A 288358-nucleotide genomic window follows, 5' to 3' on the forward strand; every position below is an offset into this window, starting at 1 on the left:
AGAAATCAAATCATCACAGGCAACTGACACATCTCTCCAATAATACATAGTTTATGTCTCTCATCATCTTACATTTGCATTAAAAGCTGTGAATGAATACAGAGAAAGCCTTTTGCCGTAAGTGGCATGCAGCTGATTGCAGTATCACCAGTGCGTCAGTAATAATTGTTACTTGTATTAACTTGTAAGAGGTAATGGCAGAATGTGAGACAATGATTTGTCAAGGCAAGGGAAGTACCAGACTTTCTTGCACCGAAGACAAACCCAAAATGCTTGATGGGGTCTTGTATAGAGCCTTCCATTTGACAGGCTGTGGCCTAGGATAGTAGCGTTGATAAAACAGTATGGTTACAAGATAAAAAAAAATAAAGGGGTACTAGAATGTGAAAGGGAAGAGGTGACTGCTCTTCACAAGCTTCTCTTTATTGCTTGTACAATACGGCACGGCCTGCACAGCTCTCCAGTAAAAGCCGTACAGGAGGCTCTGGGTTAGACGTGGGTCTTGGCTTCCATCTTGTGGAGAAAACAAAGCAGTAAAATATTCGGCAGGCATCCTGTCTAAATTATCTTACTTGTATTTCAGACAGCCCCCCTCATTTGCATTAGCCTCTGAGTCCTTACCTTTGTTTTCATCATACCTTCTGCAGTCAACATAGACTCACACACACATAAAATAAGTAACAGCACTGGTATTAACAGGAATAGCGGAAAACAAATGTGGAAACAACACACAAGGGATGTCATAAATGCAACAGCAAACTTCTGAACAGCTCTCAAAGCGTTAAAAGGATGTTGGCAACGTATGCTGTTTGGAAACGCCAGCTTCAACGAGAAGCAACACGAGAGGAAAAGCAGCGTTCCTGTTGTCAAGACTTGAACTTGTTACAACACTACAGTTTCATAGGGAAAAGAAGTATATTCACAAATTGGAAAATGCCGAGACCTGCTGAACTGCAAAAACTAGGCCAGATCAAGTATAAACAGTCTTTTCCATTAAATGGCCATGGGTACAAATGTTATGCTATTAAGGATACCATTAGAGGAACAAAACAAAACAAAAAAAAAAAAAAAAAAAAAAGAAATCAGCAGTCAGCACTAAGGACATACTGGATCTCCCAAGGGCCGAGTGGTACTGCTGGTTAAAATACAATTGCAAACCTAACTCTAGCTCATTTAAGTGTTGAAAAATCCCAGCTGAAAGCTAGTTTCACTATCAAATCAGCAGTGTGGTCCGGCGTTTTGAGCCCTAAGAACAGTCACATTTCTTTGAATTGATGCAATGGGGTCAGCGCTTGGCTTTTCTAACGACCGGTGAGGGAGGCTGATGACTACGATCCCGCTTCTTCGTGCCACGTTTCGGTCTCGAGTTCACCGCGTTTGGCTCGACCCAGCCGCCGGATTTCACCGCCGGTCTCGGAGCTGCTGCCGGCGATGCCCGCTGGGGAGCGGGGTTCGCAGACGGACCCTGGCCGCGGACTTCGCCGGCCCCTTCCCGAGCCCTGCCGCGACCGCCGCCGGGAAGCAGCCTCCGCCACCGACGCCAAGCGCCGGACACGGCCCCGCCATGCGCTGAGGGGACTGCGCGTGACACCCCTCCTCGAGAGCTTCCGCGAGCTGATTGGTCCCGTCAGGAGTGAGCGACAGCTACCTAGGCCAATAGTTGAAGGAAATGAGATGAGCAGCTGGCCTCCACCAACCGGCGGTTGGACTATTCCAACGCAAGAGCGGGGGGACAGCTAACAGGGCAGGCGAGCATAAGTGTCGGACCGCGACGGCATAGAGAGGAGTTCCCGCGGTCTGGCTCTACTCCTCTGTCTGTCCCTCCTCCCTTTGAGTTCTCTGTCCTCTCCGTCTGGTTCCTGAAAGGGGCTGCCTTTCCCTCCGTCTCGCTCCCCATCGATGGTTTCCCCCATCCCTCCCACGCCACCAGCGTTCTCTCCACCAATCAGAGCCCCCCCCCCCCCGGCCAAGTGAGGGCCTGGGATTGGTCCGTCTTCCCCACCTGGCACCGCGACGAGCGCTGACTGGTGCGGTCCGGAGCAACCGTCACCGCCACTTCCTCGTGCGGCGGAAGCCGGCCGGGCCGCGGCGGGGCGGGGGCGGCCGCCGGCAGCGGCGGCGCATGCGCATTCTCGCGGCCGCCTTCGCACGGAGGGGCCGGGCCGTGCGGGCGGGGGCGGCGGCGGGGGCCCGCGGCCTGGCGCGGCCGGTGCGTGCCGTTGCCCAGCCGCTGTGGTGCGGTGCGACCGCCGCCATGCCCGGTAGGAACAAGGCGACGTCCAGCTACAGCTGCCCGGAGCTGACGGTGGGGCAGCAGGCCGGGGAGGGCGGCCGCGACGCCAGAGGCCGCTCGCCTCACGGGGAAGAGGAGGACGGCGGGGACATCGGTCCCGGCGCCAACCTCGGCGATCCCGACATCGTCAAGTCCCCCAGCGACCCCAAGCAGTACCGGTGAGGGCCGGCGGCGTCCAGCCTCCCCCCGGAGGCCGTGGGCCCGGGAAGGCTTAAGGGGAGGGTGGGGGGAGGACGAGCCGCTGGGGCTGGGGCAGCCCCCGGCTGGTCTCTGGGGCAGGCTGGGGCCTCCCCCCGCGCCTGGCCACGGAAATCCAGCCCCGGCCGGAGGGAGGAGCTGGGTGCGGGGCTGGGTGCGGGGCTGGGTGCCGGGCTGCCCCGCGTCCCCAGCGCACCGGCCCCTCCAGCACGGCTGCACCCGCGGGTGCTTGAAGTCGGGCTCATCTTGGTGACTGGGGGAATTAAGGGCCTCTCAGTGAAAAGTGGAGACTGGGGGCTCCCGGGTGTATTTATTCTGAAGATGGGCTGTCTGGTTTGTGTGCAGTAGTAGGCTTGGAGCTTGCATAGAAATTAAAAATCAGTACTTGTTCAAAGACTCTGCTGTGACGCTACGTTTTCGAGGCACAGCGATATCGAATTGTTAGTTTGCAGCTCTCGTCCAGGCAGCTCCGTTCCGAAAGCGTGAAGCTGAAGCGTGAAATTAGGTTGAAGTACTACAGAGCAGATACCAACTTAAAAAAAGGCTGTTACTCTTCCCATTTTAGATGAGCTTCCAAGTTTTAACACAAATATGTCTGTGAGTTGAGACAAAAATTACTTTTATGCTGCCATTTTGCTTGTGTTTTCATTTGTATGTTTCTGAGTAATACCCCTGAAAGTGCCAAAACAGATCACCTTCCCTGAGCACAACCCACAGCGTCTGTGGCCTTCTCGCAGTGGGAGACTCGGCTGAGAATGGCCAGCGGCGGTTGAGCTTTTTGGATGCTGTAAGGCAGTCATTCTTGAAGGGATGCTATTATGACTTCTTTCTGTTAGGCAGAAGATTATTTAGCACTTGTTAGAGATGCTTTTTTTTATCTTTACTCTTCATGATGTCTAATCCGTGCAGCCAGTGGAGAATCTGCCTAAGCCTCGGCCTGGAACTGAATTTTGGATTTGCAGTGACATTGGTTGGCAGTGAAATTCCCTGCTGGCTGCGTGAAGAGGACTGTGCCCATTGGCTTAGGGAGAAACTTGCTCCCTCCCTTCTTGCCCTCCTTCCTTGCTGCTTCCTCTGGGTCTCTGCCTGCCTCTCCTGCTGGCATTCTTACGCATGCTGCTTTGCAGGAGGCTCATCTTCCTGCAGAGTTCACTGCTACAGAGACTGCCAGCTTAGGAAAGTTCTGCCTTTACTACCTGAAGCAGCACAGTGATGAAGCTTGGGAGATCCATTGAAAACTGTCACTGGCTATCTATTTAGAGGCTCAGGAACCTCCTCTGCATGTAGAGAATTGGAGAGTGTCTTTGCTCATAGCATAGAATAAACTGATACCAACATCTTCCGGAAGTCCTGCTCTCCGTGCCTAACAGATTTGTTCAGTTGGAAGCAGAGAGTCCCATCTTTTCAGACTGAGTGCCATTTGTGGGAAGTGAGCCTTGCACGGAACAGACACAAACATTACCCTTAGGAAGGAGAACTTCAGTATGACTGGAAGTAAAGCAGACCTGTGTCCACTAACTATGTACCAAACCTCTTAAGTAAATTTAATGGCAGGTGATTTGGTGATACATGTACACTTTCTCCTCTGTTCATGCATCAGTGGTTATGTATACTGGAGACCAGTAACAGTGGGCTTAATGTGGCTATCTGGTGACATCCGTCTTAACTTAGCACAAAATGTTATATTTTATCTTCTCAAATACAGTGGTCATAAAAATAAGAGTTCTGACAGATTGCAGAATGTATTTTCAAAAGTGAGTTTGTTGGGACAAAAATCACCGTCATAATCAAAGTTGGTTTTGTTCATTAGAGCTATGAGTGGGTAGTTATCTTTACTGAGTTTTCTTTACCAAAATGTATGTTTTATTTAAATTCATCCATATATGGAATTTCCCAAGCTTCTGTTGCTTGTTTTGGGTAATTTGGGAAATTAAAACATTTCTCTAAGTGTTTACCATGCATTGATACGTATTTCAACACTTACTTAACTGCTAAACAATTATCACTGATATAAGAAAAGACTTGGCGTGAGAACAATCCTGTTGAGACTTGTCCAGATGTTTAGAAAGTATCTTTAAGAATTTGAATTCTATTTTATATTTAAGCCGTATTTGTATCAATGCTTGTACATTCTTTCAAAAAAGCAATTGGACTGCACTTCCTTCTGTTGCTACATTAAGTGATTGCATTTTTTTGTCCTGTATTTTGCATACTAATTGATACTTATGTATTGATTACACTTGTCCTTTTTCATTGGACTGAAACATGGAAAAAGTAAAGAACACCTGTGTCAGTTGGTGCCCCTGCTCAGTAAAACCTAAACTGTTCTAGATTCTCCTGAAGTGAAATCTGATAGCCTTCAACAGCGGCTTAGTTCAATTGTTGCCTTGCTACTGGGTGCTTTCTGTCCTGGTATTTAACACCCACAAGCCTGAAGATGAGTAATGTAAAATTAGTATGATCCGCTCCATTAGTTTAATGGAGGTATGTGGAAAGGATCAACAAGAGCTACAGGATACACCTGGCTAAACAGCTTTATGGCAAATTGTTCTTCTGGAAGAATAGCACTATGCTGTTCTCTGCTTTCCATGACTATCTGTTGATCATAAGTATTCCTTACGGGCCATGAAAACCTGAAGACAACAGTTGTGTGGGGAGGTGAAGAAGATGGTGGTTGTGCTGGAAGACCTGCTGTAGCAGCGTTGACCTGTCACTGTCGGGGGCTCTTGCTCCGAGCTCTCCAGGGGCTGAAGTACCCGAGTGTACGTTTTTAGGACCCCTGTTGTGCATTCAGAAGTGCTGCAGCTGCATAATGCAACATGTATATGGTGCAAACACATACAGCTGTTCCAGACTTGCAGAACTGTATGGATGATTAACTTTGTACCCAAACATTAGCATGGCTCTAGTACTATCTGTACCTCCTGCAGTTAATCGTAGAATCTTTGCAAGTTATACACTATGTGCTGTAATTTAAATGAACAAAAATGCCATTGTGCTTTTGATTGGGACAAATTTGTACTGCTCAGCGGTCCTGCAGCAAGCAAAACAAGTGTGTTAATGATTATGAAACCCTGGCCCAGAGTAAGTGCTATCAGTTCCCATTGGATGAGTGGTCGTAATTCATAAATGGCACAACTATTAAACGTATTAAACATTTGTTCTTTAGCTTTTTTTCATAGATGGTAGTCCAAGAAGTGTGTTTTTTCCTTGGTCTCAGAACTGCTTAACTCTTGTCACAATCCCCCTTTACCTCTTTCCTCCAAATACGTGCCCATGAAATTCAAGTGGGAGAGAAGTACTCAGAGTAATTTGTTTCCAAGCTGGTCTGTGGTTTGCAGAGCCGTAGCATGTGGCCTGCAGCTCTAGTAAAAAGTGAAACTTACACTGGCTTCATATTTTGAATTGAAATATTGATAATAGCACATGCTTTTATGGCTGGGAAACATTGAAATGGTGTAATGATAGCCATGAGTGAAACATGTGAGAAATTTCTTGTGAGAAACTTTGGGAACCGTGGAGCTGGAAAACACACAATGTGCCTTTCATTTTCCTTTTGGGTACTTACTATGTAGCTTGAGCTGGAAATCTGCTTTGAAATTTCTGCTACCTAATTATAACAGTGGCCACATTGCAAAGTTCTGGTCTGGTATAAACTTGCTGCGTAACTCAGATTTTTCTGTGAGGGTGGGATGTGATCATGGGTTTGTTTTATAACAGCAGGGGTTTTTTTTTGCTGGATCAGATATCACCTGTCTATATCACACTAGTTCTTAGGTTGAATCAAGTATTTTCTGGGTCCAGCGTTCCTTCCTTTCTGCAGCTCAAGCTCCCAGACGGGGTTGCTCTGGCTAATTTGACAGATTGTGACTGTCTATTCCTGATCTGATGTGAAAGTAATACTGCTGTGAGATCTTGTAGCACAACACATTGGTGTTTGCAGTCCTCAGCCTGAAAAGTTGTAAAATGGGACTAGACAGAGGGCTTGTGGGTTGTTATATATGTTGGTTGACAGCCAGCTGAATATGAGCCATCAGTGTGCCCAGGTGGCCAAGAAGGCCAGTAGCATCCTGGCTTGTATCAGAAATAGTGTGGCCAGCAGGACCAGGGAGGTGATCGTCCCCCTGCACTCGGCACTGGTGAGGCCGCACCTCGAGTACTGTGTTCAGTTTTGGGCCCCTCACTACAAGAAGGACATGGAGGTGCTGGAGCGTGTCCAGAGAAGGGCAACAAAGCTGGTGAAGGGTCTGGAGCACAAGTCTTATGAGGAGCAGCTGAGGGAACAGGGGTTGTTTAGCCTGGAGAAAAGGAGGCTGAGGGGAGACCTTCTTGCTCTCTACAGCTACCTGAAAGGAGGCTGTAGTGAGGTGGGGGTTGGTCTCTTCTCCCAAGTAACGAGCAATAGGATGAGAGGAAACGGCCTCAAGCTGCGCCAGGGGAGGTTTAGGTTGGATATTAGGAAAAAATTCTTCACTGAAAGGGTGGTCAGGCACTGGAACAGGCTGCCCAGGGAAGTGGTTGAGTCTCCATCCCTGGAGGTATTTAAAAGACGGGTAGATGTGGTTTTAGGGACATGGTTTAGTGGTGGACTTGGCAGTGCTAGGTTAATGCTTGGACTTGATGATCTTAAAGGTCTTTTCCAACCTAAACAATGATTTTATATATATATATATATATACACACACACACACACACACATATATAAAAAATTCTGTGTACGTATACACACACACACACATATGTATACACACACACACATAGAGAACTCTGTGTATATTGCTTCTTGATAGCAACCCAACCCACTCACTGTGACTTATTTTATTAAGCCTGCAGAAGAGATCTGTCCTTTCAAACACATCTGCTACGTCTGTGGACCCCATTTAATAGAAAGCATTGATAAAATCAAATAAAATGGAGTCTCTGGGGCCTATTTAGAGGCAAAGACTAAGATCTTAATTCTGTCACATAATACATGTTTCCAAGAGCCTGAGAAGCATAACAGGCTATTGAAGTTTTGGTTTGCCTGTTCTGCCTACTTGAAGTTTTCTCTGAGTGGGCGCTAATAGCTTAAATATTTCACAGAGAGAGAAATAAAAGCCCAAATTGGTGTCCCTGACCTTATGGGGAGACCTGCTACTACCTTGAATTGCTTCTTCCTTATTCTTATAGCTACTGAATAGCAGAAGAGTGTGTTTACTTTCCCACTATAAAACTGTTCACCTTAGCTACCATTAGATTTTCATTAGGAAATCTCAGTTGAAGAACACAGAGCTACTGTACAAAATACAGAAATTTTTGTGGTTCTGAAAATTCAGATTTGGGAAATGAGTGTGTTTATGCAAATAATTGTTCTTTCAGGTATATCAAACTGCAAAATGGCTTATGTGCACTTTTGATTTCGGATTTGAATTACCTGGATGGTGCCCCAGCTGCTTTATCTTCAGAGGAGGAGGAGGAGGACAACGATGATGATGAATCTGAAGAGGAAAGTGATGAAGATGACGACTCTGGAGCTGAGATCGAAGATGGTAGAGAAGGTTTTGATGATGAGGACTGTGATGAGGGGGATGAGGGTGAGGACAATGATGGAGATAATGATGATTTCAATGATCCTGATGACAGTGAATTAGAAGAGCTAGCTGAAAAGGAAGAGACCAGAAAGAGAGGCTGTACAGAAAAGCAGGTATGTACTTAAAGCTGTAGGGTGAAAAAATACATAGTGAGCTTTCTTGTGCTCTGAAACCTTGTGATTAGGCATTCAGACTAGACCTTCTTTTTATTGTGCCTGTCGTGATTGATTTATCTTATACTTCTGTCATTTTTCTGAAGTGTTTCTTGAAGCAGCTTTTACTGAGAGTGTTCTATTTTCTCTAGTCTGCAGCAGCCCTCTGCGTTGCTGTTGGCAGCTTCTCTGATCCCGAAGATCTGCCTGGATTAGCACACTTCCTGGAACATAGTATGTATCTGCTCCTATTTCATCTTCTCCAACTTCAGTGCAAAACGACTGCTACCTAGCTCTGAACTTGTGTAGTATTTTAGTTATAATTTCTTATTTCAGCTACCCCAGAATTTCTTTTCATTAGTTAGATAAATTGGCATTTTTATAAAAATACTGATTTAGTAAGGGACTCTTAATATGCGAGAAGGTGTCTCATACTCTTTGGCAGGCTGTGCATTAAGATACACTTTTCTGTTATCCATTAAACGGGGGGAAGCACATTGCCTATGTTTTTATAAACTAGTCTGGAGCTACAGACCTTCATCTCTCTAGTAAAAGATGATGAATTGGTAATACAGGCACAAAAAGCACATGAAGTTTCTGACCAGATGATCTTAAGATGCTACTCTTGTCCGATTGAGGCCAATCATACCTAGAAAGGCACTGTTATTTCCAGTCTATTTGGGCCTTCTTCTAAAGGCAGATTACACTGATTATGGGGCAGGTTACACAGTCTGCTGCTGTTTAGTAGTTAGCCACTGCATGTGAGCTGTGGGTCAGTTGTAGGTAACACTGTGCTGAAGAGAGGTCGCTATAGCTGCAATTAATGTAATCAAATTCGTGTCATCTTAGTAATTTTGCTGATTTTTTGTTCCAGTGGTTTTTATGGGCAGCTTGAAGTACCCAGATGAGAATGGGTTTGATGCGTTTCTGAAGAAACACGGGGGCAGTGACAATGCTTCGACTGACTGTGAGCGGACAGTCTTCCAGTTTGATGTGCAGAGGAAGTACTTCAAAGAAGCGCTTGATAGGTAACTTCATATAAACGGTGATTAGGTGTTAATGAATGTATGTTCCTCAGGAGGTTGGGTGTAGCTGTTTAGTTCTTCATTTTGGAGTGATTAAGGCTGTTGCTGAACTTTATAGGTACTCCTACTACTGCAGAGGATATTGAATATAAGGATTTCCCTTTGGATATCTTACTGTATTTTGAGATAGTGCCTGTGTAGCTGCTGTGAGATTACTTAAGATCCACATGTAAGTCTTAATGCACGCGGCTTTTTGATTGTTTTACCACCCTTAAACTAGTAGCATTGATGGCAGGAGAAATTTTAGGCAGTGTGACAACTGTTCAGAGGGGAAGTGCTCCCAGAATCCCAGTGATTCACCTTTTGAAATATCTGTCCTGATAGAGTTAGTGGGGGTTTTCATTTTTTTGTTTGTTTGTTTCAAGTCTAATTCGTGAAGTGGGTGGAAGGGCAGCCTGGAAAGTTATGATACAACGTGTGCCACAGAAGGATACGTTTAACCCAATCCATGTTATTCAGTCAAGGATGTATCTTTTGCCAGAAAGTATTCAGCTTGCCTTTCTGTGCGGTGGGATATGTTAGTGCAACACAGCTCCACCTGTTGGCATGGTTTCCTTCTGTGATGGGAAATCACTCGTTCCTAGGGGCACATCAACCGAGTATTCCTGGTGCTGTAAAATACCTCAGGAGGAGAGCAGACTCCACTGTGAACTTACTTTTATCAAAGTACATTCCTATGATGATGCCAAGAACAAGTGTTTGCACATTTTACCAAGTATTGCCTAAATTTTACTTTACTGGGCCAAATTCAGCTTTCATTTGCAGATATTTCCAGCTTTTAGATGTTTAGAAGTGCAAAAGAATCAAGAAATATAATTGCAATCTGTCACAACAGCTCATTTAGTGGAGGGGAAACACAGAAATTACGAATTCTGTAGAACAGCATCTCATACAAAGAAGATAAACAGATGTTGCTGATGATGTCATGCGTGTTCAAGCACTCGTGGATCTAAAGAAATTGAAAGACATCACCTTTCAGTAGTCTGTAACTTAATGGGTCCTGTAGCCATAGAACTCTGTCAGCAATCTATTACTGTTAACCTTTTGCTTCCACAGGTTCAGTGCATCATTAAAAAAACCCAACAAATAAACCAGAAGTATTAGATTCTCTGGCAGCCTTCTGCAGAGTCTCCATTCGTTGCTGATTTGTCCCGTTCCATTGTTCTGCTCTCTATGGGTACAGGAGAAGATATGTATCTGGATGACAACGCTGACTTTTATAGTAGATAATAAAATTGTAAAGGATATAAAAACTTATGTTTCAGGACATGAATCAACAATTTGTTGCCTGGAGTTAGGAGGAAACTTTCCCTATGATCACATTGTTCGTAATGAACAACTGAGGATTTCCTCTGAGGCATCTGATACTGGTCCCTGTTAGAGCGAGGAACCAGATTAGATGGATCGCTTGTCTGATCTGGTATGATCGTTCTTAGGATGCAAAGGCAGATACTCTTGCATCCATTAGTGTCATACCCTACTGTAGCCAACCAATTCATTCCTACTCTATGGAGCATGGGAGCCCTGCCCTTTGGTTTTTGATGCTATCACAAAACTGGATTTTCTCTTTCCTTAAGACAGGACAGTCAAGAGTGACATAACTTGTAGTAAGGCGAGCAACGTTATAAACTAAAAATAGTGGATGTTGGTTTTAATTGTTGTTTTTTTGCCCTAGCTTAATAGACACTGAAGAAAAGCATATGAATTTTTCTGTTTCGTAGGTGGGCACAATTCTTCATTCACCCGCTAATGATCAGGGATGCAATAGACCGAGAAGTCGAGGCTGTAGACAGTGGTAAGAGTATCTTTTTCTGTGTGTTTAGCCCATCTTCTTAAAGAAATAAACAGGGAACAACATGCCTATAGCTCCAGCATAGCCCCGGTGCTCTCTCCAGTCCTCTGTGGAGTAAATACAATAAGTTGAGGTCATTGTGCTTGTGTCCTTGTTCTAACACCTTAATAACTACACATTTGCTTCACAGAAGGAAATTGAACCTGGCATAGAAGTCAGTGGAGCATTCACTTGATTTTCTAGTATGTTATGAATACTTCCAGGCTGCCTATAAAACCACTGTTTTAGAAAAAAAACATTATTGGCAGATATACTAACTGGTTCAAATATGTATTCTGAGTCTTCTTCATCTGTCCTCTGACAAGGAAAACTGAGCAATTTGATATTTGAATTTAAATAAGTGTCAGTATAAACAAGGACCTGTCTTTGAGTTAAGGTGTGGTTTCTTCAACAGCTTAAGCCAATTTACGCCTGCACTTGCACTGCCTTCATCATGCAGATCCACTCCTTCCCTTGTACTGACACTGTAGTAATGAGCTGCTGAGTAAACTCTGTCAGCTTGATGAACTGGCTGCAGACTAACCCAGCCAAAATAATTACTTTACAGCTCCTGTGCATGTTTCTTATTACCAGCAAAAACGGGAACAGGAAAATGCAGTTTGAGAGGGTGAATTCTTGATTTTGGTAGAATCCCATATTTAGATTAGTGTAAACTGATTGTAAAACTACATTTCTGGAAACTATCTTGCTCGGCTTTCAATTTCTTATTTCATTATTAGGCTAGAAATTGTTCTATGGGATATATGGGAGAAGCAGGTTTGTAATTGTTCTCTGGCCCTTTCTGCAGGGCCTGACTCTGTAGAATATTGATGGCCTTGTGCTCCCATTAAATTTATCAGATTGAGAGCATTCAGATGGGACAGGCTGCGGCTTTACATACTTCCCCTCCTTATCCCTTTCTGTACTTCTCAGCAATGAGCTATGGTTTTCATCTTGACTTATATTCATTACTGCTAGCAAGTCCTTTTTCTTATCGTATTTCGCTACTTCATCATACATTAAAACAAAACTATTTCAGTCTACATCTGTGTAGTATGTCTCCTTTTCAGTTTGGGTGGGTTTTTTGCTTTGTTTTGTTTTGTGGGAACATGGCCTCAAATTTTGATGCATGCCACTGCAAATTCTTTAACAGAGTATCAGCTAGCAAGACCCTCTGATGCAAACAGAAAGGAGATGCTGTTTGGGAGTCTTGCCAGGCCTGGACATCCTATGAAGAAATTTTTTTGGGGTAAGTTCTGAATTTATGTTATAAAGTGGTGATAATACTTAAACTTTTAACCACTTAAAAGATGCACTAACATGAGCTTTCTTGTCACAGCAAACACTAGCCTTGCTCAGAAGTATTAGAGCAATTATTCATTTTACAGTAAAATGTTTGGGAATAAAAGCAGCTGTCTGCTTCTTAAGCTACTTTTCATTCTGGTACTGCTTTTTGCTGATGTTAAAGCTAGGTTGCCCGAGGCGTATAATCATGTAACTTTCTGTTAATGTAAAGGTGGTGCTCTCTTAGTCATCTCTGTCTTGCTTAAGCTAGTTTTCTGCTATTAAAATTTCCTGGAAAAATAAAGTATTTCTGGACTTGTGTGTGAGGAGGCTTTTCAAAGTAAATAATTCACTGTCGAACTTGCAGAAGTAGACCTTCACAGCCATGTGAGTGGACCAAAAGGGAAATTTGTCCTTCCTCTTCTGAACAATACAGAGTCCTAGCTCCCTCACCCGTGTGGTGCTGGTGAGCATGTAAATTGCAGTGTGATGGGTAGTAGAGTTAGCCAGCTTTGAAATATAGATAATTTTTATAAAGTTCTGTAGTAACATATACTGAACATCATCCTTTCCTCTCTTTTTCCCTCCCCTGTTCTGCAAGTTCCATTGGTGAGGGAATAGCTGGCAACACAGTGAGCTGTGCAGTATGGGTGATCTGATAATGCAAGAGGACTCTGTCCTTCCTTTTCATAGAAATATCAACTGTCCTTAGAATAGGAACTAGAAATTGGAAGATACTAAATTTCACTTGACATTCCTTTAACTCCAAATTTCTATTAGGTATTTTTAATGTGCTTACCATGACTAGACTCAGTGCCAGGAGAAGAAAAGAAATTCTCGGTATATGTGGTCTTGATATAACCAATGTCTAGCTAACTAACCACCTTTTAATGTTTACAGGTAATGCGGATACACTCAAACATGAGCCTAAAATGAATAATATTGATACCTACACCAGACTGAGGGACTTCTGGCAGCGCCATTACTCTGCTCACTATATGACTTTAGTTGTCCAATCTAAAGGTAACATCAGTTGTTCCTTAAAAACAGGCTCGTTGCTGCTGTTGGTGTAGTGCTTTGGGTACCAGTTCAGCTGTAGCCCAAGCCGTTTTAGTGGGTTGTCCAGTCCTGCAGGAGGTATTTGTATGTAGATTTTAGCCTGGTTTCCAAATGAAACTTGAGCAATTGTGCTGTGTTATTAGAGTCAGACCACTTAAATGACTGAATGCTGCTGGTTTCTCTGCCATCAACAGTGAACCTCCACAGAAAATAATGGGGAGACTGAGGCTGGGTCTTCCAGTTGTCTTGTTCTGCTTGGGGCTCTTTCAAAAGAGGTCTTAAAATAAAACACATTTTTGTAGGAAGAATAGTGATTCTAAGGTTTTTCCCTGTAGACTGAAAAATTCTGTGCGAATGGAATTGAGTTTCATTTCAGCAAAGAACTTCGGACCTATGGGTCGTTTCTGCTGAGAATAAAAGAAAGAAATTTCTTAAAAGTTAAGCATGCAGTAGAGACCTGTGCTGAAAATACACAGTGCGTATTCAAGTTAGCTTGTGTGCATTCAAGTTAGGGGTTTTGTTGAATGCTAAAACTGATTGCAATTCTCATCTGTAAAATGGAGATGGTAATAATAGAGGTGGTAATTCTTTTCTTCTCCTATGTTTTTCTGTCTAGACTGTAAAATTCTTAGGGCATCGAATGCCTCTTGAATAACTGTTTACGTAGCAATGGCTTGTAATGTTTCTTTTGGTGATTGGGAAGAAAAGCATGGGGATTGATAGCCAGCCAGGTCAACTTTCTATTTCGCTCTCTGTTAAAACAAAAGAAACTGTGAGTCCTGTCCCCTCCCCCACCTTGCATTTTTGTTGTTGTTGTTTAGCATATACCGCATCACTTTTGGAATACAGAATGCTCACTTAGACGAGCAATCTCTGATCAGTCATAGTTAAAAAAATTAAACTTTTGGTTCTCGACACATTGCCTTTAGGAAAGAGGATGGGGAGAAGGAATTCTTAGCACTGCAGGACTGCGTTTAGGTGTGAAAACTGCTACGTATGTTCTGGACGTAGAGGGATGGAATGAGTCTAGCAAGTACTGGTGATTTTGTAGATCCGTAAGCTGGTAATTCCTTTTCACAGTCACACCAGATACTACTGAACTTTAAAGCCCAGTTGTATCCGCCTGAGATTTCAGCAGTATATACAGAACCAGAGCTATGACCAAAGATATAGTTCAGTGAATATTAAGAATTGGCTCAAAGCAACAGCTTTGAAGGTTATAATTTAGAACTTTGCAATTTTAAAATATACTGACTTGCAGCCTCTTTAAAATAACTGAACTGGTGAGATAAGATAAAGAATTTGTTTTAGATCTTCAGGAAATTACATTTCTGGCTTTCTTTTTTCCTTTCCTTATTAGAAACACTGGATACATTGGAAAAGTGGGTGACAGAAATCTTCTCTGAGATCCCAAATAAGTAAGATTCTTTTGATTCGTAAAGGCATTACAAATTATAAAATTATCTCTTCTTAAAATGACCGTTTTTAAAAAACATCCCTTACTGGAGAAGCTAAGGAAATTAACATTTGTTAATTAACATCCTTATCCAGAAAAAAATGGGCAACTTTGGAAATTAAAGACTGGCATTAATTGTTTCAGAAAGACTTTGTTTATGCTTAACAATTATTTAGCCTGCAAGCTTTGTCGTGCTAACTTGCAGGAGCGTTTGCTTAATATGTACTGATACCTTGATTTTATGATAAATCATTCAAACCTAGATTATCATTTTACATTTCTTATCTTTGTTTTATGTCAAAAATAATTAGCAGCAAAATAAATTAAGACCATATCTTGAATTTAAGTGTCATCCTCAGGGTGGCAACTGGTTAGAACTTGATCTTTTTTAATAATTCACTCCCATGTGCTGTCTAAAAAGGGGGTTCTGCAAAAGCTTTGCTAACTTGAAAAGCATTTTATTTCCCCTTTCATTTTCTGCTTTTGCAAGGTGTTTATTTCTGTGGTGCATGGAAACGTGCTTGTGAAAGTCTAATGCCATACAGAGACACATTTGTCTCTCCCGACCCGCCTCCTTCCCCACAAGACAACCCATCAGGATTCTGTGAATCCAGGGCCAGCTCAGGAAGTTGCTTACTGTGCCTGGCTTTCCTTTCCCCTGTTACAAAAGCAAGCTTGTTATTGTTACCGCCTTGGACAGAAGGAGAGGGCGGAGTTGAAGGGATATCTAAATCTTGGGTAATTACTCTGTTTTGTCAGTTTGCCTTCCACTTTGGGCTGGGTGGATCCTGGGCTGCACCCTTCGTTAAGGGCCATTTTCTGGTTGTCTGGTGTACCGCCTCTGTCACGTCAGAGCTATGGATGCTTACCTCTTGTGATTATCTCAGTGTAGCTTTGAATCCTTGCCAGTAACATCACACTTTAATTTTGCTTTTAAGTGGTTTACCCAAACCCAGCTTTGGCCATCTGACTCAGCCTTTTGACACACCAGAATTTCACAAGCTTTACAGAGGTAAGTAAAATACATTTGTTTAAATGTTTTGAATACCTAGCTTCATATTTTCTCTGTGTGATCTGGATACTTTGTAGAAGAATTCTGTGTGGTTCTGAATAACTTTTAACCACTCTTTCTGCATTATGTAAAATTTCTTGTCTATGTCTAATCATATGTATTTATATTCAATAAATTTATTTGTGTTCAGTTGTTCCAATCAGGAAAGTTCATTCATTGAGTATCACTTGGGCGCTTCCCCCACAAGAACAGTATTACAGGTATGGTGGTGCTGCATTTTACTTCTACTGTCTTTATGTTGTGAATAATTTATTGACTTTCACAACAAACCAAAGCATCTCATTTATTTGTGTTACACGTTACTTTGGTTCAGCTAGGGGAATGTTTTTTAGATGAATTAAGCTGATGCAAATATGGTTCCTTTTATAATTTGAGTAGAATTAGCACACAGCTGATTTAACGTCATTCCTCACTGACTCAGATCAGTCATTATGTTCTGAACTCCCACATTTTTAGCTTATTATGCTAATGCTGCCTGAAAATGCAAAACTTGCCATGAAAAAATAGTCAGTGTATATTTTAGTAATTTGTCTGGTGATTTGAGTTCTTTCTGTGAAACGTATTACGTCCTGGCATTTAATCTCCTTCAAATTTTCTTTTAGGGTGAAGCCTCTCCATTATATTTCCTGGTTGGTGGGACATGAAGGCAAAGGCAGCGTTCTTTCTTTCCTTAGGAAAAAGTATGTATTTTTTAAGCATAGTTATTAAATGCTTTGCTATCATTAAAATAAAGGCAAACTCTATTTTATGTATATGTATTTTCTATATATATAAAAACAGGTCAAGTTTGCCTTTTTGTGTCAGCATTTTTTAGTGATATTCTTTAAATTGATAGACACAAGTAAGAAATAAGTAGTTTTTGGTCTGTGATCCATGGATCAGCAATATCTGTGACTGATCTTTAAGCGATATGGAAAAGGTAGCTTTTTCACTGTTTTTCTTAAATTCTGTATCCTGAGGTTCACATCTTCATGTTGGAAAAGCTTTGTGTAAACTGTAAACGCATTGAAAGCCATTGAAATAAAGCTATGATATGCTAATTGTAACTAAGCTCAAATAAAGCTGAAATGAAGTAATTAATAAGCACCTTTAACTCTTCCATAGATTTTGGGCTCTTGCGTTATATGGAGGAAACGGTGAGACAGGATTTGAACAGAACTCCACTTACTCCATCTTCAGCATTTCTGTGACTTTGACTGATGAAGGTTACAAGCACTTCTATGAGGTATGGTTTACTGCAACTTGATTTTCTTACTGTTTTCCTAATGTCTGGAAAAATTAATCTGTTCCTTTCTGTCTGCAGGTGGCCCATGTTGTATTTCAGTATGTGAAGATGCTGCAGAAAAGAGGGCCAGATAAAAGGCAAGTGTTTGCCACTACATCAGATATTTGCAAGATTGTCCTTCTCCATTAGCCTTTTATTTGTAGTGTTTGCACTTTCTGTGGAGTTATTAGAGCATAAACAGTGAGTCAGTAGTAAAGCTTGTCTGTGTGGGAAACGTATCTGTTTAAAAAAGTTTAAAAATGAATTTGCTAAATGTTTATGCTTGTTTCTTGGTGCTTTTAGTTTGACTTACTGTGATCTGATTTCTGATTTTCATAAGCTGAACTGATGTAGATGTTAGGTGCAGTTTTGTGTTTAAATAAATTTGTTGAGCCAAATCTGCGGAAGTCAGGACTGTGGTGTTCTGGTGTTAGCCTTTATGTTAATTCAGTATCGGATTTTGACTCTTTGTAGTTAAGTCTCTTCATCTTCGGAAAATAGCAGAACTTTCTGCCAATTGAGAAATGGCCTTTTGTATGGAAGGGAAGTGTGTGTCATACTGGCTTCTATGTCTTGTACCTGAATGAATCACTGAACTCACTCTAGATGCCTTTCCTAGAAGACTGCTTTTTTTCAGATTCTCGATAAATGTTGTGGAATAACGGAGGAAATCCACTTTTATTCTCTCCTCCCTCCTTTGCAGAATATGGGAAGAAATCCAGAAGATTGAAGCTAATGAATTTCACTACCAGGAACAGGTATTCATCCACTGTTTTGAGTTGATATAGGTAAACCATAAAAAGGATTTCTTTTTTATTTTGAAACACATTTTCAAAGTTCTGTTCAACCAGAAACAGATTATGCACTTAATGAGGCTGTATTTTGCTGAAAGAATTTGTATTCTACGCAGAGAAATATGGTGACTTTTTCCTTATCAGAATTAAATGTTATTTTTTTCATTCTCTACCTGGTAGGTAGGCTCTTTTTCAGTTTTAATCATTAGGCCCTTGCGTGTGAAGTTCTGTGCCCATTAATAGTGCTCTGCAAATTGCTTGGGGCTTTTCAGTATTTTTGCTTAATTTCGCTTCTTTTAAGCTGTTTTGGCACTGCTGATTTCTGGGAATAGAAAAGCAGCGTTGTGTGAAAGGTGTGGCTTGCTGGTGACCTGGCCTCACAAAGGCTGGGATGCTATGACCCCCTTGTCTGCTGTTACAACATCACACAGTTAAAGGTGGTTTCATGCCAAGTCTTCCTTGGCTTACAGAAATAGCAATTAGCAAAAATCTTACTTGTTTTTATTAAGATAAAGAAGGGAACACAATTTAGATGATTTGAGAAGCCTCACTTCATTGACTTTCTTACTCTCACTACATTTAGCCATGTTCTGTTTCTTATTGGATAACTTGGTTTTTTTGAATGGCACTAAAATTTCCTTTTGGGAAAACAGATCCGTATACTACATATATGGCTTGAAAGCATCACTGAACTTGGTTGGTTTCTTTAAGGTGCACAGGTGCAGGAAGGAGAAAAAAAAAGAATAGGAAATATTGAAATTGGAGTTTTTTTCTTTCCGGATGCTCCAAGTATTTTCAGACACTCTTAAGACCCGCCACTCTGCTGTGAGCATCAGGATGTTAGAAATGTCATTTTTAGCAAATCCTTGCATCTGTAGCTCTGCCTTCAAAATAGCATATGGAGGATATTGAGTGTCTCGAGTGGCCTTTGAATAGCAGAAGTGCTATTTGGAAGTGATACAGACAGCGAGGACTGCTGCCAGCAACCCCAAGTGACAGATAACAGAGCGGTGGATATCTTTGGCAGGAACAAGTTTACACCGATTTACCAGTCCATTTTTTTTAATGCCACGTGGTGATTTTTTTTAGTGGAATACAACTTTTATGACTTTGTTAGCAAAGTTCAAGTATTACAAGATTACAACAGACTGCCTTCTCCTAACAAAAGCTTTCCCCAGAACGGCAGAGAAGAACTAAAAATCTGTGAAGGATGGCTATTTAGTATATTGGACGTAACAGGAATGAATGTCTGTTGCCCTGCATACAGATTTATGATTCTGTCTTTAATCATTGCCAACAGAGGTTGTCCAGTTTGAAGGCTGACATTTTCATCAAAGTGAAGCTATTTAGTCCTGAAAGTTCTTACTAGTCGTCTTGGTTCTTTTTGTTACTCCCAGCTAGAATTTTATGTAACAGGCTATGTACTTCCCAGTATCAAGCCAGGTGGGGACAGAAGACACCCGAGTTTACACTAGGGAAATACCTGCTGTTAAGAGTCCTGCCTTTTTGGCCAGTTGATTTTGAGTGATCATTAAGAGGTTACTGACAGTCCAGGGATTTAACTCGGAAAGCAAGGAACAGAGATATGTATGTGCTTTGTGACAGGGTTGTGCATCTTAGGGACAGACAAATGACTTAGTCATGGCACCCCACTCTTCTGGTTGATGGAAAGAGCTGGTACGTGGCCATCCTAAAGAACAGTGGTCACAGAGGCATGGTTTTGGCATAAGCAGTTATGTGCCCCAAGAGAGGTTTAATGTTTCCTCAGGTGTACAGTGTCTTAAGAAATTCTTGGTCATGTTTTCCACTACAGCTATAAGACACAGATGTGTCAAACTTACCTCTTTTTAGGCAAACTGTGGTTTATATCTGGACCCAGAATCTTTACAGTATGATGCTGGCTGGTTCAAAAAAAAACCCAAAAGCACTCAGCAAGAAGCTTTCCACTAGGTGGTCTTACACTGTTAGAAGGCAATCTATACTTTCATGTCTGAATAGGAGAATCTCTTCTTCCTCACACTGTACATCATGGCCGAGAACTTAGGAAAGGAGCAGAATCGGAGATAATCATGCAGCAGCAGTTCCTTGGCTTGCTCTTTCCAGGTTCCAGATCACTTTAAATCTTGAATTGCAGGACTCTGCTTGCATTCCCCGGAGGCAAGGAGTGCGTTCTACTGGGTCTTTAACCTAGGAGGTTTAATGACTGTAAACTGGATGCTCAGGGTTTCTTCTACAAAGATGATGTGTCTGATATTTCAGGATTCTCAAAGGAATCCTGAGCATTAGATATGGTTATTAAATATATTTAGTTTAATAATTGAAACTAAATGCCGTAACAAGCACAGCATGCAACTCGTGCTCAACATACCTGACCAGTCAAGCTCTTCTCAGAACAGAAAACTGATATTTTAGTTTTCTGATTGTGTGAAAAACAGCTTGCTTTCTTTGCTTACAGACAGATCCAGTTGACTATGTGGAAAGCCTTTGTGAGAACATGCAGTTGTTTCAGAAGGAGGATTTTCTGACGGGAGACCAGCTCTTGTTTGAATACAAGCCTGAGGTAAATGTTCTTTGAACTCTGGTTACATGTTTTGATGTGAGGAAAATAGGGGCATACTGTATAATATAGGCATATATATAGGCATTTATAATTAGGCATAATACAGGCACAGGTTTTGTATTAATGGAAACACTCTTTTTATATTCAGAAAGCGAATCTCTTTCTTTGTAAGCTTGTTATGTCTTGTTCTTCCTATGTCCAGACTGAGAAGTCTTTGCTGGGTCAGGCAGAGCCAGAGTTGCATCTGAACTGAAGTATTGTCTTGACCTTGCAGATCATTGCTGATGCCCTTAACCAGCTCAGTCCTCAGAGAGCCAACCTCGTTTTGCTGTCCGCTGCCAACGAAGGCCAGTGTCATCTAAAAGAGAGGTGGTTCGGAACGCAATACAGTGTGGAAGGTAAAACAACAGCAGAAACTTAGAGAATGTCTGATTTGTGCAGGAGAGATATTAAAAGGGTGACAACACAAAATACAACCACACGGAAGTAGGGAAATGAATCCTCAGTGCTAAACTGACCTCATCATTCGTCAAATACTCTGTCCTACTCAGTAATTGTTCTTTGTTTGGTATCAGTTGATCCCCACTCCCTAGTTTACAATTGTTTTAGGAGGTGGGAATCCCAGGGAGCCCTCCTCTTGGCTGCCATTCGAGTCCAGAACAGGGAAAAGAACACGAACAATGAAGGACAGGGCGTGTTGGTAGCTGGATTAGTAACGCAGGCAGGCTTGATTTACTTTTTAATAGAACTGCTTCAGTCCTGCTCCGGGGGAGTTCGCAGGAAGGGAATTAGAAAGATTCATGATGAACCAGGTGACATTATGAGACTCCTGTTGTACTGCAAATCTTCATGGAGATAGCTAAGAGATGGTGAGATGACTGGTCTAGGAAATAGGATAGCATTACCTTCGTGTTGAACTAAATGCATTTCATGTTTTTTAATAGATATTGACAAGTACTGGAGTGATTTATGGGCCAGTGACTTTGAGTTAAATCAGGATTTACACCTTCCAGAAGAAAACAAATACATAGGTAAGGCATCTGAGCATGAGTGAAATCTTCCCCCAGTAATTTATTTGAGAATTTTCTGTGGCTTAGAAACAATCTTTGATTTCCACCTGAACATCAACCTGGTTTTGCAAGTTAAAAAATATGGGAGCTCTGTTGACCTGAATTTTATTTAATATTCTTCTATTTATTTATAAGAACTGAGTTTCTCTAAGGTGTAGATTTCTAGATCATATAGCCGTAACAGAGCAGGCCTCACACAATGAGTGAGAGTTAACACAGGGCTCCGGACACCCGAGAAGAGCAATTTTATTTGCTTAATCCTGCTGTTTTTGAAAGCATCTAAATACCGTCTGGCTTTGTTGCCAAAACCAAATGAAAATAAACCCATAACTTGTATCCTGGATGGAATGCAACACCATCATTTCTGCACTGCTTCTCAGCCGCTATTCTGATGTGGAACTGAAAAATAAATGTTCTTTGGGTCCAGGGAAGCATTATCATGTATAATTTGGCAAATGGGGAGGGGGCAGGATTTATTTTGTTGATAATTTTGAAGACTTTCATGCATGTGGCCTGGCTGTGTCTGTGAGACCTACTAACTTCTGGTTTTGGTTTGGTTTTTCTTTCTGTTAGCCACTGACTTTGCTTTGAAAGTTGCTGACTGCCCTGAGACAGAATATCCAGTCAAAACACTAAGCACACAACAAGGCTGTCTCTGGTACAGGAAGGATGATAAATTCAAAATCCCCAAAGGTAAATGCCTTACAGCTTTCCAAAGAATAGGAAGACCCTGTTTTTACCAGCTGGAATTTATTTGAAAGCAAATAACCCATGATAGTGTTCACCATTTAAAATCAGTGTTTACTGTCGGCAATTCCATGGTCCTTTTGATATGTTTATTAGCTACAATAAAAGAGAAGCAGGTAAACTACCTTGCAACAAAGAAACGCTGCTGATACCTCAGGTTAAAAAGTGGAATCACTGAAATATACTGACTTCTGAATGTGTCTGACTGAACAGAATTTGGCAGACAGAATATGATACTGAGACAAGGGCTTGAAAATGAAGGAACACGTTCATCAGAAAAGACTATAGTCTGTTCTACAGAAAGAGAAAAATATAGCCTGGGTCTGAGGCAAATGTGGTAAATATATTGCTGCTTTCAAGCAGAATTTTTAGTGTCTGTTAAACAGATGTTTTGTGGAGTTTTCTTTTTTCATTTACATTGATCACACCGTGTGAGTTAGTATTCTGCAAAGCACAGCTTTGTGTTTTCTAATATTTGGTATTTTTAAAGGAAGATTTTGGAGCGAAAAAGAGATGTTTGATGATGACTTAATATAAGCAAAAATATGTTCTTATAGCTGAATGACCATTTTCATTAGACTCAAATTGTGACCAAAGAACAACCTGATGGAAATATATTTGACTTTAGAAAGCTGTCACTTTTTATACAATTGCTCATTTAAGTTTCTTTTTCCCCCACCAGGTTACGTTCGATTCCATCTGATCTCTCCGTTGATACAACAGTCTGCAGAGAAGTAAGGATTACGTTATTTATGCTTATCTTGCAGAGTAACTAAATTACCATACCTAGTGAAAAACCATGAAGAGAGATTAAACTGGAATAGAATGAGGCTTCCTTTTCTCATGTTTTCACACTTTCCTTGTGGTTTTATCTGTAGTTTGGCGAGGATGGTTCTGCAGCAGGTCGCTACTGTAGCACACAGATGCATAGGAGTTTCATTATTTTCAAAAATAGCAGCAGCAGTGCACATACCAGAAGGAAGTGCTTAGAGAAGGAATCGGTCCTGAAAAGAGCAGTCCACAGTCATGTCCTGAACCAGCAACTTGGGAGCCTGTAGGAGCAGGTGAAGAGACTACGGGCAGCATTTAGAAACCAACTGTTCATTAGACAGACCTCAAGATTATAGCTCTGCACATACTGCGCTTCTGCTAGTCTTAGGCTAGCATTGCCATTTGTAACAAATTTTGTAGTGCTTTTATCATAAGCCTGCCGAGACCTGCACAAGTAATGTTTTGGGAAAGCCTTTATAAATCCGTTTTCATCTTTGTTAGTTTGAACTTTGAATTGGAATCCAGGCAATAACAAAAATCTGAAAGCACGGACTGCAATTTCCACATTGTGTAGTCTAATTTGCTATAGCTTATTATTATTTTTTTTTATCTTGATAAATAGTCATCCCCTTACTCAAGTCTTCAGCATAACTGAGGCCACCCGTCCCCCGATCCTTTACACAAAGTGTAATAATCTCATTTGCTGTGATTATTCAATATTTTGAGCATTGGCATGTTACAATGTGCATTCCTACCTTGAAGAAATCTTAAATTATGTGAAGCTGGAATCTTATGGCAAAGAATAGTTGAATGTTAAAGTAATTGTTAAGTAGTGTCATGTGCTTTCTGGACAAAGGGAAACTTGCATTCTTTATTTCCAGGTTTGTTGAAAATTTCTTTTGAATCTCATTTTACTCAAGTATTCATTTCTGTTGGAGAACTTGCATGTACCATCAAACTCATGGGGCTTGATTTTTATCTTTCTTCTATTCCTTCCTTTTTTTCTTTCTTTTTAACCCTCTGCCCTTTTCTCCATCCAGCATAGTTTTGTTTGATACATTTGTAAACATCCTTTCCCACAATCTTGGTGAACCAGCTTATGAAGCAGATGTCGCTCAGCTGGAATACAAGCTAGTAGCTGGAGAGCACGGCTTAGTCATTCGAGTGAAAGGATTCAATCATAAACTACCTGTGAGTACTGCTGATCTTCGAAATACTTTTATGCGTGCAGTTTTTCAGTGTATGTGCTTTTTGTCTGAGCAGCTGGAGCCTAGCTGGCTGGAGCTTTGGATGTTTAGATGGGGTATTTTAAATTGGAAAATTTGTGTCTCTGTTCAGATACAGGATAATGCAGCAAATGCTTTTTCATGTGCTTACATGTATGAAGATGTAGTTTTATTCACTTAAATAAGCTCAAATTACTGACCTTAGGCTGATTTAAGAGAAATCTTCCTTTAATTAATAACTGTATCTCCATTAAGACTTTAACAGCTTTTCCTTTAAAAAGAGCTATGAGTCTCCCATGTCCCTTTGGAGTGTTAGAGCCTCTCCTTCTACAAGCTAAGGCTATTTGCACGCTGTCTGGAGGAGCATGGCTGAAAATAGGTTTTGTTTACAATTTGACTTTGGAGGTGCACCTTTCGAACATACTCATTTTGGGTGTAGTGTTTCTTTGTTGGGTTGCTAAGAGCTTACCTTGACAAGGCTTGGGGGTTCCCGTTCTCTAAACGCTGGCCGTGTAAGACATGGCAAGCACAAACAGAGAGGACGTAGTGATCGACGAGGAGAGGACCGCCAAGCTTCCTTAGACTTTCATTGCAAGAGCTTGACTGGAGCTTTAACAAGACTGTCAATCATCTGTCAGGCTTATTAACGCGAGGTTTAACAGAAAAAGCCAGAGGTGCAAATAGCATGGTCTGAATATTCTTTTTTAATCATGAACGTTGCTCCGTTGTGATGTCATTGGGCTGGTCAGCTGTAAAAGGAAAAAGTGGAATATCTAATACAGAAACGTTGGAGTCACAGGCTAGGTTTGTTTCAGTAGAATGTGGAAACTCTCGTTGATTGGGGATAGTGAGCTTATTTCATTCACTTTCTAAAAATGCGGTCCTTTTGAAACTGACTGTAATTTGGTATAGAATTGTTTAGTGAAGAACATCTAACAGAGGTGAGGAATGTGCTTTAGTAACCCCGCACATCTCTTATGTTGACCAAATAATGATGATTTTTTTTATTATTATTATATAGGATGAAGTTTAAATTGGTTCTTTTAAAAACAAACAAACAAAAAAACCCTCCACCCCGACTTAAAACTGTTTTCCTTACAGCTTCTGTTTCAGCTCATCATTGATTACTTGTCTGACTTCAGCTTTACTCCAGCAGTTTTTGAAATGATAACAGAGCAGCTGAAGAAAACGTACTTCAACATCCTCATCAAACCTGAGACTCTGGCCAAGTGAGTTCTGGGGGAGGGCAAAAAGCGGCTGCACATTAAGTGTTGGGTTGAGCTGAAGAACTCAGGCGTCGCCGCTCTGTGCTCGTGGAGGCTTGTTCCAGGGTTGGCTTGCAGCTTAGGGAGCTCAAGCGGCTCTGCAAGCAGCATATCAAACATGTGGGTCAGACTGGATGTCCAGGTAGCTGCTGCTCTGAAGCAACCTGTAGCCGACAGCCGGTGCTGAGGGAGGGCGGGATCAGCCCACAGGAACGCTCCTGGGGACCCTCGTCCTGTCTCCAGTACGATCCCGAGTCAGAAATGGGATCTCTTACATTAAACAGCTCTTGACGGCCTGTGGTTTTGATTTCCTTCTTGCATTGCAGGGATATGCGTCTCCTGATTTTAGAACACGGCAGGTGGTCCATGATCGATAAATACCAGACGCTGATGAACGGCCTGTCCATTGAGTCTCTCTCGTCCTTTGTTAAGGCTTTCAAATCACAGCTCTTTGTAGAGGGTCTCGTACAAGGAAACTTCACGAGCAGAGTAAGTACAGCTTCGGCAGCTGACACGCACGGAAACTTGTTCTTAAAATGTGCCTTAACACCATTGCCACAACTCCAGCGCTCACCTGCCAGCTGGCTGCCTCTTCTGCACTGGCGATCTGGAGGCTCGCTGGTACAGGGCAGCCTCACCTCTAACAATTCAGGGATGCTCGTCTGGATAAGCCACTGGCGAGTCCATAGTTGCCAATTTGGGGAGTCCATAGTTGCCAATTTGGGGAGTCCATAGTTGCCAATTTGGGGAGTCCATAGTTGCCAATTTGAAAGGAGGGTTTTTTTTCAGGAATTTCGATTTAAACTGCAGAGAGGGGAAAATGTGATGGGAAGACGCCTGTAGCCTGTTGCCCCTGCTGCCCCCGTTTTTTATATTGGTTGCTGTATCGATATATTTGATATTGAGAAATTGCCGTGGTGGTGCCACAGGAGGAGGCTTCCCTCAAAGTACATTTATCCTGGAAATTTGTTTGCCTGCATGGTTTGATCAAACCTCACTGAGGTCCAGTCATCTTCAGTCTTGTTAAACACCTGCAGTATTCATTGAAATCGTCTACCCTGGGACTAGGTGACACACAGGCCTGTCAGGCTTTTTAAAATAGGGTCGTAATGGGGCTTAGCTCCATGTATCCAGCGTCACTGAGTGCCTGTGTGTGGCACGGGAGAGAAACCTTCTGCAATTATGGTTTGTGCCAAGAAGTTTGTTTGTCTTAGCTGGTGGTGTTTGTCTTCAGCCTGTTTAAAACCTCCTAAAGAAAACGTGCTAATGTCCTTTGGGAGGTCAGATTCTTGTAATGTCAGCTGTCCCCTCCCGAGCTGTGGAACAGAAGGAGGTCTGAGAATCTAATCATGATTTGCTGAGAACCTTCATGCAAAATGCTTTTATTGCTGCAGCCTCTGTGTGAGCTAAGCTCCTTTCACTGTGTGGCACATGCAACCCTGAAACTTCTACCTCACTTTTACTATTTCTCTTACTTCCTCCCATTTCTTCCACTTAAGCCCAAGAGTCTCCTTCCCAGAGCTCCAAGTTCATGCACAAGAGAGGGGCCTTATCACCCGCTACGTGCACCCTTTGCTGGCGTGATGGCTGACGCTATTTCCCTGGCTTCTGCATTCTCCTTCTGGAGAAGTTACAGTGCAAGAAACTGCCTGGAGACTCTGTTTGCTTCGCAGCTCGGTGCAGGGGTGTCCGGAGGGACGTGGGATAAGGCGAGGGGGCAGGGACATAGGTGGCACGACAGAGCTCGGCTGTTCTTTGCTCGGGGGTCACTTTCTCAAGCGATGCACTGCGGTGTGTGGCTGTGAATTGGGGTAAACAATTCTCTTCTAACTAAAATGTTTATGCTTTCTCTCCTAGGAAGCAAAGGATTTTCTGAATTATGTTGTTCAGTGAGTATCTCTTGACTCTTGCACCACTCATTATGTGGAAGCTATAATCAAGTCAGCCTTTTCTGGAGGAAGGGGCCAGGGTGGGAGCGATGCAGAAATTCCCTTCTCCCCGCCTGGATACAGCGCTGGCGGTGCTTGCGGGAGGTGACTGTTGATCGTGGCAGCTCAAGCAGGACGTTGTTCTGGTTTGGGGAAGGGGAAAATAATGTCAGAGCGAGTGTGTAAATACCTGGTGTTGTATTGGTTTTGGCCAAGATGGGCGCAGGTGTTTGACACTTTGTTGTTTGTGCTCCCTTCAGAAAGCTCCAGTTCGCTCCGCTGGCCCATCCCTGCCCTGTTCAGTTCCGGGTGGTGGATTTGCCAAACACGCACCTGCTCTGCAAGGTGAAAACTCTCAACAAAGGTGACGCCAACTCGGAAGTGACAGTCTATTACCAGGTAACGCGTTGGCTGGGTGTGTTCCGGTCTGTTCCCTCTGGTAGCTGCTGATGTTGTACTTCTGTCACTGCCTTGGGAGCAGCCTGTGGGCAGGGATGTTACAGAGAGTGCGCTGAAACCTCACGTGAGCACACGCTCTTGGCCAAACCCAGGAGGGCTCTCGCAGCCTCTGGTGCTCCCTGAAACCGGCATCTCCCTGGCCCGGCCCGTGCTGGTAGCCAGGTTTGTGCCTTGGTGGTTTCCTGGTGTCCTCACCCCTGGTCTCACGGTCCCGGGCTGAGCCCCTCCCCTCTCTTCCGAAGGCCATATTGAGGCCCCCACGGAAAACAAGAACTTTCCAGCTGTCCCTGCTGTGAATTGTAATTTAGTGCTGCAGCCCAGGCTGAGGTGCCTGCCATAACTGTCACCTTGGTCTGAACAGTAGCATTTAACTCCACGAAATCACTCTAAATTCTTCATTTTCTTTCTAGTCAGGTGCCAGGAACCTAAGGGAATACACCCTTATGGAGCTGCTTGTGGTAAGTTACTGCTTGTGTCTCCTAACTCATCAAAGCCTCTTCCCTGACAACAGCGCTTGGAGCTAAGATAAGGCCATGGGGCTAAATGGTACAACGGGGACAGCAGAGAGCTATTGCTCGCTCCGATTAAACTTCTGAGTGTTCGGGAGGGGATCGCCAAACTGCTGGAGTGACGGACGGTACGGAGGACTCTCAGCTACCGACCCAGAAGATTGAGACCTCTCTTCATTCCGTGGGCGTAGCTGGGGAGGCAGCACTTCAGCAGTTCTCACGTTAGGATCATGTTTCTGCGTGGAGCCCGGGGGTGGCTGCAGAGGAGCGTCGCTTCTGCTGTAACGCATTTGTGCTCCCTTTCAGATGCACATGGAAGAGCCGTGCTTCGACTTCCTGAGAACCAAGCAGACCCTGGGGTGAGTTCACGGGAGAGGATGGCTCCTACGCACTTGCTTTTGCCGATCCCTGGTGTTTTTAGTCTGGAAACCCTTCCAGCACAGTGGCCAATTCCTCAATTATCGTGATGGAAACAGCAACATAAACACATCAAAACCAAGAGCAGCCATTGATACGAGCTGCAGCCAAGTTGCTTTTGAGTCCTGCAAGAATTGCATCTATTACCAGTGTGTTAACTCACAATTATTCGGCATCAAGTTGTTCCTTCTGCTTCCTAAATCGGCTCCCCGCTCCCCAGGGCTGTTTTCACAGCAGCTCTGTGGCGCGTAGCAGCCTCCCTTGGAGGCACCCGTCTACCTCGGGAAACGGGAACAAGCTTTTCACAGCTACAGGTCTGTCACTCGCGTGGATTAGTTTGCAGGAACACAAACACAGATACTCTGCCAAGCTTAAAAGGATTTCCTAAAAATGAGAAAACACTGAAGTGCAGTGATGCAGGACATAAAGGAAAGACGACTATTGAGAATTTGTATCTGAGGTTTTTCTTTCTAAAGTACCAATGCTATTTTAACTTGTAGCGTGTCCTGTAAATTAAAATTTAATTGTGCTTGTGGAATGACTTTATTGTTTCTCCCTTTTTTTTTTTCTTTTTAAGCTACCACGTGTACCCTACTTGCAGGAATACTTCTGGGATTCTTGGCTTCTCGGTCACAGTAGCAACCCAGGCAACTAAATACAAGTAAGTGCGTGCTCCGTGGTTAATGTTTGTCACTGCTGCCAGGCTTGGCGGCCCCTGAGCTGCCAGCGCCCGTTTCTGGTGACCTCACGCACTGTGTCCCCCACATCCTCCTGTCAAAATGAGTACTCCTGGCCTCTGCCCCGACGCTGCTGACAGTTGCGCCATCGTGACTGAAAAACACCACCTCAATAAAGCAATAGCCTTAAGCGTCTTAAAACTGCAGCAGTCCTGGCTTGAACAGGGAAAAGTAATCCAAAGACTAAGTAAAATATCCCATGCCTTTTTGAAGATCTTCTGCCAGGAGAGCGCAATCTGTTGCCAAGTAAATCCTGTAGAGCTCAGTTTCAACAGACAGAACAATAGCATAGTTTTGTTCAAAGCTGGGGCTAACTACAGGTATTTGACCTGCTAAAATTGAAGGGGTATATGAAAAATATGCAACTTATGAAACATAATGCTGTGTCAGTGAAAGTTTCGTTAGCAGAGAGTACTGCTGCCTCGGATTTTTACATTTGGATGACACTTTTACTGAGGTCCGTGTCACCTGTGAAGGTTTTAATGTTTCAGAAACCTCACCATCCCTCACATCACATTATTTTTCTTTCTTTTTGTCTTACTCGGATGGAACGTAGCTGTTTCTGTGCAGGGCTCAGGACCGCAGCTGGCGTTCCCGACAGAGCACGCCCTAGCGGGTGCTGCTGTTGGCTACGCCACAGCTTAGGTCCCTGATGACAGCATCAGGGCAGCGACGCCTCTTGCGGCTTGGTTATCTGAAGTTCCTGTGTTTGAACAATACTTAAAACTCCGAAAATCAGAGCACTGGTTTTCTTCCCTGATACTAGGGAAGACAGAAGATGGTGTGCACAGATGTGGGAGCTTTTCAGGGGAGGAGGGAAGGGAGCCTGCCCCAACCATTCCCTCATCGGCTGGGGGCTGTGCTGCTACTTTACCCCTCAGTAATTGTTTTTTTTCTTCTTCCTGCCTGATTTAATTATTTAACTCTCTTTTAGTTCTGAATTGGTTGACAAGAAAATAGAGGAGTTTCTCTCTTGCTTTGAAGAGAAAATCAAGCATTTAACTGAAGATGCTTTTAGCACCCAGGTAAAACTCAATCTTGAAAAGCTCTTCCTTAAACTGCTAAATGATACCTGAACTGGAAGATTTGGTTGCATCGATCTGGCCTATTTCTGAGGTTTTTCCAGACAAGGGACTGACTTCTAAATCCTGTGCCTTACTCTGCAGTCATTCTCTGAACATTTGCTCTCAAGTTTGACAGCAATGAGCTACCTTGTTAACATAGTTTGGGTTTTCTTTCAACTTCAGTGAATGCGATGGTAAATTAAGGTAGTTTTAAACCCTTCGAAACAAATCGTTTTGTCTTTTTCAAATGTAGGTTACAGCTTTGATAAAACTTAAAGAATGTGAAGACTCCCATCTTGGAGAAGAAGTAGACAGGAACTGGAACGAAGTCGTGACACAGCAGTATCTCTTTGACAGGCTTGCCCGTGAGGTTGGTGGGCGCAAACGGAACGCTCGCGTGGTGCTTTCTGCAGCGGTTTTAAATGCAAAGCGTGAATAGGGGGATTTATGCTACCAGTAACACTTGATTCTAAAACTACATGCTATTTTAAAAAGGTTCTTTTATCTAATGGGATATAGGTTGTAGAGAAATCATTTTTATGTTTAAAATTACTTGCATCATCACCCCTCTGCTACTTAAACCTCATTCCTGTGGGTTTCAGATTGAAGCTCTGAAGTCTGTTACAAAATCAGACCTGGTGACCTGGTTCCAAGCTCACAGAAGCAACAAGAAGAAAGTGCTGAGCGTACACGTGAGTGTTTGGCAGCTCCGTCTTGCCAACTTCTGCCATACCAAACTCTGAGCCCAGTCAGGGTGGGGTAGAAGAGCTCTGTAACCTAACTTTTAACGTGGTGGTTGTCCACATTACTTTTTGTATTTTCTACATTTCTAATTATTATTGTTGTTTGAATTGCATTTAAGTATCTGTATTTTTGGCAGGGCAAATGAACATTGAAGGAGATCCAAATTATAGAAGCTTAGAGCCAAATTTCTTTTTTGGTAACTTTTTTCCAGGTGGTTGGATATGGAAAACATGAAGGGGACTCAGAGGTTACAGCTGTCTCAGAAGTACAGAATTCTTCATCTGGTGAAATACCTCATCTTATTTTCTTGCCCCCGTCTTCTTTGATGACTAATGTTACTTCCATCAAGGACATCAAAGCTTACACATCAACTCTGAATGTTCTCCCTTACCATAAAATATTAAAATAAAATTGACATCTTGCCCTGCAGTGATGTGTAATACAGGTGCTTTCCGCAACATAAACATTACAAACCTATTTTTATTAACAACAGGGCTGTAGCGTTAGCTGGGATGAAGATGTCGGTTCAGATACTGAGGAAGCTTTCCTCAAGTAAGTTTCCAGCCAACCTGTCTCATTAATCTCCCAAGTTCATTAAGAAAAGGCCCAGCCCTGACTTCTAGGCAGAGCGAAGGGAGAGTTTCCCCCACCACCCGAACGCTGCCGCGCTCTCCCCTCCAGCTGTCCGAAGGGGTGGGCTGCGCCTCTCTTCCGACCGTCTTGTGCCTCATTCCTGCAGCACTGTAGCGGTTGCTTAATAGCAATTACAGCTCCTCCAAGAAAGTATGCTGCAGTTCTCCTGGTGGAGTTACAGAGTGGGCGGGAGGGGAAAAAAAGCCCAAGGCTTCAATCTCACACTGCTTTTTCTAGTTTTTCTGTATGTGCAACACGGACAAAATTGAGATGAAATCAAATAAAAGCTAGATTTAACTGTGGAAAGAAAAATAGTTTGATTGCTACATATAGCTACTTACTTAACCCTTATTTAACTTCAAGCAAAAGCACAGAAATGCAAAGATTCCTAAAGTGCTCGTGAGCTCGTAGAGACGCAAGGCTGGATGTAGCTTCCAGAAAAATTCTACTGTGGGTTCGGCAACTTCTGCTCCTTTTGCTAGTTCATTACCTGCTTTAAGAAGTAGGTTTAGCTGCAAGGATTCCAGTGGGGGGAAAAAATAATACAAATACATTTCACATAAAACAATTGATCATCACTCAGCTGAAAAAACAGTCTTGCTGCAAAGGTTTATTATGAAATAAATAAAAAGTCCATAAGAGAAGTTTGAAAAATCTATTTTATGAAGCTTTAAGATGCATTGAGTAGAATTATCTATGGTTACATTTTAATCTCAAAGTTATTTTGGGCAAGACACTGAAATGCCAAAAGATTTGATTATCATACAGGTGGAAGATAACATTTATGTAGCATTTTCTAACAAATTGTCCCATCAAAGGAATCCTCATATTTACACATCGCAAACATTAGCTAGATTTAAATGACGTCTTGCGTTTTCTTTCTTGTTTTTTAAATATGTAGGACCCAGGAATATTACGCAACTGATACCAAATGCCATGGCCTTCACAGTGGTTATACAAAGTGTATACGCTTCACGGCCCAGATTCTCCATGCTTTAGAAGCATCAGTAACAAGGCTCCAACAGCCTCCTGCCCTTGAAGCCTGAATACACTACCAGTATAGCAGAGTCCAATATAAGTTACCGCACAGCCAAGACGTTTCTTGTTTCATTTAATTGCTTATCTGCATCAGTAAGTCCAGTATCCCTGAGATAGGAACCACTGTAGTTGGAGGAGTCAGGTTCTCCAAACGGTACGTACGTGATAACTGATGACTATCTTGGTATCAGATGTAAACTTTGCTAAGCCAAGGCTTGAATGTTTTCTGGTTTTATAACCCACTTAATGTTTACTGGCAGCAAGTCGTTTCAATAGCGGCTCATCATAAACCCAGCACTCTCCATCTTCATGGAATAACTAGAAAAAAGGGAACAATCAAATGTAAGGTTTTTATGACTCAGTTGGAAAGGAACAAATGCTACAGGTTAGAGGGCATTTACACCGTTGGAATAAAGCTCACCCTTGTTTCCCATGAGGTCTCGTTCTCCTTTCTGGCTCTGGCTTCAGCTCTTTGTCTTTCTTCAAGCGCGTGCTTTGCAGCTGTGGCTGCGTCGATGTCTCTAATTTTTAAGTTGTAGGTTACATCTTTCCATAAGCTTAAAAAAGAAATTTGAATGGAGACCGCTTTATAGAAGTGAAGTGCTACAAGGGTGTAGAAACATATTACTGGCTATTAGTCATTGATATTTGTTTGAATTAAGGGAGGTCTCACTTTATCGAAAAGGCAGAAAAAACCCAATAGATATTAAAATACAACTGCATGGTCTATTGCCAGGAGCACGGAGGCTGTAGCGAAGCTTTCTGGACCTCCAGGAACATTTGGTCCCAATGAGGATGTGACCAAGAACTACAGGTCTCTTCCCCCTTAAAACCCCAGCCTGCTTGTACCTTGGCTCTGTCCTGCAGCAGAGGCTAATGAAGAGCACAGTTTCTCCACGCAGTGCATGGATTCAGTGTGCCATTAGCCAGACTGCGTACTGCAAACTTCGGTCTAACAAAAACAAAAAAAAAAAAGAAAAGGTCTTCATTTGTCCATTTAACTAAAGTTCTTACCAGCGAGACTCAAAGTCGTCTTGGTCCTCCAATTTCCTTACCTTCTTCTTAATTGTAGGCATTTTCTTGGTATCTATAAAGACAGCATTCTCCTAGACAGTGAGATAAACAAACAAACAAACAAAAAACAGTTCTTTAGATTATCTAGACTTAAAATTTATATGCCCTTGCGCTCTAGTACACTGGTTGTCAAGAAACACATGAAAAACCTTCATTCTTTAGAGTCTGTTCTTGCTATAAAAACCAGGTTACCTTAAGAATAAATTAACAAAGTAAATTCAGGACTTTTATCCTGAATTCAGCATTCTTGTGATCTTTTGGGCAGCTTCATAGGAGTTCCCAACTCTTAATGTTTGTTTTAAAAAACAAACGAAAAAACTTTTTAGGCACAACCTTCCACTTCTGCTGGGGAAAAAAAAAAAAAAAAAAAAAAAAGAGAAAAAAAGCTGCTTTACCCCTGTTGTGTATTTTGCGTACATGACACCATTCCATTCTCCTTCAATTGAGCAGAAGGGTTTCTTGTCATTAGGAGAACTAAATAGAAAGAAACAGTCATTTCTCAGTTGTATTACAGTAACTGAAAGACCCTAAAGGATCAGAAGTTTATCCTAGTTGCTGTACAGTCTGATTTATATCAGCCCTTAAAACATCCATCAGCAATACAGAAAAGATGAGGGTTCTGTTTACAAGTGAGAAGTTTTGCATGAATTAGTTCAACTGGCTAAAGCTTAAAAGGAAGTGCTGTTCCAGGATAAGACAGGTCTTGCCTTAGGGCTGTGTCTGCACTTAGAGTTTAGGAAACTAATTACAGGCTTTCAAAACAGATTTAGGGTGGTAAGTTTAAGCTTAAAAAGGTTTCACAAACTCAGAGCTTCTTCCCCAGACTACTGGGAAACACAAACACTAGGTCACAAATGACATCTACCAACGTGTCAAGAAGTGATTTAAAACCAAGTTTGGACCTCATTTTGTCAGCATCACTTACTGACATCACAGCAGATCTCCAAATAAGATGAGAACCTCCACTGAGTTCTTTGCTCTGGGCACATGCACGTGGTCTAACCAAAATCCACCAAAGCACAGGTGTAAGTAAATACGTAAATGTCTGCAGCAGAGCTTTAATGACACGCTACGAATGACAGTATCACAAGGCTTGCTTCAGTATTTTTATTTTTAGGAGAAATAATGCTGAAGAAATTTCAGATAATTCAGGAATGAAAATTTAGATTCCTCTTAGTCACCAGCTGAGAATGCTTTAGAGCAGGACAAGGCAGGATGCAGGCCTATGCAGGTTTCCTCTCACAAATCTCGGCTATAAAATTGCATCCCGTGACAGGTAATCATGAACTAAGTTATTGGGTGTAGCTCTTCCAGCATTTTACACGCCTGACTGTCTTGAAAAAACACTGTCAGCATTTAAGTAGAAAAAAAGTGAGCTTAACTGAAGAAACCTGCTTACAAAATTTCAGCTGTAATTCTGTGCTTCTTTCCTCCATAGAATGGTTTTGTGTGGAAGACGATGGAAGCATTATAACCTGTCTTTGAGCAATTAATACTGCATTCTCCACCAAGTTCTATCCATGGCACAGTGAGAATAGACCTGCAATTATAAATATATGTATATATTTACAACCTTTTAACTGATAAGTATTAAGCATGAAATATTACAAGGCATCAAAATGAAAATACCAAATAGAGCATTTACTTGCCTTCCATAACCATTAGGAAAGGTCAAAATATAGTGTTCGTCATAATCTAGGCATGTGACACACCCTATCAAAGAAAAATAAAAATAGATTTTAAAAATCTCCAGCAAAACCTCTACAAAAACTTTTCATAATGATCTCCTGAAATAATTCACTAAAACCAGGTACCATAAAAAGGAAAGGTGAAGAGCTTTATTTAGATGCCGAGAACGTCTAGCTTCCAGAGAAGGCAGGGAGAGTTGTGTTCACATGAAAACCTGGGCCCTAAATGATTTCAGCACACAAAGTGTGCAGAAGGAATCACTGATTCCTAGGTACATAAACTCAAATTACATAAAATCAAACATTCCTTATGTTTAATAGGATGACTTGAAATAATGTCTGCAAAAATTCTAGTTGCAGAATGTAAATTTCTCTTCTATTGTTAAATTTACACACACGTACCTTGCCCTATGTTATGAACCCCGATAGACATTCCTAAGAATTTTGACTTGGTCCATATGTGAGCATTGAACTGTATCCTCTTGCTAAAACACTCTGCGTAAAATGCTGAAACTGAAAGAAAAGGTATTAAAAATAGCAGCACAAGACGTTAACGCTATTGTTTCTAAATGCATTCATCAGGAAATATCTCAAAGTGCTTCATACTTATGCGGCAGAGTCTGCAATTTGTTTCTCACAAAAACAGTTTATAGAGAAAACCTCCAGCTTTTAAATTTGGAGACAAAATGTAAATCCAAGATTTAAACTCAGAGCCGACTTTATTGTCGCTCCTATCCAGATGCCACCTCTATTAGCAAAGTTATTGTCAACTTACTTGGAGGATGATGAGAGACCTGCTCTGCCACAAACGTTACACTGCTTTTACTGACCCAAGGAACTGGTCCTTCTGAAACTGGCTCCTGCATGATAGTAGAGAGGATTTTCATCACTGACAGTGTTTACAAAACACTGGATGCTTCCAAGAGAAGTTGCTTCCATGTTTGAAGGCTTCTAAAAATGTATTGCATTCTAAAAATGTATTTTAATGTATTTGTCAGTTTGCTAATTTGATGGGGAATAACTTCTTACTCCTGAAGTTATGATGCTTCCTGAAACTATGCAGCTTCTACTCTCTTCTTTTTAAGTATAAATGTATTTGGGGAGATGCCCCCAAATACAACAGTTAACCTGAGAGACATGTATAAACCCAATTACAAAATAATATTTAAATCCACTTAATTTCTTATTAACTAATAAGAATTGGGTGACAGAAATAGTTTTCATTTTTGCTTCTGATAAAGTCTGATATGCATATTAATAATGATCAGATTATATGTATCACAAAACAACATTCATTTCCTGTGGCAAATCATAAGAAGCGTAATTCATTACTAGAAGCAATGGAAGCACAAATACAATATTGTCTTTGTGCCAGCAAACACGAGTCCAAACATTCACCTCAGAAACAAGAAAAAGATTTGAGCAAGCTAATTGTGGGGGAGGGAGAGGAGACGCAAATTAAATGGGAAAAATACATGTTTTATATCTAAACAATCACATGTTTAGAAATACTACACTGAGGCTACATGAAGTATCTCACAACAGCACTTCCCACATCATCGTTTGCAACTTCGCAAGGTGAGAAGCCTAAATGAGGTGTTAAAAAAAAAGAAAAATACAACAACCACCCCCACACCAGGCTGCACTGCAAGTGCTAGAGCTTTTCTCTAGAATCAGTGGGGCACCGTGTTGAGTATGGTTCAGGTACAGAAGTCTGATTAATCCTTGAGTCTCATTGAAACTTGGGCAAATAAGAGAAAAGCTCATACGCTGGTAGATGATTTCAGATTACGAGAGTGGCACTACTGTTACTGTGTCCTTCACTTCACCAGACATACTCTGATAAAGTACAAAAGGAAGAGTAGTGGCCAGACACAGATGTACAACTAAAATATTACCCAAGCTCAGAATCCAAACTACAAAAAGATTTTAAAAGGAGAATTAAATACACTGGAGAAACTGCACTACTTTCTAGGTTGTAAGCAAGGAAAAGAAACCTCACTGTTAAAAACACAAGGGTTTAGAGAAATTTTTTTTTTTTTTTAAATCAGAACTCTAGAAAGAAAGGAATTCATACTCAGTGCTATGAAACAGTTCAGGAAAAAAAGAGAACATTTTCAACATGTCAAATAGTTCTTAAAAAACTAACAGCTCGAATTTTGTTATGCAAGCTATTTTAAACTTCTGTCCAAAAAGAAGGGGGGGGGGAGGGGGGCGGGGGGGGCGGAAATCAGTTAAGAAATTGCCATAGTTTGTTGGTTTTGCTACTTAAACATAGCATAAGCCATTTCAGTCATTAAATTAATAAAGCTCTGGGAATTACTTGCATGCATTCTAGGCACCAAAAAACATACCACAAGAAACTAACCGTATCATCTTCACCTTCAGTGCCTGGTAATACCCAATGACATCGGAAGATCTCGCCCAAAATGGGATTGTAAGGCTTTTTAGCAACTGACCCTTTTCTTCCTGCATGAAAAGCTGAGAGGTACCATTTAACCACTTGAACCATTCGTTCCTTTGGATCCTTCTGGTCACTAATGCTACATGGGCCAAAAGAGAGAAAAGTACAGGCAAAATTAAATACAAGCAGATACCTCAAATACAGGAAAGCTTTTTGGATGTTTGGCTGTTTTACAACTATAAGTTTGACTACTTTGACTATTTTTCAAGTTTAGATCAAAACCGAAGCAATATTCTTCAAAACTACCAACTTACTTTTGATAGCCCACAACAGCCATAAACAATATCAGAACCAGTTAATGCTCTACTTTTGAAAAATCAAATACCTGACAAATAAGTCCGGATGTGCAAAAAAGTCAGCATACATTTCCAACAGTGATCTTCTTTCCAGGATAAAAGTTGGAAGAACCACCTGGGTGAAGAAAAACAACTCTTACAGATCAAGATACTTAAACAGCCTGCACAAAAGCATTCTGTGTACTAACTGTAAACAGCATACAAAGCACCCATGGCTTCATGTGCCTGGAAGCGGATTGTGTTCTCAAACTTACCAATGAGTTCTGACATATGCAGGTCAGTTGGCATCTTCTATAAAACCAAAGATTTAAGAGGAACTGTCTCTTGTCTTATGTATATTCTAGTCCCACTTCACAGCATATCCAACTACATGGCTGAGCTCATCAAAAGCTGTTCTTAATTACAGTAACACTGATTATTTAATTTCATCTTAGGTACACTGTCAATTTTCAGTTATAGTCAAAATCTCGTTCCATGCAGTCACATCCTCTTATGTGCCTCTTTATCAAGATGAAGGTTAATCTGTTCCCTACTACTTTTCTTCCCCAACAGCATTTGCAGGTTCCATTCTTGTGGATCTGATGTCTGCTTCAGTGTGGCATAGACCACCTGAAAGCAGTGGTGATTGCTGCTGTTGACTTTGAAGTAATGCAGACAAGATGCATGCTCATGATGCTTCTTGGCAGCTTAACTTGAGATCAGTAATTTTCAAATATTCCAGGACTTTCCAGAACAGACACATTTTGGATCAATTCCTATTCAGAACTGCCAGAAACCCTCCATAGTTTGCTTGTGAGCTACTGGCTACTTCTCCAGAAAAGTTTTAAGTTTATCTTTTTATTGTCTACTGTGAGTTCCAGACTGGACAGTTAAAGTCATCCACTTAAGGAAACTAATGATAGGATTGATCTCTCCTACTCTTTTTCAATCTGGAATTACTTGTTTAAATTTAACCAAGCTGCCTAGAAAGATAACACCTTCAGAATGCTGTTCATTCAACCTTAAGACACCAACATGAATCACATTCACAAAAAACCTAAGTCTTTACTTTAAAATACACAAGCAACTTATTCAACAAGATCCCAATTAAGCATTTCACTATATGCTTAATATAGATCTTGTAGATCTTTGTTCTAGGAAGCTAAAGACAGGAGGAATGTTACTACTGCATGGAGAACCATTACTACTGCGTACAGCATTCCTCTTATCCCAGCTTCGCAGGCACTCCAAGGATCAGGTTCGAAGAGAACAAACAGCTACTTTCCATAGCAAACTATTTCCCCAAACAGAATTTAGCAGTTGGATCTATTTATTCTGCATTCATTTTTCCCCTCCCAGTAACAACTCCAATAAAAAAAAAAAATACCATGCTAAAGAGATTATACCTTAACTAGTTCTTAGAACAAATACACAGTTAAATTATTACTTTAACACTGAACTGATTTACACGGAATTCAGGATTTACTCTCCCTCCCTTCCCCATGAACAATCAGCAAGTTTACCTTTGTTAGATCCATTCCTAATCTAACTTGTGACAATAGATGCATAATAACACTCTTATGTTCTTCCACTGATTCTCCTTCCCCATCATCATCTCGATCATCAGGAGGATCAAAGAGATCTAGAAAGACCAAATTGCTTTTGTTTTTCTCTAAACCTTCAAAGACAGACTGTATTTAATTAGCATATATATTAGCTGTCAAAAAGGTCTTAGTTATAAAACTAAGGTTTTTAAACTCTACAATTCAACAGTCTTCCATTAGTAAAGAAACAATAGATAAAAAATTTTCCATAAGTATCTTGTCATATATGTATGACCATACATATATTGACACAGTTTACACACAGATTAACAATCAAGAGCTCCTTACTGAAAGTTCACGCAGTCCACTCACCAGCATCATTTGTCCCGTTGGACATGGAAGAATTGAGGGACTCGGTGGTATCCGGACGTTTCAGACTACTTCCTGTGCTGCTCCGCGTCAGGACTGCAGCAGACCCTGAAGAACTAAAGAAGAGTAATAAATTCTCACAGTTCACAATGAAACAATTCAGACCAAATTATTATAATTTTATATATACAGACAAGGAGTTTACTGATAAGACATTAATATATATGTGCTGCACGCCAATTCACAGAAAACTTAAAATGAACTGTAGCTGAACATATGGGAAAGCCTGCAGCCTAAGATAATAACTCCCGAAGACATAAAACAGCTGACTAATTCCTCTTTGAAGTGTGTAGCATCTCTTAAAATTAATTTTCCGATTCATAAAAAAGAAGAGTAAATAGAGATTTGGGGGAAAGGCAGTCAACTTGAAAAATTTCTTTTGGTAAGTGTGAGAGGGAATTGACTATTTACAAAAGGCTGCAACAAATGCATGTGAAATACACCATGGTCTCAGAGTATATCTCTGAGCTGGTGGCTTCCCAAGTTTGGTTTATGTTAGAGTTTTGTCAACATATATACCTGATGGAATGGGAAGGAGCAGAGGAGGAAACTGCATCCCTCACAGATGACTGTGCTGGGGGAGGGCGTAATCTGCTTCTGTTCCAGAGTGGCTCTTTTGCCTCCCCCCCTTTTTTTTTTTTAAGCCAATGTGGCTTATTCACTTATTTAGCTTAACTAACTTCTACAAGCAGACAAGCCATGCCCTGTAGACAAAAATTGTATTCAGCATGCACTGCATACTTTCAGCTACTTACTCCATACATCGCTTTGGGGAAGAACTGCTCTGATAAAATTCATCAGCATCATAGAACTCATCCTCACTGCTTGAGTAAGAAAAATCTGGGACAGTATTTGGAGACAGGTTGACATGGCTTGGAGAGGTGAGACTGCTGCTAGGTGCTGATGGCCCACTTCCTATGGAGTATTAAAAATTACAGACTTAACAAAAACAAAATAATTCTTTCAAAATCTACAAGTTCTAATTTATGAGTAGGATTGGTCAAATCAATGAAGACTAACACGAACTCAGAAGGTATGATATCTTACAAAATTAGAAGCACTAGCGAGTCAGGTTCATACTGAGTTTCATTTAACAGATAACAAAAGAAAGGTCACAAGGAAAATCAAGAACACAGAACAGTAAAGTATAAGGACATGTCTTCCTCAAAGTCGTCGATTAAAAGCAAAACAACAATATTGAAAACTTGTATAGATTCATAGTATGATTTACATTGGAAGGGATCTCTGGAAGTCATCTGGTCTACTCCTCACTCAAGACCCAGACAACTTCAAAATTAGACCAGTTTGTTCAAGATCACATCTAGTCAGGTTTTAAATATCTCTCAAGATGAAGATTGCATAATCTTTCTGGGGAACCTATTCTGAAATTTGAACAACCTCATTATAAACCCAAAACATTTTCTAATACCTACTTGGAATTTCCTTTCTTACAACTTGTGTTGATTGACTCATCCTTTTGCTGTGTACCTCCAAGAGGAGCCCAGTTCTATCTTCTTTATACCCTCCCAATAGTTGGCAGAAGACAGCAGTAACATCCCTCTTTAGCTTGATCTTCCTAAGACTGGACAAACCCAGTTCTGTCAGCCTCCAAGTACGTCATGGGCCACAGCTTCCTCATCTTGGTGGTCCATGTCTTTGTACTGTGGAACCCCAAACTATACATAGTACTCAAGATGTGGTCTCACAGATCCCAGGTAGAGAGGAACAATCACTTAATCTGCTCTTTACTCTCTCACTAATCCAGCCCAGCATGCAGCAAAACCTTCATCACCACAAGGGCACGCTGCTGACTCATGTTCCACTTGTTGCCCACCAGGACCCCTGGCTCCTCTTCTGCCAAGCTACAGTTAACCACATGCAACAGGGCAGGCTGAGGGCTTTGCCCTTCATAGGTAGGTGGAGGACTTTGCATTTGCCTTCATCAAATTTCATGAGGTTTCTGTCAGTTCACTTCCCAAGCCAGTCACAGCCCCTCTGAATGGCAGCTCTGTCCTATCCATTGTTCTCCCCCATTTGGCAAGGTCCGTGTCTAGGCTATCTGAGATATTAAGCAGTATTGGACCAGTGTCAACCCCTGAGAAACACCAGTAGTCACTTGGTTGCCATTTGAACCTCGTACAGCTGATCACAAGCCTTGGGCCTGGCAGTCCAGCCAGTTTTCACTCAACTTGTATTCTATTCACCTAGAACACCTTTTTCCAATTTAGCTACAAATATATTTGTGAAAAAAATCTAATTAATACAGTTTCTAAATTGGATTACATGAATCCTGTCTCGCCACTAACTCACCATTTTTCAAGAGAGTCATAGCAATAAAGACAAACCAGGTTAACACTGACACAGACTTTTTGTGGAAGCCGAAGTCGCAATAGGTTATTAAGGAAGCTAAGGTATTTACACAAACAGCAATCATCAGAAACTAACCAGAAGATGAGATGCATAGAGTAAGACTAAAAAAAGGAACTTTCTGGCAGGAGAAAAACCCAGCAGTGGTATTCTTCATTCAGCTTGGGGCAAATATTGTTTAACGCACGTATTAGTGTTCTGTGAAGGAAGGGTAGTAATAAAGTAACAACAAATCGTTTACACAAAAGCTCAGGAAAAAAACTTGGGAGGGAACTCAGAGTTTTAGCACGATTGGACAATATAATCAATACAACTGATCAGGAAGTAACAGTCGACATAGATAATAAAAAAAATGTTAAGTATGTAGCCACGGTTTAAAAAAAACCCACACCTTAAAAATATTATAGGAATTGTAAACAGATAATTATAGCAACTTCATACGTATTATAGCAACTTTTGCTTCAAAGCATCTATTGTAGTTTTAAAAAGCCCAGTGAACGCTATTATTTAAGGGGGAGAGGAGGGAATCAATGAATTAAAAACCCAAAGGCCAGACATGATTTATTAATTGCAAAGTTCTTGTGCCGAGTATTGCAAGATTGCAACGATGGAGACAAGAAAGCAAGCTGGTACTACTCTTATGTATTATGTATACATGGGGGGGGGGGAGAGCAGAATAATTGATTTTAACACAACACTGAAATATGTGTTGATTAAAAGCAAGATGCAGCCCAATACAATGTTGTCTTAATAGCTAATTACATTAGGCTACAGACAGTATATATTCTGGTTTTGTTTCTTGTACTTCAATAAGACAGTTATACAGAACCATACCTGTACTATTTGGTGTTGGAGTCTGATTTCCAAGCGATGCTACTACAGGTCCCACTGGCAAAGATGAGGGTCGCTGCTCTGACTTGCACAACTGAGCAGGTTCTAGGGGATATTTTGATATGTTAAACCCAAAATTCACATTTAAATATGCGAATTATACTTTTGTTGGGAAGAAGATTCCACATTATTTCACCTCACCTTCAAAAATGAAATCCTTTTCTATAAAAGCCATTCAGACAGAAAAACATGTTTCCGTCATTGTTATCTAGCTCTTTATTATTATTAAGCAAAGATAGCATTTTAAAAAATTGCAGTTATTTAGCTAGAAAGTGTTTCTCTTTTCTGAAAATTAATTTATTTTAAGAAAGTATATTAGAAATGTAAGCTAGTAACTTAGAGCAAGTAAAATATATCAGCTAATGCACAGAACTAGAGGCAGATTTACCTGATGGCTGAGGACGCTCCATGCCTCCCACTCCTTTCCCTTCCTTTGCACCACTGTGGCGAGTGTGCAACACTAAGTGCAGTGTGCATCTGTATTGCATATGTGCCACAGAAGCTACCCACCATTATGCAGCCCCTCCATCTAGATTGCAGCTGCATCCTGCTCTGCTCATGAATATTTCTACTGAGGTTCTTTCTGTACACCATACCTGGAGGTATAACTGCTTGGGAAGGCATTGTGCTGATCACTGACTGTTCCAAAGGGCTGGGCTGATATACTGCGTCAACCGGGTTGATAGTGCTCTGAGACAAAAGAAAGAAAAGCACATTTTTTTCTCAATTAAAAAAAAAAAAAATAAATAAAGTATAGATAGCAAGAACACTGTGAGCACAAGAAATGCCCAAACGCAAGACAGCAAATTCCTGAGAGAAAAAGTAAAACACAAATTGACAGTTGAGGACATGAGAAATCCTTTCAAAGTGGTAATACTTTAATTCTTTATGCAGATTTTACACTAAACTGAATTTGCTACAGACTTGAATTGTCCTATGAAGAATTCTTATTTCAAGTTCTAGCTTCTGGTATTCCTTCCAATGTCCATTAATAAATATTGCATGCAAAGAGTGGAAAATTAAGAGCAAATTATCTGGCAAAAATTAGGACAGGTAATCTGTATTTTTAAAACCATTTTTTTCAAAAATTAATTTGTCCAGACCATACTAAATCAACCCATAAATTAGAGCAAGAATCATCAGCATGCTTACAGCCATGAAGCGGCTTTGTTGCCAAAACTCTTTCCAATGCAAGCTGACAGTTTTCAGTGCGTCTCCAGTAGAGGACATTTCAATCTACTTATCAACACGGGCACTTTGAAAATGAAGCACCAATTCAACTCGACACTCACAAAAGTCACTGACTTCAGTGTATGTTCTTGGCTTTTATACAACAAGCTTCTTGGAAATCTAAATTGCAATGTCTCTTAATCCAGACTAGAATAATTTTGCCTTGCTTCACTGGCCTGTAATTTTATTATCATCTAAGCATTGTTTGTTATGTATCTTTACATACAACAACCAGTACTTCTAGCTTGTTCCGGGTTGTTAGTTGGACAAAAGGCACATGAAGCCCTTTTCCATCTTGCCATTTAAAACTATTGATCTATGTCAGAACTGTGAAAATCTTTGCCTCAATTTGCTAGGAAATCTTGCTGCTGTGCTTAAGTTGAAGAATATCAAGCACAGGAAGGTCATACAATACTAAGTTTTACTTCAAAAAAAAGTTCTGCTTTTAAAAAAGCTGGATGAGCTTTGCCTTCAAATTTAGTCAGTGTGTTTATTCCTATCCTCCTTTCAGATCAATATTTAAAACATTAGAAAAAGAAGAGAGCCTCCAACTGTTCTTCCCTCCTTTGAGTCTATTAATTTCTATTTGCATGCAGACTAAGGGAAACAGGGTCATTTTAACCTTCCTCCTCCCATCTTCCTACAAAAGGAAGACTTCTTTCTTGCCTCCTTTCCTGGTTAACTGTTATTCTGAACTTTATCCTACATTTAAAAATCAGTGAAGATTTGTTTTTTACAGCACAGGATTTATCTAATTGAAAACAAAACTATTATTCCCTGGCTATTTTAAAAATCTCCAGTTAAAAAAAAGGCATAAAAATTGCTTTCTACATTTTCATTGGTGCTACTAACTAGTATACAAATAAATAATTCAGTAAACTGTCACTCCACTGTATTCCAGCATAAATCGATGTCCCTTACACATTACTTCAACTGCTTGTGCAATTATGCATGCAACACAGGCAGGTCCCTGTCCCACATATTTCGCAGTTTAAAATCATGGTCTCATTTTCAGAGTTAAGAAACTTAAAAATCAAGATGGTCCTACAATACACAGGATGCTATTGCTATCTCTATCTCCCCTAGTTTTTAGGGAAACTAATAATATATATTATACAGAACACTGCTGTGATAAAGGAAAAAAAAAACCACCAAAGTAACTGACTTTGTATGCAGAATTGTAACCTTATCCTTAAACAATTCTCCACACTGCAACATGAACTGGAGTTTCTTTTTAGATATTTTGGGGTATGCCTTTGTGGTTTAGAAACACATGAAGGCAGACCTGAAAGTTTCCTACTCTGAGTTTAGTAACAACTTAAAAACACCACGTAGAAACAACAAGACCGCCATCCCACCATGGTATCAAACATTGATCACGTTCCTGCCTAAGTTTAAAGTCAAATCCTGACCTTCAGCCCAAACTAACATTGACCTCAACAGCATCAAAAATTCAGTCTTCACAATCACTGATGCATCAGTTAATATATTCTTACAGAAATACTTTTTTTTCCTCCCCAGTATAAGCCAGCCCACAGACAACCAGAATAGCAGCTAAGCAAATTCAGACTATAGTAAGTTGTAATATCTATATGAAATTTCTGAGTTGCAGATCTAATGTGCATACCACCCCTGCCTGTGGTAGTGCCTAGCTGCATAACCTCTCTTTTCAGTGCACACAACAGAACCTGTTCCATTACGCTAAGATCTGAATTACGTGACTCTCTAGAGGGTAATCGTTTATCTTATTTTAAATAAGTATGAAAGCAAAATCTGTATGTGCATCTTTACTTCAAAGTTCATACCAGAAAATCATACTGCTAAAGCTGTATATAGTGGAAAGACAAATAAATCTTGGGAATTGTTGTCAGCTGTAACAAAAACAAACTATGATTTTGAGAGTTATGTTTTACTGAAAACAATCTCCTATTAAAAGTATCTACAACCTACTCAAGTGACAAAAAGAGAATGAAGAAAGAAGTCACACGTGACCGAAACCAAAGATGACAGAAGTTACATGAAAAATGCAGAAGTTATATTAAAGAAGAAACATTGCTTAAACAGACATAATACAAGTTTGCATCAGATGAGCAGCACTGTAGAAAAGACAAACTACTTGAAGCACACAGATAGCTGATGTATTTCATACATAAAGATATTTCAGATCAGAACACAAAACTACTTCTATCCCAAGAATTTCCCTTTCCTCTGTTCACATGGCAGATTTTTATCTAAGTGTTCGGTCATAGCACTGCCATTTAAGACACTCAAGTGTAAAACTGATCACTACATTTTCTAAAGGCAAGGGTGTTAGCCAACCTCAGAAGCTAATGACTCAACAGTAATTTTAACAAGACACTTGAAGCAGTAAATTAGAGAAAGGAAGAATTATGTTGCAAAATGAGTGGAAATTCAGGTCTCTGTTCACATGTTCTGCAGAAATAAAGGGAGATAAAGATTAGATTTAAACTTACTATAAGTCCATCTGCGTGCTTCTCCTCATTATTTTGGTCCTTAAGGAAAAAATGTTAAAAATATCAACATAACAATCTTGTATGACTTATCAGTTCTGTGTTACGCGAGAACAGCAAGTTTCTCTCAGGAACGTTTACGTTTCAGCCATAAAATGTTCCTCATCATGTGATACAGTAACTAAACTTAGAAGAAACAATTCTATACCTAGTCACTGCACTTCTGAAGATTAAGAGTTTTCCAAGGATCTGTCCACACAAGTTTGAACAATTTTAAAAATATCCTTTCTGCACTGCAGAAAACAATTACACTTTACAACATAGGTTCTTCCCAAACAGCTAGGAGCCCCCCAAAACATGGTCTGCAGCACCAACGAGCCCCTGAAAACCAAAAGACATGAAGTTCTCAGTTTCTGAAGAACTGCAATTAGCATACAGGTCATTTTCAAAAGCACTTTTTGCTTTTGAAAGGCAGAAATGCTTTTGTAAGTTAAATGTTTTTAACTTTTGCTTTTTGGTATCCACTAAATTTTAAGATGTTTTTACATTATTTACAGTCTTGGATTTTGGGTTTTTTGTCTAGAAGCATATGTGAAAGAGCAGGCAATGCATGGAATAAAACTGTCATCAGGGGAAATTACGCTAGCAACAGACAAGTTAATGCCAATCTACAGTTAGCATAGTTTTAACACTGTACCAGCCACAGTATAAATTTTACTGAACACTAAGCCAAATCTCCACTTCTGCTCCAAAGTTCATATTACCAGTATATCAATCCATAACTTTGTTCAGTGTAAACCTTAAGACTTGTCCGCAGAGTTATTTCCCCAGATTTCCAGTTGTTAAGAGGAACAAGAAGAAAGAAAGAAAAAAAGCTGTGAATAGTATTAAGAAAGTTGGCACATAGTTATGTTCTGATACTTTATACATTCTTCTTTAGCTTATATAGTTGGCAATAGGCTGCTCAAATTTCATGTCTGCTAGTTGACATTTCTTAAGCAAGGCTTTTGATGATAAAAACGACACTAAGGGCAATGAGTTCCATTGGGTTGCAAACTTACAAACAAAGAAGAAAGAATAACATTGGAGTCCAAAGATTTTTTTTTTTTTTCCAACATACAAAATTTCCATGTAATGCTATCATCTCTAAGATCTAAGAAATAAAACACAAAGATGCTGCATTTTTACTGAAGCTTGCTATCCTATCTCAGTAATGCACAATCAGCAATGGGGCATGTTGATGAGGTAAGGAAGGCAGAAATACCACAAAACTAGGCAGGCAAGACTGACCAGAAATGATGCAGTGAAAAAGGGAAGGCAAAGATGCAAAACTAAATATCTAAATTATAAAAGCTACTTCATAAAACATATATATTTCTAAGACCGTAGTTTACCAACTCACTGACAGACCATTACATATATTTTACAACACACACATCAGCAAAGCTGGACATCTTCAGCTGTCATACACGCAAAGGGGACAACACAAGTCAAATGCTCCCTCCACTTACCCATCCCACTTAGTTTATTTTGATTGCTTTTTGATAAGCAATGTATGTATTATATTCCCATTTAGCTGGTATTTACTTCATTGTTTTGAAAATGCCTTGGGTCACCAGTAGCATGATTACACACTTGATTTACCAGTAAGTTTAATGAAAATTTAACTGTCCCAAGTCCTAAGGCACGTTGTTTTAAGAGTCCACGAAACAGCTCAACTTCACACACAATTAAAAATAAAACCAAAACCACCAAGAACCCAGGTTTGCCTCAATGTACCAAAATCATCTGAATAACAAATGGCTGTGTGTTTGAAACAGAGAGATGTTCTGAGTATATGGAGAAGTGATAACAATTTTCAAGGTATGCAAACAATCAGAAGGTAATTGTGAAGTCTGTCTTCTAATGTGAAAGGCACTGTAGAAGTAAAAATGGGGGGCAGGGGTGGTATTAATATGATTTATTTTCAGGAGTGTAAGTCAGCAGCCATACTTGCCTTACAGCTTTGGGAAAAAAACTTGCAGAATCTTAAAAGGTTCTATACTGGAGAACAGAAAGCTATCAGTCAGACACAATACAATTTTACATATATAATGCTTCATACACATGCAACTTACAGAACTGTAGAAATAAACAAAAAACCCTGTATTCTTAATTTCCTACAGCAGTAGGCAATCAGAATAGCAACACAGTTCATGGAAAAGGGGCGGGGGGGGGGGGGGGAACAGAATTGCCATGTAGTCAACAAGTATAGTTGCCTAAGATAGCGAGAGAGGAAGAAGATGAAGAGATGAAGCATAATAAAGGTTATTAAAATAGCAGGAAGATTTATAGAGGGTATTTTTCACTATATGTGGATCAACTTCTTCCAATTAGCTGTGCATAAACCACTCATTTAAACCACCTTATCTTCAATAGCTCTACAAGAGCTTTAGATATGGTTTAGCAAAAAACCAACCAAACAAAAAAACCCCACTCCCCAGTGGATAAACCCAGCTATTTACACTGGTTAATATTTACTGGTACTGAAAGGAGGACTTCAAGGTCTGATTTAGTGTAAGAGAAACCAAGTCTTAGCATCTTTGGGGGACCCAAATTCCACCTACCTTTACACTTACATGGTAGTTGGAACAGTAAAGCACTGAACCTGATCAAAAATGACTGCAACTGCCACTAAAAGTTCAATTTTGTCCGTTATGCGCAAACCACCTAACAAACTTCGAAATACACTTAGCATCAGTGCAAGCTAAGCAATCATATTTGTCTATCCCCCAATAAACTTACCCTTAGCAGAAATGGAATTTGATACTCAATAGAAATAAGGAAGCTAACTCAGCCACCTATTATGAGCTTTGATCAAGAACCTGAAAAGCAGATTATAATTCTGCTCTTTCAGATTTGCTAATTGCGTAGCAGAGCTTTTTAAAAAAGAGCAAAATTTCATAGGAATTAAACCTCTGTGAAAATAGCAACTTTAAATGGATTTATATAGTAATTAACAAAAAATGAGCAAGTAATTTCTTGCACAGTTTCTCCAACAGCTACCTTACTGCAGCAAGTCACATACAGCTGTGTAAGAAAACTAGCATACTAACATCTAATCTATCTATATTTGACTCCACCAAATCCCCAAAGAATTACATCTAGTATACTGGTTTCACTGTACTAAAACAATTCTAAATGTACCCAGTACTAAATAACAAGAAATTATTAAGTGCTGACAAGGCTTTTCTTGCTATCACTACAGTGAAAGATTCAAATAGCATCACTGTATGTTAACTAAAGACTGTTCTAGCTCTAGATTCATGTGGCACAGAACTATTTCAATGTACCCTACTATTTGTGAAATATTTTTGGTTTTGTATAAACCTGTGAACTAACAAACCTTTTCTTCAGAATTTTTAAGCTACTGATACGAAATTTGAATTTCACAAAATATGCACTGATCCTTTTATTGAATGACTTCTGATCCTGCAAGGTTCTAAATACTCCAATTTTCACTGGCCTCAAAATTTTCTACTATGTATCTGGCATCTAGAATGAAGACAAACAACAATATTGAAAGCTACAAAAAAAAAGTTGATCTAGACTACAGAAAAAAAAATTGAATAGCCTATGCCTATTTCTGAATAAATCAGAATGTGTTCTGATTAAATTCAGCCTTAAATTCTGAAAATACCATAAATGAATTTCTTTGCAAAACACTGTCTTCCTTCACTTTGGTCACAAGATATAAATCAGCAGCTCATAATTAACATATCCTATACACAGTACATGAACGCCTGTAAGAGGAGAAATTAACAAAATAAAAATCCAAATCTAAGCTAAATTTTAAAACATAACAAAACATTTCAGTGAAAAGCATAAGTGCATTACCCATATTGCATTCTCAAATAATACAATTCATACTTCAAGAAGTTCCAACATCATAATGAACTTCAGACCCATTAAAAACCTTGCCAAACCAGTTTAGATTATTAACATCACAATTATCCTTTTTTCTATTTGTTAGTCACATTTTAAATGAAACAAAAAGAAGAGTTTTGTTAAGTTTCTATTCTGTCACCCTTATGTTTGTTGAAGTTCTTATTTAGTCTAATAGCAAACTCTGCAAAAGAAAGTTTATCTCAGAAGAAAAAGCTTTCTCATCAACACGACTGTTACCATGAACATTAACAGGACTGTCTGCTATTGAACTCAGTATTTCACAAACGTCATTAAAATAGTAGCATAAATCAACTCATACCAATTTTATAATATATTTATCTCCTAGATCATATAGAAGGCACTTTTAGGTTTCAATTGTTTTCACACAGATTAATGCTGTATAATTAAAATTCAAATTACTTTACAGTGTACTTACTTTAGCAATCTGTAGCAACACAATGCAGTGTTTTATTGATTCTACCATGCTCTAGGAAAACAAAAATAACAGGAAAAGAATTGTATCACTATCCTGTAATATTTTGTATTTACATTAGTTACACGGAATATTAACTGAAATATCGGGTGAGAACTAAATGGACACTCCCTTCTGTAGAACCCCTACTTTCCCTTCCCCTTTTTTTTTCCAGGGACAAAAGCACAGCAGTAGAAAAATGAAGTTTCCAAAAGCCACATACAACACAGGCTGTCAGGGTGAAATGGAGGTCAGCTTCAGACTTTCAGAGCATTGCAAGAAGGTAAAATGTCATGTGAAGAGAGGCTGAGAGAGCTGGGATTGTTTAATCTGAAGAAGAAAAGGCTCAGGGGAGACCTTATCAATGGGCATCAATATCTGATTGGGATGACGGGGTGTAAAGAAGACAGAACTAGACTCGTCTCAGTGGTGCCCAGTGACAAGAAAACAGGCAACGGCCACAAATCGAAATACAGGAAATTCACCTTAAACATAAGAAAACACTTTTTTACTCTAGGGATGATCAAACACTGGAACAGGTTGCTCAGAGAGGTTGTAGAGCCTCCATCCTTGGAGTTACTCAAAACTCAACCAGATTTGGTCCTGGGCAACCTGCTCTGACTGACCGTGCTCTGAGCATGGGGCTGGACTACAGACCTTCAGAGGTCCCTTCCAACCTCAACTATTCTATGATTTTATGATTCTAAGGTGCTAGACATAAATCTGAATACAGCACCAGAACCAGGCTGCCTCTGCCATCACACTGTTGGACCTAATATGGATTCCCAATTCTCTCTAAAAAGCTTTAAAAACTTGCCCAAGAAAATAAGGTGAATTTCAGAATCTATATATAATAAACATTAAAGAAACTTACACTGGTTGTTTCTTTGAGGCTTTCAATTTTCTGTAAAAGAAAAAAATCAAAATAGTGTGGTTAAAGACAGAATTTCCAGCATCTAGTTTGACCTAAATACTGTACAAACATTATATTTTAATTTTAAATTGGGAGAGGAAAAAGAGCAACCAATATGCTAAAGATTATTTCTGTAGATAGACACAATTTTCATTTTGTAATTGACAAGACAGAAGTCAAACTTATAATTAAAGCTTATAGATGACAAGGTTAGGAATTTCTGAGCAGTGACATTATACATATTTACCCATCGAAGTCTACACTTTGGTTTTGCATAACATCAAAAATGAAAGCAGTATGAGGATTCACTCTAAGTTCGGTTTGTAGCCTTATATAGTGTACTGAATGCTGGCACATTTCAACAATCAATATTACTTGAAATTACCATCATTCAAGTATAATAAACACATGCAGTTAAGCACAGTTTAAAAGAAATCACAGAAAATAACAGTGCACACATGTTCTTGCTCTTTCGAAGCCTCCAGTAAAAGTGCATCTGGAAAACTGCCTACTTAATTTCATCTAGAAACACTGGTTCATAAAGATTTCCTGTATGGAATTGCACTTCAGGCATGCAAAAAGCATCTGCATGCCGTTTTACACATAAGCATGACCTATCTAAGAAGCATATGCATCCTGTTGATGTCCTTGGGTCTGTAGCAGGCAAAATTATTAAATTGGACTCGGCACTGAACCTCTACTAATTCAATTACAGGACCTCTTTGTTTTGATTAAGATGAGTGTCTCATGTGACTGGCGTCACAGTCTTTCCGATTCTTGAATAATCAAAGTGTGTAAAGGAACTTTCTCCCTCACACAGCATTGCAAGCCAAATTCTACACCATAGAAGAGCAACATGCATCTATAAATCTACAGGAATGAACAGTCTTAGCTTGTGGATTAAAAAGAAAATAAATGTAGTGACAGCTTCCCAGCCAATACCTGGGGAAATTTTTTTCAGTTATACTCTGTTCTACATACTATTCATAAGGATGCTATACATTTCCTTCATGATTAATTGGCAAGGGCTGGCCAAACAGCACCCAGCCTCAGCCACTGGAAAGACTGGACATGCTAATCTAGGAAATAGCATATCAGGGATGTTATATTACAAAGCTGTATTATATTTACTTCTGCTGCAAGCAGAGAAATATGCCAACAGCTAAAAATTCCTTTGTTTTGTTTTTGTTTGTTTGTTTTCTATGTGTCTACTATACTTCCAGTCCAAACTTTATCAACACATATCGAAAAAAGACATTTTAAATAGGACAGCAGTGAAGTTTTGAGCCTTTTAGCACCAAAATAGAATAGCCAACGTACCCAAACATACATATCTTGTCAGATGAAAGATTATGCAGCTGAAATAAACCATTCAGCCTCAAAGCTTTATAGCCAACTGTAGGCAGCCATCAGCAGTTTTGATCAGTCTTTACCTATTTTTCCCCAACATGTTACAGAGTATTTACACACCAAATACACTGGTATCTCATTCCCTTCACTGATACCATCTTTGCTGAAAATCTGAAAGTGATGTCAGCCCATATAATGTAATTCAGTCACACTGTTTTCCCCCTACTCACTTACAATTTTCCAAACAACAGACTAAGACATTTTTATTTTTACACATAGGTATAGACAAAAGGGTAATTTGTCCAAGATCACACAGAAGCTCTGAGATGGGAAAAACCTCAGGACACCTGGTTTCCAAGGCCTATCCACAAATTATACAATCCTAATTTTTTTCCTCTATGGAAATAAAATCTTTGTGAGCTGGCCAACTTAAGTAGTAACAGCACACATTAATCCAGTATTTTTCACATTTGTGCTCTATGGCTACCTTGCAAGAATACAGCACACAGAACTGGAATACTGCCGCCTTCGTATGTACACAAAATTATGAGAACAATGCAGGCAAGTCGGACAGACTCGGTCCCTGGGAAGACCCTTGTAAAGAGCACCAGCTCCGTTCTTTAGGGCTAAACAAATGTTGACATGGAAATCTCTGGATTTTCATGAGCAATGTGTTATTCTAGAATGGTGATGTAAGCAGGCATAAAATAAAGTTTGTGAACTCTCCCCCGTAAGATCTTATGCAAACATACTATAATCATGACACTGGGGAGAGAAAAACAAGTGGACGATCGCTAGCGACAGAACTGGCGTGCTTGCAAGAGTGGCTGGTTTGTAGAAGTTAGAAGAATGCTTATATCTCATCCATTGTACAGAACTACACTGCTACGTATACACACTGCTACAATCCTTGTAACTTTATTCTTATTATATTTGTTTAAACTTGCATTAAAGTAAGTAATATATAGATAATTTAGAAAATACAAAACTGTAAGGAAAATAATAAGCAGGTAAAAAGAGGTATGTTGAAGATAAAAAACCATTACCAATAAAAATAAAATCAAAGAATATAATTTACTACTAAAAGTTACCACAATTTTCTCTCTTCAACATCCCTACTCTTCAAAAACTGATGAAGATAAAATATTAATAAGACAGTTTCCCTACTTTTAGGTAATGAATACACATATTTTCAGATGAAACATCAATTTCCTGCAGACCTACATTTGCAGAATGCAGCCACATGCTATATCTAATCTAATCAAATTGCAGGCTGCTGCTGAAACTACTCCATCTATTTGCTGCTTGTTGCACCTCCTTGACATCTGAGTTTTTATGAAGCCACTGGTGATCCAACAGAAAGCTAATTTTATTTCATTGAACATGATTTTTGCCTCATTCAACAATCACGTGACTACAGAGGGATAAGCTCATCCAGCAAAGAGAGGTAGCAAAGGTACATAGGGGCAGCCAACTCGTGGTCAGAATCAGTAAGGTGCAACCTGAATCCTTGTGCTCAGCCTGGGATTTACTTCACAAAAAGTACCTGTTGCGAACCAAACAGCTTAAGCAGGCTACGCTTCCCTCCAAAATCTTGTTAAGTAATGTCAGCTTTGTTCCAGCCTGCCAAATATACACCTCTTCACTGTTACGATGCTTTTGAATGCTTACAGTTTTATTCTCCCTAATACGCATGGTCAAAATAGTTTCACAAAACTGAACAGAAAAGTTTACTCCAAGTTCTCACCAACAATAACACTGTAAGAAAGCAAGGTCCTATCTTGTCTTCACCTTGAAATGTCAGTACCCTCAGATCACATACCTTCCTTTACTTCCTACGTAATCGGATATACACATTGTACTCCATCAGTAGATTCAGCAAAACTGGCAGCACTGCTAGTTACAGTACGTTTGCAAGACAGTATGATCCCACTATACAGCGCTAGTTGTATTTCTGCCAGGAGTATCGATATAACACAGGGAATTCATGATAATCACAATATTTCTCAGTCTTCGAAATTCATCAAGTCTACATCTGCACTATCTTCTTCCAAGTTCAACAGATTACCACGTCTCAGAAAGAAGATATCCAAGAGATCTTGAAGCATCTCAGAACACCTATACCCTATACCATTATCTTCAAAATACCAAATATTCTGTAAGTAAAAAACAGCTCATTCAATGTTCTGTAAATTTGCAAAAACAATAGCTTCGGTTTTAAATGCTTGGACATAAACAGTTGCAGAAAACAGCACTCAGCTAGTTGGGAAGCACATAACACTCAAATAACCAAACCTTGTTTCCTCCGAGGAAAAAACTATGGATTGGATGGAAGTATCCTGCAGGTTACACTCAGCTCATGGTCTGATAGCTGAACTATACTTCCATAAACAAATAGGAAAACTGCTAAATACAGTATCAAAAAACCTCTTAGCTGCTTTAGTACAGGAAGAGACATGATCAAAAAAGTGCTTTGCCAGGTCTTTTTCATTTTTAATAGAGAATAAATGGAACCTATAGTAATAGCAACACTCATCAAGATTTAAAACCAGAGGAAGCTGACCTCTTCTAAACATGCCTCCTGCTTTCTCTATAAAGTCAATCTGTCTGTTCCATAGATACCTTGCAGGGATAAAGAAAGAAATCAGCACAACAAGCGGAAAGTCTCCAGGGATTAGAAGCACTGTCACCAGGAAAAAGAAAGTGCTGCCTGTTCTGCAAAGTAGCATCTGGAGGGAGGACAAAATTGAAGGAGAACTATTCCCAGTAAGAAGCACTGAAGGAGAAATACAAAATCTTTAGATCTTACTCTTTTGGTCAGTTGTCAACAGATTAAACACGCTTAAGACAGAGAATACTTGCACTTCAAAATTATTTTAAAAGCCTGTACATGCAAAAGAACTCCAGAAAGACCATCACTTGTGAAGTCCCTAAGATACCACATAATGCATCAAACAAGATGGATAACATATAAAAGGTCACAATCACTATAAAGAAGTAAACTAATCACAGAAAGCATCAAGCTGTTTTCAAAACTGAAACCAAATACCAAGAGAACATTGGCTTGTTTTTCACAAGTGAAATTGGGGCGAGGGAGGTAACTAGGATGAAATACACCACTACTTTATGATATTGAATTAACTGCATTTGCTGAAAACAAAAGCAACTCCTCAGTAATAAACCCTTCATAAGGAATTCTTAAATCCCTCCTCCACACCACACAAATTAACACAGAGAACCAGCATGCTACTTAATGCCAAATCCACACCACCAAAGGTATGTGCTAGCCTTTCTTAAACATAGTGATTGAACTCTGACCTACAAACTTGACTTTGAAATGGAATAGGAGGGGATGCGAAAAAATACACAACACTTAAGTGAATTACAGCCTCGCTAAAAGTAGTGCTCCCCACACAGCAAGTTACATTTTTGGCATCCTCATCTAAGGTGAATGAATTATGGTATTCACAGACTTCCAACATGTGGCATGCTAGTCACAGAACTACACAGGATGCAGACTGAGTATGTGAAATACATGATTCTTAGTATTTAATTTTTTTTCCTTCAGAATAGTTTTGCTATTCCTACAAACATTAAACACTCACCCTTGTTAAAGATTAAAAAATAGCAAATTTAAGTTAAAAATGCTTTTGACAGTTGGGTAACAGAGGAGCCATCATTTGCTACAGACTGAAACCTTTTTTAATGTTATGACACCCAGTATTACTAAAAATTCTGTTTGCAACCTATTCACAACACAAATAATGTTATCGGTTATTCAAACTGCTTTAAGTGATTTTGACAACTTGATAAATTTGAACTGTACTTTAAATTTCTATAGACTATGGCAAATTGATGCACAAAACCATCTGATTAAGCAATATTTAAGACAAAATGTACTTGCTTTTCTCTGTTCATCATCTTTGCAGTTCTGGAGTTTTTCATCAAAGAGCTAAAAGAAAGAGATACATGTGAAAATACTGCAAGTGTTATTTTTTCATACAATATCAGCCAGAAACACCAAAATTTCAAAACCAAAAGCGTTTAGAAGTACTTAAGTTATACGATCTTGGTATTATGACCCAAAGCAGTTTTTGCCTAATGTTTCTTTACAGCATTTGTGATGTAACAGATTTGTAACTAATTTCTCACATTATCCCACCCTGCAAGAGACAATCTCAGATCCTGGCTAGTTCCACAGCTCAGTCTGGCATGGTTCTACCATGGTTTGAACAAAAAGGTGAGGTTAAGTGATAAAAGTGACACTCATTAGAACACCTCAAATTGCCTTTCTTTTATTTCAGCAAAGACCTTTGGGACATACAGAGTGCTTACCAAAACAGCCTCAACCCTTATCAACCCTTCCAGGTACCTTGTTATTCAGGTACATGATTCAAATCATGTAAGATTTGTAAGCACTTCTGCAAAGATAGGTAGTGATTTCCCAGCATTAAATTCTATTGATTTTCTTAAAAGTGAAATACGAGATGCAGCTAAGCAAAATGAAACAAATTCTTACTGAAAAGCTTGCAAGTGTATTTAACACAAGCTGAGCTGAAACAGTTAAAAATTGCCTCCAAGAGCACTTGAAGGTTCACATACAAATAACCATTAAGTACAAGTTGTTCAAGGAAGAAAAAAGAAAGATAAGGGGTAATGCCCGAAAGTTCATCACATCCACCCTTGTTCAGAAAAGAGGCTGTAATTTTCAGTAGGTGAGCTGCAGTTCTTCACTCAACTGCCTGCGTAAAACCTACTCATGTGTTCCCTTTCCCTTGAGGGCTGATTTCTGGTTCTAAAAAAAGACTGTAGTCTTGGTCTCTGTCCATCCTCAAATTCACTCTTCTTTCATTATTAACTAATTCCTATACTCCCTCCCCACAGTTGGCCTGAAATAACAATTAGAAGGTGTAAAGATTTAAATATCTTCCTTCAGTGAAGCACGCTAGATAGCTCCAGAGTGGGAGACAAAGCTAACTCCTGATCAAGTCTTTGCAGTTTAGCTTTGAATTTTGTTTGCATCTCTTTTGCCTGCCTCCATTTTTGTTGGTATGTTCCTCCCCCTCTCCACCCTCCCCTGCAACCGAATTTCTGCTAAATATCCCACATGCAATACTTGCTCACTGTATCAGGAAAAAAAAATCCAAACCAGCAGAACTGAAGCAATCTTAACAGCAATTTTAACCTGCTGAGTCATGGGAAAAAGTGTCCTAACCAGCAGCAAAAACTGTTTTTCTCAATAAGGTGAGTACTGAGAGATATGACCCCATCATTCCTCACCTTCCCACCTACTCTTAAAATACTTGTACAAAGTGAAAAAGAACTGTATTTGTACAAAATTTCTGCAGAATGTTTTCACTGAAGGACAAAGAACAGATTATCACTACTGCAACAAAGCCTGAAACTATCTGCAACTGTAGTTACATATTACTTGATAAAATTTTCTCAAGATAAATTCTAAAATGCTATGAGCAATACAATAATTTTAACTAGGTTTTAAAATTAAACTTAAGTCATCTCTGCCATTTCCATGAAGCTATATACACACAAAAGAATGTTTCAGCCATTGTAAACCGTTCTATAAAATCTTTTTGAGTTATTCTGATTTTCTAACTCTATTTTAACAATCCCAAGATCCATTCTAAAAGAAAGCCATTTTCGGCTTATTTCACCCCTTAGCTTATAACTTTTAATTTTTTTACTTCTAGTAAAAATCTCTTTATTTCAGAAGTAATTACAACTTATGTAACATCCTAAGCTAGGAGGAAAGAGAAAATAAAATTCTAACATCAGCACACTTCATATATAAAAAAGGTATGTTTTCTCCATTTCACAGTCAGCTCAGCCAGATGAGCTCTCTCTGCCTCCCACATTGACCAGAACACATGCCAAGCATAAAACATGACACTCTCCCTCTGTTTAGCTTCCTTTCAACCAGACCTTGAAAAATGCACTGACAAGCAGTCTCCCAATACAGTAAACACACCAGTTAGTTACCATACCTTCAATTGGTCTATCAAGATCTGTAAGTAAGCATCAGCCTCGGTAAGTTTCTTGTCAAAATCATGAACACTGGGAACAAATCCTGAATCCACACCCTAGATATAAATAAATAAATAAAAATCAAATATATAATTCGAGTTTCAGAGGAGGAAAATAGATAACAAAAATACGGTTTTGCCTGCCAACTGACTGATAAAATGTTGCCTTGCCTCTCATCCTACCATGTGCAAACACAGGCACACAGCTGAACACATTTGTCTTCTATTTGCAGCTAAATCAGTAACAGTAAATTGCTACACGTTTTCAGTGGGGGTATAATCACAACCCACCAGAGTATTTCATTACTTACGATTGAACAAATCCCCTTACATTACACTAATTAAAGTTTCTTTGGAAAATATAAAGGATAATTCAAGTTTTTCTGAAGACTGTCTTGTGATTCCATATTCTTACATTTCAGTTAAGGAAGACAAAACCATACGAAATTGGATGGCTGCACCTTTCACGGTTCAGACAATATTGCTCAACTCACAGCTTCTTATCTAAGAACTGAACTAACGAGTGCTAAATCTCTTCTTAAATATGGACCCACCTTTGAGCTGAAAAATTCAAAATTATTCCTGGTTGCCCTGGTTCCTTTACAGCTATAGTGATTTGCATCCTTGTCACTATATCTGACTTCTTACATTTTGTTGCCACATAGGCCAACAAGGACAAAGTATCAGTGTCATGAGAATTATTACTTTTATATTTTCTTGCTTGCAGATTTGTTTCCCTTAATAATGTAAGACTTGAAGCACACTTCTGCATATAACATAATTCCTACCTTTAAACTAATAAACCATGTATTTAAAGACCTGAACAAACTCCCACTGGGTTACCGCATCTTTAATTACAGGAAAGAAAAGAGAGGATTCTTGAAATTTATTACTTCTGACTTCGTGCACATATGCTATGTAGACACATTTAAGGTTTGTTTATATAATACCTTTAATGCAAATGGAACTGCAAAACAAATATTGAAGCACTCCCAGCTTAAAAAAATTGTACAATGGAAGTTAAATATATAGGAGTAAAAAACCCATGAAGGATAAAGAAGCAAACATCAGTTATAACAGAAACAACCTTGAGAACATCACAGCAGTGACAAGACTTTCCTACAAGCCTAAATACTTTCACCCATATTCACATTGATCTAAAATATGACATCTTCACTTCAAACTCTTGTGAAGCCATCAACTGTGCTGTTTTGACTGCTGAGAATCTCAAGAGTCTGAATGTGTAAAGATCAGCCAGTGGGGACAAAACATTTCATATGGGAGAAGATGGGCAATCCATATTTGTAAAATTCCATATTAGCATAACATTTTCTTTGTCGTTGTTTGCTCTGTCAATACAGATAGTTTACTTTATTTTTTTATGATAATGGGCCATCATATTAAGAGCTATATTGATGGCTATTTAGAGGCATGAACACTTGCGTGCAATAAAGGAATGACTTGCTCTTATGTCTGTCAAGCTGTGTGCGCAGTATCACGCACACCTTAAAACATAAAGCCATCTACTAACTGTAGAAGATATTATTCTTTATTCATTTGCCAACTCTTAAACTGTGCTACAGACTAACACCCAGATCTTAACAACAGTTCTACATGAGTAAATCTCTCCACACAGATTAGTTTGTAAACCAGCATTAAAAAAAAAAAAAAAAAGGATACTTCATCCTGTATTAGACAGTCCACACTGGTCAAATTTAGAAATAGTGTTTTGAAACAAGGAGGAAGGAGGAGAGGAGAAGAGAAGAGAAGAAAGCAACCATTTTGACTATGCCAAGAAATTAAGAAAAGACAAAAAACACCCAGTGTAACAAGTTATCAACAAGAAACTACCAGGCAGAAGGGAGAGCCCTCTCAAACAAGAAACTTTTGACACTCCCTCAGACTAGTTAAGTTTAAATTACACTGAAACTAGATCTGAAACTGTATGAAATTAGTATTCTATTTCCTTGTTGAAAACAGAATTGTCTGTACAGCTAGCAGCCAACACTCTCGTTTCAACAAATGGTCTAGCATGCTCAGTTAAAAAACTTTGGAGGTCAGGTTTCATATGGCAAAACTGCATGAACTATACAGAAAATTTCTGCTGAAGATACTATACACAGAAATATAGTTTATGGTGCAAGTTACCTCTATGCTGCATCCAAACGCTGATTTTTATTTCAGTCATCAGTCTATGACTACTAATATGTAACAATCTGGTATTTTTAGCGGTGGCTTAAAGATAGAATGCCATTCTTAAATTTCAGCCTCTTAGCACTAAGGGAAAAGCTGATTAAAACATTTAGTGTTACAACTGAGCAGACATCCGCATCAAACACAGAGTGAAAACTGAGTTCTATTAGAAAGTTAGAACTTCAATCAACATCAAGAGAAAGCCATAAAACCAAGTATAGCATCAAGCTGACATAGCACAGAGATGAAACATGAAAATAATTTTGAAAAGAAGCACATGTACTTAAAAGTTGCAGCACTTCACTAGCTTGCTCTTGGTTTGTATAAAGACAGTTTAGATGAAATTTGATAACCTACTGAGCAAATTTACTAGTCTGTGTTATATAAGATTGGGTTAATAATTTTAAGTTGTCACATAGTTTTAAAATTGAAAACCAAAAGATAATTTGAAAGTTAAAAATATCAAGATTAGCAATAGCACAGAAAAAAACACTGTATAAATAGCAAACAAAATCAATCAGTATTTCAAACCCAGCAGTAATTTAGAAAGAGCAGATATACAAAGTACAGATTTGCATAACAAATCCTTATTTCTTCATTATCTCGTCACCCAAAGACTCAGTAGAAGAAAAAAGGGGACCCTTTCTCTTTCTCCCCCTTTTTTCCCCTCCCCTGCCATGTAGGAAATGAGGCTTCAAAAGAAATGGGTGAGCGGAGTCAACAGAATGGCATTTAACAGCTTGTTAAACGTGTAAATTAGGAAACTGCGCATCTGAACTAGCAATCAAATTTTTATGAGAAACTTGTATTATATGCTGCTCACCTATTCATAAACTGACAAAAGAGATTGCCTGCAGATATTGCTGAACCTGCGCCCTTGGATGGCAGAGTTCAAAACTCAACTGTATTTGACCCTAGACAACCTGATCTAACATAGAAGTTGGTCTCACAATGAGAAGGGGCTTGGACCAGGTGACTTCCAGAGGTCTTCTTCAGCTGAAGTTATGCTGTGATTCTAAAATAAGTATTTTCAAATTACGAAAAAGAATAGGAACCCAGACTATTTTAGATCTTCAGAAATACACTGATTCTTTCTTATTGTCAGTACCAATCCAAAGTAATACAACCTGTTTTGCCATTGAATAACTAGATCTATCGGTAAGCACACTTTATTTCCTTCAAATAACAACTACTCTGTGTTTATGTAGGTTTTAAGGAATTAACAGTTGAAATAACCAGATGAAATAACTGCAGAAGCAAGTAATTTATATAACTTCTAGTCTGCCCACCACCTCCCAAAACAATACATTTGGTATCTGACTCCTTCCCACAAAGAAACTCGTACTAGTAACAACTCTAGAGAAAAGAGAAAAAGGTAACATAACATTCTTTCCCTCACCCCTCCCTTCCTCCCTCTCTCCCTCCTACAACTTCTGGGATGTCCCCTTCAGGACATATCAAAAGCTTAAAGACTAGACTTTACAGGACACGTGCCCATGCTGTTGTTTGTAGGTAGAAAGGAGAAAGCAGGGCCCAGCAGCACACTGACCTACCAAATTAGTGGTCTCCCAGTGTGATCTGCATGATAGCCAGTAACTTGGAGTAAGCAGACAGGATGGTTATCCTAGGAAAGGGTTGACATGCTGCTCTGGACTCGAGTAAAGAACTCTCAGGCTAGGAGTCCTGCAAAATTATTCCCTTCATACATGACCCTTTTTTTGGAAGGGGTAAACAGGAGGGCAACAACAGAATATAAACCAATTAAAAATACATATTATGAGCCGTATTCCCATTACAGAACTGCTAGCATTAAGGGAGTTCCTATGTTGTTTCCTTGTCCTCCAAATTAGAAGTCATGCATATCACTAATGCATTTGTATTCAAAACTCATCCATGCTGAGAAGTAATTCCAGCCTAATTTAAACTAGTTCTTTCAAACTAGGATGGAATGAAAAGATTGCATCATCCTTAGAAGAAGCATACCAGAAAAATTCAAATATATTACTCAAATAAAAGCATTACAGTAACGAACAGTAATGAAGGCAGAGAAACAAAGAAAAAGAGAGGCAACAGCAAAGACTTGACAAGAGCTGTCCTTGTAGAATAGCTTTACTGGGGGAGGAAAAGAGAAAGCTGTACAGAGCAGACTTTCTTATCTTTTTGAAGATACTTATGCTTCATCTAATTAGGATTACGAATCCAACTAAAAAATCCTGTGGAAGTTAGTTTAAAGAAGTGAACAAGAGTTTTGGTTTCGTTTTTTGGGCGTTTTTTGTTTGTGGTTTGGGTTTTCTTGGTTTTTTTTTACTTTTTATTTGTGGCAAAGACAACCATATTTTTTTCTCTGATAGATTTTTAAGCAATATTTAAGGCTCTGAATGTAAATGTCTCAAAATAAGTTTAAAAACAAATGTATGAGTTCTGGAAGAACTCTGGAAGAGTTCTGAACTCTTCTCTTCTTCCAGAAGAGAACTTCTGGAAGAAAAAAAAAAAAAAAAAGTATTTCTGTTTTGCAAAACACAAAATGTTTAGCAAAGACTGTGTAGCTATAGATATTATCAGGTCTTCTAGGAAAATAGAAAGAGTTCAAAAAACAGAAGCATTTACATACTAATGTAAAATTCTATCTTTAAGGCATAGGTTACAATTCTGAAACCTCACAAATACTAAGTATATCCTACATAATTTATTATGGATGTAGATAATACACACATGCTAATATGCTTATTCACTATCATAGTTACTTTGCTAGCAAAATTTGAAAAACGGCAGCATGCCTGTCAACTCTATGTCCTTCCACCAGCACTTGAAACACATCTATACTAGATATATTCTTAATCTAAAAGAACCTGTTCTTAGTTTCATGCAAGCATTCTTGACTCACAACAGAAGCAGCATTGGAAATCCAGTGGGTAACAATATAATATACTTAAGAGAAAAGTACAAGAAAGTTTTACTCTATCTTTTATTCTTGGCTGCAGCTTTAGAAAGGTCATCAAAAATCCTGGTTAACATGATATTGAGTGAACTGCTACTAGCAACACAGTTTCACAAACACTTTACACCAGCATAAGTGAACAAGAAACAAATCAGTTCCCCTGTTGTTTATTCTCACCCTTACTCTGCTCTTTCTTTTGAGTCAGCATAAACATTTACCTTGCCACATAATCAACTCAATGTGGAAACTAATCCAGGTTAAAACCAAACTCGGAAAGGAAGGGCAGCAGGAAAAGCAGTTTTAATTTGGGCCAGTTCTGAATCCAGTTCCAAATTCAGCTATTCTTGCTGCCCTGCTTCTTTCCTTTTGCTAGGAGAAACGAGACAGGACTGCTTCCAGCAGCAGTACCAACTCTTTAAGTGTTGGTGAAGCTATGGTGTAACACTTAATATTTAAGCCACTGTATCACTCTTCACAGCAACCATCCCAGATCTGCTTCTTAGAACACAGTTTTCTTACTCTACTATTTGCTACTTTTGAAGTAAACATCTTGTTTAAATTACAGAGGTATCAAGCTACAGAGCAATTTTTTTTTTTTAATTCCTTTCACTTTTACAGTGGCAAGAAACAGCCCATCCTTCTACTGACAGTAATTACAGTTCCTTTGTCTCTACAGTGAGTCGAGGCTGAAATAGTTTGGGGCATTACCTGAAGCACTTCCTGTCTGAATGGGGTTGCTGGTTGACATAAGATGCTGGTGAAGAACAAAAGAAAATCTGAGATAACTTATCACCCTCCTACCTCTGCCCAGACAAGCAAGAAATCCAAGCCACAATATACCTTCACCCCCTGCACACCCGTCCCCTTATCTCTTGTGGGTATGAAGCAACTGATGTGCTGCCACTGCAAAGCCACTGACCTAGTAGTGCCACAACAGTAAGATCTTGGGAGGGGCGCGGGGAAAAACACTGGTGGATTCAGAATGGTACTTCCAATACTATTGCACCATCTACTCTTCAAGGACTTTTCAACAAACACCACTAATACTAGAAGAACTATGGATATTCTTAGTAATGCCTTTAATATAAGAACATACAAAAACACAGCAAGCAGAACACAGTTCAGTTTCAAAATTCAGAGAAATTAGATTACAAGTGTATCTGAAATGTTTCCTCCCTGCTCTTGTTTCATTTGAATACAACATTACTAATTGTCAGCCCTCTGGACAGCTAGGATCCCTTTACTCATTCTATAGATTTATGACTCAATTCTTCCTCAGTTCCTTGACTGTAGCTCATTCTTGCAAGTTTAGGTTTGGGGGGGTGGGAGCAAGGGGGTCGGAAGGTGTGTTTAAGTGTTTCAAAAACACTCCCATTATAAAGACTGAAGGACAACACAGTAGGACATTTAGGCAAAAATAAAATTAGCAAGACTAATCAGGATAGAGAACACCCAGACACCACTTCATCTCTCCACCTCACATTAATTCCTTATCCTTTCTGATTTGGTTCACACAACACACAAACTACCCAGGTTTCAGTATGCTTTCTCACATCTAACAGATGCGTGTTTGACACCATGAAGAAAACTTAGTCTAAAGTCTGACTTTCCAAACCTGAATGCTCCAGTAACAGAACAGGGAGACTGAAAGTGGCATGAAAATCTGAAAAAAGACTCAGAAAAGATGTATCATTTTGGACAAAAACAGATGCATAAAGGTTTTATGTGACAGATAGATAACCACACGTTTCTGTTTGCAACAGAAACTAAGAAAATACCCTTACAGAAAATAATCTCCGCCACAGCACTCAAACCCCCATCCATCCCCGTTGAGCCAATAATCCTCCCAAAGAACTCATTTGACTTTATTGTCCAAATAAAAAGGAAAGCAAAAGAACATCAAGTGCATGAAGTGGCGTTTTGTTTTAAATGTTAATCGAAGCCAAGGCGTGTTTGTATACAACGGGCTCTTGTAACCGGATGAAAGCATCCCTCTAGGCACGCAGGAACTCGGCGGCGCTCCGGTAAGGAATCAAAGCCCTTCCCGGAGACTCCGCCAGACCCCTGCGCAGGAAGCCCGCGCCCGCCTTCCCCGCGGAGCCCCGCTCCCCGGGGGGCTGCCCCACGCCGATCTCTGCCGCCTGTTCCCCGGGGCTGCCCCGAGCGGCCGCCCGGGCGGGGCAGGGCAGCGGCCAGAGCCGCTCGGCCGCCGCGGGGAGGGGGCAGCGCTCGGCTTCCAGTCAGGGAGGCGCCGCGGGGCGCGCCCCAGCGGGGGCACCCGGCAGCCCCGACACCTGCCCCCCGTCCTTCCCTCCCCCGTACTCACACCGGCCATTCCTCCGGGCGGTGCGGCGAGGCGTGCGGAGCGGCGGGGCTGGCTGGCCGCCCGCCGGGCCCCGGCAGCGCCGCCTCCGGCGGGGGGAGCGGCGGCGGGGCGGGAACGGGCACCCCGCCGGCTGCGGCCACAGCCCCGCCGCTCGCATCACGAACAAGGCGGCCGCCGATTGGTGGGCGGGCGGGGCGCGCCTCTCCCCCCGGAGCACGGCGGTCAGCGGGCGGGGGCACAGCCCGGCAGCGGCCGGCCGGGGCGCGAGGGCGGGCCCAGCGCCGCGCGTCCCGTCACCGGCGCAGCAGCCGCCGTGCGGAGCGGGGGAGGCCCAACCGGGCCCGGGCCGCCCGGGGGGCGGCTTCGGGGTCACCCCGTCGAAGGCACCGCTGGCTTCAGCAGCGGCCGAGTCGAGAGCACGCTCGTGACGCCGAGCGGGACCCGGCCGGCCATCAGAACTGCGGGGTTTCTGCTGGGGGAGCCGCGCCTGCTCGGCCCCGCAGGCAGCCTCCGAACTTCAGCCCGGGCCCCACAAAGCGCCTTCGTGCCGCCTGCACCGCCCGTCGTGAGGTGAACAGCGACGGAGACCTAACTCACGAAAGACAGGTGTTCTGCAAGGCGGTTTAGTCTTGTTCCATTGTTAAATCAGTTTCTGCTCAGCAGCTCATGTCGATGAAGACGGCCAGCCTTGGCAGTTCCCGAACTGGGGCGTAAGTGAACAGTATTCCAGCTAGTCTAAAAATAAGGGCCGCAGAAACCAACGGCTTATATGACCGGCACGTTGAAGAGGTTCTTGAAAACGAATGGTGAGCACGCAACAGTGGCCCATGAGGTATTATGTTCAATGTTGAACATAAGTAAGAGGGATGAGGATATGTTTCTTAGTCATCAGTTCTAGATTTGTAATTATTCCCTCAAACATTACTAGATAAATTACTAACTTAGGTTTTTTTATCTAAATATGCCTTACTTGTTTGAAAAACGCCTGGAACACGAACAGGTTACGTAACGGGAAACAGTTCCATTATTAGCTGCAATCATGAAATTTACGTCTGCCAATAAAACTACCATCACGATTTCTAGAGAGCATGGGAGTGTACATTTTGATAAAACCGCAGTATAGTCTCATGTTTCATTTCTGTTCTCTGTATGTCCAAGCCATAAAAAGTCTTCCAGGTGGAGAAAACGGCACAGATTACTTTTACTTCATTTCAGACCCTAAATAGGACTGCTTACGTTAACCTGTTCACTTTCTCTCTCAGGGAAAGAGGCATCCCTTGGGAGGCAGCTCAGCCCTTCTAAATCCATATGTTGTCCTCCAGATAATCTCCGTCTCCTCACACCCACTGCAGAGCGGAGTTTTTCAGTCTGCGGTCAGCTACTGGGTCCAGATGGAGAGATTACTTCTAAAATATCCATGACATGTTACTAGGGATACAAAGCTGATTGTCAAACTTGAATTTTTATCCAGGGACCTGCTATCCACTCGATAATTTGTAGTGGTTTTTAATAAGTCAAAAAAGTTGAAAACCACTGTTTAGCAAGAAATTAAAATAAATTGACTGAGATAGCACAAGTGCCTAAAGTTGGATGGGATAAATTCAGGCTTGTTCTAACTCTTTAGATTGGGCAAATGTCATCTAAATCAGTCTTTATAAGGCCTCTTCTCTTTCTGTGATATTAGGGATTTTGATGTATCTTTCTTTACACAGTGTCAATTGTTAAGACCTAATTCTCTTGTCGTACTCCAAAAGCATATTAAACCTTTACTCAACACAAACAATGAATACCTTTTTTAAGATTTCTACACTGTCATCAGACACCTTCATGGTACAAATCAAGTATGAGAAAATTCCTTTCATGAAGAGTTTGGGTTTCTCTCCAAGGCAAAAATAAAGGATTAGTAAGCCTTATAGACATGTCTAGGCAAGTCTAGAACATTGCCAGAAGCTGATCTTAAAGAACTAATGCTAAGAACCGTCCTCAGTCCAACCATGTGTTTTCAGAACCAGAGAACTACCAACATGCAGCTTACACAGTGGATTCAAACATAAGCTATTTACCATTTTTGTCATCCAGACAGAGAGTCAATGCTGCCATCTCATTTTAATTTCAAAATTAGGTGGTGTACAAGCACACAACAGGCTTCCAGATGTCTCATTCTGCTTAACCCAAAAAGGACTAACTCCCAGTTTAAGAAAACAAAAAACAAAACAAAACGAACTAAAAAAAAAAAGAACTAAACGTGCAACGATCAGCCTGGAACCACCAATTAAAAATACAAGTTAATAAAAAGAAGTCATATACTGACTTTTCATGATGGTAAGACAAGAAAATAGTAACAGAAAGACTCGAACCTAATCTCAGGTACCTATACTGACGTCATACTCTATCTGACTGTGTAGACCATAGAACAGCCAGATGTTATACAAGATATGTTTGGTATTAGCATATTTGAAATGCTAATGCATTGTATTTCATTGCTTTGGAAAAAAGAAAGTAAAACAAGTTAAAAGTGGAAGTGAAACTTGCCTGAAGCTGGAGGGTATGGCGGAGAATGGTGTCCTCTAAAGCGTGAATCCACTTCTCTCTCTCATCAGCATCTCGAGCTGAAAACATATTCAAAAGACACTGTTAAATTATATGCAGGATACTAAGAGCCATAAGCAAACAGATCTGGTGTCCTCACTAAATATGGAAATTAAACCATACTATCTTTGTTAAGTCACCAAGGGCATAAATCCACAGTTGTCTTAATATCCTGTTTATTTTTCTGTGGATACAGCTCTGTAACATTATTGTGTTAATCTACTCTATGGTACTGGAGATATGTTTTAAATAATCATGCATGCAAAAATCTTTTATGCTTTGATAGAAATTTTATTCTACTAATGACTCTGTACCATATATGTCAAATAAAAAAAATTAAATCTAAACATAAGAATACGATAAATATAAGAGGAGTTCTGCATTGTTGCTGTATTTGTGATTATCTGTCCCTTCTCCGTCCTTAGGGGCATACATGAGAAGAGCATTTGCAGAGATATTCCTCACTTAATTCATTAAGTAATTTTTACATTTTCTTGGTTACAAGAAGCTGCTCAACCTGTAATAAATTATCCAGTAACTCTGCTTCGGTGTGGACATAGTAACTTTCAATAAGTTAACCTTTCAGGTATGGATTCATAAGACAGGACAAACACCAACTCTAACAGGTCACCAGTGTGAATAATGAAGCACAAAGAATAATCTGAAATGTAAACATTTTTTAAACTCAAGACAATCCTACTCTAAAACTGAATAGAACCCAAATCATATATTAATGACAACACACACAATAATATTTTCATACTTCTGCAACAGACCACCATACAGTTTTAATCAGAATCCAAGTCAGGAAGTAATGACAAAAGATGATGATTATGCCTGTTAGTTGCAGACGGTGATAGTTAAGAAAACAATAGATTAAGTGATGATTAAAGGAGGCAGTGGATGGCTTTCAGGACAAGGAAGAGAAGAGGAGCTGGAGAAGGAGGATGAAGAACAGATCAAAACAGACTAAGGACTATCATCACCTTTTTTTTCCCTTCTTTTCTCCCCCTACCCCCAGTACAGACACGCCACCTTTACTTTGCTAGTTTGAAAGTGTTCCTTGATGTGCTCTAAAAGTGTTTAAAAACTACAGAAGCAGTCAGTGGACTCCAGGTGAAGAAAGAAGAGAAAAATCCACAGTCATTAAATAGACGGTAAACAAACTGGCTCATATACAGATTTAGAATAGTTATTGACAATTGTTTCTAGTTCCTCATTCAAGTGGAAAGTATTTAAAAGAAACAGGAAGCCTGCTAAAAGCAAGGAAAGCTTAAGCGAGCTAGCACCTATTATGAATCAGAGAACCAAGATTCCTATCTGACTTATTTGTTATGGAGTTTGGAGGAAATATCTGGAAGTTATTATACTGGCATGTACTCTCCAGCCTCAAAATGCTTCGTTTTCAATGTTCCCTTTCTCACCCTTATGTTTCCATTGCTTTTATTCTTTGGAAATCTGCAGCTCAAACCCATCCATACTCAAAACCACCACAGGTCTTCCAAATAGGTTAAATAAACCCTCGTTTAGGAAATTATTTATTACTTTTTCACACATCCATTCCTATAAAGGGTATTTCATTGGCCAGAGGAAGGGATGAGGGAAGGAGAATCAGAAGACTAACTCTCTTATGCCCCCCTGCCTTTAGGAAGAGGAAGCTGTATCTAGACTTCCCAAAGAAAACCCTATCAAGAAAAACATACTGCATCGTTTACTTCAGTATATATATACTAATTATGTCAAATTAACAAAACCATCAGGAAAGAATTGACAATTTATGTGTTTCTGAGAAATATGTAAGAATGTCTTTTTAATATAGAAACTTTCTCCAAGTCTAACTGATGAGGTGGACTCACAAAGTAGTGGGGCAAAGCTTCCATTACACGCAAGGTGAAAGTAAAAGCCTAGTTTGAAATCTAGCTAGTTTTTTTTAAAATACATATTTTCCCAGTTACTACAAGTCAATCTCTATTATTTGTTCTTTTAAAATAGTAAAGTGTGATCGATTGCCACAGGAATTCTGGTAATGATACCATTGACCTGCACAAATAAAAACTACAAGTAAGGCAAAGTGACTACCCAAAGTGCTCTCATACGCACAAAGGAAGCCTGTAGGAAGAAGTTAAAGTAATTAAATGTTACTTGGAACAGCAGGTAAATAACTCTCCTGCAGGAACTGCAGCAAGTATTAAAAAGCTGGATTTTGCCATCTGTAATAGTCTCAAAAACTGATTAGAAAGAACTGCCAACTTTCAGGGGTTCCTCCTGCTAGTTCTCTGTATTTTAATTGAAAAGCTGAAGTAGGTGCTGAGGACAAGTTTATAATGCAGTGAAACTAGACAGGATGAAGGGACAGAGACCCTTGTAACTCTGCCCAGATGACTGCATTAAGCCAAATACATTTTGCAATGTGCAAATTATTTTTCTTTTCACATTATGCACCTCCTTGCACACACAAACAACCTGTTCTTTTTTCACAGCATAGCTTACACTTTAACACTAATTTCAATTACTGAATTAGTCAATTAGAATCAGATATATTTTCCTCTGACAGTAATTTTAATGCTTATTAGCTTCTTTGGTTCTGCTTACCAAGAATAGGCCCCTTTGCCTAGTCCTGACAGACATAATCAAGCTTATGCTTCTGAACAGTAAACATATAAAGTTACCTGTGTCATTAATCTATCAGCACTTCAAATGTACCAATACTTCAGCTTTTCAAATGTGTGTTCAAAGTGGCGGTGGTTAACATATTTCAATGTGTGTAAGGTTTCTTGGGTTTGTTTTCTGTTTTTCTCTGTTTTTTTAATCAACCATCTCCCAGACCCAAAGAACATCTTACTGGGGAACTGGGGTACAAGTCACTGAGGAGCTAGTAATTAATTCAAGAGATACAAAAATCCTGTGTTCAAGTTTTTTGCCCCCGATTATTTAAACTAAAAAAGGAACAATTAAGCTGCAGACCAGTGAATTAATCCTTTTATTGCAATAGACTTCCTATGACCTTCCATACTGCCAGCAAAAAGAGGTCACTGTATTAGTTAAATACCGATCTCAATATACAGTAGCCCATTAATAAAGGTTATCACATTAAGACTTGTATATGAAGCACTAACAGAACAGAGAAAGCTTACAGCAACAGGGAAGACCTGGAAACCAACCAATCAGTACTGTTCAAAAACTGAACTGACTTTCCCATGCTCATAAATTAAACTTGTGAAGCTTCTGTTCCTCCAATAGCACTTTTTACGGCTCTTTCTACCAGGGTTCAGCAGAAGGAAAAAAGCTGTATTTTTTCCTCATATACTAGACATTGCAAACTTATGGCATAGCATGATCAATCCTTAGGTAGAACACGTGAATCTCATCAACCCTGCTACTAAGACAAAGTCTTGGCCACGATAAATCCAGGAACACTGCCATGAGAAGGCTGCTTACTGCACGGAAACACACAGCATTGTAACCTTTTAAGCACTCTCTGTTCAGGACTCTGGTTTAACTTTCAGACCATCTATCATCAACAGCAGATCCTCCTGGTTCTCCTCCATACACTCTTTTAATAAAACCATGGAGAAAACAGTAGGATGCAGTTTTTAGTAAAGCAAGCTGTGAGAAAAGTTATATTAAATCTAATCAAAATGGCTGCTGTGAGATTAGGTGCAAGTAAAAGCTCTCTAATGGTAAAAGCAATTTAGAACTGAACAGCTGCCAAAAGATCACTGATGAAAAAAAAAATCAATGGGAACATTCAAAAAAAGAGATTAGCCAACACACTCACAAACAATTTATGGGAAAAACCTACACACAATGGTCAGAGATCATTATCCACCCATCTGTAGGGAAAGCTAGATATCCAAGCCGTTTTTCATTTAAAGAGGGCAACTTTGGCCAAAGAAAAAGCTCTATTATCTTTTCAGCTAAAAAGTTTGTGATGCACACTACGTAATATTCACTCTGCATCAGCGAATGCTGGAGCTTTTCTTCAGCAGGTAGGGGACAAGAACGCCTTGCTCATCAGTCCTGTGTTCCTGTCTCAAGTACCCTGAAATCACTCCAACCTTTCTCATGATTTGATCAGGCTCCATTTTAAAGTTAATTCCACATCCACCCCCCAATTCCTATGGGAAAACTACTCCAGAATTTCTTTCTGCCAACATATTTGGGATAAGGCAATTATTATCTAGTCCAAGGAATTTCACTAGTAGCTGTGCTTATATAAAAGAGGAATGGTATAGGGTCCTTCCTGACACAACATTTCTAGAAAGAGAAGAAGGGTAGGAGGAAAGAGAGAAACAAGTTACATTTTCCTAGGCTGACTCTAGAATAACAGTATTACAAAAGCCAAATAAGAAACACTGAGACATCTATATGAGAAATATCTGGCATTCAAAAAACATAAAGGTGTTAGCTCTTTATAAGCGATTCAAATGTTTTTACACTAATTAGAAAAAGAAATTAAATAGAGGAGCCCACTACACTACATGAATATCCTCTGTGGTTCTCTGTCTCAGATGGGTCAATGCAATAGTCACCTTGTTAGCTGAAATTCAAATTGTACCACAGCATCAACTATCCACAAAAATATGAATACTGTCTGCAGTTGAGAGAACAGTAACAGTCCCTGTGCTTTTCTCTATTTTAAGTGCCAGAATCATCAACTCAGTTTTTACTGCAATTTACCAGTGGACATTTGCACATGGAACCAGCTAAATCCACATGGAGCAATATATTCACTGCTGTATGCAAGAGGCTGGTATCATTAATGGCTGAAGCACCGCAAATTTACCATGATGATGTCAGTTAAGCTACTGTTACATTTTTCTAGTAGAACTAGTATTTATGAGCTAGATTACATTTGTTCCCGTATGTTTAACCTTTCACTCCTCTGTGTCTATAGCACATCCTTCAAAAGGTACCTGTATAATTTATCGTGGCATCTCAGGCATGTCTGAGACAACCACAGTGTACTTAACACAATCACAGTCCTATCTATGACTAGTTCAGAGAAGCACACTTGAAAAGTATGTAATTGCATTACAGTGAGATTTAATATGATAATAATATTTTTAAAGACGTGCATTTTTTTCGATCTGTCTGGTTGAGTTTATTCATAAGATATTTTAACATTCATTTTTTACTAAAATTTTCTGACCTCTTTCCTAGAGGAGGTACAAAGAAAGAAAAGCAATTATTTTACCAAGGAGAAAATTACAGAATGAAAAAAGTACTAAAGACAAGAATCATTGCTTCTACTGAGGAATTTCTGTAATTGAGAAAAATGTTGTTTTACAACTTGTCCCTTATCTCTGAATTTCCCAAACTGCCAAGGCAGATATGGCAGGGATTTTAAAAAGTTCTATTCCGTGAGGATAAGAAGGGAAATGAAATGCAACTACATTAAATGCTCTCAGCCTCTATTAATTTCCCAAATAGAGAATAAATTTTGTAATTTAGAGTTTCTATAATATTTACTTTGTTGTGAAGAGATTATATGTGTTTATATAACATATACCAAATGTCAAAGTACAGCATAAAACAGATTACTTTTTCTAGCCTAAGCTTGATAGCATCTAAAGATTAGATATAAACAAGTTTAACAACTCTGCTCCACGATACAGCATTTACCACTAGCATTTCTAGGTCATGCACAGCAGTACTTGGAAGACAGAATATATAAAACCTATCACCTCAGAATTAGCATACTAGTGCTTTTCTTTTTTCTGTGTGCATCTACATGGGCATCAGGATGAAAGAAAAACCTCAAGAATTAGTTAAAAAAATCACTAGATTACTTATAAATACACCATACTGTCACAAAGTGAAATGCATATTTTATTTTCATTCACTGTGACCTACTTACAGGCAGAACTCAGTAAAAAAAGTCTATTACACCCACAGAGTCAATAGAGTCAATTATGCAGTCTTCATTCTGACAAAACTTCCACTGATTTTTATGCGAAATTCCCATATTTTCTCAGCCAAGTGCAGAACTAATGTAGTATCTTTACACACAAATAACCAGATGATAGAGGTGAAATTCTGACTGTATTGAGATCGATGGGATTTTTGCCACCAATCTCAATGGAGAGAGATTTTATCAGTAGTGCCAAATAAGGTGGAAAAGTCACACATCAATGGGTTGTTCCATGGCTAAATAAATGCCTTTTTAAAGTCACTGAAGGCCTTTCAAACCATAGAAAAACATGCAAGATGAAGCAGGGGTTTCATACAAGCCTACCAAAATACTATAGTTTCATTGCTTACAAATACCCTTCTACCACATGCAGCTCCCACATCTGTCAGTAGGCTGAACATAGTTTCAGTACCTTATTTCCTCTGTATCATAATTTTGGAGTTGTCACAATCATTATCCTCCCTTCTACTAATTTTCCTCCTGATGCCATTCTCCACCCACACATATAAATCAACCCTCATTTTGCTCTGCCGGTGTTTGACCAGTCTGCTCTCCCTGTACCTACTGAAGACTCCACTGCAGTCACAAGAGAGAAAGAGAAAATCTAATCTTGTCTAAAGAAAAAGCATCAAACGGTCTCCTGTGTACAATGTATTAGTACGATTAATCTGTGATCTTGAGAAACCAACTAAACTGCTGTTTCAGTGTTACCTACGCTGAAAAGCTTTTTTAGCAAGCTTTATAAGCAGCGCATAAACATACCTTCAGGTGGAAACTTGCATGACAAAGGAAATACATCAACAAAATGCTATTAGTTCTCCCTGGGAATTCATACACAACATGTAATTTAGTAATTAAACATTTTTGAATGTGGGACAATCTGCAAGTATCTGGGTTTTCACTAGAGAATGTCAATATTTAAATATTAATAATAGTAGTAACACTAAATAATACTTTATATAGTATATTCTGTGGAAATGGCTTTCAAGCTATGTTTGCATCTAAAAGCCTTTGCAGATCACACTGAACTAGCTCAGAAACAACTAGTTTAAGGTAGAAACCATATTTTGGCTTGAACTAAAAAAAAAATAAAAACAGAAGAACAAAAATATAACCGTTTTCCTTAGCCAATAATATAGTTCTCAATTTAAGAGGTCAAACTCAAGTTTATTGCTACTTGGAATTCCTTGTTAAAACAGAAGGAAGAGAGTGTTGACCATCTCAGTATCCCTCCCCTTCTTATAGCGAGACCTTTTCTGACCATTTCTCCCCTTTCAATATGCCTTTTTCTCACACTGACAAAGCTCATCTTTCCAAAATAGTTGCCATTTATCATATATACAGTTGAGATAATAGATTCACATTGATGCCAAAAGTAACAAGCAATAAATATGCTGTTTCTTCCAGAGGAAGGAAAAAAGAAAACAACTGGACACATCACACAGATACTGTTTCAAGGTATTATTTTCTTTGCTAATCTCACATTTAACACACATTTCGAAATCTGCTACTTCAACCTCAAGGAAAGGAAAACCAAGAGGTGTTTATATACGACCATAAAAATTGAGTGCAGATAGCCCCATTATAAATGGCATACTCATGGTATGATTAGAAAATAGACACTTATAATACAGGATGCTGCGGATGCAAGAAGGAACTGCATGAAACCGTAAAAGCACAACCACGCACCATTGTCTGCGCTCTGGTCACAAGTTCCAACTGCTCAAAATATTAGTATAATACATTAATAGCAAAAAGCAGGTAGAAGGAAGAGAGAGGAAGACAGAAAAATCATACTGCAAAAGCTAAACCTAGTTTTGGTTCTCAGAGGAATTTTTGCCATTTTGCCAATCGGGAGAGGACGAGATGCAGCCCAGAACTTTGTGCAGCACAGATCTGGTCAGGATCACATAGCAGAAGTTAGTTACATTTGTATTATGAAAAGGGAGGAGGACAGGTAGCACAGCTGTGATGGAAATGTATGAAGAGACAAGCCTGGAAGTTTTACATAGCTGCTTATCCTCCTCTGCACTATAAAAGCACCCTGGAGCATAGAATAGAGGAATTCACTGTTTCAGCGTTACCAGAACCCCAGAAGGCCCTGAAAAATGTCAGCTTAGGGCAAACAGTGCGCTCACAGCAATTATAAACAACATTGAGGAAACCAGCACAGACCAAGATTTCACACCAAAATCTCTTTCTAGGCATTCTGCAGTATCAAATCAGAAAAGCTCTCAAAACTTTTGGGGAAAAGGCTGCCATTTATGAATCGTTATTTAAATTGGGTAATCTGATAGACTAAAGTGCCTCTTTATACCACAAGGGCAATCAGCTTCCTGTCATCTACTTGGTGGACAATGCTAAGGCTTTATAGAAGACTATAAATATTGACTATTTCCCCAAGTAGTGGTGAAATGCAGGTCTAAAGCCTTTATACTTAATTTTGATACTTAACACAAATACTTAAAATCTCAAATTCTGATACTGCTCAGCAACTAAGGCCTTTGTGGACCCCAGTATATCCTTAGCAATACCTGTGTCCCACATTAACAAAAATTCCCTGCTTTTATAACATTAAGGCAACCTCTTGCTGTGCATATCTCCCTCTTTTCTCAGCTGGGATGGTAGACAGTCACAAATCAAGCTAGAAACAGGGCCAGTATGGGGAAGAAGGAGAAATCTACCTTTACCAGCTGACAGCTTTCATGTAATAGGAGAATAAGATGCACAGCAACATTCATGCTTCATTTCTCAGATACTTTTGTGGCAGGAATAGGAAAGGAAAGAGAAAAGCTAAAGCAAAATCATCTCAGATCAATGCACTGGACAGCTTCCAGTCTTTCAGTCCTTTATTACACAAAACAGTGGAGACAAGACTGATTTGCCTTCCAAGGAACTGTGCTGCAGGCTGCAAAAATAAGAGCTAGGTTTTCAGGTAGGAGTTTAAAAATCTGAATTCTTGTTTCTGTATACAATGTGTGTTTAGTGAAGTATTTCAGTCCAAATAAAAGCCATTATTGCTTCAGGTTAGACAGCAATTAAAATGTCAAGAAGGCAACAATACCCTTGACAGACTATCTTGAACACCATGTTCCCACTCTTGAATTTAAGCCATGAGCATCCTAGTGAGCAGAAAGAGCAGCTAAGTGATATGAAGAAGGAAGAACTGACTTTCCAAATGGACAGAGCTTATAGCTAGGTGATGATATGAAGATGTTAAAAGAAAAAAAAAAAAAAAAAGAAAACAACAAACAAAAGACAAAACCCGCACCATGTTTGAAGGTTATGGAACATTTAGAACAGGGACGTGTATTACAGCAAGAAAAAATATATTATCAAGAAAAACCTTCCTGACAGGAAGGTACATTAGACTAAGAGTATTATCCCAAATGTCTTGCAGCAACTTGAATGGATTTTTGCATCTAATCTGAACAAACCCACGAAGGAGTGCTTTGAGATCTCCCTAATTTAGAAGCCTTAGAATCAAGCCATGAAACTGGATATACAATATGACCAAACAAGGACCAACCGGGAGATGAAATACATTACATTTAAATATATTTTTAAATTTCTGTGGACATTCTACCCCTCCCTTCCCCCTCCAGTGTGAACAGGTATCAATACAGTCGTATGTAACAATAAAGGGGAAAAATCTGCTGGGTACTCTGGCAGAGCTAAAGTTAAGCTGATAATAAAATCAAAAGATGCTGTTTTGTTTTATTGCCTGTTTTTATTCAATTCATCTTTCCTTTATACCCAGGCACTAAGTATATGGATACCATTTGATATTTATGCAGTCATCATTCAAAGCCTACATTTTCTTTGTAAAAAAACTTTTTAACTTACTAATGTTCAATACAGAGATGGCCGCTGTTGCAAACAGAATAGAGGCAGATTGTCACAGGCAGCAACAAAATATGAACTACACACTGGAAAGACTCAGAATTCCCCAAGATCTAATGACAGGCAAATCTTAGTGGAAGATGCTGGAGGTTTAGCGCTTCAGAAATTCAGATACACACACACACATATGGAAACAACATCCCCGTGAGAAGTTGATCAGACATCTTGAAATTACTTATTTGCCTTTCATCTCATTACTTACATCTCTAGAATTTTAGACAGATGTGCAATTTTCAGCAACTGACATTAAGAAATTATTAATGAATCCAGTATGCAGGTTTTCCTTCTTTTCCCAAATTCAAATTCTATCACTGCCTGTCAGCAAAATTTCACTGAGGCCAAAGAAGATTAAAGTCTTCAACAATCAGTACTTGAAGTCTGAGTACAAGAAAACATTTTTCTTCTGGAGCTTGAAAGAGAAACCATTCTACTGCAGATGGGACCCTAACTTGCATACACGTCAGCAGACCTTTGAAATCTTGGTATTTTTAAAGTTCTGTTGTTTTCCCAACTAGACTCCAGGTTGTCTGGATCCCTGGCTGTCTTTGAGAATGAAGGCAGGCAGTAAGAAGAAAGGAAAAGATTGTATCTTTTAAAAAGTTGCCATTTCTGAAGCAGTCTTCTCTTGTACAAGACTTCTTTTAAAAATGGTGAATGTATTTACAGCTATGACTATCTCGCAGAACAAAAGCTCTATCTGCATCGTGTATAAAAAAATCTTAGAAATTGTTAGGAATACTGTATGTTTTCCTGGATTATTCCCGGAATCTGTTCTACATATCCTGTGTAGCCTCAGAATACATACTGTAGTATTTCCCTTATTACCCATTCACCATTCATGACTGATAGCGACCTATATTTCACAGAAATTAAAGCCTGTGTAATACTGAATTAATTTAATATAATGCACAAATATTTTATATATATATATGACATAAAGGTTGCATGAGGTGAGAATACATTTACAATGACCGTAAGAACTACAGATATAGTTCCACAGAGCTGTTTTATACTGAAATATCCCAGCACTAATATCTTACCTGCCTTTTTACATTTTCGCTTTACAGCCACATATACTAATACTGTGCTTGTATCATTACAATTTACTGGATATCAGGGATGTTATCTTCATAATATGCTAATAGAAAAAGCGTAATACAGAAAATAAAGAGAGTATAAGATCTTAGTTCTACACTAAAGGAGCATGCACGAATCCTGATCTGATATGAAATGCACACAAATTGAGATTATAAAGCCTGAGATCTTATGTGACAAAACTGGTGTTTAAAAATTATCACTATTACTTAGAGCAGAACATTACTTGTATCAAATACTACTAGTCTTCTTTTAAGACAGGTATTTGACTACCCAAAAGAGAATATAGCATATAAGAAATCAGTGCAAATAAGACATATTAAAAAAGGTATATCTTAGTAACTAAAGATGAGAGATTTCTAGATTTACCTGTATCAAGTTCTTAAATATTCAGCAGTATTTAGCTTCATAGCACTGAAAGACTGCCACAGTACGGCATTCCATTACTGCATTAGCAATTAGCTTGCATTTTATCAGTTATCCTTGGGAACACTAGATTTAAGTATTACTGTGCGCTCAGCATTATGAAGGTATGTTTATGAGGCTTAATGCAGTGAAAAGCCAGAGTGCAGCAGCAGCATTTAGGAAGAACTGTAGCACAAGGAATACAGATACCAGTGACAATATGGTGTACAATTAATATTTATCATTAGAAATATTCTCACAAACACAGCAGTATTAATGAAAACTCCCATTTCCAAATCACTGGTTTAAAAATATGTACAGTACAATATAGGTTATAGAATTATTCCAGTTTATATAAATTAATATAACTGCTTACATGCAAATGTGCCTCTTGGATATTTAGTTTCCAGCTCTATGCAAAGCAATTAAATGATTTAGTCACTATATTTTAGAGGAAAAACAAAAGGACTAACAAATGTTAGTTGAAAAATATTTTCATCACACTTCCCTAGGATTTTAACATACAGAAAAGAGAAGTTCTCTAGTCAGTATTATCACAGTATTTTGTCCTACTGCTGCAAATAAAATAATTTAAGGAGTACATAACAATTATATAGTACCTTACCCTTTCTACCGGTGAACCATAGCATGCAATGACGAAACATAGCAGTGGCAGATGGCATTGGTGTTAGTAAATGTGAATAAAAGGATAATAGCAGAGAAATGGTGACTGGCAGACAAGACACAGAAATGTAGATGAAATGAATGCAAGCTGGTAAATCTTGAAGCAAAGCTCCACCTTTAAGCCAAATGTTGCCTCTAGTCTCCTCATAATTGAGCATTAAGTTCTATTTGGATACAAATTGCAACCTTCAGACCAGTCTTGATTCTCTTCATACAGAAATGCATAATTGTATCTTGATAACGAAGATCAGAAACGTTTTGTAAGCGAAACCCATAATCAGAAGCCCATTACTTTCTCCCCTTGAGTGATTTATTCTTTACATTTTTAATCTCCAAATCCTGCCAGAGCTACAGTCTCTTTCTAGCACATATGTATCCACTGCAGATGTAAATCCCTGCCTAACCTGCAGCACCCCTGGATCCAGAATGTTCTCAGTGTGCTCATTCATGCTGTTCTGTTGCCAAACATTTAAAATCATCCATCAAATACAAGTGGAATCTATTATAAGAAAAAAACAATCTCTTCTTTCAGCTCACCCTGAAAATGGAAGGTTTTCTGATCAACAGTTATTGTGAAGGTGCTGTCGTCCTCATCGTCTATACCAATCACAGCTCCCTGTGAAACAAAGAACAAAATCCTGATAAGGCAAGCAGTGACATCAGCAGCATACACTCTATCACTACACCACTGGAATTTAAAAAGCATTGACAAATTAGAAGCAAACTGAATACAGTAAAGAGCAGAAAGATTCTCTGTTTAGTCATAGGATTCAAGTCACTTCTTTAAAATAATAAATTTTTAGTTGCAGAAAAAAAGAGTAATTATTTGTAAAAACTGATTTGCTGGATAATAATATGCATCTTTTATTTTTGTAATGGAGGTGGCTTTATGCTACAGCATCACTATAGTAAACAGTTTTCTACTACATTCTAACTTATATTTTAAAGAAGAGTGGGGAGCAACATTTTATAAGTACTTTCCATGTATAAAAATAGTAATTCATAGATACTCCACAAAAAGAAGCTCTTGACCTGATTTTATCTACCAGTCTATAAAAAAGATAAAACATTCCAGCAAAATGAATTTGGCCCACCATGTCATGTCACCGCTACAGTGCATGATCTAATTTTCAGTCCCTAAGTAAATATTATCAGTAAGTCAACAGGATATATCAAAAGCAGCTAGCTTCGTCTTCTAATTCCTCATGAATTATTAGAAGGAAATGCAAATAAATTATACAGTTAAAGGCCACCTGTGCTCAGCTCTTTACAAATCTATCCACATCTTCTTCATTCCTGCCCCCCCCCCCCTAATAAATAACAGTTTTTCACCCAGGAGACGAAGACACTGAAAAAGAACCATTCCAGGCCTCTGCCAACTCCAACAAAATACAACATTCAGTTCAAAATACTTCAAAAATCACCAACGGATTTACTCAGTTTCTCTTCCCCTTCTCCAGGAGACACAGCATCAGGATCTGTTTTATCCTTCCCCCTCCCACAAAACAGACAGACATCACTGGAAGGTGCACATATTTAAAAGGTAAATTCTGCCCTTACTCCGTCCAAGTAAACAGCAAGCAACAGTACTACAAGCACCTGTAAGTCAATTCCAACAAGTGCTTCATTTCATTCAGCCAAGTATCATACAGCAACTGCAGAGCAGGGGGTTAGGTAAATATCAGGCTGGCAAAAACATAAGAATTGTTTTGGGACAGACTTAGGGGCAGGGGCATCTGAATCAATCTTCCTCACACACATTCTTCATAGCCCCTATATGAGGTTTCTGGCCAATGGTACCAGCTCATGTATGGCTGGGACCATCACAGGCACAAGACTGAGCGGAAGGAACAGGTCCTATTTAAGAACAGCACCAACCATATGTAATTCAAGGCTACATAACAGGAAAGGATAGCTCAAACTGCCTTTTTTCCCCTCCACTGACAACAATTTACCACTTAACTTCTCCAAAGAAGTACCTTCCATATAGGTTTTTCAATGACAGCTCTGTGATCACCATAAAAAAGGCACCTAAAAAGTGTACTGAAGCCAGTATAATTCTGAATACTTTTAGTTCCAGCGCATAACAACAACCAGATGACTAGTCATTACATTTGGAGACTATCTGGTAATCACGCACTGTGCCAGTGCCATGACATGATGGGCCAGATTAATTTTGCCAGATTTTTTTTTTTTTTTTTTTTTTTTAAATAGACCAATAGATAAACAGTCTGGCACTTTAAGTACGTGCTTTGCTACACAATAAATCAGAAGATCACTGCAAGTTGTACAGTATCATTCTCCTCACCAGCTATATCAAAAATCTGTAAGTCAGACACCAAGAACATGACCAAGATATTCTCCCCAGAGAATATAGGTAAAACTAATGTAAGGCTAAAAAGATCAGACTAGGACAGCTAAATCCTGCCTCCATCCTAAGTGGTGGGAGGAAACTGAGGAGGAGGAAGAGCACACCACTGTCTGTGATCTCAGCACAAAGCTGCCTCAAGTGCGCACACTCTAATTGCAATGCTGAGGCAAAGGGTCTGAACGTAAGCATAGAAGATGCTTCTGTTGTCACGCAGATAATACATATGGGCAAGTAAAAGAAAAACTAAAGTGTGAAAATTTATGTGTATATTCCAGAAAAGTTAAGCAGGACCTAAGCATAGTATAGATGACATAGACTCCTCTATGAACATACCTTCCTAAATACACTATGACAGTCAACAAAAGCGTTTTAAATGAAACTTCAGGCCTATGAAATGTGTATCAAGAGCAAAAAGGTGAGGAACAAGCTTTTAAAAATCAATTCAATAAAAAAGGAAGTATTTTAGCGAAATCGCTTAAATTACATGTTTGTTTATGTTCACACCTACAGTTACAAATCAACAATTACTCTAAACAGAAAACCTCTTTGATAGAATTTCAGACTGCAGAAGCCCATCTGTTCAGCTATCAGTATCACTGTCATCTGCCAGAAGAGCTGCTTTACAAACGCAGAAAAAAGAAAGATTCCTTCCTCCCTCACAAAAAAAAAAAACACCAAACAAACCACACACATTCAGAGAAAGGATGGAGGAGTCACCAAATCTTCTGAAAACTCCAAAGAGTAATTTGAGGTGGGAGAGAGGCAGATGAGCGAAGAGAAAGGGATTGTTTTATGTTAAATACATATAAAAATGGATCATGCAATATTGAACAGATTGTTCACTTTTAATATTTCCTAAACTGACAGGCTGAGACCAACCTCCACATTAACAGGCTCACAACACTATTAAAGCAGGCATGGTTTTTCACATTAAATTTTTCTACACAATGCAAAAAACATCCTCATGAATCTTTGGGCATGTAATGTTCTAGAAAGCGGTATTAGTTTACATTACGCTTAAAGAAATTCTAAAGTAACATACCAATACATTAAACAGGGGACAGTGCAAAAAAATTCATCTGCAATCCAGATGAATGGAGATTCTCTGTATGAATCTCAAAAGGTTATTGGCCCACAGAAAGACTAGAAAGGAGTAACAACAGAGGGAAGGAATAACTGGAAGAAGAAGATTTCTGCTGCAACTCTCATCACATTGTGTGTCAGACCACAGATCACCTTCCCTATACTTCTCTTCCTTCAAGATTCAAAATGCTCCCATGCGTACCCATTATCCTCCTGACTCCTTCCCCCTACTTACACCAGCTCTTCACAAGACCGCTGCATACTGGAACCAGAGATTCCATAAGGAATGGGAAAAAATATAGAAAAAGGACTTGTGCAAGAAGTATTTTGGTAAGTGCATGACCACAAGGTAAAAACTGGGCATGTGCAAAGACATCACAGCATTCCCAGCTCACTTCAGTACTGTCACTTCAAGCTACAACAGCAGTATTCAAGGTTAAATGTCCCAAGCCGGAGTGCCTCAAACAGGTAGTGCTCAGCTTTCCCACTCTGCATCTTCTTACCTCTGTTTCCCCAATTTATATCCCCCCCTCAGCTGATATTTCAAAAACTTTGCCTGCTGTGTTCTTCCTTCCCTTTCCAGTCCTCCTCTGTTTTATTTAGCTCAAGCACAGTCAAGGGGCAGGCCTAAAGAGTGTCCAAACTGGCAGAATGGAGGACGCAGTAAGAGACTAAAAGCAAATCAGAAGGACAGAAGAAAACGGTTTTGCAACTACTTCTGTAGGTACAGTACATACATGTATATACATATATATCTCCACACAGAAAGAAATGAGAACTGCAAACAGCAACTTTTTCATAGCGTGCTACTACTAACCCATCTTATTCTGTCATATAATGGTTTTTATACAATGTATAAAATACAGAATGTTTTAATACTATATATAAAATTACAGACTGTAATTAGCCGAGCATGTCACTTGACCTCTAATGTTTTCTTTCTTTAAATACTTTCACTATTTCAGTATTTTGCCGAGTCAGGAATAGAGCCCAAACCTCAAAAGTCTCCTTGCAGTTCTCTCCATTAGGCTATATTATACACCGTAAGTCATTAACTATTGAATAAAACAACACTTACCCTGAGTCTAACACACCCTCGGCGTGATCCTCTCATCATTTTGTCTTTTGACTGAAACAGAAAAAAACAGATCACTGGATTAACAAATACAGTAAGAACTGCAAGGAGAAAGTTAGTTATTCAAAGCAACTGAGAAAAGAATGAAGCATTTTTGTATAATGTTTTGTTGACTGATTAAATGAGATGCAACTTCTGTTACTAAAAAGGTTAGTTCTCACACAAAAGAAAGTACACCACCATGGTATCAAAAAAGTAATCCTTCAAAAAATAAGAATACAATATCCCACTTCAAGAAGTTTTGTAGATACCTTAAAGAAATATTTAGAAGATGCAGTCCACACCTTTACAGAAAGTAAGAAGTGAAGAAAAAAGAAATTAAGGAATATTAAAGAGTGGCAGTACACTGATTCACATCTTCCTCCTTTCTCTCCTACTCTCAGAAAAGTATCTATATAACAAAATCCAGCTCTGCAGGCAGAATTGTACAAATGAAATTATATATCTGCCAGAAAGTTTCCCACATTCATACACTTTTTCATACAGATATATATTTCATGTTTACACAGGTTTCTATGTCTACTTCCTAAATAGTATAGCCTGCTTTCATTACAACAGTTAGAAAAGTTATGTTTATAGCCATTTAAGCAGTAAGACCCCAGATCAGAAAACAGGATTCCTATGTCCATAACCAGTGCTCAAACCTGTAGACTAGCCCACCTTGCAGCTAAATTACTGAATCTCTTCTTTAGTACCTGTTTGAAGCACTGGCAAGGGAATTCCAGGCAAAAAAACCTCAACCCCCCCAAACAGGCAATTCTAAACAGCCAACTCATTTCTAGCTTGAAATTTGATACCTTGAACTTTCAACTATTCCCAGCACTGACTCAGGTAGATTTGTCAGTAACTTTCTGCCAATGACCTGAGTGTTACTGGGCAATATTTGCAAGCCCAAGTAGCACACATACAAACTCTTTAAGATAAAGAAAAAAAGAAAACATTTTGGACATCCTAAATACTCAGTTTTCTGATAGATGCAAAACATTTTCTGTTTTTTAACTACCCACGTGCACACACTTTCTGGTTTTTTAAATGATAAATTACATGCCATTGTAGCCTTATCTGCAAAGGGAGTCTTGTCCAATACAACCCCTTCTCTCTTACCATCCCAATATTCAAACTACATTATTTCAGGCCATGAAAACACAGCTATCACTGCTGTCTCATGAACAGGTTCTCTCACTATCATCTTCTGAAATACCCACTTCTTTCCAACAGTATCTAAACAATTCCATCTAGACAATATATTGATGTGATTATGACCAGCCCTATTTTCCCTGAAGCCATTAGACAGTGAAATCTTATTGATAGCAGTGAGAAAAAAGACAGGAACCAGAACTATCAGTCTTAACACCAACAAATTATTTTTCATCTGCTACATATTCGAGACACAGCTACAAGGAAAGCACGAAGCAGTCACAGCAAGTCCTATTCACTAAAGATAGTTTAAAAATATAGCAGTCAGAGCTTCAAGTAAAGTTATGTTTTTGCTGATCTCTCACTCAATTCAGTCTCTAATTTGTCAGAGTTGACTTCTGAATGTTAGTATTAATCCATTAATCCATCAGTATTAATTCATTTGTTTTCATATCAATGTAAAGACCAGCAGTACATCCATAATGTATTCTACAGATATACAATTTTTTTGTAGATTTCCTGAATGAAAACTTACATAGGGAAGATTTTTTTTAATTTTTTTTTAAAGCTCAAAACTAGGAACGGATCTAGAAACAACATTACTCCAATAATTTTCTGTCAGAAATTGTACATACTTGGGACACACCTCACTCGAGTACACTTTTATTTTTTATATTCACTGCCTTGAGTGTTCTCCTAAAATGGGAGGACACTTCTGGGAGCTTATTACTCCCTCTGGTGGTTTCAAGGAGAAATAGTGGCATTGTCTTAGGAAAGAAAATACCTGGACTGAGGATGCAACTCTGCAGCAGCTGAAAGAAACCTATCAGGTCTGACTGCCCGGATCACCCACTCCAGGCCCTCCGGCGTGCCAGGCAAAGCACTCCCAGCTCGCTGTACTGAGCACAGGCAGGGAACCAAATCAGACAAAAAGCAAAGGTAGCAGAAGAGACATTTGGTTTAGTTTGGTTTAGACCCCTCAACCACCTAAGCGCAGGGAAGATGAGAACGAGTCCTAGCGCAAGGGAGGGCAGAATCCCAACAACCCTGAATTCTACTGTGCAGATTGACAATCAACTCAACTGCAAAAGGTACTGTAAAAGCCTTCCTTTTTCTTGTACACCACATCTTAATGGAATGGAAATTAAGTTTAAACATTATTATGTTCTTAGTCTGCAAAAAGATTCACAAGATAAATCACAGGTTCAGAGTGTGGTCCTATATTCTTACAATTTCACCATCTTCAGACAGAGCTTTAATTGGTTAATACCAATTACAATGAAGCAGTAAATCTAATTCATTCTACCTAAATGGAATAAAGCACCTAGCATTCCAGCATCTGAACTCCCTGTGCACTAAAGCATGCACCCATCATTGCTCACTGGAATACAGTAAATCTTTTACTGATTCCTGCAGGAGAGTACTTTAAAACGTAACTCACACGACATTTTAGATTTGCCCCCCCCCCCTAAGATTTTATAAAAAATACAATTGAGACAGCTTCAGCTTCCCCTTAGAGGATTATGGTTGAAATTAGGTATGGGTATCCAATATGTCCTACACTTGGTCAAGTATTCTTGGATAAATAAAGCCATCCTGTAACTGTTTTGAGGAATGGTTCCATTTCGCTGAACAAAATCTCATACTGCAGAAAGACATCTCTGAATGGCTAATAAAAAAGTCACATTTTACTTTCTTTTTATATCTAAAGTTTCAATATGCAGCTATCTTTTTTCAGTGATCAGTTTTATAACTAGACAAAATGACATTTTCAATAAACTTTTAATACACAGTGTACTGATTTTGATGATAATAGATTTGAATAGGTTACAAGCAGACAGCAACATGAGATAAATTTCAGCTGAAACTCAAATAAAAATTCATAAAAATGAACAAAGCTATACAGTATTAATGCAGGGGGAATGTAGGTATCTCTCCCAAAACTATGCCCTTTGTTGGTTTCTTTCTTACATCCACACAGTGAAGTTGATCAAACACAGAACTGATCTAACATAAGGCATTTCAGGTAACCTACAACTCTTAGAGAATTGAAAATAATGCCTGGGTCTATTTAAAAAAACAAAACAAAATTAAAATCCTAACCCCCTCCAAAGGCCCCCAGCCCTCCTTCATCTTTAGAACTACTACTATTTCATTTGAGTTTTAGCTGTTGCATGGAAAGTTTAAGATTTCAGTATAAAACCCAGCTGCTGTCTGCCTCCAAAACTTCTCAGGCACAAGTTCAGCTCGTGCAGAAGTGCACAGAACTTGAAGAGGTACATTTTTGACTCACACAGTTCTGTCAGGGAAATCTCTAACCTAAGTACACAGCTGAGCAAAACCACTTATGACATTTATTTCCCATTAGGGATGAAGAACCTGAAACAAGCTCTATTTATAAACAGTGATTTTTGCAGTTTAACTAAATCTACAGGAGAAGTTTTAGTTTGGACCATTTTCCATAATAGTCGTCGTCCTCATCAAATGCTAGGGCAACCCTCATTTTTCAAGCAGAAATAAAACCCAACAATTTAAAAACTTTACATGCTTTTCCGAGCCCACCATTCCTCTAGCTCCCTTGCAAGGCACACCGCAGTCTCAGAGGAGGACCTCCTTGAGCACAGGGACAGCATCTAACAGCCATGTTGTTTCTGTAGCTAAAGCTTTGACTTTTGTGGATGCACTCATAAAGCAGGAACTAAAACACTGCAGCAATAACTGAGGATGCCACTGGGGCTCATTTAATCCCAAGAGATGCCATGTATATCTGAAAAAGGTAAGGCAACAATTTATGGTTCCTGACATAGAAAAGCATTACAGTGCTTATAGAATCCTACAAGAAATTAATGCATGAGAGGCCTTAACTGGATCAAGGTGTAAAAGAACAGCACGATCATAGGACCCTCCCTTCAGCCTCTCGCCCAAGAAGCACAGCTACAGACTAAACAGCCTGTATCTGCAGCAGGACTGGGTATCTGATCACCACGTTCAAATTCCTAAATACTGTAATTGCTATTAAAAGTGCATACTGTATAATTCTAAGTTATTTTAAATAAAGCTTATTCATTAAATTGTCTCTCTCACCTGACAATTCATTAGCTCATTAGACTCGGCTTAACTGCTCCCAACCTGCATTGAGGAAAGACTTTTAAATAGCTAGGAACCTTAAACTAAGTGGTAATCTTACAATAACAACAACAAAAATTGTTCCTCTAGGTTGCTACTGGTTTTATTTTGCACATCTAATAAAGAAAATATAAAAAACATGCAATAGATGAGATTTTGCAGGTAAGTGAACAGATTTAGTACTGAACTGGTTTTCTTTGGATCCACAGCTGGCACATGATCTGTACTCTTCTGATTTGCCAAACTGTACCCATCGTGATCCACATCCTACATGAGCACCCAACTACACTTCATCAAATTAATGGAGCAGACTGCATGGCTGGCTTTGAGAGGACAGACGGCATGCAGTTCAGAGTGCCAGTACAAAATTAACCCATCGAATATTTCTTAACAAATCTGAACAGGCACAATATGCTTATACTGGATGAGAAATGCCAATGACATGCACTGCAAAGTAATGATCAAGTATTGGGAGACCTAAAACCAGACCCATAGCCTAACTACTAAATAGGAGTCAACTGCTTAAACTATAATCCTATAACAATTTATTCAGTGCATCAAAACCTGTGATACAAAGTTAAAACTATGTACAAAATTCAACTTAGTGTTGCGTAATAGCCACCAATATTTTTTATTCTGTGTCCATAACTTCAGAATTCTTTTTCTTATTATACCTAGTTTGCTTACAGTTTTGTCTGTTTTTATTAGACTCACTGAGCTGTTTGCAGTGCATGTGACAGATCAAGTTGTTACAGGAAAAAGTGTCACCTCAGTTGAGAATGGAAAGCAGAGACTGCAAAGGGAATGTTTGTGCAAAAGCAGATTTTTTTTTTCCTGTTTTCTTGGGATTTTTGCACACAGCTGTTGATTGAGAAATTGTATTTGGAAAAAGCAGGAAAATGCATTCAACTGAAAGTCTCTACCATAGGGGCACTGAGCCATGACTCCAGCTTCAAAGGCATCATTTGAAAACAAGTTAACAAGATTTGTTTTCAGTTCACCACCAAAGGTTCATGAAACTGCTGCAGAATTCGAGTCCTCCTCCTCAATATCTGGATTATACAATCCACAAGCAGTTCTTCAATACAGTACAACCAGTATTAAAGTTGCTAACTAGCATCAATCTTTAAAAAGCATGAGGGGGAAAAATATATTTACACCACCTCAACTACTTCCTCTTAATGACTGTTTTCACACAGATTTTGCTCTTGAAAGCATTCAACCAGCATATGTTTTTAAAAGTAGTTTGATGAAATGATTAACAAAACAACAACAGAATAGCTAAGCATTTAAATCTATCCTTTAGGCATTTATTGGTGCAAGAACCGTTAAGATGATGGGAGGCTACCCAGTTTTGTTTCAAGAATACACACTATGGACTTGTCATACACAACAATTTTTCTTGCAACCCTCACTCACTATACAAGGCAGCTGTTTATAACATTTTGAACAGTTCTTCTTTCAATACCACCATATGTCAAATATCCACAGAGTTTTAACCTATTTTAAGAACTGACCTTCCTATCTACTGGCCCTGGTTTTAGCATTGCTGGCACAGCTATGCCAGTTCCGCTTTCAGTTTATTATACAATTAAAATATTTATTTGAAGACTTATAAACTCAAGAATTTAAATCAGATTTTCAACCTTGAGGGGTTCTCTGGATTATTTCTACAGGATTCCCAAGGGTAATCAAGGCTATAGCTGATGCGTATTTAAGACAGCACTTCTGCCAGAAAACACAAACAAAAAGTAAATTGCATTCAACTCCCTCTTCCTCTTTAGCCATTTCTTTGTCTTCATGCCATCTTCCAGTGTAATGCCAACACACATTTTTATACTGACATGCAGAAAACAAACAACAGAACAAATTCAGCTGAAAAAATAAATCAGCAGAAAGTTATTTTTCAGCTGGAATCCAGCTCATGGAACAACTTTACAGCTCCTGTGCCAGCAGAAGGCAGAAATGAGCCACTTTGAGACTTTCTGTTAAACATTGTCAGTGCAGAGCTACACACTGAAAAACCCACAATGCTTCAGCAGACTTACATTTGCTATACCTTCAAGAGAAAATATTGGTGGATTCACAAAACAAAGAATATTGAAGGGAAAAAAGAAGTAATTTGCCAAACCATTGGTCAAACTGATCCAAAATGGCACAAAGTCATTTATTTCATATTTTGCTCTTCAAAAAAAAAAGAAAAAAAAAGTAACCATTTACTGATATCAGACAATCATTTATTTGAGCAAAACCATGTAAAGACAATATTTGGATTACAAGTCCCTATCATACTCTCTGAAATATATAATCCATAAATAAATTTAAACAAATGTAATTATAAGCAAATTTGAGGATGTAAATTTCTATTCTGAAAGAGAATAAAACCCACAAACTACAGAAGAAGTGGGAAAAAAAGAAAACAATTTGGCATTGTAGAAAACCTTTGTAAAACAACTTGGAAATGCATGTGAGAAACAGTTGCATTCACACTTGCAAGTAGTACTAGTAGCGTTCACTGCAATACAACTAAGTAGAGAGGAAGGAATACACAAATGAAAACACAAATAAGTGTGAACATTAAGTTCTCTTTTTTCTTCTGACTCAGACTTGATGTAAAATCTTTTGCCTTGCTCCTTGAACATTCTAATCATGTTAGAAATGAAAATTTAATTTAATTCATTTGCTTCTGGTGTATGTATCCAAAACATATTTAGGTTAACATCTACTCATTTCACCAAAAGACAAAGCATACTAATTTAGGTGCTTTTTTTCTTTTTTTTTTTTCCCCCCACAAGTGCAATATTATTGCACACTAACTCTGAATGTTTATTCCACATTAAGGGTACTTTTCTGCAGTCTATTTTAAGTTACTACCAAAGAAGACTAAATACAACAGTCCAAGAGCACACCTATGGAGAAACATATGTTTCTGGATCTAGCTCTAATGGAAAGTTCAGCTGCATCAGAAGTTATTACCCTGCAGTTTTCCGCAGCTCCTCTGCCAAAGGTTAATTGGCTATTGGATTTACTGAAGAAAGTGTTTCCTGCATGCGCAACTTTCTGGATTGAAATGGGCTAAGGAGTCTGTGAGAGGTGATGAGCAGGCAAAAGCTGATCAATTAACTGTAATCTCTCCTATCAGCAAAACTGTTTCCAGATTGCATGTCTGGACAGCCAGCTTGAAACAATCTCAGCCTACCCCACCCATGCATTACACTCACAGGGAAGGGCCAGTTTCAGGCTCAAAAATCATTCAGTTGCACAAGCAGAGCAAAGCAACTACACTGCTTCAGACAGAAACTGGCTCAGAGGGAATGGAGTAGGTGACCCTATGTACCTGATCACATAGATAAGCCTTTAATTCAAAATACAAGTTTGCATATACAAATCACAACAGGCCATTTCCCCACATAAAGCCCCCAAAGCTGCAAACATTCCAAATTAATGTTGCTTACGTACCACAGCCTTATAATCTACCATTCAGGATTTACTACTCTAAAACTGAAGGTAGAGCTGAAAGAAACAGTATCGCACTACCTTCTCAACGTTAATATTAGTACTTGTGAGGCATGCGGTCAACTGAGACTTGACCTAAATTATCTTTCAAACCCCCGCTCCAGCTGACCCTACAGCCCTCTGAGCAATCATGCCAACACACATGAAGAAGCATGCGTGCTGAAGGACTGGTTCTTTTGGCAGCCAGCCTTTCAATGCAATACACACCCTTAGGTACAAGAATGAATTCAGATGTCTAGAGAATGGCATAACAAGTACTTTACAGACATGTGCAGAAAAGATAGCACATGGATAAGGAAAGCATTCTAAAGTAAATGTTAACTGCAGCCATATCTTAGTGGTAAAGGCACACAAAGCACAGAACATGATTTGATTTCTTGAACCCAACTTGAATTTTTTAGGACAGGTAGTTAAGAAAAGGATTTTTAAATTTGTGACCCGAAAGTCATTATAATAACAGAGAACATAATAAATTATACAAAATCAAAGTGTAATGCATATGTAGGGATACCTAATCATAGGAAATAATGAAATATAAGAATTGATTTTTATTAAAAAGGTGAAGACCATAGAGCAAAAGTCAGTGCAATAACCAGAATTATTATTATATGCACTAGTCATCAGCAAATGTTTCTATTTCTGTAGCTGAGCATTAAATGACTTTGTACCTTGGACCTCTACTTAGACTACACTCACCAATTCATCTCAGTCTAACAGCTGACATTTGAACAGCCATTAAAAATCAACTATAAAAGCACTTTTATTTCTCCATCCATATTCCAGGTGAGGGATGTAGAACCTACATGAACCAAAATTGTTTGAGAATCTGTAAATGTTTTATGCTGAGAGCCTTATAAAATCCTAGGTCTGGGGAAGATAAGCTCTCTCCTAACAGGGCTGGAAACCTAGATTTAGGGAAAAAAAGTTTTATATGCACTGCTTCTGTATGAATATACCTTCACAGACAGCATGATACCCGAAGTTATTTGTTGTAAATCTATTACAATTTACTACAGGTTAAATTTGTATGTGTTTTATCTAGACTGACACACCAATAGTAATTGCTCCACGCTAAGAAAACTTATCTGTGCATGCATGCAGTTCAGCCAGTTAGCCTCCTCATTTAAGTGCACATCCTTGAAAAAATGAATTTGTACTGTTAAAATATTTGTAAGTTAATTCACATTTTTATGTAAGAAGCTGAACAAGCTAGCAAGTCAGGATCTGACAAGAGCTACCAAATAGAAAAAAAAAAAGTCAAGGAAAACATCACTGTTTCTTAATGCACTGCACTTTAAAAGTTCGTGCTGGAAAGTAGGAAGCTCTTAACGGAAACGTGCACCTCAAACGGGGAAGCAACCTGCCGTTGAGGAAGGGAACCCGGCACGTGCAGCGCGAACGTGCCCGGGACCCGCGGGGGAGAAGCGACAGCGAAGACCGCTGCTCGGCGCAGACGCCCCTGAGGCCAGCCGCCCGCCCAGGCGGCACCCTACGGGCCCGTCGCCCGGGCAGAGCGGCCAAATCAGCGCCAGAGCAAGTTCCCGCTGGACAGAGAGGGGAGCGCTGAGACGGCGGGACCCGGGAGCCCGCGGCCGCCACCGGGCAAGGCTCCGGACCGCCCGCAGCGAGCGGGCCGGCCCCGCTCCCCCGGGGCGGAGGGGTCGCCACCCGCCCGGGGCTGGGTGTGAGGCCCCAGGCGGCGGCGGGAGCCACCTACGTCTTCCGAGACCCCGCCGGGGCCGCCGCCTCCGGAGCCACCGGGGAGCTCCCCGCGAGGGGGCAGCGGCCGCTCCCGCCCAACGACCCCGCCCCGGGGCCGCCCCCTCCCCCCCGCGCCGGCCGCCAACAATAACAACGCCGCTCGCCCCCACCGATAAATCTCCCCGCAGGGCCACCCCATTGGCTGCTCCCGCCGCCTCCTCCTTCCCCATTGGCCACCCGAGCACTCACACCGCCCCGAGTCCCCTCCCCACCCCCACCCTGCGCCTCAGCCCGGCGCCCGGCTCCTCACCCGCCCGGCCCGCCGCTGCCCCTCACCGTGTAGTAGGAGAGGAGCCCGGCGTTGTAGTCCAGCACGAACCAGCGGTACTGCCAGCCCTTCATGACATTGGTCCATTTGCTCAGCGGGCCCTCCATGATAGACGCCATCTTAGGCACCGAACCGGCACCGCCACCACACGCACCGCCCGCTCGGTGAGGGGAGCAGGGGAGAGACACGGCGGCCGCCAGGAGGGAAGGGGGCGGGGCACGCAGCGAGGGGGCGGGGCCAGGAGCCACACTTCCCCGGGGGGCGGGCGGGGAAGGGGCGGGGCTTGCGCGCGCAGCGGGGACGCGCGTCGGCGCGGGGGAGGGGCGGCAGCCCAACGGCCGGAGGCGGGGCGCGGCGCGGGCTAGGCGGGCGCGGGCGGGGTGGCGTGTGGGGAGGGGAGGCGGTGGGTCGGGTTTGCGGGTGTTAGCTGGGGGGTCCGGTCCCTGGCGTGGCGGGGCTTCCCCTCACGGCTCAGGGGAGGCAGAGGGCTGCGCGGTGGCAGTGGTGTGGCCAGGGCGCGACGCCCCGCTGCCTCGGTTGTGTGAGGGCGGGAGGGCGTTATCCTGTCCCCTGAAATGCTTGGCACCACGGCGCCTTTTCATTTCTCTCGCTGTTGTGCTCGTCCCTTTGCCTCTCTGTTGTTTGCCTGTCCAAAGCGCCTGTTGGCCTTACCGGTCGAGTCCAAGGGCCTGGGTCTTCTCCTGAAGGGGCTGTATGGCCAGAGTCCAGGGTGTACAAAAAACATTCAGGACTTGACATAACCTTTTAAGGGTAAGGCTTATTTAAACGAGACACAGCTTTCCTGTGGGCCGATCCAAGAATGTGGAATTAATTCCCCAGGAGCTATGGACGATTGTAAATCTGTTGTTCAGTGCGAGGCATGTTCTTTGGCACTGATCTTCTCTGATGTAAGTACGTACCTTCGGTTGTACTTGAACACAAAAACTTCAAAAGACCCATAGAGATACTCACGTTCCTTCCTAGGGATCAACATTATAGCAGCAGATAAGTTTTTTTTACCATGAGGTTTGTGTTTGTCATGCAATCTTTACCGTAGTCACGGAATAACTTTTTCCTTTTTTTAACCAAATATAAAACCAGTTTTTTCTTTTTATGATTTTAATATAAAAATCCCTTTATAGTAGAGCTGAGATAGGTCTAGTGTCTTAAAACATTGCAACTTTATACTAAAGTTAAGCTAATTTTAATAGAAAAATCCCCCCAGTTACCCATTCTGTGAAAAAGAATCACTCAAAGGCAGAGCTTCTGTGTTTGATTTTAGAAAATAAGAAATACTTTCATATTTCTAATTTATCTCCCCATTTCACATTGCTTACTAGTTTGTTACCTAGTGGAATTTAGAGCGTTGACTTAATACCCCTTGGAGTCACCTGGTGCTGTGTCTATGCGTGGTGTTAGCAGTTTAATCTAGCTAATGCACAATTCAGTCTTGAAAGCCAGCTTGCTAGTTTTGATAACATTTTTTTTCAAGCTGCATATGACCTTAGTAGTCTGTTTTCTTCTTTAGTTTCACTGACTAAACAAAGTGCGGCTGCCTAGAGATTATACCCAGGCAGGCAAAACAAAAAACATCAGATGGTGCCAGAACATTACTAGTACTACCATTTAAAGCTGTAGTTGGACTGGAGCTTTATTATCTCAGATCACTACTTTGTATTTTACCACAAGAGTTGAAACTATGCAAAGAGCTTGTGCAAAAAACCTCTTGGCTTAACTGTGAAAGGGCTGTGTGTAGGCAGAGCATTCTCAATGAGAAATTCTCAACGGAAGAGCTTTCTATTTACCTTGGTTTGCCAGAGGCTGAATTTGCTGAATTTCGGCATACACTGAATATCTTACTGGTTCTTTGTTCTCTTAGACTTTTTTGAGGGGAAGTGTGCCAAAGACTTGTCTCCACTAGAAAAAGCATGTATTTTAGCTAGCTCAATGTAGCTAAACCTTAAAAGCCCTAGAGTAGATGGAAAGGTTGTGTTAACAGGTGTTAAAGGATAATTCACCTCAAGGTTTCTTTTAGAAATGTAGTGTGGATATTCTCTTTAGGTGATTTGGCAGAGATTAGAGAAACATTGTTTTTAAAAAAAAAAACACAAATTGAAATAAATACCTATGAAATTGTAATCTGTTATCAGCATTCAGGATACAATATCCTATGGGTTTATGTACTTTCTTGACATGCCAGGATGGTGTGTCTTCTGTGTATATCAGATTACTCCAGTATGTATTGAACATGGCTCAGGAGGGCATTGTTGAAGGGATTAGGCTTAATTAGTTAGATCCTTCTGATAAAAGATTCTAAGTGCCCATTCAAATTGTTTTGAAAGATCAGCGCAAACATTTTAGTTCATTTAAACAAATCAACAAACTGAAATCAGCCACAACTGTGATACAACCTGCCGTTATATACTTTGTATGTTACATCAACAGCATCAATGGTTTTGAATAAAAAATTACTTGAAGTTAGTAAGTTACTTCCTTAATAGAAGAATTCAGTTTGCTTTCACATGTTCTGTCTGTATCCAATTTGGAACAGTTACAAAGAGCTGTTATTTTCTGTAATTATAGACAGTTTTATTGTGATGTTCTCCATATTTTACAAAACTTAAATTAGACTAGTGTGTCACCCTCTTTAACATTGAGTACTTGCTGCCACGTGAGAGAATTACGTACTACAGAGACCAACAGCACTAGGCGGCAAGCAGCAGCTGTTACCTTGTGCTGCCTTTGTTTTATACGCTGCTCCATCAGCTGAAAATCTTGTCCAGCATTATTCTCTTGCCACACAGGCCTCAGTTAAATTACCTTGCTGTAGTGTCCCAGCCACGCACAGATTTCCTGACCAGCCACAATGTTTAGCCCATACAGCAGCCTCTGGAGTACTCAGACTGTCCCAGCAGGAATGTAGGGGGAAACCTCAGATGTGCCCAGTCCGTACTGTGTTTTCCAGAACATCCCAACTTGCACCCTAGTTTTTAAAATTTCTTCTATGTTCTTTTCCTTTGTCCAAGCTTGTCCAATAAATTATGTCTGGGTTTTTTTGGCCATTACAGTTTAAATATGTATGGTTTCTAGCCAAGAGGAAGGTACTGCAGATTTAGAGTAAATACCAGTGAAGGACCAGGCTAGAGGGAATGAGAAGCAGGAGTATACTGAAGGTCTGATTCTTTAAGGGAACATGCTTTTCTGTTGTAAATTTTCCTGAAGTTATAGCTGAACTAATTTTGAAGAACTTCAGTGATGAAGTTGTGTGGCTTGTGGGTTTCCTTAAGGGTGTCTGGGGGTGTGACTGGCAGCAGTGAAAGTAGCTTTAGCGTCTTCCAACAGCTGCAATTGCTTGGGGTTCTGTAGAACATGAGGAAGCCATTTGAGAAGAGAACAAATGACATTTTGTTTCCTTTTCTTTTCCCACTTCAGAAATGGGCTGGTAGTTCCATTTTGTATTTCTTGTCCTATCGGGTCACTATGTCAACTACGGACAACATAATCATCATAATTAAGAAATTACGTTTTAGCCTGATGATGGATGATTCTTTTTCTGCTTGTTGGTAGCAAGTAATGTCTTTTATTTGTACCTTCAGGAAAAAAATTTCCTCCATTTGATTTTTTTTATGGGTAACAAATGCACTAATAAACTACAGTCAAGGAGAAGATGAAGCCTTCTGTGTCATCTTCAGTCTCCTGCTACTGTCCTTTAAAGGTATCTTCTAGTCCTTCTACGCATATGCCGATTACACAAAGAATAGGAACAATGTCAGAGCCTAAACATTTGTTATTTTATTTCTTCAGAATTATGGTTGGTTTAGGGGTTTATGGAGAGGAAGACAGATGGGAGAGAATCACCTCTACGCTGCAAGCAGTCATTCTTAAAAGAGGATAATTAAATCAAGTATGCCAATAAGTGCCATCATAAGTAGATTTTCCAAATAGATTTATTATACTGTCACTGGTTTTAATACAAATGTTTATGAAAAAAATCAGCAATACGGTGGAATGAAGCAAATAAAAGCCACTAGCAAAAATTTTCCCAATCTTGTCCATTTTAATCTATTTTTTCTCTGATCTTAGTGAATTGTCATAAATTCCTCTAGGTCAGGGAAGAGGAACCTCCTTGAGGGCTAAGCAGACCTTTCTGAGCCTCCTAAATGACTCCATATTAGCATACACCAGAAGAAATCAAATTAGCACAGGTTGTATGGAATTAAAGTCCTCAGGCCTCAGGGTCCCTGTTCTGTTTCTACTTACAGCTTATGGCTGTGTTTGGACTAGGTGTCACAAGAGAAGTGACTTTTCTTTCTGAACATTATAAAGATCTGCCTTATTATTGTTCAGATTCTCATCCTTTCATGGCATGTTTAGAGCTGCACTGGAGAGTATTATGATACTGGAGCCATTTCCCCAGCACACATGGAATGTGTTCAGCCAAAATGTGGTACCATTTAAGAAAGAGCTGAAGAATCTCTTTTGCATTTAAAATAGATAGAGATGATTCTGAAACTAAGATTTATTTTATCTGTAGTTATTTAATCATCTCTACTAGTGCTGTATATCTGGGGGATGATGCAGCAAAGACACAGCTGACTCACCTGTCATTGATACTTTACAGGACTAGGAAAAGTTTGTCAGATGTTGCAGTGTGTGTTAAAAACAGGGTGTGAGGGTATTCAGTTAAGCAATTCAAATGACTCACTTACTGACCAAATCCTGTTACAAGGTTTACAGAGAAACACATTCTAAGGGCATTGTAAATTTGAGTAGCTTTGTAACAATAAAATAACTTAAATTTTGGTATGGTCTCATGAAAGAGTAAATTCAGGTTACAGTGTTGCAGGACCATTTGATGTAACGACATTATCTGGGAGTTGCAAGAGATGTAAACTGACATTTTAGGACTGAACATTTCTTCAAGAAGTACATTTCTGAACCTGCTGAGGGGCTTTGCCATTTAGACATGTGGGTATCTTCTGTACTCCCTTTACACAGCATGCAGATAATTCCTCCCACATGTCCTGGTCACACTTGAGATCTTTCAGTGTTCAGAGATGAAGGCATTAACAGCAATACAAATTTAATAGCGAAAGCACCTTCTAACAAAATCTGTAACTTAAATATACTATAAATCTACTGCAAAAGAATTAAAATATTTGCCTAGCCTTTATACTGAAGAAACAGTTATATGAGCTATTTTCCATCTGCGCATAGGCTGAGCTCTGGTAATCTGAAAATCAATCTAGCAACTAGAAAAATGCTGGAATGAATTTTGCAGGGTGAACGATTCACTGTAATCTTAGTATTATTTTATTATAAAGCTTACAACATCCTAATTTAGTCTTGAAAACAACAGGCCTAATGTCTTTGCTGAGTACAAGAGTTTAGAGTTCACAGCATGCTGAATCACATTTTATACTCCTAATGCATTGCTTAGATGAGTAACATCTCATCATTTGATTTAAGCATCTTATCCTGTGGGCAGAATTTATTTAAAATTTAATGCAGAAGTCCATGCTGTTTTCTCAACCGCAAATAAGTGATTTCTACTTTAGTCTCCACAGAGACTTTGAAAAGATATAGAGGAATGCTGCTCAACTGGAATGTTTACTTCTCTGCAGCCACAGTACAAAAAGGCAAATAAGCATAATCTCTTTCCCAAAACTTTCCCACCATCACCTCTTTTCATAGTGTTTGGCCTATTAATATGTTTCAAATAAGGTTACTTGCTCTTTGTAGTCAATTTGTTTTGCAAGAATGCAATAGATAACAGTCTTCTCACAACATTTAGACTATTTACAGTAGAGTTTGATGTGTAGCAAATTTAGCAAGCGAAAAGGTAAGAACTGATTTAGTATTTTGAAGAGTATTGTTCCTAATCATAAGGATTATATGCTATGTTTATTTTCAGTAAGGAGTGAGTGTTTATTTTTTCTTTATACACTATATTTATTTCTTATTAATAGATACAGCAATATCAAAGCTAGTATTTAAAGCTAGTGGATACACATATACAAGTAGCTTCCAAAATATATGCATATTATTAGGCTGTTATGAACAGTATCCATGCTGTCTCGTACAAAGTCTTATTAAAATCTGGAGGAAAAATATCTTTTTCCTTCTCTGTTTTTTGTTTTTTTGTTTTGTCCAGGTAAATAGCAGAAATAATGTATTAGACTTAAGCATAAATCTGACTGTGGTAATTTTTAGGTGGGAAATCTAAGAAGATGAAAGGGAGGATAAAAGTAAAGTCAAGGAGACCTGGAGCTGAGCAATCAATCATAAAACACAAGTATATAAAATGAGCGCTATCCCATGAGTGCTTCTGTTACTCATTTTACTTCCATAGCTAGAAGTATTAAAGGGGTATCTGTTAAAACTAAGTTTCAATTGTGTCAATTTAGAATCTGTTTCCAGCTCCATCTGCATTTCATTCTGGGATTTAAGGCCAAATCATTTTCCTTTAGATCTAGAATCACTCCCAGTGATTTGTACATAGGAGGACACCTGTATACAGTGTAATCCCTCATCTAATACTGCCCTGATTTTGGGATGCCAAAAAGATCTTTCTTTAGGGTTACTGTTCCTTGTATAAGGATGGGAGACAAAGGTAGCAAGGTTTATCCTACCAAAAATTGGAGAAGTCTTCTTATCTGAGAATTAAAATAATCCCTTTTGGTGCTTGCTTAAAGGATTTGCTTCCTCCTTGTTCTAATGGAAGTGAAAATGCGGAAATTATATTTTCATCCTACTCAACTCTCTTTCTCTCTCTTCCATGAGAAATGGAGAAAGAAGCGGAGAATTTATTTAGTAGAAGAAAAATAAGTAGCCAGCAGAATTGGCAGAATAAACTCAAATTGCTCCCCAAAAATCATGATCTGCACTTGGACCTCAATTTAGAGAGCAGATGGGTGTTTTGCTACTTTTGACAGCTCTCAGGAGCTGTCAGGAGACTATTCCGGCTATGTGTGAACTAGCAGACTCATGTGCAGCATGCAGCCACATCTGATTTCCAGATGAAGTGAGACTTCGGTTCACAGCAGCACCTCCTGCAGCTTCATCAGTTTAGTATCAGCAGGAAGAAAACCCAGGTTCAAGGATCAGGGGAAAGCCCTAGCCCACCCTGGCTAGGTTTCCAGCCTTAGCAGTATGAAGGCAAAAGCCTGGGACATGCAGGATGCATTCATCAGCTGTCTAGACTAAGACAACCACTCACACCAATTAAACAACTCCAGCTCAGGTGACTTCTGAGCTGTAAATTATTGGAGGTTTGGGAAGTACACCAGGGCAGTCTCACTATATGCTTATCTACTCCTACCATCTTCCATAGCTACTAGCTGCTGGAGACAGGGCACTGGACTACTTAGACCTTTGTTCTGAGCCACTACCTCTAGTATGTTCTTATTTTCACAGAGTTAGCTAAGGGACTCTGTAGGTACCCTTTCAAGGAGGGCTTTGCGTTTTTTTTTCCCCAGTAAATGAGTGGAATTTCTGTGGGGGATCTTTAGTGATATTGTAGCCTAATTTTACATTGTAGTAGTCAAACCTTATTTCGCCCATTTTTTAACATTAGCAGTTTCACTGACTTCCACTGAAGCTGAAGTTGCTCAGAACTGCTGAAATAAGCCCAGATGTCACAGACTGAAACAAAGACAATCCTACTTGGCTCATAGGCAGCAGCACACACAGGGCAACTCTGTTACTCAGTTTGTAAGCCAAGAACTTGATGAAAATCCAGGCCTTGTTGCATCTGTTTGCTTCCAAGTTCCAACAGTTCGGTCTGTTTTATTCATACTTCCCATTGCCCTGATAAACTGTTTAATTTGAACAATAACTGCAATGTAACTTTTAAGCAAATGCTACAATAACATTAAAATATTAAAATCTGTAAATGCTACTGGAGTTAACCGAATCCTCTGGACAATTGTCAGAAAATGGGGAGTTACATCATTTGCTTTCCATTGCCCAAGAGAATTAATTTTTGAAAATAAACTTGTGAGGAATATACTAACAAGCAGGTCTAACTATAAAAATAGTGTGCAGTATACAGTGAGGCTTTGATTTCCATAGCATAAGCTGAAGTTGGTAATGTTTAGGATTTCGTAGTGTCTTACAGTTGTGTATTTACTTGAGATATACACAACAGATAGCTTGTTTTAATTTACCAGTCAAATTTGCAATATGGTTTGTAGATTAGCAGCATTGAGGCTTTTTCAATAAGATATCAACAAACGACAGCATGAGTTTAGTTGGGTGTTTCCACTTCAGGCCAAACAGACCAAAAGTTGTTCATACTTGTGTGTTCCATTGGTGTTGATACGGTTACATGTATGTAATCAAGAGCAAAATTTATCCCATTGACTTAAAGATTAAAGCATGTAAACAGCCAAAGTTAAGCTCTGCTATTCATATTGCATAAGAAAAGAGGAGCTTTTCATTAGTATTAAACTCCCCAGTTTATGCTGACTAGTTCTAATTACGCTGTTTCTAGTATGCAAACTAGAGAAAAGATGCAGCTCTTCTGAGTACAGCAAAGTCAATAGCAACTGAACTGTTGTCTTATCAGTCTTTCAGATTTTGTTTTACATATCTGACAATTTTAGGCAAAACAAAATCCTATCCACAGTTTTCCCTGATCCAACGACCATTTACATATTGATAATATTAACCCATTCTGTCTGTAAACTGTTATGTCTACTTGGCTTTACGCTTTTGGATGGGAATTTAATCTGTTAAATATCAGGGGTGCTGTCTCATATGCTTAATCACTACAGAGTTGCTGCATTAAATTTACTCATTTCACTGAATTTCTAAAACACGAGGAGGACAATGTTCTTTTTCTTATAGGCAGTGGACCAATCTTATACCCTGAGTATTTGTCTTGGCTGTAGACTTAACTCAACTTACAATTTCTTTGTGATCTTTAGCTTGAATCCTGTATACCCGCAAATCGCTAATTGTAGCATTGTAGTACTTTAAAGATTTCTGGGGATGATCAGTGCAGTGTCAGCTGATGCAGTGACTGTGTGAAGCATAGGTAATACTCTGCAGTGTAACTGATCTTAGTAGTGCTTGACTGACTCAAGTGATGGCTGTCATTTCTGTTCCCAGTAGCAACGTGGGCATATTCTGTACAGTGAATGCTCAGGTAGTGTAATTACTTCTTGGAAATGTTCGATTTTTTTTATGCACAGAGAAACTCTGCACTATGCAATCTGCCATTCTCTGGGTTTTTTGAATGCACTGTGTCAGGATTCCTGATGTTAAGAAATTCTGACAACTCGATACAGAGTTTGGGGAGATGGACAAATTAATAGACAGCTATAGATGTACATAGATGTGTGCGTGTGGCCTCAGGAAAAAAATCCAGATGGAAAAAAACGGCATATCTGGGAAAATCGAGACATATGGTAGCTTTAAATCAGGTTTACTTTACAGTGAAGGCATTGCCTAAGGCATAATAATGCCAGCAGGAACAATGCCTCCACTTAGGCAAGCCATGGACCAAGTGTTTGGCAGGGGCTCCTGTGGAAAGCCTAGGAAGTATTACAAGCTGGGGAGAACTTTATGGTAGCTGTTCCTGTATCAGATTGTTTAACTGGGAAATCAGTAGACTTCATATTCCAGGCATTTTAAATTATTTATTTGTGCTTAAGCTCTGCCAACCAAAGCATAAGTTAAAAAGGAATTTTGGTCTCTGAACCTTCAAGGTTCACATTTTCAAGCTTTTCTTGGCAACCTTGAAGGCCAGAAAGGTCCTATATTTTGCTGCTTTCTTGTTTGCTTTTTTTCAATTAAAGCTCAAATAACCAATGCAAGCTCTTAACTCCAGAGGCTGGAGCTTTATTAAAAAAAAAATCAAAAAATTGGAAAACATATGATAAAATCTTAGTAGCTGGTAAAACTAAATTTGTTTTCTAGAGCATGCCATATTTGAAAAGAATAAGTACAAAGGCAGAAAATAAGAAAAGAGCATCTTCCAAGCAGATAGGCCCTGTTTATCTAAAGTGGGACAAGGAAAACTTTTATCCCACTTAACTTTTACTTTTGGATGGCATTTGAATTGGCCTTGTGTGTTTGGCAGCTCATCTGTTGAGCCATCTGTTTCAAATTATGCATGCTCAGAGGGCACATTGCATCCAGGGATACAGTTCCCCCGAACACAAGAAATTTGAATTGGATTTGCAGTTTAGCGATCTGTAAACATGGATGTGTGATCATACATCTCAATAAATTCTGTTTATTTTGGAGAAATTGAAGCATTCATACAGCTGGAGAAACCTGAGGAAGGTTGTAAGTGGAAAGCCTTAGGCCATATTCACTGTCCTGTGCCCCTTGTACAGTGCTCAGGCAGTGCAAAATAAGAGAAAACCACCCAAGGTCCCCAGCTAGGACATTTCTCTTTCAGACTGAAGAGTTCTTAATGGACTAAGAGCTGATATAGTAACCAGTTTTACAGCCCATTTAAACAGTGTCTTAAAGGGATTGTAGGGGAGAGAAACTGCAATTTGGCTCCCTCTGTTAATGAATCATCTCCAATCCCATCACAGTACTAGAGATGAACTGGGTAGTGAATCAGAAAGCTATAACCAACTCTCTGAGAGCCTTTGTTATGCAAGCACATCTTGGCCAGGAAGGAGGCTTTGATCCATAAACTTTAATGGTGCATTACGTAAATTTTAGATTATTTATGGCATACTAGTAGCACTTATCTTTTTCATATGTTATCTGCTTTGAACATACTTTTTTTTTGGAAGAATATACTGCTTGTTCCACCCCTCCCTATTCCTTCCTTTCCCCAGAATGCTGACTCAGTTCCTTTTACCCTTTCAGTCAGCTTGCAGTTTTAGGCATTTCCTTGTCCGGTTTTCAGTGGAACACATTACTTCCCTCTCACCAGCATTGCGCAGCTCTGTGGCGGCTGTTGAATAACATGCTGGCTGGAAATGGGGGAGATTTCTTTACAAGCAGTAGATATTGACATAAAACCATCTTCTCTTCATGGAGTACACTGAAACTATGGACTTGGGTAGCAGTTGTGCAGTTCTGTATGAGAGAAGGAAATTTGGCCCACATAATGCAGTGATGGAAGTAATGGTAAATCTAGAACCAGCCAGGAGACTTGAGGGATAAATATAATTTTGTCATAGATTCTCTTCCTAGATGATTATATTTCCTTTTTGTAGGTTTTCACATTAGCCAAAACCCCAGATTGTTTGCATTATCAGCGAAGTTCGAGTCCCCTGGTGATGAGGATCAGACTTAAGTAATATAGTTTATAATAAATTGTGAACAGAGCATTCACCAAATGTAGATCTATTATATTCTTTCAGCAGATCTTATTCAATGTGCATGAAGAGTCGCTTTATGACATTAGGTTGAGTGAGGTGCTTGGAAATATTTCTTCCTGCTAGAAGCAGCACACACAGTTCACTTAATCAAATAATTGCATATGCGCAATTTGCACATCTAAAATTTTAGGAATTTTACTTTTTGTAATATATTTAATCTGCTCATCTGATCAAAAATAGATCTTTAAATTACATTGCTTACTCCAGTATTAAGTTGTACTACTTTTTAAATTAGCAATCCCAAAAGAGCTATAGGAATCGATGAGCATTATTTCAGCAATGTTACAAAATTGGGGTACCTGAAAGAAAAAAAAGTCTAATTAAAATTTTGCCTTTTTGAACCTTGTTAGTAGAATAAATGCTTTTCTCATATGGACAATTTGTGTTAATAATAACACAAATAACAAAGTTATTACAAAGCTACAAGGGCAGGGGACAGAACTGCAGATATGTACAAAAGTCAGCTGTATGAAAATGGTAAAGGGGGAGAGAGAGATTCTCTGCTGTTTTTAGAATCTGCCAAGGACGTAGGTGCTGTGTTTTGGGCAAGAGAACTCTTTTAGCCTAATGCCATCTGGCTGGCTTTCGTCTGTGCCAGTTGTTATATAGGCCAAGCCCCCTGTCCCGCCTCTACCACATTTTTTGAAGTAGGAATTAGATTAAAAATACAGTAATGCCCAGTTACCTGACTGGAAACATACCTATTAAGTGATTTAGAAACCCAAGGAAGTGATCCCAGATTCTGTGCTTCTGTCAGAGACTTTGATCAAAAGTTTCCTCATCCATGTCCTGAAGCAATTTTTGGATACTTTTCCCCTTTCAAGCCTCACTGGCAGGAAAAAACGCCTGGCTGTAGGATCTGCTCCAGTTTGCTGTCCAACACACATGATAAATACAGTTAAAAAAACCCCAAAAAACTCCACCACCGCCCCCAGGTCTTCTACCTCATTCTTTTAATTAGTAACCACTCTTTCTGAGATGCCATGCATATCAGCTTTGTTTCCTGGGCTTTAATTTTGGAAAAGACGAGACCTGTCACACCAGGGTTTTCCAAAGCCTGTGTCTGTGTGACAATATTGGTAACTCACTTAATCTTTTAAATTATTCTGTAAACGCAAGTCTCAATGCTATATTGAGGAAAACTAGATTTTTAAGTTGTGATTGTAGGAACTCCACATACTGGAAGAAGGGGTTTGAAATTATCAGAATTAGATATTATGTTGACTTTTATTTGAATATAATAAATGTTGTGATATCATCCAGGCCTGTCACAGACTTCTGTTGTTTAGCGTTAACAGACCTCTTGTGTACCTGAGAATCCCAACTACAAAAACCAGGATACTGAAAAGCAAGAGTAAACAGCAGATACCTGTATTTATAAATACAACCATATAGGTTTTCTTGACCTTGATCTCTACAAGGTACCTGTATGGTTTGTATTTTTGGGCTGACAGTTGTGCCATCTACCTAATGGATTTGTTCTGTAGTCCCATGCAGGAGACCCACAGCTAATTTTTAGCCTCGGATTTATTCCCTGCTTAGGAGAATTGGAGTTAAATTAAGTAACTCATCTATATATTCATTTTACAGTAACTATATAGCTCTACTGATTATTTTGAAGTTTTTTTTTCTCATACTCATCTGTATATATGTAATTCATCATCATCTAGAGCTATCACAAGGAAAGGAGACAGAAATTAATTACATAATTTAAAAAAAATAGTTCTCCAAGTACAAATCACTAGAGTAAACTCGATTTGAACAGGAACAAATTACATCTCTTCAGTAAACAGGAAGAGACTGACAATCAAGAATGTTTCAGTTTTGGATGTAACTTGAATGCCTTTTCAATCATGGAGATTCTTTTAGGCAGAACACATCCTCTGTTTCTGCAAATCTCATGTAGCTAGCTGATCTTACCTAGCTCATATGGCTTCTTGCTCTGTCTTATACCTAAAACCTTAACACTTTCCTCTTTTGAACCTCAGTGTTCTTTGTGTCATTTTTATACATTGTATGTATTTGTCTTGTGAGCACCTTGAGGGGAGTTTGTCCTTCTAAGGACAAATTTGTTTGTCATGTTTACACAAATTAAGCTGATATGGGAATCTGAAAAATCTGGCTGGCTTGATACTTGTGCATTGTCATCAGTAATTTCGGTAATCTGATATAGATATGTATGCATAAATATACCAATACCTTCTTCAATTGCTTCTTAGCTTTTGTGCATCTCATTTAAATCAATATTACCAATAACAGCAGGAGTTAACTCAACTTGTCTTTCAGATTCTGGGGTGCATTTTTAAGGCCAGAATATATTTAAATGTAATTTTGTTTATAAACTGAGCAAGTTTGATTGAAAAGCTGTTGTGAAACTACTGAAATTCATGAGGTAGTTTTCACTGTCACAGTGATTATTACACTGGAAGTATTTTCCATGGCTGCTTTAATTGCTACTAAAACTCAGTTAAAGAAACTTGTTTTTATGAGTGGTCACCAGACTTTTGTAGCTACATCTGTTGAACACAACAGGTGAAGCTGATGAAATATCTTTTATTACAGATAATAGGAACAACACATAAGGTGACACAGAGGTAAGCAAGTCCTTGTCAGCTGATGGAGTTCAAATTCAATTAATGCTCTTTTGCATCTGATCAGTCATGTGCACACCTTAAACAGTTCCATCAAGGCTGAATCACTGCTGCATTACCTCTGCAACTTAATCTTAAAAAGCAAAACAAAACAAAACCCAAAAAAAACCCAAAACAAACCAACAGAAAACAAATCAGTCATTAAGCAAATAATTTGGTCATCTTTAAGGATATTTCATGTTTCAATTGCATTGTGTGTGCAACCAAACAAGAATGTATGTCAAATTGTGAACTATTCACTGCACCCATACTTTACAGCAATGAGATAATATTCAGTCTTTGATATTTACCAGGGATATTTATTGTATGTGTTTAAAGTATTTTTCATAAAAGAAAATATTTTACATGCCATCTCATCAGTCAAGTTACACTACTATTATTGATGATACCAAACTGATTTAGAAGAATGAAAAAATTTAATCACACATCAATAATCCAGGAGTCCAGAAAACAAAGAGAGGTTTTAAGGCAACATTCCTTAGTCTTACACATTGACATCAGTGGGATTATATGTTTTGCACTTAAAGGAACATTTTGCCTGCCAGTGTTGTGCAATAGTTGGCTGAGCAACAGAATCGATTCCTCTCCCTGCTCCAGAGCTGTAAATCAGAAAGAATCCCACATGGTGATTTCTCATTTATGGACATAGAGCAGGATTGTGGTTCTGAGAAGGGGGAGCGCAGCAGAAGGAGTATCTGCAGAGATTCCTGCAGACTCACACCAAATCCCTTCTGTCTGCAGAAAGAACGCTGCAATAGGGTATCTGGTAGCTTTCACAAAGTGCAACCTGCAGGCTCCCTTACAGCACACAGGACTGATACAGATGTAGGCAAGTAATGCTTTGCTCTTGCTTCTCACTATATTTGTCAGTAATTTGTGATCTTTTCCATAGCAACAAAGGCATCAAAACACGTATTTTAGTTAGCACAGGTTTAAACGTGGCTTAATCATGGTTAACTAACGTGGTCGAATCATCTCTGTCCTTGTCTACTTGGAGTGCAAAATCATTAACACCTTTTCAAATACGATTGATTTTCCACTATTGTTAAGGCTTCTGACTCATCTCCTCACTGTACCTTTGGCAGTCCCATAACCCAGCTGAGATGTCTGTTCTGTCACCAGTGGTCTTGTCACTGTAGTTCACATACATGAGAGAAGTTATTGCTGAAACCAAGCAGAATATGATTTAAATTTGGGAAAGTTTTTAACTACTAGTGTAAAATTAAACACGACTATTGTGTTGTCCTAAATAAGGATTAATTTAAATGTGTGTTTTAAGTGTTTTGCTGTGTTAGTGCCTGAATCATTGCTGGGCTTGAAGACTGCGTTGCAGGTAGTAGGTTACTGTGATTTGGGAAAGTTAGTTTTTTGTCTTATGACCAACATTATTGCATCAGTGTTATTTTATTTTCATAATTTCCAAACCACTTTGACATTGTTATGATTGTAATTAAGACTAGATGAAAATGAAAGAAAATTGAGAAGAGGGTAAGAATATATAAGAAGATAAAAAGAATTAGGAGGACAGAAAAGGAAAGGCTCAAGAAGAAACACTTGCCAGTATCAAGATTTACAGTAATGCCATAAAAATGGCATAATGCCATAACTAGTCATGAGTTTGTCTTAAAGACAAACCATTTCATGAGAAGAAAAAAATTCAGGCGGTTGATAACATGCTCTCTTACCTAACTACTTCATATATCTTATAATTCTGAAATGAATTAATAATCTTTGTGAAGTGCAAAGTGAATTAGTTCTAGGTTAGAGGAATGCTGGGAATTCAGTGTGTAGATTTTTTTTTTAGTATTTTCTACTTACTTAAAACATAATAGACTTGTAAATGTTTCAGAAAGGCGAGCCATGCCTTCCCTGGATATATAGTATAGACAACATGCCTAAGGAAAAAGGGAACAGAAGAAACAGAAGAAGCCTTTCTGCCCACTACTTTGTAAACATATTAGTTTTCAATGCTCATTTTGGTCGAATATACGATATACATTACAATATCGATGTGTTTAATTTATAATGAAGACTGTTGCTGTTTCAGCAGTGGTATTGCTTGTTCTATTTCTGTCAGAGCATATATTAAGCTGTACAAGGAACGGCTAAATCTCCAACTGCTATATTAGCTGGACAGGTCAAATTAGTGCCTGTTGAAGATTCTTCTGGGTTTCAAATATGATCTTGAAATAAAAATTAAATCCTACGTGAAAAATGTCACTCTGCTGTGTGTCATCCGTCTAGTTTATAAAGAGGTCTGTTTGACCTCTTGTATATGTCTACATTTTCTCTAATTCATTTGCGGCATGAGGTATAGCCCCATGAAATCAGCTCATACAAATTAGTTGGAGAAAATATGCTTACAGTCTTAATGAAAAGATAATTTGTGTATGTTTTAAAATGGTGTAGATGGGTCTGTAGTGCTGCGTTTTAAACTTGCCAACTCTTCCATCAAACGTAATTGTTTCGAAGAGATTCACTCAAGCCTTATTCCGGTTATTATCAACCGTAACACTCCAATCTCTTCATAAAAATTCAAGATTGTTATTTCTAATTCTCACAGTTCAAAAATAGGTTTGCCCTATGGGATTCTGAATATTTGCAATATAAATGACATCATTTTACAAAAACAAAGAGGTACAATTATTCCATACTGTACTCCATTTCTATGTGACATAAGACTGCCAGATGAAGAAATTAAATTCAGATATATTCAAGTATTTGTGAACATCTGAACAGAAAACACTGTTCAGATGAAGAAATATGCAAAGATACCTTAATATCCTAGTTTGTGCTTCTTTAATACTGCTACAGTTTTGTATAAATTTGATCATCCCACAACCCACTATAAAACACTTTCAAGGCAGCTATATCTTCGGAAGTCTGCAAACCACCACGAGGAGCCAAGAGCACAGCACAAGAGGAATTAGCAGATTATTCCTATGCGGTTTTCATAATGATCAGTGTACGTACTCTAGTAACCACACATCCTCCTAGAAGATACACTGTAGGACTCACACAGGTTTTATGCAAAAAATTAACAGATCTCTATGGAAGATCTGATGAAGAAGATCAGGCTAGATGATTGTAATGGTCTCTTGTGGCCTTAAAACATACTAACCTATCAGTAACCCTACATCTAGAAAACTTGCAGGTGCATCAAATGTGACAAGCACATAAAGCATATCCTGGGGTGTATTTCTAGTTAAAGGCACGCCTGCAGCTGTGACTTCCTAAAACAACTTGGGTCCCTAGTCCCGGAAAGTCCTCTGAGATTTCTGACAAAAGGTACCTTCAGTCCAAAAGGTCATCAAAGTCCGGTATGATGATCTTCCTTATTTCTCAGGAGGGATCTCTCAATAATCTAAGTGTGGGGAAATGCTGTTTTGTATCAGGAGCACGGCTGTTGCTTGGCTTTCTGAAACCTGTGCAACATTAGATGGTCTCTGTTTACCAGTGAGCCGGTTCCCTTACATTTTGTTCTTTGATCATAGAATAGTAATTCTTTTTTTGCCAGGATTTTGTGTGTTCACGCATACGGTTACTTTTGTTCTGTAAAACTTAAAATACTTAATCCTTCTGACGTTTAGATCCTTAATTCTGTATATGTAATACTGGAGCTACTAATTTGCTTTGCGCTGAAATTCCAGAAAGCTGGGTACATCATTTCACGTTCAGGTATGCAGGAGGCAGGAGTGAGTCATTCCTCTAGTCAGCCTCCTGAGCGTTCATGAGTTGTAATAATACTTTCCCTAGAGCGAGCAGAACAAGTCATACTAAATGCCTACGTGGTGTTTTGGAAGAAAAATAATGGGCTTCCTGTGTGCTGATCCATAAGGTAAACAAAGTTATAATAAAGGAAGGGATGGACACTGAAGATGTTATTTCCAGGGAGGCCAGTGGATATGATTAAAATGTTACTAGCTTTACTAACAAAGATATTTGGTGATCATGAGAGATTTATAAAACACAGAGGTCATTACCATCTGATTCTGACTTGCGTAAGGCCTTTCTATGCTGTCTTGCTGCCGCACAGGTTTCAAATTCAAGTCAACTGTACTAGAACAGGTCACTTTATACACTCACGCAGTATCTTACAACGGGGATTTGCACCAAAGCGGTCGTGCTGTTGCTATTGTCGCTGCACTGGTGCAAGCCCCATTCTTCACAAGCCATTTGGCTGGTTTCGATTTATTAGTAGTCACTTGTTTGTCCAGTACAGACTTAACTTTGTCCATTGTACTTTTAAAGAAACAATAAAGAACACTGAGATCTGGTACCCATTTGCCAAAATGTTGGTACTTAGAATCATAGAAAATCCTATTATGCTTACAAATAATAGCAGGCTAATACTGTTCTCCATGTCCTTTTGGTATCAAGTGTCCTGTACTAGAGGATCTTACGACAAATAGAACATACAGCAGTTATTAAAGAGCAGATTACAGATAAACACATTTCCTGCAGGAGAATTCATGTTGAATGTGAGAAGATATAAAATGAAACTGTTAAGTTTTTACCTAGTTCATTGACCTTTTGACTTTCTTATGTTCTTAACAAGCTTTCCCCAAAACCCAGTCACAATCCCACCACCCCTTTAACATCTACACAATTCTCAGTGCAGGAGATATTGCAAAAGGCCAAGATGATTGATGGGGTCAGCAAAGGGAGAGACAGAAAAACAGGGTTTCCACTGAGGAGCAAATAAGGGGGGAGGTACATTTAGTAAGTCCCTGAGTTCCAGGTTTCAGGAGCTGTTCCACCCTAGCTAAGCCCCAGTGAACTGCTCGTGGCTAAGCCAAGAAAGTAGTTGGAGGGCATTGCTTTGCAAACCTGCCAGTGGTTTGGGGTAAATTTTAGTAGCCCTAATTTTCCTCTTGACAGAAAATAAGTATGAAGTCCAGTTTTATGACCCTATGTCAGGAGGTGACAGTTCGATTCCAGCTTAGAAGCAGATAGCTCTTTCCTCCTGGGAGCTGTCATTCTAGATTCATACAAACCTGCAGTACAACAATTCATTGTCAGCAGCCTGACGAGTGCTGTTGTAATTATTACAGAGACGTCCGAGCTACTTGTTTTAACTTGGGGGGTTGGAGGCATCCAGGACAATGTTTGTCTGTGGGAGGCACAGAATGCTCAACAACAGCGAAGATGTACGTGACCACACCAATCCAGCGTCGACTGAATGGAACTCATCAGTATTTTAATTTGCAGAGGCCACAGTGGTTACCTTGAGCGATCCTTGCACTCTGACTGTGGACAGAGCAGTCATGCACGATGACCATGTGTTTTGAAAGTCCGTCCACGTCGTGGAGAAGCCAAGCATGCTTTGCGTGTGGCCAGGGCATGAAGGTACGTAGCCACCTACCTGGCACTGCCTGCTAGTTCCTAAGCAGCAAGTGCAACTCGTAGTCTGCTACTGCTGCTGCTTAGGAGAGCTCAACAGCGGTATGAAAAGGCTCTCTGGATCAGCAGACTGCTGTGCACTTCACAGTTTGAAGGAATAAAATGGTGAGTTTTGTTGTGTTTATTTTCTAACCCAGAGGCTTCAGGAAGGTCAGGCCCTCGGGGCAGTCATTCAGCCAGAGCAGACATACCTCCTGGACAGCACGTTCTGCTCAGAGGGGACACAGGACGTTTAAGTGTGCTCTGGGTGAGGCTGCCCAGCATGAAGCGCTCTGTTGGGAGAAGCAAGCACCTGTACAAGGGTGTTCCTTGACTCAACTCCCTTATTTCAGTAGCCTCGCTGCAGCTGTGGGTCTGGTTGCGGACCAGATGGGAAACACTTGATGCAATACCCAGCAGAGAGAAAGGGAACAGCAGCAAGAACACATCTGCTAAGTCAGATAGCCTGCCCACAAAATCCTGCTCGCAACAGCTCTGAACATCAAGGCTCTAACTCCAGAGCCAAGTCCCAATACCCTGTTTTGCATTTTCCTTCTATTTGCAATGAGAAGACATCAGCCTGGGCGTAACCTCTCTCCTGAGAGGCCACGAGTCTGCTGCCAAGCTGTAGCTGTTCTCCTCACCCAGGGAGGGGAGCCAGAGAAGGAGAAAACAACTGACAGAGCAAAGGGCATCCACGCGAGATCACGGCAGCTAATAGACACCCAGGCCCTCCAAATCTCTACCGAGGGGCCCCCTCCCACATACTAACAGGCTCAAATACTGCTGGCCCCAGGAGACACAGCTGTAGTTTTACAATCTTCTGGTTTAATTTCCAGGTATTAAATATTGTGGGATAGTATTCCAATTTTAATCAAAGAAGAAAAAAATCAACCTAGAAATATAATAGCCTGCGCTATTTTCTAGGGATTTTACTTAGGAGGAAATGAGCGGAGTAGAGGTGCGATAGTGAGTATGTGAATGGTGTAAATATTTCTATATCTATTCTGTTTGCTTTTTATATTCTTCCCCTTCATATCTTCTTTTTCTTGCTGAAACAATAACTGAGAAACAGGTCAGTGAAGCAGAGCTTCTATAAAACCTTTATTAGAGAATAAGCGGGCAGGAGGGATCCCACATGTTTCATGACAGATGATGAGAAATAGCAGCTCAGAATGACTGCCAGCTGAGGAATGACAGGATGCAGAGCTGGGGCATGAGCATTAGCACAAGCATGAAGCTGAGCTGAAGAAGACAAAAAAAGGCAGACTGGTAGAGAATTCAGAACAGAGAAAGAAAACAAAGCACATTGTGAAACCCTTCCAATAATCAAGTATGACTCCAGGTAATTTCCTCTTACTGGTCTGAATGTGCATTTCAAGTTTATATTTGTGCCTAATCCATCCTGGAGTAAAGTAAAAAAATAGGAATGTTTTCCCTCCACCCTCGGTGACTGATGTACGATGCGGTAGTGCAAAGAGCTCGGAATAGTAATTGAAATAGCCAGTGCGTGGGTGTGAGCAGGTCCAGGAGGAGGAGTTCGTGCTCTCCTGTTCCCTGGCTCTGTTGTGGCAGAGGGAGATTTGTCCGGGTGAAGCTGGAGCAGGAGAAAGAGCAGGAGAATAAGGGGTGACACCAGTATCGCTTTCAGCCGGTTTGTACAGAATTGCTCCTCACAGATGAGGAGAACGTGGCGCAGTTGGCTTCCCACTCCAGCTTGCTCCTCTTTCTCTTGCTGCCTATGTTGTCTCACGGTTTCTCCTGTCATAAGGGTTGTTTTTCCCCTTTCTTCTGCTTTTTCTCCCCCAGAAGACCCACTGTTCCCCATACTGTTCCACCGAGCACAGTCTGATGGATGTATACAACCAAGAGTTGCCTGGGCGCGCGTACAATTTCCTGTGAGCGGCGAGAGGTCTGGGGGAGAGTGGCAAGAGGCCGAGCGCAGGGCTGCCCCTCACCGCTGCTGAGCCAGGAGAGGACATGTGGGCCAGCACATCCTGCTGGGCTCGCGCGCCGCTTCCTCCTGGGCCCCGCGCCCAATTCTGTTGCAACCGAGCCCAGACCTGAGGCACCTCCTGTTTTGGGACTTCCCCCACCTGTGTCACGGCTAAACTAGGGGACCGTAACCGTTCAAAATGCTTGAAGCATCTACAGCAGAAGCATGGCCAGCAGAGAAGGTGAGGGAAAGGCTAGGAACTGGGCGCGGGGATTTGGGCCGCCATATCAGCCCAGGAACTCCGGCTCCGGGTTTTTGTTGCAGCTGCCTCGAGTAGGCTCCGGCTCCGGCGAGTGGGCTCCGGCGCCCGGTTTTGCTTGCGGTTCCCGCTGCCGTGTGCTGGCGGAGGCGGCTCCGGCTCCGGCCGCCGGGCGGGCGGGGATCCGGTGCCGGGTTTTGGCCGGGGCCGGCTGGGGAAGTTCCCGAAGTTGGGCCGTGAGTGCTGGGGCCGCGGCGCGTCCTTCCTGCGGCCCGGCCGGTGCATGATGGAAGCAGCATGGCCGCCCACCTCTCCCTGACACAGGTACCTCCCGCCGGCCGCCGCGCGGGGAGGGGGCTCCACACCCCTGCCCGCCGCTCGCCTCCCTCTGCCGGCGGGCTCCGAGGCCTGGCGCCTCCCGGGGGTGGGGTGGGGGCTGCGGGACTGGAGCGGGGCCCGGGGCTGCCCCGCTCCCGCGGCGCTGAGGCGGGCGGCGGGGCCGCCTCGACGCCGCTGGGGAGTGGCTCGGTGCTCCCCGGAGGGCCCCTCGGCGGCGCGGCTTTGTGTGCCCGCCGCCGCGCTAACGGCCGCGCTAACGGCCGCCGGCGCTGTCAGGTGGCGGCGGAGGCGCGGCGGGGGGCAGGGGTGTGTCGGGGGGGGGGGGGGGGGAGAGGGTGCGGGCGGCAGCCCCCGGCCGCGACCCGGGGGCGCCGCTGGCGTGAAAGGAGATCCCGCCCGGCTGCAGGTGCCTCTGCCCGGGGCTGCGGGGAGCCCAGCCCGCCGGAGCGCGGCGGGGGCACGGCCGCAGGCGTCCCCCCCGGGCGGGCAGCGCCGCGGTCGCGCCCGGCAGCCCGCCGAGGTCTGGGCTGCGGCGGCTGTAATCGTGGTTGGTCTTTTGTCTTCTGTAAAGACACAGGGCGCCGGGTTTAAACAACAAAAAACCCCGCCCCGTAGATTTTGAAGGCAGGTGGTGAACTCGGAGGCGAGGGGAGTGCTCGGTGAGGGCTGGAAACGCGATAGCCGCGGTCAGGTCAGCGTGCGGGCCAGCCGCCCGGCTCGGCTCCCGCGGCGCCGCCGCTGACAGCCCGCGGCGGGGCAGGGTGCGGGGCGCCTCCGGAGCCAACAGCGGCGTGCTGCCGGGCGGTACGCAAGGGGGTCAGCCTGGGAGGGAGAGAGGAATTTCTTGTTTTAACAGAAACTCAACTCCGAAGATACTGCTTGCAAGTCATTTTACCCCCCCCCCCTTTTTTTTTTTTGTGGACCCCATGGTGTGGGGACACCATTTTTGCATACTGCATGTACAGGTGCCTAATAATGAAGAGCTTTGCAGGTGATGGTCTTAAAACTTGGAGAATTTTGGCACCGTTTGGTGCTCAGGTGATCTCACTTTGCCTAAATCTTTGTTGCTTGCATTTTTTTCCTGATGGTAGTAGAATTGCTTCATACTGTTGGGATCACCTCTTATTCCCTAGCGATTTGATAGCTAATAAACTGCACTTTTTGGTACTTTTTTTGTTTCATTTAGCAGTGACATGAGAAACTTGCATTCCTACCTGACATAAGCCTGAGGCAGGCCTGTCGGTGCACACTTTCCTGCTTCAATCTGATAATCTGATAATCGATTGTCACATTTACAGAAAGTAAAGCTGGTAAATAAGTGTGAATCACTTGAGCACATAGAAGCAAACTTAAAAAGTGGCAGCAAGGCTACTCAATTTGCAGTTACTCACTTACATAGTTGACTTTTGAGAAAATCTTCAACTATTTCAAGGAAAGAAAGGAGGATGGTTCAGTGAAAAGGTGAACTTCAAATATGTGGAGAAAATAAATGTGTCTTTAAGGTTCTGAAGATACATAGTTATGAAGTATATTACCTTCTGTGAAAGCTTGCTTTAATATTAAAAAGTGTTAGGTTAGCCTTTTCTGTGTCTCTTTCTCAACAGTCTTGAAGCAAAAGAAAAAAGTTTAAAACATCTCCTTACTGAAGAGGAAAAAAGTTTTCCCAGACGAGCAGCCTTAATTCTGTTGGTCTAAAGGCATGGGCTATTATTCTGTCTCTTAATTTGGGGAGAGAGGAGGAGCGGCTGCTCTGGTGTGTTCTACAGGAAGACATTACTGCTTACAGGCTGTGTAATCCTTTCATTGTGGAATTTGTTTACTTTTTTGGTCACATGGAAGGGGGACTAAATACAAATGTGATAATGTTGACAGAAGCAGAAAAATCGCCGGTATCCTTAAAACCATTTTGACTACAGCTTACATCAGTGGTTAAATTGAGGAAGCTATTTCTGTTGTTGTTGACCATTTGTGTGGGGATTTCTTTTGTTTGGTTGGTTTTCTTCTTCTTGCATTGCATAAGAATCATCTTAGAAAGTCAAGCAAGCCTAAAGATAATTTCTTCAATGTAGGTTCTAACTTCTGGAATTTCAGGGTTAGGAAGAGTCATAACAAATTAAGTGTTCTAAATCTGTTCAGATGAGCATGAGGAAGTGAAAATGACGGTATGGGGGTGGGGGGTACAGTTGCTGGCTGTACTTAGATCAGTTGCTAACGCCAGCAATAAAAAGTATGCAGATTGGTAGGTACTTTCTGCTGTAGACCATATGCAGAGAACAAGAGGCATGTTAACCTGCAGTCAAGCTCACAATTATGTCGAATTTTCTTGTCCCCTTCCCTCGTTTGGTTTGACTGTGACTTAACGTGGCTAGGAAATTGGGTATTTCCAAATAAGACTAGGGTAATTTCAGGTGACTTTGCAGCTGCAGTGTCTGAGAGGGCTGGGCATCCTTTGTTTGAATATCAAAGCTCTGTTTAAGTAATTGGAAACTTTTTAGTGCTAATTGTATTCTGTTGGCTGATTTAGTAAAAATATTTCAGGACCGTGTAGCTGTAGTGGAATTTATTACACCAAGTACGCTCGAAAGAGTGTTGCAAAATGAAGGTGATTATTGCCCCCTTCTCCCCCCAATTTAGTAGTAATCTGAAGTATCTTTTATCTCCCCATTTTGAACCTCTTCTGCAACATCTTGTTGCCCTTTGCATTTGCTCACCAAGTGTTATGGTCCGAGCATAACTGTGAATTTAATAGGGAACTTCTAAGGAAACTTCTACCAAGTGAATGTTTTCTTGTGGTTGCCTTTAGTTTAGAAGCAAGCTATCAACATCAATGAGAAGGAACTGTTCCTATCTCGCAAATTATCACCTGTTGTTGGAAAACTCCAATTAAGCTATAGCCAATCTGAGGAGTTGTGTTTTTGACCTTCCAAGGATGGTTGCTTATCTGGCCTGTTTAATTTAGGGAATTTAGGGAGGAAGGAACAGAAAACTGAAGATGCAGAAAATGCATGTTGAGAGTGGGGAAGATATGTTAGTTGAAAGCTGGTGTAATACAGACATTCAAAAACTTCTTGTTGCTCTTGAAAATTGAACTTGTGGTTTATTCTGAAAAACTGCCTGTGAGGCAGTGACTGTTGAGAGAAAAGCTCACAGTTCAGGGAAGGACTGTAAAGAAATATTCAGGGAGAATAGGAAGACAACTTTTGTGTTGGTCTTCCTGATGTCATGAAACGTTTTTTGTGAAAAATGTGGTAGTTGCCTTAAGGTCAAGTAACATCAATTTGTATCCTAATTAGCTGCAAGTCTCAGTTTAAACTTCAGTATTGTGTCACGGAGTCCAGGATGTTGTGCTTTGTTGTTGAAGGGAAGCATCAAATATTACAACTGAGGCTAAGCTAGACAGATACCTGTCTAATGCATGCATTACCAGGATTAACATCTTGTTACTGGAATATATAGGATGTAAATACTTACAGTATGAATGACACTCTCATAGTAATACATATGTCATATATAATGTAGAGCCAAAGCTTTTGAGGTCTCTGGCAAACTTCTGATTTTTTTTTTTTTTTTAAGGGATCAACAAAATGGTAAAATTAAGGTGTTGGTTTGGTCTTTTTACTGGAGTGAGAGATCTGTTATGCCTCTTTCTCTCCTCCATGAAAGATGAGGAAATCTGAGTATGCATGTGTCTGTTTAAACTTGTGTATAAAGGAGGCTGACTGTTCCTAACGCAGATAGAACTTAATTTTTTTGATTGATATTGCATCAACCATGTTAGAGAGTAGCTGCATCTAAAAAGGCAGTGGAGCTACTCTTGCATGTTTTCCAGGCTTTGTTCAGTACTGATTAGGAGACGGTGGAGGTTTCCTGTAGCGATTTGAAAACTAAATCAAACCATTCTTAATTATGCAGTGACAGACATCTATGCAAAGAGAAAATGGCGGAGTTTTTGTGCATGCTTCAGCTGTTCAATGGGAATGAAAGTGCTGAATTTCGAAGTACTTAGTAATATTTGTATATAACTTTATAGTAAATATTTTCTTACCTTTTGTTATTGCTGTAGGAGATGTGCTTAGTTATATGATGGAAAGCAGTAGAAAGCTTTACCATGAAATGCTTCAGACAGTAAGGCAATAGGGGAAAAAAAGAGATACAAGTGGGTTATTGTTTGGAAAGGGCATTGTAAGAAAACCAGCTTGCCTTAAACTTACCTGCTTTTTGACTGGCTGACTACACAAAGAACATTTACAACCAGATTGTGTCGTTTGGCCTGGAAACTCTTAAAATGAATCCTAGAGCTTTGCGTCATGACAGAATACAGCATTTTGGATTTTAATAAAGATAGAATAGCTTGTTTCTCCCCTTCTATCTCATTTGGGTTGGAGGAGAAAGTTATTTTTGTTTTTCTCAATGGACAGCTTTTTTTGTTTGTTTTTTTAAACTTTTTACTGTGAAGGAAGGTTGTGGATGGATGGGGTAGACAGACTGGTAGTAGTATCTTATTACACCTAAATGCGAATGTGCCAGAGGGATGAAAACATGGGGATATAAAGGCGTGATTGACAACAGAAGATGAAAAAGATTAGTGTCCCTGAAGGTGGTTTTTTATTTCCTAGGTTAGTATTCTAAAGTTCATAGGTTTGTAACAAAGGTTGTAATTACTAGAACAGACATTATTCTTATGAAGTGATAAACTTTTAAATGGAATCATAATAATGTATTTCTATTTTTGCATGCTGTGGAATCTGACCTTTTCTCCCTCCCTCTTCTTTGCGTTGAAAACAAGTTGAATTTACTCTCTGCAATTGGTTGTTACAAATCCCATAAAAAGAATTTTGCCAGGTAAATTCTGCAGCAGCACTTTGAAAGATGTTGAGCGGTATTTTTCTTCTTATCCCAGAAGAATATCCTAGACTATATTTGTATCTGTTGTTTCATTGTGGGGTATACTTTGAAGGAAAAACAAGTCTGTTACTAGTAAAATAGCCTGGGAAACTTTTTTACTACTATTATTCTATTTGGCTTCACAGGAAATTCCAGTTACTGGAGTGATACTGATGTTGAAATGAATATTGGAAACACTAATGAAATAAATAAGAATTACTGGCTTGTACTCTAAGTACTGAATGAAAAGATTGTTTTGCACTTAGTGTTTTTTCATTGCAGGACTTCAACACGATGTTTCCTGTCCAGGAGTGACAATGATCGGTTTGGCTGTAATAGTGAAACATTTGGCTGAAGAAAGGGTGATATTGGGCAAGAGGGATGACGCATGAGAATTGATACTGCTAGCGTATGGGCTGGCCAACTCTGTTCTAGTTTTCTGCTCATAGCTTTAATTTGATTTTGTGCCTATACTTTTACATTATAATGAAGTAATACTTAGTAAGTAAAATACTTGAATGTTTAGGAATGTTTTACCCCTCTAGATTGCTATTCAAAGTGTAGCTGAGTTGGTAGGTACAGCGTTTGAGGTTTAGTTAAGAAAATATTGTATGCTTTGGAGCATGCTGGAAAGTGATTGAAAGTGTTTGTTATATTGGTGTTATGGTAGTCAGAGGTCTGGCAAAACTTGAATATATTTCATCAGGCTATTTTAAGGGATGTGTAAATGCCTGCTTAGTTGATGGCTGAAATTATAAAAGTCTTTGGGTACTACAGCAAAGTCAGAGCAAGGTTAAGCTATATAAATGGAGGTATTGCAGTGAATACCAATGATGGTTTTCCAGCATATGTAATTTTTAATGTCTGGCTGTGTGAGAGGTATTTCCCACCCCCACCTACCCCAGCAAACAAACAAACACTCACCAGCACCCCTCCCTGCCCCACCCCCCCCAAAAAAAAAACAAACCCAAAACACCTAGAGAATCAGAAAAGCCATGTGGCTCTTGGAAGAAACAGAGTGTCTCCGGGGCAGTGTACTTGCTGAATAAGCAGATGTAAAGGTCTGAATGAAAGTTCTCCTGTTATTTCTAGCTGTTCTCTAAAATTTATCTTTCAGGATGTTCTGGTGATACTGCATGCTTTCTGTAGTTGAACAGGATCCCACTAAACCCCTGATTTCTACGAAACTTCCCTTTTTAATATTCTTTGGTAATCGGCACGTGTGAACATCTAAGTGCTTAGCCAAAAGGACAACTGTATTAGTTGTTGCTGTAGGAAAATGTATATGGTTTTATTTAAGCTGTTACCATTTATATGCGCCGTAGTAAAGTGTTTTCTACAACTATATGATTGACAACATCTAGAATAGGGTTGGTTTCCATAGTTCAATGCAAACTTCTAAATTTTAAAGCCGAAGAAGCTACCTTGTTGGGTTCAGTTTGTACAAAGGTCTGTAAATCTTGGGTTTTAAGATCATATTCCTCTTAAGGGGGAGAATTCTATTTTTGGATGATATTCGAAGTTATGGTTTGGGTTTTTTCAGTATGTATTGTGTAATTAACCTGTATTATGCTCAGTTGTTCCAGCTGGGTTTGCGAGGGCAACACATTGCGATAATTCTAGGTTTGTTCTGTGCATAAACGCACCCAGTCACGCACACAACCTTTGGTTTAGGCAACATGTACTTCATGAAAAAGGTATCTGATTTTGTGCCTGTTTTTACATCAGGGAAGAGAAGTAACCCTAACAATGCATTTCTTGTGAATCTCTTGCGCAGGGGTATCTGGTATAGGCCAAGATATTAGGTTTTGCATGGTTTCAGGCCTGGGGCTTTTTTGCGGTTTCTAATGGTTTAAAAATAAATTCATAAAGAAAGGGCCTTTTCCAAAGAAGCTGCTTTGTCACCTAAGTTTAGGTGAGCGCTGAATGTCTGGTAGATGGCAGTGGAGTTAAGGCAGAAGTTATCTCCGGCAAGGATTCAAGTTACAAAAAACGAAGTTAAACTATTACTCTCTCTTAATTTGGTACCATTGCTGTGGATTTAGTTGTGAATCTGGGAGTTAATTTGGATATCTGAAAATTTTACGGACTAGTTGGGTATGACACTAAATTCTAAAGGATGATGCTGTGGATAACAAAATAAAATGATATTGCTTTGTACTCATTAGAGAGAACTTCCTAACCTGTATTGTTATGTGTTTCTTCTTTTGCTTATGGATGATCTTGCTTAAGAATTCTTGTTTCATACTGCCTAAGCTGGTGACCTGTCTGATAGTAATCTGATAGTGGTTAGTATCACTGGCTTCAAAACAAGAAGTTAGTCTTCTAAAATTTACAGCATGAAGAGCTGTCATCATTTTACAGAATAAATAGAATTATATAAATGCTTAATGGTTCTTTGAAGACCAGTAAAAAGTGTTTTATGTTTTTATTTATCCAGGGAGAGGGGAATTGAAATATGGGTCTTTGGGGTTAATTTTCTCTCTCTCTCTGTTTTACAGCTATCAAGTGCAAATCCTGTGTATGAGAAATTCTATCGACAGGTATGTATGTTCTTGTTGAGAGAACAAACATTATTTTGTATTTAGAAGAAAGAATATTCTTTTGCTATGGACTTCAGCATGGCCAGCAGTGTGTAAACAATAAAAGTTCAAGGAAAATTATTCTGCTTTTAAATATATTTTTGTAGTAACTAACACTTAGGTCTGTGCTATATCAGTATAAATTTAATATTGGTTGTAAGATGACTGACTTAATTTGCTAGGGAACTGCCAGGTATGTATGACATACATCCCTTTACAGTTATAACAGATTGTTAGCTCTTGGAATGGAGTAAATTCTTGCGAAACACTGTACTGATAAGTTCTTTGTTCCTTTTTACAAGTGCAGCTGAATTGCTTGTGTTTGTAGTGCAGTTAGCATTATGTAAGACTTGCATCTCTCTCAGAGTATCCCCAGAGGTCCTTACAGGATACTGTAAGGAGTGACATTTGGATGGAAGGCCACTGCATGTCCAAAGAATGCATGTAGTTCTTGCAGCTACACTCAACAGATACAAATCTTTTTACTTTATAATGTAAAAGCAAAATATAATATATAAATAAAATTTGTTATTATATTTTATTTTTATATCACCTGTCTTTTATATTCAGGCCCAGCAAAAATAAGCTGTATTAATTCCTACAAATACAGCTTTTTTTGAAAAACAGCTGTTTCAACTACTCTTATTATAGCAATATTTTGTATCATGTGTGTAATATATGTTATTGTACAAACATAGATATGTGACAACTTTTAAGGATATGTAAACTAAATGACTGATTGTATAAAACAATTAAAAATAGATTCCCCCCCCAATATAAAGACCTGATGAGTAATTGATGAACCACGTAAAAACCAACCTTATAGGAAGTTTCTTCTCCTTTGTGCAACTGGTAATGTTCCTGTCTGTTTGTCATAAGACAGGATATAGTGTATATGACGTCTTTATTTAGGAATTTCTTTTGGGTGTCAACATCAGAATGTAAGCTTATCTGCTGGGGAAGAGAGAAGACCATGATTTCTATCCATGCTCTATTTTTGGATTGTGCTTAGAGGATTAGTCCTGTTATTAAGCATGTAAAACAGCATTTAGAGGGTATCAGCCTATGATGCCGGGAGAGTTTGAGCTTTCTATTCTACTTTAACAAGGGTTTTTCTCCACTACAGGAGCGTAGCAGTTTTGAAATTGCTAAATAAGAAGAGAGAGTTTACCTCGATCTAAGTTCAGATGGCTCTTGAAGGTTGAAGGAGATAGTATCACCCTCACAAAGTTTTTCTTCAATCTGATGGACAAATCCACTATGTGTCTATCTCTAGGCATTGGATTAAAAGCCTTAGGAGAATCCCATATTATGGTGATCATCATAAGGTCACAAGAAAAGGCAAAGAACTGATTTTTTTGTGCGTTAGGCTTCCTAGCTGAGTACTACTGGCTATCACTGTCATGTATCATCTTTGCCACATGATTGTCTGTCTCTTCCTTGTGGTTGCAATTGCTTGACCACTGAAGTGTGAAGGAAAAAGTTGGGTGAAGAAACTTAATTTAAGGACAGATGTGATACTTGTTCCTAAGTCGCTTAACATCTTGCATTCGTTGGAATATATGGCCTAGTGAAACTGGGGCACTCTTTGTTGTCCAGCAGTCTCAGTAGTATACAGGAACGGGGATTCTTTAAATGTGATATTAGTGAAGTTGTGCCAATGGATTTGTTTTCCAGAGAATTAATTTTCTGGCTTGCTTGGCCAAACTCTCTTCTGAAAGCATTTGTCCTAAAGAGTAGCTTTCGAAGGTGCTGGGTCTAAAGACTTCCAGTTGCACTACATAACTTTTTCCTTCCCTTCCTTATATAAGGAGATGTCAACTTTCAGAACGGAAATGTTAGAAAGACATTTCCCACTGTGTCCTATGGTGCTAGTAGAGCATGTTTTTATTCTTTCATACCAGAAGCGCTTCCTTCTTCTTATGCAACTTCAGAACAAATTCATCACCTGACATAGCTCTGATGCTTAGTACACTTCCAGTTCTGTCACAAACTTAAAGGAATTCATCTTGCATAATCCTGGGCTTTGTATTTAGAACGCAATTGAAATCTTAACCTTTCAATGGGGACACTTTTCTTTCAAATAAAAGTTTTTCTGATGAACCTTTTCTAGACTGGCTCTCAAAACAGGGTGAGGTTAAAGGATAAATATAAATACGTGTGATAAAGTAATAGGAAATTACTTAATCACGTGATGGAGCGTAGCAGGTAAGCAATATGCCTGAGCTGCTGATGAATTCTTGATGAATTGTGAGTTGAAGTAGTTCTCACTGTTACCTTGTGACCTAATGACATCAGATGTATGTTTTTAACTTTTAATAATTTCTGGCTCTACAAAAACCAACTTGCAACCAGAGGGTTGTTGGCTGATACAGCTATGAAAACTGCTTTTTGCACATCAGAGAAAAACCTCTACCAAGCTTGTGTATAACTGGCAAACACCAGTGATCTTGAGTGCAATAGTCAAACATAAGCCAGTTTTCTGCACTATTTTAATGCTTAGTAAATACCCCCATCCCAGCATGCAAGACTAAGTAATTCGTAAAGAAATTGAAATCAGCCCTTAAAAAAAAAAGTTACTAAAATTTAGGGAATTAGTTGCATAAAAATAAACTGTATTCATATTGGGTTAAATAAGAATCCTGCTTAAATCCCTTGAAGTCACCTTCCTCTGGGTTGGAAGTGAGTAAATAAAAAAACAAGAACAAAAAACCACACAGCTGATACTGTGTTGCTTTGTGACTTTCCCGAAAGAGTAGAAAAGTCGTAGGCTGGAAGTTTTCTGAGTGGATGCCAGGATTACTGTGCTTATGTGCAAGGTCAACTCCACTAATGGGAAAGGGGATTTGATGCAGTGTCTTGGCAACTTTTTGCCTATAATATGAACAGCTCTCCCATACAGACTGAATTAGATATTTTAAAAATCTGAGGAGCAGGCTAACTAGAAGGCTGTAGTGTTTGTAGTTTTATTACCCTGACCAAGGAATCCTCAATTATAGGAAACAACCTCTCCTAATTAAAATCATACTTGTTATGTTGAAAACAAAAGCTGTTTTCACTTTCATATTAAATGATGCTTTTGGGATTGCTTTCAGAGCTTTTTCTTCACTTTCAGAAGCAGAAGTGTCCACAGACAAGCTTCATCTGCTGCAGCATGCTTTCCAAACGATAAATTCTCCACAGTCTCTTACTAGCTAGTTCTAAGCCCTTCTTTGGGAGCTATTTGCTTTGAACACCTTGTGTGCGCTGCACCTGTGAACCTGGAAGGTTGGTCTTATGTTCCAAACGAAATATTGAATGTAGTCTTTGTTTAAACACAAAGCTGTGAGACTGTAAATAATGCAATGCATAATCATCAAGTGTTTTGCTGTATATTGCCAACCTTGCTGTTCTATCTGAAGCGTTGGTTTTTACTAGGCGTTCTCAGGCTATTTCAAAGACAGCCATGATGACTCAGTGTTCAGCAAGTGCACAAAAAGCATTAATCTTCAAAAGGGGGTACTGGGAAATCCAGTGCTAGCACCAAGTTATTCTTTCTGTGCATGTTCTTCAGTTTCCCGTGCATGCTCATTTATCTGCACAATTTCAGTTTCTGTTCTCTGTCTCTTTCTCTCCAGCAAGTGTGGAAAGTGAGTGAACCCTGTTGCCTCTTTCCTGTCCTTTGAAATGTTTATCATGTCTCAGATTCTTCAGAGTTTCAGAGTGTCTCAGCTGATCATAGATGGGAAGACTCTGTTTTTGAAGATAGTTACATAATTTTTATCTATAAAATGTAATATATTATTTGATCTCTAGATCTTGTAGAACCTGTACAGCTACCTGTCTGATGTAGTTAGCCTGACAGTTTGAATGGGCTGAAGATACCCTTATTCCTCTTCTCCATACTGTCCCCTGTTTAGGCATCCTCTTGTTTTAGGCTCTCAAAGACTCGCAGCTTTTCCTCTATTTTCCTTGTCCTCATGTATGTGATGTAAGTTTTACTGCTTGCTTCTTCCACCTGAAGGTATAGCTGAGGCACTGTTTTTGTTGAGGAGCTTGAATAACAATCTATTTTAATTATCTCCCTATTGATCCAGGGAGAAATGTATGCTGGTTGATAATCTGCCACAACTATTACCAACTTCTTCGTTGTGTAAATAAGTTTCACTTTAGGCAATAACCATTTTCCTCTTCTAGGGTGGTAAAGGTATCTTCAAGCAGAGCCTTCTTTTTCAGACGATAACAGTAATGAGCTCAGAGCTGGACAATTAAATGTAATCAAACTCTAGGACTTCTCTGTCCTTACAAATCAACTGTTTTGCAGGCATCAAGAAGAAAATCTCGTGATGACAAAGGGCTAATTAGATAGGTTCCGATGATGGCCCAGCATGAACAAGCTTCCCTGTCTACTGCATAAATTGAGAAATTCTTTGGCCTTTTGTCTGTACTTGAAACTTTCTGCTGGAGACCTTGAAATCCAAGCAAAATAAATGGTTAGAAACTGACAGCAGTGGAAATTTCATTGCTTGTATATGTATTGGTGCTTTTTTCCTCAGTTTTTAAGTGGAATTAATCTAAATCTTCATTGATAACCTATAAGAGTAAGCTTGTGTTGGGGTGCTGGCTTGTGACTTGGGAGACCTGGGTTAACTTCCTTGCTGCTGCCCCAGACTGGGTCATCGAGGCAAAATTCTTTTTCTCGCTGTGTCTTAGTTGCCTACTGACAGATGGGGATAATAGTGTGTTTTTCTGGAATGTTGTAAAACATACTAGAGTGTGAGAGATGCCTAAATAGATATGTATAATATATCTTAAATTTGACAGTGTTAGTTTAAGATACCAATTTCCAAAGCCTGCCTATTAATAATTTAAATCTGGAGCAACTAGTTCAAAATGTAACGTGATTTTTAATGCAAGGGAGTTCTTTTTAAAAAAAGCCTGAAGATTGTTCTCAAAGTGACCATGTTAACTTGAGCATTCTTCTTTGCTAGCTTTTTGAGAGCCTGTGTAAAGAGATTCCATCCATTCAAAAGCTAGTTTGTCATGAGACTTTTTTTCTCTCCCCAGGTTGATTCTGCCAATGCTGGAAGAGTGTTAGCTTCTGATGCAGCTGTTTTCTTGAAAAAGTCTGGTTTGACAGATTTGGTACTTGGAAAGGTATTTAATGACAATTATTTAATTATCCTGTCTCTTGCTTCAGTTAGTATCCTGCGTAAATTAAAATACTTAGTGGTACTACAGGATACGTGATCTTCCCTAATGTGTTTTCAGTTGTGCTATCCGATAGTTTCCAACTTCAGTATCCTTGATTATTCTACTATGTATGTAGTTTGTGGTGGAAATTAAAAGAATATTTAAATTTGTCACCACAAATAAGTGCTATCATGAAAGTTAAGACCTGCACTTTGATCCAAGAATGCATTGTTAAACGGAGTGAGAACTTGCGAGCTTCCTCAGTGCTGTGGAACACTTAATGTCTATTATTTCTATGTTTTAGATTTGGGACTTAGCTGACACTGATGGCAAAGGTATCCTGAGCAAACAGGTATGATTATTTATATGATGTATGAGGTTACTCTAACCATTAGCAAGCCTTGAGATAAGATAGAAGTTAAGATTTCTGGTTCAGGAAAGCAGTTTTTCTGATTTTTTTTTTTCAGATTTTTCTAATTGGAACTAGGTATGTACTTCCCACTTCAGTGTAAGCTACAATAAACTAAGCAGGTAGCCTTCAGCTACCTCATCATTTTTTCTTCAAGTCATAAAATAAGCTGCTGCGTGGCTGTGCCATACAATATACTGATAAATAATTTAAGGGTTAATGTACTGTATTTACTACAAAGGTGACTTTTCCTCTTAATCTTGGAGGAAACAATGCAGAAATTTAAAATTCTAGTAAAATCTTCAAAATTATTTTTTATCTGGTTTTGGTGGACTTGACATTAGTACATGCTGTTTGGAACTGTTCTTCCAAAGTTGTAGTGTTGAGCAGTATGGCAGTCAGACTTGCAGATCAGTGGTGCTACTGAAAAGCTCTAATGTGCGTTGCTGTTTCTGTTTGGTTTGAAGTATAGTTACTTAAATAACAGCCTGTGGAGGGCTAGCTGCTTCGTCCCATGGTAGGAAAAGGAGAAGCTCGTGGCATCTACCAAACAAATTTTTATTTTTTTTTCAGACTTCCCCTTTTGGTTAATTTTTCTCACGTGCTGTACCTTTCTTTTCTCCTCCTCTATCAACTGCCACCTTTGGGATCAGCTCAGTTCCTCAGAGATAAACAGCTTTAATTGCTACTTTAAGTTTTCACTGCTCTGCCATAGAACAACCGAATGGTGAGAACTGACTGCTCTAGCCAGGAAGCTACTAAGTGCTTGGAGCTAGTAATTACAAACTTTGCCTCCCTGGAGGAATTCAGCAGTTGCTGACTGCTGCTTTCTGTCACTTTGTGGCCCCCTTTGAAGTCATTTACAACCCTTTGTATATATAGCAATATTAGAAAAGCTCATAATTCTGCTGAAATTTGAGTATTTTCATATAATAAATCCTTTACAATTTCATTTTTCCTGTAGGAATTTTTTGTGGCTTTACGACTTGTAGCATGTGCACAGAATGGATTGGATGTTTCCCTGAGTAGTCTTAATTTGCCTGTTCCTCCACCAAGATTTGTAAGATTTCTTTTTTAATTTAACATATCAACTCATTAATAAGAACTGCTTTTAAGTGAACAACTAGGAAGGTTTGGTGTAAATACCAAACACATCTGAAAGCAACGTTGTAGGGCAATAGGGGAAAATCAAGCAATGTGGAATAAGAATAAGGTGCTATGTGTTCTAGTGGGGCTTTGAATATAAAATTCTGTATAATTTGAATATATATGGTATTTGTTCTGTTAGTGTTGTCCTTAATGGAAGAAACATTTTAAATTTCTTGGTGTAAATTTTGGTATCCTTAACAAAGGTACGGGTGACTAAAATGCAGTTCTGGCTTTGAGAAGGAGCACCTTCTGAAATAAGGGAGTGGTTTTGCAAGGTCAGAACCATTTCTCTTTTAATGTGGGGTTTTTTTCCTGTTTTTCTTTAGACTGATACTAGTAGTCCTTTGCTACTCAGTGGAACAGCATCAAGTGATGTACCATGGGCTGTTAAGGTAAACTAAAGATCAAGCTATTACCTAGAACTATCATCTGGTTTGCAAGAAAGCATAAGTCTGTGTGAGAATAATATAATGCTATTGGTGGCTATAGTTTATAAAGTCTGATAAATTACCATTCATGTCAAATCTGTAAGTGGGCTAGTAGACCTAATTTGATAAAAATGCTTGTCCCTTGGGAAATCTCTTTTGTGTTTAGAAATTTGATTTATTGGGAATAGTTGCCTGAAGCCATGAAAATAATTGAAGAATAAATCTCACTGGGTTTTGGATGAGTCTCTAGCTGACTTAGAAATAATATCTTTTTCATATTTTCTTTTAAACATCAGGAACTGCAATCTGTGTGTTTGTAACTTAAAAAAAAAAAATTAATACTTCTGAAAGAACTACTGCTTCTTAGCCTATGAGTGTGACTATGTCCATAAGTAATATTTTTCTTCTGCCCCTGCAGCCAGAAGACAAGGCCAAGTATGATGCTATTTTTGACAGCTTAAATCCTGTCAATGGATTGTTGTCAGGTGATAAGGTGAAACCTGTACTCCTTAACTCAAAACTGCCAGTGGATATCTTAGGACGAGTAAGAATATCTTTCTACTTAATTGTTAATTCACAAATAACAACTGTGCTACACTCAGCAATATCTGTTTTTCAAATTGAAGATTGTAGTAATAAGCCTAACTATTAAATACTATCTTACAGAGTGGCCACACATGTGTAACTGTTAAACTGTAAAAAAACCCAAAAATTCTTTTGATATTTTGATAGATTGCCTCTTACCACGGTGTATCAGTTATGTGTACTCTTTCACAGTTGATTTAGGGCGGGGTGCCATTAGTGCACTCTGTCTCCAACTTAAGAATCTCTCTTCTTTTGAATGTATGTTGCCCACTGAAAACTAATGCTGTTAATCTTAATAGAATTTAGGATATGGTGGAGTGAGGCTGTTCTCACATTTGTTTTTAATGAGATTTTAAATAGGAAACTGCTGCAGTTTAGGCAAACATCCCTATATTCTGCTTTTTATTGGTAGGTGTGGGAATTGAGTGATATTGACCGTGATGGAATGTTGGATCGAGATGAGTTTGCAGTTGTAAGTATCTTCTGCCTCTTGGGATTTTGAAAGCCTAATGGCAGAGGTTTAAAATAGATGCATTGTGTATTAATTTTTGACTGTTTGTGTTGTTCATTTATTGGCTTTATTCAGAGACCTTAATCAAGTTTTAGTACTAGTTAATGTTTCTGTCAGTTTATTGAATGTCTCTCATTAAACAGCAGTAACTTTCTTTGTGGGCTAAATGAGCCATTAAAAACTTATACCTGTGATCTGCTGTCCCATGAGAGACGGGGTGATTTCACTGAATAAGTTTTACCTTAACCTTCAGTGTTTATAGTACTTGAATGCCTCAAGATACCTTTGAGGAAAATTTTAAAGAAATTATGTATAAATTCTTCAAAAGTTCATAGCAAGTTAGAATTTTAACACTATTAATGCCAGGACTGATGAAATAATGTAAGAAGCACTAAATAAGTTTCATTTCCCCCAAGAGATGGCAAGGGAGAAGAGAATAGGAGGCTTTTGCTTTTGAAGACGCTTCAAGTCTTGAATGCGATAGTAACCATGCATCAACTTTTTCTCAAAACTTTCAGCTTGTTTTTGCATGTAAGTGAATTGGAGAGGAAGGACTTACACATTCACTCTGGAGGAGAGGGTTTCATTTTACCCAGAGAAATATCAAACCTAAATTTAAAGGTTTGGAAAAGCTAACAAAATATCTTAACTGCGTTCTGCATTGCAAGAATCTTGAAAAAGTAATGTGACCTTTGTGTCCTCAGGTGGGACTAAAGCCAGCCTTTAATTTCTACAAACTAAACTATTGCTCAACGTTTCAGAGTCAAAATTGAAAAATAAAATAAAGTTAAAAATACCTGTTTAATTGCCAAGAATTGACATTATGGACAACGTCAAAACCTTGCTTTGTGGGTTTTTTTTTGTGTGTTTTTTTTTTTTGTAATGTAAATATGATGAATTTACCTTTTTCTGCTGTCATGTGTATTTTTGAGAAGGGATTAAAGTGTAAAAATTGCTTTCTTAAATACTGTTCTAGTTGTCTTCAGGCACCTATAAGCTTCAGTTTCTTCTGAAACCAGTGCCTTTAAGACCCTAGTAGTTAACTGTTACTATACTTGATTTCCTGTGTTTATGCTATAATTCTTCAGACTTTTAGCTTTGAGATTAGAGGATTGATATACTCTAGGCAAATGTTGGAGATAAATCAATAATCTGTAAAGTATTATAGCATTTATTTAAGATGCAGTTCTGTGTCTTGAACAACAGTCATAAAATTCCTAAAACGTACAACCACAACAAAAGAATAGTCGCTAAGTGGAGTGGCTTCTTCAAAAACAGTGAATACATTAAAATTGTTTAAAATGTTCTCTCAAATAAAATTCCACAAGCGGTGGTACAAGATTGGTAGTACTTAGGAGAATCATTTTAATGTTCTGAAAAATACTGAACTCCGTTTGCTAAGCACTGAACCGCAAAAGAAAGTAGTAATGATAAACACAGCTCAGAAGGCAATAAGCTGCGATTCAGTTGAGGGGGCTTGTAAAGGTGAAACATAATGAGAAAATGGTACAAAGTTATTTCTTAACTAATTCTTTACCTTATAGATAGATAGATAGATACTTATTTCTTATATATTTGCATCCGCACACCTTGTTTTCTTGTTCAGGCCATGTTTTTGGTGTACTGTGCTTTGGAGAAAGAACCAGTGCCAATGTCCTTGCCTGCAACTTTGGTGCCACCATCCAAGAGAAAACCTATTAGTGTTCCAGGAGCAATGCCATTAATTCCATCTTCAACATCTACCAAAGAGTCTCATCAGTCCTTGCCACCTGTAGGCATTTTAGCTGCCAAAACACCATTAACACAGGTACAGTTGTGAAGTTACTTGGGGTTAGAAGATTTCTGCTCTTAATGCTGTGCTTTGGAGACTGCCTGTATGAAGAGTCTCGACAGAGGTTTTTTTTAGTTTCCTTCTTGCCTTATTGATTGGTTGATGAATTTGAAGAGGCTGATGGGAAAACTAGGTGGAGAGGTATGAAATTTATCTTCTGCTTTTTCTAGATGTCTTCAGATATAAACAGTTGGATAAAAGAATATTATTTAGTGAGCGTTTTGAAGATATTTTTAAAATAAATGATTTCAAGGCATCAAGCTCAACCCAAAGGTCAGAATGTTAAGAAAACAGTGTAAAAATGTAGTCCAGGTACACATCTGCAGAACGTAAATCTTCTGGTTGAAGACTGATTTGAATATGGACAAGTTCATAAAACAAATTGTGGCAGGCATGTATGTGCAGTTATATGTGTGCGCATGCCTGCAATTTGAAGAAGACATTAATGAAAACGGAATAGAGAGATGCAAGCAATAGGAAAAGGAGAAAAAAGGTCTGGCGTATCCACCTAAACACATGAGATTTGGCATTTGTGTTGAATGTAATTATTAAGAAACTTGATGCCTTCCACCCCCCAAGCATCTTATTTAATCCTCGTCATTTTAGAATGCAGAATTCGGCAAAATGTCTTTCCAAGTAGATTATAACTTGTTCTATTCAAAATAAGAAAAAATTGAGAAGGGGATCTAAGGTAAGAACTGTAGTACTTCATGCATAAGATACTGCTTGGACATTTGGGTGCCCATATTGGGGTAATCAGTAAGAAACTGGCATCTGAATTCTGGAGGTGCCAAGGTTTTCATCTGTCAGTTTACTTGGTAAGTCTTGCTGCGTGTATTACAAAGCAGTGCTGTTCTAGGTGAGTGTTTCAGTGTATGTTTTGTGTACAGCACCATTTGGGATTCATCTCAGTGTCCTTGTACACTGAAATTAATTAGTGTCCACAAGCATGCACCTGAAGGCGTTTTATAGTTGCTTAGTGTTTGGAAAAATTGTTGAAGTAAGAGAAGTGGCTGTAATTCCTGTCTTTACCTTGATCAGAAGCAAATTCTACAATTTGGAATGTGCTAACTGTTAACAGTCTGGGCTTGAGCAGTTCTTCAGTCGCTCCAGCTAAAGCTCTCCAGCTGTGTAAAGAGGAATAAAATCGATGGAGCTAGACAGTAAGCAGGACTGTGATTGAGCACAGCGATGAGGGTACAATTCCATGCTGGGAGGCGATCTGGGCTCTAGGCAATACTTTTAATACATAGGCAAAGAGTATTTACATCAGTATCAGTCACCCTTGGTGCTTCACTGATGTAAATACTTTGCTTCTGCTTTTGGAGTTGCTTATGGATCTCTGTGCATCTTTATTTTGGAGGATAAAACTGGTTCGTGAACTAAGCACCTATATCACTTTTTAAATCTGTGCTGTAGTCCTTGAATTATGTAACTCTGAAAGTAACTATCTGAAAACAGAATGGCCTATATCTTAGTATTGTGGTTTTTGTTTTTGTTTTTTATTTCCCTCCCCCTTCCATTCCCGCCCCCCTTCAGTGGGTTGTATCACCTGCAGACAAAATCAAGTATGATGAGATCTTTGTGAAAACTGACAAGGACATGGACGGATTTGTGTCAGGTGTGGAAGCCAGAGAGCTATTCTTGAAGACAGGACTGCCTTCTGCTCTTCTTGCACATATCTGGTAGGGATTTTTTTTTTTTTTTTTTTTTCTCCATGACAGCTGTTTAGACGATGGCATGGTTCTCGCTCCTTCCTAGCACTTTTCATGAAAAGTGCTATGCTGACATTTCTGGAAAGTGAAACTTGTTTTTTTTGTATATAATAGCATGGCCTCTGTATAAGCAGTGGTAACTTGCTTCTACTTTTGGACAGAAATGGGGGGAAAACAGGTTTATGCTGTGCATCATCTCCTAGGGGAGGAATTAAAGTGCCTGAATGCAGATTGTAATAAACAAATACTGCAGCTAAATCCCTGTATTTAAGACATCATAGTGTTGCTGTGTATCTAACCACAGATACTTTCCATATACTGGTAATGAGAATTATCTATATAAAACTTTTAGCATGTGAGACCGCCGCATTTAATTCTGCAACTCGTTTGTCTTTTGTTACAGCTAGTAGTGACACCCCCTGCTTTTCTAATTCTTTCCCCACTATAAGCTATTCCAGGGCACTCTGATAGGAAAAACTTTTTTTCAAGGTATGGTTAACATAACCTCTAATTTAGGAAATTTAGGGAAATTAGATAAACTTGTGTTGGCTGTGAAAAGTTCTTTAATTTAGAAGGAACTTCAGTTACAGATACTCAGGTGGTGTTAGTGACTCATGGCCCTGAGTCTGCCTTTCACCAGATCAGAACTTACGTAACAGAGCTGCAGACCTTAGCATGCAAAGAGAAGGTGGTTGTGCATGTTTGAGCAATGTTTCCTATTTATTACCATGCCTTACTTCTATATTGCATTTTTTTAGAAGAGATGATACACGCTAGCAATTCTCACATTTTTAAATGACAGCAAGCACGATAAACAAGGCTGTACTTGCAGAAATGAGGACTTGATTTATTTCATGTGCATCTCTGTACAGGGCTCTCTGTGACACAAAGGACTGCGGAAAGCTTTCAAAGGAACAGTTTGCTTTGGCTTTCTATTTAATTAATCAGAAGTTAACAAAGGGCATTGATCCACCTCAGGCTCTGACTCCAGAGATGATTCCACCTTCAGACAGGGGTGTCAGCTTACAGAAGGTAAGGATGGGTTTGGCATTTTCAGTATAAATCTCAAACAAAGAACGTTAGTTTCAAAGGCTACGCAAGAAATACCTCAAGTACTGGCATACCTTAAATTTATCATATCAGGAAGAAAGCAAGTCTTAAGTGCAAAGAATTGACAAAACACTGTTCCATTCATGTTTCAAAATGAAGCTGTCATTTATTACGCCTGCCAACCAAGCAGAGAGATCTTATGTTGAGAAAGCATTATTTTCTATTTTGAAAGAACAGTCTTTCTACTACCTGTCTAAAGAAATTTTAGTTTGCATTTGAAATAACATGCACAAGTTCAGTGTTTTTCTCCTAATGTGTTCACAGTTACCTTTTTTATATTTCTTTTTTAAGAAGTCTGGAAACAGTGTGAACTAAATAAAGTTTAGAACTATATATTTAAAGTTTTACAAGTAAATGGTCCTCCATTTTATACTTCACAGATAGTTTGAATGTTTTCATAGTCTGTTGATTGCCATCTATCTTAATCCAACAGCAGTTCAAGTTGTATTTATCAGAATGGTAGAGGTCGTCACAAATTCTTACTTGTTTTACACATCACAAAGTCTGATGTGGGTTACCTTTTCTTGGTTGTGCAAAACATTGACCTAATTCTACAACTTTCTTAAACAGAATGAAAAATTCGCACCTGAAAAAATGAAACTCAAAATTTGGCACTACTTTTGAGTTTCTCTAACTGGTATCTAATTTCTTTTTACATTCTGTTTTTAAAAAGTAAGTGCTTTATTTGCAACTCTACTAATCTTTTTTGTATGTTTGCTTTCCTTTCTATGTCTCTTTTCTAGTTTGGACTGTTTTTTCCATTCTGCACCACTCTGCTTTTCATCCTTATTATTCTGTCAGTTTGTTAACTCTGCTTTCTCAAGGTTAGAGAATCTTTGCTTTTCTAATATTTACTGTCTGTTGGTTTAATAATGAACATCCTTCTAAGACTCTTACATAATCATTGAAATAGCACAGCACTTCTCTGAAGTGTCACAGTATGTTGTGATCTGAAATTACTGCTGATTTCTATTGCTGTTCATCTGGAAGAACCCCAAGGTTCTTCCTTGAACCCAGACCTCTGTGGCTGTTACCTGTTGGTAATATGCACCGCTTAAGACATAGCATTTTCTTTTAAGTTTATCCTGTTGAAATTGCTGGGGAAGCGGTGACAGAGTAGTAACCCAACGTGACAGTTGTCATTAGGACTAATACCTATGGTTTTACCGATTATATTGCAGAAAATGTAGTGATCAGAACACATTAGATGAGCTGTGTTGGTTACTGCTATCCTCTGTGTGTAAATTGTTTTTATAGAACTCTCAAAGACATCAGTGTGATTTTTTTTTTTTTGCATTACTAACATAAACGATGAGTAAGAATATTGCGAAAGAAGGTTAAGAGTTCTTTTAGTTAGCTCTGTAAATCCTTACCGAGAATTTGTTTTACTAGATTGAGTTTGAACCTTCAGCTTATTTTGAACTTTTTCAAAAGAGATGTTGTCTTGTTGATGTGGAAGAACCTGTTTGTTCAAGATTATTGCTCAAGAATTGAACCCAAAGGATTAGAGCAGTAGGCAAAAATAGGCTTTTTGCTGGTTTTCTTGGAGTGGCTTACATTGTTAGGAAAAGAAAAAAAAAAAAAAAAAAAAAAAAAACCAAACAAAAAAACCCAAAAAAAACCCTTAGGCTTTGTCTTCCGACTTGACCAGTATAAAGGTAGTAGCAGAAATATCAGTAAGTACAATGGTAATCCATTATGTTTTCAAAGTAGGGAAAGTTAACTTGTGATCCTTCTTGGTAGATGTTCAGAATGCATATGTATGTATATTGCTGTTATCTAATGTTTGATTTCCTTACAGAATTTTATTACCACAGTAGTGTAACTTTTATTTCCATTTTGAGGCCTGAACGCAGATCCCATGAATGGGACACGGCAGTAGTCTAGTACTTGTTGCTGTGTTTCTTTACCTCAAACTGTTTGTAGTCACCAAACTGCACTTCCATTACCAGCCATAAAACTTGAACGTATATACAAGTTCCTCTTAAAGAATTTTGACAAGAATTGAGTTTTATTACTATTTTGGTTAAAAACTCAATGCGTTGTTTGCATGTGTGTTGCAGTGTAGCAAATTGCAGCAAATAGTTCTGACTTTTGTCTTTTTTTAACTTGTGTATGGAAGCTAAAAATGTTGGCTTTTATGTTCCTCCCCCACACCAGTTCTCCTGAACAACTGAAAATAAGATTGAACTATATTTTGTTGAAGTTTGATGCTGGTGTTAGTGTGTAGAATTTTTTTTTTTTTTAACTGATGAGAGGACGAGGCCTGGTAAGATTTGTACTTTGTAGCTAATAGCTCCATGTTTTCCTTCTGCGCCCTTCCTAGGAGAAGTAAAAACTTTCTCATTGGAATACCATGAGAAACTCCGCAAAACTCCCGTGTAATTCCTTTAGAACAGGATTGAACTCCATAGTTATTTTCCCCATTTGAGAAGCTGTACACTAACCAGTTTAAGAATAGCCATATGGTTTGGTTTTTTTTTTTTGTTTGTTTGTTTGGTTTTTTTTTAATTATTCTCAGTTCATGCCATTTGTTCTAGTAAAATATGCATCAATAATCTATAGTTCTGCTGAATAATATTTTCTGCCACAGGATGCTCAGATTTACTGTTTAGGTCTTTTCATGGCTTCCCCCCCCCCCCAAGTATAAGCTTGAATAAACACATAGTTAATAGAATCTTGATTTATCTTTAAAGAAACTTCAGCATTTAAAGACTTCTGTGTTATTTTGGGGGTATCACTTGCCTTTTTTAATTATATGTATATACTTTTCCTCTGAACTTTGTGTTTGTCCTGGATGACTTTATTCAAGATTTGAAGGAACTGATGTATTTATAGAAGGTAGTTACAGTGACTATGGCTTCCTAAACATGTTCACGTTGTGATAAAGCACAGTAGAACAATTACAGTATTTGCTAATTTGTGTCTTCAGCAATTGTTCTCTAGTCATTTATGTGTACTTTTTTGAAACAAATAATTTGTATTACAGTTGTCTTATTATATAAAGACTTTAAGTAAATGGGAACTCATGGGCGTAACTTACCTATGACTTCGGATTATCAAAGTTTCATTCAGTACTCTGGAGGTTCACGTTGAACTAGCTCGATATCACTCAAAGCATTGCAAGTAAGTGTCTATACACTGCAACAGGAAGATCGCTGAGGTAAAGAAATATAAATATAAAAATAGTAAACAAGCCAGACCACTCTTAAATGAATGCTAGGAAGCCAGCTAAACATTCACTGTAAGATAAATCTCATTTTAGAACTAGATATTTTTTTTTTTTGTATGATCAGGTTGTCCCGTGCTTTTGTGGAAGATGTCTTCAAGACTTTACAGGAGACAAACTCTGTTTGAATTACTAGATGTAATGCATTGGATGTATGTTGTGTTCTGTTAATATAGCATCTGGACTGGTTTGGGTTTTTAAGATTGAAGATTTGAAGTACAATGCTACCAAGAGTTGTTACAAGAGGGTAGCTCATGCTGTCACAAAAAGTAAAGTGAATACCGTTGTTGGACAGCATAAACTATAAACTAACAGTATTTATTTTTTTATCTTTCAGAGTACTCAAGGACCGAATTCTGTAGCAGATTTTTCTGCAATTAAAGAACTTGATACATTAAACAATGAAATAGTAGACCTGCAGAGGTAGGTAAAGGAGGAATAGTCATAATTGCCTTAGATTCAGCTGTGCTACTTACCATTTTTTAAAAAAACAATTCAATGCATAAGAGAAAACTGGGTGGTAATAGTCTGCTTTGCTAAAATAAATGGTTAGCATGTCTGTGATACTGTTTAACACTTCTACTCTTCGTTCACTCAGATGAATGCATTTAATAACAGCAAGACTGTGAAAGGTCTGTCCATCATGCCTTCTGGGTATGTTTCAGAGAGCTGCATATCTTAGCATCCCGAGATGGAAATATTCTCTCTTGCTCACCTTTATTGGCAGATGAGAATGGAGCAGATCTTTAGGATTCTGGAACCGTGATATAAATTGGTATTAGTTGTCTTGGAATGTTGTAGATGGAATTCTAAGGACTTTTTTCTAGTGGCAGTAAGGAAGTGAGATGGGAGGGATCAAGAAGTATATAGGGTAGAGAGTGGGAGGATGACAGTTTGTATATGGACCTCTGCTAGGGTTTGGTGGTGGTAAAGACGGACATGCTTCTGTTTAATAAAATAAACTGTTGCACTGAGAAAAATTGTTTCAACTTGAGGTCTGCAGACCCTTGGGCTCCATTGATTATTTCTGAGGTAATTAAGAAGGTGACTTCAAGTGACTAAGAAAATCAAGTTCATATATGTTTTATGGTCTTTGTCATACTCTCAAGACATAGCAGATATTTTTCTTCAGTGATTTTTTTTTTTTTGGTAGTATCATAAATCTACTGAAAATTCTATTAAGAACAGTTAATTCTACTATTTTATAAGTGAGGATGCTTTCTCATGATGAAGTTTGCCTGTCTTATTCATGTCACTTGCAAGAATGATTTAATTTGGCAATGTGTCAAAGCACAGTCTGTTTCCTAAATACATAAATGTTTTTTCACTTCAACTGCTTATTCTGTCTCTTATTACTCCCACTGCCTCCTCACTTCTCCCCGCTCTGCCTTCCTCTGTTGTTCTTTAGGTTGCATTAATTCCAATTTTGGATTCTTACATTTATTAACCTGAAATATGATTTACAACCGTGTATATTTGCTGTTAGTATCTTAGAGGGAAATAAATTGTTCAATAGCATGAATTTTTAGATGGAGTTGGTTTTCAGTAGGTGGGCTTGCAGCCTAACATGCAAGTCAGTCTGTTTATGTCTTGTTTTCTTTTCTTACTGTGAGGTATGAGGGAACCATGGCCTTTGGACAGTCATTGCTTCCATTTCTTCAGTGGCAAATATACTGGGACAATTATTTAAGATATATTGGAATGATATTAGATTGTTGAAGATATGGTAGGGGCAACTATTAGTATGTATTTATTTTTAGAAAGGAAATTTACTTTGATATGATTTAGAGGTTCAGAACAGAACTAGATGAGCAATCAGAAGCTTAAACCTGTATTGTCAAACCGAAGGGTAATAGTAAGAGGTTTGTGTGGTTTCAGTGAGAATGACTAGCAGACTCTCAATGTCACAAAATGAGTTGTGGCTCAAGTAAAATTTTTTCATTTTAATTTTTTTCAAGAAAATTAATTTTTCGATCACTTGGAAATCCTTTAGTCACTGTAGAAGAGTTATTTTGGTAGCAGAGTAGATGTTACTTTTCTGTACCTTCCCTAAGCACAGGTGGCAATGCTAGGCAACAGATTAATCTTTGTGGTAAACGTAGGAAACTTTTTTCATCTTTAGCAAATCCACATTTCTGTTATAACTGGTGAAGTACACTTTCAGTCTTGATAGTTATCATATAAAAATGTAATTTAAACTTGTTATTTTTGTTCATTATTAAACACGATATTGTTCAGCTGTTGAACTCAATATGTAATAATTCTAGTCCATGGTTCCATTGAGAAGTATCCATGAGAGCTGCATTTCTGAGACCCTCTAATAGAAATTGAATCTATTTTTGAAGTGCACTTTAAAAAAAAATGGCAGCAGAGGAAGTGTCTCAAAATAATGACAATGTCTGGAAAACATAGCTTTTTGAGAGACTGAGCAAAGAATACAGAGGTGATGTGTTTGTGTCTCGACAGTTTGTGTGGGAAAGATTTCTGGTAGCGAATAGCTTTTTAATCTAATTCAATAAAAACACTGTCAGGAAGGTGGAGGCTGAGGATCAGATGAAGAATAAAATGCAGAACACTTACTAGCGAGGATAGTTCCTCTCTGGTAGGGGGAATGATTTGCCTAGGGACGTTGTGGAATCTGCATCATTTTGAGCTTGTCAGCACTGCTGCCTGTAAGTTCTGTTTCAGTTGCACTATATTTTTAGAAAGCTATTTGAAGCTTTTTTTGATCAGCATTGTGGGAGGTTAGACCAGATGTTCTTAATATTCTTTTTTTGAGCCACAAAACCTTTTTCTTCCCCAGCAAACCCTGCTTTGCTTTCGTGCATTCAAAGCTAGCTACGGCCCACAAATTAGTGGAATTGTGAAAGATGTCCCTGCCTAGGGCAGGGGGGATGGACTGGATGATCTTTACAGGTCCCTTCTGACCCAAACCATTCTGTGATTCTGTGTGATTCTGTGAATTTCTTCAAGCTTTACCAATACTACATTTCTCTCTAAGCATGTTAAGTAGTTGAGCTTAGTATTATCTCACCAGAGGTGCCATCCTTTGCATATGTTGGACAGCAACAGTTATATTGTCTTTAATATAATTTGGGTTAAAAGGACCATAAAGCTGGTAAATTGGTCTCTCAAAAGTAAGGAAAGATCGACAGCTGCTTAGCAAAGCAATGGTAAAAATTTTATCATAGGCTAGATTATTTCTTCTAACCTCTGGTTTGGAAGTAACTGAGCTGTTGCAGCTGAAAAGGTTGGGGGAACAAAGGGGAGAAGAAACTAGGCAAAGCCTAGACGACTCCCCCCCCCCCCCCCCCCCCCAGCATTGCCAAACTGAAGTACTACTATACTAGGGATTCCCAAAATTACAAATGCATCTGAAAATAAGAAATGTTGGGCAACTGTGAGTGTAGATAATGCTACCAGTTCTGTGAGTAGTCATCCATCACTTATTACAGAAAAGAACTATGTTTTTTTTGCTTTTGTAACTAACGTGGTTCTAAGTGTTGGCCATCAAGAAGCCTGGCCAGGGTTGTTTTATATTTGGCTTGAATGCCTCTACTGACAGGGGATGCCTCAGTTGTCAGCTATTGCAAATATTTGCAATATGCTGGCTCCCATTTATAAACCACTCCATTCACAAATTAGTATAAAACTTATGGATTTACTACGATTATTTGATTGTAAATCATGAAGTATCTGCATTGGAGAAACCATCTATTAATTTTGGCAGTTTTTAATCATTGCTTTTAACTTCTTTGATGTGAGGTTCTCCTGACCTGACTACTATTAAAATACATAGGGAAACTATATTGCTTTCATAAATAGACTTGAAGTGGTTACAAGTGTCCTTTATTGGCAAGACCACAGCTGGTTTTGGGTTGTTCTTTTTTTTTTTTTTTTCCAAGTGCTGATGTGGTAAGGGACTTTATGATCCAGGAAATCCATCATATCCAATAAATCAATTTTGTTACTTGTTTTTGGTTCTTTCAGTTGCTGAGCATTCCTACAGGGGCATACCAGATAGTTTGTAAAAGAAATGGAGGCATTCGGAAGAATTAGTGAATTAAGTAGGTCTGTGTTGTTTTTTGGGGTTTTTTTGTTTTGTTTTGGGTGTTGTTGTTTTTTTTTTAAACAAAGATGCATTACTGGGGGGGAGGAGGGGATGCGTTATATGTAGACTACACTCAGCTTGTTTTCCTTTGCCTGAGACTGCTGCCTAAGCTTTTCTTGTTCTGCCTGACAATACTTCTTTCACTTGATTTTTTCCAATTCATTGTTTGTGTTGTGATTTGGCTAGCGTAAGCTGCCTGTGGGTGGGTATTATATCCTGTTGCTTGCTTGGCATAGTCCAGATTGCAAGGTTTAGGGACCTGGTTTCTGTTGAAATAAAAGGGAAGTGATCTTCATCTGTGACAGTCTCTTAGGCACATCAGTGACAGTAATGTGGAAAGGCTGTATATTAAAGCATACATACCTGCTTGCATTTCTGTTTCCTGCTCAGTTTTCATACCCAAGCAGGAAAGCTAACAAGTATTTGTTTACCTAGTCAATTATTCTCTTTTATCTTCAATCAGGAATAATGTGCCTGAATGCTTGCTGTGTTTGATGTGTGTCTTGGGGCTTGAAGGTATTTTTCAGCCTGACTGGTATTTAGATCTGTGGAAGTGCTTTATTGAGATTGAGACCCTTTGTTCATGGAAAGTTATGGAAGGCAAAATCAACAGAATTTGTTTCAACCCTGTGTTGCAATGCTTTAAATATCTAAATACAACTATCCTACAAATACTAGTTTATTGAGCTAGAGGAGTGTGCTACAGCTTTGATGGAAATGGTAAAGATTTGCTTAGAATTTCTGTGATACTTTTTACTGATGAATGGAGAGTGAGGAATTTTATGAAACTTGAAGGTTCACACTTAAGAAAATAACTAGCTGCCTTCTTCAAAGTCCCTCTTTCCATACCTGTCCTTTCCCTTCCATTTAAACCTTCCCTTTGGTTACAATCAGCAAGTTGCTCTTTAATCAGATACTGAGATAAATAATAGCAGAACATAATCTATAGTAATTATTTTTCAGAGCAAATGTTCATTTAAGATCTGTGATATCTGGATTTTTTTTTTTTTAATTTTCCATTGTATGTGGTTTAGCAGTAAACAAGAATTCATCAGCTTGAGTGAAGAGAACTTAGAGTAGACCTGCTTTACTTTGGAGACAGAAATGCTTTCTTCTGTATTAGATAAGAGTAAACAATAAGATTAATAGTTTTAGATTGATTACCAATCTGCTGCTATTAAAATATGAAGCTACCTTAATTTCAGTATGTACTAGTAACATAATTTGTTAGCTTTTCACCATGGTATTTCATTTAGAAATGTTAGGTTTATCATTGTTCAAAGTCTATCTTTTAATGTGTGTGCTAATTCATTAACAAAATCTTTACGGAAGTAAAATGTATCTGTATACAGAAGGTAGTGTTAAAACTGTAAAGCTTAATGCATTCCTGCATCTGTGAAAGGAGGAAAGACCTCCATATACTGTCTAGAGATGAACACTCTTACGATTTTTTTAAAAACAGTAACACTTCTGAGTTTTATGCTGTTTTCTTCCCTTTGTTAAAGCTGTTGTTATGTCTGACCACCAAGAATTTATTGATAATTCCCCTGTCATCAGGAGTCACTTTTAAACTCGAATAAATGTCTGTAGAGACAGACTTGATATGACACAGCAAATAACTACGTATGGAGTCTCTGAGCAGATAGTGATTACGGCAAGCTAACCTTTCTTCTTCTGACTGAGCTTACCAACAGATGTATCTAAAATCTGATAGGCAAAGCTCCTTAATCAGCTAGATTGGCCTGCTGGAAATGTTTTCTGGCTGCTGTTAGTATAGGAATTACTGTGTTTGCAGGGGTTAATAATGGAATCTGATGCAATCCCTCCCACTTTTCCCAGCAGTTTTCATTAGACAAGTGCTCCATAGCAACAGTGAGATCACTGGAGACAGTATTTCATTGATTTCTCCCTCCCGCCCCCTTCCATTTTTGAGCCATTCTTATCACTGAAGTGCAGTTGGGTGAAAAGACAGGGTGGTTTTTTTTTTTTATGCAGAACACTTATGTGGGCTTCTGTCTTGTAAATAATTTGGAAAGCAGAAATCCCTTACATCTTTTGTGTTTAATGTTTCACTATGTATTTAAAGAGAGATACAGGCTTAGGGGGCTGGATAACTGTACCTGCTGTAGCTGATGTTCTCAAGTATTCTTGCATTGTTTGCTGGTCTTCCAGGGAAAAGAATAATGTAGAGCAAGACCTGAAGGAGAAAGAAGATACCATCAAGCAGAGGACAAGTGAGGTCCAGGTAAATAAGACACAAAATTATTGTTCGGACACCTGATATTCCACCATGTGGTGCTTTAATGGCAGTGGGATTACTGAGTCTTTAGATCATATCACTTAGTGAAAACAAAAAAATTAGTGGCTAAGAAAAAGAACATACTCTGAAATGTATTTTTTCTATATGAATGTGGGTTGGTGTAGGTGTGTATATAAATGTGCGAGCTCCTAGGACATGTAACCTGCATGAAGTTTTAAATGAAAAATATAACAAAAGACTAGATTTCCTCTTTATATTTTTTCTTCTTTTTTTTTTTTTTTGCAAGGCTATCTAATGTATAATTAAAACTAAAGAAGATGCTGTAGCACTGCAAATTAATAAACTTAAGTGGCTGAATTAGAAGGGATTGTATATGGGGCTGCTTCTTAAGAGTCGCAGTAATTACCAGCTTGGGAGGAATGTTGCCTCAAGTTAATTTTGCCTACATAAGTGAATTTTAAAAATAATCTGTTTGATTTTTATTTAAAAGGATGACATTGAATTTCCAGAATGTTGGAAAATTTAAATTTTACAAGTGTTTTACAGGGATTAAAAATTATACAGTCAGCATCAGTGTTTAGGGTGCTAACAGTCTAGCCAAGCCCTGAATTAAATGCTGCAAAGCAATATTTCAATTAAATTTTAAGCTGCAAAACCAGCTGGAGTTGCTGCTTTAAGAAAAAACTTCAGTGTGATATCTGATCAGTTACATTTATGTTAGGAATCTTTAGTATTTTAAATAATCTTTATTTGACTAAGAGCAAATAATGAAAGATTTCTGCATTTTACTTTGTGTTGGGCAGAAAAAGAGCCAATGTGTTACAACCGTTGTGAATTTTTTTGCTTGGCTATTTAATATCCTTAAAGCCTGGATGATAATTAATAGTCTGACCTTTCAGAAGATAATCAGATGCTGGTGCGTTAGTCACGATGGCAGCCAGATTTGGCAGCTGCAGGAATGCATACAGAAGTTGCCCGTGTCTGTGATTCTGTCCATGCACGCAGCAGTCACTCCCCTCCCCACTCTGCAGATTGCCTTTTCACACTGTTAAAAATTTTTATGCGTATTCCTGGTTTTGCACACAGGATGATTTTGTTAGTGTGTTCTGGCATCTGTGTGTGTTCATGTGAAGGTTGAGTTCTCTGGTGCCTTTGCACAGACGGTATATAAAGCTAAATAAAAACCTTACCTTTAACGTTACAGTATTAGTGTTGTCTGCATATGTTTAGTGTTTGATAGTCAGCAGCACCATGGAGTCAATTAAATCATTGTATCTAGAACAGTAATGTTGGAAGCAACTGTCTCGGGTCCTTAACCTCTTAGTGATCGCACAAGCTGTTTGTTCCTTCTTAAATACAGAGTTAGAGAGTTCTGTCAGCCTGCAGAGAAGGAACAGTCTATTACTGGCTTGTCAGAAAAATGAGAAACCATCAGGATCAAATAGGATATGGCTGCAGTATTTATTTAAGCTGGTGGCCCTTTATCTCTGGTCCCTTTCTTGCTCCTGAATGTTGGAGGACCTGCATGTTTCAGGAAACTTTCTGGAACTTCAGAGAATAGTGGTGACAGGCTAAGAATATCTTTACATTATGCTTTTTTCTTCTGGTTTTATTCTAATGGTGACATTCCTAATGATGGTGTACAAAACCAGGGTGTTTTAATCTGCTACCTTGGATCAAGCTAGTTTTGTGGCATCACACTGTAGGGTTTTTGATTTCAGAATTACTTCTATGGACACAAATTATAATCTCAAATATAGCCATAGTCTGTGGTGGGTTGGACTGATTAGTATGGGAGGAGGCAAAGAATGACACATTTTTTTTTGCTATAAAATAATTTATATACTGTGTAAATAGATACTAAAAAGCAAAGACGGAAAAAGAGTTGGAGGGAAAACATAGCATACTGGTGGGTTTTAATGTGCTTATTAAAATGTCAGCTCTTTAGTAGCAAAGACTAAAAGGTGTTTTTTCTTGAAAAGTTATGGGCAGAGTAACAAAAATCACGAGACTTCTAAGGCACCATTTCCTTAATTTATTCTGTGATTGGATTAGCATTTTCCTATAAATATGGGAGTAATAAGCTCATATATGAAATGTTCTTCTTGGCAATAGAGAACTTTGTTTTACAGAGTTATTGTGTAACTAAAACATTAGCTTTTGACCACATACCAAGTGGCATCTGAAAGTGCCTTTACCTGGCTGTCCCCCTGCTCTCTCATCACCTGCCTGCTCTTGTAGACACAGATGTTGAAGGACGGCGTGCCTCAGCAGCTAGATGCTGCCTCCAGCAATGGGCTTTCGCGCACATTCACAAGACTCTCATCTTCCATCTAGCATTTCACATGTATGGGCATGGTTTGTCAGTCTGCCTGCTAAGACTCTGAAATAAGTGGCAATTCTGCTGGCTTTCCCAGCAATTACTGCATGTTCCCTAGAATTTTATTGATGTGAAGTGAAAAGGTCTATGCTTTGCTTTTCAATGGGACACTGAAACTTTCTAAAAAAATTTTTAGAACAAATGTATGTAACTCCTGAACAAAGCATAATATATGTTTGCATCAACTGGGGAAAAATATGGAACTGCATGTGAGACACTGCTTCAGAGAAGGGGGTGGGGGGGTGGGGTGGGGAGTGAAAGGTATTTTGGGACTGTGGCCCTCCAAGTAGTCCAGAATGTTTCTGGCTTTCTCTTGTAGCCTTTTGATCTCCTTGTTGGCCTGAGTTTCCTTAAACACATTTATGCTCCGAGTATCCCACTCAGCATTGGATTTTCCCTACTCTTGGTTTGTTGCAGTGCACCAAAGCCATTAGAAAGTCAGTGAAGTTTAACTTTTCTGTGCTGTTTTAGGCTTAACAGTTCTTAAAACATGAATTGTTTAGTGAAGTACAGACTGGCAACCTATTAAATCCATTGTCTATCTGTGGAAATGCAGATCTCTAGACTTTCCTCATCCGACACTACATTAGCATGGAGAGTTATAATGATTGTAAATCTAATACAAGGATTACGATTACCATAAAAATGCTAGTTTGTACCACCTCAAATATGTTAATGGTTTTCATGTAGAATCTCATTCAGTGCTTAAACATTAAGATGATGTTTCTCGGCTAAGGGTGTTCTTTGAAATCAAAGCTTAACCGGAGCCTGGTTTACTTCATGGAGATGTATCTTTGAGTATTAGCCCCAGGTCCGTGTATTGTATCTACTCTGACCTTTAATTTTGGAGTGGTTACATGAACATGTTTGGTTTTTGGGTTTGGTTGGGTGTTTTTTCCTTCTTTTCTCTTCTGGGAGCCACCAGGCTTAGTCAGGTCTCTTCAGTGCTTCTCTGCTGCTGTGCCGAGGACAGACATTGGGATTCAAGGAACAGTAGGAAGAGTGGAGGTGATCTATATTGTGTGTGTGTGAATTCTTGCTTCCTTTTGGAGAAAGGAGACTGAAATCTCTTTAAGCTGTACTTTTTTTTCTCCATTGCTTGTGTTTAGTGTCAGCTGATACTTGCATTTCAAAGCAATGTAAAAAATGAATGGATCAAGAGTGTCCCAATTATCCAAGTCAGTAGCTGCTGTAAGAGCTTTTGGTGTGCACGCTGGTTTGTCTTTCCTAGATTAGAAATAACCAGTAATTCACCTAGTCTGACTGCTGTACATCAGTCATATACCCTTTGCTGAACTTCAGATATGATTTGGGGTTTTTTGTGTGGTTTTTTTTTTTTTTTGGCATTTTGTGTTTTGTTTGGATTTTTTGGTTTGGGTTTTGTTTTATTGTTTGTTTGGTTTTGTTTTTGTTTTTCCATGGAAGTATCTGTGATGTTTCTTTAGGTAGTTTTCCAGTTGTCTTCAGGTTACCTATTTCCCTAGCATCTGACTGCTGCACCATATGCCTTTCTGTTTCTGTCTGGCTTTTTTTGTCCAGATAATCATCTGGAGGTGTTAGCACACATGGCTAAACTATCTCCCTCATCAAAAAAAAACCCAAACAAAACACCTCTAGAAAAGCTTAGAGTAGTACACGAATGTATGATCTAAATTCATGTCAGCTTGTTTTCTTACCCTCCTTAATTTTCTTTTATCTTCATTCGTCTTTTACTGTTGTTCATGATTCTTCCTTCAATTACCATATTTTCTCAGAAAGGCTGCAATCTTCTCTTTTCATCTAATACTTTTCCTTTTGTATTAACCCTTTTTGATCTCCTTGTATTCTCTCTTCCTCTTGACTTTGACAATTCTTTTTGTCCTAAATTCTTGACATTTTTTCAATGGTATCTCTGCAGTTTGTTGAAGTATAACCATTCCTCTTGCTCAGAAATGAACTCATTATCATATGATGCTACTTAATGTACTTAGAACATAAGATGCATACTTACAGCTGTTTCATAAATTAAAAGATGCCATACTGTTGTGTATGGAATGTGCCAGTACTGTTACATGGAAAATAAATTTTTGCCTGATTTTTTTGCAAAATCAGAGGCAGGGAGGCTGAGAAGGGAGTGCATTTGGGTTAATAATGCACCGGTTTGATCCTTTACCACATTGCTAAAACAAGTTCCTATTTTTGGCCATGTGTTTTTGAAGAGGGAAGGAGCAGAATAAAGAATTTTTATTATTAAGGAACTCAGTAAAACATATTGCTAAAACATAGGATAGAGACAATGTAGCAGCCTGAATAAAGACAACTTCTAAATTCAAAATGAAACCCTAACCTCCCTGTGAGTAAAACAGTTAATCTCTGTGTTGATGCACAATCTTCAGTATTTCAGTGAGATTCTTTTTACTAAAGAGAGAGCAAATAACCTGGTTATTTTTATGTCTTAGAATTAGACCAGCAAGTATTTTCAAATTCTGACATGTTATAAATGCTAGCTTTTGAAAGATAATTTGTTGATACTTTGAAATTTGAGTTAGTACTGCAGTTTATACTGTGGAATTTAGTGGTTAGGAGGAGAGAGGGGAACAAATGCAAAGCTCATCTGTTTTATTACAGGATCTACAAGATGAAGTAAAGCGGGAGAGCAGTAATCTGCAAAAGCTGCAAGCTCAGAAACAGGAAGTGCAGGAAATCCTTAATGATCTTGATGAGCAGAAGGCCAAGTTGGAAGAACAACTTGATGATATCAGGCAGAAGTGTGCAGAGGAGGCCCATTTGGTAAGGTCTATAGGCTAAGGCCCTTGAAAGAGTAAATGCTTCATTTTGAAGAACTCAGCCTTACAGTGTTACAGTTGTTGGAGCAGGAGAAAAAACTTTAATGAATAAACAGCCTGAGCGTCAAGATTTTGTGACCAACAGAGAATAGGAAATATGTCACTCATTTCAGTGACCTCCTAATTTAGTATCAGTGTGTCAACAAATATACTGAGATATACTTGCACACAAATAAGGTTAAGTGCAAACAAATTAGAATTAGAAAAAATTAGAATTCAATATAAGTGTAATTAGAAGGACTAATTACTGGGACTGATTTCTTAGCAGTTAAAAAAAATCACGTTAAGGTTATGTAGATTTTTTCCTAATATAAAGCTAGAATATTTCTTTAAGATCTAAAATGATGTTTTCAGTATTAGAAATATCTCTGTTGGTCAGGAAAACAGCTAGAATGCTATGATCTCATAGAGACCAATAGGAAATTAACCTTTCATTCAAGCATGATCTATAATCTCTGCAATAGCTATGAGGTTTTTACTTTTTCTGGTTATAAGTAAGAGTATTTGGATGTGTTTGGAGGTGGGTTTTTTGATTTGGCTTTGAAATATTTGTTCATGCTTTAGATTGCCATGCTGAAGGCTGAAATAACAAGCCAGGAATCAAAGATTTCAGTGTATGAAGATGAACTGACCAAAGCTCAAGAGGAGCTGAGTCGCCTGCAGCAAGAAACTGCAGAGCTTGAGCATTGCATAGAGTCTGGGAAAGCACAGCTGGGACCTCTTCAGCAACATCTGCAGGATTCACAACAGGAAATCAATTCAGTAAGGCAGTGTGAAAGACCAAAAAAAAAATTTTTTTTAGCTGACAACCTTTTAGTGAGGTTTTTCTTAAGGGGAAGGCGTTGTTTTCTTTTTTTCTTCACTGTCTGCTCATGTCTTTAGTTGCTTACACATGTGTTCTTGTGCTAGTAGTTGGTAGGATTCTTAGAGGCTGGCTCGAGCCATTCAAGATACTTCATGATTTTTCTCCAAGTTTTGTTAATAAAAAGGGATTAATTTATTATACTTCATAAATAATTTGTCTTAATGTAATGACTGAAAAATGGATAATGCATGTTTAAATTCTGTATGTCCAGTAGTTATTTAAGCTTTCTTCCTCAGCCATGGCCTGGGGCATGCTCTCACTATTCTTTAATTGATGTGAAGTCGGTATAGAATTATTAACATTTACTTAGTGCATTGTTGAAGGGGGAAAGTAAGGTGAGTGTAAGAATAAATTGGACTGAGACTAGATACTGAGAAGCAGAGATGGCTGCACTGTTTTTTAAGCACAGAGCTGTGCTTTGAGGTGTCTGCTGTTACATTAAAGGGTATTATTTAAAGGCTTTATTTATAGCTCCTATCTGTAATCAGTGATTTATTATTACTTCAGTGATGGGTTTGCTTGCACACCCTTTCTTCATCATTCTTTTCTGACTTGCCAGCTGTCTAATATATTAGCCAGAGTCACATCGTTATCAAGTTAAAAACAAAGCAAAAAGCCTTCCTATTAACTTTGAACCCTAGAAATGTCTGACTTTTGGATTGGTCATTCACACAATTCATGTCTAACTTGTTAACAATTTTTTTTTTCCTTAAGACTTCTTCTGCTAGTGTTCATGCAAGAACACTTTGTTCTGTTGAAGAGCCTTACAACATATTCATAATTTTTAAATTTGGCTTTGAGGTTTAGAAACAGAAGTAAACAAATGGATTTTCCATTGTTTCATCACAGGTAGAGAGAAGATTGTGCTATTTCACTATTAATATACTAGCAAGAGGTACTTGTGATGAACAGATTTGAGGCTGATAATACAAGTGGTTATGCTTGACTGTACTACAAAAGTTGGGTTTTTCTAACAGGCTTTTATATTGGTACTCCTGATTTTATTGCTCTTGGCTCACAAATAATGAACAATAGGTGCTTTGGTGATTTAGGAAGATTATCTAATGGTTGGTCTGAGGTCAGCGTATTTGAAAGACACCTGGCATTGTCTTTGCTGCCACCTGACTTGGGATGTGGCAATGAAAACTCTACTAGGTGACTGACCTAGCAGAAGTTAGTGGGATATAAATAAAATACCTGAATATCTGAACTGTGTTCATCCTTCTGCATAATCTGCCAAATCCAGTAATTCCTTCATAACTGCCAGGTTGGTTGTAAATCTTTGGTGAGGCACTGCATTAAGCATATTGCTGAAATAATAACATGTGGACGTAACTGTCTGCTTAGGAAGATATACTGTGGATTTTGTAGACCTCAGAAGTTGTGTGGGAGAAGATAATGAATCTTCTTGGAAGATGAGAATTCTGATAAAGCAGTCTTTTTAATTTAGAGTTTAAGGCAATTGCAAATGCATAATTTACAAAAAAAAAAAACCAAACAAACAACAAAAAAAACCCCAACAAACCAACAAAAACAAACCACCACCAAACAAACCACCACCAAAAAAAACCCCAAACCAACACACCCTTGAAAGCTTTGCAACTCTTCTTATGAGTTTGATAGAAACAAAGCAACAAATCTTGATGTTGCCAGTGATGCAGTCTGCTTCCTTGGCAGGAGAAGGTTCTCACATCTGTCCTTCAACTACATTACATCTCTTCTAAATCAGATTTGTGCTTATCTCTCAAATTTCACCCTTTGATTGAAAGAATGTGGGTTTTATTATATTTGCTTTTGAAAATAAGAATTTCAGCCATATAACTTCTGCCTTATATTTAAGGGTGGGTGGTCATATACTAGCTTCTCTGTACTGCCATACTGATGCATATATGTTTACTTCTATTTACAGGTGCAGACAAAACTTCTTAAGCTGAAAGAATTGGAAAATAACCAATTTAGTTGGCACTCTCAGCCACATAATACACTTGTTAATGGAACTGCGGATCATTCTAGTCTTAGCAACAGCAGCAGTGAAACTGCTAACAATGAGAATGCTGAAAGGGAAAGTATAGCAGAAGATGAACAAATAAACAGTGTGTCTCCAGTGAGTAGTGTTTTGCCTGCTTGATCATGATGCAGTGCAGCTGTGAAGTTGGAATAAGTTAAGCGTGTATCAAGATTGATTATGTTTTTAAACACTTGCACAAGTGAAATTTCAGGGTGTTATTCTGAGGGACTATGTTTCAGCAATCTGAAAGCTGATAAGCAGAAAAGGAGGCAATTTTAGCTTGGCTGGAAAGTGGCAATAAAATTTTTTCTGTATTTGTTTCCAAAGCAAAATATCATAAATTGAATAGTAGAATTAACATTAAAGGAGAGCAGCTGTCTCCAGTTGGTGCAACAAGAATGGAATAAGGAATAGTACAGAAAATCTAAAGCTGTCTTGCTTTAAATGTCCCTCCTTATGTCCCAGTAGATTCTTGATTTTTTTTTTTAAACTTTCACAGGGTTTATAGAACACTTCAGTATGTTCTTTAATAAGTATGAACCTCTTGAAGTATCCTTTAATATATTCTTTTAGCTATTCAATACTTAAAGCTATATTCTGTAGTCTTCTGTTTACTTACTTATGGTGAATTGCTTTTATCCTTATGTAGATAAGGAATAGTCCTGAAACAACAGCCTCTGTTGTGGCAGAAGAGAAAGAGACCCCAGCTGCAACTATTACTAAAAAAGTGAGTTTGTTCAGGTTTGGGGGAGGAAAAAGTAAAGTAAAAAATTCTAGTTAGACTGCTTCAGGCTTGCATCATGGTCATAGAACAACAGAGAAATAAAATTGTCACCTCTTATTGTTTTTATTTAGAGTGTGAGGTCATGAAAACATTTCATCTCATATAGCAGGCAGGTTGTTTTTGAGAAATATTTTGTATCTCCATTGATTGATTAAGTAGAATTCTAGCTGTCTCTTTTTTCCAACTTCAAGAAACTACTAAATCATAACAGAAGATGACATAAGTGTTTTCTGTCCTGTGTGTCTTAAAAATTTAATACCTTTCTCTACTTCTTTTGCATTGCCCAGGAAGATCCATTTGATGCTGAATCTCATCCATTGCCTGATCTAGTTTCTGAAGCCAGCTTAGAGTTCTTCCAGTCTGACCCCTTTGTTGGCAGTAAGTAAACTTTTCTCTCCAAGTGCAGATTTGCAGAAACATGTCTTGTACGAATGCATCTCAGACTAATCTTCATCTTGGAACTGCTCTTTATAGAATAAATCTGAAGGTGTTTGAGTGACAGGAGTGTGGAGCCAATAGCGTTATAAAAATGGAAATGAGAGTTCCAGGATGTTTCTCCTTCCTTCATCTGGACTTTCTAATTAGCTGTGAAAATTGCACCTTTCCCTCACCACTCTTCCTGAGTACCTCTCTTACCTCTCCCCCTAATTTGCAGCACAGATCTACAAACAGATCAACTGAGGGTTCAGTGAGCTGTGGTGTGGGGAGGGTGTGGGTGGTTGAGAATGAATGGCTGTGCCCTACTTATGGTGAGTTTGGCACTCAGAAAAAGGTAATGTGGAACTGCACCATCTGTTTGTCTTGTGGAAGTGCTATGCTTTATTTTAAGAACTTGCCACTTACGAATGCTGTTGCTCTGATTTTATTTTTTTCTTTTATGTTGGAAGAAGTGATCTGTCTATATGCAGCCACTTGGAGAAGGGGAGTTAATTTGGATTAACTGCTGAAGCAGATGTTTTCAGCCACATTAATATGATTTTACATGCTTTCAGAATCAACATGGTCTAATCAATTTAGCTCGTATTGCTTCAAAAGGAAAATAAGCTAAATGTTTCAGATCACTTGGCTTCTGAAAGAATGTCAGTGCAGATTTAATACTTTTAATGAATAAATTAAACTAATTTAAAATGCCTTGAATGTTTCTGTGTAGATATTGCTTGGTTTTTGTTTATATTGAAGTGATCCTACTTACAGCACATGACACAGCCTTTTTTTTCAGAGGAGAAAGGTATGTCTGCTAGTAGCCAACCTTTTGGGCTTTGTGTGCTTAGTATGTTCAGGGCTAGATACCTACAGCTAAGAGGCAGTATATCTGTCCGCTGTAGATGAGTCAGTAGAACTGATGCAATTGAGACCATGCATCCAGTACAGAAACACTTAGAAGCAACCATCCATGACACCTGTGAGAATTATCAAAACTGGGACCAAGCTTCTATCAGTGGTTAGCCCGGATTACCATGGTAGTAAATACTGCATAATGTGGGTGCTTACTGACAATAGCCAACAGAAATGCGTCTTTGAGATGACTGCTTTTGTGTGTGTTTCATGCTGGTAATGAGCTACTTGATGAATATTTGCTTCCTCTAATGCTAGCGCTTGTATTTCCACTGAAAATAGTGAAACTATTCCTCTGAGTGGGAGTTGTTTAAATTCTAGCTGTAGAAATAAGTTTGTGTCCAAAAGACTTCAACTCAGTACATGCTTTATGATAAAAAGCCACAAGTCACTTTTTTTTTTTTTTTTTAACAGGTGATCCCTTCAAAGATGACCCTTTTGGGAAAATTGGTAACTAACTTGTAACTTTTAATGTGTTTGTTTTTCTAAATGAATCCTGGGGAAAAGTGTCACCACTTTCAGCACAAAAAAGGTAGAAATGACCCAAAAAGTCACCATAGCATGGATATATAGCTGGCCATTTGTGTTAAAGCTTTTCAGAGAAACCCATTGCCAGTGAACTTCTCTCTTGCTGCTGGAAGTCTCCTTAGTTGGGATTTAAGTATGTGAAGGTGGTGAAGGCCCCAAACTCTTGCTGCTTGTTTTATATGCAAAGTAGTAAGACTGTACTCTTTTAAAGGCTCTTAACTTAGCAACTTTCTTTAGCCTTAAATATTGGAAAAGGTGGGAAGTTTCTATTTAGACTGGCTGTATAGGCAGTGTCACTGCGTTATTTGCTCAGTCCTGAATGGAGTTACTGGTGACAAAAAAGCAAAATGGCCAGTAGCAAGGCTATAGCCAAATAGCATTGTGCACCAAGTGCCAAATAAGAAAACCTCAATTGTGTTTGGGGAGTGAAAGAGAGGAGGCTAGGAGAGTTCTGAAAAACATTAGGTTTTGTAAAATGCTTCATTTTTCGGGGGGCTTTGTTAAAGAACCTATATGTTCAGATGATTCTGAAACTGAACTACTGGCACCATCCGAAGTTTTCATGATGTGCAGAAAACGTTGGCTTGTCTAATGTTTTGAATCACGGAATACAAATTATTTACAGATTAATTTCATGCTTCAAAGATGCTTGGTCTTAAATGTGTCACCTTCTTGCAGTATGAGAAAAGCAATATAATGTTTAGTTTTTAAGATATCAAGCTAAGTAAAGCTAGCAGAAATGTTAATGAGATGCTTACTTTTTAGATCCCTTTGGTGGTGATCCCTTCAAAGGCTCGGATCCTTTTGCAGCTGACTGTTTTTTCAAACAATCCTCCACTGATCCTTTTGTGACTGCTGGCACTGATCCATTTAGCACTGCAGACAACAGTAGTAATATCACAGTAAGTTTGATAGTGTACCTTTTACTTCCTTCTGTATATAATTTGGACAAAATAATCTATTTTGTACATTTGGACATGCCTTGAAATGCTGATACTCAGAAGTCATAGAGATAAAAGGTTACCTCTTACCCCATGGCTCTGTCTTGTTTTTTGGTTTTGGGTTGGTTTTTTTTGTTTGTTTGTTTTTGGTTTTTTTTATCCTATTTTCTAGAAACAGTCACAGATAAAATAGAAGTAAAAAATAAAAACATTTTTAAAATGTTTGTGTGGAGCTTCACTGCTCCACAGATAAGAACATTTGAGAATAATGAACTAAGCTCTATTGGTAGCTGGTGGAACTTAATAAATGTTGAAAGAAACCCAAGATTAATCTCACCAAGTTATGTTGAGACACTTGATTTTTGCCTCCTAAGCTTATAGGATCAATAAGTACATTCTGTATCTTATCTGAAATTTGATGTGGTATGGGGTTTCCCCTCTGAAAAGTCAAGTTGTTCTATAGGTGTATGTTGTTGGGGTTTGTTGTGGTTTTTTTAATAAGAGTCATTGAAGCCTTCTCATAATGTGGAGATTTTTACTGAATGTACCTCTTTCAAGTGTACTTAGGAGTAACTTTTAGCTGTTCACATTATAACTGAGCAGTTATTGATTAATCTTGAACCTATAAGAAGGTAGAGTTGGGCATGAAACTTTCTCTGATGTAGGATAGAACTTGATGAAGATGAGGTAATACTTAGGGCTGATAGACAAACAATCTAAGAAGCTGAAATTCTTCATGTCATAAGTTTTGTCTCCCTCCTTTTGCCATCTGCTTTCCTTTTCATTGCTGCTTCTGTTCATACTTCACTTCCAATTTTGTTTGTGTATAAAATATGTGTATACATATATAAAAATTAAAGGTGTGTAGATTAGGATTAGGAAATTAAGTGGCTGTAGAGTGTGCCTGAGGCAAACCCACAACAGCCAAGATAGTGAGAAATCACCGCACCTGACAGCGGTGGTGGTGTCCTTCCACATGGTGTGCACATTATGCAGATCTAAAGGTGTGGTACACACCACAGCCTACACATCCAACTTTAAAAATTAAGTTTTCTACAATCTTCAATACTTAATCAGCACACTATCTTAATATTCTAATATAACCTATTCTTGGTCATATTACAGTCTGCTAATAAGAGAAGTACAGAAGAGGGAGGAAAAAAAAAAAAAATTAAAAAAGGGCCAGAGCTGTGGTGTGAAATTAGCAGTTGATTCTTGTGAGATCTGTATTTCTGAACTGAATTTAAGTTATGCATTCATCCTAAATGCTTTACCACACCTTTGTGGTGTTGATATCTTGTAGTTATATCTTCATGAAGATGGCTCTGGTTGTAGAAATCTGAGATCAAAAAGATACTCTTAAAATGTGTGTTAGTGGTTACCAAATATGTTGCACATATTGTACCTTTTTTCCATTCTTTGAAAGTATTAATCACTGTTCTGAGGAGGATTTTCTGTTAACAGACTTGTTTACTGATGCTGATAAAAACTATATCCAAAATACTTTATCTTAAAACTTCTAAACTGAAATAAATCGTGGTTGTATTCTTAGAATGAGGAATCTTTTAAGCTGAAAAACACATTTCCCTCCAAAGGATTTTTTTTTTTTAATTTTAGACAGAGATATCAAAGAAGAATGACCCTTTTGCTCCTGGTGGAACAACTGTTACTACATCAAATGATCTAGGTAAAAGTAGATTATACACATCAGATTTCTTGAGTTTTATTTTTATGTGCTTTTGCTTATTTTTGTTTCCAGTCTTTTAACTGAATTTTTGATAGAGCATTTTAGGGATTTCTTACATTTTCTGAATTTTCCTACAAAGTATGACGTGAAGTGCAAGTTTGCAGGGGCGGTATTTTTATAAAACGAAACGGTCTCGTTATCTTTAGTGCATATCACTGAAGAATGATTCTGCAAAAATGTTCCTCTGCCTTACCTGCCTCACCTTACTGGTGAAATATCCTGATCTAAGTGTTTGGACCATTTGAATGGTTTGTACTGCTGCCCATTAGGGTTGTTTTTAGACATTTCATGTTACTTTCTAAGTAACATACAAGATAGCTTTGTACTACGAGAGGAGATGTGGGATGGAATAACTACTTCATCAAGAATTTTTACTGTTAAAGCTTGCTCCTTTCGTTTTGCTATGACACTCCCTCATTTGAGGGCTAAAGATGTTTTAGGGAAGACTCTAATCCACTATTTTCCTAAGTTGCACTGACAAGTGGTAATCCAGAACATGAATCCACATGTGATTTTGTATTGCAAACCTGTTCAGTTTAATTGTAGGAAAAAAATGCCATTTTCTGGAGGTGCAGAAGTAAGTATTGGTAAAGACAGTGCACTTCTTGCTTTACAGTAGAATAGCAGTTTTTCCATATTTTGAGGCACATAAGAATGAAAGGGTACTGTTGAATTAGATTATGTGAGGTTTAGATACTTTATTTCACAAGTGGGCCTACAGTCAGAAGTGAGCTCTTGTTCATGTTCTTATATATATCTCTGTATATGTCTGTGTATGTATATTTATGTGTGTATGCACACAAAAAATACCTCTGTGTGTATACATCCATGTGTCTCAGGAGAACATCCAGTAGTATGGTTATTTGATACTTTCAGTGAAATTTAATTTTTTTTAATGTAGCAAACCAGAATACCAATACTTCTTTTGAATTACTCCCTGTTCAGGAGAATTCTTATTCTTAATCAGTAGTTGACAGTTTTTGTAAAAGCTACTTAATAACTTAACTTAAAGTGCCCACCTCATAAAATATTTCACTTGAATTAGTCTATGCTGCAAAATATGTAACAGTTGCTTTTTTGTTTTGGTATCTTTTTCAATCTCTTTCATATTTAACTTTTAATCTCATTCTGTTTGCTCGATTTGTGTGTATTTAGCTACAGACCCCTTTGCCTCTCTGTTTGGAAATGAATCCTTTGGAGGTGGCTTTGCTGACTTTAGCACGCTGTCAAAGGTAACATGAAGCTACTGCTACTCATAGAAAATGCATGAAACTGCAGTGACAAGACATAGCTTAGTCTTTCTACCAATAGTTTCATTAGTTTTGCCACTACTAAAAATTTATAATGGCTGACTTTCTTGAAAAAGAGGTCTTTATTATAAATTGTTCTGCAATTCCATTGTGAAGAATGCAATGTAGTCTTTGCAGCTTTAGAAGTATTTTCTCTGTTTGAAGTGATATTACAATTATTTTTTTTAAATTCACTGAGTTTAACAGCAGAAGTATTACTATTGCATATATAACTGCACTCAACTTTATACTGCTGTACACACTAACATTCCTGATTTTTCTTTATCTTCAATCTCCTGGAGTATGTGGATGATATGTTTAAAACCAAACAAAAATATTTTCTTTTTGTCTCAGTCCAAACTTTCAGTTCTAAATAAATATTGCATTATTGAAAAGAAGGGAAAGAATTAGTAGAATTGCACTGAAAATGTGTATGTTGCTGTTTTCTTTGTTGAAGGCCAACAATGAGGATCCCTTTAGCTCTTCCACATCAGGTTCTGTCAACAACGTGATCATAACTAAAAACTTATTTGAGGAACCACCAGCTAAAAATGAGGATGTTCCCCCTGCATTGCCCCCTAAAACAGGAACTCCCACAAGGCCGTGTCCACCACCACCTGGTAAGAGCTGTTACCGAGACGTTAACAATTAGCTGCTTCAATATTGGCAGTGGGACAGTAATTATGAGGGAATGGTGAAGTGTCTGAATTTAGAATGAATGAGCAAGATGTGAAACAAGTCTGTTCCTGGTCTGTTGGTGGTTTCCTCAGAGTTAAATTTTGCATGGTGCTTGGGATCACAGTTTGTTTTTTGAAGAGAGAAAGTATTTAGAAAACAGGAAAAAAATAGTTAATACAAGTATCTGCAAGAACATAGCATGGCTGCAAATTAAATGGTTACTGATGTGATGCATCGTGAATCTTGCATTAAATTATGCTTAAAGTGAGAATTTGGTGTGTTTTATCTATTGCAAAACCTCTGGTTTTAATGCAAAGTGAATTAAATAGGGTTACATGACTGTCTCAGGTTTTCAGGTTCACTTTTTCCAGGTGGTCTTGCCAGAAGTCTGTAGCAGTAAACCTAGCCAATGTAATACTAATAAACCCAAGTTTCCTATATTGTTTTCTGTTCAGTGATAGCTGAGTCCTCTGGTCTACCCCATGACACAAACCACCCCACTTTCCAGAAAAGGCCATGATTATCAAAGATAACAGCACCTTCTTGTGGTTGCAACAAGCCCATATTACAACAGACTCCTCACTCTCATTTTTTTTTGCGTAGAGTGGAAAATACATTACTATTCCTTTTTCTGTCCTGTTTAATTTTCTTTAAAAACTACTGCATCATTTTTTCACTATATGGTTGAATCTTAAGGTGTTTTGGAAAATGTGTAGCATGAAACTTAAACACGTATTCATCTTTTTCCTCAAAAAAAGGGGAACACAGTAAATGTAGGATTATTAATACTGAAGTTTAAACTCGGCTGTTTAATTTCCAATGTTGGTGTGAGATCTGGTTCGTGCTCATGCCTTGCAAGTAATCAGTTTCATTGTAAATAACATTAAAACAGCTGACATGACAAGTGATGATAATTTGAGTGTTTGATAGTGTTTCCTCTTATGGTGGTCCTTATTTAAAAAAAAAAAGGATTTCTGACTTCATTGTATGGGATTGGCTATGAAGTGACATACAGATCCACTTTTAGAATGCAAGGTTCTAGTGGCAGAACAGCAGCATCCTTACTAATAGATGACTAGAAAAAAGTAGCCTTGTTTTGATTTGCACATATTAAAAATGCTACTGTGGTTATCTTGATAACCATTCCCAATAAATTGTTTTGCTAATGGAAGTAAAAAATGGAGATACACCTAAGTGTTTTTAATTACTCCCTTGGTCTGATTCAAAACCAGGGATGCTTTTTCAAAGAAATGCTCCAAAATCTCTCTTAATTCATCATGCTACTGGAAAGTGTGCAGAAGGGCTGTTTGCTTGCCTCTGAAATCCATTGCCTTTCTAGATACTGATAAACACTCTCATTTCAGGATTTTTTGGGCAGATTTGGAGATGGTATACTTCATATTCTTATTAATCCTTCCCATGTAGGAAGAAAATTCTCTAGGTGTCATTTGAAGCTGCTCCAGAGAAGGGCAACAAAGCTGGTGAAGGGTCTAGAGCACAAGTCCTATGAGGAGCGGCTGGGGGAACTGGGGTTGTTTAGACTGGAGAAGAGGAGGCTGAGGGGAGACCTTATCGCTCTCTACAACTACCTGAAAGGAGGCTGTAGTGAGGTGGGAGTTGGTCTCTTCTCCCAAGTAACAAATGATAGGATGAGAGGAAACGGCCTCACATTGTGCCAGAGGAGGCTTAGGCTGGATACTAGGAAAAACTTCTTCACTGACAGGGGAGTCAGGCACTGGAACAGGCTGCCCAGGGAAGTGGTTGAGTCCCCATCCCTGGAGCTACTTAAAAGACATGTAGATGTGGTGCTTAGGGACATGGCTTGGTGGTGGAGCTGGCAGTGCTAGGTTAACAGTTGGACTTATGATCTTAAAGGTCTTTTCCAACCTAAATGATTCTATGATTCTATGCTTCTCCCACATTATTCAAGAAATAGACATGTGTTATTGCCAGTAATAGAACATTATCAGTGAGTGAGAGCTATCATGGCAAGGTTGTCTGCAAAGTGTCTAAATAAATCATATATTCCCAGGGGGCTATTCTCTAAATCATTGCTGAATTAGAATCTCTTTTGGTCTATAAAAGAATTTTTAGAGTAACTTGCAACAGTGATGTGCAAAATAATAAGCACTTTGGTTCGATTCTGCAGTTTAAAATGGCAATAGAAGCAAGTTTTAAAATATGACGATTTTAAGTGTCAAACCACTTGCAGAACCCGCTAGCTGGATTCAAGAAACTGTAATGAAACCTTTTCTGTAAGCAGTAACATATGGAGAGAATGGTGGGATGAAATTCAGCTCAACTATTCTTGGAAGTATTTGGGTTAATATCCTTAAAGGTGTTGAAAGCTGACTGGGGTTAAGCTGAAAAAAAGAACAAGATAAGTGTGGGCTTGTGCCCGATTCTGTTATATCTGCAGCTACTTAGGCAAGGATTAACAAAATAGTTAAGCCTGCGATTGTTATCATACTCCTTCATTCTGTTAGTTTAAAAACTACAGAAATTCCAGGTGTTAGCATAGTGAGAGGACATGGTGTTTTGAAGACTTACAAATATATTTCTGGTCTGTGAATGAAATTGTGTCAATTTGATCCAAAGAAATAATAAAAGAGCCTTGTTGGAATGATCATGGATGGTTGATAAGCAGAAGAAAAAAATACTGTGCTGATAGAATAGGGGCTCAAAACTGTTAGAAATTCTCTTCCCAAAATAGTTAATTAGTACCTAACTGTGTTCTTGAATCATTAACATACATGTGTTCCTTTTTACCTGGTTACCCTTTAAGAAAAACTATGGACCATACCCTCATTTTTTTTTTAAATTGGCAGCCCTTCCTCTGAAGTCATTGCAACTCCACTAGTTTACTAGAAGAGATTGCATTCCAAGTAGCTTTTGAATTTGTTGGGTTTTTTTTACTAATTTTGGCATGTTATTACCTGCTATCTTAAATTCATTTTAAATTCATTTTAATCTAAGGGAAAAGACCTATCAATCAAATAGACTCTTCAGATTCCTTTAAACCGAGCGATCCATTTCAGCCTTTCCCCACCCCAGACATTCCCAAAGAACAAGAAGCAGATCTATTCTGTGATCCATTTGCTCCCACCAGCATCAGTAAAGAGGCTGACCCCAACAATTTTGCAAACTTCAGTACTGTGAGTAAACACTTTTTACATTTGTTTCAGTATAATGACAGCTTTGAATTGTTCACACTGAAGTTTTCAGTCTAATTGAAAATATTAAAACATATCCCATGTACAAAAGGGATATAGCTTCCAGTTAAAACAGTATTTACATTTAGTTTACAGCTGAGGCTGTCCTAAAACAAAATACTGCAAAATATTGTAGTTAATGTTTAAATTGCATTGCTTTTATGAGTTTTTTCATGGAGGCCTCCTAGCTTTTAGAAAATAGTACTTTTAAAATATCTATGTTCTAGGGATTACCCATTTTATCAGAGCATGCAGCAGATTTCAATTATTTATCTATAACAAGCACACTGTTAACGATCCAATTAAAAATAAAAGGTGTGATTTTAATCTAGCTGTCACTGGACTGTTTGGTCATAATTTCAATGTACTGAAATATTAATAAACAGCCTCATAACGGTGTATGTTAATGAAATATAATTTGGTGAGTTTTGAATGGCTAGTAAATTCTAGACTTGCATACAATGAAGTAAAAGGTAGTAAGAGTCTCTTCATAACCAGAATCCATTTCATAGAACTCGTGGTGTCCAAGCAGTAGAAGCAAATCTAAAGGTTTGTGCATGCCTATATATATTTTTTTTTCTTTTGAGCTTTTGCAAATAGGAGTTTTGAAAGGCATCATCTCACTCTCAAGCTTGATACCTGTTAAATGCAATTTGCATTTACAGTATCTTGATCATACTGCTTTTTTATTTTCAGGCGTAATAAACTATGTGCTTGATTGAAGTAAACTGAGGATTGGCAGGCTCTCAAAATTGACTTGCACTGGTTGATGTGTCTTGTAGCATGATAATTTCTGAGTTGCTGTTATTGATCACTTATTAGTTAGAGGGACTGAGAAGCCAGTTTGGAGGAGAGAATGTGAAATGTGGAGGAGAAAGCAAAAATGTTCATTATCTTTATGAAGAAAAGGTATTCTTTTCCAGCTGCAATTACTGAAAATACTAAGTAAACTATGGAGAAAACTCAAGCTCAAAGCAGAAACTAGCTGGAGTATATTATAACCCTTTCAGACTTAACATTGGGACATTCATGAAGACACGGGCTTCACCTACCTCTTAGCTTTTCTGCATGCTGACTAGAAACAAACTTTAACATAATCTTTTGCATTTTATTTAAGATAATACCCTTAACTGTCTCTGATTTATAATCATTGTACCACAGAAATTTCATTCACGTTCTGTTCACATCAATATACATGGAAAGAATCTGTTCTCTTTTTTTTTTTTTTTTTTTTCTTCTCTTATATCACACTGACTTTTCTCTATATTACTACTAGGCTTCTAACTGTACAGTTACCTTATTATTTTGCTGCTTCTTGGCAGAAGTATTTTTCATCTGCACAATTAAAAACAGTCATTCTACAGATACTTTTTGTAGTCGCTGTCACCTATAAAAATCATCCCGAATGAAAGTAGTGTAAATCAGGATGTCCCACAGTGCGGATAGGGATGTGTTTTTTGCAGAATGTTCTCCTGATTTATTAAAAATTTTTCTTAGAGAGTTGTTTTTATCCAAAATAGTTTGAATTTAAATTATAGCACTTTCTGCTCAGTAACTTTTTTGAAACTCAATACTGAATTTTGAAACATGGCATATTTCATAAGAATACATCAATTGGATGACTTTGATGCAGTTCTTAATAGTTAAACCTTAGACTAAGCTAATCGTAATAGTGTATTAAAAAGCAAGTAATATTTGAAGGCTAGAATATATAAAATATTTTGCAAAACTGTAATTGTCCCTTAAACCAAGGACTTGGATGGTATTAGTTATCATTGTATTATTAATCTGGTTTATTTTGTCTTTTAAAAATGCAGTATTCTACTGAGGAAGACATGATTGAATGGGCTAAGAGGGAAAGTGAGAGAGAAGAGAAAGAAAGATTGGCAAGACTAAAACAGCAAGAGCAAGAAGACTTGGAACTGGCTATTGCACTCAGTAAATCTGAAATATCAGAAGCATGAAGTTTAGAATAAGATTTTGTCTTATGTCAACTGTTTTGTCCCTTTTCCTGAATACCTAACCTATTTAAATGTTAATCAGAAAATACATATATACAAGAAACTATGAAAGGTTTTAAATTTTTGAAAGTGGTGTGAATGTTTCTGCTAAATTAAATCCTTTTGGTTATTGTTTGAATAACTTAAGTTTAGCATTCAATTTCTCTCAAGTTTTCAGGAGAACAAAGTACTTTTCCCAGCTGTAAGCAAATCGGTTTAAAATGCAGATAGTGAGATTGTAGTTTGACTGTAATCTGTCAGCAGTTGGTAATTGAGCATAAAGTGAACATAGCAATTATTCTGTCATGGCTGACTGTCTCCCATCAAGCAGTTAGTCATTTGAAACCTTTTATCCTTCTAAAGAGATTTTAGTAATGCCAGAGTTGTGGAGTGCTTTATTTTACGTGTATGCATATAGATTTTTCTCTTCATTGCAGATTCTACATTTGGATTTGAAATAACAATCTTCATGGAGTCTAAGTCAGAAAGAGTGTGTCTTTCTGAAACCTTTAAGGCTTTTCTTGCATGGTCATAGGTTTTAAGGCAGACTTGTTATTCTGTTTTATAAAGCAATTAAGTTGAAGATCCATGTGCATTTGCTGTTGGCCAAGATGACTGTCAAATTATGAGACCCCACTGCTGTTTGAGCCACTTTTGCCTGTGAAACATGCAGCTGAACTGGCAAGTTATAAGTTCAATTTGAAATAGGATTGAGAATAGAAAGAAAAAACAGGTAGTCTGATTTTTTTTTTTTTTTTTTAACCACAGTTGTTTTCTGTATATGTAATTTATTGAATGCCAACTGATAGTTGCACCTTAAACTGAATTATTTCTTTGTGGTCACTGAGTCAGAATAGGATTGATAGAATGTTAATGAAAATAACTTAATGAAAATAACTTATTGTTCATTTTGAAAGAACTCTGTTCTGGAGAATCAATTTCATTAAAATAATTCCAAAAATAATAATCTTTTGTCCTATCTAAGAAAAATGGATGGCAGCAGCATAAACATCAAGAGATTGGGTTTTTTTCTTGCACTTTTAACCTATGGTATTTCTGTTGAGGAAATTGAAGTGTTTCAACACACAGCACTGGGGGCAAAAGGGGGAGAACTCAGCCATGCTTCAGTATATTTAAGCTCTTCCCATTACCGATCAATGCTGCTGTTGCACGATTTTGAGGGTAGTTTTCAATTTTTCAGGAAAAATGGGTAACCTGACTGGGATGGTTTTTCTTTTGCACTGGGAAATGAGCATTTAAACACCTGCTCAAAAAAGTAACTTAAAATTTTTGCAAGTATTAAATAGTTATAACTTATCTATACATCTTTGTAATGAGTGTACACTAATCTTGCAAATCATATGCTTAACTGGATTACATAGTTTCTTATCTTTTGTTAAAAATGTATACTCAGTGGACCAACACAATATTATATGTATATATTATATATATATATTCCTGCTTTCCTTTACGGAATTTAAAGTTTTGAGTCATTTGATGTTACATTTCATGTTACTGACTCTGACTATAGTACTTTTACTCAGACTACCAACAAACCACTGCTGTGAGCTAAATGGCATTACTTTATGAAGTTTTAACTTTTTTTTTAAAAAAACCAACTTGTTCAAGTGGGATTAGCCTCTATTTATAGACTTCCCTTTTGTTTAAAAATTCTAACCATAGCCTGTAATTATGAAGAAATAAAGTTTAAGTACATAAGTGTGAACTGTTGGCCTATTTTTTCAAAAGGGTGCTGTGAGCTGTAAAGCAACATGTAAATGTAATGTAAACAATATAAAGTGTTCTGATTGTGCTCTTGATGGGAGCGGGTTAATTTTCAGAGGAAGAAGTTGCCTGAATCTTGAGGTTAGCTGAAGTGCACGCTAATCCCAGCTGTCACTTCATTCATTAGGAGTTGTGGCACCTTCAAAGAAAACTCAGGTTACCCTTGTCCAAGGATTTTTGCCTGTAAGAGGGCTGCAGAGCCCAAATGTTTAGATACTTATCTGTGAAGATCTGGAAGCATCCTCTACTGGCTGCTGTCAACATACAGGGCTTCAGAGATCTTTAGTTTGACCCAGCATACATGATTCTTCTAAATATGTCTGTCAGCATAATGTCTCCTTTATGTCAAGGCATAGACTGCTTGGTCAGCGGTTTAGGTGTTCCAGCAACCACTTACATATGTCTTTGATGCTTTTGTTACAGTAGTGCTAGGTTTTAATATACTTACCTAAGTGGACCCAAATATCTTTGCCTATTTTCTTTTAACAAGACATCAGTTGATTAGGCAACATAATATCTTCATTAATTTTGTCAGGTTCACACACATTCTTGAGGCTATTTGAAACCTTCTGCAGGCTGTACATTTCTTTTTTCCTTTTAAGTCCCCTGTCAAGTTTCCATCTTGGGTGCACTTTGCCTCTGATTGTGCTGCTTTCAACCCTCTCTCTCCTCCAAATTGTGTGCAGTTCATTTAACTCTTTATCATGAAACTGAAGATGCTTGCTAATCATCACGAATAATTTGGTATCCTCTTTTCACTGTCTTTCTCCAGCTTCCTATACTATGAAGTTCTGTCATGTAAAAGTCTCTATTGCATTCACAGAATACCGTTGCACTCAAAAGACTGACGAGATTATCTAATGTCTAGCAGATGAATTGGTGATTTGACAGTACCTTTCCAATGCAAGTCATCTGAAGCAACTTAACTAGGAACTGTATTGGAAGAATGCACTGGGGATTAATGTTAAGCCTGTTGTATCACTGGGAAGTATTGATAAGGAATAAAATGGCAAAAAAGGTGCTTAATGAAGGAACTGACATACCGAGTTGACTTTAAGTGGAGTTCTCTAGAAAGCTGTCTGCCTCAGCACAGTGGACTTTAAGCCAGGAGACTTGATGTGACAGAGAATACTAACCCTTCTGCTTAATACTTAAAACCTGTTGTGTTAGACCTCAGTATTAGACCTCAGTATTGGACTTACCGGTTTCTTTGGTTCACGTGGACTTCCTTGCCATTCTTTGCCGCCTGACATAGCTGCTGTATGTCAGTCATCTGTTCACAGAAAGAGCATCCAGCTGTCAGAACCATGTTGCCTACTGTTGTTTCCCCACTAACTTCTCAACAGTTTCATTTAGCTACTTAAATTTAAAATAACTGTTTTGAATTTGAATATTTAGCAAAATTATAACTTTAGTATTGTAATGTTTTAGTCATGCTTTAGCCTGAATCTTCAAAGTGATTGTGTGCATGGATGTGCAACCTCGTGTTTTTGCAATACTGACAGAACGGTTATTTTTAGATGATAATGTTTTTAGATAATATAGAGCCTACAGGTTTAATTCATAAAAGGGTAAAATTGGAAGAGTAACTTATCTACTCAAAACATTGGCAACTAACATCATATGTCTTCTCTTTATGGAATTCCCTGTCATGTCAGTGAATACTCTTGAATTTAATTCCATTGTTAATTAGAGTGAACATGAAGGTTGGCTTTCAGATGCATCCCTTTTTTTAATCATGAGAGGGAAGAGGATTTGTTTGCCTTGTGCAATTATAAAGCACAAGACAATGTCAAATTAAAAGCATGTAGTCAAGAGCTCGTACTGGAAGTAGACAGTAATTTTCCCAAATTGAAGATCTTTCTTGATGCAAGTTTGAAACTTACCCTTTTGGTAGGTAGAGTGGAGCTTTAGTTACCTATATGAGTGTTATTGAACTCTTGAACTCTCTGCAGAATAACTTGTGTGTTGTCTTCCTTGTTGGCAGCAAGGTGTAGGTATTAAAATTTAAAGGTAGGAGAGGAGGGGGAAGCAAAACAAGTCTCCGAAGCAGTGGTTAAGTGTACAACTACTAGCTGGGGAGGGACAGACTTCCCAAGCTTGTAGCACCTAAGCCTTCATGCAACAACCAAAGTCTTCACATCTTTCCACCCTAATGCTATCTCAGCTATTCAGAGTACCAGTCAAACTCCCATGCTACCAAAACAGCTAGAAAGCTTGTGTTTCCAGGGAGCTCTGAGGCTAAAATGAAGAAAGCTACTGTCTGCAGTCATTGCAGAACTAACTCAGTTCCTGTGCAGGGAGGGAAGACAGTATAATGTTAAGAAATTTCTTATGTGGAAAAAAGCCAGGGAGGGGAAAAAAGAAAGTAAAAATATTTTCCTCTTGTGCTTATAGACTGATAGATGAGTAGGAGAATCCCTTGTTGCACGTTTTCGTGGGAAGCTTCACAGAAAATTTTGGCCTGTGTCTGTTATCCCAGAAAAGATGAGAAGGAACTTTTAATTTGTCAGGTGACAAGCCATCAAGTGTAGGTCAGTAATATCCTGAAACAGAAGTAATTTTCATCCACAATATGTTTAAAGAAACATGAATAACAAAAAAATACATAATACCAGCTGCATTGCCATTCCTTCCTCAGAATACTTAAGAATTCCTGTTGTGCTAAAACCAAGAGATCTAGAGCTGCTAGGACCTTAGATTTTAAACTGAAAACAAAAAGCGTTAGTTTTTAAAGCAGGTTATCAGGTAGCTAGCTGATAGAAGGGAAAAATGCTGCATTGTTTGGATGTGTATTCAAGAGGTCAGGATGTTGTTTCTAGTTATCTCTTGCTGATTTATTAAATGATTTTGGACAAACCACTTCTTAATGCTAATCTGTTTCCTGTTTTCTAAATGACAATGGGTCTGATAGCATATTACGTAACTGCTGTAATTTATAAAGACAATCTTGTGCAGAGTAAAAGTTGTTTTATCCCATTTTACTTGTGTGTATCCTATAGGTAGGAGAGATGTTAGTATGAGCAGCCAGTTGCACTCCAGGACTATACAAATAACTGGAAGTAGGCTAAGAATTTGACAGAAGTGCTGCTTTGAACAAGATATTTGCTTGAGGATTTAGTTTGCTGATAATACAAAGTGAAATTCTTACCTTTGACTTCAGGGGTCTGTCCTAGCTGGCATTGTCCAGCAAGAGGTCCTTGTAACACTGTCTGCAAACTGTCAGCATTCTTGGGTTTGTATCTGACAGTGCCTGAGTCAATAAAAGATCATCCTGATCCACGTACTCAGACTGATTTGCCTATGTGGACAGATTCAATATTTATTCTGTTGAGACTACGTAGCATTGAACTTCTTATATTCAAAGCCAAAAAGTCTTGTTTTTCACAGAATGCAGTCTCTCTTGAGATGTTACATGAACAGGTGTGGTCACTTATACAGAAAAAAAACCTAATTTTGAAAGGCTTAATGGATTTTTAGGTAAAAATCCTTCTTGTACTTTTTTTAAATACGAATCTGAAGCTCTAATACCTCCTTATTCTTAAATGCTCTTCTGTAATATAGAGTAGGGTCTTTGAGTTCTAAACAGTTCTGAGGAGTTTGGAGTATGAATCCCATTTTGGGCACACATCCAGTAGTAACTTTTACTGAATAAATAACTCAGTTGAGGTTCAAACCAGTGACTCAGAATCCGGAAAACTGTATGTAAAAGTACTAGTTGAATGTTAGTCATAGATTTAAATTTTCTAATTTTCCTTAATATGCTATCAATTTATCTTAAAATATTTAATTTATTTTACTGTCAGATATTAAAAGCACAACTGTTCTGTTCATGAACATACAATAATATGCTCAGGAGAATAACTAAGTCAAACAGCAGTTAAGCTAATGATGAAAATTTGTCCTTCTGTTTTAGCTTTTTCAACTTTGTCCCTACAACATAGAATTCCTAAAAGTTGTAAAAAGCAATTTAGAGTATATTCTGGGGTGGTTAGTAATAAAAATGTTCTTTAAGTTAAATGTGACTGGCTATTGAAAATGGGCTGTATCTAAAGTGCAGAACTACATGGGAAGTCTCTCTTCATTAGGAAAGCTGTGAGCTAGAATGTATGAGCTTCACAATTTAAAAAACTAAATGTATGTAATGGGAATTTTATGCTGAAAAATGTGGGTTTGCATCTGTACCAAAATAGCTCTGCGAAGGTGCTTGTCACCACTCCTTACAACATCCTTCATTGATCTAAATGTTTGATTTAGCTAAGACAATAATGAATTTTTGCCTGTTGTCAGACCGAAGAGTCATGCTGAAATGGATCACCTGCACTCTCTTCAGTTGTCTTAGCTTCTCTCTCAAACCCGCTGCACCCCGTGCACCGGAGCGTGAGGCAGGCCTGCCGCCTACCTCTCCTTCTACACATCACGAACCACATTGTCGGTGCTCAGCTAATAAATTCTTTCTTTTTTTAACCTTAAACGCCCACTGCTTGCATTAATGTGCCCATTGTTTCTTTATGTCAACTAAGTCCTTCTGTTTGTCCTGCCACTCCCTCTGCTGTGTACACCTTTGCCTTCTTTCCCCGTTCATTTCCTTCCACAAACTCCTTTATTAATCTCTTCTTCACTGTTATCCCTGTAGCCCTCAAGCTGCATGTATGATTATGATATATGAATGGCCAAACTAAAAGTTTTTCAGTATTGCGTATCTATTAGTAATTTCAATTGGTTTAGCTTTTTTTGACTCTGTACTTGAAATTATTTAAAATAATTTGTTCATAAACTGATAAATGTGAAATGTAAGCACTGTTGGGTGTTACTCCTGTTGTACAATTAACTGACCGTTCTGTTTCGGGGTAGAGGGCTCCACCCAGGCACACACCTTCTTGGGAGCAGGCTCTTGCAACGTTAAAGCTCAGCTAAATATAAATTATATTTTCTTCCTGTTTTTTTCTCAAGAGCAATTAATGGCTCTAATTCCAGCACACAGTAATAGTAACAATGCATGGTTTCCTCTCAGCTGCTCTTGGGGCCCGCCTGGGCTCACTGCAGGCCTCCCTTCCCTTCAGTTTAACAGCTGGCTGAAGCCCTTCATCCCACACCGCAAAGCCCCCCAGTCCTGCACTGGTACCGAGTGAAATATCCGACTATCGCTGTCTGCCCCAACACTGCGTTACTATCGCGACCCGAGGGAGGCTGCCGGCGGAGGGGCGGGCGCTGCCGCAGCCGCTCACCTGCGGGGGCGGCCCCTGCGCCCGGGCCCGGCCCTGACCGAACATGCGCCGAGGCTCGCAGTTGCTTCACACCATGCGAGGTGGCTGCGGCAGCCGCCGGCGACGGGGAACAGCAGCACCGCCAGCCCTCGGCTCCGGCCTCCCTTCCCGCAGCTTCTGGAGCGGGGGACCCCCCTCGCGGCGCCTCCATGGACTCCCGCGCAGCCAGCAGCGGCGACGCCCGGTACGGGGCTGGGGCGGGGCGGGGCGGGGGGGCGCGGCCGGTGGAGGGGGCGCCGGAGCCGTTACCTCAGGCCGCGAGGGGCAGCGGGGGTCTCTCCCGCCACAGCCAGCGCCTGCAGGCGGCGGGGCGGCCGCCTGGGGCGTCCCCTGGCAGCAGCGCCGCCCCCCCGGAGCCTGGGGAACGCTGCGTCCCGGGTGGGAAGAGGGGGCAGCGGCGGCGGGAACACCCGTCCCGGTGCCAGCCCAAGGTCTGCTCGCACGAAGCGCCGGTGCCCCGGGGGAGGGGGTGGGGGCGGCTCGTTTCCCGGATAAGCAGCCCGCCTTGGTGTGAAGCCTGCAAATCGAGTTTGTTACCTGTGTGAATTACTCCCCGCCCGCTGTGGGGAGCCGGTGCCTTTGTAGCTTCGGCCCGCCTCGGCTCCTCGCTGTGGCCTTGGGGCCGGTCGAGCCCCGGCGCAGGCCGGGACCCCCGGGCGGGTGCTGCCCGGGCCGGTACCGGGCCGCCCTTGGGTCCGCTTTTGCCACCGAACCGCGCACGACTTTGGGCAAAGGACTCTGTCCATCCCGGCGTCCGCTTACCGACCTGAACGCAGCGACTGGAGGGGCAGAAACTGTTTTTTGCACTTTCAGGGGCTTTTTTATTTTTTATTTTTTTTTTTTGCTTGGAGAAAAGCAAATTAGTTTAAGCTCATTACATACCTGTACTGCAGTCCTTCAGTAGTTACATGCAAATTAACTTTGGTCTTCTAAGTGTTGTTTAAGAGTGGTGTCGTGTCTCTGAAGTCTGTGGAAGCCCAAGTCCTTTTCCTTGAGCTCCTGTTTGCACAGCTTGTAACACACCTTGACAGTGAAACACTGACGTTAATTACTCTGTAACTCAATGCCTTCTTGCTCACGCTCTTGAACAAGCTGCAGGTGGATAACCTTCCCTTCTCCTTTCCACGCGTGCGCTCCCACTGCCCCTAAAATACATAAACTTCCATTGTGTGCGTGTGAGGGAGTTGTTTCTTCAAAAGCTGAATCAGTGTGCAAATAACATTCTTCCTCGGTGATGACGGCATGTTAAATTTTAGACATGGCTGCATTAAAGGTCTGTTTGTGGATTCCCTATTTGACATAAAACTTTTGAAATAATCTGCTTTATAATCTATGCAGGAGTAGAAACTTCTAAGAGTGCAGTTTTTTGAGGGGTCAGCAAACCATTTCTCTGCTTAGAAGAGTAGTAAAGGGTCTGCTCATGGCTCGTCATGAAGTGCGGGAAGTGGTGTTTTGCTCTGTCTTTGCCTGCATGCTTTCCCTATATCTTAAAGTTGAAAACAGCAAACGTGTTTAATTCATCTGCAGAAACCACGATGGAAAACATTTCCTGAATTTTAGATTATATAAGCTACGCAATAGCGCTCATTTTTTGGTGGCATCTATATTAACATTAGAGTTATTACGGAGAGTGGAGGTAGGTGGCCTAGTGGCGCTTAAAGCAGCAAAGTTCTGTACGATTAAAAAATACAGAGTCTGTTAGCCCTGCTAATGATCCAAAATGACATTTGTATTAGTATTTGTAATAGCCTTATACAATTCTGTTGCCACGTTCTCTCTCGATAACTCTTTAATGGACCAACAAATTTTTTTTTTTTTTTTTTTTACTCTCTAGGGTAGGAAGGCGGGCCATATGTTTGCAATAATGATTTTAAATGACATCATTAAATGACTTCCAGAGCTTGTGTTTGCATTGACAACAGTAGCATGTGGTGGGTTGACCCTGGCTGGAGGCCAGGTGCCCACCAAAGCTGCTCTATCACCCTCCTCCTCAGCTGGACAGGGGAGAGCAAATATAATTAAAAGCTTGTGGGTTGAGATAAGATCATTCACCAATTACTGTCACAGGCAAAACAGACTCATCTTGATGAAAGTAATTTATTACCAATCAAATCAGAGTAAGGTAATGAGAAAATAAAAACTAAATCTTAAAACACCTTCTCCCACCCCTTCCTTCTTCCTGGTCTTTACTTCACTAACTTTTCTCTACCTCCTCCCCTGCAGCGGTGCAGGGGGATGGGGAATGGGGGTTGCCCTTAGTTCATCACACATTGTCTTTGCCGCTCCTGCCTCCTCAGGGGGAGGACTCCTCACACTCTTCCCCTGCTCCAGCGTGGGGTCCCTCCCATGGGAGACAGTCCTCCATGAACTTCTCCAACATGAGCCCTTCCCATGGGCTTTGGTTCTTCATTAACTGCTCCAGCGTGGGTCCCTTCCACGGGGTGCAGTCCTTCAGGAACAGACTGCTCTAGCGTGGGCCCCCCGTGGGGTCACAAGCCCTGCCAGCAAACCTGCTCCAGCCTGGGCTTCTCTCTCCACGGGTCCACAGGTCCTGCCAGGAGCCTGCTCCAGCGTGGGCTTCCTGTGGGGTCACAGCCTCCTTTGGGCATCCACCTGCTCCAGTGTGGGGTCCTCCCCAGGCTGCAGGTGGGTATCTGCTCCACCTTTAACCTCCATGGGCTGCAGGGGGACAGCCTGCTTCGCCATGGTCTTCACCAGGGGCTGCAGGGGAATCTCTGCTCCAGCGCCTGGAGCACCTCCTCCCCCTCCTTCTTTACTGGCCTTGGTGTCTGCAGGGCTATTCCTCTCACATATTCTCACTCCTTTTTCGGGCTGCAATTGTGCAGTTTTTCTTTTTTTTTCTTTTTTTTTTTTGATTCCCACCCTTCTTAAATATGTTATCCCAGAGGAACTACCACCGTCGCTGATGGGCTCGGCCTTGGCCAGTGGCAGATTCATCTTGGAGCCAGCTGATGTTGGCTCTGTCGGACACAGGGGAAGCTTCTAGGAGCATCTCACAGAAGCCACCCCTGTAGCCCCCGCCGCTACCAAAACCTTGCCATGCAAACCGGATACATAGCAGCAAAGGCTGAGGGATTACGATTGTGACGGCATTTCACTTCAGAAAGTTTTGAACATACAGATGGATGTTTGCAAAAATGTTCAGAAGCAGGAAGGAGTTCACTGAATTTTGCTAGATTGGGCAGGTTGTACCAAAAGTCAGACTGTGTTACTGAAGCTGCTAGAGAACTTGGTGCTGGGTCCTCATCGCCTTTCTGTAGCTCCATCTACTGGAACCAACTGTCACATTCCAGTGTGACATTGCACCTGCATATAAAGTACTGCAGATGTTCCGGTTACTGTACCACAAAATGTTGAAAACATATATATCAGAATTTTTGCTAATTTTTGGAAATAAATATTACTATTTCCTTATTGTAGTTCACATTTTACTTAAAATGCTCCTTTAAAACCCCAGTGAAGCTCCTAGACAATGTTTTTGCAAGGCCGAGCTTGTGGTTTCTTCGGTTTCAAATGTATTTTGGGAGTAGATTGATGTTATTGGCTCATAGTTGGAGGACACGATGGTCTAGTGGAGTGGTTGGAACTAAAAACTAAATGCCACATTTTTTGAGTAGGGTTGATGGAAAATGACCTCCTATTTTGCAGATTTTCAGCTTTGGCCTTCACTTTGATAATAAAACTTTCGGTCATCTTTTGTGGAAAAAGCAACTGTCAGAAGAGCGTCTGAATGTTAGGATGGTCATTCAGATATACTTAATGGCTTGAATCTTGAATGCAAATCAAATAGAATGCAATACTGAACTTGCATGTAATTTTATCTCTCTTTCTCTTTGTCTCTAACTAAAATTGTCATCCTGAGCTGATGAAATCTTCACACTATGTCTGCATCAAAGTTTTTAGTTTTGGCCAATCCGTGTTTCCTGTCAGAAAGAGAAAAAAAATGCCATGAAGATCCCAGACTGCTCTGATTCTGAGTTCAAAATGAGCCTAACTTTTTTTGTTTGGATTTTTTATCCTCAAGTAGCTTAGTTGTTTTTGCACTCTGAAATGGAGAGAATAATAACTGTCTGTTTCTTGAAGCTGTTGTGCCTAAGAATAACTCTTCAAAATGGCTTTAGAAATACTGAGTGCCGAGAAAACTTGCTGCTAGTACTTTTTTCCTGTTCTTGAGTATTGATTCAATAGGCAGGTTCAAGAGAGTTATAGAGGCATATTGAAGTACTATGCTTGATTTTTTTTTTTAATTGGAGAGAAAGTGGCATTGTTATTGGTCAAGGCATCGTGACATATGCTTTGCAGATGACTTCTGAAATATGAAGTCGGTTTGTTGGAAGCTCTCAGGGAAACACAATCTGAAATTTCGTGTAAAGCAATGGTTAAAGGCAAAGCAGCAATCCCCTGTTTGTTATTTTGTGTCATTCCGATATATTTTTTTATGAGAACCTAAAGTACTGTTCAGCAATGGAATTGAAACAAAAGCATTATTTTTTTTTTAAGTTGCAATAAAACATATTACAGAGTAATTTATTTTGAAAATGCTTTGCATAGATTTAATGCAAAAAAAACCCAAACCAAACAAATCCAAATACCAAACCAAGAAACATTTCATCTTAGATTAAGTACTGCAGGAAAATGCCTTTTGGGACAAAATGTGTATTTCATCCCTTCCATGTTTGTCACCACACTGAAGTCTGAAAGTAGTGAGGTGTAAGTCAGCATAAAAAAGTAGAAACCAGACTTTACAAAACGCTGAAGTAGGATGCATAGGTAACTATTTTGTGACCTACCAGTCAGTCTTTATTGTTGCTAAGTAATGGAGAATCCAACCAAAAGGGACAATAGCATAACATCCCTCCCTGAATTCTCACGGAATCTTATTTCAGAAATAATACAGACCTCTACCTTGATCTTGCAGTCCTTACAAAAACAAATCTCACAGATTTTGTCTGGCTTCTTACCATGAACGTGGCAGACATGAGCTTGTATTTTGCTTAATGCTTTTTTTGTTAGTTTGCTGGGTACCTAAATGGGCTCAACACCATTGCAAGACAATGGTCTGGTGCAGTTCTTGTTGGTTTCTCATTAGTTTTAATAGGAACAGGATTAAACCTTCAAAAATTGAGAATAACTGTGTCAGAAGTGCAGGTTGACCAGAGGCAGTAAAGCTGTGAGAAGTTAGAGGACTTCGAGAAAAGAGCAAATGGGTATTGTAAGGTTGTCTAAAGACCTTAAGACTCTTAAAAACACAAAAAGGCATTATATGAATCACATCTGTCCTTCAAAGTGACAAAGACTGTAGAGTATTTGAATTGAAAAAGAAAAGCTGTTAAAGCTTGCTAAGCATCAACACAGACTGATTTATGATGAAAATTTACTCTTAATTACAGCATCCCTGTAAATTTCTTTAATGCTGAATGTATTTGCTTTCTTTTAATTTTGACCCTGTGTGAGCTAATTTTTTCTGTGTGCATTCCAATTGGTTATTGCAGTTCCAGGATGCTTGGGTTGATAATTTGTAATTTGCCAGACTGTATTGTATATACTTCCCCCCCCCCCCCCCCCCCCCATTCTCTGATGCAAGCAGTTCTACTAACTGGGAATAATCACCCACAATGGTGCATTTAGCCCTCTGTGAGCAGTCATGGCAGTACAACACGGAAAGGGAGCTGCAAAAATGGCACCAATACTTTTTATTTGTCTGAACAAACCTACCTTAATGAATTTATTGCGTTGTTTGCCCATTCAAATACAGGATGAGAACTGTGAATGTAGTGCAACCTAGATCCTGCTTGGTTCAAATTAAACAGTGGTAGAACTAAGGGCAGAACACAAGTCTACTGATTCCCTGGACTTTGTTCTGCCCACTTGACTGCTTTGCCACAACCCTTTGTTTTGTGAGCTTTCGCTGAAACAAAAAGGCTGAAAGCTAGAGTATCTTTAACAGAAGACCTTTGGCATTGCCGAGGCATCAACAACTTGGTGGTTTCAGAGCTGAGTTAACCTCAAAAATAAACTCTGTCATACTACATGTACAACTTGAAATACTAAGACCTGCTGAATACCAGAATTGGATCACTGTTGTGTCTCTATACAGAATATTTGGAGAATGTGAATATTGAAACCTTTCAATTGCTTTGTTGTTGTTAGAAGTAATGGCATTTCTGCAGCACCAAGGAGTCTTAGTCACAGGCCAGAAACGTGTTCAAGAATACAAAAAGATAAATGCTGAGGTATTACTAGCTTGGCACATAGAACAGGAAAGGATACAGTAGAATTCATTTTCTTGCATTAACTTACTTGCTTTTGAATTATGAAGAAATTCCTGTATTGTCTGAAAACTGAATAGTAACAAATTATTGTGAGAACTGCTTACTGGTTCTCCTTTTCATGGTAATGAGAGAGCTGTTTATCCGAGATTATTTCTGATCTCGTGGTTTTGGAAATGTTTGCAAAAGAGGAAAAGAATTCTTCCCAAGTGATGTGCTTTTTGTTTTCTTTGAATGTAGACATTTTTTCGGTCTCAGACTCAGAACATTAGTAACGCAGCGTTGCTGAAAGCAGTGGTCTATTTAGAAAAGTAGTAGTCATCAATTCAGGAATGACCGGGCAAACTTGAAAAGGCTAAGGAAAGTAACCCCAGGTGTATCCTGGTATCTCGTAACGTCTCTGTGATTATCCAGCATTATGAGAACAGAAAGCGGTGTCCTGGCAAGAATGTCTGTATTCAGTCGTGATATTTTTGAAAACATGCAATGAAAAGGACACCCGGGTGTCAGCGACAGTACCTACCACACATGGTGGCCTGTGGATCAGCAAGCCAGGTTGTGTTCGTATGCTGGAGGTGTCTTAGATGTTTTATTGTTAAGAACTGAAACACGGACCTTTGAAATGTGCTTTGGGGTGTTCCTCACATCTGTGAATGGTTTGAAGTGTTAGCACTGATGAAGCTTTGGTAGCCCAAGTGGCACAGTGTTTGTAGGGAGCAATATGGTTTTACTGCTCCTTCCTCTTTAGAAAAAATGAAGCCGCTTTGGGCATGTGAGACTAATCTCTTTTCAGTTCCATTTCATATGCTATAAAGATGTTGTTTAAGAATTTATTACTTTTTTTTTCTGACCACATGGCTAGAAGCAGCCCTCTCTAAATCTTTTTGTAAAGACAGAGAGAATGTAATGCTAATTACTGTTCCTGTGTACATAGTGAGCTTTCCGCCATCGTAGTAGTAAGGTGTGCTGCCAAGTGTGTGCGCTGTTGATGCAGGTAGCTTAAAACAGCTGCAGAAATATGTGTTGGTGCAACCCAGTCCTTTCTACCAGTGCTATGAGTGTTTGTGCTGCCTTTTAATAGCATAAGATTAGCATTATCATACAAAAATTGAAACTGTATGTTACACAGAGAGCCCTTGATATAAAGGAAGCCACAATACCATATAGTCCAAATTGTTAAATATAAAATAAAATCAAGAGCAAATACTTCAAAATTACTTAACAGGAAACTTTAAGCTGAATTTACAACCCTTCAGCTGAAGAGCTATGTTCTCCTTGCCTTCAATGTAGTAAGTCTGGGTGCCAAACAGTTTCTGTTGTGTGGCAGAAGAAATGTTTCAGGGGGACAGCGGGAGCAGAAGCCAGCTGCGCAGTACAGGGAGCGCTATGGCAGCAATCAAGCCAGAACCCAGGTTGGTGTTCACTAGAGTGGCTTTGTTGATGTTTCTGAATAAGATGAAAGCAGTCATTACTGAGACCAATTGCGCCGGTGCTGTTGAAGCCCCTGAGATAGAAGGTCCCTAGTATGATTACAGAGATGTTGCTGTGAAATTTCTTTGGAATGGGGATATAATCTTTCCATTAGATGCTTTCCTTTGATCTTTCATCTCACTTGGTTAACGTGTTTAGGACTAGTCTATATTTGGGAAAACACAGTGTGCTTCCACTTCTCCCTCCTCCAAGAGTCTCCTGATAATGGAGAGAAGAGTCAACTACTGAGTAACCAGCATTTGGTCTTCTCTGTGGTGGTTTCTCATCAAGTACTGGTTTAGCTCAATTGTGCTTGACTCTTTGTATTTTATTCTCTTCCTCCAAATTAAGTTACCCGTGCACACTACCTCAACTGACTTATGCAGATAATGTAGATTTGGCAGAGAAATGCATCCATATTTTAGGATATGACTGATTTAACTTGCTTTCAGTGTTTCACAATACTGAAGGAGCTCTTGAACTACTATTAAAAGCATTACTATAAAGTCGCAAACTTTAGACTTAACCTTGTTTTGCAAAGTTCTGATAATTACTGAGGTAAAATGAGTCAGTAGCTCAGCACTTTGCAGAATACAAGGTTCAAGATCCTTTTTATTAATGAAATCCATAAAACCCAATGACAAATCATAAAGCATATGTGCTGCAAATTTATAGTAAGAAACCAGTCAATATCATGCACACAGTGAAATAGAATTTATGCAGAAATACGGTAACTCCCATGCTCAAAAAGGCTTCTCTCCCGCTTTTGCCCATGGAAAACATCATGATTCTTTACTTTTGAAAGTGCTTTACTTTTCATTAATATTCAGAAATTTAATTTTGCTTAGTTCTGAGTATTTATTTTGTTCAATATTGCTGTTGGCATAAAACGGATTTGATGTTTAAGTAAAAAGGGCATTGCCTAGGATGTCCCCAGTAATTGCGCTTCCGACCAGAGACGATGGGGGTACAGTGGAGTAAGGAGATCAGGTCTTACCTTAATTCAGAGGATACACTGTAATTATGATTTGTGAAGCGCCCCCAGTGATGGTCCCCAGGGCAGAGAATGATGATTTCATAAATAATAAAACCACAATGAGAACCATATGACTATCCTTGGAAGACCTGCCACCAAACAGCAAAAAAGGAAAGAAGCTTCTAAAACCAAGAGGGAAATAGCCTAAACTTGGAAATATTTCAGATCTTAATTTTTTATATTTGTTTTCTTTAGTTAAAAGAAAACGTTAATATATGTGAGGGAAGAGAGGCTGCATGCTGAAGGCTGTCTGAGCGTGTAATTGTTACCAGGGAAGTGCTATTCAAATAAAAACCTGCCAACTCAAGTCTTGAAGAACTTGGCAGAAACAGTCAGAGCCTTCACCATACAGAACTTTAAAGACTGTTTGGAGAAATACAGTATCAATTAGAAATTGTATAAACAGCTAGTGCAAATGATGAATAATCCTTTCAGAGTAGCTCATGATCCTGCCATGGAAGCAGCCCAGTTAATCTTAAGTTGTAAGCAGTAGTTATTCCCAACTAGGGAAAAAAAAATAGTAATGTCTTTTATCTCTTGCTGTGGCCCAGGTACATGGTGCTGTTACAACAAGTAATGGAGTCATTAACAGGGCAGGGCAGCCTTTGGATCTAGTACAATAATTTTTATACCAAATGCAGCCCAGGCTTTTCCTGTACAGGATGTCATAAAAACAGCAAGAGATTTAATCAGGTACGTTAATGCCTTCAGAGTGTCTTCCTGAAATTATCCTTCGCTTGTTTATCATTTTTGGGTCTTCCTTCAGCCCTTGATATCTTCAGTATTGGTACTGCTTTGTGTAATCTTAACAAATAAGACCGGATATAGGAGAAAAGAAATGTATAATTTTTAACATTAGATGCTCTTGGAGAAACTAACTTAGATAATTAAATTGTAGCTGATCAATTTCTACAGTCCAGCTGTCATAATGAGAGATGACTGTTCTTGCTGCCAGTAGCCACCCTTCTTACATACAGGACCAGTACTGCTGATGTGCCAGCAAAGCAGTTTGGGAGCACACACTATTTTATTCTGGGTAAAATCGGCCAAATGAGCTCACTCCACCAATCAAATTGTTTACGCCAACCCATGTCATTTTCATTACATTAAAGAGAGATTTTTACAAGGAATGTGTAAAGTCTCACTACCTCCTGAATTTATAGGAACCAACAATAAGCAGCAGTTTGGCTGGTGGATTGAAGCCTGTTTTGCAGAGAATCCTTGCTGGGGAGAAATACTTTCTCGTCTCTTTTGCCTGTCTGCTTCTCACATTTGCAGCAGTTAATGCCTCAATTCTCCTGCATGTCAGCTGGCCTCATTTGACTCTCCGTTCTGGTTCATGGGTTTCTGATGTGGTCCACTGCCGCACGCAGTAATTTTTGTTGTTTCAGATGTGTAATTACAGGGATATTTGACTTCTGTGTAGTTTGTACTGAATGCAAGATAGCTGATGCTGCCACTAATTTCAGACAGGTCTGTAGATCAAAGATATGCTGGCAGCTGCCAGCACCTTCTACATTAGTAGTAAGTATCCAGTGATACATGAACTTCACGTGTCGTGGACCGCCTTCCAAATCGCTCATTTTTAGTATGCTGTAAGTGAATTAGCAATGCTCATAACTCTCATCGTATCATCCATAATGACCAATCAAAGAGTACAGTATCGCAGGCAGGCAGGCAGGCAGGCAGACCCTGCCCTGCCCTGCGCTGCGCTCGCAGTGTGACTGTCACTCAGAGCTGGTTAAGTAGCACCGAGTGCTGCTGCTGCTGCTGCTGGATGTTCGTGCCTAAATGCTGAGTGGGCATACAAATGACTATGTCAGAAAACACAAGAGATTTAGCAGAAAGGTAAGTAGCAGCGCACAGCATTTTCCATTTGGCTTAGAGGCGGTTCTGATCTTGCTGTTGAAACCAGGAGAGAATCTGCAGCCCGCTGAAGCATGACTAATCAGTTTGCTAAAATGCTTAGCACTCTCTAGTTTAAAGTATTTCTTCCCTATTGTTAACAGGAACAAATGATGATTTGTAGCATTTATGTAAGGTGTGTATTGTGTTCAGGTCTTAAACCATTTACTTGGGAACTACATCAAATGTCAGGTTTCCTTGGAGCATGAGGGAAGTGTGCAACTTGTATTTTTGCTGCTGCTGGGGGTGGCACTGTGTTAATAATTCTTACTCCAGAAAAGATGCCAAGTAATTGATACGCCTTATTTGTGCTTTGAGCTTCAACAGTGTTTTTTTCTTTGTCATCTTTCTGTTTCAAAGGAATGTTTTGAAAAGCTCTATTTGTATTGAATGGGGTAATTCTCCTGCATGACAAGAAACAAACAAACAAAAATGCCAGGTAAAATGTTACTAGTCTAAATATTTTAAAACAGATGAGAATATGTTTTATATAGCGTTAAATGTGCTGTTTGGTTCAGGTTTTAGAAAAGCAGGTAAGAATTGTAATACATGTAAACAATAATTGGCAAAGTTTTAATTATTACAGTAAGTAAGGCTCAGAATAGTTAGGCAGACATGATATTGCATATTGTATGAGACGGATGCCAACACTTGGTTAATCAATGTTTGCAAAGCACTTGGAGAGTCTCTTGGGTGCAGAAGGATTTGCAGTGTATCTGAAGTGTGATAACAACAGCCACTATGAACAGTATCATATAATGTTTCTCTCAAATTTATAATCCTGTTTTTCATATGTATATAATTATGCTCTTTGTTTCTTTGCAGTCATTATTCTTAAAAACAAAACCAAGCCGCCGCTGCAGTCAGTGGTTATTACTGATGCTATCTGTTTGTTCTGTGCTCCCCTGTCTTTTTCTTAAGATGATACCAGGACTTTGCTTTCTGTTTTTCCTTTCAGCAGGCTATGTGTTGTGCCATTTTTTAAGGAAGTAACACAGTTTCTAAGTCACAAGACAGATCACATCAGTTTGAGCTGTTTGGAGTCAGGAACATGATGAGGATTTGTTTGTATTTTGTTGGGGGAACTTTTTTGTACAGGCTTGTATACAACATATTAGTATGGTATAGCTCTTTGATCATTAGATACAGATGTTTCAACTGTCCTAGCATTGGCCAGGTTACCTTAACTTTGTTAGTGCAAGGCCTTATTGTTTCTTCTGTGGATTTTTTTTTGTCCGGCAGTTCTGGTGGTGGTGAACTTGGGCCAAACTTACTCAGCTGGTCTGTATTATCCTGTTGCCAGTAACCCAAAGACCAGCAGAGAACCCTTGTGACAGGTCAGGCTGACATCTGAATGTTGTAAAGAAGAAAAGTACAGCCAGAGTAAGCCACTGAGATAATCTTCTGACTTTGAGATGCAGCAGCAGGTTTTTTTGTTTGAGTGCAATAGCACTTCTTAGGGACAGTCATGTTCCCAGGAGCATGGACAATGTGAAATTTTAGCCCACCTGCAAGTCTGTAGTGGTCTACTGGTCAGGAACCATACTGAACGTGAGCTGAACTAAAGCAGGTGTTCCAGCAGCAGTCGATATAATAGTCTGATGCAGTTTGGCAATGCCTCATCCTTAAAGTTACAACATGATCATAATGTTACTAGCCTGTAGTCTCGGTCAGCCTTACAGTCAAATGTGCATTGTCACTCAGTGCTTCTGTGTTCCTGATACCTGAGCTCATAAAATTGCCACACTCCCACATGGTAAATTCTGCATGTCCAGGGTCGTATTTACAGCACATGCAGTTTATCTTATTTTCCGAAAGTACAAAACTTAAATTGCTTTCCACACATCACAGAGTAAGAGCATAGTTTAAAAAAAAAAACCCACAAATATAATGGAAGACACTCATTTCTTGCAATCACTAGAAATGGAATAGCAGATTATACATGGGAATAAGGCTAGAACTGAAGATGAGGAGTTCAAATGTAGCATTAATGCACTGGTAGAAGGAGAACAGATGTGCCAAGTTTATTCTCTCTTCTTCTGGCAGGTCACCTACATCAGACCTCAACATGGCATTGCATGAGTGTATGGCAGCTCTGGATTTATTTCTTAACAACAAGTTCTCGGATGCTTTGGCTTCTTTACAAGCAAAGTAAGTTGATTACTTTTACTGGTTTTCCTCTGTTTAATTTTCTTTGCATCACTGTCTTTCAGGAGAATTGACTAGACAGCTAGTTCTCTATTAATAGTTGATAAGACTGCATGTTTTTTTTTCAGAAGGGGGTGGAAAGTTAATGTGTTAAGTTTTGGGGAAGATGGAATAAGTGCTTTACGCTCAGGTGAGTAAATAACAAGATTGATCAAAGGTAACTACAAAAAGTACAGAATTGTTCTCCAAAGAAGTAACCCCTCAGCTGTAGTACAGTATGTGAGATTCTTGCTCCTGGAAGAATAAAAACCATCCTCTGTCACTTTTTTTTTTTTCTCTTTTCCGATATTTTTCTGCATACTGTGAGAATTTGAGAATTTATAGTTTTGTGTCTAAATGAGCAACTGACCATGAGTTGCCAGGTTTGGGACACATTACTTTAGGTATGGATTCTTTTTTTTCTGTTTTTTACATAACTACTTGCAGAAACTTTCTCACAGCTTATTTTGCAATTCAGTGTTGTGGTCATGCACTCTGTTTCCTAATTACATTGCAGCCCAGCATGTAATGAGTGGCCCAGCTGCAAGCAGTGAGGTCATAAAACAGCTTCTAAAAATTGTTGTGTCTTTACAATGTCTGTGATTTTTCACACCCTGTCCTGAAGTTACCTGTGCTCTTGGCTTGTTGAAGTCTGTGGTTAGTTCACATTTTTTTCCCCCAGTTTGCTCTATTTATTTTTGAGCCATCAGCAGATTACATCATGCCTTCTTTCAGGCCACTGGAATACGAAACAAGTGAAATTCATAGGTAATGCAGTAGTGTGTGTTTGATCTGCATCGGGGTAACTACAGTGAATACTACATATCTGCTTTACTGAGGTATCAGCCTCAGTCTTTGATGCCAGAATCTGTAGCTTAACCATGTAAGTACACTCTCTGAAAGACATTCATGATAAATTGTAGGCTCAAATGTATTAATAATACTGGTTTTATTCACAGCAGTGTTGCTTTGTGTTTATATATCACCAGAAGATATCATAAAAATGGTAGGAAGAATAACTGTGTTTTCATTAAATTCTGACAGTAAAGCCCCTGTGCCCATCTGGAAATGCTTACTCAGTGCTTAGCATGAAATAGGGAGATATTTTATTGACGAGGGTTTCCAAAACACTGCAAAAGCTAGTGAGGCTGTGGTTTGTTGGTTTTCTTTTTTTTTTTTTTTTTTTTTTCCCTGTAAATCCATTTTTCTTCTATTGCATATGGTTTTCATTCAACTTTTGTTGGGCCCTGCAGAATATATTTCATGAGCTGTTACTCTGTTTTTGTACCTGACTGTATTCCAAACTGCAAAACCATTTTGAAACTGATTTTTCATGTTAGCCTGTTGTTATGAGGGGGCCCTTATTGCTGTTGCCTTTGGCAGTGAGGGAAATACAGACTTAGGATTTTTGCGAGTGTAGTGGAGAAACAGAATGCTAAATTTCCCCACAGATGATATCCATTATGGACACACTCCATCTCTTCAGGGAATGACAAGAGCTGTAGAGTGGGCACATGTGGTAATACTGAGTATTTTCTTTAGGAGTCATCAGTTCCTCACTGTTGCCTTTTAGCGTGCTGAGATTTGAAATTGGTTTTCACAGTCCATAAACATACTATCTTTGTTTAAAGAAATACTTTTCAGTTTTTACATGCTTGTAAAGAATTTCATACCATAGATTTTGCAGCTTTACCACTTATGTTGTAGGACATCCTCTGCTCTGTATTACATTATTGCAGATTCACTAAATTACTCACATTTGGCTTCCACAATAGTGTATTTTCAACTGATTTGTACCATGTGTAACTGAGAGCAGATTTGGCAATGTATAAGAGTTAAAATCAGAAGATCTTTCCTAGCAGCTTAAAAATAAATATCTGAGGATCGTGTCTAGGCTTGTGTTGAGGTAAAGGTTTTTTTTTCCTGTTAGAAAAGCAAGTCCATCATAAAGAAGAGATCATGTTGCATAAAAAAATTCATCTGGCATTTTTGCTTCATGTTACGTAACTTTTCTTGTTTCCTCAGCTACCTTTTAGGTTTTAGAGGCAGTTTTCCTTATTATCATTAACAATCGTTGTACAATAGTGGGCTCCAGTTATCTTGTGGTTTCTGCAGTAAGTTTAATTAAATTAATCTTTTATATGGAGTATTCACGCTAAGTCTAAGAACTCTTAAGAAATTCCTTAAATTCAGTCACCAAACACAGCAGTGATTTTCAATATGTAACCTGTTAACTGTGACAATGAGTAACACTGAAAATGTTTAGTCCCTGGAGTGGGGAAAAAAATCTCATCTTCCTCCTCAACCCCAAGATACATACAGTAAATCGATTAAAAGCTGACCAGATTTTAGCCCTCATGTAATTGCAAACAGATAATCATAAATTAAATAGGTGATTCCGGTGGGATGTCTGCTTTCCTTCCCCGAGACAAATGTTTAATATTTTAATAAGTATCCTGAAGGAAAGCGTGACATAATCACCTGATAGTTTGCTGACGTCAAATCACTTGGGAGAATGGTAAATAATACAGATAAATTCATGACACACCGTAATCTGGATCATTGGATGAGCTGCAACACAGCTGTGTTACTGCTTGCACTATTATAAGAACAATATGAGAACAATTCATTCTGGGCAGTTGACCTTATTCTGAAAATAGTTTCCAAAAAGCACTTGGTGTTGTTTGGTGGAATGTTAATTCTAGAATAACTGTGTTTGAAAGGTAAATTCAATCCTTTGATGTGGGAGTATCTCAGGTAGGTGTGAAGAGATTGCGTTACTGTTCTGCTAGTTACTTGGAATAGTGTAGTTCTGTGGTATCTATTTACTGTCACTGGAATTTTTAATATAAACCCAATTTACAATGTCAAATGTTATCTTGTATATTCTGATCTTTAAAAAGTTTAAAGAGGTTACTAAGGAATGGAAGCCTTTTGTAATGGCTGTCTTCATGGTGTGGTGAAATGTCCTTGCCCTTGTAGAACAAAAACAAACATGAGGTTGTTCAGTGGGGTGCAGGAGCTTTCTCTGGGAACTGATCTAACAAAGAAGGTGTGTGGTTGTCAAACTGAGAGTGGTGAAAGAGTATGGAGAAGCGCATGGAGGCAGAGTGAAGCTCTAGACAGTGTTTGGATAAAGATGGTGCGCAGCTCTGCAGAAAGCTCGAGTTAGCTATTTATGGTAAAGAATGTCAAGAACATGAAGAACATCATTATTTCTATGGCTTTTTTAATCATTTTATGCGTGGAGTCTGGAAGAACACAACTTTCGTAGTCTTTGTAAATAAATACATTGCTGCCAAAACCTGACTTAATCTTTAGTTTCACCTCCTAGCTGAAAGAACTTACAAGATTCTGAATTTTTGGAGAATGGCTTAGATCAAAAAGGCTCCAGGGTACTCTTGTTGAACTTCATCTTTGTGGCTTAGACCAGATTTAGACCATTCTGGCAGCTTGTGGTAACTAGAGAACCAGGCTGGTGGCTGATTAGAATGGTCCTTCCTAGTTGTAACCTTCATGCTAGTGGGGAGTTTTCATAGGAAACAGGTTTTTATTGGAAAATGTCAGTTTATCAAAACAGAGAGTTTCTACAGAAGCCCATGCAGTAAGTCTAGCAGGTTGTTTGGACATTGGGTGGAACTTCTGATCAAAGATGAGGAAAGTCTTCAGGCCCTATGTCACCACATTCTCCTGATGCAGTTTCGATTTGGGCCTCAGTCTCTTGGGTGCACCTGGATGAATGGACTGTTGACTGGCCTGTGGAGGGCCTTTGTCACTCTGTGCTGTTGGATTTGTTTCACTTGTTAGAAGCATCTTGATACTAAATCAGGTCATGGACTTGAATATGAGGTTTCTGTAACCTGGTGATGCATGTCCTGCCTGCTGGTTTATTGTAAAAGGATCCACAAAAAGATTTTGGGCACTGTGTTTTTCACAAAAAATATTAGCCCCGGGGTTAATTTTGAGGTCAAAACAAGCCAAGCTTTTTGATTTTCATACTCCAGCTGGAGGGGAGAGCTGTCACCATCCTCCCTTAGGTACTTGTTTTCAGGCAGGAATAAAAGTGTTCTCCAACAGCTCTCAAGAAAGGGCAGCACTACAAGATGATAATGATTGCACCGTACTTGGAGAACAGGCATGTGGCATAACTCCATAAGTGCCTAAAGATATTACTTATAATCCTCTTATTCAGCCATGTGATACCAACTACTGGGATAAGTCATTAATCAGAATATTAGTTATATTTATGTCATAAAGGCTTGTTAACTCCAACAGTGTCCTGGGGAAAGTGCTGCTGAGGAATCAAAAGAAGAAAGAAAAAAAAAAAGCTATCAAGTTTCATTCTGTATCCATCCATATAAAATGCAGACCTTAAAACTTCTGGCAATATGCCAGGATGTAACCGGTAACTTTAATTGTATGGTTAGTATAAATAGCATAGATAACTGTTACATGTGGTTGCATTTCTACCCGCCTCCCAGCCCCTGAAAAAAAAAAAAAGAGTAAATTTGAGAGTTGATAAATACCAGTTGACTAATGATAAACATTAATTATTATTTCCTTTAAATATTAGAAGCAAAATAGATGAAACCATTGATTAGGGCAGGAGTGATTTGGTATTAGAAGCAAATTACTGGAGAGGGAAATCCCTCTTCACCATGTATATGTGAAAAGTATCAATTTTCCTTTTAGCGCAGTGCATTTAATATTGATCTCCTTTAATTTTGAAAGCAAATTTCTAAAATTTTGGACGGGGATGATTTTAGTGCCTTCCCTGTGCTTTGAATCTGAACCTTTGGAAGGGTTTTATTTTAATAAATACAAGATGAAGTGTATTTCTCTGCGCCCACTGAGGCTGATGAATAATCAAATGAACAGGAACACTTCATCAGGCTGACATTTTATAGTATGTTCATTTTTTTTTCTACTTTGCATTATCAGTCTGCTGAAAGAATCGTGTTGCAGGAGGCCAAGACAGAGCTGTCCTGACTCCACTGGATTTTAAACTAATTTCTCCATTATCCGTCTGTTCTTCTTACTCACAGTTGGAGATGAAATGGATGTTAGCATAGTCTGGGGCTCATAGTACGCATAGCAGTAGGTGATTTCCCAAAATGGTTTTTATGCTAGGTTGGTTTAGAGGTTGGTTAGAACAGCTTGTTGGGTAACCTGTGGACATGGTGAGGGCAAGTAGGAATTAAGGACAGCCACAAAACACAGCCTGCAGTGGGATTTAAAGATGTACACTGCAAATTTCTTCAGTACAGCCAGCCTGCTCTGTGCCGTGTGTATTCGAAAAAGTAGCCCTTCATTGTCATTATGAAGGTTGGCAAGGGAAGCACCAGATATCTGTGTAATGCTGTCTGTGCCAGCGCTAGGTATTATTTTAATCCCTAGATCTCAAAAACTCTATATACAAAGAAAGTTAGGATCGTATCATGACTTGGATTTTTCTTTGGTGATTTTATTGCACAATGTCATTGAGAGGGAGTTACTTTAGATGTAGACAAGGTTATTTTTTGGCTCTGGAAAGCACTAACCAAACATCAGGGACTCCTGAGGATACTTAAGGGTGTTTTACTCCATCAAGCAAAACAATTAATGCGTAATAATGTATGAATTGTTAGAAAACTTAAAGGGATCCAGGTCACCGCAGTGCATTATTAGATCATTGATTAATGTAGGACTATCTTAAGTTATCCTTAAAATCATCTTTCAATTCAATCCAGATATCAAAACCTGGGGAGGCAAGTGTATTTCAAGGGGAAAAATGGAAATTAAATGGATTGAGGTGTCTTTAAAGTTTGACTTTTCCCCTTAAAACAAAACCACTGAATCAGAGTGGTTGAGGTTGGAAGGGACCTCTGGAGGTCACCTGCTCAAGTGGGACCACCTAGACACGGTTGCCCAGGACCATGTCCAGATGGCTTTTGAATATCTCCAAGGATACAGACTCTACAAGCTCTCTGGACAACCTGTGCCAGTGCTTGGTCACACTGATAGTAAAAAAGTGTTTCCTGATGTTCAGACAGAGCCTCCTGTGTTTCAGTTTGTGCCCATTGCCTCTGGTCCTGTCACTAGGCACCAATGAAAAGAGCCTGGCTCCCTCCTCTTTGCGCCCTCCCTTCAGGTATTTCTGTACGTTATAGGAACCCCCTAAGCTTTCTCTTCTCCAGGCAGAACAGCCCCAGCTCTCTCAGCCTTTCCTCATAGCAGAAGTGTTCCAGTCCCTTAATCATCCTCATCGCTCTTCATTGGACTTTCTCGAGTATGTCCATGCACTGAGGGGCCCCGAACTGGACACAGGACTCCACGTGTGGCCTCACCAGTGCTGAGCAGAGGGGAAGGATCACCTCCCTCGACCTGCTGGCAGCAGCACTCCTAATGCAGCCCAAGATACCATTAGCTCTATTTGCAGCAAGGGTGCATTGCTGGCACACCACGTTCTCCTTGACAGAAAAAGAAAATGAAGTAGCTCATTTTGAGAAACAAACACCTGAAGTACACGTATTGAGAATAGGTGTACTGAGGGTGGAGATTTTGTTGAAATTATATCCTTGTTTGACTGCAAGTATTTTTGAATATTCCCTGCCATAAAGAACTATCTGATCCATTCTAAAAGTATAAACAATAGAAATAGCAATTGTTGCTCTTTAGCAGTATTTGTCTTTTGTGCTAGTTGTGCTATTTGTCAGGGGTGGATTAGCAAGGTCTACAGAGAGTTTCTGTGGCAGAAATCCAGCTGAGTTTGCCCTTCAACATATTTCCCAAGTCACCTTTATTGGACCTCTAGGCCTGAAGATATTTTGATTCATTTGCAGAGGATTATACCATACATAGGTACTGGCTGAATGCTGTAAATGTGTGCAATATATAAACCCTGCTTCCTGCCAGAGGAAAGATGCTGGCAATGGCTGCAGGTAGGAGTTAATTGTTTTGCTTGTACTAATGCCAAAGTTTTTGGCTTTCTGCAAAAGAGGTGCCATCTGAAATCCCACAGAAGAATATTTAAGTTGAACAAATTGTGGTGGAAGGTTGGCAGAAAGGGAGAGGAAGAAAAAGCTGTAATGTTTGGTGTAGACTGGAATGCTTCTGGTGGGAAGATCTGTTTGAAGAAGATTCTACTTTGGCCATGGTTATAGTATTGTGTTACTTATCTCCTTGAGTCTGTCCTGAGTAGCTGTCCCAAAATAGAAGAAGAATATCTGGATTTGTGTCACGTGTTGTAGTATTCATTAGATACTCGATTAAAAATAAAACATGATTCTGTAGTCCCTGAATGGTGAGCAACATGGTTAATTCCTGTGCTTTGTTATGTATGTTACCTTTGGCTGGGGCTGCACGGCTAGAAGGCGCGTCCCCTGGGTGGTGGATAGGGGGTCCCTCTCTGGAGGGAGCACCGGATAAAATTGAAGAAGGTGCCGCGAACCAACGCAGCCTAAGGGAAGGCCACCCTGACAGAAAAACCACTGGCCCTCCAAGTCATGGGGGTTGGGCAGGAGGCCAACTACCTCCTCCCAGAAAAAAGAAAAAAAAAAAAGTTGCAGAAACGATGAGCATCAGAAATGGCGGGGACGGAGAAAATCGGTAACGAAGTGAGGAGGAGGAGATGGAGCTGGATCGGTTGTGTCCTGAGGGGAAAACCGACGGAAGACTGCACTGTGGCCCTTGATTCCAGAGCACGCAGCCGCGGACCGATCGAAGTGGAAGAACGATGTTCGCGCCTTGTGTGCCTCCTGGCACTGAGAGAATTCAGAGATCAGATCAGTTATGTATGTTAAATACCTACCCTTGGCTCAGAATTGGAACATGTTAGCACAGTTATTGAAACTGAAGCTGTAGACATGATTTCCTGTACAAATCTCAATGTATTAGCATTTCTTGATTATTTTGCATATCACTTGTGTTTGATTTCTAGTTTATTTAGACCCAGTTCCCATCAGACCGACGAGTTTCTGGAACTGGATTTGTATTTGTTTTTTAAAAGTAATAATATAATCAGCTGTACTTTGCATCTTATGTTTTCTTGCAGAACTAAAGATAGTATGTATCATGCACTGACTTATGCCACCATATTGGAAATGCAAGCTATGATGACATTTGATCCTCAGGACATACTGAATGCAGGAAACACAATGAAGGAAGCTCAAGCCACGTGTCAAAAGTAAGTGTGGAGCAATTCAGTCAATAAATAGTCCCTTCATGGGAAAGTTTTGAAAGACATACAGGTTAAAATTTCATAGAAATCATAGGAAAACTGAGGTTGGAAGGGACATCAGGAGGTCATCTAGTCCAGCCTTCTGCTCAAACGAGGGTCAGTTATGAGGTCAGACCACATAACAGGGTTTTCAGCAGTCTAGTCTTGAAAACTTCAGTTTACTGCAATATGTGATTTTTCTTGTCGGTTAGATTTTTGTCCTATCTGTAGCCCCGGTTCTGCAGTGTCTGGAAGTTATTTACCATTTACAGACACTGCAGAATCTTCCCTTTTGGTGATGGTTGTATTGTAGCTAGCTGTCTTTGAGTCAACTGTGCTCCCATTTCTGTACACACGTGTGCACATGCACACATACACACACACAAAAAATAAATCAAAAAGCCCCCTTATTCCCTTCCTTCATCAAGACAGATTTCCACACATGAAGGGTAAAAGACAGATCCCAGGAGGACCATGTTGACTAAGTTCTGTATGGAATATGCTGAAGTTTGTATATGTGGTAAGATGACAGAGGGTTGGTGAGCACTAGAGGTACGTTAGTGACTCTATGGGCGGCCAGCTGAAAGATACCGTTCTCCGTTGTTGATGCTTCATGTTCAGAATGACCAAACTGACTTTTCTGCAGATTTAGGAAGAAATCAACAGTAGCTGATTCTATCAACAACCTTGTGCATAGACAAAGCCTTGAACACTTTACTGAAGGTAACATTATCTCGAAATGCATAATGTTTTCATCTTTTTTTTGCTCCAGTTTGAATTGTGTAGAATTGTTCACTCAACGTGTTTTTGCAGATTGTGAGTTCACTGACAAAATCTGTGGTTTGGTGTTTCCAAAATTGCTGAATCAGTGTTTTGGCAACTGCTGTGTCACCACATTCAAAATCACTAAGTTTTTTTGTTGGTTTCTGACTCAGCATTTCAAAAAATTGCTGGGTAAAGAAATACCTAGAAAGAAGTAGGGAAATGCCTAGAAGGGTTCTAGATCCAAGAATTCCTGGAAAGTTTCTGTAAATGCGTGTCATTACTGTTTGGAGTTACTTCAGTAGTCTAGAACTGAAACACTACAGCAAATTTCAAAAAGATTTTTCTCCATTTAAGTTTTGTGATCTTATTGCTATATTAATGGGCTAAGTGGTTTTTAATTATTTTTTGTCTGATTGATTTTTTTTCTTCCCCACTCCATGTGACACTAGAGGAAATCCATGCAGAAATTTGCTATGCTGAATGTTTACTTCAGAGAGCAGCACTCACATTCCTCCAGGTATGGATTCCTGCGTGGCTCTTTGGGAGGAAAAAAAGTACACACCACACAGGTTTCTTTTCTTAAAATTAATGAAATGGTAGAAGACCCTAGTTTGACCTAATGGTGTAAGACTCTTTCATCTGGATTAAATCTGCATTTTACCTGGACTATCTGCTGATGAGATAGTAGAATGTTTTGTTATCCCTCATGATTATCTAAAAGTGCTTATCTCAATACACATAGCACTGAGTCCCCTATCATGCCCTTCTCCAGTCCCTTTTGGATGTGTGAAATTAACTGCAGTAAGCACCAATTTTCAAGTACTGTGTGTTGGTATATCAGGTTAAAAAAAAGAGAGATGGTCAGTGAAGCTGTGCTATGCTGGAATGCAAGTGAGATTTTTGTTTCAGTCAGGCTGGTGTTTGCTTTCCCAAGACTGCTTTCTCACTTGTTTGTTCTTGAACAGCTATTATGGTCTGCATAGCTATTGGACTCCACACATGCTTTTTGCTAAACAGTGCTGTCTGTCTTTAAAAGAAAGGGAGCTCTCCCTCTTCTTTGAATTTTATCTGTCTGTACTAATGAAGCTTGATTTGTTTGATGGATCAACATTAGCAATATTTAGCTGGGCTCCAGCTTGTAATTTAAATTGTTAGTCATAGTTGGGATAACTGATTTTTCTTCTTGATTTGGCTATACTTGCTGTATGACAGTGGGCCTCTTCATCTATGCAGAGAGGATAATAAAAATTGCATTCACAAAGGGCTTCTGCTTCTTGGCTCGAAGGTGCTGATAAAGAATGAAATGCAGGTGGTGATTTTATAGTGTTTGGGAGTTGCCAGATGGGCTCTGATTTATGTTGCCTATGATAGTTTATGAACCATGTAACCTTTTTCAGTGATCTGCCATGCCCCTCTGCTAGAAACTATTGCTTCATAGCAAACCCAGTAGTCAGAGTAGCTTCTTCTGAAGGTTTTTAGAGTGCTGATGATAGCGACTTTATGGTAAGATGATGGACTTTGAAATGGCCAAGGTGTAGCTACCTATTTCCATATTCCTTTGGGATTCTTTGGGATGAGTAGCCTCTAGCACTGGGGATGGTTTAGGTGATATCTGAAGTTATGGAAGCAAGGCTTTTCAGAACTTCTCCATTCTGCCTTTAAGAAAGGAGTGTTTTAAGGCAGTGTCTCTTGGGTTTAAGCACCATTTTCACAGGTATCTGTTTTAAAAAATGTTTATAGATACATGAGAGATTTAAGAGTAAGAAAATAATTTCTTGTCCTCTTCTGCATAAAGAATGTCTGTCTATTTGCTTCCTCTTCTGTGTTTAATTTTTCATGAACATATGAACTGGTTTTAAAAATTAAACAAAGGCATTTGGTTCCAACAGCCAGCAAAGTGGGTTAGTTTTGACGCTTAATGTAAATGACCAAATCCAGTTAAAAACCCATAAAAACTAGTCTCGGGATTTTTCAAGGGCTGGACTATTCTCACGTTGGTTATCTCTCTTGTTGGTATCATGAGTATTCTGAATTTAAACATTTTAAAACCATCTTCTTTCATCTTTCCATTTTCCATTCAAAGGAAAATACAACTGAACCTTTAAATATGGTTAGGTAAGCTGTACACCCCCCAGTTGCTAATTAAAAACTGACTTTTTCTAGAGAACAAAGAAAAACAGGATCCCATTTTTCTGTTTTTATTTTGTTTGCATGTGATTGGGATTCAAGTCTCTGGGGATATATCATCAGGAATTACATGTTCATTTATGGTGCATAGTTTCTGTCCTCAATTATCACTCTTGATAATGGCTCTTCAGTTCGAGCCATTAGGCTTCCTATACTAGTTCACAGAAAGCAGTCTGGAAGAAGTTGAACTGTAACTTTGATTGGATTGAGTTATCGTCCTGACTTAACAGCAGGATGGAAAGCTCTTTGAGGCAGGTTCTGTGTCTTTATTTACATATTGATGAGCACATTTGGGCCCTGCTTCCTTAACAATAACTAAACCAACCAAATGTTCATCTAATCTATGCTATTTTCTCCATAATGCTTCATACAACCTCTTAAAATATCATCACAGAAAAATCATCTGCTAAAACATATGTAGTCTTCCTATCCCAAAGTAATAGCAGATATCAAAACAAACCAGAATGACAGATTATATATGATGAGCGAGGCAAGAAATTGCCACCAGAAAGTTATGAGACTAAAGAGTTCTCTCTTTGGGATACAACTGTAAACTGATGGTCCCCCAGATACACTTTGCTGTAAGTTCTCAGTTCGTTATAGCTTGTAATGTAACATATTACCGTACTAGTGTGGATCTCATAGCAACTTGAATATTCAGACCAGAAAGAGCATATCCTGTATAACTTTACTTACCCTGCTTCCTTTTTGGGATGTGAAACTATATTCTGTAGACTCCTGAGGACAGGCAGTTATTTGTATCTGGTGCTGAGCCAGGAAATGTTCAGGTCTTAACTGTGCTGAAGGACAAATGACAGAAAGCTATTTTTTGAAACAGCCACAAATGCATGTGCCTTAGGTGCCATTCGTTAGCTTAGTCACCATGTTCGTTAATGCAAATTTTGGTGGCCCAAAGGTCACAGGGGCTAAACTAATTACAGAAGGCATCAAAATAAAGTGTATATCTCTGAACACAGTAAAAATATTTTAATATAGAAAGGAAATCCTACGTCCATGTATTGTTTCTCAGAGACTTATATTGTCTGTGTCATGATGGTTATGTTCAAGCCATGTGCTCATCTCTAGAAGACAAAAGCTCTTTATAATGCTTACAAATTCATATTGCTAATGTGTTTCCTTTCTAACAGGATGAGAATATGGTTAGCTTCATAAAAGGAGGCATCAAAGTCCGAAACAGTTACCAAACATACAGGTAAGTCAGAGTGATGATGTGATCAAGCGTACTCTTTCAGTAAAAAGTGCTGCTGGTCAAATTGTCCAATTCACAAATTAATTACTGTTGTATTTATTGCAGTGTTTATTATGGGCCTCCTCTCTGTAGTCTTTCTCGGCCCACAAAAATTCCTCCTTTGCATAACAAAGGACCTTGATATTATGGTTGATTTGGATTGTAAAGATAGTGGACCCTAACCCTGTTAACTCCCAAGATTTGCCTACTTCAAACGCTATATGCTTGAAATTAAGTCAAAAAATAACTGTTCTAAATGACTTAGTGCTCATTGTGTCTGCATACCATAATTTGGAAGTCCTGCAGTCATTAGGCATATGAAATGGCATTTCTTTACAGATCTAGCTGCAGCTTTTTAGAACATTCAAAACCAGTGGCTGAAGCACAAGTAATTCCATAATAAATGCATGAAACTAAAACAAAATTAAGAGACAATAAACTGAAGAGCTTGCAATGGAAAGTATAAATGGCTTCAAACAAAGATTAAACAAACATACAGGAAATAGGTTTATAGGGGCTAGTTAGCATGGTAGAACAGATGCAGTCTCTCCGTGTCATGAAGTCCCTAAACAGCCAGTTCCTAGAGGAAGCTTTTCCAAGCATATGCCACTGTCTGAGTGAAATATTTGGTTAGCTGGACTTGTAATCTGGTTAAGTATGGCAGTTGTTCTACTCTAAAGAGAATGTGCATGCTAATGAAAATGATAAACAGGGTTGCTTATCTGAACTCACAATATGCCCGTTACTTAGTGTCTATAAGCCAAAAACATCTGCTTAAGCTGATTTCTTTTCATCCAGGAAGTTACGGAGAGCTACTTTCAACGTGTGCAAAAGGTTTTGAAGTGCAGTAGTAAATTCTAAAAATTACATTAAAATGTACACCATGGGAAGCATACTCAGTTGTGCCTCAATAAATTAAGATCAGCTCTAGTATATGTAAAAACAAAGTGTTACAAATCTAGTAGCTCCTAGGTGGTCTTCTTCAAAAGAATGCTAATAACAACTTGTGTATTACTAAAACATGTATTTTAACAAAGATAAAGTTTGTATGCAAGACTGGCAGTTACGATTTTTGTGCTGTACCTTTGATGTGGGAAGAAATAACTGTTTGCAGTTTTGGTGAGAGCGTGGTGCAACAGGTTACAGAGAAAACAATGAAATATGGAAATGAGACTTTATTTGCTTGATCAATATTTTTACAACATAGTTTCTGATATAAAAAGCCATCTTTCCTTTCCCTGCTGTCAACAGCACTGCTTGATAATCTGCAACAACAGCAACCCTGAAAAGACAGGAGGAGTAAATGTTGCAAAGATACAATTTTTAAAACTCTCTTTCATGGAGGAAAGGTTACCATACACCGTAAAAAAGATGGAATGAAATAAAACAATAATTCAGAATGAAACATTTGCTTATTGTCAGTGAATAAAAAGTATCAGGAAACTTTCATGGTGGTACAGACTTACATGAATAATTTAAAAAAGTAAAAGCTAAATATGTGTCATATTTTGTTTTATTTTAGAACTGTAAATTTGGACTCAGAACAGCCACAAAAAGTCACGTGTCTAGCAGACACAAAACAGCATCCAGCCCAGGTTCTCCAGAAGTATACTGAATGGGAGAGAGATGACTGTGTCCATATTTGTGTGGGTTGAAGGCGACTCTAAATGCAGGCCCTTTGTAAAGACTGCAATTACAATGGATAGTCCTATATCAGTTGGCAACAACCAGCAGATAAAAACATGGCAGCCTGAACACAAATATGTGATTGCCATTAAAACAGTGTTTTTCTTCTCCTAGTAATTAACAAGATAAACTAAAACAATAGTGTGAAAAACACATAGCTATGGAAAGCTTAGAAACAAAACAGGTTCAAATCCAGCTGGATTACACAGGGAAATAAAGAGACACTACAAAGTTGAGATCTATGAAAGTCAGAAAAATAAGTGAAAAGTGATTTCCGATATACCTGCCCATTTTAAAGTATGTATTACAGTTGTCTTCCCATATATAACAAAATGTTCTTTTGAGTGAATATGCACAAAAAGGGAATACCTAATCCAGGGATTAGTGAAATTCAAATCAAATTTGCTGATTTAAACTTAACTCTCCTGCACTGCCCCATCATCTCTTTTTGCAGTAGTAAAGGTTGGTGTTGCTCCCAACAGCCATTCTTGAAACATTTTCAGTCAGAAATGTGGCTGCCAATTGACTAGGTCTATTTGTCAGGAATTCATCTCCAGGGCTCCGTAGTTTTGAATTGATAGTAATGTGACAGCAATGATAAATCCAACAAAATGTTGTAGGTGTTGTTCACCTGGGTGAGATGACAAATTGGCCTTTTTTGAACTACTACGTAGTTCAAGGTAATTGGGTTACTTTCTTACTGCATTGTAATTAATCATTTTATTTGCTGACAATGTAACAGAATCTTGTGCATTTTCAGGGAGCTGGACAGTCTCATACAGTCTCCACATTATGTCAAAGGAGAGAACCATCTTCATTTTGAGGGAGGTGTAAAACTTGGAGTTGGAGCATTTAATCTGGTATGTGCCAACAGTTCTTTTCTTGAGCTTTAGTCCTACAACCTCCTGAAAATGTTCTTCACTTAAATACCTGAGAAGTTCCACTGACATCAGTGTTACTAATCATACGGTTAAAATTAGGTATGTGCGCTGACGCTTGCATGATCCCAGTCTCTGGTCTGAGAACATCGAATAATAATACACTTCCGAGATAAAGACACTACATGCAGCATGGGCAATACTGCTCAGTGTGTGCAGACCCACTAGCCCATCCTCAGGGGGAAATTATCAACTGAGAAATTATCTCATCTGACATGGGCTAAGGGCATGTTCTTTGAGAATATAGCTGAGTGCCTGTGCCCAGCTTCCAGTAAGGGTGTTCATTAGCCAAGTGACCAATGCTTGGGAGGCATTTGGAGGGGAAGGTGTTATAGTCTCATGAGAAGGGACCCACTGGGATGGGAGCCAGGAGAAGCCTTGCACAGAAGCAGCAGTTGCCTGTGCTTGTTGACTTCCATTTACTGTTTAAACGGCACTTGGGAAGCAACCAGGGACTTGGCTGTTAGCAGGGCAGTTGGTGGGGCAGGGTGCATGAATGGGGCCTTGGGTGCTCTTCAGGCCACTGTTGGCTGTTGTTGCTTGTATTCTGGTCAGAAAGCAAATAGTGCAGGGTGGTTCCTGGTATGTCAGAGGTGTTGACCCAGAGATGGTGAGGAGTGACATGGTTGTTCAGGTGATGGGCTGCAGAAAGCGCCTGGTGCTTCCCCGTGCTTGCATTACTTTGTGTGAGTCTGGCACGTGCCCAGATGTTAGATTTACTGCACTAAGAACAAGTATGTACTGTGTGGTATGCACCCAGTATTTCTGAAACGTCGAAGGAGTACTAGAGTTACTAAGCATGTGCTATGTAAACATATTTCTACGCAGGGAATCCTGGAGACACAGGGCCCCTATATTAAACAGATACTTCTGTTTAAATCATATGTAAAATATAGCAGGTGTATACATTTACTCAAGAAATCTTCAGACATATAAAGATGTTTTTAGTAATTTTAGTGATTATTTCTTGTGTTTGGAAAAATTGTAGGAGGCAGCTGGTAGCTGAGAGGCAGAAAGTCTATTACTGCATAACTCTTGCATTTCTTTCTATAGACATTGTCCATGTTTCCCGCACGGATTCTGAGATTACTGGAGTTTGTTGGATTTTCTGGAAACAAGGTAAATGTGAACTAAATATTATTGGTACATTCCTCTCACTCTTAAATTAAAAAATGGAGACAGGGGTTTCTCTCTTCTTCCGCACATTAGCTGTAACCCTCTGAAACACTCTGATTGGTATCATATGTGCACTATTGGCACTGATGCTTTCATGCAGCTCAGTTTTCCTTTATATTTTTGTCTAAACTATTACACTTCAAAGATTGTGATACCATTGTTCAATGATGATGCAGTTGTGAAACATAATAAAGACAATGACTAATACAATGATGTTGACATATTTAGTTTTTTAGTTACTGGTCTTTTGATGTATGCTTGTGCTTAGAAATCCGTAGCCAAAAGTATATTCTTAGCCTTTAATATATTAGCTTACTTGAGAGTTACTGTCATGGTATCTGCATGTCCCTGACAGGTTCCTGCATGACATCCAGTTGGGGAAAAAAAATTCAATTTCTTTTCTGATTTTTTTCTCCATGTCTTTAATAGCAACTGATAACTTGAGTGTGGCACCTAAATTCTCTTTGCCTAAAAGAGTAAGTGCTTTTTTGCCTAGAGAGTAACCAGTCTGACCTATGTTGTTTGTGCATGCAGTTTAAGGACAGAAGTTTAGTAATGAATCACTGGTAAACTTGCATGAACCTGAGTTATTCTGCAGGGCAGATGCACAGAAAGTGCTGTGTTAGTTGTTTGTGGATTTGTTGTTTCAAAATAGGATACTAAATTGATGGGAATATCTTGGCCTTGATACCTTGTACCTGCCCTTGTCTCTCATTCTACCAGCAGAACATGAGATTCACGCAAAGTTGGGTTCCTGGATAAAGAAAACATGGTCCGTTTAACCTAAACCACTAGTCACATTTATATAATAAATGCTGGGTATGGTAAATGTTTGATGTCCTGCAAACACAACAAAAGCTGTATAAACAAGTTAAAACTTAACTCTTTTTGTAATGCTTTCTATTTACAAAACAAGTTTCAAGGAGAAAAATGTTTCCTTAGTCAGAGCTGCAACCTTACCTGACAGGTGGATGAGTGTCATCACCATTTTATTAGTTTACAGGAAGGATCTTAGATCTGAAAATAAAATGTCTTGTTTAAAAGCAAGGAGCTTTTGGCAGAGTGTGGATTAGACCTTGGAAATTTCCAGGAGCTGACCAGGAGCTGTTTCACAAGCAGTAGAGGCAAAAATCAAATAGTTCTACCAGTCAGTTATGAAAACAAAGAGCATCTAAAGCAAAATGTTCTCCTAGAAATGTAAGGCCAATTCCTATACCAGCAGAGTTCTGAGAATACTTTGCTGAACACTCATCTTATTACTGCAGATGAAAATTGTCCCTCTAATTGAATTTCTATTGTTTTCTTTTGGCCTCTGGGATTTCTTGTACGGCTATGAGTGGGCTGATATTTGTGTTGATGAGTCAGCTCCTGTTCCAGTTTTGTAATAACTCACTGAAGCATGACCTAGATTATCATAAATTTAAGCAAAAACGTGCTGTCTGCACACCATAAAAAGGAGTATTTTAAACATGTTGATCAAAGTTCATTGATGGTCATTTATTTTAACATCCTAAAAAAGTCTTTCTGCATTTAACATTTGTGAGTCAGATGCCTAAAGCAAAAGTAAAATTGCAATTGCATTTGCAATCCTTTCCAGCGATGGTTTTCCAAAGCTTGCAAGATGAAGCTGTCCCCTGCAGTACAGACAAGAGTCTAGAAGGTGAAAGAAACAGTGACAAGAGGAGGAGAGGGAAAGTTTGTGTGGTGCTGCACCCCATCCAGAAGAAAGGAGTTTTGAAAACATCTGTATTTGATCTTGCAGTCTTTTCCATTAAATGCTCATGGCGAGCATCAGACTGTGTGAAAGACAAAAGAGCCATGGTTAGTGCCTTGAGCTGTTTACAGTTTACCTGAGAGAGCTGCAGTGCACTGGAGGACAGCTTGCTTTTGGTGTGGGTCATGTGTTTATTAAAACTGGATATAAAATTGCATTGTGATACCTTCCACGATACTAATCTGCCTTGAAGCCAGCAGATTTGCCCCTAGGGACTCGTCTCTCGGACATGTCATGTCTGATAGTAAATGAGGACATGCCCAAATCTCCATTACTTCCTAAGCCATTTGTGGGCACTGTGGACAAAATGATCAACTTAACAGCAGTCTGGAGTCTCAAAATAGTAGGTAGGATAAGATCACTAAAGTATAAAAGTAGCCTGAGGCCACATTTGTTCCCTTCCAGTCCGAGATGTGCCAGTTGTGCCCTTCTCACTGTTCAAGCTCCTTTCCCCTGTATCATTAGTCAAAATATGGGCTTACTTGTGTTTAATGGCATAGGCTCTGCATTTGGGCATTGAGGTTCAATGCAGTTTTGCCCAATTCCGTGCGAAATTTTTTGTGGGCAGAGGTATGTATTACGTATCATCAGGTACACTGTGCTGGAGTGGCATGCCTTCCTCACTCACTGGGCCGTACGTGGAGTACGTGTCCCATCTGGACTTTTTGTGTTTAATGATAAATAACTTCTGGTGTGAGATCAGAAGAGTCCTTGCGCTATCACCCATATGAGCACTGAACCCTTCTTACTGAACCCTATGCCAGGTCTCAAGCTAATATTTACTCTTGTTCTTATTTTATAGACCATTACAAATACTGTGCTGCTAAACTGTAGAAAGGTTTGACATGAGCCCACCATATGTTAAGTGCTATTTGTCAGAGGGTCAGCTGACAGCTTGATTTCAGGGGAAGGCAGGAAAACTTCCAGGTAGAACCAATTTCTTTGAAATGATACTTTTTGATGTGGGAGGACGTTTTTCTGAAAGCAGCTGAGCTAAAGAATATTTTTGATGTCTCAATTTGTAATAAATTGAGTTTGTTTCCCAGTAAGCATCTTTTTGATTTGCATTTTGGTCTCTTCTGCAGATTTTAAATGAAGGTTAAATCTAAAATTATTTCATGGGATACATTTAAATGCCCCATTTACCAGTTTAATTAGTCAACTCTTCATAGAAGCTGTTAGTAGTATTCATCCTTCTTGCTAAGCTTGCAGTAATGTGATCAGGTCATGGGACATGAACGATGACCTTGCTTTGCTTCCATTGTCAAGATCCCTAATTAAAAGAGAGTGATTTTAAAATATCGTTCAAGAGCTTTAGTTTCAGGGAAGTAGATGGATTTTAGTCAGTGACAGCTGAAATAAATATGAACTAGTCTCAACGCTGTCTGTCCTTGTTCATCCTGCATTCACTGTGGGAGTCCCCGCTGCTCATGTGGGGAGTCCTGAATGAGAGAGCACTGGATGTCTTGGAACAACGATCGAATCAATGAGATACTGACATAATATAATGTAGTGACAGTCTTGGGAATTGTGGGATGTTATGAGCAACTTGCACAGAAAGGTGAGAGTTATCGTATTGGATCACATTTGTCTCTAAGAAGTGTCATTGCTCCCTGCTCTGCATTATACCTTGCGCCCTTCAGAGTAACTTAGATTTTGTGTGAAAACAAAAACTAAATGTGTTAATGTCAATTAAATATTTTGGAGAAATTACGAGGACTTTCTGCCTTGACATCTGTTTTATATTGTAGCAATATGCCCTGTAATACACTTTGTTTGGAAGCTCGTTCCTGGTGTTCTGGGATTGCTCATATCACCCATGGCATAGGTGTGGGAGATATTTATGGGTTATTTATGGTTAGAAGGTGTATCCTAACAATTAAATGTAATATACTCATTTAGTGACTGGCAGCAATGAGTGTAGTTTGTTTACAGCGTTACTTCTTAGGCTCAAGTAGTAGCTGCTTGTGATTTGATTCCAAGATCCTCGGTGTGATCCCCAGTGAGGATTACATGAGTGTAATAGCATTGCCCAACTCATGACACCTCACTTAGCTGATTAGGTTTGCTGGCTAATCTCCATAGGCTCCCCATGGAGAAAGAGTAGGTGCTTGAAAAGGTGATTCATCATGTCTGACCTAGGCTTCTGTGCTGAATTGTTCCTTGGAGGCGTACCTCTGTCTCTGCCAGCTACAGAGGGAGGCTAAGGAGACTGGCTGACTGAATGTGGTATCTAAAACATGTTTCGCAGCGACATCCTTTGCCATCCCACTTTCCTGGGGATCTCATCGTAACAGAAGTAGCTTGCAAGAGTTTTTTTTGAGGAGAAGCAGCTTTTTTGCAGCCTTTTCTACAAGCAAGCGTTGCAATACTAACAACTACTTCTAGATTTCTTTTTTTTCAGACTGTCTACTGATTATATTGCTACTTTAATATAGAAAGTTTGGGGTATTCAAGTGGCAGAGTGAAAAGTAAGCATTCTTTAATGCCTGTACTGGACAAAATAGGATTATGGACATACCACAGAGTGAACTAACTTGCTCGGTGAGGTTCCCATACCTGTGTAACTACTCAGTTTAAGAATTTAGGCTCAAGTATGCCAGATTTGCAGCCCTCTTCTGATGAATGGGCAATGTTCTTAATTACTTCACACTTCACAGTTACTGCTTTCCAGGATGCAGTCCCACGTAGAGTGGGGTGGATTGCATTCCTTGTCCATACAGATGATAACTTTGTGCTTGGCTGTATTAAAATATATTTTTGGGACTGAAATACATAAGTGAGATCAACTTCACAAATGATTAAATTATTCTGTATGACTAATATAATTTGTTTCTCCATCATTCTTAGTGCCATTCACAAATATGATCAGTAGCCATTTGATATGTATTTTTATATTATATGGAAGATATCAAACACTGTAAGGCCTAGTACTGATCTCAGTAAAGACTCAGTGAAATATCCAGCCTGAAGATTTTTCAATTAAAACAAATGTACTTTGGAAATCTACTTTGGAATTTTTTTTCTGTCAAAATGCATCCACAGAATTTTTTTCTCTTACTTCTACCTTGCAGTGCTACTTTTTTTTTAAATCCAAATATTTGTGGTTTTCATCTGGGCAGTTTAAAGAAGCCGAATATATCATATTTTGTTACTTATCTGTATCAATCAAACTTTTGCTCTCGGCAGAAAATGAAGTTGGCTTTATTTTGCCGAGTGCTTGGTTTCCATTAAGTCATTGATTTTCAGTAATGATTTTACTATCTTTTAATTTCTTCTGAAGTGATATACAAGTCAATATTTTCATTATTTTGTCCAGGCTAGATGTTATACTAATTGACCTGCAAATATGTGTGTTAATGGTACCTTTCCCTATAACAGTAATTACTGTAATAAATTAAGTTTTTTTTTTAAAATAGAAAATAACTGTATTTATATGAAAACAATTAACCATACTGTTTAAGTGAAAAAGTACATATATGATGAAAATTAGAATATGATTACAGGCTTCAGGGTTTACACAGTAAGTGGTAAAGGTGAGGTAGCGTAACACCCATCCGTCGACAAGGACACACAAAAGATGAAAATCCGTGTTAAGATCATGCTCTGAGTGCTGTCTCTGATACCTTCCGCAGTGGCTCCGATAGACATCCCTCAGGGTCCCTATTTATAGTGTCGCTGGTTTGAAAGGATGTCCTTATAGTCACATACATCATGTTCCAGTAACTTTCCATTGCAGTCGTAGTGTAACTTTTGAACAGGATTTTTGCCAGCACACAGTGGACGTCTTACTGTGCATATTTACTAGTAGGCAGATCTCATGTTTTAGTATGTTTGCGTATTTATGTTCCTGCTGTTGATATCATGGAACCAGCCCTAGAATGGGCTGCTAAATGCTGTTGCCTCAGGTGCTTGAATCCTTAAAGCTGGCTATCCGTCTTGCTCTCATTGAATATGAACACAGCGTTACACTTGATTGCTTTAGTTCTTCCCAAAGGGAACAGAAATATTCTTTTCATCATATTTTTCCGCTGGTGGTCATGGGCCAATATCATTGCAAAGCTCCTTTTGTTCTTAACATACTTAAAAACATCCTTTTGCCCTGTTATCCTTTGCCCTGCTAGTTGCAGATTTTTTTTTCCTTGGTATCTTAAACTAGCTTATGCAGTGAATAACAACAAACATGGATACAGTGCACAATGGCAATATGTGTTATTTGCCTTGCATTTCAAAACTCTGTGGTTTTTATTTCTGGAATGCTGTTTAGCAGCACTTGGATGATGGTGATAAGTTGTCTAATGTTCTCTTATGTTAACTATGTCATAAATCCCAAGTTGCTGCTCTGTCATTGGACGTTTTCCAGGCTAAGCAGTAGCTCCATGAAAAACTGTTAGATAATTTCATATGTGTGTTTTTATCTTTGATTGCTATATAAGCAATGTATGTCAGTGCATTTTGGGAATTTGGTGAGTGAGCAATCTGTGGATGACACTGCAGAAGTTAAAAAAGTAGCAAAACACAGCTTTGGTTGTTTTCCAATACTTTGTCCTCCTCACCTCTGTTTGCACAGGAGCATGGTCTGCTGCAGCTTCAAGAAGGAGCATCATCATACAGCTTTAGGTCGGTGCTGTGTACCATGCTGTTGCTTTGCTATCATACTTTCATGACCTTTGTGTTAGGTAAGATTGTTTATAATAACTCTTGGATTTGATTAGTTCTTGTGGGACACAGAGGGGAAAAAGATGATTCCATCAGCTATTTGTTGGTGAATTGTTCGTGATCAGATTAAATATAACTCATTTGTGGGTGATTTCACAATACCGATCATAACTAAAGAGAGTGTCTTAATCTTCAAGATGGTGATTTGTTTAACACATAAGAAGGGAGAGGATGGGGGTAGCAAAGGAAGTTGTGAGAACTAAATCCGTCTTCAGTAGTCAGGTGCATTATTTGGGAGGTTAAAATAATGGCTGTAAGTGATGAGTTCCTGAATACTTTGTTCATGTTTATATGTCATCCCTGACTTTTTTGGGAAGTGATAGCTTCCCGCTGAGATACAATTCCCTGTTATCTCCTGCTAAAGCATTCTACAAAATGTGTTGCGCTGTGCATAAATGAGTTTTCAAGTCAGTAAACACAATGTCGTTCAGGTCTTCCTGCTTGCTGGCTTAGTGCAACACCAGCCTGTATTTATGCCTTACTTGTCAGAGAGAGGAACTTACATTTTGGCCAGATGAGGATGGCTGATCAGTACTTTGCATTCGTGTTCTTTTTGGGTTTTTTCTTTTTTCTTTTCTTACTATTTTTATCACTTGCATTTTTATGCATTGTAGGGACAGGAAAAGGAAATGTTGAGGAGGCAGAAAGACTGCTTAAGCCTTACTTGGCTCGCTATCCAAAGGTAAAGTGAATCATAATTTAGTTTGGTATGATCGTTTAATGTTTTCTTGCCAAATCTAGACTGTATGGTCAGCTTGAAAACTGTTATAGAATACTTGTATTTTTATTATTATTTATTACAGGGAGCCATATTCCTGTTTTTTGCAGGCAGGATAGAAACACTAAAGGGTAATATTGATGCGGTAAGTAATGCTTTTGCTCTTGGGAAAGTAAGTCTCAAAAGCTTCAGAAAAACTCCTCCAGGAACAATGTTTCCTTTTTGGCTAATGCTTCCTGTGGCTTTGGCCTATATGTAATTTATAGTTTATGAATTACAAATAGGAATTTTGAAAACTATTTTGACTAGCTTGTTTGACCAGCTTGTTTTGCTACCCTTCTCAATTTCTGGTGATGATCTAGTCTGCCAGTATTAATGACACAGTTTTCTCATGGTCTTTCCTATCCAGAAGCAAGTTGTGCATTTAATAACATCCAGTGGTAATCCTTTGCCTTCAGTCTGGCTGGAGAGTCATACAAGACTTGAAAGAATTAGGGAGGTGAAGAATGCATGTACAAAATACTCTGAGACAGAGTGTCAGCTGGTGTGCAGTGTGGTAGCTCCCTTGAAATCTTTGGAGCTGCAACTATAAATGTCAGCTGAGCATCTGTCCTTTGACTTTAGTTTCCTAATTCCCCTAGACACAAACATTCATTTGCCTATGCTTAGGACTTAGTATAACTTCCAAGAATGGGGAGCTCTGTGGCAGGGGTAAACTTGCTAACACCAGGGTGACTGTGGAGCCAAGGATCTCATGTGTGCAGCCAACAAGACGTGATTTTTGGGGAATACTGGGCTGTTAATAATTTGGAAGTTGCAGGAGCCGTGCCGGCAGCTCACGGAGTCCCCGTGTCTGTTACAGCACTGGTGTGTGTGCATTTACACATGATTAAGGCAGTATTTGGAAATCTCTGTGTTCAGGCAGTTAATAGGTATGAAGAATGTTGCGAGGCTCAGCAATACTGGAAGCAGTTTCATCACATGTGTTACTGGGAGCTCATGTGGTGCTTCACCTACAAGCGCCAGTGGAAGATGGCTTTCTTCTATGCAGACCTGCTAAGCAAAGAAAACACTTGGTCAAAGGTAAGTTAATCGGAAGAGAAGGGCAGAAGGCCCTGTAGTATCTATTAACTTTCAATCCGATTGAGTTGACTTTTTGTGGCTTTGAAGCTTTTGTAGCTTTGAAGATGAAGATTGTAAAACAAAACCTGGTCTGCTGTGGCTCTTACGGAACAATGGGAATTGCAAACATTCAAATCTGAACAGATCGTGGACAAACAGGAATCTTTTGGGCCTGACTTGTAGATGAAGAACAGCTTGTTAAAGATGTTCTGCTGTGTATTGACTGGTTGTGTCATCAACACATTGCAATTAATGGCGCAAGTTGCCATTTCTTTCATTACATTATGGATATAAGCTCTTTTGGTGATGAGTGAGGCTAGCCATGATGGTGCCTCCAGGATAATAAATATAATTACAAAAGGCTCCTTGCCCTGTGCGTCTGAAAGGGAGAAGCTCTTCCGTCCAGAACCCTGGTAGCTTTCCTTCTTTCATCTTCCCCTGAGCCCCAGGGAAATCTGTCAGAAGGGATTAAGTCTGGCTGGAGCGGGGAGTGTGTAGTTGACTGGAGGTTTGTTTCTTCTTAATGTGATCAGACTATGTGTGTGGGGAGGGTATCTGTCTGTTTTTTCTACTACACATTGCATGTATTGGCCAAATGGAACCAAAACCAACATAAGGTCCGAGCAGCCAGGTGAGAGCAACTCTCTCGGTGCTCCCACTCGGGTGGCAACTGCAACATGGACCCCCTGTGCCCCTGGGGATTCCAGCAACGCATTCAGCCAGGTGCATTAGTCTGAATAGCTTCCACAGAACTCCCACAGCCAGGGGTGCACCAGCTGGCTAAAAGCTTTAATATCCTGAAATGCTGTAGGATTAATATTAACGTGTATCCGTTTAAACTGTGTGTAGAGTTTTATGCTATATTGCAGGGGCCTTAGAGAAGCAGAGAAGATGCTTCCTATTAGTATGTAATCTACAGTGCAACGTGATAGTAACAAACTAGTAAGTACATAAGCTAAATGAAAGATGGTCACGTATATGCACTGTTAGATTACGGTGTAAATAAATAATCACAGCTTAAAATATTCTAGAAAACTCCTGAAACTTATGGTTACTGTAGACTCCTTAAAGCAGTACTCAAGAGCTCACCAGCTGTTATTCTCTACTGTTGCAAGAGTTGAAACATCCTCTTCTGCTTTGCTTTCCTTGGTTGCTGAATGTATGATTGCTCAGGAATCCCTATGAAATCAGTACTTTTCATAATTTGAAATCATGAAACCCTTCAAAAACTGTGTCATGTTCTCTAGAACCTAATATTTGAGATATGCTACCAAGTTGTGATTAGACACATAGACAATATAGTAGTAGTTTTTTTTTTTTCTCTGAGCATGACCTTTTCATGAGTTTCCTAGCTTGTATTCCTGAGAGTAATAAAAATTCACTTTACACAAACATGACATTTGTTCTTGGAACAGGGACATAAACTATAAGCTGATACAAAGTAAACAAAGACATACATGATAAAAAAAATTTCTGTACTCCACTTTCTAAAATACTTACCTCCTGCTTAAAATTTTGTAAGATTACATCTGTTTGTGAGCAAAAGCAGCAACTTCTTCCTCTTTGTTGCTGTTTTGTGCTTTATGTCAATAATGGTGATGCTGTAAATTCATTTTTCTGTACAGATATTCTTGATTGCATTTGCAGGCTACTTATATTTACATGAAAGCTGCTTATCTTAGTATGTTTGGACCAGATGACTGCAGTCCTTTTGGAGACAGCGAAGTTGAATTATTTAGGTAAAATTTGCAAACTCCCAGTTACAAGCGTTTCCTATCTTTTCAAGGCACAGTGTTGGGGGAAGAGAGGCAAAACTATTCATTGTGCAGCTCAGAGGATCTGCACAAGTAGCATTGGATTGGTAAGAAATTGCAGAATGAAACATTCCCTTAGACTAAAGCAGATCCTGAGTTCAGACAGCAGATTTCTACTGGCCTGGAAATACTTTAGAGACAGGATATTAGGTCTGTCAGCCATACAGTGGCTGCTGCTGTTGCATGTAATATTCACATTCTTTTTCAGTTTTTTTCTTTAATCAAAATGGCATGTAAGATCTGAAAGCCTTCAATGGATTATGCTACAACATGTGTGCTTCCTTAGTGGAGACAGCATCAGTACAACTTGATTCTTGGGTTTTGAGAGGAATATGAAATAGTTAAATGTGCAAGTGAATATATGCATTATTAACACAGTGAATAAACCTAATTGTAATGTTTAAGCTCAAAAATGCCTAAACTTTGCTGGGACAAAGAAAATTGATTACTTTGGTTTTTACAATTTTTCTGTAAAATCTAAATATCACTTTTTTATGTGCTTGCAATATATCGATACTTTTCAGGCCTTCTATATCTTATATAATCATTACAAGGAGATTTCACTGGATTTGTGATCCATTACAAAGTGAAACTATTTGGTCTTTGGGAGAATGGGAGGAACACTGACAAAAGCTAGCTTGCTTCTTTCTTAGTCTCTGAAGAGAGATGGGCCCTTTATAAGTTAGGTGCATAATCTAATTTATTCTTCGGGTGGAGAAGAGTCCCTCTTCCTCCTGCTTGATTAAAGAGGGAGCCTAGAGAGATACGTGCCCTGCATAAAGACAGCTTTTCTGAATATGTATTGCTCAGCTTCCCTAGAGGTAGCAATAGCTCAGTGCATAACAGCTTTTTTTAAGTTCTCTTCGGTTTGATTTTTTGGGTTTTTTTTTAAGTTTGAATGTTTTTTTCCCAGAGGTTCACAGAGGAAAATTTCCTTATGTTTTCCTTTAAAATTTCAGGATTGTTCCCAGTTTGAAACTGAAAATTGCAGGGAAATCACTGCCTACAGAAAAGTTTGCAATTCGGAAAGCTCGACGATATCTTTCTTCAAACCCCATTCCTTTGCCTGTTCCAGCTTTGGTAAGTTAGGATAACACACACACACCCTTATTACCATTTTTTCATTTATGGAAATAAAATCAAGATAATTAGAATAGTATCTTTCCATGTTTCTAAGGTAAAACCTCTGCAGGAGACTGGAATGTTCCCAAAGCAAAGCCAAATGAATGCGAGGAATGCTGTAAAACTGGGGCATGCACCAGCCACAGGGAGCTAAGCCAGTTGTTTGTGACACGTAAATGTGTTGCATGTGTAACTCATTATTCCAGCTATAGACTAGCATGCTCCTAACAGCTTTCCTTTGATTCCCTTTTGAGGAACTTTGCCCTAGGTCTCTTCTGTCATGTGTCATTTACTGAGACTACTAAAAGAAGACTTTAAGGTACAAGTTGCGGGGGGGGGGGGGGGGGGAATCAAGGAAACAATTCAAGAAGCAGGGACTGCATGTAAGCATCTATTTAATGTGCCTCTGAATGTTTGCAATTTGGTGCTCTCCAGAGCAACTCACAGGTGCCAGGATGAAACAGCCAAATCCTTTAGCCACTCCAGAAAACCATTGTATACTGTTGATTTTTTTTTTTTTTTTTTTTTTTTTTTTTTTTTGCCTGTAATGCTGGCCAGTTCCCTGTGGCCAGATGAGAACAGCTGCATAAGACACCCATTGCCTTGCTCATGGTGCACTTACAAAAATCTATCTGCAAAGAACATGTAAAAGAACATAAAAAGATTTCGACTCCACAGGTTTGCCAAGTGCAGTAGTGTTAACATTTGCAGTGCTTTGAGCTGTTGTGTTTGAGAAACAGATGGATGATTAGTAAATACTCTTTAAGAAAATGCCTGAACAAGGAGAGCCTCTTGGAGACACCAGTGAGTAGTCATTTCTCGGCCCACCAGCTGGGTATGTGACACAGTGCTTCTTGAAGAAATATAGTTGTTACAGCATAGCGTGGGTATTCACTAGGGGCCACTTTCCACTAAGTCATGAGACTGAAATGAGAGAAATAATTAGGTTACTTTGATTTGCCTTTCAGGTTTCAGAGATTGTAGAGAGTAAGAAATGTAGGCACCTGGGGTTTGGCTGGGCTATTCTAATGAGATTTTAGCAGAACAGATTTCTGTACTAAGAGCTCTCCTTGGCGTGGCCTGGCACTGCGTCCCGTGTTTCTGCTGCAGTTGCATTTCTGAGGCAGCAGATGCCGCAGCTGAACAGTTAAAAGCACCCTGAGGATGTGGAATTGGGTGCAGGATCTCATCTCTAGGATTTTTCTTTTCACTGTGAAGGGACTTGCTGAGAGGAGCAAGTCCTCAAGCAAGTCTTAGCTCAGAGATTTAGCCTAGAATAAATGTAGTCGGAGTATTTCTGTGTCAAAACCATGTTAACAAATCTGCACTAGATACAGTAAGTTCAGCACAGGTTTTCTAATCAATAGAGACCAGATGGTGAAAGCAACAGTGACTGGGGTTAACATACTGTTTCATCTATTCTAGCCTGACAGCTTTTTGTACTATAGTTCCAGAACTCAGTTATTCTGTACAGAAATTTTATCGAAAAGCTTTAAATTATCAAATACAGACTAGGTTGTATAAATAAATATAATAACTTGTCATGAGGACCAGTCATAAGTCTGTATAATATTTTCGTCTTTAGCTTTGTGTTTGCTAGTGGCAATGGGCACATTTGGTCTGGTGATCTACTCTAAGAGAGAACCCCAGTAAGAAATATGAATGAAACCAATAGGTGTTAATAAAATTTACTCTGAGAACAGTTGAATAAGAAAGAAGTTACTTTCTATGGGAACATCAAACAAACCTGAGGAATTTAAGGGGTTTACAGTTTGGCTCTAAAATTCTGTTGGTTTGTTTGAAGCTTGGCTTAAAGGTTAGGGTTTTTGGTTTTCTTTGTGTTTGGTTTTGTTTTCCTGAGACTTCATATTTTTTCTATGGAAGCAATACATTGCAGTTATTTATAGTTATTACTGCCCTGGCTAAGACAGAACTGAAAAACAAGAGGAGACCTGAATCAAGGGACAGTTAGCCGTGTGCCATGAATGTTTTCAGTCTGTCTGTTTTGTTGGTACTTGCCTTCATCTATAAGTGAGATTGTGTTTGCATTCTGTTCAAGCGATCGTCCTTGCATTGTGTGTAGTAAATGGCTCTTTAGTATTCTTCCAGGGCTAATTCGAACTGAAAACCAGTGTAACAAGTTTTCAGTTGCAATGAAAATATGTTTTGATAAACTGACTTTTTATTTAAGGAGTCTGTAACTTTTTCATCATACAGAGATAAACTGAAGTATTTGATAACAGCATGTATCCAGTACTGTAATTAATGGTGCTGTCGTTTCTCTCTGACCCTAGGAAATGATGTATATCTGGAATGGCTATGCTGTAATTGGAAAATGTCCCAACTTAACAGAAGGCATGTTAGAGACTTTAATTGAAGCAGAAGAAGCATTGGCAAGAAGTTCAGGTAATCAGTGATATGGTTTAAGCAGGTATTTTACAGTGCAATAGCTAAAGATGTTATCTGTGAATAAAGAGAGACACTCATTAGTAAAGTTAATCTGATCATAGGAGGAACATAGATAATGAAACCATAAACTGTTTATGCAGATAGGAATAATTTTCCTTTTTAATATAGCAATAACTTACAATAGTAGCAAGTGGTTTTACATCCACAGATGTGTATTAGGAATAGTTTGACATGTATTAAAGGGATGTTTATTTTGCTAGATCAAAATCAGCATATGTATTGACTTGATTACTTGGATCATGAAGCTTTGTTATCCTCAGATACTGTATTTCAGTTTTGAAGGATAAATAGAAGGAGACAAGTCAGTCTTCTGTTTAAAAGTGCTGTCAATTTTTAATGTGTCCTTGGGCTGAATGGTATTGGTGTGTCAACAGCATGCTATAGAAAGCTGGGACATGAGGGATGGGTTTCCTTTGCACTATGAATGAGCGGAAGATAGAGGACAGTATTGAACTGGAACAGGCTCTGCTACCACATCTTCTGTCAGTCTGCAAACTAGGCATCCATGAGAAAGTTCAATTGATGTTCATTTCTTGCCAATCTTTCCCAACTCCTATGGGAGCACAACCAGTCTGCACAGCTTTTCTCACAAAGTTTTCCCTTACTAAATGTTTTATCTTATTATATACTACCTTCCCACAAAAGGATCAAGCCCCTGTTGACAAAGGAATATGGGCTAAATCACTGCACTGCAGTCTTTTCTAGGACCTTGGTCTTCCTGTGCACATTCTTACAAAAGATTTGAAAGAGTTGCCTGAAAGACTGGCTAAAACTATCTCCTTTTCAATTAATTGTGAAAGAGAACAGAAAAATATTTCCAGTGAAGGTGACATCTTAGAAGAAGGCTTTTGACCCTTTCACTTTCTTTGTAACCCATTTTGCTACATTATTTTGAATAAATTATTTATTTCTCTATTCCATTTTTTTGGTAGATGGTAAATTGTGGATAAAGCTGTCTTTTTGCAGGGACTTGTAGAAGCTGATTCATGTTTATAATACACTATAAGGATATGTAATCAAAAAGTAGGATATATTTTAAATATGGCAACAGTTTAAAGTATTACCTGTTCCAAATAGTGACTTGCTGTTTCCAGGCGTCATGCTTTTCTTGAGCTTTCCTGGCTGTGTTTGAAGCTAAACTGTTGTATTTTCTCTATCTCATTGTTAGATTCATAATGCAAGAATCTAACACTATAAAATTATGAATCTGAGAATGTGCTCCTAGCAGTGTTATACCATATAAGATGTAAAAGGAAGACTGTTAGTGGAAGGAATGTCTAGAAATGCAAATCTGATATGCACAATTGTGTCTAGGATAGGTCCCTAAATGTTTGCTTATACAATCAAGGGCAGTTTGTAGGATATGTTATAAGTAGAGAAAATAAATACATGTGAACACGTTCATGGGACAGATGTCCAGAAAAGACAACTGATCTCCCTTTTTTTATTATTCTTATGAATTACCTCTTCTGTGGCCCTGAGTCATCTCACTGTGCGCATACTTGGCATGTCAACTTTTGCCCTCTTCCCTTTTCCTTCTAAGTTAATTTGCTGCATAGTCTTTGGGCATCCTCCCTGGGATTTGTGTTGGTGACATATGTATGTAGGTGCCTCTGTGGGACTTAGCAATAGAAGTGACTCCAGTTGTAGGATCAAGGCCTCCAACTGCACAGTCCAGAGGGAAGCAGCTGTTTCATGCAGTATGTGTCAGCATTTTATCAGCTGGAATGGTAGAGGAAGAACCAGGTAAGGATTGGAGTAGTGGAAACAGGGTGACATTCAATAGCATAAGATGCCCAGCATCACACATTTTGCAGAAATTCGTATTGGCTGGTATTTCATGAATTGGAAATGAGCAAGCAAGCAGTAGATTTTGCTTGTGGACTTTAAGACTAAGCTGCCTATATGGAATGGCTATGAAAAAGCCAGATGTTTTCTTTGAAATGTATCATGCAAAAATTTTCTGGTGGTGAAAGGTTGTTGTTAGTAATGACTTTGAACTAGGCACTGGTGAGGCTGGTAAGACTCTGGGCACTCATAGTTGGAAGTATAAACTCAGGTGAAAAGAAGGTGGGGTAAGAAGACGAGGGGATATGAGGTCCAGGTAGAAAAGTTTGGCATATTTTTGTTTAGCCAAACAAAGGTGGAGAATTGATAAAACACTTGCCTATGAATAGACCATGTGACTAGAAGTCAAGGAAGGAGAAGAGCTGTACATACTAAAGGGCAATAAAGGCATAAGGTTAAGAGATTATTAATTGGACCTCAGTATTTCCAAGGTGGACACTTTAAATTAGTTTTCAGGTGTCAGAATAAGATTGTGGACTAGCCTTTCAGTGGGAGTAGGGAGAGAAGGAGCAGACCAACAATTTTAGGCAAAGTTTGATTTATGAAAAGGTTGATGCATGTGTGTCTCCGCGTTAAATCACTACATTGACCAGTTAGTTCCTTCTGTCCTGTGTTCCAGTAAATGGATTGTGCTCACACCTACCTGTGTAAAAGTTTTCCTACGGGTAGGAAAGTCTGTGCTGCTCTAGAGTTTTCTAAAATGTTCCATTTACTTCATCCTGCAGCTACAGAATTGCTAGCAGATGACCGGTGCGTGATAAAACTGTTAAAGGGTTTATGCCTCAAGCATTTGGGCAAGATCTTAGAAGCAGAAGACCATTTCAATTACATCTATTTAAAGTAAGTTTTCATACCTGGCATATAGGAGAGCTCTTGAATTTCTCAGTAACTATTCATTTCAAGTAAGAGGAGATGTAACCATGATATGAATAGAAGGGAGGGGATTGCAGAATCTTTAGTATTTATTTCAGTTGCTTTGATACCAAGGAATTGCAATTTTAATTGCTAGTGTTGTTAGCCATGTATGGAAGAACAATTGCAAATCTGCACTTTTTACTGAGATATTCTCTCCTTTTTTGGGGACTATACATGCATAAAATTTTTGAGATAGCACTTCCCCTTTTTTCCCCTGCTTCGTCTTAACAGTCATGAAGAAGCTGTACCCAAAAAGCCAAAGGCGGTCTGCAGAGACAGATGGCATCACGATTGTACTTGGAACTTCTATACATCATGCAGTGAATGGCATCCCTTTTTGTCAATTCACATGGATAGAGTTCATAATATTGTCATCTTTTCTAATAATTCACTGATACTAAAGGCAATATTTTGTAATCCTGAGAAATAACATACTGTGTAGGATGGTTATACCAAGCACGCATTTAATAACCTGGAACGTAGCTTTAGGTAGAGAACATGACAAGTGTCGTAATAGAGATTGATTGCTCCTTCTGATCTTAGCTAATCTCCTCTTTATTTGTGTTTGGAGCTGTTAAATGAAGAAAACAATATATCATTTCAAGATCTTGAGGCTATTTCTTTTCCAATGCAGTGAGAAGAAGATAAAATATGACCATTATCTAATTCCAAATGCCTTGTTGGAGCTGGCGATACTGTATCTAGACCAGGATAGAAGAGAAGAAGCAATAAAACTACTGGAAAGAGCAAAGTAAGCAAGTGAAAAGCCTGTGCTGATGTCCGATGGGTCAGTATGGTATTTCACTGGTTAGCCAGAAGCAGAAACATTTCATTAATACTATGGAAACTCATTGTTACATTTATTCAATGGAAGCATGCATGCACTAGTTTTGGTTTGGACCTTTCTAATGGTAGACATTATCTGATTGTTCAGTCTGTGACTTTCCCATCCATTCTGATTAGAGCAAAAAAAATTTTGAAGATGTTAATATGAATGCCAAAGGCTTCCATAAGAAATAATCCATGTGTAACAAAATGTAATAATCTCTGTAGTCTATCTACTTATTCATAAAAGATGTATTAAATTAAATCAAAGCTCTGTGTTATGGCTAAAATAGCATCACTCAAATTGATGGGTAGCAGTGCTGTTTTCTTTCCTTGATGAAACACATTTAAGATAACGCTTCAGGTTGCATGGAGTATCTTTGTATTGTTTCATAAGCATCTGAAAGGCAACTGAAACACCTGCTTTTACTATTTTGTGCGATTGATTTTTCTAGCAAAGTAGATTTATCGGGAATAGTCGGACTTGATCATCTATGTTGTTTATTATAAAATTAACAAAATACGGGTTTTGCCTCTGTCCGAGCCTTTACTTCTCTGCTGAGCCAAAATTTCTTGGGGGGGTGGAGAGGGAATCCAAACCAAACAACCCTCGCCCTCTTGAAGCATCCTGCAGCAGGGTAGTTCACCTCTCTGCCTGGATCCTGAATGAGTCCAGATGCCTGCATCGTTCCAAGTGCAGAGTCATGCCAGTCACTGCCGCAGGTGTTAGCAGCTACAAAGCTGATGTCTGGCCCCAAGTTTCAAAGAGGTCAGATAGAGGTTTTGTGTTGAGCTTTTGTCCAGGTCAGTCCACTATACAAGACAGAGTGGTGAGTCAGCCTACCAAAGAGCATGCCAAAAGCCTGTCAACACAAAAATTAAAATATTGCAATTCTTAATCTCCTACGCTTGTGAGCCTGGTTCTCTGTAGACTCTTGGAAGATATTAAGAAGAGCAAAAATTGCATTAGCAAAACGCAATGGACAGTTTCAATTGGTTTCACATGCCTTAAAGCACGCCTCTCCTGTCCTCATTTCCTTTGCTCAAATCTCTCTTAAGAAGAGATCTAGAAATTAATGATGCAGAGCTGCTCTTTCCATCTGGTACTTCTGTTGCTTGCTGCTCAGCCATTGCGCCTTTCCCCTGATGGCTCTGTGTGGCTCAGGTCACAGGCCCCCTCGAGGGAAGGTGTTTGGCTTAAAGAAGAGCACCAGCAGACAGCAGCTTTTAAAAATTTGTTGTTACCCAGTGTATGGAAAACTAATACTCAGACTTGCTATGCTCAAAGAACTCATGGAAACTAATAATATGCAAAAAACCCTACCCACCACAAACCCCCTCCTTGTTTCAATCAGTCATTAAAAAAAGTGCAGTCCTTACATTTCCACCTGTAGCTGTTACACTGCATTAAAATGCACCGGTTTTATAAGCTTTCAGCTACAAGTGCTGAATGTCTTTGCAGCCACCAGAGGGAGAACGCGCTGTCCCTGGTGGGGTCCAGGACTGCAGAATTCTGTTTACAACTGGCCGGAGTGCAGACGAGCACTCGGCTTGTGCATGGCATTTGATTTGCTTGACCTAAATCCACATACTGCTGCTGGCTTGAATGTTTCGACTCTGGGAGAAAGAGTGGAATGAGATGATAAACAGTTTTAGCTTGGTCATGCATGGAAATATTTCTATTTGTATTACCGAAAGCTACAAGCAAGAATATCAGCCTACTGATGAGAAATACACTATCTGCATGACAAAATCTACTTAATTTAAAGAAAAAACTCCGAAGAGTTTCAGATCAGCATACAGCACAACCCAGGCACCTCCTTTTCTCATTCAGCCTCTTGGGTGTTGCATACATAAAATTATAAGCTGGTGTAGGATGGATGTGGAATTCCTTGTTTCCACAAGAGACTGCCATAGTGACAGATACCATGCTTCCATGCTTGATTTGAATTATGAATTTTGAACTGAAATGCTTTTAAGGTATACAGACTGTTTAATATTTAATGTTATGTTTCTGTAAAGATGACAAATATCTTCTAAAAGAAAATTAGCATGGTCTAATCCTCTTTGGTATCTGGATTCTGTATCCATCCTGCAAGAGCTGACATGTTAATTCCTATTAAGTAGGATCTGCACTTTCTATGTGGTCCTAGGGGCAAAATTTCTTTTTTTATATAAGCTTTTCCATGAAAATACAGATTCTTTTAATGTTTCTGTAACTCTTTAGAGCATGGCATAGCTACTGGAGCCTGTAGGCAGCTGGCACTGCTGAGTCAGCCACTAGATGTTTGTGGGGGAAGTCCTGCCAGCCTTTCCCTGGGCTGGGGAATTGCTCCTCAAAAGCTGATACGGAGTCTCGTGTGTGCCCACTTTCTCTTTCCAAGGTTCTAGGGCAGCAAATTGTCTGGCCTTATTTCCAACACACAGTACGCATCGTTGACAGCCACAGGATGCAGATGGGGTGTTTCCCTCTTCTGGTTCAGGACAGCTTCTGTCTCTTTCTTTTTCTTTTCTTTTTTTTTTTTTTTTTTCGTGTCTTTTCTCTACTTCCTTGAAATGTGTCTGCTGAATTAAGATGAGGCCATCTTATTAAAATGAGAAAAAAAAAATCATGAAAATGTTTGTATTCAAATTTGTCAGTTATACTTTGGGGGGGGGGGGGATCTAATTTCTGAATGTAAACTAAGTGGATGTTACAGATATTTAATGTGAACTCAATATTTTGATTGAGTGGAACAGATTCAATTACTTATTAAGCTATATTTTTCTGGTAATTGCCAGACAGTGGAACTACAAATAAAGAACAAAGAGCTGCATTGTTTGGCTAGGAGCACATGCCTTGTATTTTAGAGTAGGCAACAAAGGAGCTTGTGAAGAAAGGCTTTTTTGCTGTCTACAGCTGTTTTGCTTAGAATGATAATATAAAGACAAGTTGAAAATGTTTAAAATATATATATTCATCAGACTGGATCTGCTTTCGTTTTAGACAAAACTACAAGAATTACTCCATGGAAACAAGAACACATTTCAGAATTCAAGCTGCCCTGCACCAGGCCAAATCCGCCCCAGAAAATGGAATGCACTCTGGAGCCTCGGCAGTGTCGTAACTTTTTCTTCTTTGGTGTCCTGTTTGTTGCAAACTTTGGTGCAGAAAATTACTGACACTTTAGAATTATTTTTCCTTCTCTTTCAAGTCGGTGAGAAACCAAATCATTTACAATTTTAAAGGTGATGCATAAGACATTAATCTAGTGTAATAACATGGCAAAATACCTCTCAAACCAACCATAACCCTGAAAAATATTGGTTTTCCAACAGTGGCTTTCTGAATATTTACATCTGTGTAATTCATGTTTCAATCATGTGTGCCTTTTTTCTTGCACTGGCAACATTTACTAAGCAAGCTACAACATAAAGGGGAACAATTGAAAAAACGAAACATCAAAACTTTAAAGATTCACGGATTTAATCTCAGCTATAAATGTTTGTTTGAATTCATACTGCTAGAAGTTGAGAAGGAAGCATCATTTTTTCCAAGTACGTACTTAGCTGAAATGGTGTGAGAAAATCTCAGTGCAGAAGAAACACAGCAGGGAGGAGCTCTGAATTCTGGGCATTTCCAATTGTGCATAAAAAGCTTCTCTTTTCCAGCTTTTACTTGTCATATTTTTGCTTCTATAAGAAACTTGATGGGGAAAAAAATGGTCTCCCTTATGCAAGTATCTTGACTTTTTCTTTAATTTGGTTTTCATGTCAAGTCCGCTGCTCATAGCAGCTGAATGATTTACCAAGGATTTGGTGGGGTCAGGCTGATGACAGTATAAAACTGCATAACTTCTTCTTTGACAAGTTTAAAAATGGGAGGTCCTTAGGAAACAGTTTTTTCATCAGAACAAACATAATTGGAAGTTTATATCCTATTTAAAGCACAAATCCTTGGAGGTCACTTAAGAAACAGCAATATTGCTCTGGCTGCACAGCAATGCAAAGTTACTGTGACGGTCAGTTCCTTCTTAAAACAATTGTTCTTAGGTTTGCCTAACTTGAGATGTCCATGTTTAAAGAGATCGTATGGCCATGTTGCCTGTATCAAGAAGCTGGGGTTGGAGCAGGCTGTCTTGGCACAGTGCTCTGCTTTTCACAAAGGAGAGCCCTTTATCTTTTTGCTCTTTATTGATCTTTTGGGGGAATTTCTGTGTAAGGGGCTTTGAGAATAGAGCAAAGAGCTAGCTCTGCTTTCCAATGGTGTCTACCATAGAATTGCTGCTTTTCTCCAAAACTGGTGAAGTCAGACGTAACATGTATTTGACTCGTATTTACCGTTCTGCAGGCTAGCTCCATGTTGTATGCCTGTGGTTTTTTGGGGCACACTTCTACCTCCCTTTTGAAAGAGCTTCTTCCCCAATGACCCATTCTGATATGTGGAGATGGGATGTCTTCTGACAGCCCTTTTTCTCCAATGGAGACGTTTGTCAGGAAGATTCATATCTATGTACCTCACAGTGAATATTCTTTCTAAAGTGATTGTTCCCAGCAGAAGAGAAAATTGACAGTTTATAGCTCTGCTTTTACCTCCTCTAAGGAAATGACATTGTTTTATAATTGCAAATTAATATGCAAGGAGACAGAACCACCTGTTCCTCAACATGGAGAACTTGCATTGTCTTAAAAATAGACACCCTTTATAAAAGTCTTCCCAAGTTAAAATCATAGGTGAAGAATGCATTTTTTTTAAAGTGACTTTCTCAGATAAATTCAGTTCAGATAAATTTCTCAGTTCAGATAAAATTCAGTATAAACAGTTATGCTATTTACGTATTGCACATCAAAACTTAAGTGTAAAAATTCAGTCATTCTTTGTATAGAATAAAAAAGATTCTTGTTCTATTTCATGCATATAACGCCTCTTCTTCCAGTTGTGTCCTTTTCAAATATTTTGGCAGTCTTAGCATCTTTTAAGCAAGCAATGCCATGAAAATTAGCATAAATTGTACTTTGCGGAAAGTGAACAATCCTTCCGACTGTAGATTCATCTCTAAGGCCACTGAAACACTCTGAAATTTCACCCACAACCGAGTTTCGCCTGATCTTTGCACAGAGGACATATTGTGCAATATGCCGTCAACTTCCCTGATTCTTCGCAGTGATGAAAAACCTGAGATTTTCATAGTCGTCTTTCGTTGAGCACAAACAGCAGTCATATCATGGACCTGATCTCCAGCTTCAGCTGAGGACTTTGTAGTTAGCCGCGATCAAGTCATCTGTGCTTTCACTCTGACTTTTTAGCTCCCAATCAACAGGAAATATTCACCTTCCTGATGCTACAACAAAGATTTACGGACTGTAATATTCTGAAGTCACTAAAGAAAGGTAACACCTTGCTTGCTAAAGGATGAATGGAAGGTCTGGTACATTGTCACTGCATACATTTTTCGATGTGTTACATTTTGAATTGCCTACCGTTACTCGTCATTCATCAATGTACTTCATTTTGATTCTCCTCCGTGGCTAGAGATCAAAACCTCAGTGGTGTCAGTCTGGGCTGGAAGGTCTGTGCTGGGATTGTTTTTCCATTGCTTCTCCTGAAGCTGCTGCATTCTGCCTGAAGCAGCTCTCCAGAATGGTAAATTGCTTCATCAGTCTGGAGCCCCAAGTACAATGAATTAGGGAAAGCACCACTGGTGTAAGTTCACAAACAGCTTCAGCATTCAGTATATTCACCTACCAGAAAACAGCAGATACTCTAATGGAATCACAAATCAAGGATTTTCAGCATGGCCTAAGATTCAGGAAACGTAAGTACTGCTTCACATGGATGTAGTCAACCCCTCATTTGCAGAAGCAGCACTTCCTTCTGCTTTCAAACATTGCATTGTCTGACCAGTGCTGCAGAAACCCACTCTGCATACTGGGCTTCGGCCAAAAAGTGCTGGTATCAACTCTTCTCAGTCCTCAGCAAAGGCAAAGAAGTTAACCAAAGGCAAACTACTAACTTGTATAGCAGAAAAGAGCTTTCTGCACTTGGTAGGACCTTTATCATAAAACTTAGAAACAGTGTTTCTTTTTTTATGTATTTTTTTAGTAGCATTGATAAGTCGTTTCCTGCCGATAGCTGAGGAGGGGTAGAAGTTACCTCAGTTTCACGCATGTCTGCAGCAATTGCCATGGCACCCCATGTGATATCGCTGTGCCATCTGAAAGTGGTAGTGGTCAGGAAGGGCAAAGCAGTTAAAACGAGCTTCGCTTTTATCATTAGATCTGATACGTGGAATCCAGGTATGTATGGTCTCTCATTAAACTGAAGGGAGGATATGGGCTGAAGAGCCAGCTGCTTATACCGAGGTCTGACGAGGTGTAACTACATCAACACCTAGCTCCTATAAATAACGCTAGATGAGGTAACCTGTTGGATGAAGAATAGTGGACTGAAGCTGAACCTGGTCACAGGTTTTCTTCATGATCAGAAGAGATTTTGATGAAGTCACAAACATGATGCAACCACTATTATTTGCAAACACACACTTATGATTGCTCAGCTAAACCAGTAGCATAGAAATATGCTTTCATTTATTACTGATACACAGTTCTATTACGACCTACAATTAACGTATTTTGTCATGGATGGTTAAAGACTGTCCCATTCTGACAGTGCCTAGCCTCAGGTTGTTTACACTGCAGTGATACAGCATTCAAAACTTTCTGTAGGAAACTTTGCCTTTTATAAAATATAGCAGCATAGAACAGGATCGTATCAAATATTTCCTCCCATTTCACGCTGTTTTCGGCATTAAATTCTGTATTAAGTTGAGTGCCTTACTATTTTTAGTTGGCCTGGGTCCAAGACTCCTACAAGATCATGGGATGATAGCTTTGACAGCTTGCATGCCTCTGGCCCAACAGAAGCATCAAGTAATGCTCCCCTGTGTGAAACAAGGCTTTCCTAGAGGTCAGTCCCAGAATGCAAAAGGCACTCCCAAGGGTTTAAATACAACACTCTCAGCCTCCAGTTCCACCTGCGGGGTGCGTTTCTTTGCCTTCTAAAGCATAAAAACATAGCAGCAAAGCAAATGTATATGAAATGACCAAAGCAATGCGTTCCACACAGTTCCCCCTCTGGGAGGAAGAGGAGAAGATAAAGAGGTGAGTCATGTTGTTTACTGCTGTACAGGAAAATGGTTAATGGTTGGAAACGTCACTGATGAGCAAGATTGGAAAGCCTGAACAGACTAGAAATGAACTTGCTTCTTTTCTCATTATGTTCTGCAAATAGCTTTTTGTGATAGATCATAAGTAAAGCATGTATTGGCAAGTATTTTAATTGAACGATTTGTCATCATAAAATATGTTTAAAGATGCTATCTAGGTTTGCTTCAGGTGTTTAAAAAAAAAAAAAAAATACAAATACTTTCTTTTAAAAACATGCCCAGTCAATCCCTGTCTCCAAGATTTATGAGCAGCGACAGAGCTAATAAATATCTGCATTGCACTGTGGTAAAATTCTGCATTGTGTTTGCTCTAAATTCAACAATGTTTTTGTAGGAGTAGGCTGTGTACCATTATTTTCTGGGCATTTTAAATCTCTGGACCTACTTACTTTCATTTCTGGCTAAACATAGGCAAAATGTTTATTTAGAATTATGTATTGTGTTCAATTCTACTTGCTTTGTCTCTCCTTGACTATTTTACAGAAAGAATACAAACCAGAGCAGTCACACACACCCCTGCGTGCTCTCTTTATGGTCTGCTTCAATTCAAAAAAGAAAAAGAAAATGAAAAAAAAAAAAGTGTTTATCTCGTGTTAGTCAAGTACTGTCACAACAGCTTTAGGTCTGTGGCTGAAAAGCAACGTAGCAATGTGGTGAGAAAGAGCAGATAAGTAGAAGCTGCAATATTCTGGACGCTTTTCATCTCTCACTGTTCCTTCTATCCTGCAGCACGCAAGGTGTGGAGGTAAGGAACCACTTCCTTAGCGCTGGAGCCGTACGGGCTGTTTGGCTGCAGTGCTGGAGCCACAGGGGCCATGCTTGGTGTCAGCAGTGCCATAGGTTCAGTTCTAGGATGGGCTGGTGTTTCATTTGTTAAAGTGGTGCTTTTCATGCTTTGGTAAAGATGTCTGCAGATTGCCTGCGTTGACTCTATCTGAAGATGCAAAACAGGAACTTTATCTCCAATGGTCAGCAGAGTTCAGTTAATCATTCTAGAGAGGAGAAGCAATGTTGTTTAACTCTACAAGATAGAATATATGGATCGTATTCAATGTCATCTTGATTTGGGTACAGTACCCAGTACTGCTGTCATCACTACCAAGGTTACACAGCCTCTGTTGGGCAGCTGCAACGTTTTTTTAGAAGCAACCAGCAGGGCCAGTTATGGTTTTGGTATTTGCTTTGGCCTTCATTCTTACGGCTCGTGGGTACCTGCGTCTTGGGTCAGGTTTCCGTTCCATGATGCTGGGCTCATCGCTGATGCGAATAATTCTTGGTATTCGTAAGGAACAGCAGGAACCTCATGGGTACTGCCTTTGCTACTCCCTATTGAAGTGTAGGATCTGTGACACACACACGCACACATATATATCAAAAAGTATATATAGATATACACAAAAAGTGTATGTATGTATACTCACACACACCAGTAGCAGGCTCTGTAGCCAAAGCTTTTTGAAAAGTTGTCAGAACTGTTTGAACTATTAAATTCAGCACTTGGAGGGGGAAAAAAAAAAAAGCTAAAGATATGAAGCAAAATCTTTGACACCTTTTCAGATGATGGCCGAGGAAAACGCGCAGAAGCTAAGGGCCTTTACTAACGGTTTGCTGTGGGAGCATGTAGGAAGCCGAGTGTGCAGTACATAGCCACCTACAAGGAGAAATCCCCAAACAAATGGGCAACCTAGCAAGATTAATCTTTTTCCCCTTGAATTTCTGCCTTGTCTGTCTCCCTCAATCTGCTTACCCAGTGTGCATTCTTGATTAGACAGGCAGCTACCACTAATGTGGCAGAAGGGTAGGAAAAAAAGATGCTAAAAAGGTGGAAGCGTGTCTGTCTGTCTGCAGCGACAATCCTGGCAAAAGTGCCTCTAGCGAGCCAGAGCAGGGCCTGTCGCGTCCAGGAAAAACCCTTGGTGCGGAGAGCCAGGGTGCACGGAATACGTGCAGCGAACTGAACGTTTACTGTTGTGTGCAGAGTTGTTGTTGAAATGCCTTATTTAAACTAAAGGCACATATTTTCTACGGGTTGGTGCTGCAATGAGTAGGCTTATGAAGTTATTTGTACTTGTTCTCCAACTGAGAGGACAGAGAAGGTTTGGGGGCTTTTTGTTTGCTTGCAGTACGGCTGGCCCCCTCTTGCTGAGTAAGTACATACCTTTGTGCTGCTAGAAACACGTACAGGCATTTCACAATTTTTTTTTTCCATTGTATAGATTCCTCTCTGCAGCTTTTGCTTAGCTAAGTGTCTGTGCAGAGTGGATATTGTAATAAATCAGTTGCTAGCATGCAAATAGTTACTTCTGCTTAAATCAAAAAGATGCTTTTGCAGTGTGTTCGGACTGTTCTTTTTATCAAAAGGCATTAACTTTGCATTTCAGACCAAGAATTCAAAGCCCCTAACTCTTATCCCAGAACAGGTTTAAATGCAAGATAATCTACAAAGGATGGTTAGCATAAATTATATTCTTCAAAGTTCAGTGCTATCTAAAAGGGAAAGTTAATCCTTGAAGCTAATTTTTATTCTGGGTATTAGATCAAGAAGTGTTCTTCTGAACAGATTTTATTCATGTTTTTTATAGGTTATCAACTAGTATGTATGTTTTTAATAAAAATGTGATGTCTGTAATAAACTATTTGTAATCAGCTAGCATCCACTTTGTTTCTAAATCCATTTTAATCCAGAATTTAACTGATGAGAGGCCTTGTATGTTTGGTTTCAGCCATCCTGTTATTTATTTAACTGACAGTCTGACTCAGAAGAATTTTCATCTTTACGACGATTGCCCAAGGACAGGAAATGTCGAAGTCTTGAAACTGTGGCAACTGAAGTAAGTTCAAGTAATCCCTCAGCCTAGAAACATACGCTTCTACCACTGCGAGGAGAGGACTGTCAGCCTTCCAACCACCCGATTGCTTTCAGCCCTGGGAAGCTGCAAGACAGTAGGAACTTTTAAAATCTTATGTGGTTAAAGCTCTTCTACACCACTAGCTCCTCACAAAGAAATTCTGTGGGCTTTTTGTTTGTTTGTGTACAAATTTTATGATTCTCTCCCAGATTTACATAATGAACTGGCAACAAGTAACAAGGATTATCGTCTTTAAACGTAAAATGATTAAAGTGGTAATTCCAGTAGCATGAAAGAATTTTTAAGCATGAAGGTCTGTCTTTATAAAAGTGAGTATTCATTACTTGTCCTTGCATCTCTTTTTCCTCAGATTTATGGGAATTTTGTTTTCTTGTGTTGTATGAGAAAATCCTACTACAATCTGCAAGTGTAACCTAACGCTTTCCCTGCTGGGCAGGCATCGGTGGATGTTGGCGATGCCCTTGGTCCCTACCTGCTCTGTTTCTGTGGCACTTCTGTGGCAGCTCTTAGTCTCTAAATGGGACAGCAGGTTGCTGCGAGAGGCCGCGGTGTCCGGCAGCGACTGGGGGTGTGTGGACTTTCGAAGTCGGCGTCTCTTGCATTGTTGCCTGGAATTGCAGAGGCTTGAGCCTGATGATCCACTCAGCTATTTCTGGGTCTGTGCCAGGCTCCTTTTGCAGTTACGGTTCTGAAGTACAGACACTGTTCTTGCACTGAAGCTTTTCATCATACTGCAGAATCCCTACAAAATGCTTTAAAGCAACATTTTTTCATGACTTTTGATGCACCTACAAACTTGGTTACTTACACACAGTAGCTGTAAGAGTATTTTTTTTCTTCCAATCGCTTTGCAGACATTTTACTGTGGGCCTGTCCACCTGGAAACATACAGCCCTGGCATAAGAAGGGCTATGGCTGAACAGGTCCAGGTGAACAAGAGCTGAGCTACAGTGGACGCTGGTTAGGAAACAGCTGTGCTGTAAATGGACTGTCTAATATGTTTGAAGTGTAAGTAATTTATTAGACACCCCTGAGACAGGAGGCAAATATTATCTTCACCTTACAGATGGTGGAATTAAGACACAGATCTGTTTTCACAACGGTAGCTAAAATTCAGGTTACAGATTATTTTGTGTTAAATTCGGATCAATTACTTTTTTTTTAATTAAAAATCATCCAGAACAGCATTGCACCTAAAAACTTGAAAAATCATTTGATTTATTTGTTATATTTACACATTTGTCTTTAAGCTAAAATTTGAACTTTTTGGAATGTCTTTGTGTAATCAACTCTAGTTTTAGCCCTTCACACCTTTTTGCTATTTAACAAGTATTCTAATAAAAGCAATTTTTTTCCCTTAGCCCAGTAAGTATATCAGTGTTAAAAGTTCAACTATACAAAGTGCCTAGAAAAGCATTCAGCTCAGTAACTGGTCACTTCATATTTCTTTTAAATCCTTCTTAATCAAGCCTTGTAATAAATAAAGACTAATACCAACATGACAACGCTGTTTTTTCAAATTGTTCATTTGCCAGTTTTTACAAGATAAAGAAATTAATACTTTATGTGGACACTGTTTTACCAAAAAAAAAAAAAAAAAAAAAAGAGAAACCAAACCCCCAAAACAAAATCCAACACCCCAAAAGAAACAGACAAAAGGAGGACACAAAGGAACACATATGGAATGATGAAAAGGAACAATGATACTGCACAACTTCAGGTCTCTCTTCCCAGATTTTGATCCGTGTAATTAGGTATGTATGAATTCAGCAAACAAATTGCGTCCAGATAAATGTGTAGCAATTTGAGTGACTCTACCCCTGTGGACTGCTTTCAGTGCCTTCTGACTGCTATTTGGAGTTCTCCAAGAGAGGAGGTTGCTGTCAGCTGCAGGAATAATAAATAAATCAACATGTTGATTCTACACTTTGCTGACCAACCCTTCAAAAAATTATCCGTAACATGCACAATTCTTTTATATTGTAAATACACTAAGTCTTCAAAGTACTTGAGTCTTTAAACACAACTTGTTGTATCAAGCACTGAAACTATAGATGAAAAACAATCAATCAAGAACATTCCCTGATTTGTTGTGGTTAACTTGAGATTGCATCTCATTTTCCAAGACCAGGACTTGTCAATGTATCAGCATTGCGCTGAATGTATACAAGTCACAGTAGGGTACATTGGGGGGGGGGAGAAAAAAAAACAACCATGCTAAGTGGAGAAAAGGTCTTTACAGCTACAATCTTTGCTAGATCGTCTCTTAACAAGCACATACCGTTTGCTACAGAAATGAGCTAATTGTGTCATTCTGGCTATAGCAGTACTTCTCCCCCACCTCCCCCCCGCTAGTATGACAGTCCGTGTTTATATAAACTTTGCAATTAGGTGCAGAACAAAATATATTTTTCTCGTATCTGATTTCATACCTATTTGGTGCACTGATGTGTCTGTCAGCCAGCAGGGCTTAAGAGATACATTTAATACAGGAGACTGAGATACAGTATGTTTATTCTTAACTTCTGATAACCTAAGAACTACAAGAACAAGAGATGCAGTATCCATTTGCTATGATCCAAGACAACCATTTTTAGGGAGAAAAAAAAGTAGAATAAGTGATCAATGCTAACACTACGTTAGTTCCAAATTTTTTTTTTCCGTCATGGTAGCTTAACTTTATTGTCCATCTGGCCCACTTTTAACCTGATCAAGTTAAAGGCGACGTATTGAAGTTTAAGGACTGTTGTTTCATCAAAACCGAAGCAAGCTATAAAAAACATGAAACCATAATTTCACTGTAGGACTTGTTTCACATCTTCGTATTCCGCATCACTTGTAGAAAAGGGATAATGCATCTCAGTTTGCTTACAAGCTAGGAGATCACTTTGAAGTCTGCATATTCCTAACTGCAAACAAAATATAGCACTTTTAACAGGTTATAAATAAACTGGTTTTCAAGCATAGAGCCAGCCCAACAATAACAATACACTATTAAAAAGACCTAAGGCAATGAATTCCATCTCCAATGGAAAAAAAAAAAAAGAAAAAAAAAAAAAGAAAAAGAGAACTGTGCAAACAAGCTTAAAACTATTTCTTTGTGCCAGTGTTATAAAATGTAGATTTCAATAAAGCCTTGACCCAAATGCCAGGACTTGTGAAAAGAATCAGAACAAAACTGGTTACTTTATTTAGGAAAAAAAAATACTCTTATCTTGCTGCTAATAAAATCGGATACACGCAGTTTAAACATTTACAGTTGCTGTAACACTTTACACAATTCCTATATATGGGTGTAAGAACAAACATTAAAAGACAATGGTGGGTCAAGGCTTTACATTAAAAATAACAACCTACTTTTCTAAAGTCTCTAAAATACTATGTTTTTCCCAATATTTGCAGCCATTCAGGAATATTTTTATTTATTTATTTATTAGGAAATGTATACTTTGTGCATGATCTTAATTCCTAATTCCTGGCTCTTTGGGCTGAATGACAAAAGGATCAAACCCATTAAAGTGGATGGTCTCCTTGAAGGTTCAGTGGAGAAACCCTGGCTCAGTTAGTCTCATACGATGAAAGCAGTGCTGCATCCACTGGCTCCATGCAGGATGGACAGGTAAAGGATCTCATCAACCAGTCATCTATACAGTCCAGGTGGTAAATGTGCATGCACGGCAGAAATCGGATAGGGTCCCCATAAACAAAGTCCATCATACAAATGACACATCTGGGGGGGGAAAAAAAATCATAAAAATGTTTAGACTCCTGTTACGACACTGGAAATGAAAAGTAGTGTAATACCTGCTCCTGGGTATGTTTGAGTCAAACTTTAGCACTTGCAGCTACTGTGAGGAGTTCTTAGCTCTGTCAGTGCTGGCTCCACCAAGCACTAGATATCGTTGGTGTTTCTTTTGTAGTATGTGCCCACGCTTACAACGCTAGTGAGGGCAGGAAGCCTTCTGTAGGCATGGAAGGGGCCGCTCAGCAGAGTGCATAAAATTAGAAATGGTGAAAGGGAGCCATAAAAGTGAAGAACTAATGTGAAATTATTCCCCGGTGAAGAGAGGATAAAGAGGAAAAAAACCTCTTAAGAGCATGAATTACACAGGTCGGGAAAGCAAGTTTCACCTTAACAGGAAAACAAGCGAGAATAAAGGAAAGAGCCTTCTGCATGGTCATTTTTGTCAGAAGGCTACATTACGTTACAGTCCCTGAAAATAAGGCAAAGTCAGGAGGACAAGATCACGTTTCCCAGAGCAATATCATAAACCAATGCAACAGCCACATTAGTTCAGTTAGGTTTCCATAACTTACTCTCTGATCTTCTTCTCGGAGCCGTCTCTTCCAGGATCATAGACTCCTTTAGGTAGATGCTGAATAAGGCCTATCCTCTGCGCTATTCTGATTTGTTCCTCTTCTGTCAGCTGTGTTGCTAGCCGAGTCTGGCTAGGAGTCGGGTGATAAACAGGAACAGGGACCTGCTCCTAAAATGAAAATATTTCAGTTAAAAAAAAACACAGAGGCTTTCCTAGCATTTCATAGCACAGTACAGGCAACGTATGTAACTTTCCCTCTCTCAGTCCTACAAATGTCTATAATCTCCCACTCCTACTTTGCCATTTTGGGGCTATAATTATATTGACTATGGGATAAAGAATCGAGGCCAGTATCTTGAGCAAGGAGCTGCTCCTGGTTGTTCTCTGCAAAAGCTTTTTATCTCCAGGAACCGTTCATCCATGAAATACACGTACAACAAACTCCACATGACAGCAGGCAAATAAACCTTACAGGCACCTGGCAAACTGCTAAGATATGAATTGAACATAATGGCTGAGGAAGCTCCCCCAGTATTTGCAACTAAAAGTAGGGGTTTTTACATTTAGGAAGACTTATTTGCAAAGATGAGGACAGTGCCTACTCTTAAGGGTTTTAGAGAGTGCCTACTCTTCAGGGTTTTAGAGAGGAAGGTTTTATTGGTTCTGTAATAACTAAAATTTATGCGAACTGTTCTGGGCCACACAAGTGCCAATCCAGAATTGCAGATTTAATTCTTGTGTGTTTAAAAAAATAATGTCACCTGGACAATAAAAAGAATAGCTTAAGTAAGTAATCCAAGTTTTACATTTGTTCTCATACATTAATATGATTTTTACAAGTTCTCCCAAGCTGGACTTCAACTGCTGTATGTTTAAAGTACCTATTTCCCAAACAAAAAATATAGCATAATAGCAGTCAGTCCTCTACCGCATTTCTCAGAAGCTTCTTTTGAATATTAATGAACCTTAGATCAGATATTTTTACTAACATTTATATTAACATGGTACTTATTTTACTTGCTTTTAAGGCACTTTTTTGGACATAAATACCAATTTTGAACAGGAGATACTATTAGGACAGTATTGGCCAGTAGCCATAAAGCTACTGTTAATAGGGAGACTATTTCTTGCAATAGGCCTATTTTAATGGTACTTCGTAAACAGCAGAAAAAAATTCAACTTATAGATGTGTTCTGAAAATAAACCTAATGCATCGGAGACACAATAGCATCAATTCATCTTCTTGAAAAAATGCAAAAGTTGACGTTTCAGAGGACATCATTGCTGCAAAACAAGCAGACTGCGGGAGTGTGTGCAGCTGCGCCGCAGGAAGCGCTGATGCAGCACCCATCACCTCCGACGAAGTTCCCGTTGCCAAACTCCCCCTCTCATCACTGACACGGGGAAGACGTGGGCCTTCACCGTCTGTGACGGAGCAACCACCTTCTGAATGCACGTGTCCTTACGGAGTACAGGCCACTGTGGGCACCGCCAGATACTTGAGCAGCAGGAGCACAGCTGCGCTCCCCTCTCCTGTTCCCTCTTTGCCTTTCGGCCTGCTCCGGCAGTGCTCTAGTGCAGTGTTCAGTGTTCAGCTGACACCAGCACCTGGCAAAGTCCAGATACGGGGTTTAACGCATATAATACTGCGCTTGTAAAACCTGATAAAGCGATTCTTCTGTCACTGCTAGGAAGCATGGCAAGCAGACAGACAGGACTCCTGGAAGGCCCACGGGGCGCACAGCCTCTCGCCAACCGATGCTGGGGGTGCCCAACAGCAGAAGTCCTTGCTCATCAAAAATACAAGTCTGCCTGGCAATTCTTCTTTTCTTTTAACACAGAGCCTACCACTTGCAATTCAGCTGTGGGGTAAAATTCAGAGTCTTCTCTTAATTTAGCTACACTAGGATTCCCCCCTCCGATTCCCTAGCAGAACTCGGAGGAATTATGAGAAGGTTCAAAAGACAAAATGCCAGTGGTTCTCTAAGCTTGATTAATTTCCTGACTACTCTAATTTCACAGAATCACATATTTCTTCTAGATCAGCTGCCTTTTAATGGATTAAATTATCTAAAGTATTCTCTAATCGTAGTTTGGAGAGGGAAAAGCACCAGCTGAAGCTAGGGATGACCTATCGGATATAACAGTATTCATGAAGTGCCTCTGCAACCTTTGGTGCCAGCAAAATACAGTATTTTTTCCCCTCCCAAACGCTGTAGACCCTCTGCACTGAACACATCAGCTCGAAGCAGAGCCCAGTTTTATATTTCCAGAACCTAACACCACAAACTGTCAGTAACCCTTTTTTCCCCAAGGCTTTGCTAGACTTCTTTGGACAGATTATTAAATCAATAGCAGAAGGCATTACTGCCAGCTCCTTTATTTGTTACAAAGGCGTACAGAACACTTAGCATTTGGAGAGAGATGCACCCTCCCTCCCATCTTAGAAAAAAGGAGGAGCAGTATAACTACCCGCATGCATGGCACGGGTTGGCGCTAATAAGGGCAGGAGGAGGGGAGGCTACTGTATTTAACACGGCTCCCCTTCGCAAAACCACGACTGCAAGCGATAATGCAGAAATACAAGGAAAGGCAAAAACAGGAGGAGGAAAAAAAGGTCCAAGAAACTCTCAAAATGTCTGAAAGTAGCAGTGACAACTGACAGCGAATGCCTATAGCAGAAGAGCAGCAAAGCGATCATCTCGGCAGAAATTATACAGCAAAAGGAAACTACAGTTAAGCAAGAATCTGTTGTGAGTTGAAACTACCACATTTGGACAACTCTGAAATCAGAAATCAGTCATGCTATCCAACTGATGAATGCTTCGGTTAAGTTTTGGACAGTAAATTAACACAACTTTTAAGCCTGTAATAGGCCAAACAAGAGCAAAACCTCTTCCCCTTGTTCTGGTCTTTTACAGGCACTAGCTGCGAGCGACCATCAAGGGACCACGTACTTGGGGAACCCATTTCTGCATTACTGCAGTGCCCCTCTCCCATGGGTGTCGTCTTCCCCACGGAGGCCCGAAGAAGAGGGGCCTGATGGATCCCCGGGGCCCCCGTCCCATGCCAAATATACACAAATGCTTTCCCAACCGCCAGCGCTGTATGGAAACGCTCCTCCTTTTGGCGCCCTGTCTCGGGTTCCCTCCCCGCAGAGCCACCACCCTGCGCTACATGTCTGACATAGCCAATTAAGGCAGGAATTTATCGTTGCCAGCTGTGGGCTTCTATAATTTCACATACTAGACAAGAATCTCTTGTCAGATGAGTAACTCTGGGTGAAAATGGTGCCGTCTTTCACCATGACGTCTTCATGCTTGTGAATATGAAAAACTGGGGTTGGTGTGACTCCCAAGCTGTTGTGAAAAATGCGTAAATTGTACTACTGTAAATAAAAGAGAGTGACCGCTCGATACGCGTGATCTGGGGCGCTTCTTTAACACGCTGTCCGGTGGCACTTTAATCTCGCTTCCCGATTACTATTAAAAGCCTGCCCAAACAGAGCTTGCAGGCCACTGGATACAAACAAACCAGCAAAATGGAAGAACACAGCCGCACGCATTGCAGAGTCAAATTATAGGGTATACTGACAATGACCTTGTCAAGCCAGTCCTCTGCCCTCCAACAGATAAAAAGAAAAGGTGTGTTTATACCTGTATGGTTCTAAAAATATTTTAAACTATTTATGCATGAGAATATGAGAGCCCAGATTTCTCTGACTCAGTTAGCTGAAGCAACATTCGGTATCCCCAGAGGGGTCAAAGTAAGAGATGGAGTAGATTGCATGAAGTGCTCCCTCACCTAGACCCTGACTACCAGCCATCAGTCAAGCTGGCCTCCTTCAGCCCCCGGTAGCCCCGCTGGCGTGCACCCAGGCCGGCCCCGCACGCAGCCGCCGCCGCATCGCCGCACCGGCAGCTGCATCCTCTGGTTTCTCCGCTGCCAAATCTCTGAAGCATTTCTGGAAGTTAAGCTCATCTGAGAATAATTTCAAGCCACCTGTAAGGACAGAGTGCAGCCCTACCTGTGTGGGTTTATCACGCCTTTGCAACTCTTCCACAGTTTAACATGGCTACTTTTATCAACCCGCGTTAAGGCAAGGTCCTGCTCGCTCCAGCGTGGGTATTCAAGGGTAACGATGTGAGGATTCGAGACTTCAGTCAACTTATATTTGTAGCTAGATGCTCCCTGATGTGTATATATAAAAAAGATTGTATTACCCAAGTAATCATTATTTTAGTCTCAAGATGAGCATGAATGTATTGCTCTGGTGTCTCACTTTTCCCTTATCTACCATGGAAAATGTTTTTGCAGACAAAATTACGAAATACCGAACTTCTAGCCAAAGTCTGTGTTATTTATCATTTGATAAAAGATGTCAGGCATGTCAAACTAAGATGAAATTTCATGTTAACTCTATTCCTCCATACAAAAAAAAAAAAAAACTAAAAAAGGCCAAAACAAATAATCAAAACCACGTATTAGTGTCAGGCAATGAAATAAAAATAACTTTCTGGCACTTATTTTGCTTTAATCAATTATTTTTTTTCCCATATGAATTTAGTAATGATGAAACATCTCAGATGGCCAGAGTCCTGGAGATACAGTTTTTCTTGTTCACAAAGTGGGTGGTGTTAGCCCAAGTCTCCCTGGCTGTCTGTGCACAGAAATCATTCGTTCCTGATGTTTATTCAGCCCTTAAATAACAGCATTAATTTAGGCTCGAGGACTACAGCAGGGTTTGGGTCTCCATCTCACCCTGCCTCCTCCTCCTTGGGGGGGGTGGGATGGGGGAGGAATCATAGAGGGCATCTGGAGGCCTGCATTTTTCACTTCTAATGAAAATAAACAAACATTTTCACACATGGCTTAAAAGACCCAGATGCTGTGTTTCTGCATGCAGCTTCCCAAGCACGCTTTGGGTTCTCACCTAGAAAAAGGAGGTTTCATCAAGCACGATTTTTAGTTTGAAGTTTTCTCTTCAAAGCAACTTACCTTGGTTACTTATGCTGCTGTAAATCTGCTTTTCTCTTGTTTTACAGCATTTTCATCTTGTTTTTGCAAGTGCAATGAATTTGTAATACTCTGAAAACAGGTCAGTGGTAGATCAGAAACTCTTAATCCCTGGATAAAGATTATTTTAAGGTCCCTCTACGCCACATATCAGCAGTATGTTATCAGGGCTTCTGTTTGTTTGTTGTTTTTAATAGTTGCACCAACATGCACAAATTATTCTTTCAGGAAGGTCAAAGGTGAGATGAATAATTCATAACATCTAATAGTTCCAGAGGTTAAAGTACCACTGCTGTCCCCGAGAATCCTGTCTACAGCCACCTGCTTTCCACTATGGACTGCTTTGCTTGGTTTCCATCCCTTAATTTTCTTCCTCCTCTAATCCAACGCTCTCAGTGTGTCTCACCCTGGGATATTTATTTGCATTTTAACACCAGATCAACAGCATATCTGTTAATTCAGCCCGACAAAGAAGACAAACATATTCCTAGCTATGTTTATCCTACGTCTTTTCTACATCTTTTTAAATACCAGTAGGTATAGCGCTTACACTCCTTGCAGTTGCTGCCTAATTAATTAATGCAAATACAACAGTTCAATTTGAATTTCCCCAGTCGTTCCCACCGCTCTTTTTTGAAATCCCTTCGATATGCAAATGCCTTTCTTGAAATGTGTTGTCTGAAAGCAGCCGCACTGGTTCGCATACAGCTGCGTCAGGGCCACATAGGCTTTACTGCTCACCAGCCCTCAAACTGATCTCGGGAGTGGCCTGGCCTCTCTGCAGCTCTAACAGCCTTGCAGCATCGCTGCCTCATCATCACTATACAAATCTTGCAGCCTGGCTGCTTCCCAGTTTTCTCACCTCTAAGGTGAGATGCTTAGCAGGAAGCCTAATAACTAATCTGGACAAGAAAAACTTCAGTTTCTAGATGTAAAGTCAGGAGGTGAGAAAAGAAAAAAAAAAAAAAAAAAAAATCTTTTGCGTTTTTTTTTGCAAAATCCCCGCTGAATTTTATGAAATATTCTCTTCTTGCTTCTTTATTACTCATAAGGAACTCGCGGGGATGATGGTCCAAGGACCTTTTCTGTGAATGCCATTCTGATCTGGGTGAAAAGACTCAAACTCCATCCATATGTGAATACACATTTTGAAATAATATCCTCCCCCAAGACATATTACTGTAAAATCACTCGCCATTATAATGTGCATTATATGACAACTACAGCTTACTTTAATAACCCTTAAAATATTACAAGCAGCCTGCCAACTATAAAAACCTTTTCCTGCCATATAGAAGAGAACAGTTCATTTATAAAGCTGAATACCAGTTGCTATAAAATACCATGTAATGAAATCGTTACCCAGTCTTTTCTATTCCTGCTTCCAGGTAGCCAGTCAGTATAAATAACTGCAATAGCTGAACACTTATGCTAAAAAGTTCTTTTGAAAGAAAAATCCCCTCCTCTCACCTCACTTGGAGGAGACACCTGGGACAGACAGCCAGATCAGACACACACGTGTGCACGAGAGGAGCTGTTCTGGCACAAGCTGGAATCTAAAGCACGGGTTTGTCTAGCAGACCCCATTCACTTAACAGTAATATAGTCAGAAAAGAGAATTAAACATTAAATTAACACTGCATTAAGCAAAACTAACTGATCCTTTACCAAATTTTCAAGCATTCCAAAGACTGATTCCCTTTGTTAATGTGAGAAGCGTGAAGATCCAAGTAGTTTTCTCCCAACAAATAATAATGCTTTTTAAAACAGATTCATTGCACCACTCTACTAAATACACGTTCACCTTTAAATATGATTCCAAGTCTTTGCATTTCTCAGGATTCCCACATTCCTCCCTAAAGAGACTAATCACAGAATTTAAATTTTGAATGTACATTTGATTCATCTGGAACTTGAAGGCCAATAAATGTATACTTAATTTTTAAGACTTATTAAGGGATTGCTCTGCTACCACTGCTTGCTGGAGAGAGCTTACTTTAACTCTTCATGACCATTTTAAATAAAACCACTTTACTTTTACTTTCCTTTGTTTGATATATTCCTTGATAAGTTTAATGGCACTGAAGGACAAAAAAAAACCAAACCCACAACATACAAAATTTCACATCTCAGTTTTGGCTCTGAAGTTTTATTAGTATCACCGTTATCATTTAAATATTCAATAGAGAATTTGCATGAAGAAATAAACGTGTGCACTAGCATCTTCCTGGTCCATAGCCAGTAAGAAAGACAGCAACGCTCCAAAACCCAGCAAGGGCCCCCCTGCACCTGGGTTGCGTTCAGGTTTGTACACGCTTCCCACCAGGGTGCTCTTAAGGGAAGATTAATAAGAATTCTGGCGTTGTAGGAATTGAGCATTGTAGATATGGTCAGTAATTAATGTAACAACAGCCTAAGGAAAGAGCCTGCAACAGAGGAGAGGAACCTGCAGAATCTGCGCGGCGTTTCTCCAGCTGCTAACACCAATTAAGCAGCAACGCCCGGCTTGAGTCATGTATCATTTCAGAGGGAGGTGTTTTTTGGCGAATGCCACAGTGGTTCTGCAGCGATGGCATAGCCTCATTTAAGCTATTACTAAAACTGTAAAATTGCCCTTTGGGTTTTGCACAATTATTCCACTGAAATTACTGAGAAATAAATGTATCTGAAGAGTTGGAAAGGATAAGCAACCATGAAAGAGAGCGAGTCCTGGCTGCCAACTCTTAAAATATCACCTGTCCTCTGAGCTCAGCTTTGCTACTGAAAACAGGGCTGGGGCAGAGAGAGGGAGGAGGTACAAACTAGATGGATCCTGCCTGCTGCTTTCCTAGACAGTGACAAGGGCTATCAGAGAAAGGGACTTTGTTGGCAAGCTGCTTACCTGTGCTGTCACACAAACCCAAAAAGGCTACCTACTGCCAAGCTAAATAGGCGACGGTGCCCTTTTCAGCTTGGCCAGTGCGAACCCAGCCTCCCCTGGCAGATGGAAATCACCTGCTGCTCTGTAGAGTCACCTGCTCTGAAATTTGATTAACCATCAATACAAACCTAAATAGAAAAGATTAGCAAGAAGGAGTTGTAGGGGAAAAGCAGTAATTAAAAAGCAGTAATTAATCCCTGGAAGCACAATCTCCTGACACAACCAGACAGTTTTCACATTTCCAGGCTGCACAGCAGGTTTCTCTGGCTCAGGGGCCATAACCTTGGGTACGGTACACCACTAACTGAGTTCTTGTTCACCAGCTTCGTGTCCGTTTTAGCTGTCCTTGTTCCTTTCTCCAGTGATCCCATCAAACATCAAGGTGTGAATTTCTTCAGGAAAGTGGATAACATATACACCAACACATCCCAGACCATCAAATTGCTCACCAGACAACTGACTCCATCTCTCCAGACCGCCCCACTTACGGCATCAGGCCACAACTTCTGAGGGATAACGAAGTCCTCTTATTACAGCTCCTAGCATGTTTATTTTAATAGTTATATTAATATATATATATATTCCTCCATATATATATGGAGGAAAAAGATCCATAAACAATTTACAAAAATTCATGCTTTTCTGTCAAGTTCCTGCAATGAGCAAAGCCAGGAAAGAACAGTTGCCCCTAAACATTAAACTAAGGACATTCAGGCACAGAACGCAGCCTCCTGAGACTTGTGCACCCCAAGGACTACAAAGCAAAGCAGCTGGGTAAGGAGAAAATCTAGCAGAAGGGGCCAGCAGTCGTTTCTGCAGCTGGCGATAGAAAAACAGCACATGTATGCGGATCATCCTACCCCATAAGCAAACCACAACATCTGCATTATTGGTACATGTTCTCTCCTACTTACACCAAGTGGTTATCTTTGTAGAAACCCCTTCTTACGCCTGGCAAGCACAGACAGTTATTATAGTGCTATGGCTACGTTAAACACAGCACTTACGGTTCAAGCAAGACGGTTGCTGGAGAAATGAGAAGCAGATTTAACAACAAATAAAAACCTGAAGTTTTGGGAAGAAGAAAATGGTCCTGCACCAGAAGAGGCTGAAAACAAATACATCTCTGAGACTGTCTCCTCTGCCGAAAGGTACAGAGTGAACCTACTGTCTCCCATTCACTTACTGCTGTGGAACTGCTGGCTAGCAGGAAGCAAAAATCAAAAAAGAACATCCCAAACAAACGAATCCAGTTAACATGTTTTTCGGAGGCTGCATTCAAGCACGAGAGATGGGGGAAGCACTCTGGAGCTACGATAGAAAAGCTGACAGAACGCTAACGGTCCACGCAGAAATAGGAGAATCATTCACACTTCCTTCAGACACATATTTACTTTCTGGAAAGGGTAAACATCAATCAGTGCAACTTGCTTATAGTATAAATCAAAGGCATAACAGCTAAAAATGCTAGTATTGATCATCCTGGGTAACATGTAAAGTCTGCAGCCAGCCCGGACTCTGGCTAAGCCAGGTCCTGTACACAGTGCAGCAAACAGGCTCGCTCACAGCCTGCCCCACTCGTCCCGTGATCTCAGACGTGTGTGGTTTGTACTGGACACCGTCCCCCATGCACACCCACCCAAACCACCCACTTGGAGGCTTTGACTCACCTCAGGGTACAGCAGACAAAAAAAGCTTAAGCTCACACGTGCTCCTGCCTCCTGAGACATGAGCTTGGCCCAAATCTACCGTCCTATAACCCCCAAAGCGTTGCATTGCTCAGACAAGTCTCTTACACGAAGGGCTTGATATGGATTACTGGACAGGCAGGCACCCTACAAAGAGTACAGGCATATAGGTGACTTCAGGTGGGCAACATAATGCACTAAGTAACAGTGTGCATTACGCTTTGAACTAGCTACTGAGCCCTCAGACTCAGCGTAGCCGAGCTAGGCACACGGAGCCCCCGCTTACCTCCTGGTGCTATTTGGGGGATTTGGGGGATTAGGGTGCAGTTGACTCCAACTGGTCTAAAATAGCGCTGCCTCTGCAACCCGGGTCCTGCCGCTTCCCTTGCACTGGCCCTAGTGGCCGGCTGTGAGGACACTGGTCCGACTGCCTCTTCACCTCGTGAAAAGCAAACAAGCCATTACCATCGACTGTCCGATCGCTACAGCCACCAAAAAAGTTGGGAACAGGCAGCCAAGAGGAAAATGGAGGAGTGCCCCTGTCAGAGACTTAAGCCAATTGTGAAATCCTGACTCCAAACACTTAAAAAATAGCAAGAGTGCTAAAATTTACTTTTTGGCAAGAATTAGGTCAGCTTGAAGGCAATTCTAAGAACAAAACAGCCCTTCTGAGTACTTCAGGAACAAGGTAGCAAAATTACAGAAATTGGCCCTAATCAGTCAAGAGGAAAGGCTGGGGACAAAAAGCCAAAACAGGGAGTAAACATGAAAATGCACATAAACTAAAGGCACAAGCAATCCATCAGGGGAGGACTGCTGAAGTATAAATACAGGGTGTACTTCTGTGTGTAAATAGAAGATGTGTATACATGTATTTAAATGTGCTAGTTTGAGCTAATAAGAACATAATAACATATAGCAGAGAAATATTATGCATAACGAGGAATGTATTTTAGAAAAAGTATATAGTGAGTAGGATATCAAAGGATCAGTGCAATCAAGTGACGAATGATCTCATCTCTAGGCTCAGCGTATGGCTTTATCTGGGCGTTATCGTTCAACGACATGGCAGGCACCCGCCTTGGGCAGAGGGCTATCCAGAACGCAACAGCCTTGCCTAAAGCAAGTTTCAACACACATCCAAAAACCATCATATCGAATGCAAGTCCTCATACACCAAGTTCCTAAAACAGGACTTAAATAGACACAACAGCCCCAGCTGGAATGAGAACAGCACCGCCGTGTACAGTCTTCTGGGAGGTGTCAGTTTAGCCTCAGATAAGAGGTAACACAGATAACGAAAACAAACAGGCAGATCAACAGCAGCTATCTCAGATAATCTGCCCCCTGATGTATTATCCTATGCGACAACACAAAATACTTTTCTGTAGCCACCCAGTTGTAAACAAGCAGAGAAAAAAGAGGTTTGGAAAGGGACATAGTAGTCCTTTTTATAGAGATACAGTCTGTTACCCAACCAAAACACACAGAAGAGGTAACATAGGAGAGGGCTTCTACAACCTTGACAGGGACCTTCCCCTTGACCAGGGAGCAGGTAAAGAATGGCTGATGAGGCAGAGCACCGCAGCCAAGCTGTGCTAGCCCAGGAAGGCGGGCTAGCAACGGGCTCCCCTCAGCAAGGTAAGCCAAGCAGAAACCTGATGGAGAATTTCCCTTAGGGTCTCACAGCAAACAGGGACTCAGCAGAACGGGACTCACACACAGTGCAAACCTCTGCCAAACCATAGAGAAAGGAGAGAAAACAGATTGCTCTACTAAGGATAAACAACTTGGGGGGAGAAAAGTGGTAACAGTCCACGTCCTATTGCAGAAGAGCTTCAAAAAGCAGACGAGGCTGGTGATGAGCTGGCTCTGTGTAACCACAAAGCAAAAATACCTGAAGTAGAGAGACTGCTGGCGTGGGACGCCTGCTTTGAGACCGTGTCAGTGAAACAGCCCAAGACAGCAGGGTTTGTTTCAAACCTGAGGAATCTGTGTTATACCTCACTCGATCACAACTCTGTACTCAGTCTGAAAAATTTTAATTGCCCTTTTAGCAAAACCATCCTCAATTACAAATGCTTGCTCAAGCAGGAAGATGCCACACCTTGGCAGTTTGATGGCACGCTCCGATCCACAGGCCTTTTTATTTTCTTAACGACATCTGAATTTCTAACACAAAGTGGATGCCCCTGAGATCCAGGTATGTGACTTGAAGCCTCAGCCTAGGCAGTGCAGCAGGGAACTGGGCTGTGCAGAGGCAGCCAGGAGGCTTTCTGAGGCCAATTAAAGGATATAATCAATGCTGTGTTTTGCAACAGCTTAGCCACAGCTTTTTTTTTAAGCGTGTTTTTGTATTAGCCTGCTAGAAAGCCACAGACAGATGAAGCCTCACGTACACCTGCCATACATTAGGGCACCTCAAACGCAGTACGAGTCTCTGCGTGCAGCTGTCCCGGCTGGCGGTGGCGTGGTGGCTTGGCGAGGACGTCCCCACTGTCCACCCAGCCAACGGCGCTTCCCTTCCACCAGATCCTGGACAACTGACAGGGGGATTTCTGTGATTTCTTCCACATTTTGAAGCTGAAGCTGGAAACGGGGTTTGAATCGTAGGGTACCGACAGCACCCTGAACTGCTGGGCTGTACACAAGAGATTTCGGCGCAGCCCGGGGTGCCACATCATGCAGACACGGTCACCTCTCCCACGTGCACACTTGCCGCCATCTCCCAGTTCAGTGAGAATGAACACACAGGAAAAAATGCGATTCGGCTATTTGTTTAGCGTCATTTGATAATAACATTAATTATTTCAACTCTTAGTTAATGAGCAGCAGCAGTAAACAGCCAGAGGCACCAATTCAGGCTATCAGCTCATCTCAGTCAGTCATTTATTAATCTTAAAGAAATGTCTTAGGCATTAAACGATTATTACTACATCTGTTGGTTTGTTGGGGTTTTTTAAAGCAGTGCTCTATCTAAAAACAAGGAATGACTGTATGAATATTAAGGCACACTAAAGCTTCACAAAGCTCCATTTCTTGATGCAGTATTAACAGCAAACACAAGGGCAACGTTTCTATTTTTTCCAGCGAAGTCTTGTCCTCGCAAGCAGTGACTCTGCGTTTTTAGCTCAGAGGGCACGAATCCAAGTGTGATCTCATGCAACTGTCAAACCTCTTCTAACAGAAAAAAAGGCCTGAGCCAAGAACAGGTAGAAAAATGATAAATAGCTCTCTCAGGAGTCAGTTATACAAGCAAAATATTTCCAGAATGTGTTTTTCCTACTTAAAGTTCTCAATGGATAGAGACAGTTCAATGAGCATCTGGTCTTTTATCTGTCACCAGAAAACACATGTTCATTTTACCGCTATGTATGAAACATACAGCCAGCTGCTGGTGCAACCAGGATGGGCCGCATACATTCGGCTTCATGGATGAGTGAGGTACGACGTCCATCCCTAACTGTATAAGCAACCACATCTCTCATCAATATTTTTAGTCTGTTATTTTTTTGAAACACTCTTCTTTGGATCTTGCCTGTGATGGTTTTACACCAAAAATACTTGTGTTTGTTTCAGCACAGATGCTTTCAGAGTGGGTGGTTTGAAGGGGGAACTGAAGCAGGTCCAGAGCTCTGCAAGAGCGAGGGGAGCACGGAGCCTGGCCCAGCCTCTGCAGCTGCCACAGCTCCCATCTCACCTTGGTCTGCCCCGACAGGATGAAGAAAAACCTCTATTTAATCAGGCCATTTCCCTGCTCTCATGGAAGGTGGCAAGAGTTTTGTTTATACTGAAACTGGCTTTCTTAAGGAAAACTTGGTTTCCATAATGGATTTCTCCTGCTGATTGCAAGTATCAGATAATAAAATCTATCTACTCACATGCACTACAAATGTCCCTTTTACTACCCCAGTAGCACACTTACTAAGGATTTTTAACAGAGCCATGAGGGTTTTTCACTTCAACGTCAGGGACGGGGTGGTTTGTTTTAGCACATGCCCGTGCAGCCACCACAGCGACGCGGCACTTGAGCACCTACTTAAGTACTTGCCTGAATTAAGGCTCAGGCTGCTACAAAATCTCAGAACAGAAAGCTGTTTGAGAGGAGGGACGTGAACACAGAGAGGTCATTTTTCTGAATATGGACTGACTGGTTGGAAGACAAAGGCCCATTTCACCCCAACACACCCGTATGAGAGCAGCTGTGAAGCCTGGAGATCTCCAGCCTTAGCTCATCCATAGGCAACAAGGGATCTTTCATGTTGTGTGAAGCACACCAGAAACCCTGAACACCTAATACAGTGATAGATATGATGCAGTTTTAGGGCTGGAGTTGAGAAGATCACATGGAAATACAAAGGTTACCTACCCAAATTTAAAAGCACTACTTTCCCAAGAACTTTACCTGCAACTTTCAAATACTACAATTTAGACACACGGGTACAAGAAAACTGCTCAGGCCCTGCACCAAAGCATAACTCTACCACAGGTGAGGTACATGTTACCTTCAATGCCCCTCAGAGACAGAAATGAAAGCCTAATAGCATTAACTTCATGCTACTGACACTCTCTTAGGCTTTATGAAGACATAAATACTTGTACTTACCTTATTCTCCTGCCTTAATGTTTGGGGTGGAATAACTATGTCCTGCTACAACCCACACTATCACTGAGCTACAGGCGGAAAGCTTTGAGACAGTAAAGCTGGAGGTATGCTGTATGTTATCGCGTCAAAAAAATACATGCTGCCACAGCAAAACAGCTACCAAGAAAACCCTGGAAGTTTCTTAGGTTTCATTTATGACATTTAGTCTAAAATATGCCTTGTTACTTTGGGAGTCATTAGGGTATAACTACAGAGGTAACTGTAATAGCTAGATAGGCAAGAAGAGAAAAGGAAGATGGGAAGCTTCTTGCTTGGATTTTAACTCCATAAGCAGAAATATCATCACTCAATTACTATGGAAATATTGTAGTTATCTTTCTAGACTTTTTAGCTCACTATACAGTCCCCGAAAGGACACCTCTCAAACACATCTCTGAGACGCAGTGGGTGCACCAGAGTAGCCTGGGAAGCATTTAGTGCTGCTCCTCCAAGTCCCAGGACCTACAGGACTAAACTCACTTTGTCTCCTTATGCACCACTGCAGATAAGTGAAGTCAGTGAAGGTGCTTCCCTGGGGACACCGAAAGATTTGCGGAGTAATCTCTGAACCAAATAGGGAAGGTAACAAGGTGAGTCTGAATTCCTGTCTTTGTTTGGGATACCTCCTTTCCTATAGGCACATCTCCACTGCAGTAAAGACATGAGCAGAAATCACTGGCAGCAAACAATTTTTTGTTCTTTCATTTGTTGTTTTGGATCAGACAGTAGAAGCAGAAATAAACCAATTGTTTTGGGAGATGGACGGCTCTAGATACTTCCTTGGGGGCAGAATAGGGCTGGGCATGGCTTTCTCCATGAACTTTGGCAAAAATGAGTCCAATGTTCCTCAAATTAAATCTACGGAAAGTCATAAAGCAAGTACTCTACGGAGCAATTTCAGACTGGCAGATCAGGTTAAAGAAAATTTCTTTGCTCCGCTGAAGCTTTGTATGGAGGTTAGCCTTGAAATAACTTACAGGCCTGGTCCTGATTTTTTTGTATCACTTCATGTACCACTGTGTTCCTGGTGAGGTCTTCAGCATGTTATGGAATTTTTTACTCCAATGAGAGAGGATAATGGCTAGCAGCACGTGAAAAGGTGCTTGCCCCTTGAACTTCTGAGCAGCATGTTCTGCAGACTTAGAGTAAATAATGTCTATGACTTCCATTATCAGTCACCATGACAAAATTCACTGCAAGAATTTTTTTTTTTTTCCTACTTTCACTGAGTATGGATGAGACAGATTTTGTTTTTCAGGAAAACCAAGTTGCTTGAATATCATATCCACTAACAAACAAAACAAAAATAGAAGCATTAGCCTAGAAAAACAAAGGCTGAACAGGATATAGGACTGATCTCTGAATAAATCAGGAGAGAAAAACACCACAAAAACAACTAAAGAGCTGTTTGGTACAAGAATAACAGGTCCAAGTTTGCCATAAATAATCTAGAATTGTGAAATAGCTTCTAGAGCCTTAGTTCTCAGTTGATCAAAAGAGGCTCCCTGTAGGAGTAGTAAGGACAAAGCTTGACCAGTGTCTTGTAAAAATCACACATTATCTGCAGAAAATAACTTCACTGAGCATGTGCATAACTGTCCGTATATCCCCGTGTTCACAGACACCAGAGAACAGTCCAATTCACACACTTGTTAGTATGCAATTTTTCAACACTGTACTGAACAGGGTTGTTATCCAAATTAATATAACCTATGATGCAGTGTAACAACTAGCAATAATGCTTGTCATATTTAACTCAAAGCTAATTTAAATAAAAATACAGAAGATAATGCTTCATTAAATCTGAGCCTCATTTTGTGGAAGCTACTATAAATGTCTACAGACACTGGCATGAGTGGATCCACCTGGAAGTTTAAGAGGCTAACAAAATAAAAGCTTTAAAAGTGAGGAAAAAAAAATTTTTACAAAATCACTTTGCATTAACAATTCTGGTTTGATCCCTGCTGGGTTTTTGATAGCCCACTGGTGGAAAACACCTGTGGTGGAAGCACAGGGGTTCTTGGCCAAACCCTGTTTCCTGCAGCATGCTCCACAGGCAGAAGCAGGAGTGAAGGCAGGGCTGAGAAAAGAGATTTATAAAGCTTATCCTGCTGACAGTATGCTAGCTGGAAGTTTTACCACATACAGAAATGTCCAGTTTTACAAACCCATTTGTGTTGCTTGAGTAGCCCCGGGCAGCTGCACCACTTAGAGATTTTGCTTGTGGCAAGCAAAATGTGAGATCCTCAGTGAACAGGTACACTTGGGATTACTGCACTCGATGTCGATATACAGGCGCTTTATTGCTGGAACACGCTAATGATTCTGCATCTAGGATTCTAAAAAAGTATGTATCTTACTTCAGTTTGATGCATTACTTAAGTCTTTTTAAGGGAGAAAGGGCAATAGCTATTGGTCTAATTTAAATAGTTATATTCCATCCAGCTGAAATGCGTTACTGTATTCAGACTGAAACCTGGCCAGCACATTTTGTGAAATAAACCAAGGAAACGTTAGTGGCAGCAAGCAGTCTCATTCAGAAAACTATTTCTACAGCTTTGCACAGTGCCCCACAGCCCCGACAACGTGCTGGGCCATTTGCTTACCAGTGACCAACAAGGAACGGTGTCCCTCACTGCCATGGCAGCCCCATATCCTGCGGCTTTTGGGCTTTTTTTGTAGGTCTCTAAGCCAAAATTCAACTCAGCTCATGAGATCCAAAAGACTATAAAGACTGTATTTACGGCTCATGTTCAGCGCTACTGCTTCTGAATTCAGAAAACTAAACTGAAAGGTATCAAGGAAGAGGGTTCGAGCTATCCAAGAGCAAGGCATCACCACAGAAATGACAAGTGCAGGTAATGGTGCCTAAGCGGATGCATGAAAAAGAAGCAAGATTTGCTTCTCAAGTTTAGTTCTTGAAACAGTGTTTTGTCCCTCAATTTGCTTTAAGTAAGACTGGCTCCAATAGGAAACTAGTAGCCCCTCTTGAGAGACACCAACCTAGAATAAGGAGTCACAACATATAAAGGAGGACAGGCAAATTGAGGCGGCCAGCTTAGCTTCTGCTCTTGCATACTCATATTTCATTCTAAATGTTTTAGACAACAGGGAGGTTGTTTTATTAAAAGCCACATACACTGGCAGTCCTCACATACATATGCACAAAGGTAATCAAACTCCTAACAGCAGTGACAAAGCTTGCCAAGTTATGTTCAGAGTTTGGAAACCATCCACGGAGTCATAACTGGAAGGCTTGTGTGAGGAAAGAGGTAGAGCAGCACCCCACAATGCAGATGAATGATGTGACTGTAGTCAGTCGTGTCCCAAGAGATACCACAGTCTGCTGCGCAACATGAACGGCCTGTGAAAGTCTTCACCCGTTCCTGTATTTACCAAATACACTCATGAACTGTTAGGTAAGATTGATGAAGTGTCTTTAAAAAGGAAAATAGCGAGGAGAAGCGTCCAAGCATCTTTAATGGTGGTTGTGGCAGACATTTATATTCTTTTATTATGTTTCATTGGTGTTTTTTTGTTGTTGTTGTTGTTGTGGTTTTTTTTTTTTTTTTTTAAAGCCAGAAAGATCACATTTAAGAAAAACAGAACTAGGGCTTTATCTACACCAGAGATTTGTCCTGAAGCAGCAAAATCCCTCCAACTGAAGTCATCGCCCCACTAAAGTTAGAAATGGTACCTTTAGACTACATTTCATGTACAGACCATTCCCAAATGCGCTCACTGCCCAAACCAGTATCAGACATTCATTCTGTGCATGCTTTGGTATGCAGTTAAGTCCGACTATACCCTTAATTGCAACATGGAGAACCCAAAACTCCTGTAATACTTGGTGGTAATAGCACATGTCTAATACCTGATACCTCTAGACCTTTCCAGACATGTCACAAAGTAAAATGGAATATATAGATGGCAAAGAGTGCAGATAAATCCAGTCTCCACCAGGAAGTCAGTTCAGTTCACTAAGCTGACAGAACGAAAATAAGAGCGAAAGAACCCATTTCAGACACTTGAAGGTTATGAGCTGACTCACTGAGAGATCAGATAAGCACCAAAGCCACCATGAACAGACTGTGGAGCACATGGCTGCAAGTGAAAAACAGGAGGGAAAAGCAAAGCAATCCTTTTTGGCAGCAGTGGATGGTTAGATTAGACCTCCCTGCACCAGAAACATGGACACACACAACATGGATCATGAGGCACGCCACATTTTCACCTGGTTTCAGCTCGTGGTCCACTGAACACAGATAGCCCCCAAGCCTCTCCTTTGGCCTTGGCTGCGTTCACTCCCAAGCAGTGCCTGTCAAAGCCATTACATGTAAGTGCTAGAGTGGAATCCTGCCTCAAATCAAGTTAAATGAATGCTGATGCCAGTTTTCCCACGTGCCAGAGGTGTACACACCCCAACACAGGGGCACTGATGGTTTCCACTGGCACCCATCCCCGGTGTGGTGAAGGCCACAGGAGGAGTACGTGGTGTCGTTAGACGATAGCACTTTCTTTAGTGACACAGAAAGTACCCCTCTCTCCCCAGAAAGGATGCAGCAGCCCAAATAGCTCAAGTTGCTGACACACTGACTCAGATAAACTCCCCTATATTTAAAAAAAATGCCATATGCTGACAAAGGCATGGACAAATTTCCCCCAGCCTACAGTACTCTTCACTGTTTGACTCGTTACCCTGAGGTGGAAACATTTGTCTGATCCCTCAACACCAACAGCCTGTTTGGTAGCATCTGTTGCATAGTTGTTACTACCATTTTCCCAGCTTTTGCTTTCCAATAAAAATACTGCCGTGCCAGCAGTCCTGCTTGGAGGAATCTCCATCTGCATGATCTGACCAAAGCGAAGAACACATTGACCCCAGGATATCATGTTCGGAGTCCACTGCAGGAACTCCCACCAGCATGAAGGCGTGACCCAATTGACTCATTAACCAAGAGGTAATTAGTTGTTATTCAGCCGCAGAACATTGAGAAGACACAGAGACATGAAGTTCTGTATGTTGCAGCTGGGAGTTTGGAAGTCTGGCCCTCACCACGCTGGAATCCAGATGGTGGCATGTGTGTAAGATGTATTTAATAGACTCGGAGAAAAGAGGGAATATAAAACACCCTCCTTTCCTACCTCAGCCTAAAACTATAGCTTTTTTCTCCTCACTTTGTCAGCTTACAGTAGGTGACAGCTACATAAAGACATTTCAGGAGAAGCTATATATAGGGTGAATTGAACTCTTCCCCAGGAAGCTCTAGATATAGGTCATCTTGCTTCTTCTGGGAGGTAGGAAAAAACAGGTTACTCATTGAACAAGAATAGAGTTTATAGAAGCAAAGATTACTTGGAGCATGAAATTTTGTGTGGATAGTATTTTTATTTTCCTAAAGGATTTTTAAAAATAAAACTAATTAGTCATTAAACATTGTGTCTCTGAATACCCGAGACTCCATCTACTGTAAATATGACATCAGAAACTGGCAGTGGCAATTAAGCAAGAACTATTTATAGAGCACAAAATAAAGTCTACAGGTGTTAAAATATTAATTTCAGTGTCTTAACTAAATCTGAATTTAGAGCATTAGTTTGGTGATTTGAGCCTTTTATGTAGTTTCCACCAAATACATCAGTTAACTGCTTTCTGTTAAGCAACAGTACAGACCAAACCAGTTTAGCAGTTTGGTACGTCTGTAGTCGAGCAATGCTTGCACCTGTTTGCTCAAAACCTGAGAGCAATCACTCTTCTTTCTGAACTTTAAATAAAACAAATTTATTCAGGCAAAATAAATACTGGTCTTAATCTATACTGCAAAATTATACTATGTCTGAATTACAGATTTTGACAAGCATGTTAATAAAATGCTGTGATTAACATTCAGTGTGCAGAACAAACTCTGTATCTGGGTTTAATTACAATGATGAATAAAAGTCAGACACAGGCATCATCCCAGAGTAGTCATGCATTATACTGTCCCATAGATACAGAAATAATGGAATCTGATGCACTTTGATCTCTTGGATAAGTCTCCTGCAGCTCTGGAACAGAAAGGGCAAGAGCACCCAGCCTCATCCAATTCCGCAACGTTCGCACACTGAGTCATAAGAGATTTGTATCCCTCACTACCAAGATGCATCTTATGGGAATAAATAAAGTCAGATAAATATTGCTCCATTTCCTTCTGGCTAGAGCTTGCATACAAAGCATCAGGAGAGCCATACAGAGTGACAGTGGTGAGGACTACAGAACTACTGTCCAAGTATATATAGCTATGTTATAGATACATTTCTGGGTTATACACTAGTCTGACTTTTTTTTTTTAAAAAGCAGTTTTGCCACGACAAAGATTAGAAACTGGCAGTATCTGGTAAATGTAATGGTTTTAATCATTGGTGCAGGATAGCAGATTCCTTGCTTTTGTCCAAACCAGCACTGAATGATTTTTTTGCTTACCACTGGATATTCACGTGGCTTCATTGAATTTTATTAGTCATAAACGAGGCGTTTGATGCTTCTAGGACCTCTCTTAGCAGTCCAGACTCTAATGGCATGTGGGCTAGCTACAATCCCAAGCTCTAGAACACTCAGCATTGTCAGCCAGCTGAGATTTGTCTTTGGCTGAGGATGAGGTTGTCCCTGCATGGGCATTTGGTCTTGGAGTTCAGTAAAGTACATACTAGGACTGCTTCTGAACTATGCCTCTAGAAATACAAATTGCTCCGAGTGGGGAAAAAGCAGACGAGAGGACACAGAGGCCTCTCCCGTGTCCAAAAAATGTGATCAAGGGAAACAGGTTTCAATATTGCAGGGGTAATAGCCTGCACATTCATCACTGCATGCTGGGGCTAAGGGAGAAACTGAATTTCCTGAGTCACAGTTTCTCTCATTCCTCCCACAGTTTCAGTCCTCCCCCAGGCACCTCAGGTCTACATCATCCCTAAACTAAACCAGTGGCTAAAAACAGAGGCAGGATGAGAACGCTCAAAAATCAGCCCAGCCTTTGCTACGATGGTATGCATGCGCGCACATGTGCGAAGCAGAGAGCATGCGTAAGCATTCTGGTGGATCAGCAGAAATACCCGATGCAACAAACCAGCTGGTTGTGATTTGGCTGACGCAACTGCGGTTGAAAGGACGGTTCTTTTATCCTCTCCTCCAGTTGCTGCATGCATCTGCTGTTTGTCCGTGTCACTGCGCGTGGATCATGGCCCAGCAGCTTTTATGCCACCGGCATTCTGACTTTCTTCTTCACTGATGAGAAACAGAGCAGCTGGCAGATTCCTATGGAGGACTGGTAAATCAACCAACCACTCTCTATAACTGTTTGGTCTCTTGGAAATTGTTTCATTAGTTCATAGGAAAGTCACGGTTGATTTGCGTTAGTCCGTTCCACAGATCATTATCTCTTCAAAACATAAAACTAGTTTATTTTCCGCAGTTCTGAAACTAAAGTCCAGATGTACGGCCAGCAACAGCTGCTGATCACAGAAATGATCCAGTCGTACATACAGGAAACCTAAGAGCTTTATAAACACACGGTGGTCCTAGATTTTGGGGAGGGCGATATTGCTTGTTTGGGTTGGCTTGCCTGAAAGAATGCACAACCTCCCAGAATAATGAAGATTCATCATGCCGATTAGGCAAGATTTCTTATTACCATCTCCCTGGCCTCTTCATTCCTACTAATCGAGCATCTGGAACGCAGGCTGCCAAATAAACACTGAACTATCAGATTCCAAAGCAGATTTTAGGAGACTTATCTACTGCCTTAAACAGATCTTCTGATAAAGCTCCCTCTCCACAGCAGCAGGTTTGTCGTAAATTCCTGCAGAGGTTCATTTTAAAATGGAGGAATATTATTTTATTAAAATCTAATTATCACAGAACACTTTACATGTAAACAGGAATTAAATTACTAAGGATGCCTGCACTAAACAAAGTTTATTACTCCTTTATTCTTCATTTTACAGTGAGGAAACTAAAGCACAGACCAGTTAAGTGATTTGCTAAAAGTTACAAAGTAAACAGAAGACTGAACTAAGAATAATGAATGCTTTTGTTAAGGCTCCTAGAGTGATTTTTTTGGTAGATTTGGGGTTTTTTGTTTAAGGTTCAGGGTGGGGTTTTTTTTAGTTGAAGTCCACAGTGCAGTTTTACCCAGCAAGAAGCTACACATCGACTCTAGCTCTGCTGGGACAGGTCGCTGCTGCAGCTGCCCCAAGAGACTGGCAGAATGACAAGACAACATCTTCTACAAAAACACATCCTACCTTCAGGAAGCAAGACACATCTTCACTTCTGAGACCTTCACAATGTCAGGGCAAATTTTTCTTGTGGTCTAAATCAAGACTGAAGCTTGCTTTGCCTTTTAGAGTCAAAGAATGGTGACTCTTCAGCTTTTTCCCCTGGAGAGGTTTTATTCTAACTCAGCCATGACATCCCTAAAAACCAGCTCATTTTGTAATTCTTTGGTCTCTTAGGAACTGTTTCATTAGCTCACAGAAAAGTCATGGCTGATTTGCTTTAGTCTATTCCACAAACCATTACCTCTTCAAAATATAAATACATTTTTCTTCGTGTGTCTCTGGGGAGGCAATAACAAGGACAAGCACAAAGACTGGAAGACACAAGTCTGTCACAAGCAAGTGGTGTTATTTTTAGTTTCTTGACCTTACATTCTGGAACCAGTTTTACTACAACCATTACCAGGGTCTGCAGAGGTGTTCATTAAACCGAGCTTCTTTTCTTTGTTTAAGTGATGAACAGGGACACGGGCAGACAGGGAGGAACCTGGCATAGCATCTTATCTGACTTAAGACAGTTCTTGCAGAAATCCATGTAAAACAGCAAGCAATACTCCATCAAATATGATTATAAACACATCCTATTCTTTCCAAAATTCCCTCTTGGAAAACCTTCTGGCCAAAATGGCTAGGAACAGATCTTAACCGACTGTGACTCAACAACACTGAGTCTAGAAACTGGCTCTCATTTTCATAATATAAAGGTGATAACACAGAGAACTCGAACATCAGCATACACTTCCCATTTCCTCTAGCCATGTCTAATGCATATTTATAACCAACTGGAGTTAAGAAAATCTATTTTAAGCAGACAAAGAATTACAATATTCAGCGAATATTCATTAAAATATTCATTAAAACCAGTTTATGAATGGGTATTTTCAAGATTAAAGTTACCTAACTCTGTGATACCATCTGGTATGCTTTATTTTCAGGTTTGCCTTCCTTCCTCTCTTCTCCCGCTGCTCCTCCAGCGTTTTTCACTAGCACCAATCAGCCAGACTGACAGGCCACACTGAAACCAGTGTGCATTAAGACAGGAAATACAGGTGCAGTTTTTTCTAACTGTTATCTAGAAAGGAAGTTAAGACTTAGCAGCCCCAGGAAACTTTCCATCTAGCACTGATTACCAGCCATAAAATTCTCTAGACAGCTTGCTAAGTTCTTCAGAGGTGGAAGGAGTAAGAGGTGTCATGGCATATTGTTCACTAACCAAATAACCTTGGATGCTATTACAATGAAGTTAATAAGACACATAATTCATTACTATCTGGATAAATGAATTGTCTGTCCCTATGCAGACATTTAAAAAAAAAGATTTATTATTGCTTTGCACAAACAAATAATTTACCAGAACAGCACCATAAGACATGGAGGGCTTACAGATTTTCTGAATGCAGCTATCTAAATTGTATCGCAACAATCTATCAGGAGTGACTTTAGCACTTAGTGCTTCGTCTTTCACAGTTAGAGATATTATTCCAGAATATTATCATAGCACTTGTTCATTTCTGAGAACCAGTTATATAAGGTAGCTTAAGCAACCATATCCTTGAAAAGAAATAAACACAAAACATCACTGGCTTACTCTGCCATTTCTCATCCATGCAGCAACCTCTGAACATCAGCTCCTCTGTCACTTTCTCTCCCCACCGAAGCTCATCTCCACATAGGGCACTGCTGCCAGAAAGCACTTGCCAGCAACACACCAACAGAGAGACATTCTTGTTTGAAGCCCTTTGAAGTTTCCACTGGAATGAGGAATTGTGGACTGGAGCAGTATTTCAGTTCACATCCAGAAATGCAACTGTAATTCATACACATCATCAGCAAGATGCAGAGCACAAGCAGAGAAAAGGGCAAGACCTGCATGTGCAATTTTTAAATATACACCTTTCTCTTATATGAAAGTAAACTTATAGCTGGTTTGCTTTTTTCATGGCTAGCTTTCTGTATGTAATGTTTTCCCATCACATACCAACAGTTCTAGCTTTGCACAACCACTCAATATCAAATTATAACACATTATACTACCATAGTCTTCCTTCTTGTACAATACACGCAATCACACACAATCACAGATGATTTATCATCTCATTTGCAGCCCAAGAGAATTTTGTATGGATGTTTCTATAAATAGGTGCAACTCCTATATCAGAATTAATTTGGTTTGCAACTTTTAATGATATTAATTACCATACCTTTGGGAAGACAGCATTGGAACACTAATGTAATATATCACTTAAGTCATGACGAGAATGTAATAAAAGCTTTGTTTCTCTGTTGAGCAAAATACATCCAACACATGCATTCATGGGGGCAAGCTTCACACAGAAATACAGCAGACTATTTCAAGAACATTTCCTGACTGTTCAAACTGGGGACTTTTTCAGTGCCTTGGATAAGCAACACTCCAGGCCTGCACCTACTGCATCGCGCTCAGGCTGAGGGGATCCTGGAGTGACTTATTAAGGACCTAGGGCTGAGGGGATCCTGGAGTGACTTACTAAGGACCTAGGGCTGAGGGGATCCTGGAGTGACTTACTAAGGACCTAGGGCACTGCCATCACAGGCGGCTGTGCTGCCTCCCTGAACTGGGGACAGCTGGCACGAAGCACGACAAGACAGATGGTTGGGGACAAGGGGACAGGTGACGCTCGGTTAACAGAGGGGACCCCAGGAGGCCACTGCAGCAACCTCAGTTTAAGAGAAGCCATGAGACATCCTAAATTGTGCTTTCAAAACCCGCTGTCCCCAACAGCTTTTTGAAGATTACGGGAGCACGACACTGGGCTAAGCTCATGTTTGTGATCTCGTCTCATTTTGTGCCTACAGCCTAATCAAAAGAGTATCCAGGTCAAAAGGTTTTAAATTAATCCCTAAAAAAACCCAACCAACCAGACAAAAAAAACCACACTAGATCCACTGAAACATTTTATCTAGGCCTGTAAGACAACACAGGGTGGCACTGAGTACCAGAGCGCACTTTGGATCTCTTCAGGTAAAGGGGTAAAATATTCTATTAGCCTATCTGCCACATCCACATTTCTAACATGCTTTTGAGTTCAGTATCAATACCAAGAACTTGCACTTATTTCTCATGCTTTTAGCTTAAGTTAGTAAGTAGTATACATCTTTTTTAGAAGACTGCAGTGTATTTTGTCCACAGTAGTACTTTTTAGAAACTTAGGGAGAAAAGACGCAAAGTCTTCTGTACTTTACTGTTTAAAATTCCAAAGTTTAATAAACTGGCAAATTATTCCCTGCAACTATTAAGGAACTATTTAAGAACAGAAACATGAGACAAGGATTAAGAAAGGGGCACATCTGTTCTGCAAAATAAAGTCTTTGAGAAGAACTACTAGAAGTAAGAGAAACTGGAAAAAAACAGTAAACTTGTATGGAAAAACAGCAGAAGGCATATTGCCAACAGATGGCGAAGAAGTCCTACACAGAAAAGGAAAACAAACTTGAAAGCATACTCAATTTTGAGGACTTGAGAAAAAATAAAATCAAAGCTAACTTTCCTAATCACAGATTCACTGGTTAAAAATGGAGTTGCGCGTGCTTAGCACTTCGAAAAACAGTTGTAATTTCTGGGTTCTAAAATGGAGGCATCCAAAATTAGCGTCTTTCTATGAAAATGTTGGTCCACTCTTGAAATCACTTCCTTTCCTCCCCACACAAAAACACACTCTTTTTTTTGGTGTGTTTTAATTATTTCCCACGTTAGTCGTTAAGCTTGTTGCACTGTAAAATGGCTAGTGTTTTAATGGACCACTTTCTCATTAACTCAGATACCTGTTTAAAAAAATATTTTGTCTCTGAAGCCTTTCTGCTGTAGCTTGTAACGTGTACTGCCACAGAAACTGAGAGCAGAGACAGGTATATGCAAAGCCTCTGAATGGAAGTTAGAGTCCCCATTACTCCATGTGCCCATACTGCCAATCAAATTTTCAATCTCACTTTTGGAGGCAGGAATTTCATGCGGTCGGTTCAATAGCACTCACTGATAAAATAAATTTGACATGCAACATTGAAGTGATTATTGGGGGCACATTTTGCAGTTAGAAATAAATAGCTAAATAAAAATTATGGTTTGACAAGATTCCCATATGGATGCCCATGGCACAATCCTGTCAGAATATGAAAAAGTATTTTAAATGTCAATATAACACAGAAGTTAGTTACAAGAGACATGGAAGTAATTTTCTACAACTGTGTATCTTCACCCAACAAGGTTCCTTCTCCTAGTTTGCATACCTTGCAAGATCTGTTCAGGAAGTTGACACATCATTGCTGCAAACCCAAGAAAAGCAAACGTACCAAATTTTATTCTCTTCTAAAACGTGTCCATTTTACAGCTGAAATTTCAGTAGTTAGATTTTAAATTGTTCATCTCCTTGTTTCTTGCACACACTGCTAGTTGCCACAAGCTAGTTTTCAAACTCATTTTATCCTCTTCCTTGCTTTCTTTCCTCAGGTCTATATGTTCTCAAATACACTCTAATTCTGGTTAAGATGCTGTGAAAGAAGCAATTATCACACACAAGGACAAAACTCCTAAATTCCCATTTGTGAGACTGAATCCAAGCTGCCACCTGAAAGTTAAAATGAGAGAGTAACCTATCGCTAGCACAACAGCAAAAATGGAGCATGAAGAATTCTTCACCTTTAGAGTCTGTCTTGTGCATCTTCTATACCCAAAACAATTCAAAATTATAAATCCCCTCGACCTCAAAGTGCATGAAATGCTGCAGAATATTGTAGGTAAGGCCTTTTTTGTTAATCACAAACCACTGTGGTTCAAAATCTGTGGAAAGGGTAGCTTGGAATTTTGACTATATGAGACAAAACGCTACCTTAAGGTGAAGCTTTAGGAATTGCTAGGATCCGTGGAGGGGCTTTCATGACAGCCAGCAACGTTTGAGACAGCCAAGCGCTTATGGGCACATCGCCCGATGCTACACAGCTTTATTCAAGCAAGGGAAGTTTTGCTACGAATACACGTACTCAATAACAGATATCTGTAAGTTCATTTATTTTACTGCCTACTGTCTTCTCAGTCAACCATCCACGCTTATGAGTAAGTTCTTCATCAAGAAAAAAATAATTAAAAAAAAAAAAAAGCAGCAACGGAGGAAGAGTACTTATCTACACTGAAATCCAGATGAGAAGGCCTGCACAATGTGTATACTTGATTCATGACTCTTGCAAGAGCTAACAGGTTGTTTTCAAAGGGAAAAAAACACCTCCACAGGTCTTCCTAGAATCACAGATGTAAATGCAACAAATAGCACGAACAGTCAAACTTTGTATGTTCATTTGACAAAAATACAATTCACTCCTAAACCGCATGGACAATTCAGGCTTAATTTAGAACAACACGACCTTTAAAAAACTTCATCTGCCATCAAGCACTTCCTATTTATTGGACTTCAGCAGACATAGTTTGGAAGTCAGAAGAAAAGATTCCCCACATCAGGAAATTTATTCTAATATTAAGCTTCTGCACCCAAACAAAACAAACAGCTACATGCTGCTGAGCAACACCAGTGCCGCTTCACTGCGCCAGCAAGGGCTGCTACATATGGGGCTTCTCTTCAACACTTAAGGGGCTTCCTAACAGGGCCGTGATTCTTGAACTTGTTAAAGCATTTGTAGATTACACGTCTGCCTGGTTAAATACTTCCTGCAATTTTGTTAATTATATGTCAAGGTCTGCAACTACTGAATGACTCCCATCCTAGAAAACAGCTCTGAAGTCACCCTCCAGAATTTGCGTCTCAACTGCCATTTCTATAGATCTCTCTGGAACATACCCAATTATCTCAGATAGCAAAATACTTTTAAAACTTGAATAAAATGTGCAGTTATACCACTGGAATTTTTTTTTAATTTCTTTTTTAGTGCTGTACAACCACTTACTGTAGATAGCTTGTTTAGGGCAATATAGATTTCTATATATGGGGATGGAGCTCACAAGGAGCAGACAAGTGCAACCCCAAGTTCAGCTTCCCCTTCCCACGGCCACCCCTCCGCGAAGCGGCCAAGAGCAGGGCTTTCACGTTAACGCCATCACCGCTCTACATCAGCGTCATCCTCCGCTGTGAGGAAAGCGATGAAGAAAATACTCGGCCTTCCCCCCCCCCCCCCCCCCCCGTTCGTCATCAAGATGTACATTAACAGATTCTCTCAAAGACAGAAAAAAAAAAAAAAACCAACAATGGGAACACTTCCCGGCTGGTGCCCCACACGACCGAGGGAAATAGGATCTGCTGCGCTGGGAGAGTTACTTACTGGGGATCGGAGGCTGCTAAAAATACGGGAACGAAGCCGGGGCGATGGTGAATGCGCCCGGACAAAGCCCGGGCAGCGCACACGCCCGCGGTCCCCGTCCCGGAGCGTCACCCGAGCATCGCAACGCCAGACGGTGATGTCACCGCAGGCAGGCAACAAAGGACGCGGCACCGGCCCGACGGCCAGCGCCTGCCCTCCTCCTCCTCCTCCGGGACCCCGCGGCCGCCCCCCGCCCGGCAGCCGGACCGAACCCCCCGCCGCCGGGCCCGGCCCGCTCGACGCGCCCCGCCGGCGGCCGCCGCGGGAACCTCGCCTCCCGCCTGCCGAGAGGCCCGAGCTGCCAGGCTGGAAGAGACAAAGCGGCTTCCCCCCCGGTACGCGTGAGCGGAAAGGGAGAGGTTCGGGCAGCCGCCCAGCGCAGGAGCGGCGGCGGCGGCGGGGGGGGAGTCAGCGGCGGCCGCCGGCCCGGCCCTCAGGGCGAGCGGCCTGGCGGCTGCCCCGCGCCGCGGCCCCCGCGCCCCGCTCCTCACCCCCTTCCCCAGGGCCCCGCCGCCTGCCGCTGCCCGCCCCGCTCGCTCCCGTCCCCCCGCAGCCTCCGCTCTCCGCCGCGGCGCTCCCCGCCCCCTCCCCTACCTGATATGGCGGCGGCGGCTCCTGATCCGGCTCAGCCCCGTCCCCGTAGCTGGCTCTGTCCGACTGGGACTCGTGGAGCAGCGAGATGTCATCCGAGGTGGGGGACTTGAGGCAGTTCCCCATCTTCCCCCTGGGAGCGGGGCTCCCCCTCCGCCGCCTCCTCCTCCTCCTCAGGGACGGACCGCCAGCCCCCGCCGGCGGCGGCTCCGCGCCCTCAGCCTCCCCGCCGCAGCGCGCAGCCCGCAGCCGCCCCGCCGGGGAGGCTCATGCCAGCCCCGGCCCTAAGCGGCTTAGCAGCAGCCCGGCCGCCTCCCGCTTCGCTCCGCAGCCGCCCCGACCCCCGAGCCGGGGGGGCGGCAGGACTGGCCTCCCACCCCCCGGGGGGGCGGCGTGGGGCAGCGGGCTCCGGTGGGGTCCGCCCGCCCCGCGGCAGCCCGGCGCGGTTCTGCTTCCTGGTCACCAGCTCCCTGCGCACTGGGCTTTGTCGCACAGGCCGCCCTGGCTCCTCCTCTCACTCCTCCCCGCCGGGCCAGGTTAGCAGCCGCAAGGCCCCGCTCCGCCGCGCCCGGCGCCGGCCCCGCGGCGGGGGGAGCCCTGCCCGCCCCCGGCGGGACGAGGCGAAGCGGGGCAGGGGCTGGGGAGCCCTGCGGCTGCCGCCGGCTGCGGGGGGTGGGCTCCCCCCGGCCACCAAAATGGTGGGCGCCGCTTCGCTCCACCCCCGGGAGCGCTTTGTTTTTGTTTGTTTTCCGGGCATGGCGGCGCGGCCGGGGAGGGAAGGCCGCCCCGGGCCGGCGGAGGGGCGGGCGGCGGCCCCGGGCTCCGGCTCCTCCGCGGCGGCTGCAGGCGGCCCCGCACCGCCCCAGCCCGGCTGGCCGTGCTGTGTGTGAGGCCAGGATCCTGCCCCGGCCTGTGGTTCGCCCCCGGGTTGTTTCTCGGGGAGGAAAGGGGGTTCCTCTGGTGCTCACCGCGGGCATTACTCGAGTGGGCACGGTTTATAGTTGTAGGGGCAGAGCGTTGAACCCCCAATGTGGAGCAAAAAAAGCAACAGGCGCTTCTTGTATCACTTCTACATTTCTGAAGGTAGCCGTTCAGCCTTTTTATATGATAAGCAGATATTAAGATAAACCACGTATTTGGCTCCATTTTTTCTTCATAAAAATTAATTCACGCTTGCATATAAATATAGATAAGTATAGATAAATGCAAATTTCAAGAGAGTGAATGCCCCTCTTCCACTGCGCGAGCACGCTAGCCCAGACCCACACAGATGGGAACGACACCCGCTTTTTGTCCTTCAGGGGATGGTCCTTTAAGTGTTCTTTCCAGCTTTGTCATCTGGGACAGTTCCTCAAAATCCCTCCCTGGCTTTCAGATTCAGACCATGGAATATATTTTAAAATCTGGTTTTGTTACCGTATTTTTTAGAGTGAAGCAAATTTGGTGCAGAAGAGAACAGCTGGAAAGTACAGTTTGTAACGCAGCACACTGTGGCCAGTGTTCATCACAGGCTTCTGTGCTGATCCATGTCAGTCCTGGTTTGCACTAGAGCTTCCATCTTAGGTCAAAGTATCTCAAACCAGTAGTCCACAGTGATGTATTTGGCTCTACAATCTTTACTTAGGCATTTGAGAGGGCCTGTGGTGGACCTCTCAGTCTGGGAACAGACTTTTGGCTGATTATCCATACGAGTTCTTTCTTGAAGATTTAATTTTATTACTGTTTAGGAATTTTGTTTTGCTGCTTATCAATGGATAACCTAAACAGCCCCAGTGTAAAATCTGTAGCAATAGAGACGTTATTACTGGCATTTATGGGGTTCAAACACAGTTTTAGGCTTTTCTAAGAAATAGAGAATAAAAATAGTTCATGAATTGTGAGCGTTGATCGTGGTGGAGAGGCTTTGCAATGGGCTGCTGTAAATAATAGTGACTGCTGTACATGACTTGGTCATTTGGGTGTTTATCCTATGAGTATGTTGGCTTGGTTTAATAGGAGAAAGGCAAGCAATCGTTGGAGAGGATCCAGTGAACCACTGCCTCGCCCGGTCCAGTCCTGATTTCAGGGTTAAGGCAACGTGAGAGCTGTCTGCTGTGAGAAGTTGGTGGTGAGACTCCAGCTCTGTTACTGGTATTTTCAGTTGTGCCGTGGAAACATCAGGAGCAAGATTACCGGCAACTAGAAAGACTTCTTTATTCAGCTGTCGTTTCATGGTGTATGCTCTCTGTGGAGCTTTGGCCTGTGTCGTTGGTGTAGCTCGGTGTAGACCACAGGCATGTGCCGCAGCGTGCCTTGCAGTTCTGATGCTGTACAGTGTGGAGGTCCTGTGGGAGCATGTGTTGCCTCCCTGCTGGCTGGCATGCCAAGATTTCCTTTCTTTGGAAACCAGCATGCAAACGTGGGTCTCTGGTCTCATCCTGATATGCAGTCAGGACACAGCTGGGACATACTCAGGGGTCCCACAGTATAGATGTTGCCTTTATTTACCTTAAGTCAGATCTCCAAAAGCAATAACTGCTAAGCCCAGTTAAAACTTTCCCATTAGTAGGTACAGGATGCTCCAAATCTGGGCTACGTTTAAGAGATGGAGACTTGTGAAATGCTGGAAGAGATCTGCTTTTCATGGTGGACTCACAGAGGAAGCAGCAGTTCACATTTGGCTTTGCAACATGACAGACTCTGCAGCCATGAGAGCTCTGAATGAGGAAGAGCTATTACCAGTCATTACTGGGTTCTTCGAAGTAGGGATGGTTTAAGCCACTTGTCTTCTAGGCCATTCACTCCTGTTATGTCAGGTAGGTCATTAATAATGGCTTTGCACCACTAGCTCAAGAGTTGTACAGCAGTCCAGGAGACGGAGGATGGAAAAATTCTTGTGTTCACCAATGCGCAAGTGTCTTTTAATATCCCTGCGTATGCTGTGCTGTGACTGTGAGGCTACTCCTTTTGCTTCCACATTTCTTGGGGACAAGAAAGTAGTCAAAGAGCTTTTCAAGTTGAGGTTGGTTGTCCTTATTGCTCAATAACTATTTGATGGGAGTCTTTTTTCCTAGAGAACACATTAATTGTTTTCACTGTTTCTCAGTATTAAGTTATAGAAAATTGAACAGACCTGGCAGGCTTCACTGTACCTGCTTTCTGTAGATAATATTTTTAAGTAGAGGGGCTGCTTAGAAGGATCTGTTTTTGTGGAAACAGACACAGAGGTGATCCTTGCACATGCAGAATGGTAGAGGTGACTATGGACCAAATAGACTATAGACCAAAATAAAACAGGCCCCTGTTCACGGGCTGTTCATGCTGTAGGAGATCCTTGTTCTGTGTAGACTTGGAGGCTCACAAATAGGTTTTATATGGTCCTTTTTTTCTGAGAGGATGTGATTTACAAGTACAGTTTCCCTGTTCCAGCAGAACCATAGGACAATTTAACCAATGGCTTTAGTTGTCTCTGTTTTTTACTGCCCCTGCTTAATTTGGGGAACAAATAATTATAAGACTGGATTTTCCAGAGCCTTAAAATGATCCTACAGATGGAAGAAAGAGACATGTAGTGGTTTAGGGCTGCATAGATACTACTGGTAGAAAAGATGAATGCAAATACAAAAATTTGCATCGGACTAATATCAATACAGAACTGGCAACCTAAGTCAATGAAACTTTTTCTTACCTCTCAACATTTAATCAATTGGCTATAATCTGTTCTCAGAATGGAAATGGGGTAGTCTGACATTTTCCAGTGTACAGGATTAGTGTTCTGGTAAGTCTCGATATGACAATGTCATATACAGGTCTGTTCTGACCATTTTTTGGCAGATGGCATCTCCTAAGTGAAATATATTTTTAAAAACAAAATGGAAAGTCATGAAAAATTTTTTTAAAGGATGCAAACAATTGCATGTTTATGTTTTATTTTGGAGGTTCTTGATATGAGAGGAGACATGTTACATAATGCTGTATTCTTAAGGCTCATATGAGCTAGCCAGAGATTATGAGCTATCTTACTGAAAAATCCCTTTCTTTTTGAGTTAAAAATCTAAAAACCACTGAGGACGTGAAAAGTCTTTCTTGTTAATAGTTTCTCTGCAAAATTGACATCATAAATTGCCTAATTTATAGATAAAAGGCCCTTTGGTGACTTCATTTTATGTGATCCATGGTCATGTTACTGTTGGACAACATTTTGGGTATGTTTAATGTATCATGCTCAACAAAAGTTTTTGAAAGACCTTTTCCGTCCTCAGCATGGAAAAGTTTTTTTCACTTTTCTTCCATCACGCTTATTTTCTCAGCACTTATCATCTCTTATTATGTCTTATCTTTCTTCTGGATAAGATTGTTTTCTGAATTCATATACAGAAGCCCAGTTAGCTTCTGAGTGCAATCTTTCCATGCCATGGTACCCATAGGTTCGGAGATAGCGCTGTTTGCTCAGGTAATGTTGGTGAATAAGAAGCATTACAATTTTAAAACCTTTTTCTGGGAAAAAAGGCCTTGTATACCCTGGAGAATTGAAGTAAATGACAGTCTTCTATATGTGAATCTGATTATGGGAATGACTGAGTTAGTTTATCTGGTTATAAAGAACATAACATCTTCTAAAATGCACGTGATTATTTTTAGTTTTATTGATTTTAGCGGAACCATAGACATTTCTCAGTGTATATTACAATTGTATATTGTTTTCCAAGAGAGAGTGAATGCAGCACTAGAAAGCAATTATGGAACTAATATATTTCCCTGAAATGCACTTTGTGATGCAGCATTTTGCTCATGTTTCTAAAAATTACTTAAACTTCTTAAATTATCCTGGTATCACAAGTACCACTTACATCAGTTTATCCCAAGGATACCATCTTGGTAAGGATATGTTTTCCATTATTGGCATAAATAAGTTGCCTTCCATAATAACTGTTTTCCCCAGATCCAAAATGCTTTGTCACCAAGGAGTGTAATGCCTACCTACTCCACGCACTGGCGCACCTACACTGTATGTCACAAAGATGAAAAAGGACATGTATTTTGGCATTAAAAAAACCAAACCACAAAGCAGGCAGTCATCATACAAAAGTAACCTCTTCAAACAAACCCTCTGTCACCCAGCTTCATGGTGAATTTTGTGTAGGAGTCAATTTTGCTTTTTCTCAGTGTACCACATATTACCACAGTCTCAACTTCAAGAATGATCAGAGACCTAGAAAACATGATCTAAGAGGAAAGACTGAAAGAATTGGGGTTGTTTAGTCTAAAGAAAAGGAAAGTGTTGGGAAAAGTGGTAATGATCTCCAAAAATGTAAAAAGTTTCTCTGCAGAGAGAAGGAATACATTTTTCTTCATGTTTAGTGGGCCTAGGGCAATAGGTGATGGACTTGGAGATTTAAGGTAGGCATTAGGAAATTATTTCAAACTGCAAAAGTAGTTTAGCACTGGAAATGTTTACCTGGGAATCTCGCTTACTGAAACCTTTGAAAGGCGGATTAGGTCAAATGTCTCAGGAATGGTTTTAGTTGCAGTAGATTATATACAGATAACCCCAGAAGTTTCCAGACTGGTTTATACTGTTTCATTTCTCTCTGGTGATTTACAACAGATGCATTACTGCTGTGTTATTTTAATTCTCACTCTTCCTTATATCCTTAGAAAATGCCAGTAAGAAAACATGGCAGTAGGTAAAAAATTGGGTAAGTAGAATGGGTGGTGAAGTTCCCAAGAGCAGAATGTTAAGGAATCACAGTTACTGCAGGATAACTGTTGTGTTTGAGCGGGAGCGTGACTTGCTGACGTGTCCCCCTGACAGGCTTTAGGACACTTGCATACTGGGCTGGCATTCAACAAGTAGTGGGTATTCAATACACAGAAATCTATGTTTTAACTAATCTTTTAAATTTTAATTTAATTTAATTTTAATAAATTTTAATTTAATTGTAAATTTTGATTGAAGTGTTGGTCTTTCTTCACTTTTTGCTGTGTGTAAATACTTCCTGAATTTGCAAGGAGCGAGCTCTATCCAGAGTTCACCAGTGGCCAGTGTGTTAGTCATCAGGTACCGTCACGGCAGGTTCAGTGATATTCTGCCCAGGATGTGGGGAAAAGATAGATATTTGGAGTAGCAGGTCCAGAAGCCAAAATTACCTGAACTAATGAGGGGTATGAAGTTGAACATGATATCGTTTCATCTGAGTTTTATCTTGGAGGCTTTCTGTTCCTTACAAAGCCTTCAGTTCACTGCAGCAGTAAGGTAGTATCCAAAATGCTTGTTCCTCTTTGAAACAGAATTTGGGCATTTATCATTTTTCCAAGTTGAATATGCTTTCTGCTGCACAACTTAAAACACCTCTTGTTCACCTTCTTCTAAGTCTTCCTGTTTTTCTGATTTTCACCATTTTTCCTGGCGCCGAAAATCTCTGTTTTCCTCCTGTAGGTAGCTATAGGTCTTCTGCAATAAAGGAGTGATAAAATGACACATTGAAAGATTAATGAGAACCTATGGAGTGTGACCCTCTGACATACAACTCTGTTCCAGTCCAAGATCACCTATGTCTTTGTCATTCCTTGACAGAAAACTGTTGAAACTGTTTCTGGATACTGAATGACGTCTGTAGGTACTGTGTTCTAATCCCTTGCAATTTCAAAAATTTTCCTAATATCTAAGATTGCTATAAGTCAAACTCTTTATTATGTGTCCTGTCTGCATTGTTGCAGTGATTTTAGATATCTGAAGACTGTTATCATGCTGCTTTGTTTCAGTCTTTCCTTATGGATCATGATTTGTAAATCTCCCATTCATTTCACTGTCCTGCAGACTCTTTCTTTGGTCCACTTTTTCAGTAAGCATGGCATCCAAAGCTGGAGAGAATACTTCAGTTAAAACCTCAGTGTTGAGTAAAGAGAATATTATTTAGTACGTGCAAAAACGCCATTTATCAAACTTAGTGTGCTTCCTTTTTCATAATACAACATCATTGACTTCAGTTTGTAGCACACTGTCACTCCCTATCCTTCTCTGGGTAATTCCTGCCTACTCAGATTTTCTTATTTTATGCTTCTCCAGATGATTATTCTGAAGGGTACTATTTTGTATTTCCTGTTGAAACTCTGGTCTGTGACAGCTTAGCTAGCTGAATTGCAGAAGACAAGTTACTGGAGACTGAACAGAAGGCGTGTGAGGAGGAATCACTGAAGATTTTGTACAAAAAGTATTAGGTGATTGTGAATGACTGCCCCTGGCACCGGAGAGGAGTTGGTCTTTGGTGTGTGTTCCTGTCAACTGTGATGCCATTCATAGTTTTTTGCATCAGAATCTTAGATTTGGATACAAAGATTTCCGTTGTAGAAGCCCCACCTTGTGGACAACCAATCAATGACTACTTCAGCACCACTGAGATTTGAAATAGTTAGAAAATATGAAGGTATTTTGGTAGTCGTTGCAGTAAACTGGAGCATCTTCATATTGCTGGACAATATGGAAACTTCATTCATGTGTAGAAATCAGCATATGCTTTTTGAAGACTATTTCCACAAGTAAGAAATAGTGAATTACAGAGAGGTGATAAACAGGGATGGAAACAAGGATGTTGTCCCCAGAAATCTGTTTTAAGTCTGAATTAGCTAACAACTGACTCAGCTAACATCAGCTAAAACACTAACAAGCCTGAATCCTGCCTTGAATTCCCAGAATAGTCTCCTGTAGCATTTGTATAGTATAAATGAGTCTTTGGGTGGCAAAATCATATAAGGGTAGAAGGACGTTCTTGGAAAAAATTGTTAAGACAGAAAGAATAGCAAAGTATGCATGAACACTCAGTCTGGAAACTTTGGGAATATCCTTAAGGAGATACTTGGTTTCAGCACAAAGTGATGGAAAAGGGCAAGCAACTCCAGACTCCATGAGCCAATGTACTTGGTAGGAAGAGTGTTAGGAAGGTAAAAAGAGCATGAAAACAAGCTTGTGATAAAAGCTATTTTCAGATTTCAGTATGACATTAGTAGAATATATTATATATGTTCTATTATATAGAAGAATATATACATATAATTAGAATATCTTTTTGTCACTCTGAAGAAATTGGGTTACTATAAGATAGTTTTCTATCATCTCTTCTATATGAAGAAATTAGGAAACTATATGATAGTTTTCCACTTAATAATAAAGGCTATAATAAAGTAGCCGGAAAGGCTAAGGAAACATCTAAGGAAAGTTTGGCAGAAGTGCCTCTGTGCTAAAACATCTGTAGCTACATTTTATACTTCTTAGGTTGGCATTTGACGGTTATACGGCATGCAAAAAGAATAATGTCTTGAGCAACATAACCTCTTGAGAAACAAACATAATGAATATGGGAATATGATCTTTATTTTAAGGTTTTAGCATGATTAAACTCAGTAGGAGTTTTGAGTGGCAATAGTAGAAAAGAGCCTATTCTTCACTGAATTTGCAAGTTAGATCTGTGTGAATTTTAAGCAGGAGATGGGTATGTGCTTAAATCCAATCTACTCTTCAAAAGACATCCTACATCTCTAACTGAAAATGTAACCACTTTTTTTTCTGTGAAGGTGGTGTACCCAGGGAAAGTTGGTCAGAGTGGCTTGCTTGGAAGGGATGAGAAAAGAGTATGTGAATAGGCATGTGAATAGGGTGCCGTACCAGCCCCTTTGCTGGGAGGACAACAGAGGTTGCTATTCTTACAGGTGGATGCCTGACTAAGCACGGTGATTAAAAAAGAGACAAAAGTTCATGATCTGGACATCACAAAGCCAGGAAAGAATTGCATAGTTCATATCAAGTGGAGTCTGGATGAAGTCTTCACTTTAAAGATATATCAGGTACAACATATTTTAATACTTAAAATTACCTGTAAAAGTGAGTGTACATCTGCCACTTTACAGCTTAGTTTAAAATGACTGTTTACTTCATATTGAATCTAAAGGCTTAGATTTTCCTCCTTCAGTAGTCTGGGAATTTCATAAACACAACTCATTCGAAACATAAATAGATCTAAAAAAGTCACCGTTCTTAATAAATTAACAGATAAAACTAAAAATGCACATTACCAGCATATTATTAAAAAATTCACAGAAATGCCTGTGGATGCTTAGGGGTTCCTGACTGACTCCTTGTGTTTCTCATAGCAAGCCAAAGCCTCTTTTGAAACAGAATTCTACGTTTTTGGTGAAGGGCATCTTTGGGGAATTGTCTGAGCCAGGGCAAAACCTTTGAGAAAAATGCATATTCTCAATTTTGACCTCAGTCTGTTCCTTAAGGGAGAGAATATTAAGACTTTAGCAATATACAGGACTAACATTTTTACCCGAAAGCAAATTCTGCTGGAACCAGCATGCACAATAAAAATAAAAATCTTTCTTAGTGTGAAATGAAGCCATGAAAGGAGCTTCATGGTTCCTTTCTGTGGAAGAGTGTTTCTTTCTCAGGAGACAGGGAACAGCAGATGCTAGTTTACCCCTCAAGGGAAGAGCACATGAAGTAGGAACAGCTACTTATAATTACCTGCGCTTAAATAATGAAGCACGAACAATTCAACCAGAGGAGTACAGACAGGTATTAGTATGGTGTGAAATCTAGCGAAGAAGCCGTAACCTAGGAGAAGAAGATGAATATGTAAAGCTTGTACTAAAAGGGTGTTGGAAAGCAAGAGTTTATTCCAGAGGTGTCCAAGAGGGAATAATGATTGCTCAGAATCCCTGCTCCACCAAGTGAATTCATTGTAGTACAGAGAAAGGACAACCCCTGGTATAAAGGACAGGCTATTTCCTTATTCTGAGCAGAAGGCTCTAGAAAAAGCTGGTGTTGGTAAAAGCAGAAGTTTGGAGGAGTATAAGACAAGGGCAAGCATTCAGTGTACTTTTTATATTAGATTGTCTTAGAAATTATAGTTGCTTGTATATGCCCATATGAGAAGGAAGGAAAATTATGACATCAAGACACTGGAGTGACCTCTTGTACATTCCTCTGCTAGTATGTACGATAAAATGTTCAGTTGCAGTGTATCATAAACAGAGGGTTAATTGCTAAAAGTTGCAGAGTAATATAAATCTCTTGTGTGAATAGATTTTATCAAGAAAATAGAGCAGGACTGGAAACTCAAAGTTTAAGTGTGATCTTGCAGTAATCCACTGGCAGAAGAGTTGTGTAGGTGTATAAAATTGATTTGAAAAGGAATGAAGAGGTGTGACTTGTGAATTGCTACTTTTTAAAGATAAAAATTAGTGCACATGTAGGTCATGTTAGAAAAGAAAGTAACTCTTCATCCTTATCTCTTTATTATGCACATTTTTGTAAATGTTTTCTTTGGTTGCCTCTAGCCTTTCTACCATTTTAAATCTTTGTATTAAATTTTTATTGATATCAAAATGTTAAGAGATGGAATAATACTGAGATATCGAGTGCTTTAACATTAAAAAAGATAGAAAGATTGTCAATGGCCATTTGAAAACAAGGCTTGATGCGTTACATGACTACAAAATTAAATATATGCAGGTGAACTCTGAGCACTTGTGTTTGTAATGTATGAAAGTGTTCTCTTAAATCTGTGTCTTCATAATGACATTTGAATTCTGACTTTGGTATGTAATTTTAGCATAGCACTTTATGTTTGATTTTCAGCAGTGTAGGTTTCTGCAGCTAGGTGGGTTATGCTTTGAGCGGATTCTTCTTTTTAATCAAAAGGACGAAAGCTTCTGCTCTACCTCTTTATAAACTCGCCAGAGCTAATCCTTCATACCAAAGTTCATGTTTTGTTGACTAGATGGTGTTTTGTCTTTTCAGTTAACTTCTGCAAGGATACAGTGCTGTAGAAACTATTAAAGAACAGTATTGATGTTACTGTAGCATTTTACCAGAATGGTTATTTAAAATATACAGTTAGTTACTTACATTTTCATGTCTGTGGTATCAGCCTGTTCCACTACTCTGCACCTGTACTGTCTCTGCCTTGCGTCCCTTCCTCTTCCAGTCCTGTCCCTTTCTCCGGAGCTGTGGTGGTGCCACATTGCCATAACCCCACCGCCGCTTGCATTAGTCACCACCATAGGATCTGCTTCCTCAGGGACAGATCCTGGTCCCTGTGCATAAAAAATCAGCAAGGTAAGGAGGAGGAAAGGCCCCTACCATCACCAAAGACAACTTGAAACTCTTGACAACTTGAACCCCATCCAAAAGGCTCAATAATTCTATGGTTCCTTACGGTAAGACACTTTTTCTGGTATTGATGTCGTGAACATTTTAAAATTGCATCGGCCATTAATTACAATCACAACTTTTAATTCTGGGTTTCTGTTTCAAATCTTCCCCAGTTCAATCAGAACCAAAAGTTAATGCCCATTGGCTAATGTCCAGTGCATGCCTCCACGGAACAACTGTTGCCTTTAACTGGTGGAGAGATCAAGGCTTGAACTGACAAAAGACATCTGTATCTTGGAAAACAAATTAATGTTTATGTTTTAATTTATAAGTTCCTGGCTCTTTTATGGTTCCTGTTTTTCAAGTAATGTCTCTTTGGATCCCTAGCTGATGGAGAGTCAAAATGGAAAAGGCCCATGAGAGAATTATCACAATACAACATCTGGTCTGCATTGGAAAAAGCTGAGAAAGATATTCAACATCTCTGAGACTGAGAGGCAGCTATGAGGCGCTTTGAAAGTCAGTCTATGAAAAATTGTGCAGGTTGTGGCCACTTGGGCCAATCTCATGTTGTTTTGGGAGGAGCTACTCTGCTTCCTAGCATCTGAATTTTAATCTCACTTCAGCACGAATGCGTGAGAGCTGGGAGTGGTAGGAAAGGTGTTTGCTTTTCGTAATGTTAATCTGAATCCCAGCATTGTCATAATTACACTGTGGTTTTTTGCCAGTCTCCCAATGTTCTTTTGAGCATTTTAGCTGAAGAGTCGAAAGGCTTTCCCAGGGCTTTCAGCATAGCTTTATAGGAAAAAGGATGGAAAGGACTTTGTATATTTTTGGAAGAATATTTTGCATCCTGCTTTAAACTATTCCAGAAGGTAAAATGACATTAGCTAGACTGCGCATTGGCTCGTGTACTGGTATGTCACTAATGGCAAGGAGTTTTGCTCTGCCTAATTGTTCCTGTTTTCTGCAGTCACAGACTATGAGAAATGCAAAGAAATCATGGACCAGCCTGGGCAGTAAGGGTACCACTGGATTCAGAGGGAACAAATTCCTTCCACCACATGAAACTTTGGTCCTTTGAGTCATCATAGCTCACGCAGAACAGAAACAATTTGACATGTATAAAAAGAAACACTGCAAATTGTTTGCCAAACAAAGACATATACTGCAGATGGAAGAACTGATGAAAATTGTTTATAGTTGAGGAACTAAATGTGGATTTTTCAAGAACAAGGTTGCTCTCTTGCTTGCCAAGACAAACAAATCTGGTAGAACATCTCATTGCTTTAGGCTGCCTGAGGACCCACTGGAAAGTCTATGGACCTTTCTCCACAGAAAATTTGTGTGTTGTCAATACATGAGTGTATTGTCCACAGTTGCACTGTGGCAGCTGCAGAGGAAGTGGAAGGTTCTCAGGAATACATGAGGGAGAACTGGATTTTTGGCTCCTGAAACAGTATGGAGTGCTTTTGGAAACTGTGGAAGTTTATAAGCTGGATGTTACTGCTACAAAAGGTTATCTGTGAGTTAAACATAATGGTAATTAATCTGCTGTCTTTAGATCTCAACACTAACAACATGATAAAATTGAGAATTAATATTCTTTAGAATTGCAGTTTTCCAAGATGCCTTCATTCCTGTGAAGATACCCAGATTTGCACTGTTAAAGGTTTTCAGTGTTACCTTTAGAAATACACTGTGCACAGATGTTTTTACAAGGCAGTATATAGTCATCCCAACTATTTTTAATGGGCCAGTTATTTTGGAAAAGCATGTAACAAGAGCATGAATACAATCCCTGATACTGACATAAAACATGTATTAGCAGAATAATATAGTTGGTACTACCCTGGTATATAGTAGGCCCTGGAAATATAAAACTGATCATGTCCTTAAAATTCTGTTTTATCTGTAAATGTATACATTGGAAAAGAGTGCCAGCAGCATTCTAGGCTGCGTTAGGAAAAGCATTGCCAGCAGGTCACAGGAGGCGATTATTCCCCTTTACTCAGTGCTGGTGAGACCACAGTGGGAGTACTGTGTCCAGTTCTGGGCTCCCCACAACAAGAAGAATCTAGACATGCTGGAGCGAGTGCAGGGAAGGGCCATGAAGATGATTTAAGAGGCTGGAGGTCTGTCACATGGTTGCCCAAAGAGGTTGTGGAGTTGGCATCCTTGAAGATACTCAAAACCCAACCAGGCAAGGTCCTGGGCAGTATCCTCTGGGTGATTCTGCTTTGAGCTGGGGGTCGGACTGGATGATCTCCAGGGGTGCTTCCGACCTCCGTGATGCTGTGGATATTTGAAGCAATTTGCTTATGTCTTGTCAGCATTTTAGCTGGAACTTGACTGTGTAGGAATCCTAAAGAAAGGAAAGGCTGTGACCCTAGAAATACATCCAGATGGCTGAGGCCCAGAAAAGGCATAATGGGAGTTGCTAAGTATTTTCAATATCCCATCAGAGTGATCTCTGACTTAAAAATACAAATATAGAAGTGACTTGGGTCTTACTATCAATGACACTGAATACCCATAGTGATCTCTCACTTCAGCCGGACTGCAGATGGTAACAGTTTAATCTTGCTCTGGAAAATCTTACCATACACTTTACTCTAGAAATGAATATTTGGTGCTTTATGATGCAGAATTCATTTGTTGGTTTGTTAAACGCTTTCTTTCCATACCCATACTGATATTACAAATTGCAATGTATTTTGACATATTACTGCAGTAACAGGCACATACTATGTCTCAAGGAGTTGAGAATATCATAATTTGAGCAAGGTAAAATAAAAATATATAATTGCATTGCATATTCTATGGCACTTTATACAGTTAGCTTGTAACTATTCTTTTAGCACCTTCAGAATAAGAACAAAGCTGAAATTAAAAAATGGCTTGCGTTTCTTAATAGACAGAAGATTTATATAGAAAGGTAGAGATAATGTATTTTTTAGATCAGCTGAATAGTGACAGGAAGGTTTACCTGAAGTTTTCCATCATGAAAATGCTGAGGAACTAACTTGCAGAGTTGAGAATTCCTGGATCCTCCTTCTTTAGAAAACTCTTTGTCTTTCATATTGCCTCTAAGAAAGAGGGAACGCACTCTCGAAAACAAGAAATTGAGGAAAATTACACAAGGATTATAAAGCATTTGATTTTATTTTTTTTTGCACTTCAGCAAATGAAAGCATAAGTAACAATAAGATAATAAGTTTATTATCAACGTATGGAGTCATGTTGCGTCTTACAGACTGACTTAAATGGTTAAATAACACCCATGCTAATTATCAGAAGACATCATATTTTGATGTGGATGAACACATCCTGAAGCCACAAGATTAAGTCTTCAGACATAAATAACATATGAACGTCAAATAAACTTAGTCATAAGTTGCCATCTTCTGCCACCACTTTCCCCTGACTTACTGTTTTTACAGCATATCTCCTCCAATTGTAATAGTCTTTGCATGGGATGGGTTTTTTGGTGGGGAGAGTATTATTTTAAATTGACACCTCTAACAGCAGTTCCTACTTCTACTGTTTTCCTTTTATAAATTTGTAGCCTATTATATCTGCCCAAGCCTGGCACAGCTCCAAGTCACCCATTTCTCAGTAATACAGGAAATTAAATCTAATGTCTAATAAGCATAGAGGCTTATGCAACCCTCATTCACTGAAAAAAGTATTAAATAACTTAATATTATACCTTGTCTTTTGATAGCTAGAGAGTTGTGCACTTTGTTTTTCTGAAGACCTGATAGGTTCTGCATTTGGACTAGAGGAGGCTGGATTTATCCATCCCTTTCTGCAAACTTTCTGAATGTCACCTCAGTATTCTTCTCTTGTTGAAGGACCCCCCTGAAAATTTCATGTCTAGGTTTTGGTGCCCATCGCCACGTCTGCCTGCGGTAGGAACCCCCTTTGTTCCCCAGCGCAAGGGCCATGTACCCTGTAGTCTTACCCGGGGGGTGCTGGCTGCTTTCTCTCCCATTCTCTCCCTCCCAGGATTTTCTCCAGCCTGACCAGATTTCTGCCTGTTCCATCCCATTTTCTGTTAATACCCACTGCGGTTCTGTGTTGGTGGGTACGGTATTTAAAAATGCAGACATCTGACATTAAGCCATACAGATTAGCACCGTAATTTCAGGGGCTTGTCTCCTGCATGTATCAGTTTAATAAGTGGATTTATACTGAATAATTTTAAACTGTTACAGCCCTCTGAAACTGTTTCTGTCTAGCTTCTGTAATGCATAAAGTGGCATAAGGTCACCAATGCTGTGGAAGCTGGTTTTGCAGTTGATATGCTAATTCAGCAAGAAATCAGTTCTTGCAGAAATCCAAAGAAAATTATTTTAATATAGTGCCATGGTACTTTGTTGACTTTCAGGAAAGAGATAATTAAAACATTCAAGAGAGTTCCAAGTCTCTGGAGAAAATACTGTTATGGAAATACAAGGTTATTTTCACCACAGAGCTTATTAGCTTCTCTTCTAAAAGCAAATCAACTGAATGCGATGGACACAAAATAGCATTTTCACCTGCTCAAGAAGATGAGAAATAAGATATTTTTATAAAGTGAGTTCAATGTAAGAATAGACTTGCCACAGTCTTTGCTGTGTCACTCACCCCGGGTTTACAGTAACCACTGCTGCAATTTTCTGGATGAAGACTTCAATCCAAATACATCCAGGGCCATTAATAAGGCTGCACTAGTGCAACTGATTGCAATGGGGAACAGAATTACATTGATGGTGCCTAAGGAGAAGGAGAATCTCTGCACTCAGTATGAATAAGGGGTAGCAAATGCCTCATTTTTTCAGAAACAATTAAGGTAAATTGAAAATAATTTTAATAGTCAATCTCTAAGAATAATCACTAAGAACTTACAAGCCCTATATTTTTTTATTTTTTTATTTTTATTTTTTATTTTTTTTATTTATTTTTATTTTTATTTTTTCCTAACAGTGCACTTATACTAGGGAATTACTGTTACAAAAAGTAAAATACTGTTACGAAAAGTAAAATAATGTATTTACTGTATGAAGATACTAAAGGAAAACAATTTTACCAGCATAAACTGCTTCATCTTTTTGAGGTGAAGAAGAACATACAAAATTTTGTTTATTGAAGAATAAGGAAAATAAAACTGAGTTTATAAGAAACAATTCTAAAAAGATCTGTATTGTAAAAATTGTATTGTCATTGTCAGGTTTAAAAGATATTTTAATTTTATGAGATATTAAAGGAAAAAAATGACATTTTACTCTATGTTCTTTCATAAAACAGGTACAATATTACTATTCCCAAAGGAAAGACATCAGTTCCAACAAGAGTAGTGTCTGTTCTAGAATGAAGGATAAATGGTTCAAAATATCTACATAAATAAGAAAGTTAAAAAGCTTAATGTGAAAATAACGTAATTGTATGTAACAGCATCCACTGTGTTCAGACTATTCTGTTTCAGATGACCCAGGAACACAAACAGGTATGACATCATATTATTTTATGTCATTAATGGAAACGTTTCCTTTAAAAAGTACATTGCTATTTTCTGCTCAAACTTTCTTTCATTAATTCCAAGGTTCTTTTGGCCCAGCCATCTCTGCGTATGTTTAGCCACGTTAGCTAAAGATGGTTTTCCAGTGTTTTCTAATATAGACTTTATACCGAACAATATATTTAATTGCATTACATGACATTTTAATAAACTAACTTTATAAAAATCTGTATTGATGTATATTCTGATCTTTCCTGATAATCTGTTTCAGGGTGACATTATTATGAAATGGACTACCTTGGAGGTTGCTTTAGCTATTTTAACTCCATTCCTGTAATCCACTCCAGTCTTCATTTTTCAGCTGGTAACTTCTCCAACGATGAACATTATTATAAAAAGTGGTTATTTAACAAAGAGTAAATTTGAATCTGAATTTCATTGTCATCTAGGTTTCTTTCTTGGTGCAGTACCTGTAAATCAGATTATTTTCAGCTAACAGAGTCTTCAGAGGCCATGGCAATGCCTTAGCTGTACTCCTCATCCCTCTTCTTACGAGACTATGCAGCAGTGGGTGGCAGCAATGATTATTTACCTCCTTTACTAAAGATATATAATTGTAAGAGTAGAGAAGGATAGAGATTGTGGAATCCATGTGAGTCATGTGCCACCAAAATCCACAGTAAGCCACAGCTCCTGCGTAAGATCTGCAAACTCCATTGGAGGTGAGTTTGCTTCCCTGGCTGACAGCGCTCAGTATATCTTTTTAGCTAGTCTGGGATTTTCTGTGCTTGGTTTCTTCCCACAGTGGTTTGGTTTTCTCAAATGCTAGACCACTTCTTCTAAGGGTTACCTTAGATGTCAAGCAAGCATCCCCATAAAAGTTTGTTAACTACCTGTATTTATTAATTTCATTTAATTTAGTGAACTCTGATGTTTGCTGTAACAGTCTGTTTCAGTTAGAAATGGCACAAGGGCAGTGAGCAGTTGTAGAGCAGCCTCTGAGGCTGCCAGCCAAAAACTTGATTTACTGGTTATTCCTGTCACTATAATGATTAATTGGAAGGAGTTTGTGAAGGCACAAAAATCCAGAAGAAGTGAGAAGAAAAACTTGTGCAAACTTCATTTTAAAAGAGACACTGTCTAACAAAGGAAAAAAAAAAAAAACTTAGCCTCTTAAAAGAAGTTTTCTCAGCTGAAGGCTGCAGAGTTTCTGTGCCTTGCTCTAATAGTTACATATTTGTCAAAGAGTTAAACTAGAAATGGAAATGCTCTGGTGGATGAACTTTCATGTACTACTAAGGAGATTTTGGGGAGGGACTGTGGTATGGTCAGTATTAGTGGAAGGGCCTGCAGTGTTTGTGTTGCAGAGGTCCATATTTGACGAAAAGGCATGAAATGAGGGGTCTGTGCCCTGATGCTATGCCAGAGACACAGAAGCTGTTCATCCCCAGGAGGGTTTACGCATGTGAGATCCCCAGGCAGAGTTCAGCACAGTCTGTTGACAGTCCAGGAGGGGAGGAACTTGGTCCAAGTTTTTGTCTTCTCCTCCACCTTCACTTTATGCTAGTGTAAATAATAAGTTGTATGCAGTTACTTTTTGAAGAGAGAGAAGTAGAAAATGCAATTCAATGTTTAATATTGTGCTTCCCAAGCTTACTCAGATAGGCACACACAGGATGGATATACATTGCACACCACTTGGAGATCTCCTGTTTAAAATTCTGGCTCCTCTGTGCTTTACTGATTTGCCCATGTACCAGATAGAGTATTCATAACAGTAACACCCTGTTATCTCAACTGTGAAAGATTGTTCTGGGAGTCTAATGGCCAACAGAGTGGAATTTAAATTTATTTTTTGTTTTGTATTTCAGCAAGCATTTAGAAGATCTATCAGTTCATCTCTGTCAGAGATTATTTTTCTTGTGGTTTAGCTTGGACACTAATCTCACTGCTGAGTTTACATTTATGGAGTAGGACCTAAGGTTTTCTCCATGTGTTCAGTATTATGGTTCTGATTTTGCAAGTCTTGTTGCTTGGAATACTTGCACAAGTCGTGTCTGTTTGCACAGCAACAGCAGAACTGGGGTTCAGATGCTGCTAGTTAATCAATCAAGAAGGAACAAAAATAGTTTTGAAGGCTACTGCTCTTCTTGGCTGATGCTCAGAAGAGCTGGTAAAAACTGCAAAGATGACAGAGTACACTGATGACTATTTATCATACATTTTATTTCATAAGTGGATTTTTAGGAATCAGTTTTTTGATTTAGTTATTTTACTCTGCTTTAGCAAATCATGTGTGAATATAGTTGTTGTTTTTCCAAAATGCCTGCTCTGTTTTAGTTGGTTTTGTTGCCGCTGGTCAACTTTTCATTCCACGTAGTAATGTCCACAAGGTGGTGCCACAGCTAAAAAGTTAGCCATAAATAAGACAAATATAATTTGATAATTCTACCTGCTTTTTATAACTGACTAAAGTATCTGTGTCATTAAAGAATTAATAATTATTTTATAAGCATAATATCATCTGCATTTCTAATTACATCACAGGTTTGCAAGGGGTTTTTTTAAGTCACTCGTGTAAGCAGAGCTGGATCTGTCTGCTGTCTGAGTGTACAAAAATGAAGAGACAGCTCAGGGTTAGGTAGACAGGCTGATGAATAATGAAGAACTGGATCCATAGAGACTAAGACCAGCAGAGCCGTGTATGTCCTAGCAGGGTTAGCAGTGCAAACACCGTGCCCCACGGATGTGTCTTCTCATGGAGACCACGAGGAGATGTATGTCTGGATTGCTTCAGCAGTACCGCAGGAGTCAGCCTGAATCTGGACAAGCAGAACAGGTCATCCTCAGCTTCAGCTAAGTCAGCTTCCATGCGGTCACCCTAGTGTGGTATGGCACATTGCAGCCTAATTTTCAGAGGTTTTTCTACAGCCAGGGATAGCCAGGCTGCCCATTACCCTGTCATATGATAATGTACAGTTGACGATTAATTCCAAAGGGGTATGAAGTGCTTACAGAGGGACCTGGTATGAGAGCAGCTGGATTAGTATATACAGGAAAAATTTAGTAGTAGTCTTTTTTTCTTCAATCATGGTTAAAAAGGCAGCCACCCCAAACTATATTTAGTACAGGTGATAAGTTTCTGAGCATCTTTCTACACAAGGTCAGACTAGAGAAAGCAATAATAGGGAATGTAAAATGAGTACATGAATTAACCACCCAGTACAGAAATGACAATAGAACTTGCAGGAAAATGTTCTTTTTGTGGATCTGAATGGCTACACGTTTTTATAGCAAACTTGCATGTTCCAGAAGAGCTGAAGTGCAGAGCGGCTTTGTCATTCCTCTCGGCATGTACGTGTTCAGTTCTTCAGCTACCTTTGACCACATGGCCATGGTTGCTTCTTGCACCCCTGCCCTGCTCCCCTCAATGACCTCTGCAACGCAGGTATGCATGCTAACACAATGAATGTTCTCTATGAGCTTCTGCAATGGATAGATTAAGTTTGAGTCATTTATTCATCACATTATTTTTACCAAAAGCAGCAAGAAAAAGGGATGATTTAAAGTACCTTTCAAGCAAGCACTGCACTGGTTGTCACTTCCTGCTAGAATCTCTCTTTGGTGTGGTAGGCCTGTATCAGAAAGAGAAAAATAACAGGTTTTGCATAATATATTTTCTCTAAATTGCTATATTATTATTTTAAAACATACTAAAATTCTGGTGGCTTGTAAGAGATTCAGTGGAAATTATATATACCCGTGTAAGATGGTCTGTCCCCCAGCTATAAAGCAGAATGAGTTAGAGGCTTATTGAGTCCAATTCTAAAAGTTGTCAAATAACACAACTGCCACCTCTCTTTTTTTTTTTTTTTTTTAAAGGATTGTATTTATAAAGTATATTTTTAAGTGGTTTACAGTATTTTAAAACTTTTTATTGGTTTTAGCATCTGTTTGGAAAAGTCAGAAGCAGAGAACTAACTAAAAGCACAAAGTCACTGAACAGGTCAATAGATTTAATTTCTGAGTTAGTCCAGTTAGTTAGTTTGGACTAACTGAAGCACAGCAGTGACATTCGGTCAGAGTATTCCTGTAAGATTGTTCTGAGTGCATGGCTGCAATGTGTGTTGCAATTAAAATGCCATTATTTCTGTCTTAGTTTGGACTTTGCTTTTTCTCTGACTTCCTAAAATTACTTTCAAAAATGTGTATGTTTCAGATATTTTACATAGAGAAGAAATGATGCTCTATTCTAAAGGGAATGGCAGAGCATTTGAGATCATACATTTAATTCTCCACTGTATGTAAACCCAGGTATGCATTATTTTAGTAATTTAACAACTGAATTGAAATCCTCAACATTTGCCCTTGCAATGTTTGCAATGATTTTTGTGTTCTTGTTGGAAATCCCGTAAGTATTTTTAGAACATCAAAACTGTTTTTCCTTTAAGTCTGGTTTTCCGGTTTCCCATTTAGGCAATCATGAATAAAACATGCTTTACCTCTATGTCTATACCTAAATCTGTATTTAGATCCCATTAAATATTAGAAGGAGGTAACTTCCCCTATTCTGAGTTAGGAGTCAGTCTGAGCACAGCTCAGAAATCATCCTGCAGATGTACAGCGTTAACCGGAAACAATTTAGAATGGCAGTGGTATCCTGCAGGATGTGTGCAACTCGTTCGGCTATGTGTTGATTTACACAGGACTACATTATAGATTATACATTCTGGTAATTGCGGTATTGTTATTGCTAGGCTATATCTAAGCACAGGAAATACATATAAGCACATTTGAAGTGATAATATCCACTCCTGTTGAAAAAGCAATATTTTATTCTTGTCCAAAAACTCATAAATAGTACAGCATTTCCAAGAGAAAATAGACAATTTCCTAATTAGTACTTAGCAAGACTTGTAGGAAAAAAGCTGATTCATTATGGGAGGCCCATAACCAGCATTTACACATAAACTTTTATTCTTAATCACTTTAAAAATTTTTTTCATTATGGACTCTAATCCCAGATCAGGAAGGAGGCAATACATTTCCATCTGAA

At 39.5% G+C, this 288358-nt stretch overlaps 5 protein-coding genes across 12 annotated transcripts; 3 read left to right on the forward strand and 2 right to left on the reverse strand.

Moving 5' to 3' along the window:
* The first annotated feature begins 2149 nt into the window (after positions 1–2149).
* On the forward strand, positions 2150–31984 carry NRDC (nardilysin convertase). The gene is made up of 31 exons (XM_082312780.1): positions 2150–2451; positions 7850–8174; positions 8366–8447; positions 9088–9241; positions 11020–11093; positions 12283–12378; positions 13314–13436; positions 14833–14890; positions 15867–15940; positions 16131–16200; positions 16603–16680; positions 17105–17225; positions 17304–17362; positions 17968–18022; positions 20514–20618; positions 20893–21016; positions 21563–21649; positions 22262–22381; positions 23118–23169; positions 24247–24397; positions 25534–25661; positions 26024–26186; positions 27555–27586; positions 27886–28024; positions 28495–28542; positions 28900–28952; positions 29588–29671; positions 30682–30772; positions 31065–31181; positions 31414–31503; positions 31767–31984. Exons 1-31 carry the CDS (start codon positions 2255–2257, stop codon positions 31962–31964), a joined length of 3348 nt encoding a protein of 1115 aa, XP_082168906.1. The 5' UTR covers positions 2150–2254; the 3' UTR covers positions 31965–31984.
* An 801-nt stretch (positions 31985–32785) lies between these two features.
* On the reverse strand, positions 32786–97010 carry OSBPL9 (oxysterol binding protein like 9). 6 transcript variants are annotated; one of them, XM_082313693.1, is made up of 24 exons: positions 96815–97010; positions 86942–86992; positions 82947–83025; positions 70352–70428; positions 60324–60419; positions 58226–58273; positions 52933–52962; positions 52023–52073; positions 47663–47701; positions 44555–44648; positions 43902–44003; positions 41456–41615; positions 40644–40756; positions 40251–40369; positions 38778–38863; positions 38357–38531; positions 36764–36848; positions 36391–36501; positions 35950–36013; positions 35700–35840; positions 34696–34774; positions 34241–34332; positions 33648–33783; positions 32786–33544 (listed from the first exon to the last, which is right to left on the reverse strand). In XM_082313693.1, the coding sequence occupies exons 1-24, from the start codon at positions 96923–96925 to the stop codon at positions 33470–33472; spliced, it is 2214 nt and encodes a 737-aa protein (XP_082169819.1). In that variant the 5' UTR covers positions 96926–97010; the 3' UTR covers positions 32786–33469. The 6 variants fall into 6 exon arrangements, 5 of the variants coding, with proteins under 5 accessions (XP_082169819.1, XP_082169820.1, XP_082169821.1 ...); XM_082313694.1 differs by having other exon boundaries at positions 96789–96991; XR_014228345.1 differs by lacking the exon at positions 32786–33544 and adding an exon at positions 34076–34178 and having other exon boundaries at positions 33647–33783; positions 34282–34332.
* On the forward strand, positions 96902–171194 carry EPS15 (epidermal growth factor receptor pathway substrate 15). Of its 3 annotated transcripts, XM_082313690.1 has the most exons (27): positions 96902–96970; positions 116023–116160; positions 118003–118370; positions 126113–126154; positions 131240–131329; positions 131670–131717; positions 132739–132834; positions 133250–133315; positions 133770–133895; positions 134349–134408; positions 136054–136254; positions 137818–137963; positions 138866–139025; positions 142670–142755; positions 148616–148688; positions 153691–153852; positions 154473–154670; positions 156683–156877; positions 157431–157508; positions 157853–157943; positions 159315–159350; positions 160194–160330; positions 161987–162056; positions 163272–163348; positions 163863–164025; positions 167060–167238; positions 169113–171194. In XM_082313690.1, the coding sequence occupies exons 3-27, from the start codon at positions 118329–118331 to the stop codon at positions 169257–169259; spliced, it is 2769 nt and encodes a 922-aa protein (XP_082169816.1). In that variant the 5' UTR covers positions 96902–96970; positions 116023–116160; positions 118003–118328; the 3' UTR covers positions 169260–171194. The 3 variants fall into 3 exon arrangements, with proteins under 3 accessions (XP_082169816.1, XP_082169818.1, XP_082169817.1); XM_082313692.1 differs by lacking the exon at positions 167060–167238 and having other exon boundaries at positions 169113–169254; XM_082313691.1 differs by lacking the exons at positions 96902–96970; positions 116023–116160; positions 118003–118370 and adding an exon at positions 118577–118712 and having other exon boundaries at positions 169113–171192.
* Positions 171195–189098: 17904 nt separating this feature from the next.
* Positions 189099–226171, forward strand: TTC39A (tetratricopeptide repeat domain 39A). Its single transcript, XM_082314710.1, has 17 exons — positions 189099–189199; positions 197268–197399; positions 198079–198155; positions 198647–198714; positions 201533–201597; positions 204080–204179; positions 205311–205376; positions 211778–211886; positions 212541–212608; positions 212730–212789; positions 213566–213727; positions 215414–215505; positions 216540–216660; positions 218997–219108; positions 221745–221859; positions 222569–222685; positions 225746–226171. Exons 1-17 carry the CDS (start codon positions 189117–189119, stop codon positions 225864–225866), a joined length of 1668 nt encoding a protein of 555 aa, XP_082170836.1. The 5' UTR covers positions 189099–189116; the 3' UTR covers positions 225867–226171.
* Positions 226172–233306: 7135 nt separating this feature from the next.
* RNF11 (ring finger protein 11) lies at positions 233307–267162 on the reverse strand. The gene is made up of 3 exons (XM_082313625.1): positions 266669–267162; positions 237152–237321; positions 233307–236564 (listed from the first exon to the last, which is right to left on the reverse strand). Exons 1-3 carry the CDS (start codon positions 266789–266791, stop codon positions 236393–236395), a joined length of 465 nt encoding a protein of 154 aa, XP_082169751.1. The 5' UTR covers positions 266792–267162; the 3' UTR covers positions 233307–236392.
* Between the last annotated feature and the right edge of the window lie 21196 nt (positions 267163–288358).

This window comes from Platalea leucorodia, assembly GCF_965183815.1.
Source record: "Platalea leucorodia genome assembly, chromosome: 5".
NCBI classification, from domain to species: domain Eukaryota; kingdom Metazoa; phylum Chordata; class Aves; order Pelecaniformes; family Threskiornithidae; genus Platalea; species Platalea leucorodia.

Bases quoted from the DNA above. Each gene is read 5' to 3' on its own strand.
- EPS15 (XM_082313690.1), top strand. From the start codon at position 118,329: ATGCTTGAAGCATCTACAGCAGAAGCATGGCCAGCAGAGAAG. The intron at 134,409-136,053 runs GTAAGTATCTTC...TTTCTTGTTCAG, and splicing joins ATCGAGATGAGTTTGCAGTT to GCCATGTTTTTGGTGTACTG. The intron at 136,255-137,817 runs GTACAGTTGTGA...GCCCCCCTTCAG, and splicing joins CCAAAACACCATTAACACAG to TGGGTTGTATCACCTGCAGA.
- RNF11 (XM_082313625.1), bottom strand. From the start codon at position 266,791: ATGGGGAACTGCCTCAAGTCCCCCACCTCGGATGACATCTCGCTGCTC. The intron at 237,322-266,668 runs GTAGGGGAGGGG...TTTTCATTTTAG, and splicing joins AGCCGCCGCCGCCATATCAG to GAGCAGGTCCCTGTTCCTGT. The intron at 236,565-237,151 runs GTAAGTTATGGA...TTCCCCCCCCAG, and splicing joins TCCGAGAAGAAGATCAGAGA to ATGTGTCATTTGTATGATGG.
- NRDC (XM_082312780.1), top strand. From the start codon at position 2,255: ATGCCCGGTAGGAACAAGGCGACGTCCAGCTACAGCTGCCCGGAGCTG. The intron at 8,448-9,087 runs GTATGTATCTGC...TTTTTGTTCCAG, and splicing joins AGCACACTTCCTGGAACATA to TGGTTTTTATGGGCAGCTTG. The intron at 21,650-22,261 runs GTAAGGCATCTG...TCTTTCTGTTAG, and splicing joins AGAAGAAAACAAATACATAG to CCACTGACTTTGCTTTGAAA.
- OSBPL9 (XM_082313693.1), bottom strand. From the start codon at position 96,925: ATGGCGTCTATCATGGAGGGCCCGCTGAGCAAATGGACCAATGTCATG. The intron at 58,274-60,323 runs GTATGGTAACTA...TCTTTCTTTTAG, and splicing joins TCTTGATAGACCAATTGAAG to CTCTTTGATGAAAAACTCCA. The intron at 33,784-34,240 runs GTAAGAACTTTA...TTCTTTTTTAAG, and splicing joins GACGACTTTGAGTCTCGCTG to CTTATGGAAAGATGTAACCT.
- TTC39A (XM_082314710.1), top strand. From the start codon at position 189,117: ATGGCATTGCATGAGTGTATGGCAGCTCTGGATTTATTTCTTAACAAC. The intron at 201,598-204,079 runs GTAAGTCAGAGT...GTGCATTTTCAG, and splicing joins AACAGTTACCAAACATACAG to GGAGCTGGACAGTCTCATAC. The intron at 211,887-212,540 runs GTAAGATTGTTT...TATGCATTGTAG, and splicing joins TTTCATGACCTTTGTGTTAG to GGACAGGAAAAGGAAATGTT.